The following is a 288,358-nucleotide window of genomic DNA, read 5'->3' as shown; positions in this document are numbered from 1 at the left end:
ATTTGTATGTCTTCTTTGAAGAAACATTTGTTGAAATTCTTTGGCCATTTTTATTGGTTGTCTTTTTGTTGTTGAGTTGTAGTTCTTTATATATTCTGTATAGTAGACCCTTCTCAAATATATGATTTGCAAAGATTTTTGTCCCATTCTGTGTGCTATCTTTTCACATGCTTTATAATGTCATTTAAAGCACAGAACTTTTTAATTTTGATAAAGTTCAATTCATCTATTTTTTCTTTGATTGCTTGTGCTTCAGGGGCTCCCAGACAATGGCCTAGAGGGGCTGGAGTTAGTTCATGGTGCACTTCAGGGTCCAAAGCTGAGACCAAGGACTGTATGGCTATTATCTGACATATGGGTGGGCAATATTCCTCCTGGGCCCTTAGGCACCAGGTGCTGGATCCCACAGCTCCCACAAAGGTACTTTTGTCCATAGATGGATGCCAAATTGCTGTTGCTGAGGGAGATATACAAGTGAAGGACACTTTTTCCTTCCAGTTTTATTGAGATATAATTGACATAAAGCACTGTATAAGGTGTACAGAATAATGATTTGACTTATATATATCATGAAATGATTATCACAATAACTTAGTAAATATCCATCATCTGATATAGATGAAAAGTTAAAGAAATTAAAAATTTTTTCCTTATGATGAGTACTCAGGATTTACTTTCTTAACAACTTTCATATATAACACACAGCAGTGTTAATTGTATTTATCATGTTGTATATCACATCTGTAGTACTTATTTACCTTATAACTGGAAGTTTGTACCTTTTGACTGCCAATTCCCCCTCCCTCCACCCCCCTCCTTTGGTAACCACAAAGTTGATCTCTTTTTCTATGAGTTAGTTTGTTTTTGAAGTACAATTGACCTACAACACTGTGTTAGTTCCTGTTACACAACATAGTGATTTGGCATCTCCATACATTTCAAAATGATCACCACAATAATTCTAGTTATGTCACCATACAAAGATATTACATAGTTTTTGACTATTTTCCCCACACTGTACATTTCATACCAGAGACATTTATTTTGAAACTGAAAGTTTGTACCTCTTAATCCCCTTCATGTATTTCTCTCTTCCTTCACTCTCCTCTCCACAGGCAATCGTCAGTCTATTTTCTGTATCTATAACTCTGTTTCTGTCCTGTTATGTTTGTTCATTTGTTTTGTTTTTTAGATCCACATCTAAGTGAAATCATACAGCATTTCTCCTTCTGTGTCTGACTTATTTCACTTAGCATAATACCCTCTAGGTCCATCCATGTTGTCACAAATGGGAAGATTTCATTCTTTTTTTATGGCTGAATAATATAACATTGTGTGTGTGTGTGTGTGTGTGTGTGTGTGTGTGTGTACATGCATCTTCTTTATCCATTCATCTATTGATGGGCACTTAGGTTACTTCCATATCTTAGCTATTGTAAATAATGCTGCAATAAACATAGGGATACCTATGTATGTTTTACTTAGTGTTTTCATTTTCTTTGGATAAATACCCAGGAGTGGAATTTCTGGGTCATATGACAGTTCTATTTTTAATTTTTTGAGGAATCCCCATAATGTTTTCTTAGCTGGTGCACCAGTTTACCTTCCCACCAATAGTGCACAAGGTTTCCCTTTTTCCATATCCTTGCCAATACCTGTTATTTGTTGCCTTTTTGGTAATAGCAAATTGATAGGTGTGAGGTGATATCTCATTGTGGTTTTGATTTGCATTTCCCTGATGATTAGTGATGTTGAGCATCTTTTATGTGCCTGTTGGTCATCTTTATGCCTTCTTGAGAAAAATGCCTATTCAGGTACTCTGCCCATTTTTTAATCAGGTTATTTGTTGTTTTGATGTTGAGTTGTATGAGTTCTTTGTATGTTTTGGATATGAACCTATTACTGGATATACCATTTGTAAATTCAACAACTATTCTTAGATCCATGAGAGAAGTGAGGTCAGAGGGCATACTACAGCCTCCAAAATTGGAGAGACTAACAGATAAATATAGCAAATCACAACTTACCAGAGCAAAACTGCGTGGGCAGAAATCTCTGTGAGAATCTGTGCCAGAGTAAGGAAAATTGAACTTAACTTGAAGAATTGCTGGAGGAATGGTGTGGCAAGTTTGAGAGATTAAAAACTCCAGGGGGACTCAGTCACTGGGGGCCCTTCACATATCTGTCAGTTTTACTTCCTGGAATTCTATTAGGTTCTCATAGTGAATATAGGAAAAAATCCCTTTTTGCTTCCAGCAGGAGAAGAGGAAAAGGAAACATTTTGAAACACACAAGAGCATCCTGTTCTTCTTAATAAGGTCTGTACTGTTTAACGAGATCCCAACCTGTTGGGATTTATCAGAGCCTAACTGATCTAGAGGAAGGGAAGTAACCCAAATTCTTCCACATGGGGCAAGGGAAATACACAATTCCAGCCCACTGTAGACGTACTGTCCCACCTAAAGGAGGGGTACAATAAGCAAGTGTGAAGTTAACAGTCCAGAGGCACAGGCTCACTAAAAGACTGACACCTAATTATAGGACTATAGAGTGCTCCCCCCACCCTCACATATCACTACCATGTTAGTAAAGGTCTATTTACAGCAGTTCCTTTTATTCAATATGTCATGTCCAGCTATTAAAAAATATTACCAGGCATTCAAAAAGGTAAAAATACAGTTTGAAGAGAAAAACCAAGCATCTGAACCAGATTCAGATATGGCAGGGATGGTGGAATTATCAGACTGGGAACTTAAAACAACTATGATTAATATGTTAAGGGCTCTAATGGACAAAGGAGACAGCATGCAAGAACAGATGGGCAATGTAAACAGAGAGATGGACATTCTAAGAAAGAACTGAAAAGAAATCCTATAGGTCAAAACACCATAACAGGAATGAATGTCTTTAATTGACTCAGTAGTAGACTGGACATGGCTGGGGAAAGAATCTCTAAGGTTGAGGATATCTCAGTATAAACCTCCAAAATTAAAAGGCAAACATAAAAAAAGGCTGAAAAAAAAAAAACCCAGAACAGAATATACAAGAACTGTGGGACAACTACAAAAGATTATACACATGCATAATGGGAATACCAGAATGAGAAGAAAAAGAGAGTAACAGAAGAATATTTCAAACAATAATGAGGGGGATTAACATCAGCAAGATGACAGAGTAAGAGCTACCAGCCTTTGTCCCCCTCCAAAAACAAAGACAGCTATCCATGAACAAAAATAGTCTTGAGAAGGCTCAAGAATCCAATTTAAAAACCTATAGCAAGAATAGTGATGTCACCAAGATGACAGAGTAGGAGACTCCAGCCTCTGTTCCTCCACAAAGATCAATAATTAGACAACATTTGGTAAAGCCACTATGGAAAACAGAATGGAGCTTCCTCCAAAAAATAACAGTACAGCTGCCATATGATCAAGCAATCCTACTTTGGGGTATGTATCTGAAGGAGATGAAATTGATATCTCAGAGAGGTATCTGAACTCCCATATTCATTGTAGCATTATTCACAATAAGCCAAGACATGGAAACAACCTAAGTCTCTGTCAATGGATGAATGGATAAAGAAAATGTGGTATGTATATACTATGGAATATTATTCAGCCTTAAAAAAGAAAAAACCCTGTCATTTGCAACAACATGGATGGACCTTGAGTGCATAATATCAACTTAAATAAGTCAGACAGAGAAAGACAAATACTGTATGATCTCACTTATATGTGGAATCTAAAAACATCAAACTCATGGAAACAGAGAATAGAATGGTGGTTGCCAGGGTCTGAGGGGTGGGAAAAATAGGTAGATATTGGTAAAAGTGTACAAACCTTCAATTATAAGATGAGTCAGTTCCAAGGATCCCGTGTACAACTTGGTGAGTATAGTTAACAATGCTGTATTGTACACTTGTAAGTTGCTATGAGAATAGACCTTTAATGTTCTCACTATAACAACAACAACATGGTAACTATGTGAGGTGAAGGATGCGCTAACTAAACTTATTGTGGTAAATATATCTTTGCACTATATACATGTATCATATCACATTGCACAGCTTAAACTAACACAATGTTACATGTCAATTAATAGCTCAATAAAGCTATGGATAAAAGAGCCTACAACAACACAGAGGAATAATAGAATAACTGCATGGAAAAGATTGTTGGGGAGATCAGCTTAGCTGAAATGTCTGAAGAGGGCTAGGAACACAGAAAAAAGGCTTTGGCTATCAGTATCAGTCATACAGCATGTGCCAATGTGGTCCTCAGTGGCCTGCTCTGCAGAAGACCCTAGCAGCCTTTGCCACTAAGGGGCTCAACAGTCTCATGACAGCCATGGGTAGCCTGTGGCTTTCATAGTAGAGGACCCCATATTGTGTGTCAGTGCAGACCCCAGCAGCTGGCTCCATGGAGGACACCAGCAGCTTTTGCCACTGAGGTAAAAGCTCAACCAGTGATGCCATGGACCCCCTGGAGAGAAAGACACTGCTAAATTCCCCTGAGAAAGAGTTGTCACACTATCCCGGGACCAGGACTGCCAGCCCCACCCAACCCCATGTAAAACCTGGACCCCAGAGCCAAGGATTCTCCATGTGTGACCAGGCACCAGACAGCAGCTTCACTGCTGTTTTGCATGTGTCTGTGTCTCAGGCACCAGAGCCACCCTCTCAGGGGAGACATAGCAACTGTTACTACAGATTACAAAGGATCATAAGAAATCACTATCAACAATTGGACACCAACAAATTGGAAAATCTAGAAGGAATGGATAAATTCCTGTAAACCCACCCTACAAAGACTGAATAATGAAGAAATAGAGAATCTGAACAGAATGGTTACTAGGATGAGATTAAATCAGTAATAGAAAACCTTCTAACAACCAAAAGTCAAGGGCCAGATGGCTCCACTGGTGAATTTTACCAAACATTTAAAGAAGGATCAATGACAATACTTCTCAAACTCTTCCATAAAACTGAACAGGAGGAAATGCTTCCAAACGCATTTTATGAGGCCAACATTACTCTGAAAGCAAAGCCAAAAAAGGACACCATGAGAATAAAATAATTATAGGCCAATATCTCTGATGAACATGGATGCAAAAGACCAACAGTAGCTAAGACACTGTTAAAGAACAAGGTGGAGAGTCTTTCTTTACCAGATATTAAGAATTATAAAGCTATACTAATCCATATGTTGTAGTATTGGCCCAGGATAGGCATAAACTTACCCATGGAACAAAATAGTGGGTCAATAAACAGACCTATACACATATGAAAACTTAATTTATGATAGAACTGCCATTGTAGATCAGTGAAAGATAGACTTTTCAATATATAATTCTGGGAAAACTGGTTATCCAGATGGAATAAAATAAAATTAGACCACCGGTCTCATACCACAAACCAAAACTAAATTTAAATGATTTAGAAATCTACTAGGGAAAGGCAGAATTATAAATGTTTTAAAATATGATATAGGAGAAAATTTTTGTGACCTTGTGGTAGAAAAGGATCCATCAAACAAATATCAAAAGTACAAGACATAATTGAAAAGAATGAAAAATGTGGTAACATTAAAATGAAGATGTGATCTTCATTTAAAAGGGGAAAAAACATAACGAGAAAAAATAAACAGAAGCCATGAACTGTGGAAACATATATGCAACACATATAACTGACAAGGAAGGTGTCCAAAATAAATAAACTTTAAAAACTCAACGAGAGAAATTGGTTTAAAAAATCTGAATAGTGTCTTACAGTAGAGGAAATAAGAATTACTAACAAGCATATGAAAAGATGCTCAACTTCATTAATAATCACATAAGTTCAAGTTAAAATACAATAAGATACCACGTTACAGTTGCTAGATTGGCAAAGATGAGGAAATCTTATACCAAGTGTTGGGAATAAAGATGTATACTAAGAGGAACACTTTTACACTGTTGAAGGGGTTGTAAATTGGCACAGTCATTTCAGAAAACAATTGGGCATTACCCAGTACAGTTGAAAATGTACAAACACTATGACCTAGAAATTTTATCTTTTGGTAAAATTCTACAGGAATGTTTTCAATTCATGGATCACAAACCATTAGTGGCTCACAAAATTAATTTTATGGGTCACAAGCAGCATTTAAAAATGAATGTGGAGAGGAGCTTCAAGATGGCGGAAGAGTAAGACGTGGAGATCATCCTCCTGTCCCCAAATACATCAGAAATACATCTACATGTGGAACAGCACCTACAGAACACCTGAACGCTGGCAGAAGATCTCAGACCTCCCAAAAGGCAAGAAACTCCCCACGTACCTGGGTAGGGCAAAAGAAAAAACAGAGACAAAATAATAGGGATGGAACCTGCACCAATGGGAGGCAGCTGTGAAGGAGGAAAGGTTTCCACACACTAGGAAGCCCCTTCACAGGCGGAGACTGGGGATGGTGGAGGAGGAGAGCTTCGGAGCCATGGAGGAGAGTGCAGCAACAGGGATGCGGAGGACAAAACGAAGAGATTCCCGCACAGAGGATCTGTGCCGACCAGCACTCACCAGCCCAAGAGGCTTGTCTGCTCACCCGCCGGGGCGGGCAGAGGCTGGGAGATGAGGCTCGGGCTTTGGTTGGATCCCAGGGAGAGGACTTGGGTTGGCGGCGTGAACACAGCCTGAAGGGGGCTAGTGTGCTACAGCTAGCCGGGAGGGAGTCTGGGAAAAAGTCTGGAGCTGCCAAAGACGCAAGAGATGTTTTCTTGCCTCTTTGTTTCCTGGTGCACGAGGAGAGGGGATCAAGAGCACTGCTTAAAGGAGCTCCAGAGATGGGCGTGCGCCGCGGCTATCAGCGCAAACCCCACAGATGGGCATGGGATGCTAAGGCTGCTGCTGCAGCCACCAAGAAGCCAGTGTGCAAGCACAGGTCACTATCCACACCTCCCCTTCCTTCCGGGAGCCTGTGCAGTCCACCACTGCCAGGGTCCCGTGATCCAGGGACAACTTCCCGGGGAGAACACACTGCGTGCTTCAGGCTGTTGCAACGTCATGCTGGTTTCTACCACCGCAGGCTTGCCCCGCATCCGTACCCCTCTCTCCCCCCGGCCTGAGTGAGCCAGAGCCGCCGAATCAGCTGCGCCTTTAACCTCGTCCTGTCTGAGTGAAGAACACACGCCCTCAGGCGACCTACACGCAGCTGCGGGTCCAAATCCAAAGGAGAATCCCGGGAGCTGTGTGAACAAAGAAGAGAAAGGGAAATTTCTCCCAGCAGCCTCAGGAGCAGAGGATTAAACCTCCAAAATCAACTTGATGTACCCTGCATCAGTGGAATACCCGAATAGACAATGAATCATCCCAAATTGAGGATGTGGACTTTGGGAGCAAAGATACACATATTTCCCCCCTTTTTCTCTTTCTGTGAGTGTGTATGTGTATGCTTCTGTGTGTGATATGTCTTTAGCATTACTTTTACCATTTGTCCTAGGGTTCTGTCTGTCCGTTTATTTTTGGTTGCTTGTTATTTTTTAAAATGTTTTCTTAACAATTATTTTTTATTTTAATAACGTTATTTCATTTTATTTTACTTTATTCTATTTTATCTTCTTGCTTTCTTTCTTTCTATTTTTTCTCCCTTTTATTCTGAGCTCTGTGGATGAAAGGCTCTTGGTGCTGCAGCCAGGAGTCAGTGCTGTGCCTCTGAGGTGGGACAGCCATGTTCAGAACACTGGTCCACCAGAGACCTCCCAGCTCTACATAATATAAAATGGCGAAAATCTCCCAGAGATCTCCATCTCAATGCCAAGACCCAGCTTCACTCAACGACCAGCAAGCTACAGTGCTGGACATCCTATGCCAAACAACTAGCAGGACAGGAACACAATTCCATCCATTAGCAGAGAGGCTGCCTAAAATCATAATAAGGGCACAGACACCCCAAAACACACGACCAGACGTGGATCTGCCCACCAGAAAGACAAGATCCAGCCTCATCCACCAGAACACAGGCACTAGTCCCCTCCACCAGGAAGCCTACACAACACACTGAACCAACCTTAGCCACTGGAAACAGACACCAAAAACAACAGGAACTACGAACCTGCAGCCTGCAAAAAGGAGACCCCAAACACAGTAAGTTAAGCAAAATGAGAGGACAGAAAAACACATGGCAGATGAAGGAGCAAGGCAAAAACCCACCAAATCTAACAAATGAAGAGGAAATAGGTAGGCTACCTGAAAAAGAATTCATAAGAATGATAGTAAAGATGATCCAAAATCTTGGAAATAGAATAGAGAAGATACAAGAAAGATATAACACAGACCTAGAAGAACTAAAGAGCAAACAAATGGTGATGAACAACACAATAAACGAAATTAAAACTTCTCTAGAAGGGATCAATAGCAGAAAAACTGAGGCAGAAGAATGGATAAGTGACCTAGAAGATAAAATAGTGGAAATAAATACTGCAGAGCAGAATAAAGAAAAAAGAATGAAAAGAATTGAGGACAGTCTCAGAGACCTCTGGGACAACATTAAACACACCAACATTCGAATTACAGGGGTTCCAGAGAAAAAGAAAGGGACTGAGAAAATATTTGAAGAGATTAGAGTTGAAACTTCCCTAATATGGGAAAAGAAATTGTTAATCAAGTCCAGGAAAAACAGAGAGTCCCATACAAGATAAATCCAAGAAGAAACATGCCAAGACACATATTAATCAAACTGTCAAAAATTAAATAAAAAGAAAACATATTAAAAGCAGCAAGGGAAAAACAACAAATAACACACAAGGGAATCCCCATATGGTTAACAGTGGAAAGTTCAGCAGAAACTCTGCAAGCCAGAAGGGAGTGGCAGGACATGTTCAAAGTGATGAAGGAGAAAAACCTACAACCAAGATTACTCTACCCAGCAAAAATTGCATTCAGATTTGATGGAGAAATTAAAACGTTTACAAGCAAGCAAAAGCTAAGAGAATTCAGCACCACCAAACCAGCTTTACAAGAATGCTAAAGGAACTTCTCTAGGCAGGAAACACAAGACAAGGAAAAGACCTATAATAACAAACCCAGAACAATGAAGAAAATGATAATAGAAACATACTTTTCGATAATTACCTTAAATGTAAATGGATTAAGTGCTCCAACCAAAAGACATACACTGGCTGAATGGATACAAAAACAAGTCCCGTGTATATGCTATCTACAAGAGACCCACTTCAGACCTAGTGACACATACAGACTGAAAGGGAGGGGATGGAAAAAGATATTCAATGCAAATGAAAATCAGCAGAAAGCTGGAGTAGCAATTCTCATCTCAGCAAAATATACTTCAAAGTAAAGACTATTACAAGAGACATAGAAGGACACTACATAATGATCAAGGGATCAATACAGGAAGAAGATATAACAATTGTAAATATTCATACACACAACATAGGAGGACCTCAATACATAAGGCAAATACTAAGGGCCATAAAAGGGGAAATAGACAGTAACACAATCATAGTAGGGGCCTTTAACACCTCACTTTCACCAATGAACAGATTATCCAAAATGAAAATACATAAGGAAACATAAGTTTTAAATGATACATTAAACAAGATGCACTTAATTGATATTTATAGGACATTCCATCCAAAAACAACAGAATACACTTTCTTCACAAGTGCTCATGGAACAGTCTCCAGGATAAATCATATCTTGGGTAACAAATCAAGGCTTGGTATATTTAAGAAAATTGAAATTGTACCAATATCTTTTCTGACCACAATGCTATGAGACTAGATATCAATAACAGAAAAAACTTTGTAAAAAATACAAACACATGGAGGTTAAACAATACATTACTTAATATCCAAGAGATCACTGAAGCAATCAAAGATGAAATCAAAAACTACTGAGAAACAAATAACAATGAAAACACTATGACCCATAACCTTTGGGATGCAGCAAGAGCAGTTCTAAGAGGGAAGTTTATAGCAATAAAATCCTACCTTAAGAAACAAGAAAAATCTCAAATAAACAACCTAACTTTACACCTAAAGCAATTAGAGAAAAAAGAACAAAAATACCCCAGAGTTAGCAGAAGGAAAGAAATCATAAAGATCAGATAAGAAATAAATGAAAAAGAAATGAAGAAAACGATAGCAAAGATCAATAAAACTAAAAGCTGGTTCTTAGAGAAGATACACTAAATTGATAGACCATTAGCCAGACACATCAAGAAAAAAGGGAGAAGACTCAAATCAATAGAATTAGAAATGAAAAAGGAGAAGTAACAACTGACACTGCAGAAATACAAAGGATCATGAGAGATTACTACAGGCAACTCTATGCCAATAAAATGGACAACCTGGAAGAAAAGGACAAATTCTTAGAAATGCATAAACTTCTGAGACTGAACCAGGAAGAAATAGAAAATATGAACAGTCCAATCACAAGCACTGAAATTGAAACTGTGATTTAACATCTTCGAACAAACAAAAGCCCAGGACCAGATGGCTTCACAGGCGAATTCTATCACACATTTAGAGAAGAGCTAACACCTATCCTTCTCAAACTCTTCCAAAATATAGCAGAGGGAGGAACACTCCCAAACTCATTCTATGCCGCCACCATCACCCTGATACCAAAACCAGACAAAGATGTCACAAAGAAAGAAAACTACAGGCCAATATCACTAATGAACATAGATGCAAAAAACCTCAACAAAATACTAGCAAGCAGAATCCAACAGCATATTAAAAGGATCATACACCATGATCAAGTGGGGTTTATCCCAGGAATGCAAGGATTCTTCAATATATGTAAATCAATCAGTGTGATACACCATATTAACAAACTGAAGAATAAAAACCAGATGGTCATCTCAGTAGGTGTAGAAAAAGCTTTCAACAAAATTCAACACCCATTTATGATAAAAACCCTCCAGAAAGTAGGCATAGAGGGAACTTTCCTCAACATTATAAAGGCCAGATATGACAAACCCACAGCCAACATTGTCCTCAACGGTGAAAAACGGAAACCATTTCCACTAAGATCAGGAACAAGACAAGGTTGCCCACTCTCACCACTATTGTTCAACATAGTTTTGGAAGTTTTAGCCACAGCAGAGAAGAAAAAAAAATAAAAGGAATTCAAATCGGAAAAGAAGAAGTAAAGCTGTCACTGTTTGCAGATGACATGATACTATACATAGAGAATCCTAAAGATGCTACCAGAAAACCACTAGAGCTAATCAATGAATTTGGTAAAGTAGCAGGATACAAAATTAATGCACAGAAGTCTCTAGCATCCCTATATACTAATGATGAAAAATCTGAAAGTGAAATTAAGGAAACACTCCCATTTACCACTGCAACAAAAAGAATAAAATATCTAGGAATAAACCTACCTACGGAGACAAAAGACCTGTATGCAGAATACTATAAGACACTGATGAAAGAAATTAAAGATGGTACAAATGGAGAGATATACCATGTTCTTGGATTGGAAGAATGAACATTGTGAAAATGTCTCTACTACCCAAAACAATCTACAGATTGAATGCAATCTCTATCAAAGTACCACTGGCATTTTTCACAGAACTAGAACAAAAAATTTCACAATTTGTATGGAAACACAAAAGACCCCGAATAGCCAAAGCAATCTTGAAAAAGAAAAAGGGAGCTGGAGGAATCAGGATTCCTGACTTCAGACTATACTACAAAGCTACAGTAATCAAGACAGTATGGTCCTGGCAAAAAACCATAAATATGGATCAATGGAAAAGGATAGAAAGCCCAGAAATAAACCCACACATATACGTTCACCTTAACATTGATAAAGGAGGCAAGAATATACAGTGGAGAAAAGACAGCCTCTTCAATAATTGGTGCTGGGAAAACTGGACAGGTACATGTAAAAGTATGAGATTTGAACAGTCCCTAGCACCATACACAAAAATAAACTGAAAATTGATTTAAGCCCTAAATGTAAGGCCAGACACTATCAAACTGTTAGAGGAAAACATAAGCAGAACACTCTATGACGTAAATCACAGGAAGGTCCTTTTTGACTCACCTCCTGGAGAAATGGAAATAAAAACAGAAATAAACAAATGGGACCTAATGAAACTTAAAAGCTTTGTCACCGCAAAGGAAACCATAAACAAGATGAAAAGAGAACCCTCAGAATGGGAGAATATATTTGCAAATGAGGCAACTGACAAAGGATTAATCTCCAAAGTTTACAAGCAGTTCATGCAGCTCAATATCAAGAAAACAAACAACCCAATCCAAAAATGGGCAGAAGACCTAAATAGACATTTTTCCAAAGAAGACATAAGATTGCCAACAAACACATGAAAGGATGCTCAACATCATTAATCATTAGAGAAATGCAAATCAAAACTACAATGAGATATCATCTCTCACCGGTCAGAATGCACATCATCAAAAAATCTACAAACAATAAATGCTGGAGAGGGTGTGGAGAAAAGGGAACCCTACTGCACTGTTTGTGGGAATGTATGTTGATACAGCCACTATGGAGAACAGTATGGAGGTTCCTTAAAAAATTAAAAATAGAACTACCCTACAAACCAGCAATCCCAGTACTGAGTATATTCCCTGAGAAAACCATAATTCAAAAAGAGTCATGTACCAAAATGTTCAATGCAGCTCTATTTACAATAGCTAGGACATGGAAGCAACCTAAGTGTCCATCAACAGATAAATGGTAAAGAAGATGTGGCACATATAAACAATGGAATATTCCTCAGCCATAAAAATAAACAAAATTGAGTTATTTGTAGTGAGGTGGATGGACCTAGAACCCGTCATACAGAGCGAAATAAGTCAGAAAGAGAAAAACAAATACCGTATGCTAACACATATTTATGGAATCTAAGAAAAAAAAGAATAAGGTCATGAAGAACCTAGGGGCAAGACAGGAAGAAAGACACAGACCTACTAGAGAATGGACTTGAGGATAATAGGGAGGGGGAATGGTAAGCTGGGACAAAGTGAGAGAGTGGCATAGACATACCTACACTACCACATGTAAAATAGATAGCTAGTAGGAAGCAACCACATAGCGCAGGGAGATCTTGGTGCTTTGAGACCACCTAGAGGGGTGGGATAGGGAGGGTGGGAGGGAGGGAAATGGAAGAGGGAAGAGATATGGGAACATATGTATAACTGATTTACTTTGTTATAAAGCAGAAACTAACACACCATTGGAAAGCAATTTTACTCCAATAAAGATGTTAAGAAAAATGAATGTGAGTAGTGTAGAAAAATGAGTGCATTATAAGTAGAAACTGTTAGTATGGTTTTGTGAAACTTTTGATTCAGTTATGTAATGTGTGTGTGTGTGTGTGTGTGTGTGTTTGTGTGTTTTCATGTTGTTTTCTTTCCTGTTGGATATACCTGGGTGAAACATGAGTAATTCAAAACTGAGAGTTTTGCATGCTGAGTATCAATGTACTGACTCAATAGAGCAGGTCACTTCCTACTGCCTAAGATGGTACCAAGGGGGCCTTCCCACCTTGAGAAAGACAAAGAAATACAGTCGCCATGAAAAGAAGTCAGGGTCTTCTTTTACTTTTTTTTTTTTGCGGTACACGGACCTCTCACTGTTGTGGCCTCTCCCATCGTGGAGCACAGGCTCTGGATGGGCAGACTCAGCGGCCATGGCTCACGGGCCCAGCCGCTCTGTGGCATGTGGGATATTCCCGGCCTGGGGCACCAACCTGTGTCCCCTGCATTGGCAGGCGGACTCTCAACCACTGCGCCACCAGGGAAGCCCCAGGGTCTTCTTTTAAATGGGGACCTATTGACCTGGAAAACCACTACATCAAAACTGAAATAAAAAGTGAACTGGATCTTTATTTGTTTATTTTATAAATTTATTTGTTTTATTTTTTGGCTACATTGTGTCTTCTTTGCTGCGCATGGGCTTTCTCTAACTGTGGCGAGCAGGGGCTACACTTCGTTGCAGTGCATGGGCTTCTCATTGCGGTGGTTTCTCTTGTTGCGGAGCACGGGCTCTATGCACACAGGCTTCAGTAGTTGTGGCATGCGGGCTCAGTACTTGTGGGCTCTAGAGCACAGGCTCATTAGTTGTGGTGCACGGGCTTAGTTGCTCTGTGGCATGTGGGATCTTCCCAGATCAGGGCTCGAACACGTGTCTCCTGCATTGGCAGGCAGATTCTTAACCACTGCGCCACCAAGGCAGCCCCTGCACTGGATCTTTAAAAAATAAGAAAAATCAACTGAAGCAGTTCCTGGAAGGATTAAATCCCCAAATGGCCAGAGAGAATGGATTGACCCCCAAACTCAGGGAGTGAAGAGAATGCAAACTATGATCAAGCAGGACCAAACCTCCAGACACAGATGTATGAGGTTTCCAGATGCACAAGGATGCGTGGGCGACAGGCTCCAACAACTGCCCATCCAGTAGCCAAAGCTCAGCCAATAGGACACAGGGAGGGAGAGGGCCCGTGGTTACTGTCCACGGTGCTGAACCACAAGCCCTCTCCAGGGCCCAGGCATTTGTCTTAACCTGGAGATACAGGACTGGTCTCCCTCCTGACACCGCCAAGAGAGGAAAGAGGTGGTGAAGGGAGATAAGGGAGGAAGAAGAGCTGGGGAGACAAACAGAGACTGCAGGAGGGTTGGTGAGGGAGAAGGGAGGCATGTTTTGACACCATTTACAAAGAATGGATGTATCCAGAGAGACATTAGGGCTTCCCTGGTCGCCCAATGGTTGAGAGTCCGCCTGCCGATGCAGGGGACAGGGGTTCATGCCCCAGTCCGGGCACATGCCGCGGAGTGGCTGGGACCGTGAGCCATGGCCGCTGGGCCTGCGCTTCCAGAACCTGTGCTCCACAACGGGAGAGGCCACAACAGTGAGAGGCCCACGTACTGAAAAAAAAAAAAAAAAGAGAGAGAGACTTTCACCTTTTGGGAAGTCCACTGCTGGGCATAGATCCATTAGGAAACTCAGCCCCAGCACCTCTCAGCAATCACAGGCTGCCTTGTGAAATTCCCAAGCATCTTTCTCACAGATGGGTGTCTCCTGGGCAAGGTTGTCAACCAAGTTTATGGCAACTCCAGACATGGCGGGTGAGCCAGCCATCTCTGGGATGTTTGCTGGAACCCTGGGCTTAAGAGGTGGAGGAGGCTGGTGTAGAGGATTTCCAAAAAACAGACAGACTAGACAATGACTGGAGACCCCAGAGATTTTGGAGATTCCTGGGAATGAGCTTAGAGTTTGCAAGGAGAAAAAGGAGACAAAGCAACCCTATACTTGGTTACTTAGCATCCAGTACGTCTGTCCATAGTCCCTGGATCGGGGGTGGGGGTTGGTGGGGTCTCTTCTCCAGAGAAGGGCTTTCAGCAAGACCCTCCCCTCCTGCATTTGGACCTAGAAAAATCACCTGGTTATTTAGCACTGTGGGGGAGGGTGGGTAGAAAGAGGAGGTGAGAAGAAACTAAAAGGACCCCTCATTCATCATTTGTCCTGAAGCCAATTTGGAATGCTTCTTTCATGCCAGTAGCTCAGGTCGTGTTTAGAAAAGGACTTTGGAGAAAAAGACTCTCAGGGTAGGTCTGAGAGGGAAAGGCACTGCCATTTGGGCTGTAGTTTTTCAAACCCTTGACACCAACGGACAAAGGTCACCCTACAGAAATCAGAGCTCGAATGAAAAGGAACCAGAAAAATGTATACAAGTGTGACAATTAGAATTTTTAAAAAGCTTGGGGTAGGGATAAGATAACCTAAGATGATTGGATACATCGGATACTTGGGCACGTGTATGTGTGTGTGTGTGTGTGTGTTTGTACTTGGTTAAAATGTAAAATGTATTTCCTGTTGTGGGTTGCAGTCTGTATTAGTTTTCTATTGCTATCTAAAAAGTACCACAAACTTAGTGGCTTAAAACAAACACACATTTATTATTTTATAGTATCTGTGGATCGGAAGTCCAGGTATAGCTCAGTTAGGTCCTATTCTTAGGGTCTCAAAAGGCTGCACTCAAAACATTGGCTAGGGCTGCAGTTTCATCTGAGGCTGAACTGGGGTAGTATCCATTCTCAAGTTCACTCACGTTGTTGTCAGAATTACTTTCTTACAGCTGAAGGACTGATGCCTTCTGTTTCTTGTTAACTGTAGTCCAGAGATCACTCTTACCCCATAAAGGCCACCCTCAGTTCCTTGCTGTGTGGGAGTCACCAACATGGCCACTTGCTTCCTCAAAGCAGTAGAGACTCCAGCAAGATAAGTGCTACAATTTTACATAGGTAATGACATTAATCCCATGACCTTTGCTGTACTCTATTGTTTAAAATCACAGATCCCGTCCACACTCAAGTGAAGGGGACTACACAAACGTCTGAAAATCAGCAGGTGGAGACCATGGGTGGGCTATCCTAGAGTTTGTCCACCACATAGTCAGAAAAGTTTGAAACGATTCCCCAGAGAAACTCTTGGACATATGTACTAAGAGAAATGGAACATCACTATTTGTAAAAGCTAAAACTTTTAAAAAACTCAACTGCTCACTGAAGGACTGAATATAAAAATGTATTCATAGATTGGAATATTTTTCAGCAGTGAAAAAGAATGAACTACAGTTACAAGAAACAATATAAATAAATCTTTGGGGCATGATATTGAGCAAGAAAAGCAGCTCTCCCAAAATATCTATACCATGATTCCATTTATATAAAGTTTGTAAACATGCGAAAACAAAAATTGTATGCTTTAAATATACTATAAATGTGGGGGAAAACATAAAGGAAAGCAAGGAAATGATAAGCACAAAATTCAGGCTATTGGTTACCTCTGAGGAGGGAAGAAGGGAATGAAATCTGTCAGAGACTCCTGAGTTTTAAAGTGGGTAGAGAAAATGAGGGTATTTGAGGGGTATGTGATTCTTTCTTTCTTACATATATTTTATTTTAAAACTTATGCAACTATTCAATATTTAATGAAAACAATTTTTAGAACCCAAGTTCCAATTTGTTAACACAGCTGACAATTTTTCTGGTAAAGTTTCTTTTTTGCTTTGAATGTAAGAGGATTAAAATTTTTTACAGAATGTTTTTTATTATTTCTTTTTGTGCATTTTCTACAACTCCATCTAAGAAAGACCAAAGAAACATACCTTTTTGTCACTATCTAAGGTTGACGTTTAAGTATTTCAATCCTAGAATAAAGAGAAATAAAAACTGCATTTCTGGAGTATAAAGAAAATCTCTCCTGTTCTTTTCTTAAATCTCTACATTCTCTGTATTTCCTGAGGTTATCAACAAGGCCCTTATTGAGCTGCTCATGTTTTAGACAGTTTTGCTAACAGTTACATGAAATGGCTTAGCAGCATAAGTAGAATAATCATATATGTAAAAATTCATCAGCTCTGTGCTCATAGGAGATTTGTGCAATGGCAGAGAAGTACTTGAAATATATGTGAATTGAAATCCAGAGACTTACATATAAAATAACAAGATCATGAAAATGCACCAATCTGGAAGGTTAACATTATGCTTTACAATGAAAGCAAAAGTATCACGAATATTATGTGTATTATCAGCTGGGTACTCAAAACTGTGGTCAATCAGAGCATGAAAATGGAGAAAGCATTTTCCTGTTGAGTAGTCTTGAAATTGATTTTTAATCATTTCATTCTATGCTTCAGATAATGAAATAATCCTGTTTATTAGTGTTAGCTATAGTATTGTAATGGTCCTTGGAAAGAGAATTGAATCATGGAATCTTTTATCGAATGAAAAAGCAAACAAATAACTTTGTCCAAAAGCTATTTTTGCGATTCCAGTATACCGTCTGTGGAGGAAAGAGTTGACATAGCAGGCCTGAGACTGCTATCTTTAGAAAAGCCTAGTTGCAAGATTGGAACTTGGCTTGTGTCTGGGAACTTGGATCTGGGACCACTACTCCCTAACTGATAAGGGTGGCTTATTGTGCCTAAACTGTACAATGGGCTGAATCCTGCTTTCCTTCTGGAGGTGGGAAATCTTCGTACATGCTAGACAGTGGGTGACTACATGACCAGCCCCAATAGAAAACTGTGGCACTGAATCTTTAATGAGTTTCCATGGTACCTCACATGTGTTGTCACATTCAATGCTAGGGGAATCAAGCACCTCCTGTGTGACTCCACTTAGAACTCTTGGAATTTTGTGCCTGGTTTCCTCTGGATTTTGCCCCATGCACTTTTCCCCTTTGCTGATTTTGTTTTTTATGATTTTGCTGTGATAAATCTCAGCCATGAATATGATTATATTTTGAGTCTTGAGTCCTTCTAGCTAATAACTTAAACCTGAGGGTGGTTTTCCAGACCCCCTACCCATTATGCTATTTTTATATTCTGAAACCCTGGTGTTTTTGTTAGCATGTTAAAAATATATGAGTTTTGGGGCTTCCCTGGTGGTGCAGTGGTTGGGGGTCCGCCTGTTGATGCAGGGGACACGGGTTCGTGCCCTGGTCCGGGAGGATCCCACATGCCATGGAGCGGCTGGGCCCGTGAGGCATGGCCACTGAGCCTGCGCGTCCGGAGCCTGTGCTCCGCAACAGGAGAGGCCACAGCAGTGAGATGCCCTCATACCACAAGAAAACAACAAAACAACAACAACAAAAATATGAGTTTTGAATCATTTACATATTGAGATGTATCCAGAGAGATAATTATATGCTATATTAATATTTTGAATCAAACAAAAGTGAACTGAATTAGGAAGTGTTCAGCCATATTTCTCCCTTTTTAAAAGCTTTACAAAATGTTTTGTTTTAAATTCCCATTTCCCTGGTTACTAAAGAGGCTGACAATCTTATGTTTATTAGCTATTTATATTTCCCCAGAGCTCAGAAATTGGGGTGGTGGTGGTGAAAAGACTTAGGTACACGAAAACAGGAGGAGGATGTGGTAAAGAGTTTAGGACAAAAAGATAGATCAGAAAAGTTCCCAGGCTCAAACACCAAGACTTATCTTAAAGCCTAATCACTACATTTTTACCCTCAGACCCAGAATCTCTCGGTTTTCTAGCCTCCTTATCTCTGAAGTAGGAATAAGAATGGTACTAATCTTATAAGATTTTTAAGGTGCTTAAATAAATTAACACGTGTAAAGTGCTCAGCATATAAGCACTGGCCTATAAGTTCTTAGTAAATGGTTATTATTATCATTATTACTGTTACTTCTCTCTATTTCTGACGCCTCTAACTAAGGCTAGACCCTCATCATCTTATGTTTGGATTACTGCAACAGCCTCCTTCTGACTTTCACCTCTTTTGTCCATCACTGCCACAATAATCATTCTCACTTCCTTTTTTCAGAACACCCAGTAACTCATTTCCTACTACATCAAGTGAAACAACCATCTGCCTGGCTTTCAAGGCACCTATTCTACCTTACAATCTTATTTCTCTCCATTTTTCAACATCAGTGATTCTGTATTCCTCTACATCAATGGTTCTCAAACTTGAGCATGCGTCAAAATCAATGGGATGGCTTGTTAATATGCAGATTTTGGGGGGCCCCACCCCTAGAGTTTCTGATTAAGTAAGTCTGAGTAGGGCTCAATATATGCATTTCTAACAAGTTCCCAGGCGATGCTGATGCTGCTGGTTTGGGGACCACTGTTTGAGAACCACTGCCTTACATGATCTCTCTACTTAGTTTTCAGTCTTTGCATTTTGTCAGTCCCATTAATTTATTCTTTTCTTCTTATGCCCATCCATTCTATTTTCCTTGCCTGGAATGTTCTCTCCTCCACTCTCATCCTGGTCTTAAGAGCTTATCCAGTCCAGTTCAAGACTCCATTGATCTCTCTGTTCTTTGGACTAGTATTGCTCAGTATAATCCATATTACACAGTTTTAATCCTTTATCTTATGCTAGTTGCTCTTATTTCATTCCTGTGACCATTATGTCCAATAATGTAAATATTTTATGGCAGGAATTATACTGTTTTTCTGCATCTCCCAAAGACAGAGCCTAGCACAAGACTAAACACATATAAGGTGTTTAATAATTACTTAACTGATTGATTTTTGTGGTCAGTTCATAAATTCTGATTGTGAGATCATATGCTTTTCATTATATCCATAACTAGGCACCAATGAAGGTAAATACCTCAGAGGTCCAATTTCTGCTTGCAGCCTTACATGCAGAAACCCACAACAACTCTCACACCTGCAGAGTGAATTTTGGCTGTCACATCTTCCCAACTTTGTGTCTGTCTTAATGCACTCAGAATTACAGGGCAATGATTATTACAGAGACATTATATAGAAAAATGTGCATGATTGCACTCTTATACTTAATGGCAAATGGTAGCTGATTGTTTCATTCTGCCTTAGAGTGAGGAAGCATGCAGTAAAAAACAATTTGATGCTGGTTGCCACTTCTGAAGGCTTCAAATGCTTCCAATGTTTATGACTCTGGCAGACAGTCAAGAGACATACAGCATTTTATTTTTCTCCATATAAGATGGGTTGCAGGGGCTTCCCTGGTGGCGCAGTGGTTGAGAGTCCCCCTGCCGATGCAGGGGACACGGGTTTGTGCCCCGGTCCGGGAAGATCCCACATGCAGCGGAGTGGCTAGGCCCGTGAGCAATGGCCACTGAGCCTGTGCGTCTGGAGCCTATGCTCCGCAACAGGAGAGGCCACAGTGAGAGGCCCGCGTACTGTAAAAAAAAAAAAAAAAAAAAGGATGGGTTGCAAATTTATTTCCTTAGTCTATGTTGCTTTATTGAGCAGAAGATATGGCTACCTTTTCAGGTTCAGACAAAAAAAAAGACCTTGCTGAAGTTTATAGTTGCTTGGGGCTGTGGTTTTTACAAAATGTCATTCAATGTAAAATTAAAAAATATGATGTAAGTCAATCATGAAGCTCAACAATTTGCTTTTATATTTGACTGTCAGAAATGTTATAATACTCAACAGTGACTAAAGAAGGTGTAGCAATACCCCCATTCAATGCGTTCTCAATGGTTTCTGGATTATTTCCATACAATAATGTGGTTCCCCATTATCACAATGAGCCAGTGAAGCAATACCACTTTATCCCTCTGTTTTAGATACTAGAAAATTATGAATTTCAATGGCATTTATTTACTTGTTAAGTTTCAAAACATCGGGTGTAAAAAGTGCCTTGGAGTATATTACATATATAAGTAATTTCAATATCTTTAAAAACAACAGTAGCATGAAAATAGGAACCACTGCTGCTTTGTTTGTTCTTCTTAAAACTTTGGCTTTGTAGTAACTTAAAATAAGGGCTTTCTTCTACACTGTTCCCTAAAAACCTGATTATCAGCTCATGGGTCAAGGGATTGCAAAAGGCAGTGCCACAATATAAATAGTTCGCAACAAATATTTATATTTGTCAATGCAATCGTGCCCAACAGGTCATCTGGAACCCCAGTCCATGAATACAGTACTAAAATGTTCTAGTATTGCTCTGTGGCTGCCTGTCTGGAACTGGAAGAATTGAGGAAGAGGGTTCTCCTCAGTTTGAAGCCACCTTGGAAGATTCAGTCCTGTACCATAGCTCAGAAAATCATATGGATTTATGAGTTATGTGTCCAAGTATACCTAGGTAAACTTAAATGTAGTCTTACAATCTGTCAAATAATATTTATAATATAAATTTGATATCTTATAAGAAGAAAGAGGAGAGATTGGTTCAAGATGGTGGAGTAGGACGTGTGTTCACTCCCTCTTGAGAGAGCATCAGAATCACAGCTAACTGCTGAACAACCATTGACAGGAAAACACTGGAACTCACCAAAGAAAGATATCCCACATCCAAAGACAAACGAGAAACTGCAGTGAGATGGACTTTGACAAGACTGGGGGAAACAGAGACTCCACAGTTGGAGGGCACACACAAAGTAGTGTGCACATCAGGACCCAGGGGAAAGGAGATGTGACCCCATAGGAGACTGAACCAGACTTACCTGCTAGTCTTGGAGGGTCTCCTGCAGCGGCAGGGGGGGCTGTGGCTTGCTGTGGGGACAAGGGCACTGGTGGCAGAAGTTCTGGGAAGTACTCTTTGGCATGAGTCCTCCCAGAGTCCACCATTAGCCCTGCCAAAGAGCCTGTAGCCTCCAGTGCTGGGTCTCATCAGGCAGAACAACCAACAAGGAGGGAACTCAGCCCCACCCATCAGCAGACAAGCAGATTAGAGTTTTACTGAGCTCTGCCCACCAGAGTGACACCCAGCTCTACCCACTACCAGTCCCTCTGATCAGGAAGCTTGCACAAGCCTCTTAGATAACTTCATCCACCAGAGGGCAGACAGCAGAAGCAAGAAGAAGTACAATCCTGCAGCCTGTGGAAAGAAAACCACATTCACAGAAAGACAGACAAAATAAAAAGGCAGAGAACTCTGTCCCAGATAAATGAACAAGATAAAACCCCCAAAAAACAATTAAATGAGGTAGAGATAGGCAACCTTCCAAAAAAAATTGAGAATAATGATAGTGGGATGATCCAGGACCCCAGAAAAAGAATGGAGGAAAGATTGAGAAGATGCAAGAAATGTTTAACAAAGACCTAGAAGAATTAAAGAACAAACACCTAGAAGAATTCAAGAACAAACAAACAGAGGTGAACAATACAATAACTGAAATGAAAAATACACTAGAAGGAATCAATAGCAAAATAACTGAGGCAGAAGAATGGATAAGTGACCTGGAAGACAGAATGGTGGAATTCACTGCTATGGGACAGAGTAAAGAAAAAGAATGAAAATAAATGAAGATAGCCTAAGACACCTCTGGGACAACATTAAATGCACCAACATTCGTATTATAGGGGTCACAGAAGGAGAAGAGAGAGAAAAAGGACCCGAGAAAATATTTGAAGAGATTACAGTTGAAAACTTCCCTAACATGGGAAAGAAAATAGTCACCCAAGTCCAGGAAGTGCAGAGAGTCCCAACAGGATAAACCCAAGGAGAAACATGGTGAGACACATAGTAATCAAACTGACAAAAATTAAAGACAAAGAAAAATTACTAAAAGCAACAAGGGAAAAACGACCAATAAAATACAGGGGAACTCCCATAAGGTAAAGAGCTGATTTCTCAGCAGAAACTCTACAAGCCAGAAGGGAGTGGCACAATATATTTAAAGTGATGAAAAGGAAGAACCTACAACCAAGATTACTCTACCATGCAAGGATCTCATTCAGATTCGATGGAGAAATCAAAAGCTTTACAGACAAGCAAAAGATAACACAATTCAGCACCACCAGACCAGCTTTACAACAAATGCCAAAGGAACGTCTCTAAGTGGGAAACACAAGAGAAGAAAAGGACCTACAAAAACAAACCCATAAAAATTAAGAAAATGGTAATAGGAACATACATATCAATAATTACCTTAAATGTGAATGGATTAAATGCTCCAACCAAAAGACACAGGATTGCTGAATGGACACAGAAACAAGACTCATATACATGCTGTCTACAAGAGACCCACTTCAGACCTAGGGACACATACAGACTGAAAGTGAGGGGACGGAACAAATTATACCATGCAACTGGAAATCAAAAGAAAGCTGGGGTAGCAATACTCCTACCAGATAAAATGGACTTTAAAACAAAGAATGTTACAAGAGACAAGGAGGACACTACATAATGATCACGGGATCAATCCAAGAAGAAGATATAACAATTATAAATATATATGCACCCAACATAGGAGCACATCAATACATAAGGAAAATGCTAACAGCTATAAAAGAGGAAATCGACAGTAACACAAAAATAATGGGTGACATTAACACCAGTGGACAGATCATTCAGACAGAAAATTGATAAAGAAACACAACCTTTAAATGACACAACAGACCAGAGAGATTTCATTGATATTTATAGGACATTCCATCTGAAAACAGCAGGTTACACTTTCTTCTCAAGTGCACATGGAACATTCTCCAGTATAGATCACATCATGGGTCTCAAATCAAGCCTCGGTAAATTTAAGAAAATTGAAATCATACCAAGCATCTTTTCTGATCACAACACTATGAGATTCAAAATAAATTACAGGAAAAAAAAAGTAAAAAACATAAAACACATGGAGGCTAAACAATACATTATGAAATAGCCAAGAGTTCACTGAAGAAATCAAGCAAGAAATCAAAAAAATACCTAGGAAAACATGACAATGAAAACACGATGACCCAAAACCTATGGGATGCAGCAAAAGTAGTTCTAAGAGGAAAGTTTATAGCAACACAATCCTACCTCAAGAGACAAGAAACATCTCAAATAAACAATCTAACCTTACACCTAAAGCAATTAGGGAAAGAAGAATTAAAAGAAACCCAAAGGTAGCAGAATGAAAGAAATCATAAAGGTCATAACAGAAACAAATGAAAAAGAAATGAAGGAAATGACAGCAAAGATCAATAAAACTAAAAGCTGGTTCTTTGAGAAGTTAAACAAAATTGATAGACCATTAGCCAGAATCATCAAGAAAAAAAGGGAGAAGACTCAAATCAAGAGAATTAGACATGAAAAAGGAGAGGCAACAACGGACACTGCAGAAATACAAAGGATAATGAGAGATTACTACAAGCAACTGTATGCAAATAAAATGGACAACCTGGAAGAAATGGAGAAATTCTTAGAAATGCACAACCTTCCGAGACTGAACCAGGAAGAAATAGAAAATATAAACAGACCAATCACAAACACTGATATTGAGACTGTGATTAAAAATCTTCCAACAAACAAAAGCCCAGGACCAGATGGCTTCACAGCAAATTCTATCAAACATTTAGAGAATAGCTAACACCTATCTTTCTCAAACTCTTCCAAAATATGGCAGAGGGAGGAACACTCCCAAACTTATTCTATGAGGCCACCATCACCCTGATACCAAAACCAGACAGAAAGGTCACAAGAAAAGGAAACTACAGGCCAAAATCATGGATGAACATAGATAAAAATCCTCAAATAAATACTAGCAAACAGAATCCAGCAGCACATTAAAAGGATCATACACCATGATCAAGTGGGGTTTATCCCACGAATGCAAGGATTCCTCAATATACAAAAACCAATCAATGTGATACATCATATTAACATACTGAAGGATAAAAACATATGATCATCACAATAGATGTAGAAAATGCTTTCAAAAAATTCAAATCCCATTTATTATAAAAACTCTCCAGAATGTAGACATAGAGGGAACTTAGCTCAACATAATAAAGGCCATATGTGACAAACCGACAGCCAACATCGTTCTCAATGGCGCAAAAGAGAAACCATTTCCACTAAGATCAGGAACAAGACAAGGTTGCCCATGCTCACCACTATAATTCAACATAGTTTTGGAAGTTTTAGCCACAACAATCAGAGATGAAAAAGGAATCCAAATCAGGAAAGAAGTAAAGCTGTCACTGTTTGCAGTTGACATGATACTGTACATAGAGAATCCTAAAGATGGTACCAGAAAACTACTGGAGCTAATCAATGAATTTGGTAAAGTAGCACGACACAAAATTAATGCACAGAAATCTCTTGCATTCCTATACACTAATGATGAAAAATCTGAAAGAGAAATTAAGGAAACACTACCATTTATCACTGCAACAAAAAGAATAAAATACCTAGGAATAAACCTACCTAAGGAGACAAAAGACCTGTATGCAGAAAATATAAGACACTGATGAAAGAAATTAAAATGATACAAACAGATGGACAGCTATACCATGTTCTTGATTGGAAGAATCAACATTGTGAAAATGACTCTACTACCCAAAGCAATCTACAGATTCAATGCAATCCCTATCAAACTACCACTGGCATTTTTCACAGAACTACAACAAAAATTTCACAATTTGTATGGAAACACAAAAGACCCCAAATAGCCAAAGCAATCTTGAGAAAGAAAAACAGAGCTGGAGGAATCAGGCTCCCTGACTTCAGACTATACTACAAAGCTACAGTAATCAAGGCAGTATGGTACTGGCACAAAAACAGAAAGATAGATCAATGGAACAGAATAGAAAGCCCAGAGATAAACCCACGCACATATGGTCCCCTTATTTTTGATAAAGCAAGCAAGAATATACAATGGAGAAAAGTCATCCTCTTCAATAAGTGTTGCTGGGAAAACTGCACAGCTACATGTAAAGGAATGAAATTAGAACACTCCCTAAAACCATACACAAAAATAAACTCAGAATGGATTAACGACCTAACTGTAAGGCCAACAAATCTTAGGAGACAACATAGAGAGAAGACTCTATGACATAAATCACAGCAAGATCCTTTTTGTCCTACCTCCTAGAGAAAAGGAAATAAAAAGAAAAGTAAACAAATAGGACCTAATGAAACTTAAATGCTTTTGCACAGCAAAGAAAACCATAAATAAGATGAAAAGACAACACTCAGAATGGGAGAAAATATTTGCAAATGAAGCAACTGACAAAGGATTAATCTCCAAAACATACAAGCAGCCCATGCAGCTCAATATCAAAAAAACAAACAAACTCAATCCACAAATGGGCAGAAGACCTAAATAGACATTTCACTGATGAAGATATACAGATTGTCAACAAACACATTAAAGAATGCTCAACATCACTAATCATTAGAGAAATGCAAATCAAAACTACAAAGAAGTATCCTCGCACACTGGTCAGAATGGCCATCATCAAAAAATCTACAAACAATAAATGCTGGAGAGGGTGTGGAGAAAAGGGAACACTTTTGCACTGTTGCTGGGAATGTAAATTGATGCAGCCACTATGGAGAACAGTATGGACGTTCCTTAAAACCTAAAAATACAACTACCATATGATCTAGCAATCCCACTACTGGGCATATATCCTGAGAAAAACATAATTCAAAAAGAGTCATGTACCACAATATTCATTGCAGCACTATTTACAATAGCCAGGACATGGAAGCAACTTAAGTGTCCATCAACAGATGAATGGAGAAAGAAGATGTGGCACATATGTACAGTTGAATATTAGTCAGTCATAAAAAGAAACAAAACTGAGTTATTGTAGTGAGGTGGATGGACCTAGAATCTGTCATACAGAGTGAAGTAAGTCAGAAAGAGAAAAACAAATATTGCCTGCTAACACGTATATATGGAATGTAAAAAAAAATGGTCTGAAGAACGTAGGGGCAGGACAGGAATAAAGACGTAGATGTAGAGAATGGACTTGAGGACACGGGGATGGGGTAGGGTAAGCTGAGATGAAGTGAGAGAGTGGCGCTGATATATATACACTACCAAATGTCAAATAGATAGCTAGTGGGAAGCAGCTGCATAGCACAGGGAGATCAGCTTGGTGCTTTGTGACCACCTAGAGGGATGGGATAGTGAGGGTGGGAGGGAGATGCAAGAGGTAGGGGATATGGGGATATATGTATACGTATAGCTGATTCACTTTCTCATACAGCAGCAAATAACACAACAATGTAAAGCAATTATACTCCAATAGAGATGTTAAGAAAATTAAAATATTAAAAAAAAGCAAAACAAACAAACAAAGAATAACAATATTACTTCTTCCAATCCAAAAAAAAAAAAAAGAAATCTTTTTCTGGGGCTTCCCTGGTGGCACAGTGGTTAAGAATCCGCCTGCCAATGCAGGGGACATGGGTTTGAGCCCTGGTCTGGAAAGATCCCACATGCCGCAGAGCAACTAGCCTGTGTGCCACAACTACTGAGACTGTGCTGTAGAGCCCACGAGCCACAACTACTGAGCCCATGTGCCACAACTACTGAAGCCCACATGCCTAGAGCCTGTGCTCTGCAACAAGGAAGCCACCACGATGAGAAGCCTGTGCACCACAACGAAGAGTAGCCCACCCTCGCCACAACTATAGAAAGCCGGTATACAGCAACAAAGAGCCAACGCAGCATAAATAAATAAATTTGTAAAAAAAAACCTTTTGCTTTTTAATCTGTAATCTAATCTGCAATCTTTTTTTCTGTGTTTAAAACAGTTTTAATTAAAGATAGCAATTCCACAAAAGGAGAGGATAAAGAATGGGATGACAAGAAGTATTTGGTCTTAATAAAGCAATGCAAGATAGATCCATTATCAAAGACCATTTAATTTTTAATTGAAATATGGTTGACATACAACATTATATTGGCTTCATATGTACAACATAATGATTTGATATTTGTATGTATTGTGAAATAATCACCCCAGTAAGTCTAGTTAACATCTTTCACCATACATAGTTACAGAATTCTTTGCTTGACATGAGAACTTTTAAGATTTACTCTCTTAGCAACTTTCAAATATGCAACACTATTATTAACCACAGTTACCATGATGTACATTACATCCCATGAGTTATTTATTTTACAACTGGAAGTTTATACCTTTTGACTCCTTTCACCCGTTTTGCCCATCTCCCACCCCCTGCTTCTGGCAACCACAAATGTGTTCTCTGTATCTATGAACTTGTTTGATTTTTTTAAGATTCCACATTTAAGTAAGATCATAATAGTATTTGTCTTTCCCTGTCTGACTTATTACACTTAGCATAATGCTCTCAAGATCCATCCATATTGCCATAAATGGCAAGATTTCATTCTTTTTAAGGCTGAATAACCATTCATTGTACACATGTATTCTTTTAATGGCTGAATAACATTCCATTGTGTGTGTGTGTACATATATATGCATATATATACATATATATCACATTTTCTTTATCTATTCATCTGTTGATGGACACTTAGTTTTTCTTCTACATTTTGGCTGTTATAAATAATGCTGCAGTGAACATAGGGGTGCATATATCTTTTCGAGTTCGTGTTTTCATTTTCTTTGGGTAAATACCCAGAAGTGGAATTGCTGGATCATATGGTAATTCTGTTTTTAATTTTTTGAGGCATCTCCATAGTGTTTTCCATAGTGGCTAAACCAGTTTATATTTCTACCCACAGTGCACAAGTGTTCCCTATTCTCCACATTCTTGCCAACACTTGCCATTTCTCATCTTTTTGATATTAGTCATTCTCAGATGTGTGAGGTGATATCTCATTGTGGTTTTGGTTTGCATTTCCCTGATTATTAGTGATATTGAGCATCTTTTTATGTACCCCTTGGCCATTTGTATGTCTTCTTTAGAAAATATCTATTCAGATCCTCTGTCCATTGTTTAATCGGATTGTTTGTGGGGTTTTGCTATTAAGTTGTATGAGTTCTTTACATATTTTGGATATTAACCCCTTATCAGATATGTGATTTGCAATATTTTCTCCCATTCAGTAAGTTGCCTTTTCATTTTGTTGGTGGTTTCCTTTGCTGTGCAGAAGCTTTTTAGTTTGATGTAGTCCCATTTGTTTATTTTTGTGTTTGTTGCTTTGTCTGAGGACACAGATTCAAAATACTCTTGCTAAGACTGATGCTTTTGGTGTCAAATCCAAAAATTCATCACCAAGACCTATGTTAAGGAGCTTACCACCTATGTTTTCTTCTAGGAGTTTTATGGTTTCAAATCTTACATTCAAGTCTTTAATCTATTTTGAGTTAACTTTTGTGTATGGGTAAAACAATGGTCCAGTTTCATTATTTTGCATGTGGCTGTCCAGTTTTTACAACATCATTTATTTTAGAGACTGTCCTTCCTCCATTGTATATTCTTGGCTCCTGTGCTGTAAATTAATTGACCATGTATGCATGGATTTATTTCTGGGCTATCTATTCTATTCTATTGATCTGTGTGTCTGTTTTCTGTAATATAGCTTGAAATCAGGGAGCATGATGCCTCCAGCCTTGTTCCTTTTTCTCAATATTGTTTTGGCTTTCAGGGAAAGGCCATTTAATTTTTAAAGATTCAAAATACCAAAAGCATAAATTGGAGTGTAAGAAAAAAATCTGTAAGCATGATTTAATTAAATATTTTACATTTATTTTCTCCCACAGTAATTAAGCATGAATTTTAAAAAGCATAAGAGCTGAGAAAAATAAGCACGTGCATCACACAGGGTTAGAGGAGCCAGCATGCAAAGTCTGTAAAAGGATGAAGTTCAACCAGGTCATGTCTAAAGTCCTTTCATGCTTTGACATTGTGTAGGGTGTGACAATGGTAATGAACCCAGCAAAGCAGTAGGTGCTCAACAAACTCTTATTGAACACATTGGGTAAAAATCATTAAGCGCTTGAGTTTGTAGCATAGGTTGTAAGTGCTGAAGAAATTCAGAGAGAAGGTTTGGAGAAGCAGAGAGTAAAGGGTTGGAATACCAAGAATATCACTTCTGTGTTCAACTTTGAGTTTTGGGATAAATTCGTGAGATGGTTTCTAAAGGCCCAAAATATGGGTCATTATTTTATTACTTATTTTTGTGATTTTTATTCTTGGTATCTTTCTCCTCACTTGGTGAGAGGGATAAGGGAAAGGGAATGGAGGAAATATAACTTACATTTATGAAGAGGCTTCCATATGCTAGGCACTATACATATACTATCATATTTAACCTTCACAACAACCACCAGAAGTGGGTATTATTATTTCTGTTTTTACAGATGAAAAAAACCAAGCCACAGAGAGGTCTGGTAAATTCCCCAAGTTCATTTTCCTAGTATGAAAACAGTTCCAGGAATAAAAATCAGATCTTATTAACTCCAAAACCGTTGTTCCTTCCACTACTATACCACTTCCAGTTAGCATGCTTTCTGAAGACATTCTTCTCACTTCATTTCAATGTGAATAACAACAAGGGTCCTCAGATAAAATTTTAGAGTTTAGGAAATAACCAACTCATTCACACGGATCTTTTATTCAATAAGCTTTATTCAAAACCTTTGGTGCCTTGAATATAATTCTTGAACCTCATCTTGAGCTCTGAAGATCCTTACATATAGAATAGGTTCATTATCTGAGTTCCCCCAATACTATTTATCCAACCCCAAAGAAAAAATGGGGAATTCCCTGGCTCTCCAGTGGTTAGGACTCAGTGCTTCCACTGCAGGGGATCCTGGTTCCATCCCTGGTGGGGGAACTAAGATCCCACAAGCCACGCAGTGCAGCCAAAAAAAAAAAATTAAAATGGCTTTCAAACCTAAGGGGAAAATAGAATCACTCATAATTGGATAAAATCAAACTAAAACCACACTGAGATACATTTTTCAACTCTCAGATTGGCAAAAATTAAAAAGTATGACAGGGGCTTCCCTGGTGGTGCAGTGGTTAAGAATCTGCCTGGCAATGCAGGGGACACGGGTTTGAGCCCTGGTCCGGGAAGATCCCACATGCCGCGGAGCAACTAAGCCCTTTCGCGACGACTGCTGAGCCTGCGCTCTAGAGCCCATGAGCCACAACTACTGAAGCCTGTGTGCCTACAGCCCGTGCTCTGCAACAAGAGAAGCCACTGCAGTGAGAAGCCCCCACACCGGAAGGAAGAGCAGCCCCACTCGACGGAACTAGAGAAAGCCCACATGTAGCAACGAAGACCCAAAACAAACAAAAATAAATACATGTATAAAAAATAAAACGTATGACAACACATTCTGTTTGTTAGGTTGTGGGAAAACAGATATTCTGATATATCACTGGCGGGAATTCTAATTGGTACAACTCTTCTGGAATGAAATCTGACACAATATCTAACAAAACCATACATGCACTTTTAGTTTGACTGAGCAACCGTATTTCTAGGAATCTAATCTGAAGATACACCTCCAACAAAATGAAAATACGTATGTGCAAGATTGTTTATTGCAACACTTCTTTTGCAATTGCAAAATACTGGGAAACAACCTAAATGTTCACACATAGGAGAGTGATCAAATAAACTATGGTATATCTAAACAATGAAGAACTGCATTAGTTATATATTTCAGTGAAATAAATTACCAAACTTAGTGGCTTTAAAACCACATGTTTATTATTTCAAAGTTTCTCTGGGTCAGCAATCCTGGCATGTTTTAGCTGGGTCTTCTGCTTCAGAGATTCTTACAGGATGCAATCAAAGTGTTGGCCAGTGCTGGGACTTACCTGAGGCTAAACTGGGGAAAGATTCACTTCCAAGCTTATATGGTTGTCATCAGAATTCAGTTCCTTGTGGATTGTTAGACTGAGAGATTCACCTATTTGCTAGCTGTCAACTGGAAATTGTCCTCAGCAACTAGAGGCTTCCCACAGTTCCTTGCCTTGTGGACCTCTCCATATGGTGGCTTCCCTCATTAAAGCCAACAAGGGAGAGACTCATTACAGTCTTCTAGAAAGACAGATGTTACAATCTTATTCAACATAATCATGGAAGCAACATCCCATCACCTTTGTCATATTCTATTGGTTAGAGGCAAGTCATAAATCATGTCCACATTCAAGAGAAGAGAATTACACAAGGACATGAGCATTAGGAGGCAGAGATCATGGAGTACCTTCAGAGTCTGTCTTGTTACAAATACTATGTAGCTGTAAACAAGTATGAGAAAGCTATGAATTGACTTGGCATGATTTCCAAGACATACTGTTAAGTGAATAAAGAAACGTATAAAAGAGTATCTATAGTATATTACCCTATGTGAAAGGAAATATAAGAAAATCAATGTGCATTTGCTCACCTGTGCAAAAGAAATACAGGAAGAATAAACCAGAAACTAAATGGGGTTACTTACATGGGGTGGTTGTGAAAGGGGGGAACAGAATGGGGAAATGGGAATAAGGTAGTAAGGATGAGGGAGGAGTGACCCTTATCTGAGTATGCCTTTTATATAACTTTGATTCTTGGTACCATAGGAATGTTTCACATATCTCAAAAATAAATAAATAAATATTGAATAAAAACAATAACAAGTGTACATGACTATACTAAAATGCATGATATAATCACAATATAACTGAAGCAGGTGGGGAAGAAAAGAACTAAGTATCATGGATTGAATTGTGTCTCTCTAAAAAGATATGTTGAAGCACTAACACCCAGTATCTTAGAATGCGACTTTATTTGGAAATAGGATCTTTAAACAGATAATCAAATTAAAATGAGGTCATTCTGTTGGGCTCTAATCCAATATGACTGATGTCCTTATAAAAAGGGGCAATTTGGACATAGAGACATATGCACAGAGGAAGACAATATGAAGAGATAAATGCAAAGGAAGAACACCATGTGAAGATAAAGGTAGAGATTGGAGTGATGCATCTAAAAGCCAAAGATTGCTAGCAAACCGTCAGAAGCTAGGAGAAAGCTATGGAACAGATTCTACTTCACACCCCTGAGAAGGAACCAACTCTGATGACACCTTGATTTTGGACTTCTAGCCTCTAGAACTGTGAAACAATAAATTTCTATTTTAAGCCACACAGTTTCTTGTACTTCGTTACAGCAGCCCTAGGAAACTAATACAGCAAGTAACTTTGTAAAACAGCATTTTGACTAGATGCTGTAAGGCTAAAGACAAAAAGAATTATATACAAATATTATAACCTACTTTGTAAATTTGTTTCTCACAGGGGAGAGATAATTATAGTTAGATTTCTTACAGCCAGAAGGAACAGTTAAAAATATAGATAGAGGGGAGGTTAGAATGAACAAAATATGTTGGATTGGAATCAGAGATGTCAGTATGAACTCATGTTTTTAAAGATAATAGATAGATAGCTAAATGTAGAAATAAATATAGATGTGTGTATTAGTATACATACATATATTTCCTATCTCTGTCCACTGAGAGGGCCCAGGAGTAATGAAATTCCATTAGCAGCAAGCACACCTAGAGCCCAAATCTTGCTTTCTAAATAACAGTCTCCCAAAGAAGGAACTGGACTTCTTAAAGAAGTGGTTGATTCCAGGATGGGAGCAGCAGAAGTATGAGATAAGCCTAGCACACTTTGGGTACCAGAAAATAAGGACATATTGAAATATAATGGGGGCCTATTGAAGGGGCAAGAAGCCAACATGAAGGAGTTCTTAAGGCCAAAGGTAGAACCATTTGAGCAACAAAATAAATAACGATAATATTGAATTATCAATCCATAAAATAGATATTAATGTATCCATACTGATATAAATAAACAACTGATTAATCAAATAAATAAATAAATGGGAGATGGGGAGAGCTCCTCCTTAGAGAAGAATTCCAATTAATAAATGTAGAAGAAATAAGAAAAATAGAAAATTACAATTAGACAAACATCACAGTAACAATTGTTGTACACAAGACACGTTGATGCATGCTAAAATTAGCAGGTGAAAGTCTGAAGAAAAATAGGATATTTGTATAGTCTCAAGGTATCTATACAATACACATACCACTTATATTTATTTCTATGGGGAAAATTAGTACATTTTCAGTGGAGAAACCCAGTAGATATCATCCTTACCAAGAGATCAAGGGTAACATCCCCAGCAAATAAAATGTGCCAACTTCATGTGGATATGATGTGATATGATGCATAACATCACTTCTGTGGTATACTTGCCAAAAATCTATAACTTTGATCTAATCAAAAGAAAATATCAGATGTGCTCAAATTGAGAGACATTCTATGAAACAATTGACAAGTACTCATGAAAAGTGTCAAGGTCATGAAAGGAACTGCTGCAGATTGTAGCAGACTAAGGAGTATCAACAATTAAATTCAATGTGGGACCTTGACTTAGATACTAGAAAAGAAAAAGGGCATTCAAAGAAAAAAAATGTTATACCAAAGAAATTGGTATAACATCTGTAATTCAGTTAATAGCATCAAATTAACTATTAATTTCCTGATTTTGATAATTATGATCTGGTTATGTAAATTATTAATGTTGGAGGAACCTGGTGAAGGATATATGTGAATTCCTTGTACTATTCTTGCAATTTTCTAGAAGTATAAAATTATTTTCAAATAAAAAGTTAAAAATTTTTTTTTCAGAAGATTTTCCCATTACTTAGCAGTGATACTGAGTGGGAACCATGTCAGTGGGGAAAAGGTTAATATATAATCATCTCTTCATATACATTAGCTCACCTTACCATTCCAACAGTTGTGAAAATAATAGAACAAGGATTATTATTCACATTCTACAGATAATGAAATGAAGTCTCAGAGAGGTTAAGTGATTTAAAAGGTCATTCAGGAATTCTTCATCTAGCATGGCAGGGTATAATAGGCAGCATAATTCTTTACCTGATTACGACTAAAACTTCAGGATGAATGCATAAATCAGCTATCCAAGAACTCTGAGAAGAAAACAAAAGTAAACCAAAGTCAAAGAGATGCATGACAGAGCAGTGACATGCACAGCTAAAATCTCAACTAAAAACCCATATTTTGGGTCAGAGGAAATTGAAAAAAGGGACCTTGTGGGCCTGGAAGAGTCGAGATTCTGAGAAGGGAAAAACAAAAGATGAGAATCCTTTCATTCTGTACACAAACCTGTATAATCTTAGGCTTACTGTTAAACTGCACATAACTGGGACAGAACCAAAGCAACTTAACAAAAGCCTTGAAAATAGAATAGTTTTAAACCATGGTCCAAGTCTTATCCTAACCCCTGAGTGATACATGCACGAGACAGAACCAAAGTAACATAGGAAAGGCCTTAACAATTGAACTGAGATTAGATCCATGCTCATAGAATGCGAGACAGAACTTGGAGTTTGAACATAACTGGGTTGATTGTCTATAAAAGAACAGCAAGAAAAATAACAATCTCCAGAGGATTAAAACATAATACAGAGTCTATACAACGTAATATTAAAAAGTTCAAGATATAATCCAAAATTATGCAACATAAAAAACCAGGAAAACATAACCAACTTTCAACATAAATTATAATCCAATAATGCCAATCCTGAGATGACCAAAATGCTGGAATAATCAGACAAAGACCTTAAAGCAGATATTTTAACTATACTCTGTGAGATAAAGGTAAATACACATTTTTGGCAGAGAAATGGAAATTATAAAATAATAACCAAATGTAAATTTTAGAACTGAAAAATATAGTATCTGAAAAAAGAACTCACTAGGTGGACTCATTAGCATAATGGAAGTGACAGAGTAGAGAGTCAATGGCCTTGAATTTGTATCAAAAGAAATTAACTAATTTGAAGAAAAGAGGACATTTTGGGGGAAAAATGAAGGCTTAGGGAGCTATAAGACATATAAAAAGTTTAATATTTATGTCTTTGGGTCTCTGAGGTGAGGAGTAAGCAAGCAGAGAAAAAAATGTATGAAGAGATTATGGCTGAAAACTCCCTGAATTTTGTGAGTATATCTGTAGATTCAAGAAGCTCAAAAAACTCTAAACAGGATAAACTCAAAGAAAACCATGTCCACATCATAATCAAACTAGTGAAAACCACATATAAAAAGATATGGAAAGCAGCTAGTTAAAAAGGACACATTAGATGCAGTGGAACCATGATTTGAATAACTGGGCTTTTCATAGGGGCCACAAGAGAGTGGAACAATATTTTTAAAGTGCTGAAAGAAAAGAGCTGTCAATACAGAATTCCATATCCAGGGAAGATACTCAGAAATGAAAGTAAAATAAAGAAATTCTCAGGGGAAGAAAAACTAAGAGAAATCACTGATAACAGACCTGATCCCAAAAATGCTAATGAAGATACTTGGGTTAAAGTGATATAAATGATACCAAAGGGATTTTGTTCTAAGACATCAAGGAAGAGCAAGGTAATAAATACCTAAGTAAATATTAAAACTATCTTTTCCTTTTAAGATTTAAAAAATACACATGATGTTGAAAGCCATACTTATCATTTTATGGGGTTTTCAATGTATAATGATGTCAAACATATGACAACTATATATTTTTTAAAAGGTCAGTAATAGGTGGATGAAGGGACATATGGCTGCAAGTGTTCTACATTTTACTAGAAGTGGTTAAATATTAACTCAATTTGACTATGTAAAGTTAGATATTGTAATCCTTAGGGAAATGATTAAAATACAAAGAGATAGAATTAAAAACACTAGCAATTTCCAGTCCAGCATGTAAGGAACTTGGAAGTAGCCACTCCATCCTAAAAACAAGTAAAATGCTGAATAAACTGAAAATTCAACAAGCCTTCTTAGATACTTTAGAGAAGTGAAGTCACAGGGCAAACCACTGCCCACCAAATTGGAGAGATGGATAGGTAAATCCAAAGAATCACAGCTTAACCAGAGCAGAAACCCATGAGCAGAAAGCTATGCAAGAACCAGTACTGAGGTAGGAAAACCTGAACTATAATTGATGAACTGTTGGAGGCTCAATGTGGTTAAGTCTGATAGTTAAAAACTCCAGGGAGACACAGCCATGGGGTGGGGGGGCATGCTTTTGTGAGTTTTACCTCCAAAGGCCAAACCAAGTCCTCAAAATGAATACTGGAGAAAAATCCCCTCATAATTCCAGCAGGGGAAGGGAAAAGGTAAACATTTAAAAGTATGTCAGAGCATTCTGTTCTTCTTAACAAACTCTGCCCTCAAGAGAAACCTTTTTTTTTTTAACCATATTCTAAACTATTAAGGCTTTTTCAGAGACTAACTGACCTGAGGGAGAGAAAATACCCAACTTTAGCCCTCTCTAGCCTTCCATGTGGGGGAAGGGAAATACACAACTCCAGTCTACTTTAGCTATCCTGTCCCACCTAAGAGGAAGAGGACTGAGAAGCACTTGTGAAGTTAACAGTGCACAGGCACAGGTTCACTAAATGACTGAGACCTAATCATACGACTATAGATGCTTCCTCTCTCCCTACACCTCACAGCACATTACTAACAGCCTATTTATAGCAGTTCCTTTTACCCACCACATCATGTTTGTCTATCAAGAAAAAATTACAAGGCATAATAAAAGTTAAAAACCCCACAGTCTGAAGAGACAGAGCAAGTGTCAGAACCAGACTCAGATATTGCAGGGATGTTGAAATTACCAAACCAGGAATTTAAAACAACTATAAGTATGCTAAGGGCTCTAATGAGTGAAGTCGACAGCATGCAAGAACATGGGTAATGTAAGCAGAGAGATGTAAATTCTAGGAAGGAACAAAAAATGCTAGAAATCAAAAACACTGTAACAGAAATGAAGAGTGCCTTTGATGGGCTCATTAGTAGCCTGAGTATGGCTGAGGAAAGAATCTCTGAGGTTGAGACTATATCAACAGAAACTTCCTAAACTGAAAAGCAAAGAGAAAAAAAAATACCAAAAAAGTAGAACAGAATATCTATGAACCGTGGGACAACTACAAAAGGTGTAACATCCACATAATGGGAATACCAGAAGGAGAATAAAGAGAGAAAGGAATAGAATATTCACAACTATAATGACTGAGAATTTCCCCAAATTAATATCAGACACCAGATCCAGCAAGATCAGAGAATTCCAGGCAGGATAAATGCCAAAAGAATTACTCCTAAACATATCTTATTAAAACTGCAGAAAATCAAAGATAAAGAAAAAATCTTGAAAGATGCCAGAGGAAAACACTTTAATTATAGAGAAGCAAAGATAAGAATTACATTCAGGGCTTCCCTGGTGGTGCAGTGGTTGAGAGTCCGCCTGCCAATGCAGGGGACACAGGTTCGTGCCCCAGTCCAGGAGGATCCCACATGCCGTGGAGCGGCTGGGTCCGTGAGCCATGGCTGCTGAGCCTGCACATCCGGAGCCTCTGCTCCACAGTGGGAGAGGACATAACGGTGAGAGGCCCACGTACCACCAAAAAAAAAAAAAAACAGTATTACATTCAACTTCTCAGAAACCACCAAGCAAGAAGAGAGTGGAGTGAAATAAAGTATTGAGAAAATCCCCCACCACTCTAAAATTCCTCACCCAGTGAAATTATTCTTCAAAAGTGAAGGAGAAATAAAGACATGGAAGCAACCTAAATGTCCATCAACAGATGAATGGATAAAGAAGAGGTGGTATAAATATACAATGGAATATTACTCGGCTGTAAAAAAGAATGAAATTATGCCATTTTCAGTAACATGGATGGACTTAGAGATGATCATACTAAGTGAAGGAAGCCAGGCAGAGAAATACAAATATCATATGATATCACTTATATGTGAAATCTAAAAAAAAGAGACAAATGAACTTATTTACAAAACAGAAATAGACCCACAGACATAGAAAACAAACTTATGGTTACCAAAAGGGAAAGCAGGGATATACATTAGGAGGTTGGGATTAACATATACACACTACTATATATAAAACAGATAACCAGTAAGGACCTACTGTATAGCACAGGGAACTATACTCAATATTTTGTAATAACCTATAAGGGAAAATAATCTGAAAAAGAATATATATACATATATATGTTAATGAGTAACAACACTGTGTTAGTTTCAGGTGTACAACACAGTGATTCAGTTTTATAATCTGTGCTATACACCTGAAACTAACACAACATTGTAAATCAACTATGCTTCAATTAAAAATGGACATATATACACTACCAAACACAAAATAGATAGTGGGAAGCAGCCGCATAGCACAGGGAGATCAGCTCCGTGCTTTGTGACCACCTAGAGGGGTGGGATAGGGAGGGTGGGATGCAAGAGGGAAGAGATATGGGGATATATGTGTATGTATAGCTGATTCACTTTGTTATAAAGCAGAAACTAACACACCATTGTAAAGCAATTATACTCCAATAAAGATGTTAAAATATATATATATATATATATATATATATATATGGACTTCCCTGGTGGTCCAGTGGTTGAGAATCCACCTTCCAATGCAGGGGATGTGGGTTCAATCCCTGGTCGGGGAACTAAGATCCCACATGCCGCGGGGTAACTAAGCCTGTGAGCCTGAGAGCCACTACTAGTGAGCCCGTGGGCCACAACTACAGAGTCCATGTGCTCTGGAGCCTGCACATCACAACTAGAGAGCCCATGCACTGCAACTACTGAGCCTGTGCTGCACCACAACTAGAGAGAAGCCTGTGTGCTGCAACAAAGATCCCACGTGCTGCAATGAAAGATCCTGCATGCCACAACTAAGACCTGACACAGCCAAAAATAAATAAATAAATATTATATATATATATATATATATATATATATATAGGGACTTCCCTGGTGGTCCAGTGGTTAAGACTCCATGCTCCCAATGCAGGGGTTCTGTTCCATCCCTAGTCAGGGAACTAGATCCCACATGCCATAACTAAGAGCCTGCATGCCACAACAAAGATCCTGGGTGGCAACAAAGATCCCATATGCTGCAAGTAAGACCCAGCACAGCCAAAAATTAATTAATTAAAAATATATATGTATATACATACAAAATAATTAAATTTAGATATTTTGTTAAAAAATACTTTCTCAAACAAACAAAATTGAGGGACTTTGTTGCCAGTAGGTCTGCCATGTAAGAAATGTTAAAAGAAGTTCTTCAGAAAGAAGGAAAATAATATAGGTCAGTCAGAAAATCAAATCAACATAAAGAAATGAAGAGCACTGAGAAAGAATAGTGAAAGTAAAATAAAAACTTTATTTTTCTTCATCTTGATTCATTTAACAGACAGCAGTTTGTTCAAAATAATAATAGAAAAAATATTCCATATGTATGATGGAATGTATACCATACATTTTATGTGTGTGTGCATATATATATATATATATATATATATATGAAAGAAATGACAGCAATGATATATGAGATGGGGGTAGTTTGAATTATTTTGTTATTAAGGGACTCACACTACTCATGAAGCACTACAGTGTCATTTGAAATTGACCTTGGATTAGCTGTAAATGTTTTTTGCAATTTGTAGGGCAAGCATTAAAAAAGGTTAAAAATATTTAAAAATTAGTATAACTGGTAGGCTAACAAAGGAGAGAAGTAGATTCATATAAAATGCTCAATTAAAACCAAAAAATTAAGAAAATGATTGAAAGACAAAAATAGGAAAAAAAGAACAAGGGAAATAATAGAAAACAATAACAAATATGGTAAATATTAATCCAACTATATCAATAATCACTTTAAAAATCAGTGGTGTAGGGCTTCCCTGGTGGCGCAGTGGTTGAGAGTCTGCCTGCTGATGCAGGGGACACGGGTTCATGCCCCGGTCCGGGAAGATCCCACATGCCGCGGAGCGGCTGGGCCAGTGACCATGGCCGCTGAGCCTTTGCGTCCGGAGCCTGTGCTCCAAAACGGGAGAGGCCACAACAGTGAGAGGCCCACGTACTGCAAAAGAAAAAAAAAATCAATAGTGTATTTTGTATCCATTCAGCCAATCTGTGTCTTTTGGTGGGAGCATTTAGTCCATTTACATTTAAGGTAATTATCGATATGTATGTTCCTATTCCCATTTTCTTAATTGTTTTGGGTTCGTTGTTGTAGGTCTTTACCTTCTCTTGTGTTTCTTGCCTATAGAAGGTCATTTAGTATTTGTTGTAAAGCTGGTTTGGTGGTGCTGAACCCTCTCAGCTTTTGCTTGTCTGTAAAGGTTTTAATTTCTCCATCAAATCTGAAAGAGATCCTTGTTGGGTAGAGTAATCTTGGTTGTAGGTTTTTCTCCTTCATCACTTTAAATATGTCCTACCAGTCCCTTCTGGCTTGCAGAGTTTCTGCTGAAAGATCAGCTGTTAACCTTATGGAGATTCCCTTGTGTGTTATTTGTTGTTTTTCCCTTGCTGCTTTTAATATGTATTCTTTGTATTTAAATTTTGACAGTTTGATTAATATGTGCCTTGGTGTGTTGCTCCTTGGATTTATCCTGTATGGGACTCTCTGTGCTTCCTGGACTTGATTAACTATTTCCTTTCCCATATTAGGGAAGTTTTCAACTATAATCTCTTCAAATATTTTCTCATTCCCTTTCTATTTCTCCTCTTCTTCTGGAACCCCTATAATTCAAATGTTGGTGCATTTAATGTTGTCCCAGAGGTCTCTGAGACTGTCCTCAGTTCTTTTCATTCTTTATTCTTCTCTGCAGTAGTTATTTCCACTATTTTATCCTCCAGGCCACTTATCCGTTCCTCTGCCTCAGTTATTCTGCTACTGATCCCTTCTAGAGTAGTTTTAATTTCATGTATTGTGTTGTTCATCATTGTTTGTTTCATCTTTAGTTCTTCTAGGTCCTGTTAAATGTTTCTTGCAGTTTGTCCATTCTATTTCCAAGATTTTGGATCTTTAGTATCATTATTCTGAATTCTTTTTCAGGTAGATTGCATATTTCCTCTTCATTTGTTAGGTCTGGTGGTTTTTTACCTTGCTCCTTCATCTGCTGTGTGTTTTTCTGTCTTCTCATTTTGCTTATCTTACTGTGTTTGGGGTCTCCTTTTTGCAGGCTGCAGGTTCATAGTTCCCATTGTTTTTGGTGTCTGTCCCCAGTGGCTAAGGTTGGTTCAGTGGGTTGTGTAGGCTTCCTGATGGAGGGGACTAGTGCCTGTGTTCCGGTGGATGAGTCTGAATCTTGTCTTTCTGGTGGGCAGGTCCACGTCTGGTTGTGTGTTATTATGATTTTAGGCAGCCTCTCTGCTAATGGGTGGGGTTGTGTTACTGTCTTGTTAGTAGTTTGGCATAGAGTGTCCAGCACTGTAGCTTGCTGGCTGTTGAGTGAAGCTGGGTGTTGGTGTTGTGATGGACATCTCTGGGAGATTTTTGCCATTTGATATTACATGGAGCTGGGAGGTCTCTTGTGGACAGGTGTCCTGAAGTTGGCTCTCCCACCTCAGAGGCAAGGCACTGACTCCTGGCTGCAGCACCAAGATACTTTCATCCACATGGCTCAGAATAAAATGGAGAAAATGTAGAAGGAACGACAGAAAGAAAGAGGATAAATGAAAATAAAATAGAGTAAGATAAAATAAAGTTATTAAAAAAATAGCTATTATGAAAAAATTATTTATAAGTAAAAAAAAGAAAAACGGACAGATAGAACCCTAGGACAAATGGAGAAAGCAAAGCTATACAGACAAAATCTCAAATCAATCAATGTGATACACCATATTAACAAATTGAAGGAGAAAAATCATACGGTCATCTGAATAGATGGAGAGAAAGCTTTTGACAAAATTCAACACCCATTTATGATAAAAACCCTCCAGAAAGTAGGCATACAGGGAAATTTCCTCAATATAATAAAGGCCATATATGACAAACACACAGCCAACATCGTCCTCAATGGTGAAAAATTGAAAGCATTTTCACTAAGATCAGGAAAAAGACAAGGTTGCCCACTCTCACCATTCTTATTCAACATAGTTTTGGAAGTTTTAGCCACAGCAATCAGAGAAGAAAAGGAAATAAAAGGAATTCAAATTGGAAAAGAAGAAGTAAAGCTGTCACTGTTTGCAGATGACATGATACTATGCATACAGAATCCTAAAGATGCTACCAGAAAACTACTAGAGCTAATCAATGACTTTGGTAAAGTAGCAGGATAAAAAATTAATGCACAGAAATCTCTGACATTCCTATACACGAATGATGAAAAGTCTGAAAGTAAAATCAAGAAAGCAGTCCCATTCACCATTGCAAAAAAGGAATAAAATACCTAGAAATAAACCTACCTAAGGAGACAAAAGACCCATATGTAGAAAATTATAACACACTGATGTAAGAAATTAAAGATGATACAAATAGATGGAGAGATATACCATGTTCTTGGATTGGAAGAATCAACATTGTGAAAATGACTCTACAACCCAAAGCAATCTATAGATTCAATGAAATCCCTATCAAACTACCACTGGCATTTTTCACAGAACTAGAACAAAAAATTTCACAATTTGTATGGAAACACAAAAGACCCCGAATAGCCAAAGCAATCTTGAGAACGAAAAGCGGAGCTGCAGTAATCAGGCTCTGTGACTTCAGACTATACTACAAAGCTACAGCAATGAAGACTGTATGGTACTGGCACAAAAACAGAAAGATAGATCAATGGAACAGAATAGAAAGCCCAGAGATAAACCCACGCATATATGGTCAACTTATCTTTGATAAAGGAGGCAGGAATGTACAGTGGAGAAAGGACAGCCTCTTCAATATGTGGTTCTGGAAAAACTGGACAGGTACATGTAAAAGTATGAGATTAGATCACTCAGTAACACCGTACATAAAAATAAGCTCAAAATGGATTAAAGGCCTAAATGTAAGGCCAAAAACTCTCAAACTCTTAGAGGAAAACATAGGCGGAACACTCTCTGACATAAACCACAGTAAGATCCTTTTTGACCCACCTCCTAGAGAAATGGAAATAAAAACAAAAATAAACAAATGGGACCTAATGAAACTTCAAAGCTTTTGCACAGCAAAGGAAACCATAAACAAGACCAAAAGACAACCCTCAGAATGGGAGAAAATATTTGCAAATGAAGCAACTGAGAAAGGATTAATCTCCAAAATTTATAAGCAGCTCATGCAGCTCAATAACAAAAAATCAAACAACCCAATCCAAAAATGGGCAGAAGACCTAAATAGACATTTCTCCAAAGAAGATATACAGACTGCCAAGGAACATATGAAAGAAGGCTCAACTTCATTAATCATTAGAGAAATGCAAATCAAAACTACAATGAGATATCATCTCACACCAGTCAGAATGGCCATCATCAAAATATCTAGAAACAATAAATGCTGGAGAGGGTGTGGAGAAAAGGGAGCACTCTTGCACTGCTGGTGGGAATGTGAATTGGTACAGCTATTACGGAGAAGAGTATGGAGTTCCTTAAAAAACTAAAAATAGAACTACCATATGACCCAGCAATCCCACTAGTGGGCATATACCCTGAGAAATCCATAATTCAAAAAGTGTCATGTACCGAAATGTTCATTGCAGCTCTATTTACAATAGCCCGGCGATGGAAACAACCTAAGTGTCCATCATCGGATGAATGGATAAAGAAGATGTGGCACATATATACAATGGAATATTACTCAGCCATAAAAAGAAACGAAATTGAGCTATTTGTAATGAGGTGGATAGACCTAGAGTCTGTCATACAGAGTGAAGTAAGTCAGAAAGAGAAAGACAAATACCATATGCTAACACATATATATGGAATTTAAGAAAAAAATGTCATGAAGAACCTAGGGGTAAGACAGGAATAAAGACACAGATCTACTGGAGAATGGACTTGAGGATATGGGGAGAGGGAAGGGCAAGCTGTGACAAAGCGAGAGAGAGGCATGGACATATATACACTACCAAATGTAAGGTAGATAGCTAGTGGGAAGCAGCCGCATAGCACAGGGATATCAGCTCGGTGCTTTGTGATTGCCTTGAGAGGTGGGATAGGGAGAGTGGTAGGGAGGGAGACGCAAGAGGGAAGAGATATGTGAACATATGTATATGTATAACTGATTCACTTTGTTATAAAGCAGAAACTAACATACCATTGTAAAGCAATTATGCTCCAATAAAGATGTAAGAGAAAAAAAGATAGAAATTGTCAGAGTGGAACAAAAAACAGGACCCAACTATACACTGTTCAGAAGAAACCTAGTTTAAGTATAAAGACACATATAGCTTAAAAGTAAATGGATGGAGAAAAATATACCATGCTAACGCTAATCAAAAGAAAGCAGGAGTAGCTATATTAACTTCAGACAGTGCAGACCTCAGAGCGAGGAAAAGTATCAGGGAAAGGGGGCATACATAATGATAAAAATGTCAATTCTCAGAGAGTGTCCAAGAATGTGGAGTTAGGAAGACCTTGAATTCACCTCCTCCCATGGGCACACCAAAATTACAACTATTTACAGAGCAACTGATTTTTTAAATTTATTTTTTATTGAAGTATAGTTGATTTACAATGTTGTGTTATTTTGTGGTGTATAGCAAAGTGATTCAGTTATACATATATATGTATATTGTTTTCCATATTCTTTTCCATTATGGTTTATGACAGGGTATTGAATATTATTCCCTGTGCTATACAGTAGGACCTTGTTGTTTATCCATACAGAGAAACTACTGATGAGAAAGACCACTAGCAGAAAAGTCCTGCTACAAATAAAGATATAAAGAAGGAACCACAATTAGATGGGTAGGAGGGGTGGTATAGTCATGACCCATACCCCCAGGTGGGTAACCCACAAACAAGAAAATAATTACAATTGCAGAGGTTCTCTCCAAGGAGCAAGTGGCCCCAGACCCACATCGGGCTCCCCAGCCTGGGGGTCCTGCACTGGGAAGATGAGTCCCCAGATGTTTTGCTTTGAAGGCCAGCAGGGCTTATTTTGGGGGAGCCAGAGGGCTGTGGGAACTAGAGATTCCACTCCTAAAGGGTGCACAGAAAATCTCACATGTTCCAGGACCCAGGGTATAAGCAGTAATTTGAAAGGAGCCTGGGTCAGACCCACCTGCTAATCTTGGAGAGCTTCCCAAAGAGGCAAGAAGAAACTGGAGCTCATGCTGAGGACATAGACACTGGAGGCAGCCATTTTGGGGAGCTCATTCCACCAAGAGGGCGCTGGTACTGGCAAATGCCATTTTGGAATCCTCCCTCTAGCTTATTAGCGCTGGGACCTGGCCCCGCCCATCAGAATTTCAGCACCAGTAATGAGATGTATTAAACGAAGCAACTAGCCAGGCAGAGACACAGCCCGACTCACCAGCAGGCCTCTTGCCTTAAGACCCCCTGAGCCCACAGCCCACCCTGAGACTCAGCATCCACCAGAGGGCCCAGGACCCGGCCCTGCACACCAGTGCACCTGCACTCGCCCGAGGACCCCCAGTTAGATCTTTTTCATCTTGTATAACTGTAAATTTATACCTATTGAACAGCTCCCCATTTCCTTCTCCTCTCATCCCCTGGAAATCACCATTCTAATCTCCACTTCTATTAGTTTGACTATTTAAAATACCTCATGTAAGTTGAATCATGCAGTATTTGTGCTTCTGTGAATGACTTATTTCACTTAGCAAAATGTTTTCCTCGCCCATCCATGTTGCAACAAATGGTAGGATTTCCTTCTTTTTAAAGGATGAATAATATTCCATTGTATGTATATATCACATTTTCTTTATCCATTTGTCTGTCAATGGACATTTGGGTTGTTTCCAAATCTTGGTTATTTTGAATAGTGCTGCAATAACTATGGGAGTGCAGATACCTCTTTGAGATCCTGATTTCAATTCTTTTGGATATATACCCAAGAGTGAGATTCCTGGATCCTGTAACTCAATAGCAAAACAAACAAACAAAGCTGATTTAAAAATAGGCAAAGGGGGCTTCCCTGGTGGCGCAGTGGTTGGGAGTCCGCCTGCCAATGCGGGGGGCGCAGGCTCGTGCCCCAGTCCAGGAGGATCCCACGTGCCGCGGAGCGGCTGGGCCCGTGGGCTGTGGCCGCTGGGCCTGTGCATCCGGAGCCTGTGTTCCGTGGCGGGAGAGGCCACAGCGGTGAGAGGCCCGCGTACAGCAAAAAAAAAAAAAAAAAAAAAAAAAAAAGGCAAAGAGTTTGAACAGACATTTCTTCAAAGAAATATACAAATGGCCAACAGGTATATAAAAAGGTGCTCAACATCACTAATCACCAGAGAAATGCAAACCAAAACCACAATGAGATATCACCATATACTAGTTAGGACAGCTATTATCAAAAAGACGAAAGATAGCAAATGTTGGTGAGGATGTGAAGAAATTGGAACCCTTGTGCTCTGTTGGTGGGAATGTGCATATTATTTTATACAATTGCTTATTAAGTTCATTAAGAAAAGAAAGGAGAAAATGCATTAATAATACATGTTATAATTGCATAATTACCTTACTGGTGCTTTTTGTTTGTACTTGTGGATGCGAATTACCATCTGGGGATCGCTTGCTTTCAGCTATAAGAACTTCCTTTAGCATTTCTTGCATGGTGTGTCTTCTAGCAATGAATTCTCTCAACTTTTCTTTTTCTGGGTAAGTCTTTATTTCCTCTTCATTTTTGAACAATAGTCTTGCTGGATATAGGATTATTGTTTAAACAGTTTTATTTCTTTGAGCACTTTGTTTTTAAAGAATCCTCTTTTGTTTATTTTAATTTTTCTTTCAGTTTTATTGAGATATAATTGACCTACAGCACTGTATAAGTTTAAGGTATACAGCAAAATGATTTGACTTACATGCTTCATGAAATTATTATCACAATAAGTTTAGTGAATATCCATCATCTCATGCAGATACAAAATAAGAAAATAGAAAAAAAAATTCCTATTATGAGAACTCTTAGGATCTACTCTCTTAATAACTTTCATATATAAAATAGAGTAGTGTTAATTATATTTATCATGTTGCACATAAAATCCCTAGTACTGGAATCTTATAACTGGAAGTTTGTACCTTTTGACCACCTTTATCCAATTCCCCCTCCCCCCAATCCCCTCTAGTAACCACAAATATGATCACTTTTTCAATGATTTTGGTTTATTTTTGAAGTGTAATTGGCCTACAACACTATGTTAGTTCCTGGTACACAACATAGTGATTCGATATCTCTATACATTTCAAACTGATCACCATGATAAGTCTATTATGCTATGTCACCATTACAAAGATATTACAGTTATTGACTATATTCCCCACACTGTATGTAGCCATATATATATATATATATTATATATATAAAATTATTTTAAGTTGCTGATCTCTTAAGTTCAAACACATTTTAACAACCTTGCATTTTTACTCCTCCCACTGACAATTACTGTTTTTGACATCATATTTTACATCATTTTGTTTTGTGTATCACTTAATTACTCATTGAGGATACAGATGATTTTACTACTGTTGTCTTTTAACCTTTCTACTAGCTTTATACACTGCTGATTTACTACCTTTACTATATATTTGCCTTTACTAGTGAGATTTTTCCTTTCATCATTTTCATGTTTCTAGTTGTGGCCTTTTCTTTTTCGTTTAGAGAAGTCCTGTTGACCTTTGTTGTAAAGCTGGTTTGGTGGTGCTGAACTCTTTTAGCTTTTGCTTGTCTATAAAATTTTGATCTCTCCATCAAATCTGAATGAAAGCCTTGTCAAGCAGAGTATTCTTGGTTGTAGATTTTCCCCTTTCATCCCTTTAAATATATTGTGCCACTTCCTTCTGGCCTGTAGAATTTCTGCTGAAAAGTCCTTTCTGTTGATAGCCTTATGGGAGCTCCCTTGTATGCAACTTGTTGCTTTTTCCCTTGCTGCTTTTAATACTCTCTTTATCTTTAATTTGGGTCATTTTGATTACAATGTGTCTTGGTGTATTCCTCCTTGGGTTCATCCTGCCTGGGACTCTCTGAGCTTCCTGGACTTGGGTGATTGTTTCCTTACCCATGTTAGGGAATTTTTTTAGCTGTTATGTCTTCAAATGTGTTCTCTGCCCCTTTCTATCTGTTTTCTCCTTCTGGGACCTCTGTAATGTGAATGTTAGTATGCTTTGTTGTGCCAGAGGTATCTTAAACTGTCCTCATTCCTTTTTTTATTATTTTCTCTTTTTTCTGTTCAACTTCAGTGATTTCCACTACTCTGTCTTCCAGCTTTCTGATCCCTTCCTCTGTATCACTGACTCTATTGTTGATTCTTTCTAGTATATTTTTCATTTCATTTATTGTATTCTTCATCTGTTTAGTTCTTTATATTTTCTAACTCTTTTTAAAAAACTTCTAACCTCTCACTCCATTAATCCAATCTTCTCCTGAGTTCTTTGAACAACTTTATGATCATTACCTTGAACTCTATTGAGCACGTTGCCTATCTCCACTTCACTTAGTTCTGTTGAGGTTTTATTTTGTTCCTTCATTTTGAACATATTCCTCTGTTGCCTCATTTTGCCTAATTTACTGTTTTTATTTCTATGTATCTGGTAGGTTGGTTATGTTACCCGATCTTGGAGAACTGGCCTTTTGTAGGAGACATCCTATGTGTCCCAGCAGTGCACTCCCTTCTGGTTACCAGAGCTACATGTTCTAGGGGTGCCCCTTATTTGGGCTGCATGAGTCTTTGTGTTGTGGTGGGCTGACTACTGTGGGTGGTCTGGTAGGTGTGGCTGGTAACCACTCAGGTTTGTTGCCAGGCCCTGCCTTGTGTGGAGGCTGCTGGCCCTGGTAGATGGGGCCAGGTCATAAGGGTGCTTGTTGTGGGGCCCTGGGGGGTCCTAGGGCAAGTGCTGGCCCACTGGTGGGCAAAGCTGGGTTCTTAGGTCACTGGTTGCAGGGCCTTGGGGGTTCTGGAGCTGTTGTTGTCCCTCTGGTAGGCAGGGCCATTTCTTGACACATATGGCTGTGGGGTCCAGGGTGCCCTGAAAATGGTGTTGAACAGCTGGTGGGTGGGGCTAGACTCAAGGTTGGCTGGCTGAGGGGCCTAAGGTGTCTCAGAGCTGGTGCCAGCCTGTTGGTGGGTATGCTGGGTCCTGGGGATTGTAGGGCTGGTGCCCACCCCTTGGTGTGTGAGGCCAGATCCTGGGGCTAGTGTTGGCCCATTAATGGGCTGAGCCAGGTCCTGGGGTCTCTTGCTGTAGGGCCCGAGGTTCTTGGAGCTGGTGTTGGCCCACTGGTGGGTGGGGCCAAGGCTCAGGGGTGTCCCAGGGCTAATGCCAGCTCACTGGTGGGTAGAGCTGGCTCCCCAGGGTCTCTGTCTTCAGGGTCCTGTGGGTCCTGGAGTTTGTGTTTCAGCCTGCTGGTGGGCAGGGTCAGAGGTCAGGTGGTCCTAGGGCTGGTGCCTACCCACTGGTGGATGGAGCCAGGTCCCAGTGTCCCTGGCTGCAGGTCCCTAGTAGTCCTGGAGCTAGTGCTGGCACACTGGTGTGTGGCACCAGGTTCCAGATCAACTATGGGTTCAGGGGTTCTTAAGGCAGCAGGCCTTTAGTTGCTTGGTCTGAGGCATCCTAGTACTGGCGATGACAGGCTGGTAGGCAGGGCTGGGTCTTGGTGCTAATAAGCTAGGGGGAGTATTCCAAAATGGCACTTGCCAGCACCAGTGTCCACGTGGCAGAATGAGCTCCCCAAAATGGCTGCCACTGGTGTATATGTCCCCAGGGTGAGCTACAGTTGCTTCCTGCTTCTCCAGGAGGCTTTCCAAGATCAGCAGGTGTTCTGACCCAGGACCCTTTCAAATTACTGCGTCTGCCCTGAGCCCCAGAGTGGGTGAAATTTTGTGTGCCCCCTTTAAGAATATCCCACAGCCATCCGGCTCTCCTGAAAGTAAGCCCCACTCACCTTCAAAACCAAACATTCTGGGGGCTCATCTTCCTGTTACAGGACCCCCAGGCTGGGGAGCCTGATATGGGGCTCAGACCACTTGCTTCTTAGGGAGAACCTCTGCAGTCGTAATTATCCTCCTGTTTATGGGTCACCCACATGGGGGTATGGGTCCTGATTATATCACGTCTCCACCCCTCCTACCTGTCTAGTTGTAGTTTCTTCTTTATATCTTGTAGAAGATATTTTCTTCTAGCCTTCCAGTTTTTCTCATCAATAGTTGTTCTGTAAGTAGTTATAATTTTGCTGTGCCCATGGGAGGAGGTGAGCTAAGTGTCTTCCTACTCTGCCATCTTGGACACTCGCCCCTCTTGGGGAGCACTTTGAATATGTTATCCCACTGCCTTCTGGCCTTCATTGCTTCTACTGCTGTTAATATTACGGGGGTACCCTTCTATGTGACATGTGGTTTTTCTCTTCCTGATTTCAAGATTGCGTCCTTGTCATTGATGTTCAGTATATTTACTATGATATGTCTGTTTGTGGGTCTCTTTGCATTTAACCTTCTTAGAGGTTGCTGAGTTTTCAGGATGTGTAAACAATTCTGGGGCTTTCTTCAGTAAATGTGAATTTCAGTCATTCTATCTTCAATTTTTTCTTCTCCTTTCTCTTCCTCTCCTCTCTTTCTTACATTTCATTTATGAGTATGTTGGTGTACTTAATGGTATCCCACACTTCTCTGAGGCTCTGTTCATGTTTTCTTCAAGTTTTTCCCCCTCTGTTGTTCAGCATGCACAATCTCTATGAATAACTCTTCAAGTTTATTGGTTATTTTTTAGGCCAGTTTGAGTGTACTGTTGAGTCCCCATAAAGATTTTTTAAAATTTTACTTATTGTACTTTTGATTTCAATATTAATCTGGTCACTCTCACAGGTAGTTTTTGTTGCCTGTTTTTTCCCAAGTGTATAGGTCATATTTTCTTGTTTCTTTGCATGCCTTGTAATTTATTGTTGGAAACTGAACATTTTGGATAATATATTATAGCAACTCTAGGTACTGCTATCCCTCCCCAACTTGTTATTTGCTTCTTTATTTGTTTAGAGACTGGTTGAATTTTTTTAGTGAAGTCTGCTTCCTCCTCCATCTTCAACACTGTTAAGTTTCTGGTTTTGCTTCTCAGGGGAGCACAGCTTTGTGTGTGCCACAGTCACCTTGGAATAACAGTAGTAAAGACAGTCCCAGAATTATGATTTTTCCACTTTACAATAGTGTGAAAGTGATACACATTCAATAGGAACTGTACTTCAAATTTTGAATTTTGATATTTTCCTGGGCTTGTGATATTCAGTACAATACTTTCTCATGATGCTGAGAAGCTGCAGCAAGCTGCAGCTCCCAGTCAGCCACATCACATGAGGGTAAACAACCAATGCACTTACAACCATTCTGTACCCACACAACCATTCTGTTTTTCACTTTTATTACAGTATTCAATCAATTACATGAAATATTCAACACTTTATTATAAAATAGACTTTGCGTTACATGATTTTTCCCAACTGTAGGTTAATGTAAGTGTTCTGAGCACATCTAAGATAGGCTAAGCTCATGCCCTTTCAAGCATTAGACATTGACTTCTTTCTTGTGGGGTGCTCTAATTTCAGAGAACCTCTAAAGTCAACAGAAATATTGTAACAGAAGCCAAATGCAATATGAAACAGGGTGCCAGAGTATTTTATCTCAGCAATAACTGAGGATTGTGTCAAGACTTTTGCAAGCAGGTACGTATGAGATCATAGTCTTCTAACTTCCTTTTAACAAATCAAAGCAGAACACATTTAATTAATCTTGTCATTCCAACTCACTGATAACTAGGTTTGATACTGCAATTTGCAAAGTAGGAGTCTAAACAGCTACAACATTGCTTCTTTCCTTTTGATTGTATTGACAGTTTGAAGCATCAGGCTTTCACAGGTAGTATGATAGTGGGATTGTTTGGAATTATATTTCTTTCCATCATAGGTTGTGTGCCTTTGGAAACAGACTCTGAAGTAGAGATCTGTGTGCAAGAAGTTTAATATGGAGTGATTTTGAGAACCACACTTGGGAATAAAGGAAGCAGAATTGTAGAGAACAAAGTTGCAACAGAGGACTCAGACAACTTCATGAGAAGCTCTGAGGTTGGGACGGCCTTTCAGAGATGTTTCAAATTGAAGCAAGGGGTCTGAGTCTTTGTATCCTCACATGGAGTTGTCAGTGGATGCAGGCTTCCCCTGGAGAGGAGAAAGGGGTGTAGCACTGTGTGGAGGCAAATTCCTCAGCATAGGACAGTTCCTGTAGAGGGAACAAGTTGTGAGCTTGGCAGGTAGCTGCAGGGATGAGTGCCTAAGTCCTTCACAAGGGGGTGAGGGTGACACACTACAGTATTCACACTTTCCTTCCTTTATATTGGTCTTCTCCCAATTCCCCACACTGCCACCTCCAACTGGTTTCTTTAACTCAGTCCTTGTCTTACTCTTTGCACTATTAAGCCTGTAGCAGGGTTCAGCAGAATTGCGCTCTCTTTCTTTTTGGTTTTGAAATATGGCTTTTGTTAATTACTTAAAATCTTCAGGCAGGAAGAAGTGAGGGAGACTGACCAGCAGCCAAAAGCCAGGAGCCATAACACCTCAGTTCTTAATAAAAACTTTTATTGTGGTAAGAACACTTAACATGAAATCTATCCTCTAAACAAATTTTAAGTGTACAGTACATTACTGTTGACTATAGGTACAATGTTGTACAGCAGATCTCTAATGCTTATTCATCTTACTTAAATGAAATTTTATGCCTATTGATTAATATCTTTCCATTTCCCCTCCCCCCAGCCCAAAGTAACCAGTCTTTGATTTTATGAATTTGACTATTTAAGATACTTCATACAAGTGGAATCATGTAGTAGTTGTCTTTCTATGTCTGGCTTATTTCACTTAGCATAATATCCTCAAATTGCATCCATATTGTCACATATTACAGATTTTTCTTCTTTTCTAAGGCTAAATAGCATTCCATTGAATGTATATGCCACATTTTCTTTATCCATTCATCCATTGACAGACATTTAGGTTGTTTCCATATCTTGGCTACTGTGAATTATGCTGCAATGAACATGGGAGTGCTAATATCTTTCTGAGATACTGATCTCAATTCTTTTGGATATATACCCAGGAGTGGGATAGCTGGATGATACAGTTCTATTTTGAATTTTTTTGAGAAACATCCATATTTTTTTCCATAGCAGCTACACAATTATTCATTTCTACCAACAGTGTGCAAGGGTTCCAATTTCTCCACATCCTCACCAACATTCGTTGTCTTTTTTTTTTTTTTGCAGTTCACGGGCCTCTCACTGTTGTGGCGTCTCCCATTGCAGAGCACAGGCTCCAGACGCACAGGCTCAGCAGCCATGGCTCACGGGCCTAGCCGCTCTGCGGCACGTGGGATCTTCCCAGACCAGGGCACGAACCCGTGTCCCCTGCATCGGCAGGTGGACTCTCAACCACTGCGCCACCAGGGAAGCCCTCTTAGCCCAGTTTTAAATGGGGTTATTAGCTTATTCAGTTGTATGAATTCCTTATATTTTGGAGATTAACCCTTTATCAGATATATGCTTTACAAATGTTTTCTCCCATTCCACAGATTGCCTTTATTCTGTTGTACAGGAGCTTTTTAATTCAATGTAGTATGACTTGTTTACTTTTGCTTTTCTTGACTGTGCTTTTTGTGTCATATCCATGAAATCATTGCCAAAACCAATGTCATGAAGCTTTTCTCCTATATTTTCTTCCAGGAGTTTTACATTTTCAGGTCTTATATTTAAGGTTTTTTAAATTTTATTTTTTTATTGAAGTGTATAGTTGTTGTACAGTATTATATGTTACAGGTGTGCAACATAGTGATTCACAACTTTTAAAGGTTATACTCCATTTATAGTTATTATATTGGCTATATTCCCCATGTTGTACAATATATCCTTGTAGCTTATTTTATTAAAAATATTTAAGATTTAATCCATTTTGAGTTGGCTTTTGTGTATGGTGTAAGATAAGGATCCAATTTCATTCTGTTACATGTGAATATCTAGTCTTCCCAACACCATTTGTTGAAAAGACAATCCTTTCTCCATTGTGTATTCTTGGCATCTTTCTCAAAGATTTGTTGACCATATAAGCGTGGGTTTATTTCTGCACTCTCTATTCTGTTCCATTGGTCTATATGTCTGTCTTTATGACAGTACCATACTGTTTTTATTACTGTAGCTTCATACTATATTTTGAAGTCAGGAAGTGTGATGCCTCTAGCTTTCTTCTTCTTTCTAGGATAGGCTTGGCTATTCATGGTCTTTTGTGGTTCTATATGAATTATAAAATTGTTTTTTCTATTTCTCTAAAAATGCCTTTGGAATTTTGATAGGGCTTGCATTGAATTCGTAGATTTCTTTGGGGAGTATGGACATTTTAACAATATTAAGTCTTACAATTCATGAACACAAGTTGTCTTTTCATTTGTTTGGGTCTTGTTTAATTTCTTTCATCAATATTTTGTTGTTCTCAGTATATGAATCTTTCACCTCCTTGGTTAAGTTTATTCCTAAGTATTTTATTCTTTTTGGTACTATTATAAAAAATGATTATTTTCATAATTTCCTTTTCAGATAGTTTGTTGCTAATGTATAGAAATGCAAATGATTTTTGTATGTCGATTTTGTATCCTGTAACTTTATTTAATTCATTTGTTACTTTTGTTTTTAAAGGAACCCATGGTCATTTTTTAAAAAATTTATTTATTTTCTTTACTTTTATGGCTGTGTCGCATCTTAGTTGTGGCACGTGGGATCTTTCATTGCAGTGTACAGGCTTCTCTCTAGTTGTGGTATGCAGGTTCTCTAGTTGTTGTGCATGGTCTCCAGGGCACATGGGCTCTGTAGTTGTGGCACGTGGGCTCCAGAGTGTGTGGGCTCTGTAGTTTGCAGCACATGGGCTCTCTTGTCGAGGCACGCAAGCTCAGTAGTTGTGGCGCATGGGTTTAGTTGCTCCATGGCATGTGGGATCCTAGTTCCCCAACCAGGGATCAAACCCATGTCCCCTGCATTGGAAGGTGGGTTCTTTATCACTGAACCACCGGGGAAGTCCCCATTTGTTAGTTCTAATAGTTTTTTAAAAATGGTGTCTTTGGGGTTTTCTATATATAAGATCATACCATCTTGCAAACAGGGATAATTTCACTTCTTCCTTTCCAATTTGGATAGCTTTTATTTCTTTTTTTGCCTAACTGCTCTGGCTAGGACTTCCAATACTATGTTAAATAGAAGTGCTGAGAGGTGGGCATCCTTGTCTTCTTCCTGATTTTAGGGGAAAAGCTTTCAGTTTTTTACCGTTGAGCATGATGTTATCTGTAGGTTTTTCATATATGATCTTTATTATGTTGAACTACTCCTAGTTTGCTGGAAGTTTTTAACAGGAAACTGTTGAATTTTGACCAATACTTTTCCTGCATCTATCGATATGGTCATGTGATTTTATCCCTTATTCTCTAGATGTGATGTATTATTTGATTTTAGCATATTGAACCACCCTCACATTCCAGAGATAAATCCCACTTAGTCATGGTATATGATCCTTGTAGCTTGCAGACACCATAGTTCCCACTCCTGCCCAGTACAAAGCATGTGGACAAAAGGGTTGACCTCTCTGCTTCCCCCTGGGGAGGGAAAGAGTCAAGCTCTGTGTACAATGCCCCAACTTCTCCAAGACCTCATTCCCAGAGTACTGACCTCTGTCCTGCCAGTCTCAGCCAGGTCCACCATAGTCAAGCAGTCTGGGGGGAGAATGGAAATGGCAGCTTGGGCTGGAAGACACCATAGGTCACCCTGCTGGCTCACCACAAAGTGACCTGACAAAAACCACAGCTGCCTCCTTCTCCCTGGGGAGGAAAATGGTTGATAGAGGACCCCAGAATCTTGGGCTGGGCTGATTGGTAGGAGTTGTCTCCTGTACAAGTCAGTGTGAAGACCAGGAGAGGTGCTTACTTTGCATAACACAAAGATATCAATATAGAGAATCAATAAAAATGAAAAATCAATCAAAGATGTTCCAAGCAAAGGAACAAGATCAGTTTACAGAAATCAACCCTAATAAAAGGAAGCTATATGATTTACCTGACAGAGAATTCAAACTAGGTGTCACAAAAATGCTCACTGAGGTCAAGAGAATTGTAAGTGAGAATTGCAACAAAGAAATAGAAAATATTTTTTAAAGCCAAATATAAATTAAGGAGCTAAGGAATGCAATAATTAAGTGAAAAAAATCACTATAGGGATTCAACAGCAAACTAGATCAAACAAAGAAAGGATCAGTAAACTTGAAGACAAGTCATTGGAAATAATCCAGTCAGAGTAACGAGAAGAAAAAAGAATGAAAAAAGTTAAGAAACGTTAAGGGACTTATGGGAGACCATCACAACATCCAATATACACATTAAGGGAGTCCCAAAAGGAGAAGAGAGAGAGAAAGGACCAGAAAGGTTATTCAAAGAAATAGTGACTGAAAACTCCCCATATCTATAGAAGGAAACAGATATCCAGATGCAAAAGTCCCCAAATCATCAAATAAGATGAATCCCCCCCAAATCCACAATGAGACATTTTATAATCAAATTGTCAAAAGTCAAAACAAAGAGAGAAATTCGAAAGCATCAAGAGCAAAGTGACTGGCCACATACAAGGGAATCTCCATAAGACTATCAGTGGATGTTTCAGCAGAAACCATGCAGACCAGAAGCGAGTAGGATGACTTATTCAAAGTGCTGAAAGACAAAAACTGCCAAGAATACTATATGTAGTAAAACTGTCCTTCAAAAATAAAGGAGAGATAAACACTTTCCCAAACAAAAGCTGAGGAAGATCATCCCCACTATACCTGCCTTATAAGAAATGCTATAGCCAAGATATAAAAGCAACCTAAGTGTCCATCAACAGATGAATGTAGCAATATAAAGATGTGGGGTATACACACACACACACACACACACACACACACACTGGAATATTACTCAGCCATAAAAAAGAATGAAATTTTGCCATTTGCAACAACATGGATGGACCTGGAGGCTCTTATGCTTAGTGAAATAAGTCAGGTAGAGAAAAACAAATACTGTATGTTTTCAAATTATATGTGGAAGATAAAAAATAAAACAACTGAACGAATATAACAAAACAGACTCACAGATACAGAGAACAAACTGGTGCTTACCTGTGGGGACAGTAGTGGGGGTGGGGCAAGGTAGGTGAAGGGGATTAAGAGGTACAGACTACTAGTTATGAAATAAATAAGACACAAGGATGTAATGTACAGCACAAGGAAAATAGCCAATATTTTATAGTAACATTATATGGAGTATAACCTATAAAAATATCAAATCACTATACTGTACACCTGAAACTAATATAATATTATAAGTCAACTATACTTCAGGAAAAAAAGTGCTAAAGGATGTCCTTCAAGTTGAAACAAAAGGGTGCTAGATAGTAACATGATAGCATAAGAAAATATTAAACTCATTGGTAAAGGTAAATATTCAGGCAAATAAAGAACACTATTACTGTAATGGTGTAGGTAAATCTATTTTAATTCAAATATAAAAGTTAAAAGAGAAAATTATTTTAAATAGCTATAATTAAAATATGTTTAAAGATACATATTAGGAACGAATGTAAATTGTGACAACAGTAACTTAAAGTGGGAGAGAAGTTAAAATGTAGAGTTTTTGTATGTGATTGAACTTAAGTTGTTAACAACCTAAGTTAGACTCTTATAAGATATCTTATGTAAGTCCCAAGGTAACCAGAAAACAAAAATACCTCTAGAATTTACACAAAAGAATAGAAAGGAATCAAAGCATGTCAATACAAAAAATCAACAAAACACAAAGGGAGACACCTCAGTTCTTAATATATCATTTTTACAGGTTCTCTTTTATACTTTTTATACAAGGTAAACTCTTTTATAGAAGATGGTATAATCTTTTATACAAAATCTGCCTGTCCTGCCCCACATATCTGCCAGGAATTGTTTAAGATCTACAGGGGAGGTTTTGTATTCACGAGTAAACTAACTTCATAAGGCTGTAAATATGTATTTGAAAAGTGATTCAAAAATTTTTGAATCTATGGGGAGTAAATGGTAAAGAAGAAATGATACATATATCTGAAAAGATATCCAAATAGACATTTTGAGGTCATTGGGAACCACAGAACAAAGGTAAGTTATACATCTGAAAGGTGATACAGCTATTCATTTTGAAAGCAAAGTGAATCACACTATTTTCTCAGAACATTGGTTATTCTTTTAATTAATAGATTTTTGTTCACAAGAAATTACAATGCAATGGTGTAAGCATCACCAAGTCAACTTCAGTTAGAGAACTGCTGGAGTTTATGGCACAAAGGGATTGTCAAGGAGTTCATCAGAGTACTAAGCATTAATAGAAAACTATATCGGAATTCCCCAGCTCAGTCATAAAGTACAATTTTGGGTTCATAGGTTAAATCTGGTATTGCAGGTGAGATACTATATAGTACAAGCAAAAAGTATGGTGTACAGTAGAGGAATATAACCTGGGCTACTCTAAGGACCTGGGTTATAGAAACAAATTGACCTGATCACACTTAGGTTCAAATCCCTGCTCCTGCACTTATCACCTGTGTGACATTATCAAGATACTCAATCTCACTACATCTATTTTCCTATCTATAAAATGGGGATAACAAAATAGAGCCTACCTCCTAAGGTTGTTGAAAGGCTTAAATGAGATAACTAAAGCATACTGCATGGAAAATAGAGTTTAGTATTAATAATTTAATAATAAATTAACTCTTCTGCCTTCTCCTAACTCTACTACTTATGATGTGACTATAAATTAGGCTCCTAAGTTTCAATTTTCTCACCTGTAAAACAGGAATTGTAATACTGAGGCCAACTGCTCCACAATGTCGAATGAGATAACCTATATAAAAGTGTTTTGTAAAGGCACTGTGTAGACGCATGTGAAGGATATCTACTGATACATGCAATTGGTTTACTGCTTCCCATAAATTTTAGGGATCATCTCAAATTTATAACTCAAAACCTAAAATGAAGTTTACAGTCATCTCAATTATTGCAGGAGAATTTTCCAGCTTTTTGCTTTATCTGGCTTTGTACCTCCATCAAAAAGTGGGAAGCAAGAGAGCTATATTCACATTTGTCAGTTCTGCTGTTAGTATCTTTAGCGTAGGTTTCCATGCTGCCTAACATTATCCTTTGGTTTTCAAAGATCCATATTATCCATGACCTCCATGCCCTCTACAACCATGGAGAATTCTAAGATCTTCATTCATTTTTCTTTGTATCTGTTCTAGCACCTAGAAACATGATTGGCAAATAGTAAGGACTTAACCAATATTTGTTAACTAAATGATTTCATGAATCTGTAGGTATGTGTAAAAAAGACTGGATTTAAAGTGAAAAGACTGGGGTTTCTGTCTCTGCTTTTCTCCATTTTGGATGTGTGACCTTGGAGAAGTCACTTTAGGAAAAAGAATTACATAGTTATCATCTATAAACGGGGCTTGGTAATCCTCAAACTTTTTTTTGAGAATGTATAGAAGGTCTTTGTAGGTTATAAACCACCAAATTTAAGGTGTTATCATTAATCATCAGTGAATTTTACTTCAATAGCATCTTAAATAATTAAATTGACTAGATAAATAGATTTGCTAATGATTATTGGTTAATATAGGTAAGTATATGCATGGGTGTTTCTTATAAGAATGAAAACACAAGACACACTGGTGGTTGTACTGTTCTAATTCATATTCTGTGGCACTGAGAACAAGGTCATTTGCCTGAAGAAACACTAGACAAAAATGACTTCAGTACAGTTTTGGTCCTGGGATGTCTCACAATACCATTTTAAATTCATTACTGCATTTAAAGTACTGATAATGAAAAATACTGTATTTCATTGTTTTCCTTAGAGTATTCATTGGCAAAGTAGCCATTTAATTGCTCCTGTCCACTTCATGTTATCAGATTCAGCTTTTAAACCCAGAAATCCTTTGAGTCACATTGTGTGCTAGGAGAAAAGATGCACAGGCTTTCAAAAATGAGTGGGATTACAGTTTAAGGCTGCAATTTTTATCATCCAATCAAATTTAAACTCTCTATAATTACAGCTAACAGTGTACTGACCTAGAGGGTAAGACACAAAGCAGAGAATATGGGAGAGAAAAAAGGGAGAAAAATACCATTAATACTGATACCAAAACAAAAACCAAACAAACAAAGAAAAAATGGAAAAGAGAGCCAGATCAAGGCTCAAGTCTCACCAAAGGCCTCAATATTCCTGTTATCCGTTACTCATATTTGTTTGAATCTCTGCATATGCTGATTATGTTCCGGTATGGAACAAGGAATTTTAAGAATTGGCTTTTGGAAGGCAAAATAGAATTACAGAATGTCAAAATTGGAAGAACATTTAGGGGTCAAATAGTTAATGCATCTCATTTATGGATGGACAAAGTCAAGTCCAGAGACGGGAGGGAAATTGTTAAATACTGCTCAATAATTTTTTAGTAGAATTAGCAGGTTTCTGATTTTGTAGCTCTTCAAAAAGGGAGCCTGTAAGCCACTGTTCGCAAAAAGTACCATTTAAAAAAAATCAGAATTGTTGGGTTACGTGTTAAAAATAAAGATTCTTGGGTCCCATCTCAGATCTACTGAATCAGAATCTCAAAGGTAGGCCACGACAACCTGCATTTTAACAAACTTTATAATTGTTCTAACACACAAAGGTGTTGAAAAGCACTGCCCTAGACATTCTTAGCTCAAGCCTTTTATACTATATCCTCACGCTAAAAAAAAAAAAAGTGTCTTTCCAAGTATTTAAAAGAAGCAAAGCGGTAGTGGGTCTGAAATGCTGTCAGAATCCTCATGGTAACTGTACAGTGTAGGGTCCAACCAATAAAGATAAGGAAAGCTCTAGTAGTCAAGCACACTTGGGAAGCTGCAGCTGGTACAACAGTCTAGTAGAGGGCAGGCTCTTCAGCATGCTGCTAGGCATTTTTAAACTTCCTTTTTGGGCTACACAGACAAGCATACAGTAGATGCAGTTACTGAAGTTTAACTTTTCTGCCAGGACACAAAGTCTGAAAACATGGGTCTTTGTGTGTCATCATTTTAGCACTCTCCAACCCTAGTTTTCTCCCGGCTCTATCACTCACTCAAAGTTCTGCAGGCAGAATCCCTAGAGGCTCCCGGGAGACCCGGAAACCAAATATCCCTGGCCTCACCTTGTCTGCCAAGTTCGGTGTGGGACCCCCACGCAGCCGGGGCAACGCAAAGGGTTAACAGGCCGTTCGCTGCAGAGTGGCAGGGAGCGAAGCCAATCGAGTGTCTAGGCGGGCTGTAAGTCTGGTGTGGGCGGGGCCGGGACGTAATGTGCGAAAAGGAAGCGGTGGAGGCCAAAGGGGTGAGAGGGCAGCGGCGGTTAGAGGTTGCGAGGAGGCGGGGCGACCGAGAGAGCATAGGAGCTTTGGTCCGTTCTCCCTGCTCTCCTTTATCCTTAGGGGTCGGGGACGGCCTGGTGCCTGGTGTATGGCCACGGAGTTACGGTGTCTGGACTCCATGCCCTGTCACAACCAGCAAGTAAACTGTGCCTCGACCCAAAACCCCGAGCCGCAGCAAGCTGGCGAACTGATCCCGGACCATGCCGGGGGAAACAGCGACTTCGCGGGCAAGCTGACTCTCCTCAGGGGGAGAGTAAGCTCTTCTAGCGTACCGGCTGAGCGGGACTCTCAGGCCTGCGGCGGCGCCACCCTCAACTCAGAGAGCAACGGTGGCACTGGCAACTCTGACGCGCCAGCCAGCGACTCCCTCCTAGGGGACTGCGAACTCTCCCGACAGATCGGGGCGCAGCTTAAGCTCCTGCCAATGAATGATCAGATCCGGGAGCTGCAGACCATCATCCGGGACAAGTGAGCCAGAGCGGAAGGGGAAGGGGAGGTGGAGGGTCTCTCAGGGGTTGGGCGGGGATTGGAAGTAAAAGGGCGAAGGTTCTTGGCCTAGGGAAGCTGGTCTGGAGACTTCGGCAGGGCATTTTCTTTGCGGGGCGGTGTCACTTGACTCAGGCCTCCTACCCTCTTTCCCAGTACCTGTGTTTAACATCGCTTTGTGTAGTTTGGAAGCATTTTAGGTAACCTCCTGTTTCCTCTTTGTCTCTTATGAGCGGAATACTCAGTCATTCCAGTCAGGTAAACGTGCTGATCTGCCCTGTGCCTGTTCTCGTGGGCAGTAACCATTTCTGGGTTGTAGGTTTACCACGTGAACAGACACAGGGCAGAGAGCATAGCCCTTTCACTTCATACTGTTTAATAGACTCCCAGTTTGTTTCCTTGTCTCCATTTCTCTCTTCTACGTGTACCCACACATTACTGAACAATTAATCTTCTTAATATACTGCTTTGATTCGCTAACTACCGTACTCAGCAGCCTTCTTTGGCTTCTCTGAGCCTACCAAATAAAGTCAGGATCCTTAGCTTGACATTAAGGCCCATCTTCGTGGTCCCTAGGAACTATTCTGAAACATCCCCACTTCTCCTCGCATCTCAAATTCTCTTTACTTCTCTGCATGTTCAAATCCTACCTACTCTTCAACATTTATCATTAAATGTCCACCCCTGCCAAGAAGCTTTCCTTCAATCATTCTTCCTCACTGATCTTCCCTGGCCTTTTTAGTGCAAGATTCACCTTCTGTTTTGTGTATTGTTGTTCGTTTTGCTCTTATCGCACTTGTTAGATTTTAAGCTCCTTGAGGGCAGAAGTTGTATCTTTTACATTTTTGAATTCCAACTATGCCTTGCAAGCAATAGTCATTCAATTACTAAAAGTTCTTTGTAGCTGTTAAAGTTATATTTATGAAAGTATTTAATGGTTTTTAATGAATTAATATTGAAAACTGTGGTCACGTGAACCAATAAATGAAGTAGTGATCTTAAAAAGTAGGAGACATAGGCTTGGTAGTTGTGGTGGGGGGAACTGAAATAAGACTTAATCTGTAAAACAAAGAAAATAGGATGATTCTTGTTTCTATAGAGCAAGAGTTACTGACTTTGTGTCTTGGACCTGTGCTGTCTTGGACCTTGTGCTGTACCTGTAGATGGGCTTCTGGGCTTTAGCAAATCCTCAGAAATTATCTGGGAAATGTTATTTGTATGTGCATTTTTAATGATTTTTTAAATAGCATTTTTATTTTTTAGTATTTTTAAAATAAATTTATTTATTTTTGTAAATAAATACAAAAATATTGCATTGGGTCTTGGTTGCTGCATGCAGGCTTTTTCTAGTTGCAGCGAGTTGAGGCTACTCTTCGTTGTGGTGCACGGGCTTCTCATTGCAGTGGCTTCTTCTGTTGTGGAGCATGGCTCTAGGTGCACGGGCTTCAGTAGTTGTGGCACACGGGCTTAGTTGCTCCATGGGCATGTGGGATCTTCCCAGGCCAGGGCTCGAACCCATGTCCCCTGCATTGGCAGGCAGATTCTTAATCACTGCACCACAAGGGAAGTCCCATAACATCTTTATTGAGCTACAATTTACATACCATACATTACACCTTTTAAAGTGTACAATTCAGTGGTTTTCAAGTATGTTTATTGCTTTGCAGCCACCACCACACAATTTTAGAACATTTTCATCAGCTCAACAAGAAAGCCCACACCCATGAGCAGTCACTCCCCACATCCCTCCAACCCACCAAGAGCCCTAGACAACCACTAATCTACCTTCTGTGTCTATTGATGTGCCTATTCTGGATGTTTCATGTAAATAGAATCATATGACATGTGGTCTTTTGTGGCTAGTTTCTTTTATTTAGCATAATGTTTTCAAGCTTTATCCATCTTGTATCAGCACACCATTTCTTTTTTGGCTGAATGATATTCCTCTGTATGGATATACCACATTTTGTTTATCCATTCATCAGGTGATGGACATTTGGGTGGTTTGGTTTCCATTTTTTGGCTATTATGAATAATGCTACTATGAACATTTGCATATGTGCTTTTTTATGGGGTGGGAATTCCTTCACTTTCATTAGATTTCACAAAGGGGTCTTCCTGACCATGTAAAAGTGAACAGTTGCTATAGAACTTGGAGAGGGCATGACATTCAGCATTCATATATGACAGTATCAATACCTGATTTTACTGCATTACTCAGAAAAGCCTGGGTGGTGTAGTAAACCTGGGTGTAAGCAAAATATTTTTTTTCTTTTTTTTTTCTGAGTTTGGAAGGAGACAGCAGGATCCAGAGTCATCTTAGGCAAGATGTTTAGCATCTCTGTGCTTCAGCTTTATCATTTGTAAAATGAGGATGTTCCTAATATCTCATGAAGCTCCTGGGAGGCTAAAACAAGATACTGTCTATGAACATTTGTTGTAAACTGTGAACAGTATGCATATTTACGGCATTTCAAGCCTTTATGTTTAGATTTGTGCATGGTTCAGATTGTATCCGTAAGTGCTGGTTTCTTCAGCTTTGGGGAGACAGTAAAAGGAATTTAACTACATAGAATGCACATTCTTATTTTAAAAAACAACACTGAGAGATCCTAGATTATTTTTATCCTGCTATGATACAGAATAGAAAAACTCACTACAATTTTTAATAACTAATTGATGCTTATTTAGGGTGGAGACAGAGTTTTAGTTTTGTTTCTGTTAATCAAATCTGTTAATGGAGGCCTCTGTTCCTTTATCTTAAAAAATTGGCATCCCCTCACACAAACAGGACCTGTTTTATCCGGGACTGGTGTGGAGTGCTCGTGGTTAGAGGAGCTATATTTACAGGGGTCTAGTTATGGAAGGTGCCATCAGTTATCAGTCTGTCTTCCTTGTACCCTTATGCTCTTCTCTATTTTGATGTGACATCATATATGTGCACTATGGAACTGTCTGATGATAGAGGCCATTGAAGTACTTGTTATTCCTTTTATTGTTCCTGGTCCTTAGTGTCTATCTAGTGAAGGGATTGCTTTCTGAATTGACTTTGGCATGGGGAAATGGGGTTGAGCCAGAGAACTGCATGTTGTTTTAAATACATAAAGCAGGCAAGATTGAGAACATTGGACTTATTTAAAATATCTTTTTACTTATTTTTTTGAAATGTGCTGTATTTGCAGCATAAAATGTTGGTGGTATTATTGAATTTCAAGGAAATGTTTTTTTCTCTATTTGAGTATGCAGTAGTCTAAACATCAAATGATCAGATAATTTACTCTGTCACACAGGGGTCACTCATGAACTCAGGAAGAAATGACTGCTTCATTTGCAGTTTTTGTTGTTGCAGTGGATTTAAACCACACATCCTTCCCTTTCTGCCTCCTTTATATACTAAACCCAGCAAAATCTGAGTGTAATGCACTGTTCCCTTGAACACAGTTCATGACCTCATATATAAGGCAGTGCAGTGTATCTAAAAGATCATGTCCTGTCCCCAGTTTTTGTTTTCTTTCGTTTTCTGAAACAGTAAAGTAAAGCTGTTTCATGAGCTATTGAATGTTTCCTGTATATTTGCCCTCAAAGGGGTTTCACCATGGCCTCAGCAGGCAGCTTGGATGAAAGTTGAGCCATCTTAGAGTATTTTAGTCCATGAAATAGCGCTAAAGAAAGAACACATTCATTCTTGTGACTTTTTTTTTTTAGTCACCTGGTGGGGAGACAATTAACCTCAGGATGGATGAACATCCTGTGCAGCCCTAATATGAGCGCAGCCTGATGTGATTTGCGTTATTTGGCTAGGTAGTGTTCTTAACCAAAGCTGTACATTTGAATTGCTTGGGGAGTCTTTTTTTTTTTTTTTTTGGAACCCATCCTTAGAGTGGAGTAGTAGAGTAGTCTTGGGTGGAACCTGAGCACTTGTAGCTTTTCAAACACCACAGGTTATTGTGCTGTGCTCAGGCTGGGCCACTGCCCGCGGGAGAATGGCCATTCTCCCTTGCGTGGTGATTTGGCTAGTTTTGGATTTAGGGTATAGGCTGAGCCAAGGATTCTAAACTAAACAGAACCAGCCTAGAGAACCTGGCCTGGTATCACCCTGAGACTGGAGGAATCTCAGAAGTGTTCCCTTCAACTTATACAAAACCAAAATGTCCACCACAGAAAACACTATGACCTACAAGTTATTTATCAATAAATCATGGACATAGTTTTGGTTTTCCATGTGAATTTTCTAACTGGCTTTTAGGCCAGGAGTGAGGAAGTCGACTTTTTATACATACCTCTGTTATAATATTTATTGGGCATATCCTAGTAATCTCTTACCAGCTAGTCTGGACTCTGGGGAGGCAGAAAGAAAGTGTGGCCTGGCACAGTACCTGGCATATAGGGGAATTAATGTTCCAATCATTATAAAAATTAATAAATCAACTTGAATGACTGAGGCCTGGGTTCTAAAGGAAAATGATAGCTTCTCTTCTATTTCTACCTGATCTCGAATGTTTACATTGAACTCTGCTTTGAGGTGCAAATAAATAATTAATGACACTATTTTATGAGATTCTTAAGAAGGTGCCGAAGATCTGTGGCCCTGATGACTTGCATCTGGCAGGTAGTAAAAGCTATTTTCATTTTTGTTTGTTGTTTGTTTTGGTCTTCACATCAGATTAGGTTTGCTGCAAGTACTTCACTGCATTTTGTTTTTTTTTGAGGGGGAAGGAAGGAGGAGGAAAATCATTTATAAATCATCTGCATACAATGACAGACTGAGCTTAGAGCTTCTTTATTTTAATGATCACATAACAAAGTAGCTATGGAAGTAGCGCTTGTGTTTTCAGAGCTTCCACTAAACATTAACTCTAAGTGAAACATTCCTTTGGTTTAAACCTGCCAGAAAAGCTTATATTTTTTACTTCCCTTTAAACTGTTGCTTAAAAAAACAAACAAACAAAAAAAACAAGAACATATTAGGGCTAAAACTGAGTCCATTTAGTTCTTCCTCCTTAGCTTAGGTTGCTAGATAAATACAGGACACCCAGTTAAATTTGAGTTCAGATAAACAATGAATACTTTTCTTAGTATATCCTAAACATTGTATGGGACATACTTCTGAAATACAAATTTAACTGGGTGCCCTGTATTTTTATTTGCTAAATCTGGCAACTTTATGCCCAGACTTAACTTCTCCCACCCCCAATGCTAAAGACAATCTTTGTGTATAATCCTCATTTTCAAAAATGAGACCTAGGACAGCAGAAGCAAGAATAACTACAATCCTGCAGCCTATGGAACAAAAACCACATTCACAGAAAGATAGACAAAATGAAAAGGCAGAGGACTATTTAGGAACAAGGAACGAGATAAAAAGAACAAGATAAAACCCCAGAAAGACAACTAGATGAAGTGGAGATAGGCAACCTTCCAGAAAAAGAATTCAGAATAATGATAGTGAAGGTGATCCAGGACCTTGGAAAAAGAATGGAGGCAAAGATCAAGAAGATGCAAGAAATGTTTAACAAAGACCTAGAAGAATTCAAGAACAAACACCTAGAAGAATTCAAGAACAAACAGATGAACAATACAATAACTGAAATGAAAAATACACTAGAAGGAATCAATAGCAGAATAACTGAGGCAGAAGAATGGATAAGTGACCTGGAAGACAGAATGGTGAAATTCACTGCTATGGAACCAATAAATAAAAAAGAATGAAAAGAAATGAAGACAACCTAAGAGACCTCTGGGACAACATTAAATGCACCAACATTCACATTATTGGGGTCCCAGAAGGAGAAGAGAGAGAGAAAGGACCCGAGAAAATATTTGAAGAGATTATAGTCAAAAACTTTCCTAACATGGGTCAGGAAATAGCCACCCAAGTACAGGAAGCACAGAGAGTCCCAGGCAGGATAAGGAGAAACACGCCAAGACACATAGTAATCAAATTGACAAAAATTAAAGACAAAGAAAAATTATTAAAAGCAACAAGGGAAGAATAACAAATAACACACAAGGGAACGCCCATAAGGTTAACAGCTGATTTCTCAGCAGAAACTCTACAGTCCAGAAGGGAGTGGCATGATATATTTGATGAAAGGGAGGAACCTACAACCAAGATCACTCTAGCTGGCAAGGATCTCGTGAAGATTCAACGGAGAAATCAAAAGCTTTACAGACAAACAAAAGCTAAGAGAATTCAGCACCACCAGATCAGCTCTACAACAAATGCTAAAGGAACATCTCTAAGTGGGAAACACAAGAGAAGAAAAGGACCTACAAAAACAAACCCAAAGCAATTAAGAAAATAGTTATAGGACCATACATAACAATAATTACCTTAAATGTGAATGGCTTAAATGCTCCAACCAAAAGACACAGGCTCACTGAATGGATACAAAAAGACCCATATATATGCTGTCTACAAGAGAATCACTTCAGACCTAGGGACACATACAGACTGAAAGTGAGGGGATGGAAAAAGATATTCCATGCAAATGGAAATCAAAAGAAAGCTGGAGTAGCAATACTTGTATCAGATAAAATAGACTTTAAAATAAAGAATGTTACAAGAGACAAGAAGGGACACTACATAATGATCAATCCAAGAATATATAACAATTATAAATATATATGCACCCAACATAGGAGCACCTCAATACATAAGGCAAATGCTAACAGCTATAAAAGAGGAAATCGACAGTGACACAATAATAGTGGGGGACTTTTAACACTTCACTTACACTAATGGACAGATCATCCAGACAGAAAATTAATAAGGAAACAGAAGCTTTAACTGACACAATAGACCAGATGATTTAACTGATATTTATAGGACATTCCATCCAAAAACAGCAGATTACACTTTCTTCTCAAGTGCACACGGAACATTCTCCAGGATAAGTCACATCTTGTGTCCCAAATCTAGCCTCAGTAAATTTAAGAAAATTAAAATCGTATCAAGCATCTTTTCTGACCACAGCACTATGAGATTAGAAATAAATTACAGGGAAAAAAATGTGAAGAATACAAACACATGGAGGCTAAACAATACGTTACTAAATAACCAAGAGATCACTGAAGAAATCAAAGAGGAAATAAAAAAATATTTAGAGAAAAAAATGACACCCAATTCAGTACTACTTGGATTTAAATTAAATTGTTTTTTAAGTTATGAGTCAGAGGTTTTAATTTAATCATTTGAAAAGGGTGTATTCTTGTTTTAACCTTAATTACATACTCTTTACAAGCCACATTATAATAGCAGCTTCTCCATCTTGAGAAGGAAAATTTTAATGATGTTTTATGTGCCTGCCAGTCTCTTTATTTCATTATTTGCATTGTATGTACATGCCAGTCTGATTGACAGGGAGAGAACTATCATTAAAATACACCTAAAAACTGGTTACCTTTTAGTAAACGTTCCCTTATTAGAGCAAAATATAGATAATGGCTTTACTCAGGGACTTAAGAGAGCTTCAGTCTGGGAAGAACCTTGGAATACTTCACCTCTGTAAGCCTCACTACTTTCTTCACTAAAGAGGTGGTAAGAATAGAATCTACCTTTTAAGGTTATGTGAGGATTAGACCAGGTAATGCATGAAAAGTGCTTAATACTTGGCACCAAAGAAGCTTTTAATAAATGATGACCTGTGGGAACGAAGGGAGTAATATATGTATAATATTACGTACCTGCTGTAACTTTTGGACCTTTTAAGAAAAGCCTTCTAAATAAATCTTGTACACTTGGGTGTGTGTGTGTGTGTACAGTTATTAAATGAATTTTCTTTAAAAAAGAAGAGGAGAGGTTGTCAAGTTTATTCTGAATAGAGAGAAGTAGCAGATAGTGATCAAATGGAAGTTTCTGCTGTAGAAATTGAAGTGTAATTGCCCCAGGAGAGGATGTCTTCCAATACACTAGAGAATCCCTCTAGTGGTGGTGATGATGGTGGTGGTGGTAGTAGTAATAGCAGCAGCAGCAGTAGTAGTAGTGAGGTCTAGTAAGAAGAGGCAAGAGGATCTCTACTTGAAGTCTTAATTTTTTAATATTATAAAGACATTCCTCTCATAGTTCCATATGTTATGGATGATAAGTAAATACCTATTAGCCTTTTGGAAGAAAGGTCAGAGATTTCTCTTGATTTCATCTTCGTTGGGGTTTGCTATGGGATGTATGTGTTTTAAAATGTATAAATATACAATTGCTATAGCCTCTCTGGAAATTTTAAAGTGCTTTATAGATGGTCTTAAGTAGGGAAGAGTCTGGTTTAACAAATCCACATTAAAATGAGGATTTGGCTTCTGGTATGATTCTCATTCTTTTCTTGTTTCTGTGTGAAGATCATTTTTTAAAAAATGGCTACCTTTGGCTTTCATTTTGTTACCATAGATGTGTGACACATTTGTTGGGGGCAGTGTCAAGAAAAGTATATTCTCAGATATGGTTAGGTCTGCATTGTTAATCCTGTATGGGGTTTGCACAATCTAAAAGATACTCTGCTTAACATTAGTTAGATTTCTATGCTCTGAATTATGAGCACCTGGATCTCACTGTTTAAATATTTGAATATATTTTAGAATATTCCAGGTATGTGTGTCAGTGTGTGCGTTGCTTTGCGATAATTTTGCATTAGATATTATTTGGGACAGTTATCAGATACAAGATGATTAAAATCTCTTTCAAAACTTTGTTTCCAGTATGATAGATTTTTTTTAAAGAATGGTTTTGAGACAAAAGTGAATAGAGTTATGATTTGAAACAAAGCATATGGAGTCAATAAGACCTGGGGTCTGGTTTACATTAAAACATATTTATTAACACATACTTTAGTCCAGTGTTGGGCCTAAAGTAGGGGTCCAAAGATTATGTGCAACTCGATTGATCCAACAAGCAAATATCTGTTTTATGAAACTCTAGTGTTAACAGTGTAAGGGATATAGATGTGGATATTGCAGACCACTGTGGGGTTTTTGTTGTTGTTGTTTGTTTGTTTTTTTGTTTTACATCTTTATTGGAGTATAATTGCCTTACAATGGTGTGTTAGTTTCTGCTTTATAACAAAGTGAATCAGTTATACATATACATATGTTCCCATATCTCTTCCCTCTTGTGTCTCCCTCCCTCCCACCCTACCTATCCCACCTCTCTAGGTGGTCACAAAGCACCGAGCTGATCTCCCTGTGCTACGTGGCTGCTTCCCACTAGCTATCTATTTTACGTTTGGTAGTGTATATATGTCCATGCCACTCTCTCACTTTGTCACAGCTTACATTTCCTCCTCCCCATATCCTCAAGTCCATTCTCTAGTACATCTGTGTCTTTATTCCTGTCTTACCCTTAGGTTTTTCATGACATTTTTCCCTTAAATTCCATATATATGTGTTAGCATACGGTATTTGTCTTTCTCTTTCTGACTTACTTCACTCTGTATGACAGACTCTAGGTCCATCCACCTCATTACAAATAGCTCAAATTCGTTTCTTTTTATGGCTGAGTAATATTCCATTGTATATATGTGCCACATCTTCTTTATCCATTCATCAGATGGTGGACACGTAGGTTGTTTCCATCTCCTAGCTATTGTAAATAGAGCTGCAATGAACATTTTGGTACATGACTCTATTAGAATTATGGTTTTCTTAGGGTATATGCCCAGTAGTGGGATTGCTGAGTCATACGGTAGTTCTATTTGTAGTTTTTTAAGGAACCTCCATACTGTTTTCCATAGTGGCTGTACCAATTCACATTCCCACCAGCAGTGCAAGAGTGTTCCCTTTACTCCACACCCTCTCCAGCATTTATTGCTTCTAGATTTTTTGATGATGGCCATTCTAACTGGTGTTAGATGATATCTCATTGTAGTTTTGCTTTGCATTTCTCTAATGATTAATGATGTTGAGCATTCTTTCATGTATTTTTTGGCAATCTGTATATCTTCTTTGGAGAAATGTCTATTTAGGTCTTCTGCCCATTTTTGGAATGGATTGTTTGTTTTTCTGTTATTGAGCTACATGAGCTGTTTGTAAATTTTGGAGATTAATCCTTTGTCAGTTGCGTCATTTGCAAATATTTTCTCCCATTCAGAGGATTGCCTTTTGGTTTTGCTTATGGTTCCCTTTGCTGTGCAAATGCTGTGTAGTTTCATTAGGTCCCGTTTCTTTATTTATGTTTTTATTTCCATTTTCTAGGAGGTGGGTAAAAAAGGATCTTGCTGTGATTTATGTCATAGAGTGTTCTGCCTATGTTTTCCTCTAAGAGTTTGAGAGTTTCTGGCCTTACATTTAGGTCTTTAATCCATTTTGAGCTTATTTTTGTGTATGCTGTTAGGGAGTGATCTAATCTCATACATTTACATGTACCTGTCCAGTTTTCCCAGCACCACTTATTGAAGAGGCTGTCCTTTCTCCATTGTACATTCCTGCCTCCTCTATCAAAGATAAGGTGACCATCTGTTCGAGGGTTTATCTCTGGGCTCTCTATCCTGTTCCATTGATCTATATTTCTGTTTTTGTGCCAGTACCATACTGTCTTGATTACTGTAGCTTTGTAGTATTGTCTGAAGTCAGTGAGCCAGATTCCTCAAGCTCCGCTTATCTTTCTCAAGATTGCTTTGGCTATTCAGGGTCTTTTGTGTTTCCATACAAGTTGTGAAATTTTTTGCTCTAGTTCTGTGAAAAATGCCAGTGGTAGTTTGATAGGGATTGCATTGAATGTATAGATTGCTTTGGGTAGTAGAGTCATTTTCACAATGTTGATTCTTCCAATCCAAGAACATGGTATATCTCTCCATCTATTTGTATCATCTTTAATTTCTTTCATCAGTGTCTTATAATTTTCTGCATACAGGTCTTTTGTCTCCTTAGGTAGGTTTATTCCTAGATATTTTATTCTTTTTGTTGTAATGGTACATGGGAGTGTTTTCTTGATTTCACTTTCAGATTTTTCATCATTAGTGTATAGGAATGCCAGAGATTTCTGTTCACTAATTTTGTATTCTGCTACTTTACCAAAGTCATTGATTAGCTCTAGTAGTTTTGTGGTAGCATCTTTAGGATTCTCTATGCATAGTATCATGTCATCTGCAAACAGTGACAGCTTTACTTCTTCTTTTCCGATTTGGATTCCTTTTATTTCCTTTTCTTCTCAATTGCTGTGGCTGAAACTTCCAAAACTATGTTGAATAAGAGTGGTGAGAGTGGGCAACCTTGTCTTGTTCCTGATCTTAGTGAAAATGCTTTCAGTTTTTCACCATTGAGGACGATGTTGGCTGTGTGTTTGTCATATATGGCCTTTATTATGTTGAGGAAACTTCCCTCTATGCCTACTTTCTGGAGGGTTTTTATCATAAATGTGTGTTGAATTTTGTCAAAAGCTTTTTCTGCATCTCTTGATGTGACCATATGGTTTTTCTTCTTCAGTTTGTTAATATGGTGTATCACATTGATTGATTTGTGTATATTGAAGAAACCTTGCATTCCTGGAAGAAACCCCACTTGATCATGGTGTATGATCCTTTTAATGTGCTGTTGGGTTCTGTTTGCCAGCATTTTGTTGAGGATTTTTGCATCTATTTTCATCAGTGATATTGGCCTGTTGTTTTCCTTCTTTGTGACATCCTTGTCTGGTTTTGGTATCAGGCTATGGTGGCCTCATAGAATGAGTTTGGGAGTGTTCCTCCCTCTGCTATATTTTGGAAGAGTTTGAGAAGGATAGGTGTTTGCTCTTCTCTAAATGTGTGATAGAATTCACCTGTGAAGCCATTTGGTACTGGGCTTTTGTTTGTTGGAAGATTTTAAATCACAGTTTCAATTTCAGTGCTTGTGATGGTCTGTTCATATTTACTATTTCTTCCTGATACAGTTTTGGCAGGTTGTGCATTTCTAAGAATTTGACCATTTCTTCCAGGTTGTCCATTTTATTGCCATAGAGTTGCCTGTAGTAATCTCTCATGATCTTTTGTATTTCTGCAGTGTCAGTTCTTACTTCTCCATTTTCATTTCTAATTCTATGGATTGGAGTCTTCTCCCTTTTTTTCTTGATGAGTCTGGCTAATGGTTTATCAATTTTGTTTATCTTCCCAAAGAACCAGCTTTTAGTTTTATTGACCTTTGCTATCGTTTCCTTCATTTATTTTTCATTTATTTCTGATCTGATCTTTATGATTTCTTTCCTTCTGCTAACTTTGGATTTTTTTTTGTACTTTTTACTCTAATTGCTTTAGTTGCAAGATTAGCTTGTTTATTCGAGATTTTCCCGTTTCTTAAGGTAGGATGGTATTGGTATAAACTTCCCTCTTAGAACTGCTTTTGCTGCATCCCATAGGTTTTGGGTCATCGTGTCTGCATTGTCATTTGTTTCTAGGTATTTTTTGATTTCCTCTTTGATTTCTTCAGTGATAACTTCGTTTTTAAGTAGTGCATTATTTAGCCTCCATATGTTTGTAGTTTTTACAGGTCTTTTTCTGTAATTGATATCTAGTCTCATAGCGTTTTGGTCGGAAAATATACTTGATACGATTTCAATTTTCTTAAATTTACCAAGGCTGGATTTGTGACCCAAGATATGATCTATCCTGGAGAGTGTTCCATGAGCACTTGAGAATAATGTGTATTCTGTTGTTTTTGGATGGAATGTACTATAAATATCAATTAAATCTTTCTTGTTTAGTTTATCATTTAAAGCTTGTGTTTCCTTACTTATTTTCATTTTGGGTGATCTGTCCATTGGTGAAAGTGGGGTGTAAAAATCCCCTACTATGAATGTGTTACGGTCGATATCCTCTTTTTTTTTTACATCTTTATTGGAGTATAATTGCTTTACAATTGTGTGTTAGTTTCTGCTTTATAACAAAATGAATCAGTTGTACATATACATATGTTCCCATATCTCTTCCCTCTTGCGTCTCCCTCCCTTCCACCCTCCCTATAGCACCCATCCAGGCGGTCACAAAGCCTCGAGCTGATATCCCTGTGCTATACGGCTGCTTCCCACTGGCTATCTACCATACGTTTGGCAGTGTATATATATATGCACTATATATATAGTGAGAGAGCCTCTCTCTCGCTTTGTCACAGCTTACCCTTCCCCCTCCCCGTATCCTCAAGTCCATTCTCTAGTAGGTCTGTGTCTTTATTCCTGTCTTACCGCTAGGTTCTTCATGACATCTTTTCCTTAAATTCCATATATATGTGTTAGCATACGGTAGTTGTCTTTCTCTTTCTGACTTACTTCACTCTGTATGACAGACTCTAGCTCTATCCACCTCATTACAAATAGCTCAATTTCGTTTCTTTTTATTGTATATATGTGCCACATCTTCTTTATAAATTCATCCAATGATGGACACTTAGGTTGTTTCCATCTCCGGGCTATTGTAAATAGAGCTGCAATGAACATTTTGGTACATGACTCTTTTTGAATTATGGTTCTCTCAGGGTGTATGCCCTGTAGTGGGATTGCTGGGTTATATCGTAGTTCTATTTGTAGTTTTTTAAGGAACCTCCATACTGTTCTCCATAGTGGCTGTACCAATTCACATTCCCACCAGCAGTGCAAGAGTGTTCCCTTTACTCCACACCCTCTCCAGCATTTATTGTTTCTAGATTTTTTGATGATGGCCATTCTGACTGGTGTGAGATGATATCTCCTTGTAGTTTTGATTTGCATTTCTCTAATGAATAATGATGTTGAACATTCTTTCATGTGTTTGTTGGCAGTCTGTATATCTTCTTTGGAGAAATGTCTATTTAGGTCTTCTGCCCATGTTTGGATTGAGTTTTTTGATTTTATGTTATTGAGCTGCATGTGATGCTTATAAATTTTGGAGATTAATCCTTTGTCAGTTGCTTCCTTTGCACATATTTTCTCCCATTCTCAGGGTTGTCTTTTGGTCGTGTTTATGGTTTCCTTTGCTCTGCAAAAGCTTTGAAGTTTCATTAGGTCCCATTTGTTTATTTTTGTTTTTACTTCCGTTTCTCTAGGAGGAGGGTCAAAAAGGATCTTGCTGCAATTTATGTCACAGAGTGTTCTGCCTATGTTTTCCTCTAAGAGTTTGAAAGTTTCTGGTGCTACATTTAGGTCTTTAATCCACTTTGAGCTTATTTTTGTGTATGGTGTTAGGGAGAGATCTAATCTCATACTTTCACATGTACTTGTCCACTTTTCCCAGCACCACTTATTGAAGAGGCTGTCCTTTCTCCACTGTACATTCTTGCCTCCTTTATCAAAGATAAGGTGACCATATGTGTGTGAGTTTATCTCTGGGCTTTCTATCCTGTTCCTTTGATCTATGTTTCTGTTTTTGTGCCAGTACCATACTGTCTTGATTACTGTAGCTTTGTACTGTAGTCTGAAGTCAGGCAGCCTGATTCCTCCAGCTCCGTGTTTCATTTTCAAGATTGCTCTGGCTATTCGGGGTCTTTTTTGTTTCCATACAAATTGTGAAATTTTTTCTTCTAGTTCTGTGAAAAATACCAGTGGTAGTTTGATAGGGATTGCATTGAATATATAGATTGCTTTGGGTAGTAGAGTCATTTTCACAATGTTGATTCTCACAATCCAAGAACATGGTATATCTCTCCATCTATTTGTATCATCTTTAATTTCTTTCTTCAGTATCTTATAATTTTTTGCATACAGGTCTTTTGTCTCCGTAGGTAGGTTTATTCCTACATATTTTATTCTTTTTGTTGCAATGGTACATGGGAGGGTTTTCTTGATTTCACTTTCAGAGTTTTCATCATTAGTGTATAGGAATGCCAGAGATTTCTGTGCATTAATTTTGTATCCTGCTACTTTACCAAATTCATTGATTAGCTCTAGTAGTTTTGTGGTAGCATCTTTAGGATTCTCTATGTATAGTAACATGTCATCTGCAAATAGTGACAGCTTTACTTCTTCTTTTCCAATTTGGATTCCTTTTATTTCCTTTTCTTCTCTGATTGCTGTGGCTGAAACTTCCAAAACTATGTTGAATAAGAGTGGTGAGAGTGGGCAACCTTGTCTTGTTCCTGATCTTACTGGAAATGTTTTCAGTTTTTCACCATTGAGGACTGTCGGTTTGTCATAGATGGCCTTTATTATGTTGAGGAAAGTTCCCTCTATGCCTACTTTCTCCAGGATTTTTTATCATAAATTGTTGTTCAATTTTGTCGAAAGCTTTCTCTGTATCTATTGAGATGATCGTATGGTTTTTCTCCTTCAATTTGTTAATATGGTGTATCACATTGATTGGTTTGTGTATATTGAACAATCCTTGCATTCCTGGAATAAACCCCACTTGATCATGGTGTATGATTCTTTTAATGTGCTGTTGCATTCTGTTTGCTAGTATTTTGTTGAGGATTTTTGCATCTATGTTCATCAGTGATATTGGCCTGTAGTTTTCTTTCTTTGTGACATCCTTGTCTGGTTTTCGTATCAAGGTGATGGTGGCCTCGTAGAATGAGTTTGGGAGTGTTCCTCCCTCTGCTATATTTTGGAAGAGTTTGAGAAGGATAGGTGTTATCTCTTCTCTAAATGTTTGATAGAATTCACCTGTGAAGCCATCTGGTCCTGGGCTTTCGTTTGTTGGAAGATTTTTAATCACAGTTTCAATTTCAGTGCTTGTGATTTTTCTGTTCATATATTCTATTTTTTCCTGATTCAGTCTTGGCACCTTGTGCATTTCTAAGAATTTGTCCATTTCTTCCAGGTTGTCCATTTTATTGCCATAGAGTTGCCTGCAGTAATCTCTCATGATCTTTTGTATTTGTGCAGTGTCAGTTGTTACTTCTCCTTTTTCATTTCTACTTCTATTGATTTGAGTCTTCTCCCTTTTTTTCTTGATGAGTCTGGCTAATGATTTATCAATTTTGTTTACCTTCTCAAAGAACCAGCTTTTAGTTTTATTGATCTTTGCTATCGTTTCCTTCATTTATTTTTCATTTATTTCTGATCTGATTTTTATAATTTCATACCTTCTGCTAACTTTGGGGTTTTTTTGTTCTTCTTTGTCTTATTGCTATAGGTGCAAGGTTACATTGTTTATTTGAGATGTTTCCTGTATCTTAAGGTAGGATTGTATTGCTATAAACTTTCCTCTTAGAACTCCTTTTGCTGCATCCCACAGATTTTTGTTCGTTGTGTCTTCATTGTCATTTGTTTCAAGGTATTTTTTGATTTCCTCTTTTATTTTTTCAGTGATCACTGCGTTATTAAGTACTGTATTGTTTACCCTCCATGTGTTTGTATTTTTTACAGGTCTTTTTCTGTAATTGATATCTAGTCTCCTAGCCTTGTGGTTGGAAAAGATACTTGATACAATTTTAATTTTCTTAAATTTACCAGGCTTGATTTGTGACCCAAGATATGATCTATCCTGCAGAATGTTCCATGAGCACTTGAGAAAAATGTGTATTCTGTTGTTTTTGGACGGAATGTCCTATAAATCTCAATTAAGTCCATCTTTTTTAGTGTATCATTTATAGCTTCTGTTTCCTTATTTATTTTCATTTTGGATGATCTGTCCTTTGGTGAAAGTGAGGTTTTAAAGTCCCCTACTATGATTGTGTTACTCGATTTCCCCTTTTATGGCTGTTAGTATTTGCCTTATGTATTGAGGTGCTCCTATGTTGGGTGCATAAATATTTACAATTGTTATATCTTCTTCTTGGATCAATACCTTGATCATTATGTAGTGTCTTTTTTTGTCTCTTCTAATAGTCTTTATTTTAAAGTCTATTTTTCCTGATATGAGAATTGGTACTACAGCTTTCTTTTGTTTTCCATTTGCATGGAATATATTTTTCCATCCCCTCACTTTCAGTCTGTATGTGTCTCTAGGTCTGAAGTGGGTCTCTTGTAGACAGCATATATATGGGTCTTGTTTTTGTATCCATTCAGCCAGTCTGTGTCTTTTGGTGGGATCATTTAGTCCATTTACATTTAAGGTAATTATCGATATGTATGTTCCTATTCCCATTTTCTTAAGTGTTTTGGTTTGTTATTGTAAGTCTTTTCCTTCTCTTGTGTTTCTTGCCTAGAGAAGGTCCTTTAGCCTTTGCTATAAAGCTGGTTTGGTGGTGCTGAACTCTCTCAGGTTTTGCTTGTCTGTAAAGGTTTTAATTTCTCCATCAAATCTGAATGAGATCCTTGCTGGGTAGAGTAATCTTGGTTGCAGGTTTTTCTCCTTCATCACTTTAAATATGTCCTGCCAGTCCCTTCTGACTTGCAGAGTTTCTGGTGAAAGATCAGCTGTTAACCTTATGGAGATTCCCTTGTGTGTTATTTGTTGTTTTTCCCTTGCTGCTTTTAATTTGTTTTCTTTTTATTTATTTTTTGACAGTTTGATTAATGTGTGTCTTGGCGTGTTTCTTGTATTTATCCTGTATGGGACTCTTTGTGCTTCCTGGACTTGATTAACTATTTCCTTTCCCATATTAGGGAAGTTTTCAACTATAATCTCTTCAAATATTTTCTCAGTCCCTTTCTTTTTCTCTTCTTCTTCTGGAACCCCTATAATTCGAATGTTGGTGCGTTTGATGTTGTCCCAGAAGTCTCTGAGACTGTCCTCAGTTCTTTTCATTCTTTTTTCTTTATTCTGCTCTGCAGTAGTTACTTCCACTATTTTATCTTCCAGGTCACTTGTCCGTTCTTCTGCCTCAGTTATTCTGCTATTGATCCCTTCTAGAGTATTTTTAATTTCATTTATTGTGTTGTTCTGTGTTGCTTGTTTCATCTTTAATTCTTCTAGGTCCTTGTTAAATGGTTCTTGTATTTTCTGTATTCTATTTCTAAGATTTTGGACATCTTTACTATCATTATTCTGAATTCTTTTTCAGGTAGCTTGCTCATTTCCTCTTCATTTGTTAGGTCTGGTGGGTTTTTATCTTGCTCCTTCATCTGCTGTGTGTTTTTCTGCCTTTTCATTTTGCTTATCTTACTGTTTTTGGGGTCTCCTTTTTGCAGGCTGCAGGTTCGTAGTTCCCGTTGTTTTTGGTATCTGTCCTCAGTGGGTAAGGTTGGTTCAGTGGGTTGTGTAGGCTTCCTGGTAGAGGGGAGTAGTGCCTGTGTTCTGGTGGATAAGCCTGGATCTTGTCCTTCTGTTGGGCAGGTCCACGCCTGGTGGTGTGTTTTCAGGTGTCTGTGGACTTATTATGATTTTAGGCAGCCTCTCTGCTAACGGGTGGGGTTGTGTTCCTCTCTTGCTAGTTGTTTGGCATAGGGTGTCCAGCACTGTAGCTTGCTGGTCGTTGAGTGAAGCTGGGTGTTGGTGTTGAGATGGACATCTCTGGGAGATTTTCACCATTTGATATTATGTGGAGCTGGGAGGTCTCTTGTGGACCAGTGTCCTGAATTTGGCTCTCCCACCTCAGAGGCACAGCACTGACTCCTGGCTGCAGCACCAAGAGCCTTTCATCCACACGGCTGGTTGCAGGTATTGATGTATATGCCCACCTTGAGATATTCCACTACTTTGTCTAAGTTGCCTGCTCTGGCAGCACGGAGGAAGCTTGCATTGCTGTCAGACATTTTTCGCCCCTTCAGTCCAGAAATTGTGCTTGAAGTGTCTGCTCAGAAATCCCAAATGATGCTGCTGGTTGATGTGGATAATTTAAACATAAAACCATAACCCAGAATGAGAACTGTGACAGCCCCTGGTCACAAACCCGTGTGGTGTGACTGTGGATTTTTAAGAAATGCAACCAACTTACTGTATTCTAACTGTACTTTAGTTTCTAAATTGATTTAACTAAACAGTGTCCATCTGAAGCCTGTCAAAAACATCAGGGGATAAGTTAGTAATTACTGTTTGTAGTGGAATGACCTGGAGCAGTGACTGCTTTAACTGGAAGTCAAATAGCTATGAAGGGATAACAGTTCACATTAGGTTCTCATAGTGTGTACCTTTTTTGGAATGTAGAGAAGTGCTTATCATCCAGAAGTTATCAGATGAGGCTGATATTTTTGAGGAGAGTGTGAAGATGTTACAATGTCTGTTTCTAAAGTAAAATAATGAATTTGGGCAACTCTGGTCAATTAACCTAACTTTTCTATGTAATATATTTGTGTAACTGTTTAAAAATTAAAGACAAACATTTCAGATGTGTTTTCAAGATATACTATTGGATATTTCTTTAAGACAAATCCAGACTTATCTTCTCTATTGAAAAACTGTGTTCTGGCTACTTAGACAAGTTTATGTAGGTCTAGCAAATGGGGAAGTAGGCGTCAGTCTTTTTTTTTTTTTTTTTGGTAGTTCGCTGACTTTTACTTCTTTGACAAGCATGTTGTGAAGGTTAATTATAGAAATGAAAGGTGAAAGTGTAATATTATTAGTATAGTTTCATTTGAAAACCACAGTACATAAAGCCTGTTTTAAATGGGCTGTCTATGTGTAGGTGTGTGGATAGAGTTTTCTGAGTTTAGGGAGTATTTATATATAAAGAATACAGACTTAGGGATTTTGGAAGATGGCAGAAGAGTAAGATGCGAGATCACCTTCCTCCCCACAGATACACCAGAAATACATCTACACATGGAACAACTCATATAGAACACCTCCTGAACACTGGCAGAAGATCTCAGACCTCCCAAAAGGCAAGAAACTCCCCACGTACCTGGGTAGGGAAAAATAAAAAAGAATAAACAGAGACAAAAGGATAGGGACAGGACCTGCACCATTGGGAGGGAGATGTGAAGGAGGACAGGTTTCCACACACTAGGAAGCCCCTTCGTGGGCAGAGACTGCGGGTGGCGGACGGGGAAAAGCTTCGGAGCCATGGAGGACAGAACAGCAACAGGGGTGCAGAGGGCAAAGTGGAGAGATTCCCGCACAGAGGATCAGTGCCAGCCGGCACACACCAGCTCAAGAGGCTTGTCTGCTCACCCGCCGGGGTGGGCAGGGCTGGGAGCTGAGGCTCGGGCTTTGGTCAGAGTGCAGGGAGAGGACTGGGGTTGGCGGCATGAACACAGCCTGCAGGGCGTTAGTGCACCACGGCTAGGCGGGAGGGAGTCCGGGGAAAAGTCTGGACCTGCCGAAGAGGCAAGAGACTTTTTCTTCCCTCTTTGTTTCCTGGTGTGGGAGGAGAGGGGATTAAGAGCGCTGCTTAAAGGAGCTCCCGAGATGGGCGTGAGCTGCGGCTAAAAGCACGGACCACAGAGACGGGCATAAGATGCTAAGGCTGTTGCTGCTGCCACTAAGAAGCCTATGTGTGAACACAGGTCACTATCCACACGCCCCTTCCAGGGAGCCTGTGCAGCCCGCCACTGCCAGGGTCCTGGGATCCAGGTACAACTTCCCCGGGAGAACGCATGGTGTGCCTCAGGCTGGTGCAACATCACGCCGGCCTCTGCCGCCGCACGTTCACCCCGCACTCCGTACCCCTCTCCCGCGGCCTGAGTGAGCCAGAGTCCCCGAAGCAGCTGCTCCTTTAACCCCGTCCTGTCTGAGCGAAGAACAGACGCCCTCCGGCGACCTACACTCAGAGGCAGAGCCAAATCCAAAGCTGAGCCCCGGGAGCTGAGAAAACAAAGAAGAGAAAGGGAAATGTCTCCCAGCATCCTCAGAAGCAGCGGATTAAAGCTCCACAGTCAACTTGATGTACCGTGCATCTGTGGAATACCTGAATAGACAACGAATCATCCAAAATTGAGGAGGTGGACTTTGAGAGCAAGATTAACGACTTTTTCCCCTTTTCCTCTTTTTGTGAGTGTGTATGTGTATTCTTCTGTGTGAGATTTTGTCTGTATAGCTTTGCTTCCACCATTTGTCGTAGGGTTCTATCCATCCTTTTGTAAAATTTTTTTCTTAATAATTATGTTTTATTTTAGTAACTTTATTTTATTTTTATTTTATTTTACTTTATCTTCTTTCTTTCTTTCCTTCCTTCCCTCCTTTAGACAACAAATCATCCCAAATTGAGTAGATGGACTTTGAGAGCAAAATTTATGATTTTTTCCCCTTTTCCTCTTTTTGTGAGTGTGTATGTGTATGCTTCTGTGTGAGATTTTGTCTGTATAGCTTTGCTTCCACCATTTGTTGCAGGGTACTATCCGTCCATTTTTTAAAATGTTTTCTTCTTAATAGTTATTTTTTACTTTAATAACTTTCTTTTATTTTACCTTACTTTATTTTATTTTACTTTATCTTCCTTCTTTCTTTTTTCCTTCCTTCCCTCCTTCCTTCTTCCCTCTCTCCCTCCTTCCCTCCCTCCCTCCTTTCTTCCTTTCTTTCTTTCTTTCTACTTCTACTAATTCTTTCTTTCTACTTTTTCTCTCTTTTATTCTGAGCCGTGTGGAAGAAAGGCTCTTGGTTCTGCAGCCAGTAGTCAGTGCTGTGCCTGTGAGGTGGGAGAGCCAACTTCAGGACACTGGTCCACAAGAGACCTCCCAGCTCCACATAATATCAAATGGCGAAAATGTCCCAGAAATCTCCATCTCAACACTAGCAGCCAGCTTCACCCAACGACCAACAAGCTACAGTGCTGCACACCCTATACCAAACAACTAGCAAGACAGGAACACAACCCCACCCATTAGCAGAGAGGCTGCCTAAAATCATAATAAGTCGACAGACACCCAGAAACACACCAACAGACGTGGACTTGCCCACCAGAAAGACAAGATCCAGCCTCATCCACCAGAACACAGGCACTAGTCCGCTCTACCAGGAAGCCTACACAGCCCACTGAACGAACCTAAGCCACTGGGGACAGACACCAAAAACAATGGGAACTACGAACCCGCAGCCTGCAAAAAGGAGACCCCAAACAGAGTCAGATAAGCAAAATGAGAGGACAGAAAAACACACATCAGTTGAAGGAGCGAGATAAAAATGCACCAGACCTAACAAATGAACAGGAAATATGGTCTACCTGAAAAACAATTCCGAATAATGATAGTAAACATGATCCAAAATCTTAGAAATAGAATACAGAAAATACAAGAAACATTTAACAAGGACCTAGAAGAACTAAAGATGAAACAAGGAGTGATGAACAACACAATAAATGAAATTAAAAATACTCTAGATGGGATCAATAGCAGAATAACTGAGGCAGAAGATGGGTAAGTGGCCTGGAAGATAAAATAGTGGAAATAACTACTGTAGAGCAGAATATAGAGAAAAGAATGAAAAGAACTGAGGACAGTCTCAGCGATCTCTGGGATGACATTAAACGCACCAACATTCGAATTATAGGGGCTCCAGAAGAAGAAGAGAAAAAGAGACGGACTGAGAAAATATTTGAAGAGATTATAGTTGAAAGCTTCCCTAATATGGGAAAGGAAATAGTTAATCAAGTCCAGGAAGCACAGAGAGTCCCATACAGGATAAATACAAGGAAAAACACGCCAAGACACATATTAATCAAACTGTCAAAAATTAAATACAAAGAAAACATATTAATAGCAGAAAGGGAAAAACAACAAATAACACACAAGGGAATCCCCATAAGGGTAACAGCTGATCTCTCAGCAGAAACCCTACAAGCCAGAAGGGAGTGGCAGGACATACTGAAAGTGATGAAGGAGAAAAACCTGCAACCAAGACTACTCTACCCAGCAAGGATCTCATTCAGATTTGATGGAGAAATTAAAACCTTTACAGACAAGCAAAAGCTGAGAGAGTTCAGCATCACCAAACCAGCTTTTCAACAAATGCTAAAGGAACTTCTCTAGACAAGAAACACAAGAGAAGGAAAAGACCTATAATAACGAACCCAAAACAATTTAGAAAATGGGAATAGGAACATACATATCGATAATTACCTTAAATGTAAATGGATTAAATGCTCCCACCAGAAGACACAGATTAGCTGAATGTTTACAAAAACAAGACCCTTATATATGCTGTCTACAAGAGACCCACTTCAGACCTAGAGACACATACAGACTGAAAGTAAGGGGATGGAAAAAGATATTCCATGCAAATGGAAACCAAAAGAAAGCTGGAGTAGCAATTCTCATATCAGAGAAAATAGACTTTAAAATAAAGACTATTAGAAGAGACAAAGAAGGACACTACATAATGATCAAGGGATCGATCCAAGAAGAAGATATAACAACTGTAAATATTTATGCACCCAACATAGGAGCACCTCAGTACATAAGGCAAATACTAACAGCCATAAAAGGGGAAATAGACAGTAACACATTCATAGTAGGGGACTTTAACACCCCACTTTCACTAATGGACAGATCATCCAAAATGAAAATAAATAAGGAAACACAAGCTTTAAATGATACATTAAACAAGATGGACTTAATTGATATTTATAGGACACTCCATCCAAAAACAACAGAATACACATTTTTCTCAAGTGCTCATGAAACATTCTCCAGGATAGATCATATCTTGTGTCACAAATCAAGCCTTGGTAAATTTAAGAAAATTGGAATTGTATCAAGCATCTTTTCTGAACACAGCGCTATGAGACTAGATATCAATTACAGGAAAATATCTGTAAAAATACAAACACACGGAGGCTAAACAATACACGACTTACTAATGAAGTGATCACTGAAGAAATCAAACAGGAAATCAGAAAATACATACAAACAAATGACGGAGACACGTTGACCCAAAACCTATGTGATGCAGCAAAAGCAGTTCTAGGAGGGAAGTTTATAGCAATACAGTCCTACCTTAAGAAACAGGAAACATCTCAAATAAACAACCTAACCTTGCACCTAAAGCAATTAGAGAAAGAAAAACAAAAAACCCCAAAGTTAGCAGTAGGAAAGTAATCATAAAGATCAGATCAGAAATAAATGAAAAATAAATGAAGGAAACGATAGCAAAGATCAATAAACCTAAAAGCTGGTTCTTTGAGAAGATAAACAAAATTGATAAACCATTAGCCAGACTCATCAAGAAAAAAAGGGAGAAGACTCAAATCAATAGAATTAGAAATGAAAAAGGAGAAGTAACAACTGACACTGCAGAATTACAAAAGATCAGGAGAGATTACTACAAGCAACCCTCTGCCAATAAAATGGACAAACTGGAAGAAATGGTCAAATTCTTAGAAATGCACAAGGTGCCAAGACTGAATCAGGAAGAAATAGAAAATATGAACAGACAAATTACAAGCACTGAAATTGAAACTGTGATTAAAAATCTTCCAATAAACAAAAGCCCAGGGCCAGTTGGCTTCACAGGCGAATTCTATTAAACATTTAGAGAAGAGCTAACACCTATCCTTCTCAAACTATTCCAAAATATAGCAGAGGGAAGAGCACTCCCAAACTCATTCTACAAGGCCACCATCAGCCTGATACCAAAACCAGACAAGGATGACACAAAGAAAGAAAACTACAGGTCAATGTCACTGATGAACATAGATGCAAAAATCCTCAACAAAATACTAGCAAACAGAATCCAACAGCACATTAAACGGATCATACACCATGATCAAGTGGGGTTTATTCCAGGAATGCAAGGATTGTTCATTATATGCAAATCAATCAACGTGATATACCATATTAACATATAGAAGGAGAAACACCATATGATCATCTCAATAGATGCAGAGAAAGCTTTTGACAAAATTCAACACCCATTTATGATAAAAACCCTGCAGGAAGTAGACATAGAGTGAACTTTCCTCAACATAATAAAGGCCATATATGACAAACCCACATCCAACATCATCCTCAATGGTGAAAAACTGAAAGCATTTCCACTAAGATCAGGAACAAGACAAGGTTGCCCACTCTCACCACTCTTATTCAACATAGTTTTGGAAATTTTAGCCACAGCAATCAGAGAAGAAAAGGAAATAAAGGAATCCAAATCAGAAAAGAAGAAGTAAAGCTGTCACTGTTTGCAGATGACATGATACTATATATAGAGGATCCTAAAGATGCTACCAGAAAACTACTAGAGCTAATCAATTAATTTGGTAAAGTATCAGGATACAAAATTAATGCACAGAAATCTCTGGCATTCCTATACACTAATGATGAAAAATCTGAAAGTGAAATCAAGAAAACACTCCCATTTACCATTGCAACAAAAAGAATAAAATATCTAGGAATAAGCCTACCTAAGGAGACAAAAGACCTGTATGCAGAAAATTATAAGACACTGATGAAAGAATTTAAAAATGATACAAATAGATGGAGAGGTATACCATGTTCTTGGATTGGAAGAATCAACATTGTGAAAATGACTCTACTACCCAAAGCAATCTACAGATTCAGTGCAATCCCTATCAAACTACCAGTGGCATTTTTCACAGAACTAGAACAAAAAAATTCACAATTTGTATGGAGACAGAAAAGATCCTGAAGAGCCAAAGCAATCTTGAGAACAAAAAACGGAGCTGGAGTAATCAGGCTCCGTGATTTCAGACTGTGGTACAAAGCTACAGTAATCAAGACAGTATGGTACTGGCACAAAATGAAAAGGATAGATCAATGGAACGGGATAGAAAGCCCAGAGATAAACCCAGGCACATATGGTCACCTTATCTTTGATAAAGGAGGCAGGAATATACAGTGGAGAAAGGACAGCCTCTTCAATAAGTGGTGCTGGGAAAACTTGACAGGTACTTGTAAAAGTATGAGATTAGATCACTCCCTGACACCATACACAAAAATAAGCTCAAAATGGATTAAAGACCTAAATATAAGGCCAGACACTATCAAACTCTTAGAGGAAAGCATAGACAGAACACTCTATGACATAAATCACAGCAAGATCCTTTTTGACTCACTTCCTAGAGAAACAGAAATAAAAACAAAAATAAACAAATGGAACCTAATGAAACTACACAGCATTTGCACAGCAAAGGAAACCATAAACAAGACCAAAAGACAAGCCTCAGAATGGGAGAAAATATTTGCAAATGAAGCAACTGACAAAGGATTAATCTCCAAAGTTTATAAGCAGCTCATGCAGCTCAATAACAAAAAAAACAAACAACCCAATCCAAAAATGGGCAGAAGATCTAAATAGACATTTCTCCAAAGAAGATATACAGACTGCCAGCAAACACATGAAAGAATGCTCAACCTCATTAATCATTAAAGAAATGCAAATCAAAACTTCAATGAAATATCATCTCACACCAGTCAGAATGGCCATCATCAAAAAATCTAGAAACAATAAATGCTGGAGAGGGTGTGGACACGCTTGCGCTGCTGGTGCGGATGTGAATTGGTACAGCCACTATGAAGAACAGTATGGAGGTTCCTTGAAAAACTACAAACAGAACTACCATATGACCCAGCAATCCCACTACTGGGCATATACCCTGAGAAAACCATAATTCAAAAAGAATCATGTACCAAAATGTTCATTGCAGCTCTATTTACAGTAGCCCGGAGATGGAAACAACCTAAGTGTCCATCATCGGATGAATGGATAAAGAAGATGTGGCACATATATGCAATGGAATATTACTCAGCCATAAAAAGAAACGAAATTGAGCTATTTGTAATGAGGTGGATAGAGCTAGAGTCTGTCATACAGAGTGAAGTAAGTCAGAAAGAGAAAGACAAATACCATATGCTAACACATATATATGGAATTTAAGAAAAAAAATGTCATGAAAAACCTAGGGGTAAGACAGGAATAAAGACACAGACCTACTAGAGAATGGACTTGAGGATATGGGGAGGGGGAAGGGTAAGCTTTGACTAACGAGGGAGAGGCATGGGCATATATACAGTACCCAACGTAAGGTAGATAGCTAGTGGGAAGCAGCCGCATAGCTCAGGGAGATCATCTCGGTGCTTTGTGACCACCTGGAGGGGTGGGATAGGGAGGGTGGGAGGGAGGGAGACGCAAGAGGGAAGAGATATGGGAACATATGTATATGCATAACTGATTCACTTTTTTATAAAGCAGAAACTAACACACCATTGTAAAGCAATTATACTCCAATAAAGATGTAAAAAATTAAAATTAAAAAAAAGAATACAAGCCTATATTCTTCCTATTGCTCAATTATGGTCCATATTTTAGAGAATTAGTATCTGTAATAATGATAGAACTGTGGTTACTCTAAGAAACCTAATGCCATTTGTGTCAGGGGTATTTCATTGCTTTTCCCTGTCAGAGAAAGTAAATGAAGCCTGAAAAAGAGTCATGATTAATTGTATAGTGAGATAATATATGCTTTCATATGCCATTTCGATGCTGTGTTGGGGAATATTTTAGGTATGCTATGGATAGGCTGATGGGTATTTTTAAGTACATAAACTGTAAATCTGTCAGATCATTTAACTTACATGAGAGAAAGAGGAGGAACAATGCTAGGTTTTTACATACAGAAAAAATGTCAGCCTTATAAACTTTCTTCTTTTGGCTGGTTAACAGTTTGTGGGTAGGCGCAACCCTCGATTATTATTACTTGGGTACCTCAGGATCTGAAAGTACTGGCCAGAAGGAAGTGTACAGGAAGTAGGTAGAAAGATGTATGGAATAAACTATTTGATTGAAAAACAGGCAAAGGGAAAAAGTTATCAATAGTTTGAGAAAGAGGTCTTGGAAATTAGGTTATGTCTTCTTGAAAGCAATGGCAGAAACAGAGGATTTACTTGTTTGTGCCATTCTCATTCCAAAAAGGATTAGAGACAAAGTATCAATAGATAGGTTACTTATGTTGGTAATAGGGTTTTAGATCAAGGTGAATGGTGCGTGAGAATGGGGAGAACCTGGTTTTCTAACTGCAAAGTTTTTTTCTTAACTTGAGCTCTGGACTTGCTGCCATCTTCCAGGGGGAACTTGTTCATCTCCTGATTGAAGAGTATATACTTGGGCAGTTCCGTGGGAGACTACATGATCTTTTCAATTCCTCTCTCTAGTGTTAATATCAAATGAGCATTTTCAATAATATTTACCAAGTCATTCCATTTAGGTTCCTGTATCCTAGTGAAAAATGTCATGTCTCAATAATAGTCTGTTACAGGTAAGCCTTTAAGCTTTTAGCATGTAATATGTTTTAATATCAGAGTTACTATATATATTAAGTAATATTTCACTTTAAAGCTCTAATCTAGACTAAAACTTGTACTTTTTTTTTAGGACAGCCAGTAGAGGGGACTTCATGTTTTCTGCGGATCGTTTGGTAGGTGGATGGAGGCTTTCCATTTTCATTTCACTGTTGTTCCTAGTGATACAATCGTAGTAGGCCAAGGGGCTGTTTTGTTCTAGAGCATTCTGGGGTCAAAAGAGATTGTACCAAGTAACCCACATCTTGCTAGACTTTGCAAGTGTTGTTTCTACTGTTGCATTAAAGCTCTGCCTCAGTCCCATTCACCTCAAAGCATTGTCCATGAACTAATTCTCTGTAGTTCTGAGGTACCACTTACTACCTTTCAAGTGGATCTTGGTAACCTGATCCTGAGGCTTAAATGCCCCCTCTTAGGGCAGTGAAGTGAAGTAAATTAAAAGGAAATCAAAGATGTAAAAGACCTAGTAGTTACCCTTGTGGGATCCATCGAATGCACAAAAACTAATACCTAGCTTGTAGTTTACATGGGGTTGGATATCTATTTTGCCTCTTCTTTTCTGTAGTATCCTCACACGTGAAATACTAAGTTGTACTGTCTATGCTCAGGGACTTGCTGTTAAGAATTGACCAAGCCCAATTCTGTTTAGCTAGTGTCATCTGAGAGGATCTCAGGCCAAATTGGGCTGTCTTGGGTAAGCCCTGTTTACTTCTTGTGTTTATATCTAAATTTGTTCAGTGCTTAGAATGAGGTTGACACATATTCTGCTGTGGTTATTAGTATTCATCTGTTCATGAAATATACATTGAACTCATGTGAGTCAGACACTGTGCTAGACTGTGTTGTGGGGGGAGGAGATACAGTGGTAAAGCATATAGCATGGTCCCTGATATTGTGGGGTTTACAATCTAAATACTGTTCTCAGTATTTAGTTTGGGAAAGAAAGAAAAGTGACTTATTAAGCTTATAGTTATAATCAGATAGTAGAAGATATATTATTAAAGGGAATGTGATGGTGTTGGTGGGGGGAGGCATGAAACTCTTTATTTACATTTTCCCTAGGGAAATCTTTATTCCAAAAGAGTGTAGACAACTCCTGTTCCATTTTTGACTTTAAGTATTCTTGGTTCAAAGGCCACTTCTATTTGAGCTTCCAGGGCCAGTAATAATCCTTGGACTGCATCAAGATAAATGTAGTTGACATTCTTGGAGTGATAGGTTATTCTGTCTTTATGCTTTCATCAAACCAAAGGGACAGGTTCAAGGCAATTGTGTCAGTGGCTGCTGTGGGGAAAACAGAGGTCTTGGTGTTCACTGGTAGAAAATGATTGCTCTTTCTTTTGCTCTCCTTGTTCCATTTTTCTGGAGAACATAGGAAGTAAGTTCATGGTTATTGTAAAATGCTTGCCTGGAAGGGCAAGTATTATATCTTAGTCAAATGAGATAATAAGGACCCAGGGCATAATTCACCTCAGGGGATGGTAATTAGGACCTGTCTGTTCTCTGCAGTTGGATTTGAAGGTCCTGATATTGGGGGTGGGGGGTGTGGAGGGTCAGTTGTGATTGTGGTAGGGACAGGAGCTGTTGAGGTTTCTAGTGTTGAGGATTTCTAGTACACTGTCTCTTCTAGCACAAGGGTCCTGTTATAGTGGACATTAATTCTATCCTGAATTTGTCAGGATTGGCTCTCCTGGCTCTCAGATCTTGAGTGCTTTATATTTTAGTCATCCTTCTTCTGGTTTTATATCCTCCTGTAAGGCTAGGACACATTAATTTCTGTCCCAGAGTTGCAGGAGATGGGCAGGAGGTAAGACTCTTTAGAGGAGTGTTACTAGGAGAACTAGGCTCTTCAAAGAAAATGATCCTCTTCTTCCCGTGTACTTTTTGCTCATAAGAAACATTAACCTCCACAGAAGGTGGTGGCTAGAGGTGAGTATGCACACACACACAGTATTCATGAGCTTCCTTGACCCTCTGGTGCTGCAGGTTGACAAAGTGCTGGCCCATTTAGCATTGATCATTTTAATGGCAGCAGGATGTTTTGTTGTGATAACAGAGCATGGGGCCTGACATTTCTCCCTGATGTTCCTGATTCTCAATCAGTAATGTAATATTGATTGGAGAAAATGTGCTTTGCAGACTCAGCACTGCCTTTTTGTAATGGGCTCTGGGTAGTCATAGAAATACCATAACCGGTGGGTTTTGGAGGCTATTCCTAGTAGTTCTGATGGATTCTTTCCTCTGTACCACATATTAAGATCATTAGGAGCCTTTTTTTTTTTTTAAGCTGGGAAGTCCCAATGCATTCGACTGGATCCTTCTTCAAGTTCAGTAAATTGGTTCAGCCCCATCCACTCATTTATTTCCTCCTAAGAAATTCAGGCTTTATTTTGCATTATGGTGGGCCTTTGTTAAAAAGTGTCTGACTTGACAATTTCAGAGTACTAAACAAGGCAAAGAAGTTTCCAGTGAGCACTATTTCTAGAGTAGCCAGAAGTATATTACTTCCAAGTGTTCCTGCCATGACTCTTGACACTTGCTGTAGTTTTGCATTTCTCATAATATAGCCTGGACTGACTGAATGAGAATCAGAAAGCATACTTGAGCCTTTTAGTGGCAATCATTGCCTAACCGAGGTTGGATACCTAGCAGCAAGCAGCCTGGCATTTGTTTCTATCTCTGTATCTAACACATGATAGGGGCCCCCTTCCTACTTCCATAAGCTAAATCCTTGCCTCGTATGTTACTGACTTTTTGCCTAGTTTTCAGCTCCTGAGGCTTACAGCTAACAGGAGATTCTTAGCAAGTTCTCAACTTATTCTTCCTTTGACTCTCTAGATCAGACTTGTTGTGGAAGAGGGATTGAATCAGCTACCATATAAAGAATGCATGGTGACCACTCCAACAGGTAACCAGGGCTGTTACTCTCATATTCGCCTCATAAAAATTCTGAGATAGAATTGGGGGAAAATGGAAAAAAAGCAGTCTGAGTAAATCAGTATGCAAAATGAGGAGTCTATGTGGAGCTGTTCTTTTAAACAACTTAATAAACTTGGAGACATTTAGCAAAGAAATTTATGTGGATGACCTTTTGTTAATGGCTTGCTGGTCAGTTCAAGTTAAAGGTTAATAAATATTCTTCAGCATGCAGGTGTTGCCTTTGATGATGGCACATTGGGACCAGAGCTAAGAATTGCTGGCAGCTTATCTTCACCTCTGTAGGGAAGCTTCTGGTGTTAACAAATGGGTGGGCTGGTTTGGCATTGAAACTCCAGGTAAAAGGATGAAAAGTAAAAAAAAAAAAGGAAAACTAAAAATGATGAGGATTAGAGAAGGGGCTTTGTTCTGCTCTAATAGAAAGAAACCAAGGATCCCTATTTTAGGGATTTGAAATTCTGATTTGGTTCTTTAGTAAATAATGGAAGCTGTTATATCCAAAGGTTGATTTTATGAAAATTGGGGGCTGAATTTGCTGCATCATAATTGATACAAATTCAGGATGAGACCAAGGCATGAACATGTCTTGATAATTACTTCAACCTTTCTCTTCTGCTTTTTAATGCAGAATGGAGGCTCATAAAAAGGGACCGGAATGAGGAGGCTCTCTGCTGTGGCTCACAGTGGGGTCCCAGTTTGAATTGATGGGCTTTCTAGCATTCTTGGAGTACAATTCTTGTCTGAATTCAGTTTGAGGAACATGTATGTGAATATCATTCTATCATAAGGCCTGTTCCCAGTCGATGAAGTCTACCTCTCCCAATTATTCCCACAGGTTTTTTATGAAGAATTAAAAAGTAAATATGAAAAATCATGGCTCTTCTTATTACTTTCACAGGGAACCTAAGATGTTATACAGTATGTCTGGACAAGAGTTGCTCTGTACCCATCTGCTTTAAAGCTTAGTTACTTTATTAAATAAGTAGGTCTCTCCAATGATGAAAGATAAATTCTTCGGTTTTATTCCCCAACAGGGTACAAGTATGAAGGAGTGAAATTTGAGAAGGGAAACTGTGGGGTCAGCATAATGAGAAGCGGTAGGTTTGCATATGTGTGACTTTGTCTCTTTGCGTGCATAGATGCAGTTGGTATTTTCCAGGAGAGAGGCGGTCTTGTCTGTCACAATTGCAGCCTTCCTTAGCTTAAATCTCACCACCTGTGTTGTCTATCCTCATGGTGCCTTGGAATCATAGCCTATGTGTCGCCGAGTTTGGCTAATTTTAACTGCAGAGCATCTTCCCTAGTGGCCTATACCCATGGGCAAGCCAGCTTTGAAAGATTCAGAGGAGGGTGGGAGAACAAGAGGATGCAATGATGCTATTTATCTTGGAGAGAACAGGGCAGCTTGAATTTTGAGGGAATACAGCACAAATTCAGGCCTGCAGAACAACTAGAGAAAATCTTTGTTCTGTTTTTTTAAATTTCTTTTGTGAGGAACAGCCCTACCCTGTCAGGAACTGGACTGAATGGCTTGTTTAATATTTTTAGTTTTATATTTGATGAGTATATGACTATGTAGGCAAAAGAACTTAACTGTGATTAACTCTAGGTATTTCCAATTGCTAGTCTTATAAATATTTGTGTTTGAGTCCAACCGATTATCCTTCTAAACCAACCTTTGTGCAGCAAAATCACATGCCTGTAATTAGGACCTATACCTGTTACATGGGGATGATTATTTCCATTCGGCAACTTAATTCCTTAATTATTCTTTGTACAGGATCCAAGGTATGGTAGAAGCCCCACTTGCTTGCATTGGAAACAGATTTTTTTTTTTTTGCCATACCATGCAGCATGTGGGATCTTAGTTCCCCCACCACGGATCCAACCTGTGGTCCCCTGCAGTGGCAGCATGGAGTCTTAACCACTGGACCACCAGGGAAGTCCCCGGATTTTTATTTCACATATAAACATTCCCTTTTCTTCTCTGGCTATGAAGTTCTGTTTGTGAACAATTGAATATCTCCAATAAAATAGGAGCTTTAAGCTCCCTTTTTTATAGAAGGTAGCTCTTAAGCAACGATAGGATTTTCAGGACAATGGTGTTCAACCTTTTAAAACTGGTGAAGACAATGGAGATGGGCTTTTAAGGCACAATTTCTTCTGTTTTAATCCAGCTTCTGCCCTAAAGGCAGCAGCATGGTCCTCGCACCCCTAGTGTATACAGGATGACCTTGGGGGTGATGCATAGACAGGGTGTTTTTAACCTTAATAGCTATTGGTTGATTTTCATACCTAATAGAAAGAAACTGTTTTTATATTTTCACTAGTGATATAAAGTTTCCTTTTAAAATAAATGTAAAAAAACCAGTTAATTTAAAGAAAAATATTAAGTAAATAACCATACAAGTAGAATTTTGATGTGGCCTAAAATCTTGACGATGGTATGAAAATGGTTGACTTTTGGCAAACACTTCCTTAAAGGAATTCAGACTCAAAAATAGCTCTGTGTTCAGAAACCAAGGGTGTGGTGGTGGTGTTGGTTGTGGTTCTCTAGGGGGGAGAGGGAACATATATTACTTTTTCACTGTTTGCCAATGAAGCCTCTGCCATTGAAGTCATTGCTGGGTCTAAGTGATATCTCTTGACGCCAGCTTAATCTAAATGGAGAGCCTTTGTTCTGTAGCCCCCATTCTTCCATAAATATTTATATTTTTGCCAGATGAAAGTAACACAGTTTCTTTAAAATAATAGGAGTAAAATGTTCCTGATATTAGAAAAGTTCAAGGAGCAGCTTAATAAAACACTTTATTTACTGTAATCATGGAAGCACGACAGCTCTAAAACTTGCAAGCCAGCAATAAAACTAGCATATCCTAGTTTCATTGACCTGAATTAAGTATAAAATATGAGCATATCCGAAGTAAAAGCTGTTAGCTTAAGAAGAATTGCTTCCATTTTGACAATGTCTTTATTTATTGTATTAATAACAGTCAAAAACTCTGCTTTGGCCTATTCTTGGACTTTCACTGTATCTCCTCCTAATCCCTCTTTCCTTCTTTTTTATTTCCTTCTTCAAGGTGAGGCAATGGAACAAGGTTTACGAGACTGCTGTCGATCCATACGAATTGGAAAGATCCTGATTCAGAGTGATGAGGAGACACAAAGAGCCAAAGTATATTATGCCAAGTTCCCCCCAGACATTTACAGGAGAAAAGTCCTTCTGATGTATCCGATTCTCAGTGAGTGGCTTGTGTTTAGTTTGTAACCTTTGGTTAGGGTTTAAATTCAACTTAGTGCCTGCCTTCTAGGTACCCTTATATAAAGGCGAAAACCGTTTCTAAATGTGTTTTTTGTTTTTCTCAAAAACCATTCTTTAGAAAACCATTTCTAAATGTGTTTTTTGTTTTGATTTGGAGTTGCCCTGGGAAGTTCTCTGGGGAATTCTTATTTTGTAATAAGAGAATACACATTAGTCAAACTTTATTAGCTCCAAAAACTTCTATCTTAAAATTAACACATTGAAGCAAAGGATTTAATGAGGCAAAATATATAGAACACAGAAAATACATTGAAATATGTCCCTTCTCTAGCCCAATGAGTATAGCAATGATTTTCTCAAGGATTTATCCTCTTTGGAGGTAATTTTTTTTTTCCTATTCTAGTCTGTTTCCTAAGCTTACTCATATCCTGGGGTTAGGGGTGGTGGGTGGGTGTTATATTTGATATCTCAAATACTGAACGAATTTAGGGCTTGTTGTGCATTTGAAAACTGAAAAGTATATGGGTTATGTCTGTTATTGAAAATAACATCATTGATAAAAAACAGGCACCTTCAAATGAAGCTTTGTCTTGTAGTATCTTTTTTTTTTAACAGCTTTATTGGAGTGTAATTCCTTTACAATGGTGTGTTAGTTTCTGCTTTATAACAGAGTGAATCAGCTATACATATACATATATCCCCATATCTCCTTCCTCTTGCATCTCCCTCCCACCCTCCCTATCCCACCCGTCTAGGTGGTCACAAAGCACCGAGCTGATCTCTCTGTGCTATGCGGCTGCTTCTCACTGGCTATCTGTTTTACAATTGCTAGTGTATATATGTCCATGCCACTCTCTCACTTCGTCCCAGCTTACCCTTCCCCCTCCCTGTGTCCTTAAGTCCATTCCCTACATCTGCGTCTTAATTCCTGTCCTGCCCCTAGGTTCTTAAGAACCCTTTTTTTTTTTTAGATTCCATATATATGTGTTATTAGCATATGGTATTTGTTTTTCTCTTTCTGACTTACTTCATTGTATGACAGACTCTAGGTCCATCCACCTCACTACGTATAACTCAATTTTGCTTCTTTTTATGGCTGAGTAACATTCCATTGTATATATGTGCCACATCTTTTTATTTTATTTTTTATTTATTTATCTATTTTTTACATCTTTATTGGAGTATAATTGCTTTACAATGGTGTGTTAGTTTCTGCTTTATAACAAAGTGAATCAGTTATACATATACATATGTTCCCATATCTCTTCCCTCTTGCATCTCCCTCCCTCCCACCCTCCCTATCCCACCCCTCTAGGTTGTGCCACATCTTCTTTATCCATTCATCTGTTGATGGACACTTAGGTTGCTTCCATAGAAGCTGCAATGAACATTGTGGTACATGACTCTTTTTGAACTATGGTTTTCTCAAGGTGTCTAGTAGTATCTTTTTTTTTTAATTAATTAATTTATTTATGGCTGTGTTGGGTCTTCATTTTTGTGCGAGGGCTTTCTCTAGTTGTGGCAAGCGGGGGCCACTCTTCATTGCGGTGCGCGGGCCTCTCACTATCGCTGCCTCTCTTGTTCTCAGCGGAGCACAGGCTCCAGACGCGCAGGCTCAGTAATTGTGGCTCATGGGCCCAGTTGCTCCGCGGCATGTGGGATCTTCCCAGACCAGGGCTCGAATGTCCCCTGCATTGGCAGGCAGATTCTCAACCACTGTGCCACCAGGGAAGCCCTCTAGTAGTATCTTGTATTACATTACTAAACTGCCTTTACTTCAAAGAAGCTCAAAGACATTTTGAGATGAATGTTAAAGTTGCCAATGCATTTGGTTGTCATTTTATTTCAGGCACTGGAAACACTGTAATTGAAGCTGTAAAGGTTCTCATAGAACATGGAGTTCAACCTAGTGTTATTATCCTACTCAGTCTGTTCTCCACTCCTCATGGTGAGTTCATGCTCTTGATGGTCATGGGGTGGTTAAGTGTACATCTGCCCAGCCTCTTATCCTGAGGAAAAGTTCATTTGCTTCCACATTAAATTCAAATTGAATTTTGGTAGTTATAACTTGTGTTTGTCATCTCTAAGCTTAGTGGTAATACTTTATACCATTCTACTGTTGTTCAAATTCAAATGGAGAAGTATGAACTAATTCCATTGAAGGGGATTGCAGTTGTTTTCATGGTGGCCCTGTTTGAGTAGAGCTTGCAAATGGCTGAAAGGTCACTATTTCTCCTGCCTCCCCACCTGAGCCTGAAAACTGCTCTCAAACAGCAAGAAACTCAAGGTTCTAGCTAGCCCTGTGGTCTTACTGAAGTAAGCTTTGCAGTGTGAAGCAAAGATCAAAAGTTTGTAAAGTTAGACTTCTGCTCAAAGGGCACAGTGAAAGAACTTGTGTCCTCCATTTCCTGAGAGAGGTAAGCCTAATTTACGACCCTAGTTTTTTTTGCCATGTAATCTAAGACGATTGTGAAAGTATCCTAAGAAAATAATCATAAAGGCATGTAGAAATTCAGCATTTAGGATAGTCACTGTAAAGCTGTATTTCATGTAAGAGAAAATTTGAAAGTATATAAATGACTTACTTGGAAATGGTTAAATAAATATACAGTTGACCCTTGAACAACGTGGGTTTGAACTGCGTTGGTCCACTTATACGTGGATATTTTTCAATACTGAAAACTACAGTACTACACAGTCCATGGTTGGTTGAATTCATGTATGCAGAGGAACTGCAGATACAGAGGGTCAACTATAAGTTATATATGTGGATTAACCCCCATGTTGTTCAAGGGTCAACTGTATATTCAAAGAGTATAATATTATATAACTGTTAGATCATGTTTTTGAAAAAATATTTAATGACATCAAAGAATCTGGTAAATGTAAGAGCAGAATAAACAACAGCATTAGAATAGTATAAAATGTCATCGCCAAGTTTAGAGATGACTAATACAAATTATGACTATTATGACTACCAAAATCAGGCTTGGATTAAGATGGGACCTAATAAATCTTTCCTCAGCATGAAAGGCTAGACAGATGCACAATACTATTTCAATTTTCATTTTAAATCACATAATATTAATAGTGGTTGTCTTAGGATGGTGGGATTCTAAGTGATTCATTTTCTTTTTTAAGCTTTTTTTTTTGTATTTTCCAAATGTTCTACAATGAATTTGTATTTGTTTCATAATCGAGAAGAAAGAGAAATATGTGGCTTCTAGTTAGGGCGTTTCCTCATTTCCAAAGGTTCCAAGTCTCAGCCAACCCTGAAGAGGCTACAGAGAAACCAGTTGGGATGGCTGCATTTAGTATGCCATTGATTATCTTGCTGTTTCATAATAAAAAATTACCTGTAGTTCAAATGTTGATGGTGACAAAGGGTAATTTGCTTGGTTATCCATCCATATAACAGAGGTGGCATTGTAAACACTGAGATAACCAAATAATTATTGGGTTTTCTGTCTTTGGGAGTAGAAAAGTAACCGTGTTAGTTGTAATAGTATACATTAGAATAGTATACTAATTCTTTGACATTATAGATGAAAAAATCTTATTCCGTGGCAGCCTTGCTATGGCTTTTTAGTTTGACTGGCATCCTAGCTAGTCCCTTTCCTTTCTTCCTCCATCTCCTCCCCACCCAAGCTAGAGTCATAACTTCTCAAAAGCTAGCTTTCTCTAACATAACAAAGAAGTCTTTGCACTTGTTTCAACAGTGTTCCAGTTGAGAAACCAGCATCTTATGTATGATCCTGTTTCCAGAAAGGACTGTATTCTCTGTATTCCAGCTGCCTTTAAAATAAAACAAAAAAAGACTCTTCAGGGGAAAAGTTGCTATAACTGAATATATTTTTCAAATCTTGGATAGAAAACAATTTGATTCTAAGAATTTATTAGTGAGTGGGTGGAAACATAGTCTGACTACTATCAAAACTTTTCAGATACAGACATTATATAAACTAAGAGATTAACCAAGTCTGACTATGTGTCCAAAGGTCATTGCTCTTGGTCTGTCAATATTAGATCTAGTGACTGATTATAAAATTACTGAATTCCAAGTAATGTTATCAAAAAATTCCGCCATAATGACAATTCTCTTTTATTTTTTGAAGGTGCCAAATCAATCATTCAGGAGTTTCCAGAGATCACAATTTTAACTACTGAAGTTCATCCTGTTGCACCTACACATTTTGGACAGAAATACTTTGGAACAGACTAAGTTATTGAAGGAAAATTATTCTATTGTGTAATATTACAGTTATGAGTTTCTACCTGTTTGACTAATTCACTTGAGGAATGACATAGAAAATCATTTTAAAGATACTTTGTAATTTTTGGAAGTAGATATATTAAAAGGAAATACTTGAGGTTTGTTTTTTTATTTAGCTATTTCTTGACCGTTGGCACCAAATTCAGCAATGAAGCACACGCAACTCTTCAAAAATATTTTAATAATGTTCTTATGCAAATTGCTGATCCATCAGTGCATTAAACTGTTCCCTAATTTATGAACCTCAGTTTAGAGGTTGCTTGCAGCCACAAATAAAACCCAAATGGGAGTCAGTTCATTGGCCTACTCTAGTTTGCATTTTGTTTAGTTTGCTTTTAGTTCTAGGGAGATTTCATATATGTGGCTGTTGTCACCTTCCTCTACGCTTTACTTCCTAGTACAATACACACTGGTAACTTGGAGAGGATGAATAAAGAATGCCTCATATAATTTTACGTTTCCATTAGTGTCCTTACTCAGTTGGCAGATCCAGGGTATACAGTTAGCTCTTCGTTCAAGCCATTATGTTCTTCATGGCTCACTTCCTACCATGTGCATTGTTGGTAGGTGCCTTGTCAAGTGTAATGCAGTGAAGACGATGGTGGGGCATTCCAGCAACTGGAAATGTAACACTAATTGCTCAGATTGAACCAGGGATGTCTGGATGTTGACAAGGGAGGGCTAAATACTGTTAATGCCATCAATGACCTAGAAATGAATTGGTGGTGATTTTTCTGAGGTGTGGGGGAATGGATGGTTTTTTGCTGGGCGTATGGCCAATAAGTAAATTAAAATGCTTCATTTTTGTGTTTTCATACAAATTGTGAAATTTTTTGTTCTAGTTCTGTGAAAAATGCCACTGGTAGTTTGACAGGGATTGCATTGAATCTGTAGATTGCTTTGGGCAGTAGAGTTATTTTCACAATGTTGATTCGTCCAATCCAAGAACATGGTATATCTCTCCATCTATTTGTATCATCTTTAATTTCTTTTATCAGTGTCTTATAATTTTCTGCAAACAGGTCTTTTGTCTCCTTAGGTAGGTTTATTCCTAGATATTTTAATCTTTTTATTGCAATGGTCAATGGGAGTGTTTTCTTGATTTCACTTTCAGATTTTTCATCATTAGTGTATAGGAATGCCAGAGATTTCTGTGCATTAATTTTGTATCCTGATACTTTACCAGATTCATTGATTAGCTCTAGTAGTTTTCTGGTAGCATCTTTAGGATCCTCTATGTATAGTATCATGTCATCTGCAAACAGTGACAGCTTTACTTCTTCTTTTCCAATTTGGATTCCTTTTATTTCCTTTTCTTCTCTGATTGCTGTGGTTAAAACTTCCAAAACTATGTTGAATAAGAGTGGTGAGAGTGGGCAACCTTGTCTTGTTCCTGATCTTACTGGAAATGCTTTCAGTTTTTCACCATTGAGGACGATGTTGACTGTGGGTTTGTCATTTATGGCCTTTATTATGTTGAGGAAAGTTCCCTCTATGCCTACTTTCTGCAGGGTTTTTATCATAAATGGGTGTTTAATTTTGTCAAAAGCTTTCTCTGCATCTATTGAGATGATCATATGGTTTTTCTCCTTCAGTTTGTTAATATGGTTTATCACATTGATTGATTTGTGTATATTGAAGAATCCTTGCATTCCTGGAATAAACCCCACTTGATCATGGTATATGATCCTTTTAATGTGCTGATGGATTCTATTTGCTAGTATTTTGTTGAGGATTTTTGCATCTATGTTCATCAGTGATATTGGCCTGTAGTTTTCTTTCTTTGTGACATCCTTGTCTGGTTTTCGTATCAAGGTGATGGTGGCCTCGTAGAATGAGTTTGGGAGTGTTCCTCCCTGTGCTATATTTTGGAAGACTTTGAGAAGGATAGGTGTTATCTCTTCTCTAAATGTTTGATAGAATTCGCCTGTGAAGCCATCTGGTCCTGGGCTTTTGTTTGTTGGAAGATTTTTAATCACAGTTTCAATTTCAGTGCTTGTGATTGGTCTGTTCATATTTTCTATTTCTTCCTGATTCAGTCTTGGCAGGTTGTGAATTTCTAAGAATTTATCCATTTCTTCCAGATTGTACATTTTATTGGCAGAACTATCAAACTCTTAGAGGAAAACATAGGCAGAACACTCTATGACATAAATCACAGCAAGATCCTTTTTGACCCACCTCCTAGAGAAATGGAAATAAAACCAAAAATATACACATGGGACCTAATGAAACTTCAGAGCTTTTGCACAGCAAAGGAAACTAAACAAGACCAAAAGACAACCCTCAGAATGGGAGAAAATATTTGCAAATGAAGCAACTGACAAAGGATTAATCTTCAAAATTTATAAGCATCACATGCAGCTCAATAACAAAAAAACAAACAACCCAATCCAAAAATGGGCAGAAGAACGAAATAGACATTTCTCCAAAGAAGATATACAGACTGCCAACAAACACATGAAAGAATGCTCAACATCATTAATCATTAGAGAAATGCAAATCAAAACTACAATGAAATATCATCTCACACCAGTCAAAATGGCCATCATCAAAAAATCTAGAAACAATAAATGCTGGAGAGGGTGTGGAGAAAAGGGAACACTCTTGCACTGCTCGTGGGAATGTGAATTGGTACAGCCACTATGGAGAACAGTATGGAGGTTCCTTAAAAAACTACAAATAGAACTACCATATGACCCAGCAATCCCATTACTGGGCATATACCCTGAGAAAACCATAATTCAGAAAGAGTCATGTACCAAAATGTTCACTGCAGCTCTATTTACAGTAGCCCGGAGATGGAAACAACCTACGTGTCCATCATTGGATGAATGGATAAAGAAGATGTGGCACATATATACAATGGAATATTACTCAGCCATAAAAAGAAACGAAATTGAGCTATTTGTAATGAGGTGGATGGACCTAGCGTCTGTCATACAGAGTGAAGTAAGTCAGAAAGCGAAAGACAAATACCGTATGCTAACACATATATATGGAATTCAAGAAAAAATATATCATGAAGAGCCTAGGGGTAAGACAGGAATAAAGACACAGACCTACTAGAGAATGGACTTGAGGATATGGGGAGGGGGAAGGGTAAGCTGTGACAAAGCGAGAGAGAGGCATGGACATATATATACACTACCAAATGTAAGGTAGATAGCTAGTGGGAAGCAGCCGCATAGCACAGGGAGATCAGCTTGGTGCTTTGTGGCCGCCTGGAGGGGTGGGATAGGGAGGGTGGGAGGGAGGGAGACGCAAGAGGGAAGAGATATGGGAACATATGTGTATGTATAACTGATTCACTTTGTTATCAAGCAGAAACTAACACACCATTGTAAAGCAATTATACTCTAATAAAGATGTAAAAAAAATCTCCCACGTGAAAAAAATAAAAAAATAAAATGCTTCATTTTTAATTTGGATGTTTCTACTAGAGGCTTTTAATTTGGAACTTAGTTCTTTTGCATGTTTGTCAATTGTAGATGTATTAAAATGGGAAAAAATACCATGATATTAAAAAAATCCCTAAGATTTATATGTGTTCATATTTAGGCTTCTGAAAGGAAGATAAATCATTTTAGGAAAGGATGTTCATGTTCTGAAACTTGCTTGTAAAACCCTGATCTCATTTTACATTGATATTAAAACATTTTAACAATGGTGGCTGGCTGTTTACTTGATTAATTATACTCCTATAGCCCCATAGGCAGCTCTTGTGGCCTTCTGATTTTTTTAAAAAAAAAAAAAAGCAGAAAAGAACAGAAGCCCGTTTCTTAGAATCAAAGCTGACAGAAGTCAGCAAAAATTCCAGGAAAGGAAGGAAAGCTGGTGTAGAATGGACTGCATTTTCCCTTTGGAGCCTAGAAGGACTTCACTATATTTTTCCCTTTATTTTTGAAGACTGTCATAATAAACTGAGATTAATTGATAGATAACCCATATTACAATTCTTCCAAGGCAAATGTTGCTCTCATGTTCTTGTTGAAATTATCATCTGTATTTGTCAGTTAAGTATGTTGATACAATGTATATTTTGTTTATTACTGATTAGCAGAAGCTCTAACTGAAGCCCATTAAAACCAAGATCTTTATCTCCTTGTCCCAGGAAAGATGTGAGCCAGAAAATTTAGATAGAGACCAGATCTGCTTCAGGTTGATGCACTGAATTAGTTTGGAAAGGTGATGTCTACCACTGTAGGAATCAGTGCTTCTGAGTTAGTGCTTATATTAGGGTTTCAGTATTTTGTTTGAAGTGACTTTCCAGAACATTAGACAAATTCATATTCGAGTATAGGTATAAAATATTTCAAGCAAATTAATTTTATATTATCAGCCATTTAAATTTAATGTGTCTCTGTTCCTTTTCATCACTGAACATGATTGGGAATTGACTACATTTGGTTCCCACATAAACGGAATTCCTACTATAAGCAGTAGGAATTATTCAGTGGGGTCACATTTCCCACTGGTGATTGTCCTCTACCCCTCTGCAGATTTCAAGAGCAGTTGTAACTATGTCTTTTGAAGTTTGAATCTTTTTAGCAAATGAGGCATTATTTGTAGGGTTAACCAATTGCAGGACTCTTTTGAACCCATGAAATTTTCTAAATGACACAAAATTAGCAGTCTATTCAAAACTAGTTGTTTTTAATGACGTGAACTTCACAACAGTATAAACTGTGTAGATTCCTTATTGAAGAAAGAAACCCTAACACAATAAAAACAAGAAGCAGTATACATGAGTGTTTATCAAAAGTTGAATGTGCATCAGAATCACCTGGAGGGCCACAGATGGCTGGGCCTCACACCTAGAGTTTCTGACTCAGTAGGTCTGGAGGAGGTCCCAAGGACTTGCATATCTAAGTTCCTAGGTGATACTGATGTTGCTGGTTGGGTGGCCACAACTTGATTTCAGACATTTCTTCTTATATAAGCATTTAATTATACAAATTTCCCTATAAATACTGGTTTGGTTATACCCAAAAAATTTTGATATGTTGTGTTTTCATTTTTATTTGGGTCAAAATACTTTTTTCATTTCCCTTTTGATTCCTTCTTTGATCTAGGGCTATTTAGAAGTGTGCTATTTAATCTTCAAATATTTATTGGATTTTCTAGATTTCTTTTTGGTATTGATTCCTAATTTAATTCAGAGAATATACATCATATAATTTGAATCCTTTTCAATTTTAAATTTATTTGTCTTATGGCCCATAATATAGTCTCTCTTGGTAAATCTTCCCTGTGTGCTTTAAAAGTATGTGTATACTACTGTTGTTGGGTGGAGTGTTCTATAAATGTCAGTTAGCTCATGTTGATCGATGGTGTTGTTCAGGTCTTTGATTTATTTACAAATTTTCTGTTTATTCTATCAATTATTGAGAGGGGTGTTGAAATCGCTGACTTAAATTCTGGATTTGTCTGTTTCTCCTTTCAGTTCTATCAGTTTTTCCTTCATGTATTTTGAAGCTCTGTTGTTAGGTGCATAAACTTTTAGGATTGCTATGTCCTCTTGATGGATTGATACTTTGTCATTATGAAATGTCTCCTTTTATCCCTAATAATATTCTTTGTTCTGAAATCTACTTTGGCTGCTGTAAATATAAACATTCCAGCTTTCTTTCGATAGTGTTAGTATGGTATTTGTTTTTTTCATCCTTTTACTTTTAACCTATTGTGTTTTATGTTTATTCTGGATTTCCTGCAGGCAGCCTAGAGTTGGATCTTGCTTTTTCATCCAAGTCTCTTTTTTAATTGGGATGTTTAGATCATTTTAATTTAATGTGATTATTGATATGCTTGGTTTTTAAATCTACCATTTTGCTATTTGTCTTCTATTAGTTCCATTTGCTTTTTCCTCTTTTTCGACCTTCTTTGGATTAATTGAGTATTTATGATTCCATTTTGTCTCTTTTAATGGCTTATTAGATATAATGCTTTGTTTTTTAGTGGTTCCTTTAGGGCTTATAGTATACATCTTTAACTTATCACAATCTATTTCACATTTCAGAACTTAAACAATATATTGTACTTCCATTCCCCCCTCCCCAGCCTTTGTGCTATTATTGTCATACACTTTACTTCTACATGTGTTACACTCCACAATTCATTGCTATTATATTTTGCTTTCAACAGTTATCTTTTAAAGAGATGTAAAAAGAAATAAGAAAAAAAAGAAGTCATTTTAATTTATCTATTTTGGGTGCTTTCTATTTCTTTGTGTAGATCCAGGTTTCCATCACATATTATTTTCCTTCTACCCAAAGGACTTCCTTTAACATTTCTTATAGTGCAGGTCTCCTAGTAAGAGATTCTTTCAGCTTTTGTGTGTATGAAAAAGTTTATTTCACCTCTGCTTTTGAAAGATATTTCTCCAGTGTGGAATTTTAGCTTGGCAGTTTTTTCTCTTTCAGTACCATAAAGATGTTGCTTCACTCTCTTTCTTGTCATGTTATTGATAGGTCTGCTGTTATTCTTCCATTTATGTTTAATGCAATTACTGATAAAGTAGGATTTACATCTGCCATTTTGCTATTTGTTTTCTGTATGTCTTATATATCTATTTTGTCCCTCTGTTCCTCCGTTACTGCTTTCTTTTATGTTAATTGGATATTTTCTAGTGTGCCTGTGTCAGATATCTTCAAGACCACTCTCAGGGCTCATTAGGACTCAGAATTCATTATAATTATGGTTATGATTTATTACAGCAAAAGAATATGAAGCACAGTCAGCAAAGGGAAAGGCACATGGGGCAAAGTCTGGAGGAAATCAGGTACAAGCTTCCAAGAGTCCTCTTCCAGTAGAACTGCACAGGATGCACTTAATTCCTCTATCTATAGATTGTAACATGTGTGAAGTGTAGTCTACCAGAGAAGTTCACTTGCTTAAGATTCCAGAGTTTTTACTGAGGTTTGGTCACATAGGTACCCAATGCCTGCATGATTGATCACAGTTATCAAAACAGACCACCTTAAGGAAAGCAAGTGTTCACCATAAATTACATTATTTACAGACTATCTAAACATATTGATAGACTGTGTTTCAAACCTCCAAGTGTGCAAAAACACTTTTATGAGTTAAAATATTCTAAGAGCTCAATTCCTGGTAGTTGGACAAGGGCCATTTATGAAAACAGACTCTTAATGGGAATGTGCAGATTTTGAGCAACTTAGACCTGCTAAGTCAACTCTTTCTGCAAAATTCACCCTCTTGGCCTTTTGCTCTCTTACAGGAAAATGATTGTATTTTTCTGAGTACCTACATTTAGTTTAGCATTTATATTGATATAAAAGATGTAGTAATATATTAACATGAGTATGCCCAGCATGGAGGAGCCAGTGCAGGATAGGGATAGACATGAAGAAGCAACTAGTTCATCCTATAAAGCCATTATATAAATCTCCATATTTTTGTATTAATTTGTCTTTGGCTTATAGTTATTTGTACCTTATGATAAACTTGTGTAGAACTATTTAGCACATTAATTAACTGATGTTAACTACATCAGATTCCTCTTAACATCAACCATTTCCCATTGATTTCACATCCTGGCGAGGCTTTAATTCAGTTTCCCAATACATATACTTATCAATATATATATGAGATAATTGAATCTTAGGAGCAATGCCAATATTAAACTGTATCACACTATGGTTATAGTCCAGTTTTGTTTCATTCCACAGGCCAGTAAGAATCAAGAGAGGTACTTATTATACCTTCCCAGCATAACTGACCTTTGCTCGTTTACAAGGTGTTATTATGGATGGGTATTGTCGCAACTGGCCAGGATTGGGTTATTTCCAGGTTCTAAGTCACGTGTATTAATTTGCTAGTGTTGTTATAACAAAATATCATAGACTGAGTAGCTTAAACAACAGAATTTTATTTTCTCCGTTTTGGAGTGTAGAAGTCTAAGATGAAGGTGTTGGCAGGTTTAGTTTCTTCTGAGGACTCTCTTCTTAGCTTGCAGATGGCTGTCTTCTCTGTCCTCACATGGTCTTTCCTCTGTGTGTACATATCCCTGGTCTCCCCTTGTGTGTCCTAATTTCCTCTTATAAGGATACCAGTCATATTAGATAAGGGCCCACCCTAATGGCCCCACTTTAACTTAATCACCCCCTTAAAGGCCTTGTCTCCTGTACAGTCACACTCAGAGTTACTGGGGGTTAAGGCTTCAACATATGATTTTGTCCCTAATAGGGAGACAAAGCTAGTCATCTTTTTGGCGTTTACATGATTTTACTGAGACTGTTTCCATTATGTGCTGTTGTGTAGCAGGGCCCATCTCTTTCCTATGGCAAGGACAAGAGTGTAATTCAGTATGGTTCTTACTCTTGCTGACTGCATTACAGGGTATATCTGATTTTGATCCATTCTTGGGATGAGGGCTAGCAGAGTTGCATCAATGCAAATTACTCTTTGCCCCTAGAAAACTTCCATACGTCTGAAGGTCCAAAAGTTTTCATAAGTGTGTCCTAGGTGAAGAGTCATTGCTCCATTGCTACTTAAGGCTGAATCTGTTTTAAAATAGTCAAGAGACCCTGTTGGGGATTAGGGTACAAGCCCTTTCCCAACATCAAGGCCTAGCATTGTCCAGCATTATTCATTGAATCTGCCTGATTTAGTTCACTAAAGCCTCATCATCTTCCCAGGCTGATTCCCATTCTTTTCCTTTCTTCTGAAAGAGAATCCCTTCTAATTGGTCTGTCCTCACTAACACAACTTTTTCTTCTGATTGCCACTCATTAAAAGTGAATTGAGTTTGCCCTTTGATGCTTAAACTGGCACCTATCTCTCCTACAGCTCTCTTCTATATCATGACCAATGTCTTCTATCTCATGGACCAATCTACCAGGCATGTTGTTGCCGTTGCACACTAATTGCCTGATTTTGATTAGGATACATGTTTTGTACCCAAAAATGTTGGCTCCCCCATACTAAGGTTATATGTGTAGTAGTCACACCTAGATGCAATTTACTCTATGCCACAAAGGCCTCCCCGGGCCCTCCTTGTCTCAAGGTAGGGTCATTTCCTGTGGGGATACAAGCCTACCAGAACATTTTCATCAACTCAGTAAGAAACCCTGTATTCATTACAGAAAGTCCCCTACATACGAACAATTTCCGTTCCAAGAGCATTGTTCATAAGTCCAATTTGTTTGTAAGTCCAACAAAGTTAGCTTAGGTACCCAACTAACACAATAGGCTGTATAGTACTGTACTGTAATAGGTTTATAATACTTTTTACACAAATAATACATAAACACAAAAAATAAAACCTTTTTAATCTTACAGTACAGTACCTTGAAAAGTACAGTAGTCCAGTACAACAGCTGGCATACAGGGGCAGGCATCGAGTGAACAGGCAAGAAGAGTTACTGACTGGAGGAGGGAGAGGAGGTGGGAGATGGTAGAGCTGAAGGATCCTCAGCAATAGGAGACGGAGGGCAAGCTGCAGTTTCACTCACACATGATGTTGATGGCACAGGTTCTGGTTCCTTGCTGGATTCAATTCTATCTACCCTCTTGAAAAAACGATCCAGTGATGTCTGGGTAGTAGCTCTTTTTTTCTCGTCATCCTGGGCTTGAAATAAAGACACTGTACTACTGTCCTCTATACAGTACTGTACAATAAAGTACACAAAAGCACAACCACTTGTAGAAGATGCACACATGTGACAACGTATGCCAGACATGTGAATTACGTGATTCGACATGCAAACATACGTTCACATCTTTGAAAGTTCGCAACTTGAAGGTTCGTATGTAGGGGACTTACTGTAGTAGTCACTCTCCATTTTCCCTCCATCAGTCCCTGGAAACCACTAATCTACTTCCTGTCTTTTTGGATTTGCCTATTCTAAACTTTGATATAAATGTAATCGTATAATACGTGATCCGTTTTCAGTTGATTTTCATGTATATTGTAAGGAAAGAGTTCGACTTTATTCTTTTTTTTCTTTTTGGCTGAGCTGTGTGTGGCATGCAGGATCTTAGTTCCCCAACCAGGGATCAAACCTGCAGCCCCTGCAGTGGAAGCATGGAGTCTTAACCACTGGACTGCCAGGGAAGTTCCTGACTTCATTCTTTTGCATTTTGTAGTTATCCAGTTATCTCAGCACCATTTGTTAAAAAGTATTTATTCCCCACTGAATTGTCTTGGTACCCTGTCAAAAATTAATTGACCATAAATGTAAGAGTATACTTTTGGACTCTCAATTCTGTTTCATTGTTGTATATGTCTATCCTTATGTCAGTTTTGATTACTGTAGTTTTTTAGTAAGTTTTGATATCAGGAAGTTTGAGTTCTTCTACTTTTTTCTTCTTTAGGATTATTTTGGCAACTTGGAATCCCTTGCAATTCCTTATGAATTTTAAGATAAGCTTTTCCATTTCTGCAAAATGGGCCACTGGGATTTTGATATGGATTACATTGAATCTGCAGGTCACTTTGAGTAATGTTGACATCTTAACAATATTGTTTTCCAATTCATGAACATGAGATCTTTCCGTTTATTTGTGTCTTTAATTTCTTTCAACAGTGTTTTGTAGTTTTCATTGTACAAGTCTTGTACCTCCTTGGTTAAATTTATCCCTAAGTATTTTATTCATTTTGATGCCATTGTAAATGGAATTGTTTTCTTAATTTCCTTTCAGAATGTTCATTGCTACTGTATAGGTATAGTAGTGATTTTCTGTGTTGATCTTTATTTTTTTCTTTAAAGTTTTTTGATGTGGACCATTTTTAAAGTCTTTATTGAATTTGTTACAATATTGCTTCTGTTTTTATGTCTTGGTGTTTTGGCCATGAGGCATGTGGGATCTTAGCTCCCTGACCAGAGATTAAACCCGCACCCCCTGCATTGGAAGGTGAAGTCTTAACCACTGGACCACCGGGGAAGTCCCTGAGTTGATCTTATATCCTGCAACTTTGCTGAATTTGTTTATTAGCACTAAAAGGGTTTTTTTTGTGTGTAATCTTTAGGATTTTCTATATATAAGATTATGTTATATGCATATAGAAATAATTTTACTTCTTCCTTTTCAATTTGAATGCCTTTTATTTCTTTTTTGCCAAATTCTTGTGGCTAGAATTTCCATTATAATGTTGAATAAAAGTGGTGAAAGCAGACATCTTTGTCCTGTTCCTGATCTTAGGGGGGGATAATTTCAGAATTTCATCATTGAGTATCATTATAAAATGTATACCTCTTCATCTCTCTTAACATGTTTTGTTTGAAGTCTATTTTGGCTGATAATAGTATACTCACTTCAGTTTTCTTAAGGTTGCTCTTTGCATTATATGTCTTTACTTTCAGCCTATTTTTATTTTTGAATCTAAACTGTCTCTCCTGTTTACAGCATGTAGTTGGATATTATTTTATCCATTCTGACAATCTCTGCCTTTTGATTGTATTGATTAATTCATTCACATTTACTATTATTATCGATGTATCAATACTTGGGTTTATGTCTGCCATTTTACTTTTTCTTTTCTGTATGTCTTATATCTTTCTTGTTCCTCCATTCTCCCTTCCCTACTTTCTTTTGCATTAAGTTTTATAATATTATACTTTAATTATTGTTCACTATATTTTTGTGTTATTTTCTTATTGGTTACTTTAGACTCCAGGGCTTACCATATACATCTCAACTTACCAGAATCTACTTTAGATTCACACTGAATTCCAATGACATATAGAAATGTTACTCCTGTATAGCTCTATTCCCTCTTCCCCCTCTTTGTGCTATTATTGTTATATATATTACATCTAAATGTTACAAACCCAACAGTTCATTGTTACAATTGTTACTTTGTATAATTTTATGTCTTTTAAAGAACCTAAGAAAGAATAAATATATAGTCACAGAGTTTGTTATATTAACCTTCCTATTTATCATTTCTTCTTTTCTCATTGTTTTGTATAGATTCAACTTACTATCTTGTATCATCTCCTTACTCTGATATGGCTTTGCTCCCCCCTACCTCCCTTGTGCTTCAATTGCCAAATATATAATATTATTATATGTTATAGGTCCAACAGTACATTGTATACAAATTGTTTTGTACAATTGCTTTTATCAGTTAAGAAAGGAAAAAATATGCATTTATACATTTATAATTATATTATGAATTTTAATTGTGTATATTTATATTACATATAATTATAATTACCTTTACTGGTACTCTGTGTGTGTGGGGATTTGAATTACTGTCTGAGGTCACTTGTTTTCATACCAAAGAACTTTCTTTCACATTTCTTACTAAGCAGGGCTGCTAGCAACATATTCTCTCTTTCTTGTTTGTCTAGGAATGTATTTATTTCTCTGTTTTTTATCATGGTAAAATATATATAACATAAAACTTGCCATTTTAATCATTTTAAGTGCACTGGCATTAATTATATTTACAGTGTTGTACAACCAAGCCACTATTTCATTTTTTGTTATCCAAACAGAAACTCTAACCATTAAGCAATAATTCCCCATTCTCTCCCTCCAGACCCTGGTAACCTTATATCTTCTTTTTCTCTCTATGAATTTGCCTAATCTAGATATTTCATGTAAGTGAAATCATACAATATGTATCCTTTTGTGTCTGGCATAATTTTTCAAAGTTCATCCACATTTTAGCATGTGTCAGAACTTCATTCCTCTAAGGCTGAATGATATTCCACTGTATGTAAATAACAGTATCTGTTTATTCATTTATCTGATGATGGACACTTGGCTTGCTTCTACCTTTTGGCTATTGTGATATGGCTGCAGTGGGCATTAACATACAAGTATCTGTTTGAGTCCCTGTTTTCAATTTTTTGGACATACATGTAGGAGTGGAATTGCTGGATCATATGGTAATTCTATGTTTAGCTTTTTGTGGAGTTGGTAAACTTTTCACAGCAGCTGTACTATTTTACATTTTCAACAGCAATGTACAAGGGTTCCAATTTATCTACATCCTCGCTAACACTTGTAATTATATATATAATAGCCATCCTAATGGGTGTGAAGTGATATCTCATTGTAGTTTTGATTTGAATTTTCCTGATGACTGGATTTTGATCATCTTCTCTTGTGCTTATTGCCCATTTGTATATCTTCTTTTCAGAAATGTCTATTCTAGTTCTTTGCCCATTTTTAAATTGGGTTGTTTGTTTGCTATTCAGTTGTGGGAGTACTTATATAAACAATATTAAGCCCTTACCACTTATATGATTTGCGAATATTTTCTCCTATTCTGTAGATAATATTTTTGCTTTTATTGTTAATATCTGTTGATGCACAAAAGCTTTTCAATTTGATGACATGCAACTTATGTAGTTTTGGTTATTGTTGCTTGTACTTTGGGTGTCATATCTAAGAATCCATTGCCAAATCCAAGGTCATGAATATTTCCCTCTATGTTTTCTTTTAAGAATTTTGTGGTTGTAGCTTTATGTTTGGGTCTTTGATCCATTTTGAGTTAACTTTTTTATATGGTTTGAGGTAAGTGTCCAACTTCATTCTTTTGCATGTGGATATCCAGTCATCCCAGTACCATCTGTTGAGAGGCTATTCTTTCCTCACTGAATGGACTTAGCACACTTATGAAAAATCAACCAGCCATAGACATATGAGCTTATTTCTGGCCTGTCATTTCTATTGCGCTGTCTATACGTCAGTCCTTATCCTAGCAGCACACTGTCACTGTTTTCATTACTATAACTTAGTAGTAAGGTTTGATATCAAGAAGTGTGAGTCTTTTTAATTTGTTCTTCTTTTTCAAGATTGGTTGTTTGGAGCCCTTTGCAATTCCATATGAATTTAAGGATCAACTTTTCCATATCTGCTAAATAGGCTGTTGGAATATTGATAGAAATTATATTAAATCTGTAGATTATTTTGAGTAGTATGAAGGTCTTGACAATGTTAAGTATTTCTGTCAATAAACGCTTGATGTCTCTTCATTTATTTAGGTTTTCTTTAATTTCTATCAGCACTGTTTTGTAGTTTTTCAGTGTACAGGACTTTCATCTCCTTGGTTAAATTTAGTCCTAGTTATTTTATTCTTTCAGATGTTATTATAAATGGAATTGCCTTATTTCTTTTCTCAGATTGTTAATTGCTGATTTATAGAAACAAAACTGATTTGTGTGTATTGTTCTTGTACCCTACAACTTTGTTAAAATCATTTATTAGCTCTAGTAGCTTTCTTGCGGATTCCTTGTTGTTTCCCCTATATAGGATCATATCATCTGTAAATAGGGTAGTTTTACTTTTTACTTTCCAATTTGGGTGCCTCTTATTTCTTTCTCTTGTCTAATTGCTCTGGCTAGAATTTACAATACAATGTTGAATAATGGTGGCAAAAGTGGGAATACTTATCCCTGATCTTAGGGAGAAGGCTTTCAGTCTTTTTCCATTGAATATGCGGTTACTTTTGGGGTTTTCATTAGTGTCCTTTATAATATTGAGGAATTTCCTTTCTATTCTAATGTTCTGAGTGTTCTTTCATGAAAGTGTTAGATTTTGTCAAATGCCTTTCTGCATTAATTGAGATAATCATGTGTTTTTTTTCTTCGTTCTATCAATATAAGGTATTGATTGATTTTCTCATGTTAAACCACCCTTGCATTTCTGGAATAAATCCCACTTGGTCAGAGTGTATAATCCTTTTAATATGCTATTTGATTCAGTTTACCAGTATTTTGTCAAGGCTGTTTCCATCTATAACCATAATGGATAATGGTATGTAATTTTCTTTCCTTATGATATTTTTATTTGGCTTTGGTATCAGAATAATACTGGCCTCATAGAATGAGATAGGAATTGTCCCTTCCTTTTCAATTATTGGGAAGGGTTTGAGAAGGATTGGTGTTAATTCTTCTTTCAATGCTTGGTAGAATTCACCACTGAAACCACCTGTTCTAGGGCTTTCCTTTGTTAGAAGGTTTTGATTCAGTCTCCTTACTTGTCATAGGTGCTCAGGTTTTCTGTTTCTTTCTGAGTCAGTGTAAATAATTTGTGTGTTTCTAGGAATATGTCCATTTCATCTAGGTTATCTAATTAGTCGGTGTACAGTTCTTCATAGTAGTCTCTTATAATCCTTTTAATTTCTGTAAGGTTGATGGTAATGGCTCCCTTTCATTTCTTATTTTATTCCAATTCTATTGATAAATAATTGACATGCATCACTCTATAAGTTTAAGGTGTACAGCATGATGGTTTAATTTACATATATTGTGAAATGATTATCACAATTGGTTTAGTGAACATATGTCATCTCATACAGATACAACAAAAGAAAAAAATTCTCCTTGTGATGAAACTCTTAGAATCTATTCTCTTAACTTTCCTATATATCATACAGCAGTGTTAACTAGAGTCATCATGCTGTACATTACATCTCTAGTACTTATTTGTCTTAAACAGGAAGTTTGTACATTTTGACCGTTTTCCTCCAGTTCCCTATCCCTCACCCCAACCCCGCCTCTGGTGACTACAAATCTGATCTCATTTTCTATGAGTTGGGTGGGGTTTTGGGGAGTTTTGTTTTTGTTTTTTTAGATTCCACCTATAAGTGAAATCATACAGTATTTGTCTTTCTTGGCCTGACTTATTTCACACAGCATAATGTGTTCAAGGTCCATTCATGTTGTTGCAAATGGTAGGATTTCCTCATTTTTATGGCTGAATAATATAAATATAAACATATACATATGTATATATATATATATATATATATCACAACATTTTTATGCATTCATCCCTCGATGGACACTTAGGTTGTTTCCATATATTGACTACTGTAAATAATGCTGTAATGAACATCTGTGCATATATCTTTTCAAGGTAATGTTTTCGTTTTCTTTGCATATGAAACAAAATGAAATCGCTAGATCATATGGTAGTTCTATTTTTAATTTTTCGAGGAAAATCCATACAGTTTTCCATAGTAACTGCACAAATTTACATTCCCATCAATGAGCAGAATTCCCTTTTCTCCACATCATCTTCAACACTTGTTATTTTTAGTTAATATTTTTGATATAGCCATTCTAATAGAATGAGGTGATATTGCATTGTGGTTTTGATTTGCGTTTCAGTGATGAATAATAATGTAGAGCATATTTTCCTGTACCTGTTGCCAATTTGCATGTCTTCTTGGGAAAAATGCCTATGCAGACCTTCTGCCCATTTTTTTTTAAACTTCAAAACTCTCTTATAACCAAACTCATGCAGGGTTAGCCCTTTAACCCAGCTGACAGCAAAACAATGTCTCTAACAGGATCTAGGATGGAGGTGCACACCTAATGAAGAGAGTCTCTTATAAAAAGGATTAAAAAAATATATATACATATCTCCATAAGTGTTTTTTTGGGTTTTTTGGGGGGGTATTTTGCGGTATGCGGGCCTCTCACTGTTGTGGCCTCACCCGTTGCAGAACACAGGCTCTGGACGCGCAGGCTCAGTGGCCATGGCTCACGGGCCTAGCTGCTCCATGGCATGTGGGATCTTCCCGTACTAGGGCACTAACCCATGTCCCCTGCATTGGCAGGCAGACTCTCAACCACTGCGCCACCAGGGAAGCCCCCATAAGTGTTTTTTGTAAAAGGCAAAATTCACCAGTGTTGCAGAAAAAAAAATCCCAAAGTGATTTCAGTCCAACCCCTGCTCCCCAAATGAAAAAACAGCATTGGCAGTCTGTGTTGGCTCAAAAACCCCAACTCAAGATGCATCTAAGAGAAAATCATTTCTTTTCTCTTAAAAAACCTCTCTCCTCCTTCCTTTTCAACCTCCACAGCTTATTCCTACAAACACCCAAAGAATAACAGTATACATAAGCCCCAGCTCATTTTCCCCAGTCTCTGCCTATTGGTGAAGGTTCACACCAAGGATGGTTCCTTAGCAATTTTTGCCTCTACTACAGTCAGGAAATCAATCCCTAAATTCTGGGAACTTGCAAAATATCCTCGGGCTTCCTGAGGGCACCGTGAAAGATCACGGGGACAGTGTACCTGACCAAGACTAGAATGCCAGGCTGCGCAAAGGGGGCCTTTCCAAATAAAAACACCCAACACTGTAAAACCTAAAGTCTAACCTACCATGTAAAAACAAATAGCAGCTGGCTGTACCAAAAAGGTGCTTATCTCCCCACTTTGACCATAAAAGTAATAACAAAGGGAAGGAAAGTGCAGAGTATTTGACCTCATTTCCTTTCCAAGAACCTTGACTCATGGACATGCATATTCCAGGCCAGAGGTTCCAGGGCGATCTTTCTGTTTCTGGCTGGATAAAGCAAATCAAAAAGACAACCTACTAAATGGGAGAAAATATTTGCAAGTGATATGTCAGATAAGAGGTTAATATCCAAAATAAATAAACAGCTCATACAACTCAATATCAAAAAAACAAATAACCCTAGCAAAAATGGACAGAAGACCCGAATAGACATTTTTCCAAAGAAGACATACAGATGTTCAACAGGCACATGAAAAGATGTTCAACATGGCAAATCATCAGGGAAATACTAATCAAAACTACAATGAGGGCTTCCCTGGTGGCGCAGTGGTTGAGAGTCCGCCTGCCTATGCAGGGGACATGGGTTCGTGCCCCGGTCCAGGAAGATCCCACATGCCGTGGAGCGGCTGGGCCCGTGAGCCATGGCCACTGAGCCTGCGCATCCAGAGCCTGTGCTCCGCGACGGGAGAGGCCACAACAGTGAGAGGCCCGCATACCGCAAAAAAAAAAAAAATACAATGAGATATCACTTCACACCTGTCAGAATGGCTATCATCAAAAACAACACAAATAAGAAATGTTGGCAAGGGTGTGGAGAAAAGGGAACCCTTGTACATTGTTGGTGGGAATGTAAATTGGTGCATCTACTGTGGAAAAGAGTATGGAGGTTTCTCATAAATCTAAAAATAGAACTACCCTATATCTTTCAAATGGAGAATTACTCCATTGACATTCAAATTGATTGTTGATAGGTATGTACTTACTGCCATTTTGTTACCTGTGTTCTGTTTTTGTGTGTGTACTTTGTTCTTTTCTTTTTTTTTAAGTTTCTTCCCTTGTGTTTTTTTTTTAATTTAACTTTTATTTTATATTGGAGTATAGTTGATTTACAATATTGTGTTAGTTTCAGGTGTACAGCAAAGTAAATCAGTTATAAATATACATATATCCATTATTTTTCAGGTTCTTTTCCCATATAGGTTATTATAGAATATTGAGTAGAGTTCCCTGTGCTATACAGTAGGTCCTTGTTGAGTATTTTATGGAGAGTAGTGTGTATATGTTAATCCCAAACTCCTAATTTACATTCACCCCCCACCTTTCCCCTTTGGTAACCATAAATTTGTTTTCAAAGTCTGTGAGTCTGTTTCTGTTTTGTAAATAAGTTAATTTGTATAATTTTTTAAGATTCCACATATAAGTGATATCATATGACATTTGTCTTTCTATATCTGACTTACTTCACTGAGTACAATTGTCTCTAGGTCCATTCATGTTGCTGCAAATGGCATTATTTCATTCTTTTTTATGGCTGAGTAATATTCCATTGTATATATGTGCCACATCTTCTTTATCCATTCATCTGTCGATGGACATTTAGGTTGCTTCCATGTCTTGGCTATTGTAAATAGTGCTGCAATGAACATTGGGGTGCATGTATCCTTTCTAATTATGATTTTCTCCAGATACGTGCCCAGAAGTAGGCTTGCTGAATCATATGGTAGTTCTATTTTAGTTTTTTAAGGAACCTCCATACTGTTCTTCATAGTGGTTGTACCAATTTACATTCCCAACAACAGTGTAGGAGGGTTCCCTCTCCAGCATTCATTGTTTGTAGACATTTTTTTTTTTGGGCCAAGTGGCACAGCTTGTGGAATCTTAGTTCCTTCACCAGGGATTGAACCCCTGCCCCATGCAGTGGAAGTGCAGCATCCTAACCACTGGACCACCAGGGAATTCCCTGCTTGTAGACTTTTTGATGATGTCCATTCTGACCAGTGTGAGGTGATACCTCATTGTAGTTTTGATTAGCATTTCTTTAATAATTTGTGATGTTGAGCATCCTTTCCTGTGCTTTTTGGCCATCTGTATGTCTTCTTTGGAGAAATGTCTATTTAGATCTTCTGCCCATTTTATGATTTGGTTGTTTTCTTGACCATAAAAGTAATATGGTTGTTTGGGTTTTTTTTGATATTGAGCTCCATGAGCTGTTTTTATATTTTGTAGATTAATCCCTTGTCAGTCACTGCATTCACAAATAATTTCTCCCATTCTTTGGGTTGTCTTTTCATTTTGTTTATGATTTCTTTTGCTGTACAAAAGCTTTTAAGTTTAATTAGTTCCCATTTGTTTATTTTTTTTAATTTTAATACTCTAGGAGATGGATCCAAAAAATTATTGCTGTAATTTTATGTCAAAAGAGTATTTTGCTTTTGTTTTCCTCTAGGAGTTTTATAGTATCTGATCTTACATTTAGGTCTTTAATCCATTTTGAGTTTATTTTTGTGTATGGTATTAGAGAATGTTCTAACTTCATTCTTTTACATGTAATTGTCCAGTTTTCTTAGCACCACATATTGAAGAGAATGTCTTTTCTCCATTGTATATTCTTGCCCCCTTTGTTATAGATTAATTGTTCATAAGTGCATGGGTTTATTTCTGGGCCTTCTATCCTATTCCATTGATCAATGTGTCTGTTTTTGTGCCAGTACCATACTGTTTTGATTACTGTAGCTTTGTAGTATAGTCTGAGGTCAGACAGCATGATTCCTCCAGCTCTGTTTTTCTTTCTCAAGATTCGTTCTGCTATTCAGGGTCTTTTGTGTTTCCATACAAATTTTAAAATTATTTGTTTTAGTTCTGTGAAAAATGCCATTGGTAATTTGATAGGGATTGCACTGGATCTGTAGACTGCCTTAGGTATTATGGTCATTTTAACAACATTGATTCTACCAATCCAAGAACATGGTAGATCTTTTCATCTGTTTGTGCCATGTTCAGTTTCTTTCATCAGCATCTTATAGTTTTTGGAGTACAGGTCTTTTGTTTCCTTAGGTAGGTTTATTCCTAGGTGTTTTATTCTTTTTGATGCAACAGTAAATGGGATTTTTCCCCTTAATTTCTCTTACATTGCATTGCTAGTGTGTAGAAATGAGGCAGATTTATTTATATTAATTTTGTATCCTGCAACATTACCAAATTCATTGATGAGCTCTAGTTTTCTTGTGGAATCTTTAGGATTTTCTATGTATGGTAGTATCGTGTTATCATTACTTCTTCTTTTCCATTTTGGATTCCTTTTATTTCTTTCTCTTCTCTGATTGCTGTCACTAGGACTTCCAAAAGTATGTTGAATAAAAGTGGTGAGAGTGTGCATCCTTGTCTTGTTCCTGATCTTAGAGGAAATGTTTTCAGCTTTTTAGTGTTGATGACGTTAGCTGTGGGTTTGTAATAGATGTTGATAACCTGCAACAAAATACTAGCAAACCAAATCCAATAATACATTAAAAGAATCATGCACCATGATCAAGTGCGATTTATGCCAGCAATGCAAGTATTTTTCAATATATGTCAATCAATCAAAGTGATATACTACATTAACAAATTGAAGAATAAAAACCAGATGATCCTCTCAATAGATGCAGAAAAAGATGTTGGTAAAATTCAAAATCCACTTATGATGAAAACTCTCCAGAAAGTGGGTGTAGAGGGAACATACCTCAACATATTGCCATTTTATTATTTTTTTCCAGTTGTTTTTGTAGTTCTCTGTTCATTTCTTCTTCTTTTTGTTTCTCCTATTGTAGTTTGATGACTTTTTTAATAGTGTGTGTGCATTCATTTCTTTTTGATTTCTGTGTCTCTGTTGTAGGTTTTTGACTTGTGGTTACCATGGGGTTCATCTATGTTGACCCATAATTATATCTAATTAGCTTAAACTGATAGTCATTTAAGTTCAAACACATACTAAAATATCTACATTTTTTACTCTCCTCCCCCACTTTTTGTATTTTTGGTATCATATTTTATATCTTCATGCTTATCCCTTTATATTTTATTGTAGTTATAGTTGCTTTTACAATTTTTTTGTCTTTTAGTCTATGTGCTGGCTTATTTAAGTCATCTTTAATCTTTAATATACATTTGCCTTTCCTATTGGGATTTTCCATTTTCTATAGATTCTTCTTTTCCATTTGGAGAAGACCCTTACACATTTATTTTAGGGTAGGTTTATTATTGATGAATTCTTTTAGTTTTTGCTTCTCTGAGAAGTTCTTTATCTCTCCTTCTATTCTAAATGGTAATCTTGTTAGCTAGTATCCTAGGTTGCAAGTTTTTGCTTTCAGCACTTTGAATATATCATGCCACTCCCTTTTGGTCTGCAAAGTTTTTGCAGAAAAATCAGCAGATAGCCTTAAGAGGATTCCCTTGTATATGTTTTTTACTAGGAGTTTTATGGTTTCCAGCCTTACATTTAGGTCTTTATCCCATTTTGAGTTTATTTTTGTATATGTTGTGATGGAGTATTCTAATTCATTTTTTTTTACATGTAAGGTTTCCAGTTTTTCTAGCACCACTTATTGAAGAGACTATCTTTTCTCTGTTACATATTCTTGCCTCTTTTGTTAGATTAATTGACCATAAAAGTTTGCATTTATTTTTGGTCTGTCTATTGTGTTTCATTGACATATATGTCTCTTTTCATGTAGGTACCATATGGTTATGATTACTGTAGCTTTGTAGTATAGTCTCAAGTCTGAGAGGGTTATATCTCCAGCAATGTTATTCCTTCTCAAGATTGTTTTGACTATTCAGGGTCTTTTGTGTTTCTATACAAATTTTAAAACTATTTGTTCTAGTTCTGGGGAAAATGCCATTTGTGTTTTGATAGGGATTACATTGAATCTGTAGGTTGCCTTGGGTATTATGGTCATTTTAACAATATTAATACTTCCAATCCATGAACACAGTATACCTTTCCATCTGTTCAGTTCATCTTCAGTTACTATCATCTGTGTCTTATAGCTTTCTGAGTACAGCCCTTTTACTTCCTTAGTTAGATTTATTCCTAGGTGTTTTATTCTTTTTGATGCAATGGTAAATGGGATTGTTTCTTTAATTTCTTTTTCTGATAGTTTGTTGTTAATTTATAGAAATTCAACAGATTTCTATATACTAAGTATCTTGAAACTGTACCAAATTCATTGATGAGTTCTAGTAGTTTTTGGTGGTTTCTTTAAGATTTTCTATGTATAGTATCATGTCATCTGCAAACAGTGACAGTTTTACTTCTTTCTTTACGATTTGGATTCATTTTATTTCTTTTTCTTGTCTGATTGCTGTGGCTAGGACTTCCAATACTGTATTGAATAAAAATGGTGAGAGTGGGCATCATTGTCTTGTTCCTCATCTTCGAGGAAATGCTATCACCTATTCATCATTGAGTATGATTTTAGCTGTGGGTTTATCATATATGACGTGTATTAATTTGAGATATGTTCCCTCTATACCTACTTTGTGGAGAGCTTTTTTTTATCATAAATGGAATTTGAAAATTGTCAAAAGCTTTTTCTGCATCTATTGAGATGATCACGTGATTTTTTTTTTTTCGGTACGTGGGCCTCTCACTGTTGTGGCCTCTCCCATTGCGGAGCACAGGCTCCAGACGCACAGGCTCAGCAGCCATGGTTCACAGGCCTAGCTGCTCTGCGGCATGTGGGATCTTCCTGGACAGGAGCACGAACCCATGTCCCCTGCATCGGCAGGTGGACTCTCAACCACTGCACCACCAGGGAAGCCCGATCACATGATTTTTATTCTTCAAGTTTTTAATGCATTGTATAACATTGATTGATTTGTGGATATTGATCCATCCTTGCATCTGTGCAATAAATCGCACTTGATCATAGTATATGATCCTTTTGTTTTATTTTTGGGTTCAGTTTCCTAATATTTTGTTGAGGATTTTTGCATGTATGTTCATCAATGATATTGGCCTGTACTTTTCTTTTTTTGTGATATCTTTGTCTGGTTTTGGTATAAGAGTGATGCTAGCCTCACACAATGAGTTCAGAATGGTTAATTCCTCTGAAATTTTTTGGAATAGTTTGAAAAAGATAAGTGTTAAGTCTTCTCTAAATGTTCAGTAGAATTCACCTGTTAACCCATTAAGTCCTGGACATTTGTTTGTTGGGAGATTTTTAAAATTATTATTATTGATTCTATTTTATTTCTGGTGATCAATCTTATCATATTTTCAATTTCTTCCTGGTTCAGTCTTGGGAGATTGTATATTTCTAGTAATTTGTCCATTTCTTCTAGGTTGTCCATTTTAGTTGTGTGATTTACTGCCTTATTACATATGTGCCTTTACTAATATGCTTTTTCTCTTGTAATCTTCATGTTTGTTGTTGTGGCCTTTTCTTTTTCACTTAGAGAAGTCCCATTAACATTTTTTGTAAAGCTGGTTTTGTGGTGCTAAACTCTTTTAGCTTTTGCTTGTCTGTAAAACTTTTGATCTCTTTATTAAATCTGAATGGAAGCCTTGCCAGGTAGAGTATTCTTGGTTGTAGGTTTTCCTCTTTCATCACTTTAAATATATCATGCCATTCCTTTCCGGCCTGCAGAGTTTCTGCTGAAAAGTCAACTGATAGCTTTATGGGAATTCCCTTGTATGCAGCTTGTTGCTTTTGCCTTGCTGCTTTTAATATTTTCTCTTTATTTTTAATTTTTGCCATTTTAATTACAGTGGGTCTTGGTGTGGTCGTCATTGGATTGATCCTATTTGGAACTTTCTGTGTTTTTTGGGCCTTGATAACTGTTTCCATTTTCAGCCTAGGGAAATTTTCACTATTATGTTTTAAATTATGTTCTCTGCCTCTTCCTCTCTGTCTTCTTCTGGGACACCAGAATGCTAAAATTAGTAGGTTTGATGTTGTGTCTGAGGTCTCAAACTCTCCTAATTTCCTTTTACTCTTTTGTCTTTTTTTGTTCAGCTTCAGTGATTTCCACTACTCTGTCTTCTGGCTTGCTGATCTGTTCTTCTGTATCACTGAATCTACTGTTCATTCCTTCTATTGTATTTTTCATTTCAGTTATTGTGTTCTTCACATCTTTTTGGATCTTCTTTATATTTTCTAGCTCTTTGTTATACTTCTCCTCTGTTCTCCACATTTCTTTGATCATCTTTACAGTTATTACCTTGAATTCTTTATCTTGTTGATTGCCTAGCTCCATTTCACTTAGTTCTTCTAGAGTTTTATTTTGTTTCTTCAATTGGAACATGTTTCTCTGTCATCTCCTTTTTCTTAACTTGCTGTTTTTAGTTCTATGTATATGATAGGTTGGTTACATTTCTTGACCTTGAGAAGTTGCCTTTTGTAGGAGACATTCTATGTGTTCCAATAGTTCATTCCCCTCTTGTCATGAAAGCTATAAGCTCTAGTGTACCCCCTCATTGGGCTGTGTGGGTCTTTCTGTTGTGGCTGGCTGACTACTGTGCATGGTCTGGTAGCGTGGTTGGCCCCTAGTCTGGTTGTTTGCCAGACCCTGATCTGTGCAGAGGCTGTTGGTTGCTGGTTGGTGAGGCTGAGTCACAAGGCAGCTGACTGCAGAATCCCAGTGAGTCCTGGGTCTAGTGCTGGCTCACTGGTGGGCAGAGCTGGGTTCTAGGATGTGTGGTTATGGGGCCAGTGTTCCTGGACCTATTGTTGGCCCACTGGTGTATGGAACTATTTCTTGATATGGCTGGCTGCATGTTCTTTGATGTCCCATAGGTGGTGCTGGCCTGCTGCTGAGTGGGGCCAGGGTCTGGAGGTTCCCAGGGCTGGTTCCAGCCTGGTTATGTACTAGTTGTGTTCTGACAAGGCAGGCTGCAGAGCTGCAGTTGTCCTGGGACCTATGTCCAGGCTGGTGTGCATGGCCAGTGTCTAAGAGATCATTGTGGGTGAAGCTGGTTTTTAGGTTGGTAGGATCTGGTAGTTGGGCTGGGTCCTGCCATGGCAGGCTGTGGTGCTGCAGTTGTCATGGGGCTTTTGTCCACCTGCTGCTGGGCTGGTGCCTGCCCACTGGTGGGTGAGGCTGGTCCTGAGGTTACAGCTGGCTCACCAGTGGGTGGGGTCAAGTTCTAGGAGATCCTGTGGCTGGTGTCTGCTCACTGGTCAGTAGAGCTTGTCCTGTGGTCTCTGGCTGCTGGTCTCTAGGGGTCCTGGTTCTAGTATCTGTGCACTGGTGTATGGTGCTATGTCCTGGGTCCTCTGGTAGATAGGACTGTATCCAGGGCGTCTGTATCCTCAGGGGTTATTAAGGCACCCTGCTTGCTGGTAGGTGGAGCTGTGTCCCTGCACAGCTATTTGCTTGACCTGAGGCATCCCAGTACTGGTGCCAACAAGCTGGAGGGTGGGGTTGGGTCCCTGTACACATAACTGGAGGGAGGTTTTCAAAATGGCACTTGCCAGCACCTGTGTCCATGTGGTAGGATGAGCTCTGCAAAATGGCTGCCACCAGTGTCTGTGTCCCCAGGGTGAGCTGCAGTTGCTTCTTGCCTCTCTGGGAGTCTCTCCAAGATAAGCAGGTGGGTCTGATATAGATTACTTTCAAGTTACTGCTTCTGCCCTGGGTCCAAGTGTGTGAGATTTTTGTGTGCCCTTTAAGAGTGGAGTCTATTTCCCACAGCCCTCTCAGTCTCCCAGAAGAAAGCTGTACTGGCCTTCAAATCCAAATGTTCTGGGGGCTCATCTTCCCAGCACAGGACCCCTGAGCTGGGAAGCCTAATGTGGAGCTTTTTTCCCCTCACTTAGTGGGGAGAACCTCTGCAATTATAATTATCCTCCCGTTTGTGGTTTGCCCACCCAGAGGTGTGGGTCTTGACTATACTGCATCTTTGTCCCTCCTACCTGTCTTGTGGTTCTTTTTTATATCTTTAATTGTAGAAGATCTTTTCTGGTAGATTCTTATTTTTCTGTTCAATAGTTGCTCTATAAGCAGTTGTAATTTTGGTGTGCCCATGAGAGGAGGTGAGCTCAGAGTCTTCCTACTCTGACATCTTTCAACAATCTTGATGATCATATGATTTTATCCTTGATTTTGTTAATGTAGTGTATCACATTGACTGATTTGTGAATGCTGAACCATTCTTGCATCCTTGGAATAAATCCCACTTCATCATGGTGTATGATCCTTTTAATGTATTGTTGGATTCAATTTGCTACTATTTTATTGAGGATTTTTGCATCTAAGTTCATCAGGGATATTGGCTTGTAATTTTCTTTTCTTGTGGTATCTTTGTCACTTGGTTTTATTATGGTAGTCCTGGACTTATAAAATGAATTTGGAAGAGGTCCCTTGTCTTCAGTTTTTCCAAGTATTTGAGAAGGATTGGTAGTAATTCTACTCTTAATGTTTGGTAGAATTTAGCAGTGAAGCTGTCTGGTCCTGGACTTTTGTTTCTTGCATTTTAAAAAAATTTATTTGCTTTATTTATTTATTTTTGGCTGCATTGGATCTTCTTTTCAGTGCACAGGCTTCTCACTGCAGTGGCTTCTATTGTTGCAGAGCACAGGCTATAGGCACGCGGACTTCAGTAGTTGTGGCTCACAGGCTCTGGAGTGCAGGCTCGGTAGTTGTGGTGTGTGGGCTTTGTTGCTCCACGGCATGTAGGATCTTCCCAGAGCAAGGATCAAACCTGTGTCCCCTGCATTGGCAGGTGGATTCTCAACAACTGTGCCACCAGGGAAGCCCCTCTTGGAATGTTTTAGATTACTGATTCAATCTCCTTAGTAGTAATCAATCTGTTCAAATTTTCTGCTTCTTTTTTTAAAAAATAAATTTATTTATTTATTTATGGCTGCATTGGGTCTTTGTTGCTGCACATGGGCTTTCTCTAGCTGTGGAGAGCAGGGGCTACTCTTTGTTGTGGTTCACAGGCTTCTCATTGTGGTGGCTTCTCTTGTTGTGGAGCATGGGCTCTAGGCACGTGGGCTTTAGTAGTTGTGGCACGCGGGCTCAGTAGTTGTGGCTTGCAGGCTCTAGAGCACAGGCTCAGTAGTTGTGGTGCATGGGCTTAGTTGCTCCATGGCATGTGGGATCGTCCCAGACCAGGGATTTAACCCATGTCCCCTGCATTGGCAGATGGATTCTTAACCACTGCGCCACCAGGGAAGTCCAGATTTTCTGTTTCTTTATGATTCAGTCTTGGTAGGTTGTATGTTTCTAGGAATCTATTCATTTCCTCTGCATTGTCTAATTTGTTGACATATAATTGTTCATAGTAATGATTCTTTGATTTCTCTGATATCAGTTGTAACATTCTTTCATTTTTTATTTTATTTATTTGAGTCCTCTGATTTTTTTCTTGGTGAGCCTCACTAAAGTTTTGCCAATTTTATCTTTTCAAATAATGAACTCTTAGTTTTACTGATATTTTCTATTGTCTTTTTAGTCTCTATTTTATTATTTATGCTCTAATCTTTGTTATTTCCTTCCTTCTGCTAACTTTGAGCTCAGTTTGTTCTTTTTCTAGGGGTAGGGTCCTAGGTTGTTTATTTGAGATTTTTCTTACTTCTTAATTTAGTTGATAATCGGTATAAACTTACCTCTTAGAACTGTTTTTCCTGCATTCAATATGTTCTGCTATGTTGTGTTTCCATTTTCCTTTTTCCCAAAAAACTTTTAAATTTCCCCTTTAATGTTTTCTTTAATTCATTGGTTGTTAAGGAGAGTTTGCTTAAATTCTAGGTGTTTATGAATTTTCCAGTTTTCCTCTTGTTATTAGTTTCATGCCATTGTGGTCAGAGAAGGTATTTAGTATGATTTCAAACTTCTTGAATTTGCTAAGATTTATTTTGTGGCCTAACGTGTGGTCTATCCTAGAAAATGTTCCATGTGTGCTTGAGAACAACATGTATTCTGCTGTTGTTGGATAGAATGTATATATATATATATATATATATATATATATATATATATATGTATATCTGTTAGGTTCATTTGATCTACAGTGTCATTCAGATCTACTGTTTCTTTATTAATTCTCTTTCTGGATGATCTACACATTGTTGAGAGTGGGATATCAAAGTCCTCAACTCCTCATATTGCTGTTTATTTCTCATTTTACCTCTGTTAGTTTTTACTTAATATGTTTAGGTGCTCTGATGCTGGGCACATAGATATTACACTTGTTATATCGTCTTAATGGATTGACCCTTTTATGTTTATATAATGACTTTCTTTGTTTTTTTTAATTACTAGTTTTAATTTAAAGTATTTTGTCTGATGTATTATAGCTACCCCAAGTTTTTCTTGTTGTTGTTACTATTTGCTTGAACATATCTTTCTCCATTCCCCTACTCTCAATCTATTTGTGTTTTTAAGGCCAAAATGAGTCTCTTGTAGGTAGCCTGTTGTTAGATCTTATATTTTATCCATTCATCCATTCTGTGTCATTTGATTGGAGAATTTAATTCATTTACATTTAAAGTAATTATTCATAAGGACTTAGTACTGTCATTTTGTTAATTGTTTTCTGGCTCTTTTGTAGATCCATTGTCCCTTGTTTCTTATCCTGCTGTCTTTGTTTCGTTTTTATGTCTTTTGGTATCAGTGTGCTTTGACATCTTTATTATATTTTTTTGTGCAATTGCTTCAGGTTTTTCCCTTGTGGTTACCATAAGGCTTATGAAAAATATCTTAAAATTATAACATCTTATTTTAAGCTGATAACAACTTTACTGCAATAGAATTCCCAAACTTTGCATTTCTACTTCTCCTCCCATTCACATTTTAGTTTATTACTGTTACAATTTCCATATTTCTATATTGTGTAACTAATAACAGGTTATTGTAGTTAAGCTTATTTTTCCTTATTTTCCTGTCAGGGAGGGGGAGGATGTGTGCTACTGGCTGAGAACAGCTGGATAGGACTTCTGGCTTGTTTCCCTACCCCAGTGAGGATGAGCTCCTCAGTTACCTAGATTCTCTGATCAGGCTTACTAGGTGGTCAGGACTGGGTACTATATTCAGTAGTAGATGGGGCTATGAATTACGTTCTCTCCCCTAGCAGGGCATTATGGGATCCAGGGCCTGTATGGCTCACTAGGAACCCAAATCAGACAATAGTGTACACTGAATTCCCTGGTTAGGTACGGCTACCAGTTTTGCTCTGCATACAGGGAAAACCAGGGATGTGCTCTCTGTTCAAGTGCCACTGTAAGCAGGGCTATTGGTTGGGTTATGCAGCCTTGCATGCACTCTGGCTAGGTTCCCTGTTCAGGCAGACTGAAAGCTGTATTCAGTACTGATTAGGGCTATGAATTAGTTTCCCTGTCCAGGTGCAATGGAAGAAGCAGCTCTAAATCTGGTAAAATTCTTTTTTTGCCTTAAGCTAACCCATGACCCAAGTTCACTGGCTGAACAAGTCCACTGGCTTTTCCCTGGAGATTATTGGCTGTGCCTGCCCATATCCTGGCTTGAGTGTTGCTGGCTTAAACAGATTCTAGGTATTCTCACCATTCCTTCTCATAAGATGGAGCTAGGAGACACTCTCTAGAGTGGGTGGGACCATGTCTCAGTTCTCCTGCCTGGGCAGGATGGGGAGGAGCTACTCTAGACCTCTCCCAATTTTTCCCAAACAGGTTTTCTTGTCAGGAGGGTCTGAGAGCTACCTTCAACCTTGGCTAATTAATCCCCTTGCCTGGGCATAGCAGGGGAACCCACCACACCCAGTACTGGCTTTCTTCTGAGGACAATCAGTTCTGCCTACCCACCTCTCAGTACCCAGCTTCCAGGTACTCTCACCAGCCCCTCTGGCCAGAAGGGGCTGGAAGACACAGTCCCCAGTGGGTGGGGCTGACTCAGCTCCTGGTATGGGTGTGGGAAAACCAGCCTCTAGTGCTGGCAAAATTCCTCATTTGAAAAACTGAGTCAGACAGATCTGCACCACAATGAGTTCCTTGAGTGCACCATCTTGGTTCTGCAGATAAGCAAAGCCACTGGTTGAGATTACCACTCGAGCACTGCTGGTATGAACTCGGTTTGCCAATGCCTGTGTGCTGGTTGTTGTAAACCCCTCCCCCTTCTTTGTAACAGTCAGATTCCCAGTGGTTGAGCCCTGCAGGCTCCCCTGCAGTCCCCATGAGGCAAGACTAGAATAGGGGCCACAATGCTGGGGGTGTTTGTTGTCCTCCCTGGGCTCTTTTCCCACTGGAAGAACTGGAGGCTCAGCAGAGACCCCTCCGTGTGGTGCTGCACTGGCTTGGGGTATGGGCAATGTGGTTTTGTGTATAGCTGCTTCCCTTACCCTTCTAATGCAGTCTGTCTTGGTCTCTGTAGTGCAGGTAGCTGTTTTGGCCTCACCCGTGTGTTCTAGGATTATTTCAGTGGTGTCTTATTCATGAATAGTTCGTAGTTGTTCTTCTTGTGAGAGAGAGTAAAGTGACAAATAATCTATGTCACCATCTTGGTGACATCACTCCTCATTTTTTATTTTAGTTGTTGGTGTATTCTCTTTTTTTCTCCCTCATTCTAGCTAGTTTTATCAATATTGTTGTCTTCAAAGTCTCAATTTTAGATATCTGTGATTCTATTGTCTTTCTCTTCTCCAGTCTTTATGATTTTCTTCTGTTCTGTGTTGAGTTTGCTCTATTTTTTTTAGTTCCTCCAGGTATAAAATTAGGTTATTGCTTCAAGATCTTTCTTAATGTAAGCATGTATAGCTATAACTTTCCCTCTAACCACTGCCTTTGCTGCATCCTGTAACTTTTGGTCTGTGTTTTATTTTTCTTTTATCTCTAAGTATTATCTAATTTCTCTCATTATTTCTTCTTTGAGTATGCTGTTTAATTTTTACATATTTGTGAAATTTCCATTTTCCTCCTGTTTTAGATTTCTAGCTTCATTCCCTTATGGTCTATATTAGTCTGCTTGGGCCACCATAACAGAATACCACAGACTGGGTAGCTTAAACAATGGATATTTATTTTCTCATATTTCTGGAGGCTGGATGTCCAAGATCAAGGGGACAACAGTGTCAGTTTATGTGAGTCCTCATTTTCTGGCTTGCAGATAGCTGCTTTTTTGCTGTGCCCTCACATGGCCTTTCCTCTGTTTGCATATGAAGAAATAGATCTCTGGTGTCACTCACTATTCTAACAAGGACACCAGTCCTATTAGATTAAGGCCTCACCCTTATGACCTAATTTAATTTTAATTACCTCCTCAAAGGCCCAATCTCCAAACATCATTACATTGGGGATTGTGGTTTCAACATATGAATTTCAGGGGAGACAAAATTCAATCCATATCATGGTCTGAGAAGACGTTTTGTTGATTTCAATCTTTTAAATTACTGAGACTTTTTTGTGGCCTAATATATGGTTCATCCTGGAGAATGTTCCATGTGTTCTCAAGAAGAATGCAGATTCTTCTGTTGTTGGATGAAGTGCTTCTCTCTCTCTCTCTCTCTCTCTATATATATATATATATACTACTGAATATATATATATATACTACTGAATATATATATATACTACTGAATATACATATATATATATAATATATGCTTTATGTATTTGGTGCTTCTGTTGTTTGGGTCACATATGTTTATAATTGCTAAATATATATTTGATGAATAGACACTTATCAATATATAATGGCCTTCTCTCTTGTAATAATTTTTGACTTAAAATTTATTTTGTCTAATATTAGTATAGTGATATTAACTCTCTTTTGGTTACTATTTGAATGGAATGTATTTTTCCATTCATTCACTTTGAACCTATTTGTATCTTTGGTTCTAAAATGAGTCTCTTGTAGAAAGCATATTCTTGGATTATGCTTTTTTTATCATTCTGCAAATCCCTGATATTGACTGGAGTGTTTAATCTATTTACATTCATGATAAGGATGGAATTTCTTCTGCCATTTGTTTTCTATCTTATAGCATTTTTAATCCCTCATTTCCTCCATTTCTGCCCTCTTGTAGTTAGATGATTTTTTGTAGTGAACCGTTTTGATTCCCTTCTCATTTCTTTCTGTGTATATGCTTTAGTTATTTTTATTGTGCTTAAAATGGGGCTATTATTTCGTGTTTGATGTTTATAACCATCTAGTTTGTATTGATACCAACCTAACTTCAATAGCATACAAAAACTATGCTCCTATATAGCTCCATAGCTCCATTCCCTCTCTACATCACTGTTGTCACAAATTACATCTTTATACACTGTGTTCCCAATAACATAGATTTATAATTATTTTTATGCACTTATCTATTAAATCATGTAGGAAATTAAAATTATATACATACATAAAAATACAATAGTACTGCCTTTTATGTTTTCCCGTGTATTTACCTTTACCACAGATTTTTATTTCTTCAAATAGCTTTTTTTTTTTTGCGGTACGCGGGCCTCTCACTGTTGTGGCCTCTCCCATTGCAGAGCACAGGTTATGGACGCGCAGGCTCAACGGCCATGGATCATGGGCCCAGCTGCTCCACGGCACTTGGGATCCTCCCGGACCGGGGCACAAACCCACGTCCCCTGCATCGGCAGGCCGACTCCCAACCACTGCACCACCAGGGAAGACCCTCTCCCTCATTTTTGTATGACTGTTTTGCTGGATATAAAATTCTTGGTTGACAGTTTTTTCTTTCTGCACTTTAAATATGTCATCCAACTGCCTTCTTGTCTCCATTGCTTTTGATGAGAATAGTTGTTAATCTTATCAAGGATCACATGTATGTGACAAATTACTTCTCTGTTGCTGATTTCAAGATTCTTTCATTTTCTTTGGCTTTTGACAGTTTGTTTATACTGTGTCTCAGCACGTGTCTCTTTGAGTTTATCCTGCTTGGAGTTGATTGACCTTTTGTCAATCATTTGTAAGTTCATGTCTTTCATCAAATTTGGTTATTTTTCAGACATTATTTCTTCAAATATTTTTGTGTCCCTTTCTCTCTTCTCTCTCCTCCTCCTTCTTTTCCCCCTCCTCTTCCTCCTACCCTACTCCTCCTTCCCTTCTTCTTCTCCTTCTCCTCCCCCTCCCTCCTTCTCCTCCTTCCCCTTCCTCTTCTCCTCTTCCTCCTCCTTCTTCTTCTCCTTCCCCTCCTCCTCCCCCCTTCTCCTCCCCCTCCTCCTCTGCCTTCTTCTTCTTCTCCTTCTCCTCCTCCTCCTCCTCCTTCTTCTTCTCCTTCTTCTTCTACTTCTTCTTCTTCTTCTCCTTCCCCTCCTCCTCCCTCCCCTCCTCCTCCTCCTTCTTTTTCTTCCTCTTCTTCTTCTTCTCCTCTTCCTCCTCGCCCTTCTTCTTCTCCTTCTTCTTCTTTCTTCTTCTCCTTCTTCTCCTTCTCTTCCCCCTCCTTCTTCTTCTTCTCTCCCATAATACATTAAGCTATGTTCACTTTCCTTCATTCTTTTCTGCTCTTCAGACTTAATTTAAATGGTTCTGTCTTCAAGTTCACTGATTTCTTTCTTCTGCCTGCTAAATTGCCTGTTAAATCCCTCTATCGAATTTTAATTTCAGTTATTTTAATTTTCAGGTTCAGAATTTCTGGTTTTTTAAATAATTTCTATATTTTTATTGATATTCTCATTTTTTATACCTAATTTTTTGGTTTCCTTTTCTTATCTGTCTATGGTTTCCTTAACTCTTTTGTCATATTTATGACAGTTGATTTAAAGTCTTTACCTAGTAAGTTCAATGTCTGGGCTTCTTCAGGGTCCGTTCCTATCAATATATGTCTTCCTTTGTGCCATAATTTCCTGTTTTTTAAAAAAAGACCCTTTTAAAACAGTTGGGTGTTTGAATATTATCATGTGGCAAGTCTGAAAATAAGATTTTTCCCTTTCTCATGTATATTAATCTGCTTAGGATACCATAATAAAATACCAAAGACTGAGTGGTTTAAACAACAAATTTGGGTCTTCCCTGGTGGTGCAGTGATTAAGAATCTGCCTGCCAATGCAGGGGACACGGATTCGAGCCCTGGTCTGGGAAGATCCCACATGCCGTGGAGCAACTAAACCTGTGTGCCATAACTACTGAGCCTGCTTTCTAGAGCCCATGAGCCACAACTACTGAACCCGTGTGCCACAACTACTGAAGCCTGCGCACCTAGAGCCTGTGCTCCACAAGAGAAGCCACCGCAATGAGAAGCCTGTGCACTGCAATGAAGAGCAGACCCTGCTTGCCGCAACTAGAGAAAGACCGCATGCAGCAACGAAGTCCCAACACAGCCAAAAATAAATAAAATAAATTAATTAACAAAACAAAACAAAATCAAATTTGTTTTCTCATATTTCTGGAAGCCGGAAGTCCAAGATGAGGGTGCTGGCAGGGTTGGTTTCTGATGAGACTTCTCTTCCTGGCTTTCAAACTCCTTACTGTGATCTCACATGACATTTCTTCTATGTACATGCATGCCTAGTGTCTTTTCCTCTCAATAAGGACAGCAGTCCTAATACATTAGGACCCCACTATTATGCCCTCATTTAATGTTAATTACCTCATTAAAGGCCATATCACCAAATACCATTACAATGGGATTTAGGGGTTGAACTTATGGATTTTGAGGGGACATAATTCAATCCATAACACCAGGGTTTGCTGGTTTTATTTTTTGTTTTGAAAGACTGTTGTAGTCTGTTGAGTGACTTTTTAAAAATATTGATATAGTTGCATTTTTTAAAATTTTTCTTTTTTTCATGTAAACCCTTTTTAAAGTCTTTACTGAATTTCTTACAATATTGTTTTTGTTTTATGTTTTGGTGTTTTGACCACAAGGCATGTGGGATCTCAGCTCCCTGACAAGGGACTGAACCTGCACCCCTGCATTGGAAGGTGAAGACTCAACCACTGAACCACCAAGGAAGTCCCGAAATAGTGGCATTTATGATGCCATTTTACTTTTTATTTTCTATGTTTCTCATTCTTTCTCCTTCCTTTATTCCTCCTTTGCTGATTTTTTTTTTTTTAGCCATGCAACGTGGCTTGCAGGATCTTAGTTCAAGGAACAGAAATCAAAAACATGCCCCCTGCAGAGGAAGTGTGGAGTTCTAAGCACTGGACTACCAGGGAATTCCCTGATTTTTTTTTAAAGTAAGGAAAATATTTATTTTAGTTAAATTGTAAATTAGGCAAAAGGCAATTTTATGAATATTCAGGGCACACGTGCTACTTTTTGTTTTTTTACATCTTTATTGGAGTATAATTGCTTTACAATGGTGTGTTAGTTTCTGCTTTATAACAAAGTGAATCAGTTATACATATACATATGTTCCCATATCTCTTCCCTCTTGCGTCTCCCTCCCTCTCACCCTCCCTATCCCACCCCTCCAGGTGGTCACAAAGCAGCGAGCTGATCTCCCTGTGCTATGCAGCTTCTTCCCACTAGCTATCTATTTTACGTTTGGTAGTGTATATATGTCCACGCCACCCTCTCGCTTTATCACAGCTTACACTTCCCCCTCCCCATATCCTCAAGTCCATTCTCTAGTAGGTCTGTGTCTTTATTCCTGTCTTACCACTAGGTTCTTCATGATATTTTTTCCCTTAAATTCCATGTATATGTGTTAGCATATGGTATTTGTCTTTCTCTTTCTGACTTACTTCACTCTGTATGACAGACGCTAGGTCCATCCACCTCATTACAAATAGCTCAATTTCGTTTCTTTTTAGGGCTGAGTAGTATTCCATTGTATATATGTGCTATATCTTCTTTATTCATTCATCCGATGATGGACACATAGGTTGTTTCCATCTCCAGGCTATTGTAAATAGAGCTGTAACGAACATTTTGGTACAGGACTATTTTTGAATTATGGTGTTCTCAGGGTATATGCCCAGTAGTGGGATTGCTGAGTCATATGGTAGTTCTATTTGTAGTTTTTTAAGGAAACTCCATACTGTTCTCCATAGTGGCTGTACCAATTCACATTCCCACGAGCAGTGCAAGAGTGTTCCCTTTTCTCCACACCCTCTCCAGCATTTATTGTTTCTAGATATTTTGATGATGGCCATTCTGACTGGTGTGAGATGATATCTCATTGTAGTTTTGATTTGCATTTGTCTAATGATTAATGATGTTGAGCATTCTTTCATGTGTTTGTTGGCAGTCTGTGTATCTTCTTTGGAGAAATGTCTATTTAGGTCTTCTGCCCATTTTTAGATTGGGTTGTTTGGTTTTTTGTTATTGAGCTGCATGTGCTGCTTATAAATTTTGGAGATTAATCCTTTGTCAGTTGCTTCATTTGAAAATATTTTCTCCCATTCTAAGGGTTGTCTTTTGGTCTTGTTTATGGTTTCCTTTGCTGTGCAAAAGCTTTGAAGTTTCATTAGGTCCCATTTGTTTATTTTTATTTTATTTCCATTTCTCTAGGAGGTGGGTCAAAAAGGATCTTGCTGTGATTTATGACATAGAGTGTTCTGCATATGTTTTCCTCTAAGAGTTTGATAGTTTCTGGCATTACATTTACGTCCTTAATCCATTTTGAGCTTATTATTGTGTGTAGTGTTAGGGAGTGATCGAATCTCATACTTTTACATGTACCTGTCCAGTTTTCCCAGCACCACTTATTGAAGAGGCTGTCCTTTCTCCACTGTACATTCCTGTCTCCTTTAACAAAGATAAGGTGACCATATATGCATGGGTTTATATCTGGACTTTCTATCCTGTTCCATTGATCTATCTTTCTGTTTTTGTGCCAGTACCATACAGTCTTGATTGCTGTAGCTTTGTAGTATAGTCTGAAGACAGGGAGCCTGATTACTGCAGCTCCGCTTTTCATTCTCATGATTGCTTTGGCTATTCAGGGTCTTTTGTGTTTCCATATAAATTTTGAAATATTTTGTTCTAGTTCTGTGAAAAATGCCAGTGGTAGTTTGATAGGGATTGCATTGAATCTCTAGATTGCATTGGGTAGTACAGTCATTTTCATAATGTTGATTCTTCCAATCCAAGAACATGGTATATCTCTCCATCTATTTGTATCATCTTTATTTACTTTCATCAGTGTCTTATAATTTTCTGCATACATGTTTTTTGTCTCCTTAGGTAGGTTTATTCGTAGATATTTTATTCTTTTTGTTGCAATGGTAAATGGGAGTGTTTTCTTGATTTCAATTTCAGATTTTTCATTATTAGTGTATAGGAATTCCCGACATGTCTGTGCATTAATTTTGTATCCTGCTACTTAACCAAATTCATTGATTAGCTCTTAGTAGTTTTCTGGTAGCATCTTTCGGATTCTCTATGTATAGTATCATGTCATCTGCAAACAGTGACAGATTTACTTCGTCTTTTCCAATTTGGATTCCTTTTATTTCCTTTTCTTCTCTGATTGCTGTGGCTAAAACTTCCAAAACTATGTTGAATAAGAGTGGTGAGAATGGGCAACCTTGTCTTGTTCCTGATCTGAGTGGAAATGCTTTCAGTTTTTCACCATTGAGGATGATGTTGGATGTGGGTTTGTCATATCTGGCGTTTATTATGTTGAGGGAAGTTCCCTCTATGCCTACTTTCTGCAGGGTTTTTATCATAAATGGGTGTTGAATTTTGTCGAAAGCTTTGTCTGCATCTATTGAGATGATCATATGGTTTTTCTCCTTCAATTTTTTTTTTTTTTTTTGGCTGTACGCGGGCCTCTCACTGTTGTGGCCTCTCCCATTGCGGAGCGCAGGCTCCGGATGCGCAGGCTCAGCGGCCATGGCTCACGGGCCCAGCTGCTCCGCGGCATGTGGGATCTTCCCGGACCAGGGCACGAACCTGTGTCCCCTTCAATTTTTTAATATGGTGTAACACGTTGATTGATTTGCATATACTTAAGGATCCTTGCCTTCCTGGAATAAATCCCACTTGATCATGGTGTCTGATTCTTTTAATGTGCTGTTGGATTCTGTTTGCTAGTATATTGTTGAGGATTTTTGCATCTGTGTTCATCAGTGATATTGGCCTGTAGTTTTCTTTCTTTGTGACATCCTTGCCTGGTTTTGGTATCAGGGTGATGGTGGCCTCGTAGAATGAGTTTGGGAGTGTTCCACTCTCTGCTATATTTTGGAAGAGTTTGCAAAGGATAGGTGTTAGCTCTTCTCTAAATGTTTGATAGAATTCGCCTGTGAAGCCATCTGGTCCTCGGCTTTTGTTTGTTGGAAGATTTTAATCAAAGTTTCAATTTCAGTGCTTGTGATTCGTCTGATCATATTTTCTATTCTTCCTGATTCAGTCTTGGCATGTTGTGCATTTCTAAGAACTTTTCCATTTCTTCCAGGTTGTCCATTTTACTGGCATAGAGTTGCTTGTTGTAATCTCTCATGATCTTTTGTATTTCTACAGTGTCAGCTGTTACTTCTCCTTTTTCATTTCTAATTCTATTGACTTGAGTCTTCTCCCTTTTTTTCCTGATGAGTCTGGCTAATGGTTTATCAATTTTGTTTATCTTCTCAAAGAACCAGCTTTTAGTTTTATTGATCTTTGCTATCATTTCCTTCATTTCTTTCTTATTTATATCTGATCTGATTTTTATGATTTCTTTCCTTCTGCTAACTTTGGGGTTTTTTTGTTCTTCTTTCTCTAATTGCTTTAGGTGCAAAGTTAGGTTGTTTATTTGAGATGTTTCCTGTTTCTTAAGGTAGGATTGTATTGCTATAAACTTCCCTATTAGAATTGCTTTCGCTGCATCCCATAGGTTTTGGGTCGTTGAGTCTCCATTGTCATTTGTTTCTAGGTATTTTTTTATTTTCTCTTTGATTTCTTCAGTGATCTGTTATTAAGTAGTGAATTGTTTAGCCTCCATGTGTTTGTATTTTTTACAGATCTTCTCCTGTAATTGATATCTAGTCTCATAGCGTTGTGGTCAGAAAAGATACTTGATACAATTTGAATTTTCTTAAATTTACCAAGGCTAGATTTGTGACCCAGGATATGATCTATGCTGGAGAATGTTCCGTGAGCACTTGAGAAAAATGTGTATTCTATTGTTTTTGGGTGGAATGTCCTATAATTATCAATTAAGTCCATCTTGTTTGGTTTATCATTTAAAGCTTGTGTTTCCTTATTTATTTTCATTTTGTATGATCTGTCCATTGGTGAAAGTGGGGTGTTAAAGTCCTCTACTATGAATGTGTTACTGTCGATTTCCCCTTTTATGGCTGTTAGTATTTGCCTTATGTATTGAGGTGCTCCTATGATGGGTGCATAAATATTTACAATTGTTATATCTTCTTCTTGGATCGATCCCTTGATCATTATGTAGTGTCCTTCTTTGTCTCTTCTAATAGTCTTTATTTTAAAGTCTATTTTCTCTGATATGAGAATTGCTACTCCAGCTTTCTTTCGGTTTCCATTTGTATGGAATATCTTTTTCCATCCCCTTACTTTCAGTCTGTATGTGTCTCTAGGTCTGAAGTGGGTCTCTTGTAGACAGCATATATATGGGTCTCGTTTTCGTATCCATTCAGCCAACCTGTGTCTTTTGGTGGGAGCATTTATTCCATTTACATTTAAGGTAGTTATCAATATGTATGTTCCTATTCCCATTTTCTTGATTATTTTGAGTTCGTTATTGTAGGTCTGTTCCCTCTTTTGTGTTTCTTGTCTTGAGAATTTCCTTTAGCATTTGTTGTAAAGCTGGTTTGGTGGTGCTGAACTCTCTCAGCCTTTGCTTGTCTGTAAAGGTTTTAATTTCTCCATCAAATCTGAATGAGATCCTTGCTGGGTATAGTAATCTTGGTTGTAGGTTTTTCTCCTTCATCACTTTCAACATGTCCTGTCATTCCCTTCTGTCTTGCAGAGTTTCTGCTGAAAGAGCAGCTGTTTACCTTATGGGGATTCCCTTTTGTGTTATTTGTTGTTTTTCCTTGTTGCTTTTAATATGTTTTCTTTGTGTTTAATTAATATGTATCTTGGCGTATTTCTCCTTGTATTTATCCTGTATGGGACTCTCTGTGCTTCCTGGACTTGATTAACTATTTCCTTTCCCATATTAGGGAAGTTTTCAACTATAATTTTTTCAAATATTTTCTCAGTCCCTTTCTTTTTCTCTTCTTCTTCTGGAACCACTATAATTCGAATGTTGGTGTGTGTAATGTCCCAGAGGTCTATGAGATTGCCCTCAATTCTTTTCATTCTTTTTTGTTTCTTCTGCTCTGCAGTAGTTATTTCCAATATTTTCTCTTCCAGATCACTTATCCATTCTTCTGCCTCAGTTATTCTGCTATTGATCCCATCTAGAATATTTTTAATTTCATTTATTGTGTTGTTCATCATTGTTTGTTTCATCTTCATTTCTTCTAGGTCCTTGTTAAATGTTTCTTGCATTATGTCTATTCTATTTCCAAGGCTTTGGATCATCTTTACTATCATTATTCTGAATTATTTTTCAGGTAGACTGCCTATTTCCTCTTCATTTGTTAGGTCTCGTGTGTTTTTATCTTGCTCCTTAATCTGCTGTTTGTTTTTCTGTCTTCTCATTTTGCTTATCTTACTGTGTTTGGGGTCTCCTTTTTGCAGGCTGCAGGTTTGTAGTTCCTGTTATTTTTGGTGTGTGTCCCCAGTGGCTAAAGCTGTTTCAGTGTGTTGTGTGGGCTTCCTGGTGGAGGGGAGTAGTGCCTGTGTTCTGGTGGATGAGGCTGGATCTTGTGTATTTTTTTTTGTGTGTGTGGTACACGGGCCTCTCACTGTTGTGGCCTCTCCGTTTGCAGAGCACAGGCTCCGGATGTGCAGGCTCAGCGGCCATGGCTCACGGGCCCAGCCGCTCCGCTGCATGTGGTATCTTCCTGGACCGGGGCACGAACTCGTGTCCCCTGCATTGGCTGGTGGACTCTCAACCTCTGCGCCATCAGGGAAGCCCTGGATCTTGTCTTTCTGTTGGGCAGGTCCACGTCTGGTTGTATGTTTTGGTGTGTCTGTGGACTTATTATGATTTTAGGTAGCCTCTCTGCTAATGGTTGGGGTTTTGTTCCTCTCTTGCTAGTTGTTTGGCATAGGGTTTCCAGCACTGTAGGTGCTGGTCGTTGAGTGAAGCTGGGTGCTGGTGTTGCGATGGAGATCTCTGGCAGATTTTCGCCATTTGATATTATGTTGACCTGAGAGGTCTCTTGTGGACCAGTGTCCTCAAGTTGGCTCTCCCACCTCAGAGGCACAGCACTGACTCCTGGCTGCAGCACCAAGAGCCTTTAATCCACATGGCTCAGAATACAAGGGAGAAAACGTAGAAAGAAAGAATGAAAGAAAGAAAGAAGTAAAGAAAGAAAGAAGGGAAGGAAGGAAGGAGGGAAGTAAGGAAGGAAGATGAAAGAAAGAAAGAAAGAAAGAAAGGAGGGAGGGTGGAGTGAGGGAAGAAGGAAGAAAGGAAGGAACGAGGGCAGGAAGGAAAGAAAGAATGAAAGAAAGAAGATAAAATAAAATAAAGGTAAAATAAAATAATTAAAATGAAAAATAATTATTAAGAAAAAAATGTTTTTTCAAGAAGAAAAAAAAACCCCCAAAACAAAAACAACAACAACAACAAAAAAACGGATGGATAGTATCCTAGGACAAATCGTGGAAGCAAAGCTATACAGACAAAATCTCGCACAAAAGCATACACATACACACAAAAAGAGGAAAAGGGGAATAACTAGTAAAGCTTGCTCTCAAAGTCCACCTCCTCAATTTGGGATGATTCGTTGTCTATTCATGTATTCCGCAGATGCAGGGTACCTCAAGTTGATTGTGGAGCTTTAATCTGCTGCTTCTGAGGCTGCTGGGATATATTTCCCTTTCTCTTCTTTGTTCTCACAGCTTCCGGGGCTCAGGTTTGGATTTGGCCCTGCCTCTGCTTGTAGGTAGCCGGAGGGTGTCTGTTCTTCACTCAGACAGGACGGGGTTAAAGGAGCAGCTGCTTCGGGGACTCTGGCTCACTCAGGCCGAGGGGAGGGAGGGGTACGGAGTGCGGGGTGAGCCTGTGGCGGCAGAGGCCAATGTGATGTTGTACCAGCCTGAGGTGCGCAGTGCGTTCTCCCAGGTAAGTTGTCCCTGGCCCCTGAGACCCTGGCAGTGGTGGGCTGCACAGGCTCCCCGGAAGCGGGGTGTGGATAGTGACCTGTGCTAGCACACAGACTTCTTGGTGGCGGCAGCAGCAAACTTAGTGTCTCATGCCCGTCTGTGGGGTCCACGCTTTTAGCCGTGGCTCATAGCCGTTTCTGGAGCTCCTTTAAGCAGCGCTCTTAACCCCCTCTCCTCGCGCACCAGGAAACAAAGAGGGAAGAAAAAGTCTCTTGCCTCTTCGGCAGGTCCAGACTTTTCTCCAGACTCCCTCCCGGCTAGCCCTGGTGCACTAACCCCCTGCAGGCTGTGTTCACGCTGCCAACCCCAGTCCTCTCCCTGCGCTCTGACCAAAGCCCAACCCTCAGCTCCCAGCCACCCACCCCACCCTGGCGTGTGAGCACACAAGCATCTCGGGCTGGTGAGTGCCAGTCAGCACTGATCCTCTGTGCGGGAATCTCTCTGCTTTGCCCTCTGCACCCCTGTTGCTGTGCTCTCCTCCGCAGCCCCGAAGCTTTCCCCCTCCGCCACCTGCAGTCTCTGCCCGCGAAGGGGCTTCCTAGTGTGGAAACCTTTCCTCCTTCACAGCTCCCTCCCACTGGTGCAGGTCCCGTCCCTATCCTTTTGTCTCTGTTTATTCTTTTTTCTTTTGCCCTACCCAGGTACGTGAGGAATTTCTTGCCTTTTGGGAGATCTGAGGTCTTCTGCCAGCATTCAGTAGGTGTTCTGTATGAGTTGTTCCACGTGTAGATGTATTTCTGATGTATCTGTGGGGAGGAAGGTGATCTCTGCGTCTTACTCTTCTGCCATCTTCCCCTCGTCCCCCCTGATTATTTTTAAGTGGATATTTTGCACTGTAATATTTTAATTTTAAATTACTTTAACTATATGTTTAGTGACTTTTACAAACTATTTTGTGTACACCATGTTCCTTTTGGTTGTAGTCACTGAAGTCTCTGTTCCTTTTGCTCATGTTCAGCTTATGTTTTGACAGAGATTTTCTTGAATGCCAGGAGATAAAGACAAAACAAGGGATAACAAAAGAAACATAAAAGAGAAATAAAATCAACCTCTCCAACCAAACACCTTTTCCAGTTTTTGCAGATTGGCTCTGTGCTGGGGCACTCTTTTAACAGGCTTGCACTGAACCTAAGGATAAGCCCACGGTGAAAGCTGAGAACTTCTCTCTTGCCCTGGACATGAACATGGGTATCTAAATTCACCTGCATCCATGGGTGCTTTAGGGTGCTACCTAATTTTCCAAACAATCCCCCTCACCTTTTCCTCTCAAACTTTAAGTAGTGTATTGTCTTAGCCATATCTTTTGCCCCAGGCATCTGTAGGGTTTTACTGCTCCTTGCAGTATTTTCCAGCAATGCCCACAACTATTCCATCCTGAGTTCCAAGTTTGGAAACTAAAGATTGGTGTCTTGCATCAGTCCTTCAAGTTGCTCCCAGACAGGTTAGAACAGACATACACAGGCCCCATCAGAGTAAGTTCTGCTCTGCTCCAACTGGAACTAGAGAGCAAAGTCTCACCGGGGGAACATGGTCTGCCACCACTTCAAGACTGCCACTGCATCAAGGAGTGGGTATGGCAAGGGCAGGTAAAAATGCCAGAAAGTTTTCCTATCATTTTCAAATTTTCTTTTTCCTGATTCAGTGTTCACTTGGTTGCTGTAAATAGTTGACTGTTTTCCAGATTTCTGACTAAGTTGGTTGTTTATGCTATTTTTTATTTTTTAACATTTCTGTGAGGGACTTCCCGGAGGTCCAGTGGTTAAGACTCCATGCTTCCACTGCAGGGGGTGCAGGTTCAATCCCTGGTCGGGGAACTAGGATTCCACATGCCATGCAGTGTGGCCAAGAAAAGAAAATATTTCTGTGAGAGGACAGGAGCTTAGAGTTGCCTGGTCAGCCATTTTGTTGATGCAACTCTTTTAATTGTGAAAGATAGTTTTGCTGGTTGTAAAATTCTTCATTGATAGTTTTCTTTTCTTTCAGCCTTTTGCATATATCACTTTTTTTTTTTTGGTGGTACATGGGCCTCTCACCATTGCGGCCTCTCCCGTTGTGGAGCACAGGCTCCAGACGCACAGGCTCAGCAGCCATGGCTCACGGGCCCAGCCACTCTGCGGCATGTGGGATCCTCCCAGACCGGGACACGAACCCGTGTCCCCTGCATCGGCAGGTGGACTCCCAACCACTGCACCACCAGGGAAGTCCCATATATCACTTTTATATCTTCTGGCCTACATGGTTTCTAGTGAGAAATAAACTGTTACTCTTATTGAGATTGTCTTGTACATGATGAGTCATTTTTCTCTTGCTGTTTTCTAGATTTTCTATTTGTCATTGGGTTTCAACATTTTTTTACTTTAAACTGTCTGGGTGTGGCTCTCTTTAAATTGATCCTATTTGAGTTCGTTGAGCTCTTGGATATATAGCTAAATGTTTGGCATTAAATTTGGGAAATTTTCAGCCATTATTTCTTTGGATACTTTTTGTGCTCCTTTCCCTCTCTTTTCTCCTTGTGGTACTTCCATTACATATATGTTGGTTTATTAAATGATGCCCTACATTTATTTGACTCTACTAACTTTTCTTCATCCTTTTCCCTCTCTATTCTTTGGATTACATAATTTCCATCATGTGTCTTTAAGTTTGCTGATTCTTTCATCTTCCAGCTTAAATCTACCGTTGAGCACCTCAGTAAATTTTTCATTTAAATTATTTTAGTTTTGAACTCCAGAATTTCCTATTGTTGGGTTTTTTTTTTTTTTGGTAAATTTTTGTCTATTGATTCTATTTGAAAAAAAAGTACCATTGTACTTTTATTGCTTTGATCATGGTTTCCTTTAGTTCTTTGAGCATATTTATTATAGCTGCTTTGAAGTCTTTGCCTGCTAAGTCCAACATGTGGTCTCTCTCAAAGGCAGTTTGTGTTACCTGATTTTTTCCCCATGTATTGATCATACTTTCATTTTTCTATGCATGTTCCATAATTTGTTATTGGAAATTGGACATTTCTGATAACACATTGTAGTAACTCAGGGGTACTGATCACTCTGCCTTTGGGGCTTTTTTTGGCTTGTTTTTTGGTTTAGAGACTTAGCTGTACTATTTAAATGAAGTCTATCTCTGTTGCAATGCGAAGTATTTGATGTCACTCTTCAGAGCATGCAGCCTTGGACATGCATACAGTCCCCATGGGATGACATAATTTTAGCAGGCCTCTTTATTACTGTGTCTTTCCCTTATATATGTTAAGCTGTCTGCCTCTGGTAGTATAATATCCAGCCATTTGCATCTACTAATTGCTGGGTGATTGCTCTATTTATTAAAACAGTGACCTGGGTCATAAATTGCTGTACAGTCTGATCCAATTGACTTTGGGCATTTTTGCAGCAGTAGTCTTTGAAACCAGTTTTTGAAGTTTGTTCCTACTACAGGAGGGCTCTTGTTTGCTGTGTAGGGGTGGAAAATTTTTCCTTTCCCCCTTCTAGGTTATTTGGCTGGTCTAATAATTAAATTGATATAACAGGTTAACGAGAAAAACAACAAAAGTTTAATAACATGTATACTTCCTGCATAAATGGGAGATACCCAGGAAAACTGAGTAACTCTCTGAAATGGGTTAAGTTGTCACCTTAAGTACTATCTTCAGCTAAAGACAAAAGATGTTGGGGGTGGGGAATCACTTATGGGAAGTTAACAGGAAATGCATAGTAGTTATACAGATTGAAGTCATTGCCTCTCCACTGATAAGAGTTTTTAGAGATTTAGAGTCCTCTTTCTCTTCCTGGTACAGAAAGGGAGACATGCTTACAAATAGAGATTTCCCTTGTAAATGTTTCTTACAAAAGGATACATTCTACTCAGTTTTCAGAGCTTCTCTTATGTCTGTTGTTTTTCTTTAATAACCAGCTTAAGATAGTCAATATGCCAAAGAGTCATATTTTGGAGTGGCAAAATCTGCTCCCCTTCAGTTGTCTCTTTCCATGATTCTCCCTGTTAAACATCTAGCTGGTCTATGGCTTATCTTGTTTCTCTAATGGAGCTGTTGCATCCTCTTCATTGCTTACTACTAAAATCTCCATTGCTTTTAAGAGCACCATTAAGCTTGAATTACCCTACATTGTATTCCAAATAAATTCTATTCTCTTGGGGAGAGCATTGAGCTATCTGTTCTTATTTCCTGCCTCTCATCCTTGGGCAAAATCTCTACACCACTGCCCCAGAACAGCTGGCAGGAAAAGTGGCCCACTTCTCTCAGAGTGAAACTTCTGATTTATGAGCAGGACACTGGTTGGGGGTAGTAACCTCTGGCCTTCTTGGCTTACCTTTCCTGGAGCTCTCTCCTTGGCTGCCTCTCCTTGCTGCATGAGCAAGCTTGTGTGAGGATGATCAGACACTGGTATTCTCAGTCTGCCTTGCCTGGGGTGGAACTTCTGTCCCACATTTGTGGGCTGGTGGATGAAGAGTCCCAAAGTTATCAACCACTCTTGCCTAGGATAGAGCTTCTGCCACATGGAACTGGAGGGTGGGATGAGGGTGGTCTGTCACTCCAGGGCAAATTCCGTAGCCTTCACTGGTAACTTGCAGGGAGAGGTCGGCTGCACCTTCTTGGGGTAGAGCTTGCAACATGCTGAGCCAGTGAGGGGGGCAAATGCAGGGAGCAGGTTGTATTTCAAATGCCATAAAGTTGCTGTTAGTAGTGAAATGTAGTAGATTTTCTTACATCACCGTTTCTTCATTTGCTATATGCTCTTAGGAGAATTCCCAGACTTAAAATGCCTGTTTCTTTTTTTTTGTTTTTGTGGTTCGCAGGCCTCTCACCGTTGCGGAGCACAGGCTCTGGACGTGCAGGCCCAGTGGCCATGGCTCACGGGCCCAGCTGCTCCGCAGCATGTGGGATCTTCCCGGACCGAGGCACGAACCTGTGTCCCCTGCATCGGCAGGCGGACTCTCAACCACTGCGCCACCAGGGAAGCCCTTAAAATGCCTGTTTTAAAAGTAATTTTTGATGGGGAAAGTGTCTGTGGAGGTTTTCACACCACTATTCTGGAATTTATCTCCTTTGGCCATTATTTCTTCAAAGTGTTTCTCTGCATCCTCCCCTTAGAACAAACAATTACTTTTATATTAAGCAGCTTGGAGTTGTCCCACAGCTCAACGATTGTATGTTCTTTTTATTTCAGTCTTTTTTCTTCTGTTTAATTTTAGATAATTTCTAAACAACTTGCTATGCAATCAAGTTCATGAATCATTTTTCTTCTCTTTCTAATGATCTGTTAATAGCATACAGCACATTTTTCATCTTTGTCATTTTTTTTAAATATAGAAGTTCAATTTTTATATTTTTCATGTTTCTTCTTAACATGCTTATGTTTTCTTCTACCCTTTTGAACATATGGAATATAATTATAATAACTGTTTTAACATTTGTTTTTTACAATTTCTATTATCTCACTTCTGGGTCTATTTTTACCGTTAATTTTTCTTTCCTTTATTGGTTTTATTTTACTGCTCATTTGAATGGCTGGTAATTATGTATTGAGTGCCAGATACTGTGAATTTTTTCATGTTGGGTGCTAGATATGTTCTTTTCTGTTTCTTTTTCTAATCTTTTGGCCATGCAGCATGTGGGATCTTAGTTTCCTGACCAGGGACCGAACCTGCGCCCCCTGCATTGGAAGTGTGGAGTCTTAACCACTGGACTGCCAGGGAAGTTCATTAGATATTTTCATTACTGTTAATTCTCTTTTTAAAATTTATTAATTAATTTATTTGGTTGCATCAGGTCTTAGTTGTGGCAGGCAGGCTTCTTAGTTGCGGCTCATGGGCTCCTTAGTTGTAGCTAGCCAGCTTCTTAGTTACGGCAGGCAGGCTCCTTAGTTGCAGCTCAAGGTCTCCCTAGTTGTGGCTCACCAGCTCCTTAGCAGCACGTGGGCTCCTTAGTTACAGCAGGCGGGCTCCTTAGTTGCTGCTCACGGGCTCCTTAGTTTTGGCTCGCCATCTCCTTAGTTGTGACATGCATGTGGAATCTAGTTCCCAGACCAGTGATTGAACCTGGGCCCAGAATCTTAACCACTGCACCACTAGGGAAGTCCTGTAATTCTTGAGTTTTGTTCTGAGACACAGTGAAGTTACTTATGAACAATTTGATCTTCATAAGGCTTGTTCTTAAGCTTTGCTCAGTAGGTCCAGAGCACCCTTTAGTCAAGGCAAAATTTTCCCCATTACTCACTACATAATACCCTTGTGAACACTTATAGCTCTTGGTCCATGAGTTACCAGTTTTTTCCACTCTGGCTGGAGGCAAAATGAACTGTTTCTGGCCCAGAGATTCAGAGATTGTTTCCTGTGTTCCTTTTGGATAGTTCTTGAGGGTCTCCACTTTGAGAACCACTGCTATGTAGCATAAATTCACACAACATTAAAAGAGATATTTAAACTTTAGGCATGCAATTTGCAAGATCTAATAAATGACAGGGGGGTTGAGAGTAAAAAAAAAAGGCATAATGCTTATAATAGAAAATTCTCCTTAAAAGCCCATTTCTGACATTTAAAAACCAGTGTCAGTGTCACTAAAAATAACACTGACATGAACTAAATATTCCAACAGCTGTCATCTTAAAACTCCTTGAATTTGATGAGAAACATTTGGTCCCCTGTTGTCTGAAGAGAAGACTTTATATAGTACCTGCTGTGTACATAGCCGATCTCTCTGATATCCTTAGCAACAGCCATTCTGCTGCTCATCCAACTGCTCCAAAGCCTTGGGTAATAGGGAGGATTATGGAAATCGCAAATTCTGAAAATATAATAAACTCAGCCATAGACTTTGCATTAATTGGTAACCTGTAGCCCAGTTTGATAATGCAACACAGTATCACATACAGGTTCACTTATTTGATTTGATGATTCTATAAAGATGGGACACAATTTAAAGTAGGAATTCTTAACTAGGATATATGAACATATTTCAGAGTATCTGGAAACCCTCTGAAATTATAAAATTCTCTGTGTGTTCGTGTGTGCGTGTACTTTTCTATGGAGAGTGTCCATGGCTTTCTTTAGATTCTCAAAGGAGTGCATGACCAAAATAAGATTTAGGGTCCCTAGTTTAAGGCAACCTCAAATGAATTCAATTTCCCTCTCTCCCTACTATCCTTCTTTTCTTTCTTGACAATAGTATTCACAAAGGTAATAGCTCATAGCAGTGAGAATTATTATAAAGAAGTAGATTTAAAGCTGGATTGGGTAGCACTAGAAAAACTCCATAAAAATGCATTGTTTTATTTATCAACTAGGATTGTAGTGTCTACACCCTATGAAAACAGTCATATAAGGGCAAAGTTGTTTCTGATGACTTTGGTTGAACTGAACTTGTCTAAAACTACCGGTGAGTAAAAAGTAGAAAACTTCCCAAGTTCATGATAAGTGAAAGTATTTAAAAGTAATGTTTATATATAGAGCTCCAGGTGGTTTTGTTACAATAATCAGACAGAGGCAGTGATGGAAATGCAAATCTGAAGTTCTCTGGATCAGTATAGGCATAGAAGAGGTAAGTTAATTTTACCCACAACAAAATTACAGTTTTAATAGATTGATAATATGTAGGTAGAAAATAGAAGGCTTCAAAGTTTAGGGGAAATCATAATCAAGTGGAAAATAGGTTAAAATGTTAATGTTTCCCATCTTGGCTTGTTTCCCCCAGTATTCCCCCTTAATTTTTTACAACTCACAGAACCCTCAACCCTCAGTACCCAGTAGCCCTGCCACACACACACTTATGATTCAGAAGCCACTTCAGATTTGCATCTGTACTCGTTCCCTCTGAACTACATTACTCTAATAAGTGCCTTCTAATTGTCCAGGGTAATTTATGTATGGTATGACAGTGGATTGGTAAATATAACTTAATAACAATTTCTGACTAATTGATATCCTACATTCTTTAATGTTCCAATAGCAAAACTTTTGCTTTCCTTGTACAATGAATTGCATTTTATTTTTCTTGAAATTCTTATATACTACAGCCATATTTATTTTAGAGTTTGCCAATGCCAACTAAAGAATGTTGCTTGCCATCTGGCTCTACAAGGCTTAAGTCACTGGACACTGTAGTCACTGACCTTTAACACACCCTGAAATGAGTTCAGGGTAGAGATCAGGAATGAGGCACTCTGGGAAAAGCTGGCAGAACAGGCCTTCAGATAGATATTTTCAGTAGGAAGTTTTATAAACCCAAATTCTTGCATCTTCTCATACCTAGAAAAGCACTAAAATCATTAATGGAGACAACTGCTCCCTGTAACTAGCAGCAACCTTCTACTGAGATGTGTGCTTAATTGCATATACCCCTTTCACCAAAATCACACATATACTGACTTCCCCCAAACCCCAACCTCTTCAGAGTAGTTCCTCAGAGCTATCTGAGAGGCTGTCTCATGGGCTATAGTCCTTAGCCCCAAATAAAACTGAGCTCACAGCTCTCACATTGTGGGTTTTTTTTTTTTTTTTGTCAACACCAACATTGTCAGGATCTGGGTCTAATATTGTGCTAATTTGCAAAGTTGATATAAATACTTCAGTTAAGGTTTATGAGGAAAATTTCTTTTAAAACCATAAACATATTCAAATACTTTTAATAAAAGTTTGCTTAAAATGTACTTTTTACTATCATAAATTTTCCACCCCGTGAAAGTCTAAACAATGAAACATGCTACTGTGTGAGAATGAGTATTTTAACATTCAAAAATAAACTAATTTTTCAATGTCCCTACATTTGGTGAGAAAATTAATTTGTAAATTTTGTTGTTTATAACATCAAGAAAATACATGTCTATATCTTTACACATTCCTGTATGAACCATTTTACGTATATCTATAAATTAAAGCTTCCTTTTAAACATCTATGTCTTGAATTTCCTTAGTAACCTCTACTCAAATAAGATTCCTGTATAAAGGTCTCCTCTTTTATGCATTTTTAAAATCTAGAATCATCAGCTACATTTGTTTCTGGTATTTGAATTTTTTACATTGTGTTTGTTATGCAAATTAAAGCTGTTTGTAGCTGATGCACTGGAATAAATGAAATGGGATTTTTCAACTGAGATGTTCTGAGGTCTACCTAGTCTAAGTAAGTACTTTTAAAATAAGCTTAACTGGAATAAAAGACTTCTTTCTGGTTTGTGTTAAGTCTGACCTCTACAGGTTGGGCCTTTCCAAAGTGATTCTCCATTATTATTTAGTCATGGTCAGCAATTTTGTTTCAAACTTCAGCTTTCAGTGCTCTGCATTTTCAATGACTTCTGCCTTCTTGTTGGCTAATTCTGTCTTAAAATGATTTTTTTTGTGCAAATGAAGCATCTATTGAGGGGAAGCTTATCTGAGGCTTACTGAATAAGGGTCTCTCCAAATGTTTCCCTGAGGGTAAGATATAACTTAGGAGCAAGTGGACCACTGTAATCTTTTCTCAGCATCATTGTATTTTTTTTCATTTTTTTCATCATTGTATTTTTTCTCAGCATCATTGTATTTTTTTAAGGTAACATGCATCTGGAGAATAATAAACATAGTCTTCACTGTAAGAAAAAGGAAACCAGAGTTCATATCACCCTTAGACATATAAGTTTTCTCTTTCTTTTTACTTATCACAATAACAGAGGGAAAGGCAAAAGATGTGTGAGGCTGAGCAGACTGAACTTAAGTGACATTAGACTAGTCAGCATTCTACCAGAAAGCCATTGCTGCTAATTTCCCAACTAATATCCATGTAGGAACATAAGAAACACTGAGCACAGGAATAGGGGGTGTTTGGAAGATGAGATGTTACAGAAGAGTCTACATACCACATACAAATCAACCTGGGAGTGAATAAACTCCACTATTATACCCATGAAATGAGAAGTATAGAAACTTCCATCAAGGTGGTCTGAAATTTTAGCCTTTGCCAACATTGTTTAACAACTCCATAATATAGAAAAGAAATGACAATTTTATGCATATGCTTTTAATAAAGAACTTAGGAAGATAAAGCTGGTCAGTATTTGTGGGTATTTTTGTAGCAAGACACATGGTTTTAAGAATATTATATACAATTACTTTGAGCAGATTGGTGGAAAAAAGGATTTGTAGCAAATTGGCAACTTGAGCTTAACTGCTGAGGTCTCCAGTGCTTTTCTTTTTCTGGCTCTCCAATGCATTTCATATATTACCACGACCCAGTACAGGCTTTCCTGCTGCATCCCTTTGCTGATTTAGCCAGCAGGATGACAGCCATTATTCCTTAAATGCATCTTATCTTACTGTTTTTTTTCCCCTTTAACACCATTCCCTACTAAGAATCTATTTCCTGATATATTGCATTCATGTCTAACTCAATCTGCTGATGGCCATATACGAGGCTGCTACAAAGAATACATTTAATAGTTTTGAACACTGTGGGACACAGCCCTAGCCCTTTTGGGGAAGTAAACGGTCATGGGTTGCATGCTATTAGGTGCCATCCGTTCATTATTATATTACATAATACCTGCATGCAAAAGACTACAATTTAATATGGTACATTATAGCTCTGGTTAAAGAAATGCAGATGTACCATACCTCATAAACTATTTACTACTGATTGGATGGAACTCATGAATTTTCAAAGAACATGAGACTTGTGGAAAGGTCTAACAATCTTGTCACATGCCTTCTGTGACTCTGATAGAGGCACAGAACATGTCTTTGGCACCAACTGAGTACCTTAGCTACTCTAGGAGCAGAAGTTTTAGAATGTATGAATGGAATATTCACTTGCAGTGACTGTTGGACTTTTTTCTAAGAGGACAGAGACTCATTCCTTTAAAGTATTTGCTCCTGATGACCAGGCAGCCTGCTTTGGGGGCACTGTGTGTGTGCACACATGTATAGATATATATGTGTGATGATAGGTGAAAGGGATAGGCTTTGCATGACTGTTACATTCCTATGAATTTGGGCCATATTAAATTTCAGATGCACATTACAATAATGTATATTCAATATTCTTATACTGCTAGGATTGTGCTTAAATATTCATTAATCTCAATGTCTACACTTTGTGCAACTTGGCATAAACATGAGGAAGCACATTCTTTTCTCTGGCAAAGACAATCCTGAGAGTGGGCTCTATGGGTGCCAGAGGACATAATGGCACTGGCTGATGCCACACAGTGTGAAATATATGTGTCACATGGGGCCAGAAGGGGAAAGAGGCACATATTACATTTCTATCACATAGAAAATAAGAATTGTATAAATTGCATACTTTCAGCTTTTGGACAAAGTGAGACTCTTCTGAAATGTGGTCCTGCCCCAATTGCTCTCAGTGTTCTAAGCTGCTCCATGGTTATCCCAGTACTGGGAAGCCAAGTCACTCTAACGGTGCACTGGACATGGCAACTGTGAGTTCTGTCCCAGAGAGCTATGTGCTTTTGGAGGGTGCTTCATTTCTTTTGTCCTTAATTTTTAAGGTTGTACCATGGGGAAAATCACTTCTATTCCGCCTCTTTCCAAGGACATTGTTGGAATGAATGGAATATCATTAATAAGGTACTCTAAGTTCTGCAAGAACAAATCATCAATGAGAGCGTGGAAGAAAGAATGGAGCACACTGATTTGCTTAGAAATACTGTTCTGGTTAAACTTTGCATTCCATTCCTGCAATGAAGGATATATAAGAGCACTGGGGAGTTATATAGCACCTTTCACCTGTATGATCCTAACAATGAGTGTCTTTGTTTTGCAGATGGGGAAGATGGGTACCAAAGATTGGGGAATGAGATCCCACGGAGGTTAATGGACATGGCCCCAAGGAAAAGCAAGCAAAGGAGCCAGATCAGGGTATGCTAATTATCAAACAAACCTGTCTGTCTTCCTTATAAATAGTCAACCAATTGGGGGTGGTGGTGGTGTCTAGGTACAGAAGTCAATACTCAATGACCTATAACGGGGATAATATCAGAATCTATAAGCTATCAGAATAAAGGTTCAGAGATAGGAATAGGGTTTCTTTATTCCCCTAAGCCCCCAGGTAAAACCCTGATTTATTTGGCCTTTTGAAAACAGTGTAAGTCTGTAAGACATTAAACAATCAACTTTGCATTATAGCTTTCCTGAGCTTTACCCTTCCAGTGCTTTTTTGTAGTTCCCTGACACTGTCTTTTATGACCTGATTTCTATGAGTGCTGAGTGCTGATACACTCTATTAATTAAATAAGTTCTTGATTCCTTCATGACTTTGAATCATAGTTAGCGGCTATTCTGCCTAAACTCTTGGCAGAAGATGATGGATGGGAAAGATTGCTTTGAGGCCTACTGGCCGTGGAGTAAGCAACAGCCCTACCTTTAGGAAAGGTGCATTTCTATATGAATATAAGGCAAGGCTTGTCAAACATAAGACCATGTGGATGATCAAATAAGCTTTCAAGATAAACCCAAACAAGAGAGTGTTTTAAAGGGAAAGAGGAAGGGGAAAAAAAATCTTCCCATCTGAACATACACGATTTCTTCATGAAACCCAGTGTGCATAATCCTCTAGGCTGGTTCTTGGCATCTGAGTTTGAGAAACAGTCCCTGGCCCTAATAGATTTAGTCGTGTCTAGTATCCTCTCAAATGAAATGCTGGCCACAATCACAATCCATTTAATTTATGCTGAAAGTCTTACCGTGACCAAAATTACCTAGAGGATTCAAATGAACATGTCTTTTGTTGCTTTAAGTAGCTGAATTGCTCACATTCACAGCTCTACTGGAATCTGAACACTGAACTGTTTGTGACAGGCAATTCTTTTTTACTCAAAAAGGTTTTAGGGGGAATAATTTAGCAAAACTAACATCCCTCTAGGAGCTCAATAACTTGATATCAGTACGATGCCTCTAACTCACTGATCTCTGTAAGAGTTGGGACTTCTATTGTTAGCAGCTGGGCACTATGACACTGACTGAGAAATGAAAACCATCAATACTCTTAGGTATTATTATTATAGAGAAGCAGCATTAATGTCCATACTCATTGATTCAGGCACTAGGACTAAAATAAAGGCTTATTATAAATAAATTGGGAAATGGATGTAAACTATCTTAATGGCTGCACTACTACTGGAACTAAAAAAAAAGAAAAGAAAAGAAAAAAGAGAAAGAGTTGGCATATTACTGTTAGGTTTTTCACTATCTGTACACTAATCCCTGTTGTGAAAAAAAATATCTTTAGTGCTAATCCTTAGGCTAATTTCAACTGTGAAACTTCACCCTTATTAACAGTATTGTAATTAAACCTGAACATCATCCTTAAACCCCTTAACAAAGCCAATGGTCAATAACTTAGGCTTATAGTTTTTCTTTCATCATAAGAGTAATTCATAAAGGCTAAAATAAAGCTAGGTAGCAGAGAAAAGAATAAACGTTATTGGAGAATTTTACCACAGTGTGGCATTAAAAGTCTTTAAAACACTGATCATTATGTTAAATAAAATGGAAATCTGATCTGATCTTCTCTCTTAGCTGTGGTGTTTTCAGGAATATCACACATCTATGACAGAGAACAGGTTTTACATAGTTGTTCAATTCCCAATTTGAGGACCTTGATCACAGTGTTGAATCTCCCTCTTGAATTTTAGGTACCTGATATAGGGAAGGTGTTCACAGCTCAGCAAATATTTAAATTGCTATTTAAAAAAATATGATTGAATAAAAACTTCAGATTTTTTTAAGCCTAAATTTTCACAACACCACAGAAGAATTTTGTGTAAATATGCTGCACATATGCATGCTTATAAATGCACATGTGTACAAGCAGCAAGCTAGTCTGATTCCCCTCAATAAAACAAAGACTCTATAGATATGATTAACAGCCTTTCTAGGGAAGTTAAAGACTCCAAGGAAGTCTTTTGAGTTCCCCTTTACCTGACAAGAGTAATGAAAAGAGCCTCTGGAAAGATAAATATGTTACATTTAGGCTTTCACAGATGGGGAGAGGGGAAATGAAGAAAGAAGCAGAGGAAGACTGGCTTGAATTAATTGCTACCAGATTGATGAGTTCAGCTAGTAAATTAAATAACCTGTAAAGTCCTGAAACATCTATCTGCACAGCAAGAATTTGATGGGATGCTTTCAAATTGTGAAGCTTCCAATCTGCCATGGTGACTTATTTTGAAGATTAGAATGGTTCCCAACACTGAACTCTGTGAGCTTCATTGGAGATAGAGGGTCCTGGGAATGAAAAAAAGAAATTCACAAGTGAGCTAAACTACTGTAAATATCCACATGGTAACATCCATTGACAATAATATGCAACTGTTATATATTTTTGAAGAGTATGCATCAGCATTGAAAAATATTAAGTGAAAAAAGCAGGATGCAAAATTATATATACAATGTTATACTTATTTTTAACCCAGAATCATTATCTGGAACAAAGACCAATGAAATACACTAAGTTGTTGAAAGTGGTGGATTCATGGGTAATTTATTTTCATTTTCTCTACTTTCTATTTGTATTTTCCACATTTCCTCTAGTACATATACATAATAATTTGATAATGCAAAAATATTTATTTCTGAAATTCACAAGAAATAACATAAGCTTTGAAATTGGGCAATTCTGAATTTGAATTCTAACTTTGCTATTTGCTATCTCTGTGATTCTGGACAAATTAGTTTCTTCATCTGTAAAACAGGCATAACAAAATCTAACTAAAACGATATCTGGCATATAGTAGGTACTCAAGCAGCTATTATTAGTATAAGCTTTCTGGAAAACAATTTGGCCATATATATTAATGGTCTTTTAAAAAGTTCATACCAGTAGTTTTGCTTCTAGGAGCCTATCATAGGAAAATGATTATAAATGAGGAAAAATGTTTAAGTTCAATGATATTATTGGCAGCCTTACTCATAATAGTGAAAAACTGAATAAAATCTTAATGTTGGACAGCAGAGAATTGGTTAAATAAACAATAGCACTTTGATGTAATGGGAAATTACTTTCAGCATTAGTGAAAAAAGCAGAATTCGAAACTGAACACAATATGGTCTCAATGTTTAACAAATATATTCATATAAAATATCGATGGAATATAACAAAATGTTAACATGAGTTATCTTCAGGTGGTGGGATTCTAGGTGATTTAAATTTTCTTCATAGTTTTTCTCTTTTCTTTTATGTTTAATATACTTTTTAAATTATTTCTAACTTTTCCTTTTGGCCATGCCGTGTGGCTTGTGGGATCTTAGTTCCCTGACCAGGGATTGAAAATGGGCTCACGGCAGTGAAAGTGTTGACTCCTAACCACTGGACCTCCAGGGAATTTCTTAAAGTATTTTTTTATTATAAAAGCAATTCATGTTCATCATAGAATAATTGGAAACTATAGAAAGGGATAAAGAAAAAAATGACCTATCATCTCAGAGACTGTTTTCCATGCCCCCTTCTTCTCATTCATTCATTTGACAAATATTTATTGAATACTTACCATGTGCCAGGCATTGTGCTAGAAGCTGGCACTTAAATGTGAACAAGACATAGTGACTGCTCTCAAGGAGCTTACAATCTAGTTTGGGCAACAGAAAAGTAAGTAGGCTATTACAACACAGAATAAAAGGGCTCTCATAATGTTATGGTGGCACCCAAAAGACATCAGTCAGTGATACACCCGAGTAAATGATGTGGAGGCTGAAACCTAGAGAATAAATACTATATAGCCAGCTGAAGGAGACTGGAATGGAGGAGGTGGGAGGTTGCTGAGGAAGCATCCCAATCATGGGAAGCATCAGTGGCATGGTTGAGGGGCTGAAAGAAGTTGAGGTGTGGCTCAAGTATAGAATGTGGGGATAGAACTGGTGGAGAAGAAGCTTCAGAGTTAAGAATCTGGAGAGATGAGCAGGGGCTGGATCATAAAAGGTCTTGTAAGCCATGTTAAGGAGTTCAGACTATGCTGAAGCCAACAAAAGAGCCATTACACAGATTTAAGTTTTTCATCATTCTAGCTGCAATATGGAGAATGGACTGGAAGAGGGGCAAGACGGGAATCAGGAAAATCAGTTAAAAAGCTATTGCAGTAACACAGATGACAGACACATGGTTTGGGGTCATGGTAATCAGGCTAGAAAAAGTACACAGCTTCCAGAGATATTTAGGAAGTACAATCAACACACCTCAGTGAATAATTAGATGTGAGTGGGAGATGAAGGAGAAGGAACAAAACAGGAAATGGATTTTGGGGTGGGTGAAATTGAAAGGCACTTGGTTATTCAGGTCTGGAACTCAGTAAAGAGTTCTGGGCTGGAGATACATATCCAATAGTTATCAGCATACATATGTCCTTTAGCCAAGAAATGGGTAGATTCCCTAAGGAATGAGTAGATTTATGTGATGGTCAGGAGAAAACCTAGCAAAGTTTGGGAAGACACTGTCTTAAGAAGGAGATGTCTGATGGTAGGGGTGGGGGGAAAAAGGGTGTAGGAAGTTCCAGAGAAGCATGAGAGAAGGATTTTTTTAATTTTTAAATTTAAATGTATTAAAATTAACTTCTGTTTGGTTTACAGTTCTGCGAGCTTTTACACATGGGTGGAATCTTGTAACCACCATCTCAGATACAATGTAGAACTTCCTCAGCCCCCTAAGCCAGGCAACCACCAATCTGTTTTCTCTCTATGTATTTTTGCCTTTTCCAAAATTTCATACAAATGGAATCATATAGCACATAGCCTTTAAAAAAATATTTTTGTTTTTTTAAATTGAAGTATAGTTGACTTACAATATTATATTAGTTTCAGGTATACAACATAGTGATTTGATATTTTTATAGATTATGCACCATACAAAGGTTATTACAATATTATTGATGACATTCCCTGTGCTATGAACTGGGATTTTTTCACTTACAATAATGCATTTTAGGTTCGTCTATGTTGCTATAAGTATCAATTGTTCATCAAATCAAAAGATTGCTGCGTAGTATACTTTGTTTACTCTTTTTTTTTACATCTTTATTGGAGTATAATTGCTTTACAATGGTGTGTTAGTTTCTGCTTTATAACAAAGTGAATCAGCTATACATATACATATGTTCCCATATCTCTTCCCTCTTGCGTCTCCCTCCTCCCACCCTCCCTATGCCACCCCTCTAGGTGGTCACAAAGCACGGAGTTGATCTCCCTGTGCTATGTGGCTGCTTCCCACTAGCTATCTATTTTACGTTTGGTAGTTTACTCTTTACCCATTGAAGGACATTTCTTTTGTTTTCCAGGTTTGGGCTAGTATAAATAAAGCTGGTATAACCATTCATATACAGATTTTTGTGTGAACACAGGTTTTCATTTTCTAGGGGAAATATGCAGGAGTAGGATTACTGGGTCATATGGTAAGTGTATATTTAACGTTGTAAGAAACTTTATAAGGAACTGTCAAACTGTTTTTCAGAGTACCTGAGCTATTTTGCAACCCCACAAGAAATGTATGAGAGTTCCAATTGTTCTGCATCCTTATCAGCACTTGGAATTATCCCTATGTAAAAACAAAATTACCCATTCCAGTATGGGTATAAAGGAATCTCCTTGTGTTTTAATTTGCATTTTCTTAATGGCTAGTGATATTGAGCAGCTTTCCTTCCCCCCCGCCTCCTCAATGGATATCTATATTTTATTTATTTATTAAAAAAGTTTTTTTTGTTTTAAAAAAATTTATTTTTTGGCTGAGTTGGGTGTTCGTTGCTGTGTGTGGGCTTTCTCTAGTTGCGGCGAGCAGGAGCTACTCTTCGTTGCGGTGCATGGCCTTCTCATTGCGGTGGCTTCTCGTTGTGGAGCACGGGCTCTAGGCACGTGGGCTTCAGTAGTTATGATGTACGAACTTCAGTGGTTGTGGCGCGCAGGTGTGCGGGCTTTCAGAGTTGTGGCTCGCAGGCTCTAGAGCACAGGCTCAGTAGTTGTGGTGCAAGGGCTTTGTTGCTCCACGGCATGTGGGATCTTCCTGGACCAGGGCTCGAACCTATGTCCCTGCATTGACAGTCAGATTCTTAACCATTGCACCACCAGGGAAGTCCCACGGATATCTGTTTTTTAAAAGTAACTCCACTTCCATACTACCAATTTTCAAATGTGAATGACTATATTTTAACAAAGACTTTTGGCACTAATTTCATAGACTATTCACAATCAATTTTAATTTATTTTAATTGAAATATAGTTGATGTACAACATTATGTTAGCTTCAAGTGTACTACATGGTGATCTGACATTTGTATACATTATGAAATTATCACCCTGATAAGTCTAGTAACCATCTGTCTCCATAGAAAGTTATTACAATATTATTGAACATATTCGTATTTAAGGCCAGCGTTTATTGATTTTGTGTGGATGATCTGTCTATTGATGTAAGTGGGGTGGTAAATTTCCCTACAATTATTGCATTACTGTCAAGTTCTCCTTTATGTTTGTTAATATTTGCTTTATGTATTTAGGTGCTACTATGTTGAGGTCCTTTTTTGTCTCTTGTAACACTCTTACACTTTGTTTTAAAATCTATTTTGTCTGATGCAAGTACTGCTACCCCAGCTTTCTTTTAGCTTCCATTTGCATGGAATACATTTTTCCATCTCCTTACTTTCAGTTTGTGTGTGGCTTTAGATATGAAGTTGAGTCTCTTGTAGGGAGCATGTGTATGGGTCTTGTTTTTTTTTCTTTTTCTTTTTGCGGTATGCAGGCCTCTCACTGTTGTGGCCTCTCCCGTTGCGGAGCACAGGCTCCAGACATGCAGGCTCAGCGGCCATGGCTCACGGGCCCAGCTTCTCCGCGGCATGTGGGATCCTCCCAGACCGGGGCACAAACCCGTGTCCCCTGCATCGGCAGGCGGACTCTCAACCACTGTGCCACCAGGGAAGCCCATGGGTCTTGCTTTTTAATCCATTCAGCCACTCTATGTCTTTAGATTGGAGCATTTACTCTATCTACATTTAAAGTAATTATTGATAGGTATTACTTATTGCCATTTTGTGAACTGTTTTGGGGTTGGTTTTGTAGCTCTTTTTGTTGTTGTTCCCTTCTTCATTTGCTGTCTTCCCTGATAATTTAATGACTACCTTTAGTGTTTCTCTTTTTTGTGTATGTATCTATTATATGGTTTTGGTTTGTAGTTGTCATGAGGTACATATATAACAACCTCTCTCTATATATGTGATTATTTTAAGTTGATGATCTCTTAAGTTCAAGTGCATTCTAACCATCTTACATTTCTACTCCTCCCCACCCCCAGTGTTTGTTTTTGGCATCATATTTTACATCTTTTTGTTCTGTGTGTCCCATAACTACTTATTGTGGATATAGATGATTTTACTGCTTTTGTCTTTTAACCTTCCTACTAGATTTATAAGTGGTTATTCTACTACCTTTACTGCATGTTTGCCTTTACCAGTGAGATTTTTCTTTTCATAATTTTCATATTTCTAGTTGTGGCCTTTTTTGCTTAGAGAAGTGCCTTTAACATTTCTTGTTAAGCTGGTTTAGTGGTGCTGAACTCTTTTTGCTTTTGCTTTGTAAAACTCTTTATCACTTCTTCAAATCTGAATGAGAACTTTGCAGGGTGGAGTAGTCTTGGTTGTAACTTTTTTCCTTTCATCACTTCCAGTATATTGTGCCAATCCCTTTTGGCCTGCAGAGTTTCTGCTGAAAAGTCAGATGATAGCTTTATGGGAGTGCCCTTATACATAACATGTTGCTTTTCTGTTGCTGCTTTTAAGATTCTCATTTTAATTTTGCCATTTAGATATAATGTGTCTTGGTGTGCACCTCTTTGTGTTCATCTTGTTTGGGACCCTCTGTGCTTCCTGAATCTGGATGTCTTTTCCTTTCCCAGGTTAGGGAAGTTTTCAGCTATTATTTCTTCAAATAAGTTCTCTAACCCTTTATCTATATCTCTTCTCTTTCTGTGATCCCTATAATGAGAATGTAGTATGCTGATGTTGTCTCAGAGGTCTCTTATACGATCCTCATTTTTTTAAAAGCCCTTTTTTTCTTTTTCTTGTTCAGCTTGGGTGACTTCCACTATGCTGTTTCATCTAGATCTCTGATCCATTCCTCTGTGTCATCTAATCCATTGTTGACTCCTTCTAGTGTTTTTTAATTTCTGTTATTGTATTCTTCTACTGTATTTGACTCTTCTTTACATTTTCTAACCCTTTGTTGAAATTTTCACTGTGTTCATCCATTCTTCTCTTGAGTTTGTTAAACATCTTTATTATGATTACCTTGAACTCTTTATCATGTAGATTGCCTATCTCCATTTCATTTCATTTAGTTCTTCTTCTGGGGTTTTATCTTGTTCCTTTGTTTGGAATATATTCCTCTGTCACTTCATTTTGCCTAATTTGCTGTTTTTATTTCTATGTTTCCCGATCTTGGAGAAGTGACCTTATGTAGGAGACGTCCTATGGGGCCCAGCAGCATGCTCCCCTCAGGACACCAGTGCTATATGCTCTAGGGGTGCCCCCATGTGGGCTGCATGTGCCATTCTGTTGTGTCAGGGCTAACTACTGGGGTTGTGTTGGTGGGTAGGTCTTGATCCCAGTCTGGTTGGCTGTGAGGCCATGCCTTGTGCAGTAGCTGTGGGCCTACTGAAGTGTGGGCTAGGCTTCCTACATGGCTGGCTGTGTGGCCCTGAGGGGTTTGGAGCTGCTGCCAGCCTGCTGGTAGATGGGGCTGAGTCCCCAGTGCTAACAGGCTGGTAGGAGGATTCCAAAATGGTGCTTGCCAGTGCTGGTATTATCATAATAGAATGAGGTCCCTAATGGCTGCTGCCACTGTCTCCATTCCCCAGGTGAGTAGCAGTTGCCCCCCTGCCTCTCCAGGAGTCTCTCCAAGATCAACAAGTGGGTCTGACCCAGGCTCCTTTCAAACTACTGCCTCTGCCCTGGGACTTGGAACATGTGGGATTTTGCATGTGCCCTTTAAGAGCAGAGTCTGTTTCTTACAGCCTTCCAGCTCTCTCAACCTAAGCCCTGATAGTTTTCAATGTCAGATGTTCTGGGAGCCTGTTTTCCCAGTGCAGGATGCCCAGGCTGGGGAGCCTGACATGGCAGTCAGACCCCTTGCTCCTTGGGGACAATCTCTAGGACTGTGATATTCCTCCCATTTGTGGTCGCTGACCTGGGGGTGTGGATTCTGACTATACTGCATCTCTGCCCCTCCTACCCATCTCATTGTGGTTCCTTCTTTATGTCTTTAGTTGTAGGAAATCTTTTCTGCTAGGTTTCAGGTCTTTCTCATAGATAGCTACTCTGTAAGTAGTTGTAATTCTGGTGTGTCTATCGGAGTAGATAAGTTCAGGGTCTTCTTACTCTGCTATCTTGGCAACCCCATCAAGCATGTTTTCTTATGTTTATTTCCACTTCTTTGGTGAAGTGTCCATTGAAAACTTTTGCCCATTACTTTATTGTGTTGGTTTCCTTACTTTTGACATTTTAGAGCACTTTACATTTTCTGGATACAAGTCCTTTATCAGATATGTGTTTTGCAAATATTTTCTCCCAGTCAGTGGCTTGTCTTTTTATTCTCTTAACAATGTTCTTCTCAGAGAATACATTTTTAATTTTGTTGAAGTCCAATTTGTAAATTTTTTCTTTTATGTATATTACTTTTGATGTCATATCTAAGAACTATTTGCCTAACTCAAAGTGATAAAGATTTTCTCCTACATTTTCTTCTAAGATTTTTATAGTTTTACATTTTACATTTAGGTCTATGATCCATTTTGAGTTAAGTTTTGCATATGTTGTGAGGTGTAATAGTATAGGTATGTCCAATTATTCTATCACTATTTGTTGAAGACTATTTTCTCCATTGAATTACCATTGTATCTTTGTGTAAAAATCAGTTGAGAATCTTTATATGGGTCTATTTCTGTATTTTATTTTTTATTCTGTTCCACTGGCTTATGGGTCTGTCCTTTGGCTAATACCACACTGTCTTGACTACTGTAGCATTATAGTATGTCTTAAAATTGGACAGTTTGAGTCCTTCAGTTATGTATTTTTTTCAGAATTGTTTTGGCTATTCTAGTTCCCTTACTTTTCCATTTAAATTTTAGTGTAAGCTTGTCTATCTCTACAAAATATTTGATTAAAATAAAAAATTTTAATTAGGATTGTATTAAAGTTGTCTATCAATTTAGGAAGTATTGACATCTTACTTATACTGAGTCTTCTGACCCATAAGCATAGTATGTATCTCGTTTATTTAGGTCTTCCATGGTTTTTTTCATCAGTGTTTTACAAGTTTCAGCATACAGATATTGTGTATGATTTGTTACATTTATATCTAGTTATTTAATTTTTTGAAGTTACTGTAAATTGTATTGTGTTTTTGATTTTGGTTTCCCAGTTGTGCATTGCTAGTGTACAGAAACATAATAGATGTTTGTGCATTGATCTTGTATGCTGTGAACTTGATAAACTCACTCATTAGTTCTAGGAGTTTTTGTAGATTCTTTGGATGATATGTGGACAATCATGACATCTGCAAATAGAGATAATTTTACTTCTTCTTTTACAATTAGAGTTACTTTAATCTCCTTTTTTAGCCCTATTTCATGTGTTCGGACTTTCATTATGATATGGGATAGGAGTGATATGAGCGACTATATGAAGTTGTGGTTAATAAAGGAAAAAACTACTGGTAAATAGTGAAGACTTAACAGGCTAGTTAAGGTTGGAGGCCACAAATGTGTAGTCTCAGTTGTGTTATTTCTAATCGCTGCAAACAGTATTTATAATCAGTTGTGTTATTTTTGTAGTGGTTCTCAGCAGGCTGAGTACAGAAATGGAGAAGGCAGACATCTGGATTGAATCTGGAATTTGGATTTTTGCTGGCTAAAGCAATGGAGTTAGGGAGAAAAAATATTGGCAAGAGAGAGGTTGAAGTATTAAGGCTTGATAGTGAAGGAAGTAACCCATGTAAAAAATTTGTTTTTACTTATATTTTTGGTATAATTCCTTTCAGTGTTTTTCTACACATGTAGATACATTTTAATACTTAAAAGTTTTTAATTAAATTAAAAATGTAATTTTATAATGTTTTCAAGGTCCATCCCATGTTGTAGCATGTATTCTTTTGGTTGCCAAATGACATTCCATTGTATGGATATGCCACATTTTATTTATCTACTCATCAGTAGATGGATATTAGTGATGTTTCCACTTTTTGGCTATTATGAATAATGCTTCTGTGAACATTTATGCAGTAGTTTTTGTTTGGACATATGTTTTCATTTCTCTTGGTTATATACCAAGGAGTGGAATTGCTGGGGCATATGGTAATTTTATGTTTAACATATTGAAGGACTTCCAAACTGTTTCCAAAGTGATTGCACCATTCTACACTGCCACCAGAAATGTATGAGGATTCCGATTTCTTTACATCCTCACTAACACTTGTTATCTGTCTTCTGGATTATAGCCATCCTAGTGGAAATTAAATGGTATCTCATGGTTTTGATTTGTATTCCCTAATAGCTAATGATGTTAAGCATTTTTCATGTGCTTATTATTTTTTTTTTTGCAGTACGCGGGCCTCTCACTTTTGTGGCCTCTCCCGTTGCGGAGCACAGGCTCCGGACACGCAGGCTCAGCGGCCATGGCTCATGGGCCCAGCCACTCCGCAGCATGTGGGATCTTCCCGGACCGGGACACGAACCCATGTCCCCTGCATTGGCAGGTGGACTCTCAACCACTGCGCCACCAGGGAAGCCCCTTCATGTGCTTACTGATCATTTGTATATGGAGAAATGTCTATTCAAATCCTTTGCTCATTAAAAAAGTTGTATTATCTTTTCATTTATAGAATTGTAAGAGTTCTTTATATATTCTGCATACAAGCCTCCTAACAAATATTTGATTTACAAATGTTTTCTCTCAAAAGATCACATATCGTATGCTTCAATGGAATCATGGATTATATTCAATGTCCAGAATAGGCAAATCTATAGAGACAGAAAGTAGATTAGTAGTTTCCTAGGGGTGGGAGTGGACGAATGGGGAATGACTGTTAATGAGTATGGGGATTCTTTTGGGGGCAATAAAAATGTTCTAAAATTGATTGTGGTGATGGTTGTATGACTCTGTGAATATCCTAAAAACAACTGAATTGTATACTGTAAGTGATCAAATTACATGGTATGTGAATTATATCTTAATAAAATTTTAGAATTAAATGCAATCATACAGCTTTTCCACATAATCTTATCAATTATTCTTCAAAATAATTACTTTTAACAGTACATAATAGTTCATCATAATGATTTAATAATTTATTTCACTATTCCTCTATTGTTATTTAGTTTTATTTCCAATTTTCTGATATTATAATAAATTAATGATGAATAGTCATACAGTTCTCTGATTATTTCATTAAAATACATTCCTAAAATGGAGTTATCAGATAAAATTGCATGGGCCATTTAAGGTTTTGATATATGTTATATATTTTGCCTGCAAAAAATTATCTAAGATTTTAACCTTATATCAGCAGCATATAAAAGCATGTGTTTCAACGTGTTCTTGCCAACATTGTAAAAACTGGCTGCTTTAGTGGACAAAAATTGATATTTAGCATTATTTTAATTTGCATTTCTTTCTAGTGAAGTTGAATAAGTTTAAAAACATTTCAGAAGAGAACAAAAACGTAAAAAATATCTAATAATTTAGACATACTTCTTTTTTTCTTTTTATCTTTTTTAAACATCTTTACTGGAATATAATTGCTTTACACTGTTGTGTTAGTTTTTGCTGTATAAAAAAGTGAATCAGCTATACGTATACTTATATCCCCATATCCCCTCCATTTTGTGTCTCCCGCCCATCCTCCCTATCCCACCTCTCTAGGTGGTCACAACACTGAGCTGATCTCCCCGCATGATGCAGCTGCTTCCCACTAGCTATCTATTTTACATTTGGTAGTGTATATATGTCCAGGCCACTCTCTCACTTCATCCCAGCTTAACCTTCCCCCTCCCCATGCCCTTAAGTCCATTCTCTACATCTGCACCTTTATTCCTGTCCTGCTGCTAGGTTCTTCAGAACCATTTTTTTTTAAGATTCCATATATATGTGTTAGCATATGGTATTTGTTTTTCTCCTTCTGACTTACTTCACTCTGCATGACAGATTCTAGGTCCATCCACCTCAGTACAAATAACTCAATTTCGTTTCTTTCTATGGCTGAGTAATATTCCGTTGTATATATGTACCACATCTTCTTTATCCATTCATCTGTTGATGGACACTTAGGTTGCTTCCATGTCCTGGCTATGGTAAATAGTGTTGCAATGAACATTGTGGTACATGACTCTTTTTGAATTATGGTTTTCTCAGGGTATATGCCCAGTAGTGGGATTGCTAGGTCATATGGTAGTTGTATTTTTAGTTTTTCAAGGAACCTCCATACTGTTCTCCATAGTGGCTGTATCAACTTACATTCCCACCAACAGTATAGGAGAGTTTCCTTTTCCCCACACCCTCTCTAGCATTTATTGTTTGTAGATTTTTTGATGATGGCCATTCTTACTGGTGTGAGGTAATGCCTCATTGTAGTTTTGATTTGCATTTCTCTAATGATTAATGATGTTGAGCATTCTTTCATGTGTTTGTTGGCAGTCTGTATATCTTCTTTGGAGAAATGTCTATTTAGTTCTTCTGCCCATTTTTGGATTGGGTTGTTTGTTTTTTTGTTATTGAGCTGCATGAGCTGCTTATAAATTTTGAAGATTAATCCTTTGTCAGTTGCTTCATTTGCAAATATTTTCTCCCATTCTGAGGGTTGTCTTTTGGTCTTGTTTAGTTTCCTTTGCTATGCAAAAGCTTTTAAGTTTCATTAGGTCCCATTTGTTTATTTTTGTTTTTATTTCCATTTCTCTAGGAGGTGGGTCAAAAAGGATCTTGTTGTGATGTATGTCATAGAGTGTTCTGCCTATGTTTTCCTCTAAGAGTTTTATAGTGTCTGGCCTTACATTTAGGTCTTTAATCCATTTTGAGTTTATTTTTGTGTATGGTGTTAGGGAGATTTCTAATTTCATTCTTTTACATGTAGATTTCCAGTTTTCCCAGCACCACTTATTGAAGAGGCTGTCTTTTCTACCTTGTATATTCTTGCCTCCTTTATCAAAAATAAGGTGACCATACGTGCGTGGGTTTATCTCTTGGCTTTCTATCCTGTTCCATGGATGTATATTTCTGTTTTTGTGCCAGTAGCATACTGTCTTGATTATTGTAGTTTTGTAGTATAGTCTGAAGTCAGGGAGCCTGATTCCTCCAGCTCTGTTTTTCTTCCTCAAGATTGCTTTGGCTATTTGGGGTCTTTTGTGTTTCCATACAAATTGTGAAATTGTTTGTTCTAGTTCTGTGAAAAATGCCATTGGTAGTTTGATAGGGATTGCACGGAATCTGTATATTGCTTTGGGTAGTAGAGTCATTTTCACAATGTTGATTCTGCCAATCCAAGAACATGGTATAAATCTCCATCTGTTTGTATCACCTTTAATTTCTTTCATCAGTGTCTTATAGTTTTCTGCATGCAGGTCTTCTGTCTCCTTAGGTAGGTTTATTCCTAGGTATTTTATTCTTTTTGTTGCAATGATCCCCTTTTATGGTTGTTAGCATTTGCCTTATGTGTTGAGGTGCTCCTATGCTGGGTGCATAAATATTTATAATTGTTATATCTTCTTCTTGGACAGATCCCTTTTTCATTATGTAGTGTCCTTCTTTGTCTCTTGTAATAGTCTTTATTTTAAAGTCTATTTTGTCTGATGTGAGAATTGCTACCCCAGCTTTTTTTTTTTTGCGGTACGCGGGCCTCTCACTCTTGTGGCCTCTGCCATTTCAGAGCACAGGCTCCGGATGCGCAGGCTCAGTGGCCATGGTTCACGGTCCTAGCCGCTCTGCGGCATGTGGGATCTTCCTGGACCGGGGCATGAACCCGTGTCCCCTTGCATCGGCAGGCGGACTCTCAACCACTGCGCCACCATGGAAGCTCTACCCCAGCTTTCTTTTGATTTTCAGTTGCATGGAATATCTGTTTCCAGCCCCTCACTTTCAGTCTGTACGTGTCCCTAGGTCTGAAGTGGGTCTCTTCAGACCTAGAGACACATACAGCATATATATGGGTCTTGTTTTTGTATCCAGTTAGCCAGGCTATAGACATACATAACTTATTCAACCATTCTCATGTTGATAGACATTCAAGTTGTTTTCTGTTTGGGGCTTTTACAAACATTACTGTAGTAATTATGTACATTAAAAAATTATTCATATTGTTAAACATTGAAATGATTGCCCCATTCTTCCCTCCTGTGTTCCCAAATACTTTTCTATTATTATTAGAACATGACCCTGTTATTCCCACAAAATTAATCGGTTAATTTATTTGAACAGAGTGCCCTGGGAAAAGCACTGCTTAAAGGCAATTTTGCTTACCTAGGAAATCATATCAAAAATATATTTTATGCTGGGTCACATGATAGTTCTATTTTTAGTTTTTTAAGGAACCTCGATACTGGTCTCCATAGGAGTTGTATCAATTTTCATTCCCACCAACAGTGCAAGAGGGTTCCCTTTTCTCCACACCCTCTGAAGCATTTGTTGTTTGTAGATTTTCTGATGATGCCCATTCTAACTGGTGGGAGGTGATACCTCATTGTAGTTCTGATTTGCATTTCTCTAATGATTAGTGATGTTGAGCATCCTTTCATGTGTTTGTTGGCAATCTGTGTATCTTCTTTGGAGAAATGTCTATTTAGGTCTTCTGCCCATTTTTGGATTGGGCATATACCCTGAGAAAACCATAATTCAAAAAGAGTCATGTACCACAATGTTCATTGCAGCTTTATTTACAATAGCCAGGACATGGAAGCAACCTAAGTGTCCATCAACAGGTGAATGGATGAAGTAGATGTGGCACATATATACAATGGAGTATTACTCAGCCATTAAAAGAAACGAAATTGAGTTATTTGTAGTGAGGTGGATGGACCTAGAGTCTGTCATACAGAGTGAAGTAAGTCAGAAAGAGAAAAACAAATACCAGATGCTAACACATATATATGGAGTCTAAAAAAAAAAAAGGTTCTGAAGAACCTAGCAGCAGGACAGGAATAAAGACACAGACGTAGAGAATGGACTTGAGGACACGGGGTGGGGGAAGGGTAAGCTGGGACAAAGTGAGAGAGTGGCATGGACATATATACACTACCAAATGTAAAACAGATAGGTAGTGGGAAGCAGCCCCATAACAGAGGGAGATCAGCTCGGTGCTTTGTAACCACCTAGATGGGTGGGAGGGAGATGCCAGAGGGAGGGGATATGGGGATATATGTATACATATAGCTGATTCACTTTGTTATACAGCAGGAACTAACACAACAATGTAAAGCAATTATCCTCCAATAAAGATGTTAAATAAAATGAAATCTAAAATATATATATATATGTATATATTTTATGGCTTAATATTTACCCAAGATATTCTGAAAAAAAAGGGTTACATGGTCATATAAGTTTCGAAAAAACTTATTCCACTTTAGGGGATTCACAAAATTCCTTAGCATATTTTAAGTGTTGAGAAGTACTGCACTAAAGACAAAGTTCCATGATCTGCACATAAGAAAATAAGTTCAGCCAAATAAGTTCAGAGGGCTACTATACCCCCCACTTGGAGAGTCACAAAACTTATTTGCATAATTCCTATGCTAAAGGTAACTCTCTAATTTTGATACAGGGTTTCCTAAATTTATTTCACCAGGTAACTTTTTCCCCTTTAACTTCTGTTGGCATGTCAAAGAATACCCATAGTAAAATGCTAAAATAAGAAAATGAGAGAGATAAGCACCATGGATATCTGAAATCTAGGTTCTAGTACCATACAAGTGTCACACATTTCATCAGGGCTTTGGATAAGAAGACAGATTTAATTCTTCCCTCTTTTTTTTTTTGCGGTACACGGGCCTCTCACTGTTGTGGCCTCTCCCGTTGCGGAGCACAGGCTCTGGACGTGCTGGCTCAGTGGCCATGGCTCACGGGCCCAGCCGCTCCATGCATGTGGGATCTTCCCAGACTGGGGCACGAACCCGTGTCCCCTGCATCGGTAGGCGGACTCTCAACCACTGCACTACCAGGGAAGCCCAATTCTTCCCTGTTTTAAACCTTTGATTATAAGTGAAGGTGTAGTAAATATCCCAAGTCAGGTTTTTAAATGTAGTGCCATATTGGAAAGGGCATGATCTGAGGTCAGACAGACCTGTGTTGCAATCTTAGGTTATCCACTTACTAGCTAGATAGGTGGTTTAACTTCTCTGGACTTCAGTTTTCTCATAAGTAAAATGGGAATAGTAACATTCACCTGACAGAGTTGATGTGAGGATTAAATGAGATAACATACGTAAAGTACATAGCAAAGTGACTGTCATATAGAAGGTTTTACATAGTACCTATACTGGTGCACAGCAGGGTTCTGTAAGGTAAAGAAGTGAAGACCTGAGAGCCCATAGATTGATAGGCTTCTGAATAATTGCCAGCTTTTTCATGGGAATAGAATTGGAAGGCTTATCAGATCAGAGCTTCAAGCTCCATGGTATTTTTATTACTAAAATTTTCCTTTTAATACTGAATTACATTGGGTTTATTTACCTGTCAATGTTTCAAAGAGAAGGCTTTTTAGCTTTTCACCAGGCCAAAGAGAATCCCATGTGTAAGGCTGCCTGCCACTGATGGACAAATAAGTAGCATTTCGGGAGAGTTGGAGTGTAGGGATGGTGCTTTTTGCCTGTTAATGGGTAAGAGTAGGTTATTAACTGACATAATGGAGTCAGGCAAAAAGAACCTATTTGTAATCTTTTTCATTTCAGAGACCTGAAATTCACTAGGACAAGGTTTATAATTCATAGTATGAAAGTAAATAACCGAAATGAGATGTATGGCTGTTCCTGGATACCCTGGGGTCTTTTAGCCAAAGTGAATAGTGTGAGTTTACAGGGAGTAAGGGAGTCTTTTTCAGTACAATACGCAGGGAAATTATGTATAGAACTTCTGCTTACGTGAATAATACAAGAGGGAAGAATTCAACATCTTGTTTGCCAGGGTGATAACTTACTCCTTTTCCAGTTCTGCTCCCCAAGACTGCCTCTTAGCAGTCCAGATGGTACTCTATGTGTCTCCCTCAGAATACTGACCTGTTTGAGAGATGCAGGAAATGTGAAAACTGCTACGTTTCCGTTTCCACAGCAAGAGATGATGATCCTTCTGGATAATCTGTAAGGTTGAAAAGTGAAATAAACAAATGTCCCTTTCTCTTGTATGGGTGGGTATCCATTTATTGGCATGTTTGCTTCTCGGTCAATTCCTGGAGGCAGCGGACATCCACAAATATCTAAAGACTGATGTGCTATATACTGAAGCATTTGTAACCAGTCCAAGCATTCACATTTCAAGAGCTGTCAGCCTGCTGTACTATGAATTAAGGTTATTTTATTTGTCAGCATTATCTGATCTGTAATAGTGGCTGGTATTTGACTTAAATAGCTGTGATGACAGCTCAACTTCATTTGTTTTTAACAGAATGTTTTGGGTCTTGCTACTCACAAAATTACCCTGTCTTGTTATTCCACTGGACATAATTGAGATAGCTGTTATAGTACTTTAGGTGTTGGTGTGTTTCTAAAAAGGAATGAAGTATCCAGAAAATAAGAGGCTTTGGAATCAACAAGCAACATCATTTACGGTACAAATGTTCTTGTTTTCAACACCCAGCCTTTTGAGGAGCAAAGTACACTCTGAATCAGCTTTCTTAATGTACAGATAATCACTTTCTTTATATTCCTTGCATAATAATATACTTGGCACTTTGAGATAAAAAAAAGTTGACAGTGGTTGTCCCTTATAGTTTCTGCTTAGTACATTCTCCTTTATGAAATTGATGTGCTGTTCGGAGTGCTCCCATAAGTGTGAGGTCTGGATCCCAGAAGATAGAGGCCAGCCAGAGTGGGTTACCCTTGCCACAGCAGGCTGGCAACTTCTCATGCCACTGAGTTAACCAGGCACACTCCAGAGACAAGTTTGCTTTCTCCCAGGAAGAGTGGAAAAGTAAAAAGTGGCTCTTAGAATGTCTGTCTTTGGAATCATAGTGGGCACAACATTCTGTCTTCTTTGGAATCCTGGGCCCAGGGTATTCTTGCCCTTAAGTCTGAACAAAAAGCAGTTGTATTGGCCCAGCTCTTCAGTGAAGGATATACAGAGAATTACTTATGTTTGTCAAACACCTCAAAAGAGAAAAAGAGGGAGCAAGTGCTTGAGCATACATCTCATCTTACCTATATATTTCTATCAAGAAAGCAATTGACAAGTGTAAAAGACAATTCTGGAACTTCAATGCACTATTTGCCTTGTTGTTTCCTCCTGACGGTTGGCTGTTTCAGAACTTTGTAGGTATGGTTTGGTAGTGCACCTTTTCAGAAATTGGCTTTTAGTATTCTGCTGAATGGGTTTCTTTTACTCTTTACCATTGCAATCCACACTTCTATTTGGCACAGAACAATTCCCCCTAGCAATTATTTAAATTAAAATCAGTCTTGCAGACATTGAAACTTGAGCTGAAAAACTCGATTATCAACTTCCTTCATAGTTTCACTCCCAGAGGAGATTAAGCTGAGATGGCAAAGGTAGAGTCATCGCCAGGTGAGGACTAAATTGAAAGAATGCAGATACTTCAAAAAAATCAGGCTCTGCATAACAGAAGACAAATGCAGAACTTAGGAAAACAATTTACTTTCTCCTTCTACCATCTGCACCTACACTGCTTTCACTACCCCCACCTGCTCTTATTGCCTATGCTGTAGTGATTTTTACCATTATTCAATAAATGTTTACTTGAACCAAGAATGATGTCATTTTAGTCTTAGTGTATGCTGGCTCAGCTCTGTTTCTCTTCCTGTCACATCCTCCTAGCTCTCCTCCCTTCCTTTAAAATCCTATATACCTACATAAACCTTTGATACTATGGGAAGTGACCATAACAGTATATGTACACTTCTTTGTAGCCATTGGTTCTCAGAGATTGGAAAGAATAGGGAAATGGACATAATGTGGAATCTTGAAGAACTTAGGTTGAGTTATGACTGCTTTATTGCCTTACATAAGTGACTTTACCTCCCCAGTTTCAACTTTTTCATCTGTAAAATAGGGCAATACTCTCTCATTCACAGTATTTTTGTAATGCTCTTTCCTGAATTATGAGTGTCTTTAGGTTTTATCTTTTACCCTCTGACTTTCTCTTTTCCATTCATTTCCTTGTCCACATGAATGCATGTCAACATTGCTTAGGTGATGCCAAATTTTATACTTTATCTCCTTTTCCTAGCTTTATTCTCTCTCTTGATTATCTCCTACACTATTCATGGGTTTAAACACCATCTCTATATGAATGACTCCCAGATCTCTCTAGTCACTGGGACTGTTTCCAGTTATTTAAAATGTCTCCTGGCTTTAATCCTTCTCCATTTCTAGTGTCACACCCCTCTGGAAGCCACTGTGACACATGCTCAACTACTTATTGCTTTTTCTGGTTCCTGTCTCTGCACATTTCAATATATCCTGCATGCTACTACCTGAGTAACTTTTCTAAAATTTATCTTTCATTATATTAATATCCCTCAAGATCATAAAATTAATATCTATTCCCTCCTGTAGCAAAACTACAAAACCCTCTACCATGTGGCCATCTTACTTCTCTAATATTACTGCTCACAGCCCACAATGCCCACCCAGTACATAGGAATGGATGGCCTTCTTAGTGTTCTTACCACATTCAAGTCACACTTCTTACATAGAATGCCATTTCTTTCTTCCTAGCATCTACCCAGATGTTACCCATCCTAATAACATCTAGCTGAAGTCCTATTTCTTCCACAAAACTTTCACCACTATAGCCCATACACTTATCTCCTTTATTGATATACTGATATTGATATCGATATTGTTTAAGCATCACTGACAATCACACACTTACCATGTGTACCACACAGTACTTAGCATAGGGCTAAGCTTACCTAGGTATGTAATTGCTAACATCACTTTTATAGCAATGAGCACATTAAATCTTGTGTTAGACTTGTGTGCTTTTCCTATCCTTCCGTACAACTGCAAATTCCTTGAGGGCAGAGGCCATGTTTTATTTATCTTTATATCCCTCCACAATGCCTTGTCTGAGGCATACCTTCAGGAAATACTTTCTGAATTGAACTGATTGATTGGAGACCTGGAATATTTCAGGGACATGAACCAATTTAGGGCTCAGGGTTGGACAATGCAGGTAAAGCAGTAAAATGAATATCCATGATATTACTGCATAAGTTAAGTTTTCCAGGAGCTGAGGGCATGGCCATTCCCTTCTTATCTATAAACAGGAGGAATAAGTCTCTTGAAAAATGCCTAGGTGCTCAAAAGAGTAGCCCCTCCCTAACTCAGTATATTATGTTTTATGCTTTCAGTGTTGAGACCTAGGATTCTTATTCTTGAGTAAAGGCAAATGACAAGTGTGAGAATAGGTTGTTTATAGCTTGGTGGTCAAAATGCTAGGTGGAGGTTATAAGAGGGAGCAACTGGTGTACCTAGAGAGGATAGTTGAAGAAAGAAATTTGGTTCCAGGATACGGAGAGTATATTAATAAATATAAGCTTACAGTGGATGCTAAAATATATCAATATCTTCCAAAAAAGGAAAAGAGCCATTTGGTGAAAGATATAAAGTTGTGATTATTCAGCTTGATTCCTGACTCCTCATTATCAAATGTGATCACAGAACATCACACCTTAAAGCTGAAGATAGCTTAAAGATCATGGAATTGAAACTGAGCTCCAGAGAAGAGAAGGGACTTTCCAAAAGTCATACATTGAGCCCAGTGGCAGAGCTGGGAAATGATCCCCATGCCAGAGTATTATCCATGTTTTTCCATCATTCTATTACCGATGAAAGAGGCACAGGAACTGAGAAGTTTTCTTTTAAATGGACCTTAAAAAAGTCTACAAATTGAAAAGTAAGTAGGATCAAAGGAGAGAAACTGGGTGGTACAGTGGTTAAGGGTTTGGATTTTGGAGCCAGATTCTGTCACTGACTGGCTGTGTAACTTTGGGATTCTCTGTGCTTCAGTTTACTCATCTGTAAAATGGGGGTAATTTAATATTTACAACTTACAAAGTGATTATGACTCTTAAATGTGACAGTGCCTGTAAATCACCTGGCATATAATAGTCATTCAACAAATGTTAGTTGTACCCTTGGATTCAAACAATCATCTATATGTAACTTTACTTTGCTAGGGATGCAGAAAACATGAAATGAAGGTTATGAAGTCTTTAACTTCAAGGAGTTCCTATCCAGTCCCTTACCATTCAAACTCTTTTATGGAGCCAGGTTACTTTCTTCATCACTTAGCTTGAGGTCTCCTGATTATTTTTGACTTTCCTTGTACCTTCTGCCTCTTCATTCCTTGCCACCAATCCAAATGCTATCTAATCTTTAACATTCAAATTCTACCCTCTCTGTAAAGCCTTTCCTGATGAGCCCAGCCTACAGAAATCACTTTCCTTTAAGTTCCTATAGCACAAACTTTATAGTTCTACTCATTTGGTCAACATCATATCCTGTATTGTGTTTTGTCAATCAACTTTTCATACATGTGTCTTATCTCCCCAAATAAACTTAATAAATGTTAGTTTCTCCCTTTCCCTTCTCTTTTTCCTATATGTTCTTGGTCAACCAGCCAGACATCCTCCCCCAGAGTAGTACTGTCTTCTATATGTAGGAATGAGAGAAAACAGCCTTTTGGAAAAGAGCCACACAATTAATCATCCCAAATGTGTAATCATAAGTATATGACTCATAGGAATATCAGGTTGGTAAGATGTTAGTATAGGCCAATGTATCTTGAATTCCTATATAGAACACTGATAAAGAATTGACTGAGACTGCCTCTCGCCTTCTGAGATGGCCCACACTCTGTCTATGGAGTGTGTATCTCTCTTAATAAATCTACTTCTTTCCTATCACTTTGCCTCTTGCTGAATTCCTTCTGTGCTGAGACATAAAGAACCTGAATTACAGCAAGTCCTGAGGCCAGGTGTGCGATCTCAAAAGACAGTGGGTTCAAGTCCCAATCTGGGTTTTGGCTGGGTTTGAGTCCCAGTCAGTGGGTTCAAATCCCAATCTGAAGTGTGCGGTTTCAGCTGGCAAGCCACGAAGGGACAGTGATAAGGTAGGAAAATGTTGAGAGTCAGGTCTTGGTCCTAAATGGGCCTGTGGGACGCCAGGAGCCAGGTGTACTGGGGAGGGTGCTCCACCAACGTCTACTCATTTCTGATGGGCCGGTCAACCCCATATGCCTAATGCAGGTCCAGGACAAAATTGTTGCTGCAGGATTCGATAATCTGTACTCTTCTCCTTGACTCTGAGGTTTTTCTCCTACATTCTATGTTTATTCCTGTTCCCTTTATTTCCCTTTCTCCCTTCTTTCTTCTTTCCTTCCTTCCTTCCTCTCTCTCTCTCTCTCTCTCCCTCTCTCTTTTTATTTCTTTCTCTCCCCTCCCTCCAACCCTTACAAGTGCTGATCCTTTATTCCCGACGTACAGCTAGGCCAACTCCTGCTCATCATCGACACTATGGGGGACACCTTCTGTACCATTCGTTTGTGGCAAATTTTCAGGCATTAACACCTGGTTGGGAGACTACCTTGGAAGGGGTAGCATCTAAAATCATAAGTGCCAATCTTGACCAAATTGCGTGGTGGATTTTGACATGAGAGCAGAACTTTTGGATACCACAAGAGTTAAAGACATTACCTTAGGCTTGGGTCTGAAATGGGTCAGGCTGCATCAATCCTGACTGATACCCCTCTGGACCATATACTCCGGGATTGGGAAAGATTCAGACAACAGGAATTAAAAGAGAAAAAACTTATTAGGCTATGTAATCAGGTTTGGCCACAATATGAGTTAGGAAATTTAAAATGGGGTGAGGTACCATATGTCCAAATTTTCATGGCCTTGTATTTAGGCAATAAAACACAAAAGGAGTTTAAGGCATGCATAGCTTGGAGGGATAACTCTAGGAAGGACACAGAGGACATTTTAACTGACCTACCCTACAGGGCTATGCAGTACACTGGGTGGGGAATGATGCTGTCCCTGAGGTAGACCCACAGTGGAATTCTATTGATGGGGATAGATGGAGTCTGTTTGATAGATGGTATGAAGAAATTTACAGTAAAACCTGTTAATTATGAAAAGGTGAAAGAGGTCCAATAGGGACAGGATGAAAATCCTGCCATCTTCCAAGGGAGACTAGTGGAAGTTTTTAGGAAATATATGAACATGGGTCCCTCCTCCTCTAAGGAACAGGACCTTTCGGCTATGAATTTCATAGCCCAGTCTGCCCCAGATGTCAGGTGGAAAATTCAGAAAGCAACTGCTGGTCCTCAGACTCCAATGAATGATTTGCTCCTATTGGCTTATTCGGTTTTCAATAATAGGGATATGGCTGAAAAGGTTAAATGCACCCAGATAAATATGCAAAAGGCTCAAAAGATGGCAGTGGCTTTGTCCCCTCAGAGACCACCAAAGGGGAAGCCAACTTTCCTGGGCCAATCTGGCCCTGGTGGATCATTAGTCCCACGGGTACCCAGACAGGACCAGTGTACCCTGTGTAGACAAAAGGGGTACTGGAAGGAGGATCAAAATCAATGTGCCCTTTGCAAACAGCCAGGATATTGGAGGAGGGAATGCCCCAGATGCCAGACAACAATGGGGACCCCTTGGCCATTGATGGTTTTGCAATCAGAAGACTGAAGGGGCCAAAGGCCAAAAGCTGCTCTGCCTGAAACCGAGCAGGACCCTGTAGGGGCTCCTGGGCACAGAGAGTCTTTCTGTTCAGCCTCCATGACCTTCCCTAAGATTCATGAACAGCTGCTAATCTGGGAAGGGAAGGGATGCAGAGTCAAGGGAGGAACAGCCAAGAAACAATAGTGCAGCCTTGGGTCAGGGTCCTGGTTCCACCTCAAGGGATACACATAACAATATCTTTAAGCCCTTTTATAGAATTAAAAACCAATAAATGGAAGATGTCAGCATTCTCCATACCAGAGAAGACCAATTAAGGCCAGACTAAAGGAACCAGAGAAGCCCATCAAGATTACCTGAGATGAGATTAAAGGATAGGCTCTGTACACACCCTAATCTTGTCAGCAACCTCACCCTTAACTATTGCTATAAAACTCTTCATCAAGTCCTCCCAGGTTGGGACACATAATTTTCAAGGGCAGGAGTCTACTGTGTTCCCCTTTGCCTGGCAAAGCAATAAAGCTATTCTCCTTCTTCACCCAAAACTCTGTTTCTGAGATTCCATTTGGCACCAGTGTATAGAGGCTGAGATTTCGGCATCACGCCTAGAGATAACATCTCATAACTAGTGTTGAGCCTCAGGGGGTCATTGATGTGGCAGGCCACTCGACAGAATTTCTTATAGATACTGGTGCAACCTTTTCAATCTTAACCCAAAGAGTTGGAAGCCTTAGCAATCATAAGGAATATGCAGTGAGGTGTCAGGGAAGTGGAAGGGGCACACTTTCCAGGAACCCCTTTTGTGCAACATCAATGCCAGCTGTTTCTACATTCCTTTGTTTGTGCCTGATTGTCCCATCCCCTTAATGGGAAGAGACTTATAAACTAAGTTAGGGGCCACTCTGTTTCTTGAGGGGCAAGGGAACCACTCTCATCACCAAATGATTCTAACAGAAAGTGGAAAGGAATAGAAGCCTTAGTAGACCCTGGAGTGTGAAATATCAGGGTCCCAGACTTGGTCAAAGATATCCAGCTGGTGATTAATACCTGAACCAAAATGGGAGACCACCAGTCAGACTAAACTGACCATAGCTGATAGGATTTTGGGGAGAACCCTTCTCCCCTAAGGCAAATGGGGGAAAATAAAACATTCCAACATAGGTGAATGGGTGTGCCAGTTCTTTGATAACATTGAGGTAGCTACCCAATTCTTTGAGGGAAAGAAAAAGAAATTGTCTGGACTTAAGGGAACAAAATCATCCTAGAAGGAATTTGCCTGCCTTTTTCATGCCTTTGAGATGCAAATGTTCTATCTGGTCTTCTCAGGGAAACCCTTATCTCTGCCATTTTTTAAAATGCAAATTTTGGGAAAAGGGCTAGAGAATTTGGAACTTGACTTATCAAGGACAAATAAAAATCTTAAGTGTCTTCTCCATAAACATTACTAAAAAGGATTTAGCCATCTAGACAGGTGACCTTGATTTGTTCCATCTGCCTTTTCCATCTGCCAGAAGCCCAATTTGAATCCAACCTCTTGTAACTGATGGGTTTTACATTGTTTTACCTGATTCAGGGCTGAAATTCTGGAACGAGAACTATGAGATCTCTGTGTTTGTTTGTGTGTTCATATGTATCTATGCGTATGTTGTAGATGTATGGTATTGCCAAAATTAATTTGTAAAAGAGCTCTATTTAATTGACTTAAAGGAAATTAAGCACTTATATAAATACTCAGAAATGTAAAAGAATCTGGCTAGAATGAATTTCTGTTTCAAGTCATCTGAGAAATATTCAGTACTAATCAGATAGCTGGTATTAAAGGTGGCTTAAGCTTGTTGGTTTGATGTCTTTAGAGTCATCAATGTTAAGTATAGTACTTCTGTTGTACCTAGGTTTACTAGAGGTCAAATAAGACCTTATATCTGTTGCAAATTTGTCAGCAAGGAAAGTAAGTGACTCAATGTGAAAAAAAACTTTTAAGGAAAGTAAGATGTGTGTTTTCAGTAAAAGATGTGTGAGGAATGGGAAAGGAACACTGAGAAAAGAGTTGTACATGATCAGGATTTTCTAAGATTGGATTGAATTTAGTTGGGTAAATGGATTTTGTTGGGAGTAAGCTGAGGCAAGACTTGGAATTGGTTTCTCTCTCTGTTAATACTTTGTTCTAAGTATTCTTGGAATGCTACTTTTGATAACAGATTGTGTGAGTTTCTTTGCCTTTAAGTGATCTGTATTTGCTTTTGAGATCTCTTGTAACTTTTGTAAAAGAATAAGTATTATCTCACAGTGACCTATGATCTTATTTGACCAAGTGTTTTGAAACATTTTGGCAAACTTCCCAAACATCGAATTTTAATTAAAGTTCTTTTGACTTCCAGCTAACTTTGGGATGCTTTAGCAGGCCCCTGAGGCATCTCAGAGAGAAATATTTAACTAGGATTATTTGGTATGTTAAATTAAATGTAATCAGTCATAATTCTGGTTATTGTAACCAAGCTTCTTTATCAATTACACTGCAATCAGATGTTTAACCATGCCTTTTAAGTCTTTTGTCATTTATAGATAGTTATTTTTGTACTTTGATGCTGTTGCAAAAGTGCTTCATCTTCAAGAAGATTCATAGGAAGGCTATGGAAACAGTTACAATAGTTCCACAACAAGATGATGGCTATGAGAGGATTCCAGCCCATATCGACTTAAAACAAGGAGGCATCTGGCCCCTGGGGTCCCTATATCAGGCATCCAGAGACTTTTACTCCCTGACAGGCAGGGTCGACGCATCTGCTCAGCCTTGAAGCAGTTACAGAAGACAGACCATTGCCCCTAAGCTTCCCATAAGAATATGGGAGTAAAATCTCTGAAGGGGGAATGAAACAGGAGGGAAGGGGGCAGGGCACAACCTTTAAAAGAATGACATAGCTGTTGAGGACACAACAAAAACTAGTTAGAAACAACTAGGTCCAAGATTGTAGAAGGTTCAACTTCCAGTAGACCTTGAGCCTTATTATATGCTCACTGTAATACATTAGCATATTAAATGACACACTCACAGGTGCCATGACAGTTCCAAGGCTGACCTGAAAAGGCCAAAAAGTGGGCGGTGGCCCAATTCCTGGAAATCCCTGCCCCCTCCCTGAAATAGTTGGAATAATCCTCCCACTTATTAGCCTATGAAATTACCCAGCCCATAAAAACTAACCACCCCATATTTCGGTGCCTCTTGCCTTCCCCACACTCTGTCTATTGAGTGTGTATCTCTCTAATCTAAATCTAATTCTTACCTAAAAAAAAAAAAGAATTGACTGAGACTAAGGACTCTTCCAATTTAGCCCTACCTATTGCCACTATGCATGGCAATAAGTAAGGGCACTTTGGTGCCTTTGAAGGGGTATATTCTTTAAGGTAGGAAGCATGAATTTAACTTATGACCTTGCCTAAGTCCTGTGGTAGTATCTTAAAGTTCCTCAGGCATAATCACAGATGCCTGGTTAGGCCCAAAGAATTAAGTGATAAGGTAACTTTCTCTTCAAGCAAGATTCAGTGGCTGTCTCTGATTGGGAGGTGATTGCACAGAATATCACCCAGAGATGATTCTAAACAATAAAGCTCTTGATGTGTAAGGTCTCATCTTAGAACCAGAGTTCTTATATATAGGATATCCTTAGAGAGTCTGAGTTCTGATGAAGAGAAGGTCTCTTACCAATGCTTTCAGAAGGTACAGCATTTAGAGCAATCTCTGGCATAGAATGGAAGTGTGCTTTAGTAGAGTATCACCTCACCATCTTCCTAAACCAACATTATCCTCATAACAAGCCCCTGCTTAAAAACCATCAGTAGTTCCCCATTATCCACAGAAGAGTCCTTAGTCTTGTACCTAAGGTCCTAGTCAATCTAACACTAATTCACCTGTGGCATTAAGCTAACAATCATCATCTATATGCAACCCTATTTTGCAAGGGTTGAAGATAGTACTGAAATGAAGGTGATGAGGTCTATGACTTCAAGTAGTTCCCGTCCAATCCACTACCATTCAAACTCTTTGTTGGAGTTAGGCTACTTTCTTCTTCATATCCTCCTCACTTAGCTTGGGGTCTCATGCATTATAACCTGTGGTTTTCCTTTTAACTTTTGCTGTTTCATTCCTTGCCACAAATCCAAATCCCATGTCATCTTTAAGGCCCAAATTCTCTCTCCTCTATAAAGCCTTTCCTGACTAGCCCAGCCTAAAAGAACCACTTTCTCCTTTGAATTCCTATAGGACAAATTTTATGGTTCTACTTATTTGGTCAATAACATACCCTGTATTGTGTTTTGTAAGACAACTTTTCATGTATGTGTCTTATCTTCCCAAATAAATGCAAGACGCTTGAGTTCAGACACAAAAATGCATAATGTCCCTTCCATAAGGGACATTTAAGTGTATGACATTCAATGTCATACACTTAATATGCTCTCAAATTATACTAGCTTATTTCTTCTGTTCTTTTTCGTAATGGGTTATTTATCACAGCAGAAGAAACTACCAGACTGAAAATAAATAAATCAGAAATCTTCTACCTTGAGCAGTTACTAATTATCTCATCCACAAAAGTTTTGCCCAAAGGAGTAGGAAATTATGCTATATATAAAGCATATAATATGCTAGAGTCTGAGGTCAATATTTTCCTGGATAAGTGTCCAGCATTTGACAAGTTTAATTCTTCCAAGCCCTGGTTATCATTAACACTGGAAAGTTGTATTAGCAAATTCAAGCAAATTTTGTTTCTCATATGAAGATTTTTTAACTTGAAAAAAATATCTCACCTGGAATATTAAAATTATCAAATTTAAAGAGTTGATTTTCAGTCTCATTAGCTACAGCTAGAAAGAAATTTTGGTGAGTTAAGGAAAGCTTGGTTCTTTTCTCCTGGATGCTTTTAAAATATCATTCTTGTCATAGTTAATACATTGGTATAGAGTAACTGGAATAGGCTGTGCATAATTATTGTGTACCCTAGGACTTGATCCTGACCTGGAACTCCCTACTGGATTCTCAAACCAGGCTGATGGAATACTCATGGATAGTTGATGGAATAGTTAATGGATAGTCATCAAATCACAAGAGAACAAAAGATGAAGGGAATAAAAAGACCTACAAAAACAAATCCAAAACAATTAACAAAATGGCAATAAGAATATACATATCGATAATTACCTTAAGTATAAATGGATTAAATGCTTCAACCAAAAGACAGAGACTGGCTGAAAGGACATAAAAGCAAGACCTGTATATAGGCTGTCTACAAGAGATCCATTTCAGGTCCAGGGAAACATACAGACTGAAAGAGAGGGGATGGAAAAAGGTATTCCATGCAAATGGAAATCAAAAGAAAGCTGGAGTAGCAATACTCATATCAGACAAAATAGACTTTAAAATAAGGACTGTTACAAGAGACAAAAAAGGACACTACATAATGGTCAAGTGATCAATCCAAGAAGAAGATGCAGCAATTGTAAATATATATTCACCCAACATAGGAGTACCTCAATATATAAGGCAAATTCTAGCAGCCATAAAAGGAGAAACCAACAGTAACACAATAATAGTGAGGGACTTTAACACCCCACTTAGATCAATGAACAGATCACCCAGACAGGAAATCAATAAGGAAACACAGCCATTAAATGACACATTAGACCACATGGACCTAATGGATATTTAAAGAGCATTCCATCCAAAAGCAGCAGAATACACATTCTTAAGTGCACATAGAACATTCTCCAGGATAGATCACATGCTGGGCCACAAAGCAAGCATCAATAAATTTAAGACAATTGAAATCATACCAGGCATCTTTCCTGACCACAACTTTATGAGAATAGAAATCAACTACAAGGAAAAAACTGTAAAAAACACAAACACGTGGAGACTAAACAACCAATGGATCACTGAAGAAAGCAAAGAGGAAATCAAAAAATATCTAGAGACAAATGAAAATGAAAACATGATGATCCAAAACCTATGGGACACAGGGATTTCCCTGGTGATCAAGTGGTTAAAACTCTGTGCTTCCACTGCAGGGGGCATGGGTTTGATCCCCGGTCATGGAATTAAGATCCTGCATGCCGTATGGTGCAGCCAACAAACAAACAAACGAAAACCACAAAACAAGCAAAAACCCCACAAAACCTATGGGATGCAGCAAAAGCAGTTCTAAGAGGGAAGTTTATAGCAATACAATCTTACCTCAGGAGACAAGACAAATCTCAAATAAACAACCTAATGCTACACCTAAAGTAACTAGAGAAGGAAGAACAAAGAAAACCCAAAGTGAGTAGACGGAAAGAAATCATAAAGATCAGAGCAGAAATAAATGAAATAGAGATGAAGAAAACAATAGAAAAGATTGCTGAAACTAAAGCTGGTTCTTTGAAAAGATAAACAAAATTGATAAACCTTTAGCCAGACTCATCAAGAAAAAAAGGAAGAGGGCTCAAATCGATAAAATTAGAAATGAAAAAGGAGAAGTTACTCACTGACACTGCAGAAATACAAAGGATCACAGGAGACTATTAGAAGCAACTCTATGCCAATAGAATGGAAAACCTAGAAGAAATGGACAAATTCTTAGAAAGGAACAACCCTCCAAGACTGAACCAAGAAAAAATAGAAAATATGAACAAACCAATCACAAGTACTGAAATGGGAACTATGATTTTAAAAATTCCACAAAACAAAAGTCCAGGACCAGATGGCTACACAGGCAAATTCTATCAAACATTTAGAGAAGAGTTAACACCTATCCTTCTCAAACTATTCCCAAAATACTGCAGATGAAGGAACACTCCAAAATGCATTCTATGAGGTCACCATCACTCTGATACCGAAACCAGACAAAGAAACCACAAAAAAGAAAATTACAGGCCAATATCACTGATGAACATAGATGCAAAAATCCTCAACAAAATACTAGCAAACCAAATCCAACAACACATTAAAAGGATCGTACACCATGATCAAGTGGGATTTATTGCAGGGATGCAAGGATTTTTCAATATCCACAAATCAATCAGTGTGATGCACCACACCAACAAGTTGAAAACTAAAAACCACATGATCATCTCAGTAGATGCAGAAAAAGCTTTTGACAAAATGTAACACCAATTTATGATAAAAAGTCTCAAGAAAGTGGGCATAGAGGGAACATACTTCAACATACTAAAGACCATACATGACAAAGCCACAGCTAACATCATACTCAATGGTGAAAAGCTGAAAGCATTTCCTCTAAAATCAGAAACAAGATAAGGATATCCACCCTTGCCACTTTTATTCAACATAGTATTGGAAGTCCTAGCCATGGCAATCAGAGAAGAAAAAGAAATAAAAGGAATCCAAACTGGAAATGAAGAAGTAAAACTGTCACTCTTTGTAGATGACATGATACTGTAAATAGAAAATCCTAAATGCACTACCAGAAAACTACTAGAGCTAATCAATAAAGTTGGTAAAGTTGCAGGATCCAAAATTAATACACAGAAATCTGTTGCATGTCTATACACTGACATTGAAAGATCAGAAAGAGAAATTAAGGAAACAATCCCATTTACCAACACATCAAAAAGAATAAAATACCTAGGAATAAACCTACCTAAGGAGGCAAAAGACCTGTACTCTGAAAACTGTAAGATGCTGATGAAAGAAATCGAAGAAGACACAAACAGATGGAAAGATATTTCATGTTCTTGGGTTGGAAGAATCAATATTGTCAAAATGACTATACTACCCAAGGCAATCTACAGATTCAATGCAATCTCTGTCAAATTACCAACCGTGTTTTTCACATAAGTAGCACAAGTAATTTTAAAATTTGTACAGAGACACAAAAGACCCCGAATAGCCAAATAATCTTGAGAAAGAAAAACAGACCTGGAGGAATCAGGCTCCTTGACTTCAGACTATACTACAAAGCTACACTCATCAAAAGAGTGTGGTACTGGCAGTAAATAGAAATATAGATCAATGAAACAGGATAGAAAGCCCAGAAATAAACCCAAGCACCTATGGTCAATTAATCCATGACAAAGGAGGCAAGAATATACAATGGAGAAAAAGTCTCTTCAATAAGTGGTGCTGGGAAAACTGGACAGCTACATGTAAAAGAATGAAGTTAGAACATTCTCTAACACCATACACAAAAATAAACTCAAAATGGATTAAAGACCTAAATGTAAGTCTGGATATTATTAAACTCTTAGAGGAAAACATAGGCAGAACACTCTTTGACATAAATCTCAGTAATATCTTTTTGTATCCACCTCCTAGATTACTAAAATAAAAACAAACATAAACAAATGGAAGTAATTAAACTTAAAAGCTTTTGCAAAGCAAAGGAAACCATAAACAAAATGAACAGAGAACCCACAGAATGGGAGAAAATATTTGCAAATAAAGTGACTGACAATGGGTTAATCTCCAAAATATACAAACAGCACATGCAGCTCAATATCGAAAAAACAAACAACCCAATTAAAAACTGGGCAGAAGATCTAAATAGACATTTCTCCAACGAAGACATACAGGTGGCCAAAAAGCACATGAAAAAATGCTCAACATTGGTAAGTACTAGAGAAATGCAAATCAAAACTACTTTGAGGTCTCACTTCACACTGGTCAGACTGGCCATCCTCAAGTCTATAAATAAGTGCTGGAGAGGGTGTGGAGAAAAGGGAACTCTCCTACACTGTTGGTGGGAATATAAATTGGTGCAACCACTATAAAGAACAGTATGGAGGTTCCTTAGAAAACTAAAAATAGAAATACCCTATGATCCAGCAATCCCACTCCAGGGCATATATCCAGAGAGAGGCATACTTTGAAAAGATATATGTACCCCAATGTTCATAGCAACACTATTTACAATAGCCAAGACATGGAAGCAACCTAAATGTCCATCGACAGATGAACGGATAAAGAAGTACATATATACAGTGGAATATTATTCAGCCATAAAAAAGAATGAAATAATGCTGTTTACAGCAACATTGATGGACCTAGAGATGCTTATACTCAGTGAAGTAAGTCAGACAGAAAGACAAATATCATATGATATCATTTATTTTGGGAAACTAAAAAAAGGATACAAATGAACTTATTTACAAAATGGAAATGGACTCACAGACTTCGAAAACAAACTTTTGGTTACCAAAGGGGAAAGGTTGGGGTAGGGGGAGGGATAAATTAGGAGTCTGGGATTAAAATATACCCACTACAATACATAAAATAAGTAATCAGTGAGGACCTACTATACAGCACAGGGAACTCTACTCACTATTCTGTAATAACCTATACAGGAAAAGAATCTGAAAAAGAATGGATATATATATGTATAAATGAATCATTTTACTGTATACCTGAAACTAACATAACACTGTAAATCAACTATACTCCAACATAAAATAAAAATTAAATTAAAAAAAGAAGAACATACCAAAAATAATGAAGAAAAATTATGGTAATAAGTGATGAAAGGGTCAGAATTGCCAGCAGTAGTCAAAAGGGATTTTATTCTATATATGTTTTACAACTTTTAATGATTTGTATATTCATGAATTCTTCCTATTGTTAAAGTTAATAAAAAGTCATAAAAGCCAAAGAAAATCTCCTCAGAATTATACATCGATCTGTCACTTTTGATTTGCACATTTTTTCTATGCATGTGTACATTAATCTCATCAGAGAAGCCTCTTTAAATCTCTTGACTTCATAAAGGTGTTCCTTTACCTCATATGTTGCTGTACTAAAACAAGGCAGGGACCTACCTACTGTATAGAACAGGGAGCTATACTCAATATTTTGTAATAACCTATAAGGGAAAAGAATGAAAAAAATAGATTTATATGTATGCATACCTAAATCACTTTGTTGTACACTGGAAAATAACACAACATTATAAATCAACTATACTACTATTAAAATAAATTAAAATAGATAAATAAATAAATAAAATGCAAAGTAATAAAAAATAAATTAAGGCAGGGATTTTAAAGAAGATAAAGACTGTATAAAGTTCCTGATTATGATATTACATATTTTTGAAACAGGTTATACTTTTTCCCTATTTTACCAATTTATATACATTTTAGAATGCTTTGCATTATATAATGTACAAGTACATAATTTATAGTAAACTAAATATTATATTTGGGGCTAGGACTGAAACCCTAATATTATTCCTTAAACAAATTAAGTTCAATACACGAAATTTTAACTTATAGTAACTTTCCCAGGAATCTAAGTTGTCAAAAGTGCAAGGACTACTTGTATATAACCAGTTTTGCACAGAAATTTTGGGTAAGTGAGGATAACACAGAATCAGACAAATAGTACAGCATGAGAACGTGTGTTAGAGAAAAAGAGAGTTTTCCAATATTTAAATTTGTTAGATACTGTAATGGGTGATAAAGGAGGGTTGTGAATCTCTTTCAATGGACTTTTAAAACACCTCACTTATTTGGGATGGTACAGTGTTCTTGCTAAAGCTATAGGTGGCTTATACTCTGTGACTTACAATTTATGTAAGAAGCAGTTGAATGAATTATATAGTAAGATGGCATGAAGTCACAGCACTGTGTCTCATGTGTATTTGTCCAAAGGACAGATACAACATTATACTGGAAAGAATCCAGTATTTGGAATCAGGATGCCTTACTTTAAGTCCAAGTTCTGCCTCTTTCTTGCTATGTGATCTTGCAAAAGTTATCTCACATCTCCAAATCTTAGTCTCCTCAGTTATAAAATGGGAATGGTATTAATAATAATGCCTACTTAACCTGACAGTTGTGAGACAAAGGATATGAAAAACAGTATATGAAAGTCCTTTGTAAACTATAAAATGGTGTACCTATTTTTTATGATTGACTAATTTTTAAAAAGTCTAGCACTGAAAACTACTTCAAGAAAATAACCTCTTTATAATGCGGTACTGCATCTATAATTAAAGTTTTCCACTTGCCAAAACAAGGCTCAGATATGAATAGTTTTTTCCATTGGGGAGATATTTCAAACCATGTTAAGACCCTAGAAGTCTATGATTTCTATTAGAGTTTGGATTTCTTAACACCAAAATAAAAGTTCTTATCACTTGTAACCACGGTAAGTCAGTCTGATAGCTGAAGGATGGTAGGTCAAAATGCCATCAGTTTTTCAATAAAGAGTCAGAAGGGTGAGGTAAAGGAGCTGCTTGTGTTATAAGTTCTTTGGGCTGGGTAAGAACTCCTTCCTTTTCTAACTATAGATTTTGGACTGTTTTGTCTTCCTTAGTCATAGTAACAATGCCTTACTCTAAAACCGGACTTCCAGGTAGAGAAGCTGGGACTAGATCACCTAACTGGGGAAACATTTAGAAAGGCTTGTTTCCCACCTCTGCTCCCCACCTCAATGCCTTTCCATGTCCTTATTCAGCTGCGTTCATCCCAGGTACAGTCTGTAATAACTACTACAAGTTCTCACTCAAAATTTCTGTCAGCTACTGTATTATTGGGACCAGTCTGCTATTAACAACATAAACAAATGTTAGAGGCACAGAAGTAAGCATGGAGACAAAGAATAGGCGGCAATGGGGTTACAGGACATGAGAACTTAACTTTTAGCTCTTCATAAAAATCTCAAGATGACTCAATAATCTGGTGGGAGAAAGGTGGAGGGCAAAGTTCTAATTCCTTATTTTTCCTTTGAGGGCTGCCTTTTAGAAAAGTATACTACGTGGATGTGTAGCCTTGCCCCTATATACTATCATTTACTTTTTCATGTACTAGACCATTCTAAAGCAGAATGGGAATGAGATTTTAAAGAAAATTTAGCCAATGTGCATGAACCAGGGCAGAGAAAGGTGAGCTGTTACCCACTGATTGAATCAATTCAAACAAAGCACTCCAAGTGACAACTGGTAGGATTGTTTACAAACATGCACAACACTGTTTATTATGTTTCCTGATTTATCTGACTGGTTATAAATTATAGTATCACAAAGCTGGTAAGGAGCCTTCCAAGCTGTCATCTAATCCTACCTAAGCCACCTACATTTGCTAAACAAATCTGGCCATACTTGCCCTTCTCCATCCAAAGGGCACTTATGAGGTTGACATGCTTATATAATCTTTCTGTACACTATTTTCTCATTACACTACATTCGTTGTGTTAACACAGTCTTTATTAGCCTGCTGAGTGGAGAAAAGACTTCCTTCTCACCCTACTTACCTCGGTTGTCATCCTCATTTTCTTCCCAGGGCTCTTCATTTGCTAGCAATGGGTTCTGCGACTCATTCATACACCTCATAGGGAAAGAGTGTCCATCACCAGGGCTGGTGGGGAAATGAAGGCAGTGAGATCCTGCAGCTGACATAGACATTTTATGAAGGTAATAACCCTATGAGAAATAGGAGTGGGGTTCTTAGAAAGACTTAAACCATTTAGCTTATTGACTAAAGCCATTCTGGAATAGGCTCTTACAATAGCATCATTTAGTTGCCCTATTGCTCTCAATTTCTATATCTGTTTGTTTGTCTGCATCAGTCTTGACTCTTTTAGTTTTTAAGCAACTCTTTAATTGCTTCCCACAATGGCCAGTATGGCAAAGTGCACATAAAGCAAACTTCATAAATATAACTTAATGATGAGGATTCCAATTTATATCCCATTATACTATTGATTTGGCTCTAAATTTTCAAGAAAAATTAGCAGATTCAGAATCACTGAGAGAAGAAGAAGAACTACAATCCTGCAGCCTGTAGAACAAAAACCACATTCACAGAAAGATAGACAAGATGAAAAGACAGAGGGCTATGTACCAGATAAAGGAAAAAGAAAAAAACCCAGAAAAACAACTAAATGAAGTGGAGATAGGCAACCTTCCAGAAAAATGATTCAGAATAATGATAGTGAAGATGATCCAGGACCTCGGAAAAAGAATGGAGGCAAAGATCAAGAAGATGCAAGAAATGTTTAACAAAGACCTAGAAGAGTTAAAGAATAAACAAACAGAGATGAACTATACAATAACTGAAATGAAAACTACACTGGAAGGAATCAATAGCAGAATAACTGAGGCAGAAGAACGGATAAAGGACCTGGAAGACAGAATGGTGGAATTCACTGCTGAGGAAGAGAATAAAGAAAAAAGAATGAAAAGAAATGAAGACAGCCTAAGAAACCTCTGGGACAACACCAAACACAACAACATTTGCATTATAGGGGCCCCAGAAGGAGAAGAGAGAGTGAAAGGAACAGAGAAAATATTTGAAGAGATTATACTCGAAAACATCCCTAACTTGGGAAAGGAAATAGCCACCCAAGTCCAGGAAGTCCAGAGTCCCATATAGGATAAACCCAAGGAGAAACATGCCAAGACACATAGTAATCAAATTGGCAAAAATTAAAGACAAAGAAAAATTATGGAAAGTAGCAAGGGAAAAACGACAAATAACATACAAGGGAACTCTCATAAGGTTAACAGCTGATTTCTCAGCAGAAATTCTACAAGTCAGAAGGGAGTGGCATGATATAATTAAAGTGATGAATGGGAAGAACCTACAACTAAGATTACTCTACCCAGCAAGGATCTCATTCACATTCGATGGAGAAATCAAAAGCTTTACAGACAAGCATAAGCTGAGAGAATTCAGCACCACCAAACCAGCTCTACAACAAATGCTAAAGGAACTTCTCTAAGTGGGAAACACAAGAGAAGAAAAGGACTTACAAAAACAAACCCAAAACAATTAAGAAAATGGGCACAGGAACATACATATCGATAATTACCCTAAACGTGAATTGATTAAATGCTCCAACCAAAAGACACAGGCTTGATGAATGGATACAAAAACAAGAACCATATATATGCTGTCTACAAGAGACCCACTTCAGACCTAGGGTCACATACAGATTGAAAGTGAGGAGATGGAAAAAGATATTCCATGAAAATGGAAATCAAAAGAAAGCTGGAGTAGCTATACTCATATCAGATAAAACAGACTTTAAAATAAAAAATGTTACAAGAGACAAGGAAGGACACTACATAATGATCAAGGGATCAATCCAAGAAGAAGATATAACAATTATAAATATACATGCACCCAACATAGAAGCACCTCAATACATAAGGCAACTGCTAACAGCTATAAAAGAGGAAATCAACAGTAACACAATAATAGTCGGGGACTTTAACACCTCACTTACACCAATGGAAAGATCATCCAAAATGAAAATAAATAAGGAAACAGAAGCTTTAAATGGCACAATAGATCAGATAGATTTATTTGATATTTATAGGACATTCCATCCAAAAACAGCAGATTACACTTTCTTCTCAAGTGTGCATGGAACATTCTCCAGATAGATCACATCTTGGGCCACAAATCAAGCCTCAGTAAATTTAAGAAAATTGAAATCATATCAAGCATCTTTTCTCACCACAACGCTATGAGATTAGAAATGAATTACAGGGGAAAAAACCGTAAAAAACACAAACACATGGATGCTAAACAATATGTTACTAAATAACCGAGAGATCACTGAAAAAATCAAAGAGGAAATCAAAAAATACCTACGGATACAGATACACCAGAAATATATCTACACGTGGAACAAATCCTACAGAACACCTACTGAACGCTGGCAGAAGGCCTCAGACCTCCCAAAAGGCAAGAAACCCCCCACGTATCTGGGTAGGGCAAAAGAAAAAAGAATAAACAGAGACAAAAGGATAGGGACGGGACCTGCACCAGTGGGAGGGAGCTGTGAAGGAGGAGAGTTTTCCACACACTAGGAAGCCCCTTCACCGGCAGAGACTGCAGGTGGCGGAGGGGGAAAGCTTCGGAGCCGTGGAGGAGAGCACAGCAACAGGGTTGTGGGGGGCAAAGTGGAGAGATTCCCGCACAGAGGATCGGTGCAGACAGGCACTCACTAGCCCGAGAGGCTTGTCTGCTCCCCCGCCGGAGTGGGCGGGGCTGAGAGCTGAGGCTCAGGCTTCGGTCGGAGTGCAGGGAGAGGACTGGGGTTGGCGGCATGAACACAGCCGGAAGAGGGCTAGTGCACCATGGCTAGACGGGAGGGAGTCCGGAGAAAAGTCTGGACCTGCTGAAGAGGCAAGAGACTTTTTCTTCCCAATTTGTTTTCTGGTGCACGAGGAGAGGGGATTAAGAACGCTGCTTTAAGGAGCTCCAGAGACGGGCGTGAGCCGCGGCTAAAAGCGCAGACCCCAGAGACAAACATGAGACGCTAAGGCTGCTGCTGCCACCACAAGGAAGCCTGTGTGCGAGCACAGGTCACTATCCACAGCCCCCTTCCGGGGAGCCTGTGCAGCCCGCCACTGCCAGGGTCCCAGGATCCAGGAACAACTTCCCCGGGAGAACGCACGGTGCCCCTCAGGCTGGTGCAACGTCATGTTGGCCTCTGCCGCCGCAGGCCTGCCCCGCATCTTTACCCCTCCCTTCCCCCGGCCTGAGTGAGTCAGAGCCCCCAGTCAGCGGCTCCTTTAACCCCGTCCTGTCTGAGTGAAGAAGAGATGCCCTCCGGTGACCTACATGCAGAGGCGGGGCCAAATCCAAAGCTGAGCCCCTGGGAGCTGTGAGAACAAAGAAAAGAAAGGGAAGTCTCTCCCAGCAGCCTCAGAAGCAGCGGAGTAAAGCTCCACAATCAACTTGATGTACCCTGCATCTGTGGAATACATGAATAGACAACAAATCATCCCAAACTGAGGAGGTGGACTTTGAGAGCAAGATTTATAATTTTTCCCCTTTTCCTCTTTTTGTGTGTATGTGTATGCTTCTGTGTGAGATTTTGTCTGTATAGCTTTGCTTCCACCATTTCTCCGAGGGTTCTATCCATCCGTTTTATTTTTCTCTTAATAATTATTTTTTATTTTAATAACTTTATTATATTTTATCTTACTTTATTTTACTTTATCTTCTTTATTTCTTTTTTCCTTCCTTCCCTCCTTACTTCCTTCCTCCCTCCCTCCCTCCCTGCCTCTTTTCTTTCTTTCTTTCTTTCTTTCTTTCTACTTCTACTAATTCTTTCTTTCTACTTTTTCTCCCTTTTATTCTGAGCCATGTGGATGAAAGGATCTTGGTGCTGCAGCCAGGAGTCAGTGCTGTGCCTCTGAGGTGGGAGAGCCAACTTCAGGACACTGGTCCACAAGAGACCTCCCAGCTCCACGTAATATCAAATGGCAAAAATCTCCCAGAGATCTTCATCTCAACACCAGTACCCAGCTTCACTCAACGACCAGCAAGCTACAGTGCTGGACACCCTATGCCAAGCAACTAGCAAGAGAGGAACAAAACCCCACCCATTAGCAGAGAGTCTGCCGAAAATCATAATAAGTCCACAGACACCCCAAGCACACTGCCAGATGTGGACCTGCCGACCAGAAAGACAAGATCCAGCCTCATCCACCAGAACACAGGCACTAGTCCCCTCCACCAGGAAGCCTACACAACCCACTGAACCAACATTAGCCACTGGGGACAGACATCAAAAACAACGGGAACTACGAACTCACAGTCTGCAAAAAGGAGACCCCAAACACAGTAAGATAATCAAAATGAGAAGAGAGAGAAACACACAGCAGATGAAGGAGCAAGATAAAAACCCACCAGACCTAACAAATGAAGAGGAAATAGGCAGTCTACCTGAAAAAGAATTCAGAATAATGATAGTAAAGATGATCCAAAATCTTGGAAATAGAATAGACACAATGCAAGAAACATTTAACAAGTACCTAGAAGAATTAAAGATGAAAGAAACAACGATGAACAACACAATAAATGAAATTAAAAATACTCTAGAAAGGATTAATAGCAGAATAACTGAGGCAGAAGAACGGATAATTGACCTGGAAGATAAACTAGTGGAAATAACTACTGCAGAGCGAATAAAGAAAAAAGAATGAAAAGAACTGAGGACAGTCTCAGAGACCTCTGGGACAACATTAAACACAACAACATTCGAATTATAGGGGTTCCAGAAGAAGAAGAGATAAAGAAAGGGACTGAGAAAATATTTGGAGAGATTATAGTTGAAAACTTCCCTAATATGGGAAAGGAAATAGTTAATCAAATCCAGGAAGCACAGAGAGTCCCATACAGGATAAATCCAAGGAGAAATACGCCAAGACACGTATTAATCAAACTGTAAAAAATTAAATAAAAAGAAAATATATTAAAAGCAGCAAGGGAAAAACAACAAATAACACACGAGGGAATTCCCAGAAGGTTAACAGCTGATCTTTCAGCAGAAACTCTGCAAGCCAGAAGGGACTGGCAGGACATATTTAAAGTGATGAAGGAGAAAAACCTGCAACCAAGATTACTCCACCCAGAAAGTATCTCATTCAGATTTAATGGAGAAATTTAAACCTTTACAGACAAGCAAAAGCTGAGAGAGTTCAGCACCACCAAACCAGCTCTACAACAACTGCTAAAGGAACTGCTCTAGGCAAGAAACACAAGAGAAGGTAAAGACCTACAATAACGAACCCAAAACAATTAAGAAAGTGGGAATAGGAACATACATATCGATAATTACCTTAAATGTAAATGGATTAAATGCTCCCACCAAAAGACACAGATTGGCTGAATGGATACAAAAACAAGACCCATAAATTTGCTGTCTACAAGAGACCCACTTCAGACCTAGAGACACATACAGACTGAAAGTAAGGGGATAGAAAAAGATATTTCATTCAAATGGAAACCAAAAGAAAGCTGGAGTAGCAATTCCCATATCAGAGAAAATAGACTTTAAAATAAAGACTATTAGAAGAGACAAAGAAGGACACTACATAATGATCAAGGGATCGATCCAGGAAGAAGATACAACAATTGTAAATATTTAGGCACCCAACATAGGAGCACCTCAATACATAAGGCAAATACTAACAGCCACAAAAGGGGAAATCGACTGTAACACATTTATAGTAGGGGACTTTAACACCCCACTTTCACCAATGGACAGATCATCCAAAATGAAAATCAATAAGGAAACTCAAGCTTTAAATGATACATTAAACAAGATGGACCTAATTGATATCTATAGGACATTCCATCCAAAAAACAACAGAATACACATTTTCAAGTGCTCATGGAACATTCTCCAGGATAGATCATATCTTGGGTCACAAATCAAGCCTAGGTAAATTTAAGAAAATTGAAATTGTATCAAGTATCTTTTCCGACCACAACGCTATGAGACTAGATATCAATTACAGGAAAAGATCTGTAAAAAATACAAACACATGGAGGCTAAACAATACACTACTTAATAACGAAGTGATCACTGAAGAAATCAAAGAGGAAATAAAAAAAATACCTAGAAACAAATGACAATGGAGACACAATGACCCAAAACCTATGGGATGCAGCAAAAGCAGTTCTAAGAGGGAAGTTTATAGCAATACAAGCCCACCTTAAGAAACAGGAAACAACTCGAATAAACAACCTAACCTTGCACCTAAAGCTATTAGAGAAAGAAGAACAAAAAAACCCCAAAGTTAGCAGAAGGAAAGAAATCATAAAAATCAGATCAGAAATAAATGAAAAGGAAATGAAAGAAATGATAGCAAAGATCAATAAAAGTAAAAGCTGGTTCTTTGAGAAGATAAACAAAATTGATCAACCATTAGCCAGACTCATCAAGAAAAAGAGGGAGAGGACTCAAATCAATAAAATTAGAAATGAAAAAGGAGAAGTTAAAACAGACACCACAGAAATACAAAGCATCCTACGAGAGTACTACAAGCAACTTTATGCCAATAAGATGCACAACCTGGAAGAAATGGACAAATTATTTGAAAGGTATAACCTTCCAAGACTGAACCAGGAAGAAACAGAAAATATGAACAGACAAATCACAAGTAATGAAATTGAAACTGTGATTAAAAATTTTCCAACAAACAAAAGTCCAGGACCAGATGGCTTCAGAGGAGAACTCTATCAAACATTGCAAGAAGAGCTAACACCCATCCTTCTCAAACTCTTCCAAAATACTGCAGAGGAAGGAACACTCCCAAACTCATTTTATGAGGCCAGCATCACCCTGATACCAAAACCAGACAAAGATACTACAAAAAATAGAGAAAATTACAGACCAATATCACTGACGAATATAGATGCAAAAATCCTCAACAAAATACTAGCAAACAGAATCCAACAACACATTAAAAGGATCATACACCATGATCAAGTGGGATTTATTCCAGGGTTGCAAGGATTCTTCAATATACGCAAATCAATCACCGTGATACACCATATTAACAAACTGAAGAATAAAAACAAATGATCATCTCAATAGTTGCAGAAAAAGCTTTTTACAAAATTCAACACCAATTTATGATAAAAACTCTCCAGAAAGTGGGCATAGAAGGAACCTACCTCAACATAATACAGGCCATATATGACAAACCCACAGAAACATCATTCTCAGTGGTGAAAAACTGACAGCATTTCCTCTAAGATCAGGAACAAGACAAGGATGCCCACTCTCACCACTATTATTCAACATAGCTTTGGAAGTCCTAGCCATGGCAATTAGAGAAGAAAAAGAAATAAAAGGAATACAAATTGGAAAAGAAGATGTAAAACTGTCACTGTTTGCTGATGACATGATGCTTTACATAGAGAATCCTAAAAATGCCACCAGAAAACTACTAGAGTTAATCAATGAATTTGGTAAAGTTGCAAGAAACAAAATTAATGCACAGAGATCTCGTGCATTCCTATACACTAATGATGAAAAATCTGAAAGAGAAATTATGGAAACACTACCATTTACCATTGCAACATAAAGAATAAAATACCTAGGAATAAACCTACCTAGGGAGACAAAAGACGTGTATGCAGAAAGCTATGACACTGATGAAAGAAATTAAAGATGATACCAACAGATGGAGAGATATACCATGTTCTTGGATTGGAAGAATCTATACTGTGAAAATGACTCTACTACCCAAAGCAACCTACAGATTCAATGCAATCACTATCAAATTACCAATGGCATTTTTTACAGAACTAGAACAAATCATCTTAAAATTTGTATGGAGACACAAAAGACCCCAAATAGCCAAAGCAGTCTTGAGGGAAAAAAATGGAGCTGGAGGAATCAGACTCCCTCCCTGCAGACTATACTACAAAGCTACAGTAATCAAGGCAATATGGTACTGGCATGAAAACAGAAACATAGATCAATGGAATAAGATAGAAAGCCCAGAGATAAACCCACGCACCTATGGTCAACTCATCTATGACAAAGGAGGCAAAGGTAAAGATGGACAAAGACGGTCTCTTCAATAAGTGGTGCTGGGAAAACTGGACAGCTCCATGTAAAAGAAAGAAATTAGAACACTCCCTAACACCATACACAAAAATAAACTCAAAATGGATTCGAGACCTAAATGTAAGACAGGACACTATAAAACTCTTAGAGGAAAACATAGGAAGAACACTCTAAGACATAAATCACAGCAAGATCTTTTTTGACCCACCTCCTAGAGTAAAGGAAATCAAAACAAAAATAAACAAATGGGACCTAATGAAACTTCAAAGCTTTTGCACAGCAAGGGAAACCATAAACAAGACGAAAAGACAACCCTCAGAATGGGAGAAAATATTTGCAAACGAATCAATGGACAAAGGATTAATCTCCAAAATATATAAACAGCTCATGCAGCTCAATATTAAAGAAACAAGCAACCCAATCAAAAAAAGGGCAGAAGACCTAAATAGACATTTCTCCAAAGAAGACATACAGATGAACAAGAAGCACATGAAAAGCTGCTCAACATCACTAATTATTAGAGAAATGCAAATCAAAAGTACAATGAGGTATCACCTCACACCATTTAGAATGGGCATCATCAGAAAATCTACAAACAACAAATGCTGGAGAGGGTGTGGCTAATAGGGGACCCTCTTGCACTGTTGGTGGAAATGTAAATTGATACAGCCACGATGGAGAACAGTATGGAGGTTCCTTAAAAAACTAAAAATAGAATTACCATGTGATCCAGCAATCCCACTACTGGGCATATACCCAGAGAAAACCATAATTCAAAAAGACACATGCACCCCAGTGTTCATTGCAGCACTATTTACAATAGCCAGGTCATGGAAGCAAGCTAAATGCCTATCGACAGGTGAATGGATAAAGAAGATGTGGTACATATATACAATGGAATATTAATCAGCCATAAAAAGGAACGAATTGAGTCATTTGTTGAGACGTGGATGGATCTATAGACTGTCATACAGAGTGAAGTAAGTCAGAAAGAGAAAAACAAATGTCGCATATTAACGCATGTATGTGGAACCTAGAACAATGGTACAGATGAACTGGTTTTCAGGGCAGAACTTGAGACACAGATGTAGAGAACAAATGTATGGACACCAAGGGGGGAAATCTGCGGTGGGGTGGGGATGATGGTGTGCTGGCGATTGGGATTGACATGTATACACTGATGTGTATAAAATTGATGACTAGGGCTTCCCTGGTGGCGCAGTGGTTGAGAGTCCACCTGCTGATGCAGGGGACACGGGTTCATGCCCTGGTCTGGCAAGATCCCACATGCCGCGGAGCAGGTGGGCCTGTGAGCCATGGCCACTGAGCCTGCACGTCCGGAGCCTGTGTTCCGCAACGGGAGAGGCAACAACAGTGAGAGGCCCGCGTCCCAGAAAAAAAAAAAAATTGATGGCTAATAAGAACGTGCAGTATAAAAAAACAAACAAAAAACAACTAATACTAAATTTTCTTTGGGTTATTTGTATGGAAATATGTTAATATAGATGTTTCAGACATTACATGAAATTTCTAAAAATCTTATATGTTCTGGTATAATAAGTCATAATTCTAGTTATTACTTTAAAATGTATATCTCAGAAATAACTAAATTTCCTTGTCAATTGCATTATTATGAACTTTCATCAAATCTTTAACCATGGTCATTTTTAAGTCTTTTGTCATTTACAGACAGTTCTGGGTGTACTCTGATGCTTTTGCAAAAATGTTCCTATAAAAGGGTTTCATCTTCAAGGAATTCATGGGAAACACTCTGACAAGTACAGGTTTCTGGTAACTGACTATACTGCTGAACTGAATGAATAAGCATTTTGAGAACTCCAGTGGAAAACTGATGAATTCATAAAAGTGCTAATGAAAGATCAAGATGAAAAAAAAATTAATTACATCGGACTGAGTGTACTGATGAGGATGATTATAATTTTTGTGACTTTCTGTTTGAATAAAAAAGAATCATTGAATTCACTGGAGATAAGGTGCTGTGAATTGGTGATAGATAATAATAATGGCTGAATGCCCTGTTATTTGGCTTGTATGGCAGAAACGTTATTAAAAGCTGGGAGAAAGAGCCAAAGTGAGGCATTTCTAAGAGTGCAGATCCTTGGGGCAATTATCCTACCCCAGAACTGACAGTTCTCTACAGAGGATGTAACTATATTGATTATAAGTGAGTGGGCTTTGATTTTTGCTCTTGTTCTTTATTCCAAAGAAGACTCATTTTAGACCTCCCTTTGGTGTAGTGATATTGTGTGTTTGTGTATGTATGTGTGTGAGTGGGGTGCAAATAATTGCTGGTATTAGTTATTAATCAACATTACCCACTGACACAGTTTTGTCTTGTGATTTATAGCCAGGGCATAGGATATACCACAGCTTTTAAATAAATGAGCCTGTAAACACTAACTGGTACAGAGGCACTACTAGGGCAATTAATGAAGAGGAGAAAATCTTTCTTAATTACCACCTTACTCCAGCAAAGTTTCCTCAAATAAGTGAACAAATGGCTGTATCCCTGTCTGAAGAATGGATCTAAAGGGGATTGCAAGAAGCCTATAAATAAGCTTTGCTCTAGAGCTAGTTTAGTTGATAGTAGTTTTAATCTGGTTCATGAAGTCACTCAGAGGACACAAGCTCATCTCTCCTTCATTGCTTTCTCTTCATTCCTGTGGCAATTATAAGAATTACCTAGAATCTCTAAATCAATCTTTGTTTGTTCTTGCTTTTTGTTCTTGTTTAAATTTAAAACTTTAACTTTTCCCTCCATGAAAGTAATATAAACATTTAATCCCAAAATATGAAAAGTGGAGACAAAAAAAATAATTTCTAAGACTGTTGCCCATACCACTTAGAGCATTTTGGGGGTATATTTCCCCTCTGTTGTTTTTCTTCTCCATATATTTGTTTTTTTCATTTATAAATTATTTTAATTGTTGTATAGTTGATGTACAATATTATATAAGTTACAGATGTACAATATAGTGATATACAATTTTTTTTGTCAATCCCAAACTCCCTATCTCCCCCCCCCTTTGCTCCTGGTAACCATAAGTTTGTTCTCTGAGTCTGTGAGTCTGTTTCTGTTTTGTAAATAAGTTCATCTGTATCATTATTTTTAGATTCCACATAATTGATATCATACGATATTTCTCTTTCTCTGTCTGACTTACTTTACCTAGTATGACAATCTCTAAGTCCATCTATGTGGCCGCAAATGGCATTATTTCATTCTTTTTAATGGCTGAGTAATATTCCATTGTGTATATGTATCACAACTTCTTTATCCATTCATCTGTCTATAGACATTTAGGTTGCTTCCATGTCTTGGTTATTGTAAACAGTGCTGCAGTGAATATTGGGGTGCATGTATCCTTTCAGACTATGTTTTTCTCTGGATATATGCCCAGGAGTGGGATTGCAGGATCATATGGCAGCTCTATTCTTAGTTTCTTAAGGAAACTCCATTACCCTGATACTAAAACCAGATAAAGATACCACAAAAAAGAAAATTACAGGCCAATATCACTGATGAACATAGATGCAAAAATCCTCAACAAAACACTTACAGTCTGAATCCAACAATACATTAAAAGGATCATACAGCATAATCAAGTGGGATTTATCTCAGGGATGTAAGGATTCTTCAATATCCACAAATCAATCAGTGTGATACACCACATCAACAAATTGAAGACTAAAAACCATATGATCATCTCAATAGGTGCAGAAAAAGCTTTTGACAAAATTCAACACCCTATTTATGATAAAATCTCTCCAGAAAGTGGGCATAGAGGGAAGATACGTCAACATAGTAAAGCCTATATATGACAAACCTACAGCTAACATCCTACTCAATGGTGAAAAGCTGAAAGCATTTCCTCCAAAATCAGGAACAAGACAAGGATGTCCACTCTCACCACTTTTATTCAACATACTTTTGGAAGTCCTAGCTACAGTAATAAGAGAAGGAAAATAAATAAAAGGAATCCAAATTGGAAAAGAAGAAGTTAAACTATCACTGTTTGCAGATGACATGATACTATACATAAAAAATACTAAAGATAGCACCAGGAAACTACTAGAACTAACCAATGAATTTGGTAAAGTTGCAGGATACAAAATTAATACACAGAAATCTGTTGCTTTTCTATACACTAACAATGAAAGATCATAAAGAGAAATTCAAGAAACAATCCCATTTACTATCACACCAAAAAGGATAAAATACCTAGGAATAAACCTAAGGAGGCAAAACACCTGTACTCCGAAAACTATAAGATGCTGCTGAACGAAATCGAAGAATGACACAAACAGATGGAAAGATATACTATATTCTTGGATTGGAAGAATCAATATTGTCAAAATGACTATACTACCCAAGGCAATCTACAGATTCAACGTAATCCCCATAAAATTACCAATGGCATTTTTCACAGAACTAGAACAAAAAATCTTAAAATTTGTATGGAGACACAAAAGACCCCGAATAGCCAAAGCAATCTTGAGAAAGAAAAACAGAGCTGGAGGAATCAGGCTCCTGGGCTTCAGACTATACTACAAAGCTATAGCCATCAAACAGTATGGTATCAGCACAGAAATAGAAATATAGATAAATGGAACAGAATAGAAGGTCCATATATTTGTATATATCAAAAAACATAAGCATCTCCATGTGCAGTGTTCCAGTAATTCCATTTCTGGGAGTTATTCTAAAGCTAGAGATAAACTAGGCACAAAAATGTTCATTGTGGCATTATTTCCAGGCAGTAATTCGGAAACAAACTAAACAAACTAAACTATGGGAATATATATTTCCCCACTGGCTGGAATACGATATAGTTAAAAGTAATGGTTATAAAGACTATGTCACAGGCTTCCCTGGTAGTGCAGTGGTTGGGAATTTGCCTGCCAATGCAGGGGACACGGGCTCAATCCCTGGTCTGGGAGTATCCCACATGCCACAGAGCAGCTAGGCCTGTGTGCCACAGCTACTGAGCCTGACCTCTAGAACCCGCGAGCCACAACTACTGAGCCCACATGCACAACTACTGAAGCCCATGTGCCTGGAGCTCATGCTCCGCAACAAGAGAAGCCACCACAATGAAGAGTAGCCCCTGCTTGCCGCAACTAGAGAAAGCCTGTGCACAGCAATGAAGACCCAATGCAGCCAAAAATAAATAAATTTAAAAAGTAAAGACTATGTCACAATAAGGGGAAATGATTACTATATTTTAAGTGAAAAATGTAAAGTTCAACGTGGTATGTATACTGTGATTAAAAATATGTACAAATACATACAGAAGAAAAACAACAGAGTTGTTTACAATCCAAATTCATTTACAAATGACTGGTACCAGTTTACACTGCTACACACAAAGCATGAGAATGCTTATTGTATCATGCCCTCACCACCTGATTTATCTTTACTAACCTAGTAATGAAAAACTCGGGAAATACAGTTTTACATTGGACTGATATCTAGTGCATAATACAGTCAAAATTGAATTTGCTACTTCAAGGCATGGTCCAGCATCAACTTCTTTCAGTGGTAATAGTTACCTACCTGGACCCAATAGGTATTAACCAGAACTTCTTGTTATCTCCAAACACCTGCTGGATATTTTTGATGAAGCCAAGGTTGAACCCATTTTTCTCTGGGCCACTTGTAAACACTGGAGTACAGAAGGCCTCTATGGTGGGGTAGGGAAGTTGAAGAAAAGAAGAAGAGAGCAATAATCAGGACCATTACAATTTTACAGTTCTCCATGAATGTGACTTGCTTCTACAATATTTTTTGCTGTGGTAGCACAGGCCCCTCATTCTTAGTTATTGCTAAATTACTTGGTAAAAACCAGCTGAATCACTTTAATACAAAGTAAGTTTGTTATTAAACATAAAGAATTGGTACACTCTTTTTAAAAAAAATGCAGAAGAAACACATGATGGTAGAAATAATTGAACAGTCATAGGGGTAGTATGTAGTTTGTACTGCATGTAAGGAGTGAAAGAACAAATCTAACAGCACTTTATTTGAATCTAAATGGCAGTAACAGCCAAATGGTCTCTATATTTAGAGCTGGGATGAAAGTAATGACGCATAAAGAGATGGTAATGACATTGATTTGGGTTTTGAAACATTTCAGAAATGAACATGTTCACACTGAAGCCTGCAATGTAAGAAATTGAGTTTTACTCCAGAAAAAATGTCAATGGGTGAACTATAATCACCTCAATGACTATGAGAAATTGGACCATGTTAGTGCACATTATTTTTAGATACACATTTATCCCATTAAGCAAACACTTTCACTGTTGGACTCTGGCTGCATCTGACCATTTCCCTTTTGTTCTTTGTTTTCAGATTGTGTTATCATGAAGCTTTTAGTACTCTTCTACGTTGTAGCTGATCTCTAAGCCAAATATGCTAATCTACTACCCTAGCAACTAAGTGCTACATATATATTTGGTTTAGAAAATAAGTGCAAATACTTTCTTAGCTGTTATCATTATTAGCAAATGAATTCCAAAAGTATAGTGGCTTTTGCACTATACTTTCCTCAAATTTATCTTAGCTAAACATTCAGTATTTGGACACTTTCTCCTTAACCCTCATGCATTGATCTGTGTACAGTATAAATATTTGTTTCACCATGAAAACGATTATTGCACTGGATCCATCAGAAATGCAATTCTCCAAATAAAAGCCCAGAATATAGAGTAGTGGAAAAATTTTCAGAGAAAAATTTTCATTTCTTGTGCTCATTTTCTAGAGACTCACTTGTTCAATGTGTTTATCTCATTCCCACAGTCCCTACACAGCTCCTTGATAACTGTAGATATTCAATGATTTGTTGGTTTGGATCTTTTCTCAGGACTCTGTTTTTAGAAGTGTTCAATAAATTAGATTTTTCTATCTTTATTGACCTTGACTTCCTCCTTCTGATGCTCCCTTCTGTACTGATTCTTTCCTTCACTTCCTTATGTGAACACCCTTTCAAAATTTTCAAGCTGTAAATCTGGGGAACTATTACCCAGAATGAACTATAAAAAGCAATGGTTATTTTTGGTTTTGTGTGAGGTTTTATTCACTAATGTTCTCTTTAGTCTGTAAGCTTCATTCACTATGGCTCTCCAGTTTGGTAAAACATGTTTACATCTGTTTCCGTTTGGAGGCAAAGAGATGTCACTGCAGGTGAAATGTTTCATTGGAAGTTTCTCTCTTCCTTGGGAACAATCCATAGGTCACAGGGATATACATTCACATGTTTTTTTCCTAGTCTTAATATCCAGTCTTACCTAAGGTGGTTTTGTTTCTGCTGACAAGCCAACAATGGTAACCAAAGAGAATCACAAGGCTGACAAAAAACATGCAGGCCACAAAGAGGAGGAAAAGGACATGGAACTTAGAGCGAACACTGGGCAATTCCCCCTAGAAAAGAAATAATAAACAAACAGAAAGAAAGGATTAAAGTCATAAGGTTTGGCTAGTTTTTCTGTATAGGTTAGTACTTTCTTCCATATGTATAAAATGTCTAGCTGTAATTAAAAAAGTAGATTTTGTAAAATTTTTACAAAACAGTTCTTTCTGTGGATGACCATACCTTATTATGGATATGCTATCAGCCTACACAGCCTAAAATGGATCTTTGCTTAAGTGCAGTTCAGTGTAAAATAGAGTATATAATGTACCAATTAGAAAAGGGTAAGGTTAAAAGAGTATACTGAAGCCATAACTGGTATGCAACCTCTTAAGCTTGTATTCCATTTAGTTTGTAAATTTTGAGTCATTGGCTAGAGGTGATCTTGAGGTCATATGGTTCACCCTCTTGTTTCAAGGTGGGTTATTCTGGAATACTTTATATGTCATGTTTCTTTGGATATATGTGTGCTAAAAATGTCACAGTGATATATGTAGGAAGTTAAAACACATAGGTAGAATTTTAAAATGTTCTACCTCTAAGTCGACTTGATTTTAAAGCTACTGAAAATTTTGTGTGGTTGTTTTTTATAGTTGAAGTAGAATGTGCTGGTATATTACATCCTGTGAAACAGCTGTTTAGACAGTAAAATCATGCAAGATTTGACAGGTAATTGTAAAATAGGTAGCTAAAGATTTTTATAGTTAGCTGGGACATCTCATTTTCCATATGGCAACAGTTTTGGTTTTTTAAAGCAGCCCCAGACTAGAATGAATTTTCTAAAGTTTTATAGCATGCACAGCATGTAACATTTTGTCTTCTGAAGAGAACATTAGAAAACATTTTCAATTTTGGAGTAAGCATTTGGGAGAAAGACTTTTCTTTATTTCCCCCTTTCCTGTGTTGATCATTGTTTTGGTGTGATGAATTGCTTTGAAATATTTCCAAATGCTCTTGAGTAGTAAAGGTGATTCTTGGTTGAAGTGGACCTTGACATTAGGATCTAGTTCTACTACAGTTTGGAAGGAGAACGTTAAGGCTTGGAAACACTTGGCAAATTCAGATGGTACAGATTTTTTTCGTCTCTTAGAGGAGATTTATATTTATTTTGATGTAAGGAAATATTGGGAATCTTCCAGACAGTATGTGTTTGAAGGATGAAGATAAAGTGAAGTAAACCAGTCAGATGCTTTCAGCTGAGGGGTGGTCTGGGTGAAATTTGCCTGGGGGCAGAGCACCCCAGGAAATAGCTATACCAAGGACTTTGACCTTCATGAACTTTTACGTGAAGCTCCTTTTTGAAATGATTCCTCTACAAAATCTTGGCCTAAGCACCCAAATTGAATTTGATTGGTTTTTTTTGTTTTGTTTTGAATTTATAGGAAAGATTTTGTAGTGGTTTTTGCCTAGCTGTGTTTTTGTTTTCATAATCTCTACTTTTTTAATAAGTTTTTAAAAGCTTTTAAAGCTCACATTTATTTTACTTCTTATCTTTCATGTTTAAATGGACAATAGGAAATGGCTGGGCAGTAGGGACTGATATAAAGTCAGTTCACACTCTGAGGGGCTGAGCTGCAAGTCTTTCCCTTCCCTAATTGCTCTTATAGAACTCTCTTCTGTCTGTCAAAGCATATCTACTGTGTTGTCCCTTGATAAAATCCTTAATATTTAACTTTCTTTTTTGTTAGAAGAGGGTGATGGCCCTATGTTCAAAATTACCTACTCAGGAGATAACCAAGCTAAATTACTCAAAGCAATAACCACCAGAAACAGTGGTTATTGGTAGATTAATCCTATTATCTCAGTTCTAAAAGAATTCATAGCCTCTATGAGGAGATTCATGGCCCAGTGTGGGAGGTGTATATTACTACTTTTTTCATAAGTCAAATATCAATTTCCTATCAAAGTGCTACTCTTTAAGTTAATATTGAGAGGAGAACCACAATCTGATGGTCTTCTGAATTCTTTATTTCAAAGGAGCTAGAGCTTCTCTATAGTAGGACCATAATGGGCAGTAGGACATGGTACAGTGTTTAAGATTACTGGGCTTAAGAGTCAGACAAGTTCAAGTTCTCACTTTGCAACTTAGAAGCTGGGTGATCCTGAGCAAGTCACTTAACTACTATGACCCTCAGTTTTATCATCTTTAAATTAGTCTAATAATTCCTGCTTTACCTAGTTCACAAGGTTGTGGTGAGGATAAGATGATATAATAGATATGAAAGTGCTTTGAAAATGGTAAAGTACCATACAAATGGAGGTTGCTATTCTTAGGAGCACAGCTAGTCTCCTTGATACATGGCTTTTAAAATACATGGCAGTGTTTACTTTTCATTTTAGGGGAGACTCAATTTGAACTGAGAAAGCCATCTTTAAACCACACTAAAGTGCTCTCTGGCTGGAGAGACTGCAAAGAAGCATTTCTCTGAACTGTCAATGCCCTTTTCATTATGAGGGCAAGCCAGGGCAGGTTTCCTCGCCTGGCATCTGTCAGCATGAGCTAGTTTATTGTGGAGAAAAAAATGAAGGAATAGGAAAAGGGCAAGGCTATTTTCACCCCTTGCTTGTGAATACTGGCACATTTCTGGAGATTAATTCATATCTAGATATTAACTTTCGAGGGTAAAAGAAGCATACAGCACCTGGCTGGCATTGTGGTATTTGATTATTGGCTGACTAGGAGGGCCAAAGGCAAAATGTTTGAAATACAACATTGTTTACTCTGTTATCAAAGGGTAGTTTTTAAACAGTAGCCTACTCTGTTAAGGACCAAGTAAAGTCTGTAGTGAAGACCAAGGCTGACACTTTCCCTGCTGAATTGGTTGCAGGAGATTTTTTTTATGGTAGTGGCTTAGTGTGTGAATAGAATGCCAAAAAGGTCATGGAAACCTGGGCAATAGATAAGAGATCCTGTGATGTGGAAAGGGGCCAAAGAAGAGACACCAGGATGATGAAGCATTTTGTATTTGGGGACAATTTATGATAAAACTTCATTTCTGCTTATACTTTTATATCCCTGGGTTGAAGATTTTGATATGCATTATATAATTCTTGATTCTTAAAGTTATTAAATATTGGAATTGATTAAGCAAGTCGAAGAGAGAATGCAAAGCCCATACCTCTATAATATTCTACACTATATTTTCTACACTACTAGGGATCAAAACACTAATTAATAATTTAAATATTCTCAGCTATTTATGTTCTCACTGCCTTGCCTTTCTCCTTTTTTTCTCCAGTTTATTATAATCTATATTCTACTCACAGGATTTATGTGCTTCACCTCTCCCCCTGAGGTGAGATATTCCAGTTATACAGGCTCTTGTGCAATTCCTAAAGTAATAACCAGTAGCTCTGCCCACATCTGCTTTTTGCTATTCAGGTTCAGTTTGGAAAGCCCTCATCATGTAAGGTTATAATGTCTTAGTAACTGTATTGTAGTTGTATGTGGGGAAGACATATCTTCTGGAGTCCATTGGCATGAAATTAAAAAAAAATCACTATACTGCTGCAGACCCCATATACATATGTAAACTGAAAATCTGCCTTCAATTTTTTGGAAATAGATGGGATATAACTGTTATCTTCAAGTAGAAGAAAGGTGAAAGTAGGATTTTAAAAAAGATTTCATTATAATGATTGAAATCATGTTTTGAAAAGTAAAATATTTTCAACATCTGTTTCATTGTTTTAAAGGTATTATCCAGTGTAAGGTTAATCTTTTTCTTTTAACCTTGCACTGGATAATATCTTATGATTTCCTCATTTCTTTCTTTCTTTTTTTTTTTGATGTGGACCATTTTTAAAGTCTTTATTGAATTTGTTAGAATATTACTTCTGTTTTATGCTTTGGATTTTTGGCCGTGAGGCATGTGGGATCTTAGCTCCCTGACCAGGGATCGAACCCACACCCCCTGCATTGGAAGGTGAAGTCTTAACCACCGGACTGCCAGGGAAGTCCCTCAACATGTTTCATTTGATCTTGGCAATGAGCCAGTGAAGCAGGTAGCAGAGCCAGTATTAGAACTCAATTCTCCTTATACTCTACCCAGAGTTTGTCATACAAAGTTCAAATAAGACTCTCCCTTTTCATTTTGGTCTTTTGTGAAGATGAGTTAATGAATCTTTCTGTCCAGTAGGAATTTTGCAACTTCCTTTGAACAGGGATTTAGAAAGTATTTTCTGACAACGAGGGAGTGCTTTGTCAGCCTTTTTCTTAGGAAACTAGGGATTTAGAATTAGTTTCAACATTTTTCAAACCTAAAATTGGTAAGAAGTCGATTTTTAAACTTGATTAGATAAATACATTGTAAAAAATCAGTAAGTCTCAAGAGATTAGGTTCCTGGAGGCCCAACAAGATTCTCATGTATGATAGAAACTTTAACTGACATCTAAATAACAGCCTCTTAAATCTCAGAATATTTAATGTGGGAAACTTGTTTTCTGTGCTTTCCCTTCTGATCACTTCAGTATTAGCTACTTAAAAATGTAAAAAAGAAAAAGATAATGTGAACAATGTCACAGATTGGAATAGGTGTGTATTTATTCTTGGTGGGGGGACCCTTCTGGATTTTTTAACTTACTCTCCAGTATTTGATGAAATAGCTGAAGACCGTTGTAGCAATGTACAGGCAATAGAGAACAGAATAAGCTAAGAACTGAAGGAAGAATTTATAGTTGGAAAATCCAATGCAGTTATTAACCCTAAAAAAGGAAAAAAAGAAAAACTAATTTGAAATCAGGATCCATTGATTTAGAACACACTGATACAGAGTGAACTGTGTTACCCCTGCTGCTTCATTATCTGTTGTGTAGAAACTCAACAGAAATTTAAGTCCCTTAATAGGAACAGACTGGAAACACAAGTTCATGTCTCACTTGTTTTTCCTTTTATTTACAGACACAGAGACAGCTGGCCTACCTAACAGTTCTGGACTGGTTCCTGACACACCCAAGCAAACCTGGATCTTGGATGCTGAAAACCTACTACAATCTCCGCAGCTATACTTAGTATATTATGGCATGTTCTCTTTATAGTTAGATGATTTCATACTGGTTCTCTAGGTCAGACATACAAAATTTGGAGAATTGCTTAAATTAACAATCTAGAGTTTTTCAAACATCAAGACAGCTAAAAAAAGAACTGAATTATGTAATGTCAAAGGGGACAACTATCTGTACTCTCTTTCGTTATTATAGCTAATGGACAAGAGACCATTAGCTCTGTGACACCAGGAATTCACTATCACACCTTTGATGGTATATTTATTCTTGCTTTAAAATGTTACGCCTTCCCTGTTCCACACACAAATACAAAGCCCAATGAATTATGGTAGGGGAAACAGGCATTTTACAACTATGCTTAGGAAAGTAGGCATTGAACAACTTTGACCCTATTAGAGGGGAGAAATTAATCAAAAGGACATACCAAGGGCAATGATGATCCATTTTTAATACACACCTACAAAAGGAAGAAAATACAGTGTGATAAACTTCAGAATTGAACTCAGGGTATCACCAGTATTTTTACATGGTCCCAGTACACTCATTCTTAGATTTCCACTATAGCTTCTCCAAAACTATTCTGTCCTCAGTTGTTCCTAGGATGAGCCAATCACAAAACTTTAGGATCATGCTGGCAGCAAGTTACATGCCTAAAATTCCAACCTTTAAAAGGCATTTTTAAAAGGGAACTCTAGGATACTGACACAGAGAATAGGTCCAAGATACCTCTCCTCATTTTATTTACTTAGTTTAATAAAAGTAAAGAAGAAAACATGACTGCAGCCTGTGCTTGAATCAAGGGTAAGAGAAACATGGATGGAACAAGCACTCAAGAAGGCCATGAAGCTTATATTTATTAGCATGAAAATGGGATTTTACAAAGCTGGAGCAATTTGAGTAACAAAATAAAGTAGTATTGATTTATAACCCCAAATGTAAAATGATTGTCCATGCCCACATATTGATATAAGTAAATGATTTAATAAATAAATGAGGGAGAAGAGACAAATCTCCCATGTAGAGGAATTCCAAATAATTTATGTAGATACTCTGCCTGCAAGGCAGGGTGGGGGAAGCATAACTTCTCATTCCTTTAGTGTTGGCTGTACACAGAGATTTCCTTCTAAAGAGTACAGTATGGAGTGGGGGTGGAAGAAGAGTAACTTTACAGTGGAGAAATCTGGCAAACACTGCCTCAGTCAGATGATTAAGATTAACATTGCAGTGATAAGTCATGTCTATAGTACGTACCCTTGATATGATATAATGAGAATGGCACTTAATCTCTCTGGTCTTCCTCCCCCAAAAGACATTATCTAAATCTAATTATGAGAAAAATATCAGACAAATCCCACCTGAGGGATATTCTGCAAAATACCCGACAATTCTAAAAACCGTCAAGGTTATCAAAAACAAGTAAAGTCTGAGAAACTATCACAGCTAAGAGGAGCCTAGAAGACATGACAACTAAATGTAATATGGTATCCTGGATAGGATCCTGTAACAGAACAAGGACTTCAGGGAAAAACTGAGAAAATCTAAATAGAGTATGGATTTTGGCTAAAAATAAAAAATCAATGCTGGTTCATTAATTGTAAGAAGTGTACCATATTAATGTAAGATATTACATGGAAAATGGTGTGGGGCATATAAGAACTATCTTTACAATGATTCTATAAATCTAAAACTGTTCTAAAATAAAATGTTTATTTTTTTAAATGCAGTTTTATTTCTCTTTCCTATCTTTATAATAGTTTGAATCATCATCATCCCTGTGAGGGTATTTGGCATGTGCTCATTATGATTGAAAGGAAATGCTCTTTAGGATCAACATGTTAGGATCAGTCACTTGGTTTTTAAGGCAACCATCAGTGGCCAAGCTCAGCCCAGGGGAATTATGGCTGTCACTTACATGGCACAGACAGAGCAGTGGTGGCAGCGATCTGGCTTGATCAAATGGCACCGGTCACAGAACCTTACGTCTATAGGAAAAATAAGGTGGTTAGCACTGGTTAGGGATCAATATGACACCATATATCTTACTAGCAAATCTGGGTGACTTGTTATACACTGATTACAGGCACTCAAACTCATCTCATTTCAAGTTACCAAGCAAAAGACAGATCACATAAGAGAATTGTGGTATGTATTTTTTTCCCTGTTGGATCAATCTTAAAAGCACCTTTTGGGGGATGAGTGTAAGGGGAAAAGTTTTCATATCTGGATATCTGATCATAAAATTCTGTATTATGAAACAAACTATACCGTCAATTGCTTGAGTTATCTTGGGAAAATCATTTAGCCTCTGTTTATTCCAACTTTCCTATCTGAAAACAGGATTCATAATTTATCTCCTGTCTCCAGAGGTTGGATTGTATGAGGTGGATAAAACTCCTAAAGCATGGTAAAGAAGGTGGTTCTTAGAATAAGAATTTGAAGAATAGAAGAGACATTCTAGAACAAATTAGTTCAATTGACCATTCCACAGATATAGAAAATAAAGACCTGAGCCATGTCAAGTACCTTATACAAAATCACACAGTAAGCAAGTGGCAAGGCTGTGACTAGTACAGTTTTTCTGACCCTTTAGTTCAGGATTCTTTTCACTTTGTAAGTATGATATAAAAAATCAGTTCTCCTTCCCTCTCTACCTCCTTCCTTCTTTTCTTTATTTCCTTGCATGAAAGACATTTTCCTTTCCTTCTAATTTTCTCTGTGTTCATTCATAGAGTATGACTGTTTATGTGATTATTAAGTGTAGCAACTAAAATTATGAAAATTTGAGCTAATATAATAATTAAACCTAAAGTGTACCTTAAGCACACATAACTGATTCAACATAATGAACTATTAATTCAGCAGAGTTTCTGTGTTCATTCTAGCAATGTGGTGGTGGTGGTGACCAAAGTATGTGTATAACTGAGGTAACAAGGAGGGGAGAGGGACATGCATGTTTAGTTCCTTCAACATGTTTTTAAAGATACGGTCAAACACCACTGTCCAGTTTAAGCCACCATCACCTCTAACTTAGATGACTGCAATAGCTGCCTAATTATTTGCTTTCACTCTTGCCCCCTCACAATACATTCTCTACAGAATAGCCAGGTGATTTGTTAAAATCTAAATCAGATCATATCACTCTCCACTAAAAATCTTCAATGGAGTTCCAAACCCTTAGCATGGCAAGTTACTTTTTTTTTTTTTTTTGGTGGCTCTGCATGGATTGTGGGATCTTGGTTCTCTGACCAGTGATTGAACCTGGCCCCGGTAGTGAAAGCACTGAGTCCTAACCACTGGACCACCAGGGAATTCCTGCAAGCTACTTTTTCTTATTAAGGTCTCAGATCAAATGACATTGCCTCAGAGAAGCCTTCTCTATTACTCTATATCATGAGCACTGCAAACAAATGCTTCAAGGGTCCAGGGAACAGTGAGTAGTGAGTGAAGAACCTGAGAATTCGTGCTGTGTTTAAAAAGAGCAGCTACTACTCAGCTCTAGCTAATTTTTGCCATGGGGAAATGCAGATCGAATGTTACCAGTGTCTGAGTTTTCAAGAGTAGCCAAAAATTGTGGATTTTCATGCAGAAGTATTCTAATTGTTAAAAATTAGTAAAAATGCAAAGTTTTAAAAGACACATTAGAGGTCAAACAGAATATATCTCTGGGTCCAATTCCTCCCATATACTTCTAGTTTGTAATCTCTGCTCTATCGCACCATTCTGTTTACTACTGTTTGAAATTATATAGAAAATTTCCTGTCTGTCTCCTTTTCAATATACTTCAGTATGCATGAAGACTTTTAAATAAACCATAACCACCATGACATTAATGCTCTAACAAAGTAAACAATAAATTTTTAATATCATCTAATACCCAGACTATATTAAGACATCCCCAATTGTCATATGGGATCTTAATAAATATTGGTTGAATAAATAAATGATAAATAGATGAACATAAGTGTCCAACAGTATACTTCCCAAAGCCTTGAAACACGAACTTCCTTATTAGAAACATTAGAATTATTTGTCAAAAAAGCATTCGTTTTCAAATTTTAAAAGGTGGAGAGGGCTTCGCTGGTGGCACAGTGGTTAAGAATCTGCTTGCCAGTGCAGGGGACACGGGTTTGAGCCCTGGTCTGGGAAGCTGCCACATGCTGAGGGGCAACTAAGCCCATGCATGAAAACTACTGAGCCTGTGCTCTAGAGCCTGCGAGCCACATCTACTGAGCCTGTGCTCTAGAGCCTGCGAGCCACAACTACTGAGCCTGTGCTCTAGAGCCCACGAGCCACAACTACTGAAGACTGCACACCTAGAGCCTGAGCTCCGCAACAAGAGAAGCCACTGCAATGAGAAGCCCGCGCATTGCAATGAAGAGTAGCCCCCACTCGCTGCAACTAGAGAAAGGCCACGTGCAGCAACAAAGACCCAACTAAGCCAAAAATAAATAAATAAATGTATAAAAAAAATAAATAAAAGGAGGAGAATTGCTCAGCCAGTACTGTTCTACTCATGCATATGAAAACTAACAATAAAACTCCATAGTGAGTATTACTGAAGAAAAATGAAGACATATCTGCACAATCACTTGTACAAGAATTTCATAGCAGATTTACTCATAATAGTTGAGCACTGGAAACAACCCACTTGAGCATCAACTGGTGAACTGATAAAGAAAATATGATATTCATACAGTGAAATACTACTCAGAAATGACAATGAAAATACTAGGAACCAAAACCTATGGGGTGCAGCAAAAGCAGTTCTAAGATGGAAGTTTATAGAAATACAATGCTACCTCAAGAAACTAGAAAAATCTCAAATAAACAACCTAACCTTACACCTAAAGCAATTAGAGAAAGAAGAACAATAAAAACCTAAACTTAGCAGAAGGAAAGAAATCAAAGATCAGATCAGAAATAAATGAAAAAGAAATGAAGGAAACAATAGCAAAGACCAATCAAACTAAAAGATGGTTCTTTGTAAAGATAAACAAAATTGATAAACCTTTAGTGAGACTCAAAGAAAAAAAAGGAAGAGGGCTCAAATCAATAAAATTAGAAATGAAAAAGAAGTTACTCACTGACACTGGAGAAATACAAAGGTTCATGAGAGACTACCACAAGCAAATATATGCCAATAAAATGGACAACCTAGAAGAAATGGACAAATTCTTAGAAAAGTACAACTTTCCAAGACTGAAACAGGAATAAATAGAAAATATAAACAGACTAATCACAAGCACTGAAATTGAAACTGTGATTAAAAATCTTCCAAAAAACAAGAGCCCAGGGCCAGTTGGCTTCACAGGAGAATTCTATCAAACATTTAGAGAAGAGCTAACATCTATCCTTCTCAAACTCTTCCAAAATATATCAGAGGGAGGAACACTCCCAAACTCATTTTATGAGGCCCCCATCACTCACCCTGATAGCAAAACCAGACAAAGATGTGACAAAAAAAGAAAAATACAGGCCAATATCATTGATGAACATAGATGTAAAAATCCTCAACAAAATACTAGCAAACAGAATCCAACAGCACATTAAAAGGATCACACACCATGATCAAGCGGGGTTTATCCCATGAATGCAAGGATTCTTCAATATACACAAATCAATCAATGTGATACACCATATTAAAAAACTGCAGGATAAAAACCATATGATCATCTCAATAGATGCAGAAAAACTTTTGACAAAACTCAACACACATTTATGATAAAAACTCTCCAGAAAGTGGGCAGAGAGAGAGCCTACCTCAACATAATAAAAGCCATATATGACAAACCCACAGCCAACATCATTCTCAATGGTGAAAAACTGAAAGTATTTCCTCTAAGATCAGGAACAAGACAAGGGTGCCCACTCTCACCACTATTATTCAACATAGTTTTGGAAGTTTTGGCTATGGCAATCAGAGAAGAAAAAGAAATAAAATGAATACAAATTGGAAAAGAAGTAAAACTGTCACTGTCTATGGATGACATGATACTATACATAGAGAATCCTAAAGATGCCACCAGAAAACTACTAGAGTAAATCAAATTTGGTAAAGCTGCAGGATACAAAATTAATGCACAGAAATTTCTTGCATTCCTACACAATAACAATGAGAAATAAGAAAGAGAAATTATAGAATTACCATATGACCCAGCAATCCCACTACTGGGCATATACCCTGAGAAACCAAAATTCAAAAAGAGTCATGTACCAAAATGTTCATTGCAGCTCTATTTATGATAGCCCGGAGATGGAAACAACCTAAGTGCCCATCATCGGATGAATGGGTAAAGAAGATGTGGCACATATATACAATGGAATATTACTCAGCCTTAAAAAGAAACGAAATTGAGCTATTTGTAATGAGATGGATAGACCTAGAGTCTGTATACAGAGTGAAGTAAGTCAGAAAGAAAAAGACAAATACCGTATGCTAACACATATATATGGAATTTAAGAAAAAAAAATGTCCTGAAGAACCTAGGGGTAAGACAGGAATAAAGACGCAGACCTACTAGAGAATGGACTTGAGGATATGGGGAGGGGGAAGGGTGAGCTTTGACAGGGTGAGAGAGAGTCATGGACATATACATACTAACAAACGTAGTAAGGTAGATAGCTAGTGGGAAGCAGCCGCATGGCACAGGGATATTAGCTCGGTGCTTTGTGACAGCCTGGAGGGGTGGGATAGGGAGAGTGGGAGGGAGGGAGACACAAGAGGGAAGACATATGGGAACATATGTATATGTATAACTGATTCACTTTGTTATAAAGCAGAAACTAACACACCATTGTAAAGCAATTATACCCCAATAAAGATGTTAAAAAAATAAAAAAATAAAAAAATAAATTAAGGAAACACTCCCATTTACCACTGCAAAAAAAAGAACAAAATATCTAGGAACAAACCTACCTAAGGAGGCAAAAGACCAGCATGCAGAAAACTATAAGACACTGATGAAAGAAATCAAAGATGATACAGACAGATGGAGAGATACACCATGCTCTTGGATTGGAAGAATCAGTATTGTGAAAATGACTATACTACCCAAAGCAACCTACAGATTCAATGCCATCCCTACAAATTACCAATGGCATTTTTCACAGAGCTAGAACAAAAAATTTTACAATTTGTATGGAAACACAAAAGACTCCAAACAGACAAAGCAATCTTCAGAAAGAAAAATGAAGGTGGAGGAGTCAGGCTCCCTGACTTCAGACAATACTACAAAGCTACAGTAATCAAGACAGAATGGTACTGGCAAACAAACAGAAATATAGATCAATGGAACAGGATAGAAATTCCAGAGATATACCCACACACATATGGTCACATTATCTTTTTTTTTTTTTGCAGTAAGTGAGCCTCTCACTGTTGTGGCCTCTCCTGTTGCGGAGCACAGGCTCCGGATGCACAGGCTCAGCGGCCATTGCTCATGGGCCTAGCCGCTCTGCGGCATGTGGGATCTTCCCGAACCAGGGCATGAACCTGTGTCCCCTGCATCGGCAGGTGGACTCTCAACCACTGCGCCACCAGGGAAGCCCTGGTCACCTTATCTTTGATAAAGGAGGCAAGAATATACAATGTAGAAAAGACAGCCTCTTCAATAAGTGGTGCTGGGAAAACTGGACAGCTACATGTAAAAGAATGAAATTAGAACACTCCCTAACACCATACACAAAAATAAACTCAAAATGGATTAAAGACCTAAATGTAAGGCCAGACACTATAAAACTATTAGAGGAAAACATAGGAAGAACACTCTAAGACATAAATCATAGCAAGATCCTTTTTGACCCACCTCCTAGAGTAATGGAAATAAAAACAAAAATAAACAAATGGGACCTAATGAAACTTCAAAGCTTTTGCACAGCAAAGGAAACCATAAACAAGATGAAAAGACAACCCTCAGAATGGGAGAAAATATCTACAAACAAAGAAACTGACAAAGGATTAATCTCCAAAATATACAAGCAGCTCATGCAGCTCAATATCAAAAAAACAAACAACCCAATCCAAAAAAGGGCAGAAGACCTAAATAGACATTTCTCCAAAGAAGACATACAGATTGCCAATAAGCACATAAAAAGATGCTCAGCATCACTAATCATTAGAGAAATGCAAATCAAAACTGTAATGAGGTATCACCTCACACCGGTCAGAATGGCTATCATCAAAAAATCTATAAACAATAAATTCTGGAGAGGGTGTAGAGAAAAGGGAACCCTCCTGCACTGTTGGTGGGAATGTAAATTGATACAGCCACTATGGAGAACAGTATGGAGGTTTCTTAGAAAACTAAAAGTAGAACTACCATATGACCCAGTTATCCCACTACTGGGCATATACCCTGTGAAAACCATAATTCAAAAAGATACATGTACCACAATGTTCATTGCAGCACTATTTACAATAGCCAGGAAATGGAAGCAACCTAAATGTCCATTGACAGATGAATGGATAAAGAAGTTGTGGCACATATATTCAATGGAATATTACTCAGCCATAGAAACTAATGAAATTGAGTTTTTGTAATGAGGTGGATGGACCTAGAGTCCGTCATACAGAGTGAAATAAGTCAGAAAGAGAAAAACAAATACCGTATGCTAACGCATATATATGGAGTCTAAAAAAAAAAAAAGTCCTCAAATACCTAGGGGCAGGACAGGAATAAAGACGCAGACGTAGAGCATGGACTTGACACAGTGGGGGAAGGGGAAGCTGGGACGAAGTGAGGTAGTAGCATTGACATATATACACTACCAAATGTAAAATGGATGGCTAGTGGGAAGCTGCTGCATAGCACAGGGAGATCAGCTCAATGCCCTGTGATGACCTAGAGGGGTAGGATAGGGAGGGTGGGAGGGAGGCTCAAGAGGGAGGGGATATGGGGATATATGTATACATATAGCTGATTCACCTTTTTGTACAGCAGAAACTAACACAACATTGTAAAGCAATTATATTCCAATAAAGATGAAAAAAATGATGTAAAAAAAAAGAAATACTACTCAGCAGTAAAAGGAATGAAATACACAAGAGTGTGAATGAGTCTCAAGAACATTATGCTGAATAAAAGAAGCCAGATACAACAGTACATACTGTATGATTCCATTTATACGAAATTCTAGAGCAGGTAGAAGTAATCTATGGTGGAAAACTATCAGAATAATGCTTGTCTTTGGTTGTGGTGGTGGGCTTGACTGGGAAGGAGCATGAGAGAACTTTCTGGGGTGTGGTAATGTTTTCAGAGGTTTTAGTTACACAGGTGTGTACATTTGTCAAAATACTGAATGGTACACTTAAGATTTGTGCATGTTTTGTATGTAAATTTCACCCAAAAAAGAATAATAAAATATTTAGGTGGATGTGTATTGATATCAGCTACTTACTTTGAAATGCATCAAAAAATAAAATGGCTTGCCATCATTAAAAATCTACAAATAACAAATGCTGGAGAGGGTGTGGAGAAAAGGGAACCCTCCTACACTGTTGGTGGGAATATAAATTGGTACAATCACTATAATGAACAGTATGGAGGTTCCTTAAAAAACTAAAAATAGAACTACCATATGATACAGCAATCCCATTCCTGGGCGTATATCCAGAGAAAAGCATACTTCGAAAAGATACATGCACCCTACATGTTAATTACAGCACTATTTACAATAGCCAGGACATGGAAGCAACCTAAATGTCGATCAACAGATGAATAGATAAAGAAGATGTGGTATATATATACGATGGAGTACTACTCAGCAATAAAAAAGAATGAAATAATGCCGTTTGCAGCAACATGGATGGACCTAGAGATGATCATACTAAATGAAATAAGAGAGAAAGACAAGTACCATATGATATCACTTGTATGTGGAATCTAAAAAAATGTTAGAATTTAACTTATTTACAAAACAGAAACAGACTCACAGTCATAGAAAACAAATTTATCATTACCGAAGTGGAAAGGAGGTGGGGAGGGATAAATTAGGAGTTTGGTATTAGCAGATACAAACTAGTATATATGAAATAAACAGCAAGGACCTACTGCATACCACAGAGAACTATATTCAATATCCTGTAATAAACCATAATGGAAAAGAATATGAAAAAGTATATATATACATATATATATATATATACACACACACACATTTATGTATGTTTAATTGAATCACTTTATTGTATACCAGAAACTAACACTACATTGTACATCAACTATACTTCAGTAAAAAAAATTTTTTTAAATAAGATATCTTGATGGATGATGGATAGAGGGATGGATTTGTGGACAGATATGTGATAAAGAGATATAGTAAAATGTTAGTGGTGACTCCAGTGGTGGGTATACAGATGTTTATAATTATTCCATCTTGGGTAAATGTTTGACCTTTTTTATAATAAAATGTTGAGAAAAAAATCCACAGTGTTCTTCAGAAGAAAGGAGGAAAAAGGGCTAGATTGAGGATATTTATGACTCAGTCTTTCTGAGATCCTTGTTGATCTGCCTCTCTAAGAGACTTTGGATGAACTGACCTCCACTCCCAGTTCTTGTGTAAACTGGTAGCTTCTTGGCCATATCAGAAAGCATCTGCTTCTGGACCTCAGGTCTTTCTTCATTTTCATAGCGCTCCTTGTCGGTATAGGACAGGTGGAACTGGAAGGAGAAGTGAGAGGCAAGACTTTACTTTCCAAAATTCACAGAAAAGATTAAAAACAACAATAACTATTTGGATGAAAATATTTGTTACCTATCCTTGAAGCTCAGGTACCAATTTGGTTTATAACTTTCTCTGGATAATTATCTCATTTATCTTATTTGGCTTTTATCTAAATATTCATAACTCTGTGTGATAGGTAATATTGTTTTATAACTAAAGAAAATAAAACTTAGATTAAGTACCTTGTCTATGGTTACACTCACTCAACTAATAAAAGCAGCAAAACTAAGCCCCAAACCCAGTTCACTTGACCCCAAGACTTATGCCATTTCCACTCCATTATACCATAATACGATATTGCATGTTGATATGTGATACCTTGCTGCCAGGACCCTGTTGATGATAAACTATGCTTCTTATTAAGTTGTGAGTATTTTTCATAGGTGACACTCTTGGAGAAGCTGGATGAGACTACTTGCAACATTGTCTTCACATTCTATAATAATTTTTCAAATGAATAGAAATTTGGATATTCTCACTATTTCAGAAATTTTTAGTCTGGTATGGAGCTTGTTGCCATGTTTGTGCTACACTTTGCTAATCTGGCAAAAAAAATGCCAACGATTTTCCAAAGTAATACAAACCTGTAAGTTTTCTTCTGTTTGGGCCAAAGGGTAGGCAGAGGTGAAAAAGAGAAAGATCTGTGATCACATTCTCTGGATTTAAACTTAATCTCTGCCATTTAATAGTTCAAAAATCACTTTGGAAAATCAGATACTCTCAACCTAAGTTTCTTTGTCTGTAAAACAGAGGAAATAATACTTACTTCACAAGACTGGTGTAACAGTGCTGGATAATAACAAGTAATTAAAGTCTCTTTTACAAGTCCAATTTCTTAAATCATTCAGAAATATTTGATATAGCCAATCTTTAAATTTTTAACTATTCTAGATAGTGTGTAGCAGTATGTTATTGTGATTTTAATTTGCACTCCTTTGATTACTAATGACATTCAGCACCTTTTTATGAGTTTATTGGCCATTTGGGTATCTTCCTGTGAAATGCCTATTCAAGTTTTTGTCCATTAAAAAATAATTGGGTTATGTGTCTTTTTTATTATTGATTTTGTAATTATTTGAATAGTAATTTATGTATTTTGTATACTAGTCCTTTGTTGAATATTTTCTACCAGTCTGTGGCTTTCCTCTTTACTTCCTTTATGGTGCATTTTGAGGATCTGAAGATCTTGGTGGGAGTGTATATTTATGCAACCACTTTGGAAAACTGTTTGGCATTATCTACGTAAGCTAAATATGTGCCGCCCTATGACTCAGCAATTCCATTCCCAGTTATATACCGAAGAGAACAATGAGTGTGTGTGTGTGTATATGTATGTGTGTTTGTGTGTATGCCAAAAGACAGGTACAAGATTGTTCATAGCAGCTTTATTCATAATAGAAATAAATGGTAACAACACAAGTGTCCTTTAATTGGTGAATGGATAAATCAACTGTGATAAAAGAGAATAACTAACAGCAGTAAAAGGGAATGAATAACTGAAACATACATCAACATGAATGAATCTGGAAAACACTGCACTGAGTGAAAGGCTTACACAAAACAGTGCATACTATGATTCCTTTTTTGTGTGAGGCTCAAAAATAGGCAAAATTAATCTATGGTGATAGAAAGACTAGTGGTTATGTCTGATAGGAAGCTGATTGGGAAAGGGTGTGAAAGAGATTCCTGAGGTGTTGGAAATGTTCAAAATCTTAACCTGGATGGTGATTATATAGGTGTAAATATAGGTAAAAAATCATGAAATCATACTCTTTACAGCTTAGTTCTTGGAATAGAGTATGTATTTGTACATCAGTAAAATAGTAAAACAAATAAATTAATAAAATATTTAAGATAATTTAAATGTATCTGACTTTTAAAATTGGAAATGTATAAAATCAAACACTCTATTTTAAGAACCATACCTGTGGTGGTGCATTTTTATGGTATCATGTCATTCTAAAGTAGAGTGACTTCCTGTGGGTATGTGGAAATGTATAGGGGAATTTTTGGCTATTACATTAAATATGGTGCACTCTAGGCATTTAATGGGTGGAGGCCCAGGAAGCCAAGGATTCTGTGATGAACTGTATAGGCACACACAACTAAGAATTTTCAGAACCAAAAGTCTATAGGTCAATATTATAAAATGGTAACTAAATAATATAAACTTAATATAAAAACAACTGGGTTTTTTTTTGTTTTCTTAGAAGAACAATTATGCTAACTGGAAAGTATAAAGTTTTATTTTTTAACTTATTATTAACCTTCTTATTGAAGTATAGTTGATTTAAAAGTATAAAGTTTTAAACAATTCTTTTTTAATGTTGATAATTAAAAGTAGCACCTTGGGGCAGCGCTTTAAGTTCGGGGATGGTCTTGGGAATATAACTTTCTTGTGGTATACTGCCCCAGCTTGAAAGGCACAGGCAGTGTTGTTACTGCTTGTATGTGATGAAACCTTGTGGTTATATAGCCAGTAGGCTTTGGTTTGGAATAGGATGTCATGCCTGGATACCCTATTTCTGGCACTAACCAAGCATTTTTGAGGGTTAGAATGCAATGAGCCAGTAAATGCACTTTGGGTGGGACAACTGGTGATAGACTGGGATGTATTTGGTATTAGATAAATTAATATCATGGCTATCAAATAGGTCCAAAAGATTCACCTTTTCTTTTTACCCATTAAAAATGATTAACATGTGGTCTTAAATGTTAGACATTTGCAGTGATTATCTAAATCCTGTCATCATGTCACCCAGTTTAGGCCAACAAAATTCCTAATCACTCAGCCTTTTTACTGGTCTACAAGCTTTATAAATAGTGTGACAAGGACAATTATTTTATTGAGCTAAAATTCACATAACATAAAATTTCATTTTAAAATGTACATTTTATAGTGTACGAGTCAGTGGCATTTAGTACATTCACAGTGTTTTGCAACCATCACCACTATCTAGTTCCAGAATATTTTTATCACTCCAAAAGGAAACCCTCTATACATTAAGTGGTGATTCCCTATTTCCTCCATTCCCATTCCCTGGCAACCACTAATCTACCTTCTGCCTCACTGGATTTTTCTTTCTGGATATTTCATATGAATGGAATCAAACAATATGTGGCCTTTGGTGTCTGCTGTATTTCAATTAGCATAATGTTTTCAAGGTTCATCCATGTTGTATCATGTATCAGTAATGTATTCCTTTTTAATGGCTGAATAATATTCCATTGTATGGACATACCACACTTGGTTTATGCATTCCCCTGTTAATGGACATTTGGCTCCTTCCCATCTTTTGGTTACAGTGAATAGTGATCTGTGAACAACTGTGTATAACTATTTGTTTGAACAACTGTTTTCAATTCTCCTGAGTATATACTTAGGAGTAGAACTGCTGGGTCACATGGTAATTCTATGTTTAACCTTATGAGGAAATGAAAAACTGTTTTCCACACTAGCCACGCCATTAAAATTCCCAGTAGCAATGTATGAGGATTCAGAATTCTCCATATTTACACTAACACTTGTTATTTTACATTTTTCTTTCTTTCTTTTTCTTTCTTTCTTTCTTTCTTTCTTTCTTTCTTTCTTTCTTCCTTCCTTCCTTCCTTCTTTCTTTCTTTCTTTTTGTCTTTGTTTTGTTTTTATTACAATTATTTTATTACATTCATCTGAGGTTGTACATATTTGATTTCATGGAATAAAATTCAAAGATGTGAAGAGACCTTCATTATTAGGGAAAGTCATGAACTGATCACAAGATGATATACCTCTAGATTGGTTCTACTCCAGTCTTGTTTTCATATTCCTGCATAGCATTATTCAGATAGCCTTCCTTATTTAAAAAAATAAATTAAGACACTAGCACTTCAAGAAAGTGTGCCCAACTCCCACAGTTTCCCACCTCCCCAAAGTTAACATTTTCCTTGGTTTTTGCCTTTTTCTTATGGTTCATAATTCCTTACTTTTTGTATCAGTTATCTATGGTCACAATAATGTTTCATAACATACAACTTTGAAATCTAGAATAATAAGCATCAAGGTTCAAGGGTCTGTGTGCTGGCAATTTTGGCTGAATTGACTAAGCAGTTCTGGTCCCCAAACTCACTCACGTATCTGGTAATTGTCTGACTATTGATCCATCTTGGTTGGGATGACCCTGATGACTCAATTCTGCTCCCATGTTTGTGTCCCATCAGGCTAGACTGGCATGTTGTCAAGGTGGTGATAGAAGGCAAGAGGAGAAATCCAAATGGAAACATGTAAGTGCTCTTTCAAGCATCTACTTATCTCACATCTACTAACATCCCATTGGATAAAGCAAGTTACATGGCTAGATGCAGGGAGAGTGGGAGGACATAAGAGGTTATGGCAAAGTTCATGACTACCAGAAGCATGAGAAATTGGAACAATTGATGTGATCACTCTACCACACCTACAATCTTTTTCTGCTTCCTGGGCAAAGGAAGACAGCTCATCTGAATAGGAATTTGGATTCAATATTGGAGGATCACTGACAATTTTTTCCTTTATGTTAAAAAAATTTCCATTCAGTAAAATTTACCTTTATATGATATATGATTCCATGATTTCTTTTATTGAAATGTATCTGGCATACAATATTATATTAGTTTCATGTGTACAACATAATGATTTGACATCTCTATGCATTTCAAAATGATCACTACAATGTCCAGTTACCATCTGTCACCATACAAAGTTAACACAATATTGACTGTATTCCGTATACTATACATTACATCCCCATGACTTATTCATTTTATAACTGGAAGTTGATGCCTCTTGATCCCCGTCACCCATTTACCCCCCCCAACTCCTACCCCTTTTCCTCTGGCAACCTCCACTGGGAATCTGTTCTCTGTATCTATGAGTCTGAGTTCAGTTTTGTTTTGTTTGTTTTGTATTTTAAATTTCACATATAAGTGAAATCATGTGGTATTTGTCTTTCTCTGACTTATTTCACTTAGCATAATACCCTCAAGGTCCAACCATGTTGTTGCAAATGACAATATTTCTTTCTTTTTAACAACTGAGTAGTATTCCATTGTATATATACCATATCTTCTTTATCCATTCATCCACTGATGGACACTTAAGTTGCTTCCATATCTTGGCTATTGTAAATAATGCTGCAGTGAACATAGGGGTGCATATATCTTTTCTAATTCATGTTTTTGTTTCCTTTGGATAGATACCCAAAAATGGAATTCCTGGATCATATGGTAGTTCTATTTTTAACTTTTTGAGGAACCTCTATACTGTTTTCCATACTGGTTGCACCAATTTACATTCCCACCAACAGTGAATAAGGGTACCCCTTCCTCCACATCCTTATCAACTCTTGTTATTTCTTGTCTTTTTTATAACAGTCATTCTAACTGGCATGAGGTGATATCTCACTGTGGTTTTGATTTTCATTTCCCTGATGATTAGTGATGCTGAGCATCTTTTCAAGTGCCTGTTGGCCATCTGTACATCTTTGGGAAAATGTCTATTCAGATACTCTGCCCATTTTTAATCAGATTTTTTTTTGTAATTGAATTGTATGAGTTCTTTATATATTTTGGATATCAACCCCTTATTGGGTATATGACTTGAACATACCTTCTTCCATTCAATAGGTTGGCTTTTCGTTTTGTTGATAATTTCCTTTGCCGTGCAGAAGCTTTTTAGTTTGATATAGTCCCATTTGTTTATTTTTCCTCTTGTTGCTCTTGCCTTTGGAGTCAGATCCCTAAAAGCATTGCTAAGACCAATAACAAGGAGCTTACCAGCTATGTTTTCATCTCAGAGTTTCATGGTTTTAGGTCTAACATTCAAGTCTTTAATACATTTTGAGTTAGTTTTAGTATTTAGTGTACGATGTGGTTCAATTTCATTCTTTTGCATGTATCTGTTCAGTTAGTTATATTTTAGCCATCCGGTGTGAAATATTATCTCATTGTGGTCTTAATTTGCATTTCTCTACTATATATACATATACATACATACATATATGTATATATATATATATATATATATATACACACACACGTATTGTTTAGTGAACTATCTATTCAAGTCATTTGCCCATTTTTTAAAGGATAGTCCGTATTGAAAACATTAAGGATCATCTTTTCAGCAAACTGTACTATAACAATTGGACATAATATTAAAAAAACAAACCCTCAATATTACCTCACATCTTACACAAATTACCTCAAAATGAGGATCTTCAAGATGGAGGAGTAAGACATGGAGACCACCTTCGTCCCCACAAATTCATCAAAAATACATCTATATGTGGAACAACTCCTACAGAACACCTACTGAACACTGGTAGAAGACCTCAGACTTCCCAAAAGGCAAGAAAATCCCCATGTACCTGAGTAGGGCAAAAGGAAAAAGAAAAAACAGAGACAAAAGAATAGGGATGGGACCTGCACCTCTGGGAGGGAGCTGTGAAGGTGGAAAAGTTTCCACATACTAGGAAGCCCCCTCACTGGCGGGAATTGGGGGAACTTCAGAGCCTCAGAGGAGAGGGGAGCAACAGGGGTGCTGAGGGAAAGCAGAGAGAATCCTGCACAGAGGATCAGTGCCAACCAGCAGTCACCAGCCTGAGACACTTATCTGATCACCTGCTGGGTCAGGTGGGGACTGGGTGCTGAGGCACAGGCTTTGGAGGTCAGAAACCAGGGAGAGGACTGGGGCAGGCTGTGCAAAGACAGCCTGAGGGGGCTAGTATACCACAGCTAGCTGGGAGGGAGTCCAGAAAAAAGTCTGGACCTGCCAGAGAGGCAAGAGGCCATTGTCATGGGGTCCACAAGGAGAGGGGCAGGCCCACCATATGAGCTTCTTGTTCCGTGTGCTCACAGATGGCAGGGCACCACCTATGTGAGCTCCAGAGGTGGGCGTGAGCCTGAGAGGCGGGTGCAATGGCTGCTGCCACTGCCACCAAGGGTCCTGTGAGCAAACCCAGGTCAATGTCCACACCTTCCTGGGAGCCTGTGCAGCCTGCCACTGCTGAGGGTCCTGTGATCCAGGGCCAACATCCCCAGGAGAACGCATGGTGCACCTAGGCTGTTGCAGCTTCATGCCTGCCTCTGCCACTGCAAGCAGTCCCAGCACATCCCAATTGTGACTGCTGTATCCGTCCCTCTCGCTGAACTGAGAGAACAAGTGAGCCCTAATTAGTCATTGCTTTTGCCCCCTCTTGCCTGGGCAGGGAACAGACGCCTGAGGGTGGCCCACACGCAGAGGCGGGGCCAAAGCCAAAGCTGAACCCCAGGTGCCATGCGACCAAAGAAGAGAAAGGGAAATCTCTCCAAGCACCCAGAGGAGTAGCGGATTAAACATCCACAATCAGCTTGGTAAACACTGCACCTGGGAATATCTGAATAGACGAGTGTTCCCACAATTGAGCATGTGGACTTTGGGGGCAACTGTGGACTTTGGAGGCAAGTACACACAGGGGTAAGGCCAGATAAGAGTCTGAGCTGGTGCCACAGTGCCCACAGCAGGTCCAGAGACCTACCTAGAAGTATTGGAGGACTTCCTGGGTAGGCAGGGACTGGCTATGGTTCACTGTGGGGGCAAGGACACAGAAAGCTGAAGCCACAGAAAAATATTATTATTATTGCTACTTTTAAAAATTTTGTTGATTTTTTATTATTCTTTTAATTTTTATTTACTTTATATATTCTCTTTTATGCTTTTATTTTTAATATATTTTTAATTTTATTTTTTCCTATTTCTACTATATTTTTTGTTATATTGTAGTTTTTACTTGTTTTGGTTTTTCTTTGTTTTGCATTGTTTTTCTCTTATTTTAAACTATAATTTATATTTTTCTATGTTTACTTCTTTGTTGTTTCATACATTTTTCCTTTTGTTTTCATCTTTCTCTTGTTTTTAGTTTTCTTTTGATCATTTTTGTGTGTTTTATGCTTTCTTTGCCTTTTTTTTAGTTTGCTTTCTGTGTTTGATTTGATTTTGTTTTTTTGTTTTTGTTAGTTTAATTCTTAGTGTTTGTTTTCATTATGAGGTTTGTTTATTGGTTTGGTTGCTCTCTCCCTTTTTGTTTTCTCTTTTTTATTTTTCTTTTTGTGAGTGTATGTGTGTGTGTGTTTCTTCATGTGATTTTATCTGTTTAGTTTTGCTTTTACCATTTGTCTTGGGGTTTTGTCTGTTCGTTTTCTTTTTTTCCATGCTATGTGGCTTGCAGGGTCTTAGTGCTCTGGCCAGGGGTTGGGCCTGAGCCTCTGAGGTGGGAGAGCTGAGTCCAGGATGTTGGACCACCAAAGAACTCCCAGCCCTATGGAATATTAATTGGTGAGGGCTCTCCCAGAGGTCTCCATCTCAACACTAAGATCTGGCTCCATACAACGGCCAGCAAGCTCCAATGCTGGACGCCTCATGCCAAACAACTAGCTAGACAGGAAAACAAGCCCACCCATTAGCAGACAGGATGCCTAAAGTGATATGAAGCTCACAGACACCCCAAACACACCAACGGACATGGTTCGGCCCACCAGAGGGACAAGATCCAGCCACACCCACCAGAACACAGGCACCAGTCCCCCCCACCAGGAAGCCTACACAAGCCACTGGACCAACCTCACCCACTGGGGACAGACACCAGAAGTAAGAGGAAGTATGACCCTGCAGCCTGCAGCAAGGAGACCCCAAACACACTAATTTAAACAAAACGAGAAGACAGAGAAATATGCAGCAGATGAAGGAGCAAGGTAAAACCCCACAAGACCAAACAAATGAAGAGGAAATAGGCAGTCTACTTGAAAAGGAATTCAGAGTAATCACAGTAAAGATGATCCAAATCTTGGAAATAGAATACAGAAAATACAAGAAACATTTAATGGGGCTTCCCTGGTGGCGCAGTGGTTGAGAGTCCGCCTGCCGATGCAGGGGACAAGGGTTCGTGCCCCGGTCCAGGAGGATCCCACATGCTGCGGAGCGGCTGGGCCCGTGAGCCATGGCTGCTGAGCCTGCATGTCCGGAGCCTGTGCTCCGCAACGGGAGAGGCCACAACAGTGAGAGGCCCGCGTACCGCAAAAAAAAAAGAAAAGAAACGTTTAACAAGGACCTAGAAGAACTGAAGAGCAAACAAACAGTAATAAACAACAAAATAACTGAAATTTAAAATACTCTATAAGGAATCAATAGCAGAATAACTGAGGTAGAAGAATGGATAAGTGAGCTGGAACATAGAATGGTGGAAATAACTGCCATGGAGCAGAATAAAGAAAAAAGAAGGAAGAGAATTGAGGACAGTCTCAGAGACCTCTGGGACAACATTAAACACACCAACATTCGAATTATAGAGGTCCAAGAAGAAGAAGAGAAAGAGAAAGGGTCTGAGAAAATATTTGAAGAGATTATAGTCGAAAACTTCCCCAACATAGGAAAGGAAATAGCCACCCAAGTCCAGGAAGTGCAGAGAGTCCCAAACAGGATAAACCCTAAGAGAAACAAACCAAGACACATATTAATCAAAATAACAAAAATTAAATTCAAAGAAAAAATATTAAAAGCACTAAGGGAAAAGCAACAAATAACATACAACGGAATCCCCATAAGGTTCTCAGTTGAGTTCTCAGCAGAAACTCTGCAGGCCAGAAGGGAGTGGCATGATATATTTAAAGTGATGAAAGGGAAAAATCTACAACCAAGATTAGCCTACCTAGGAAGATCTCATTCAGATTGAAAGAGAAATCAAAGGCTTTGCAGACAAGCAAAAGCTAAGAGAATTCAGCACCACCAAACCAGCTTTAAAACAAATGCTAAACGAACTTATCTAAGCTGGAAACACAAGAGAAGAAAAGGACATACAAAAACAAACACGAAACTATTAAGAAAATAGTAATAGGAACACACATATGTGAATGGAGTAATGCTCCAACCAAAAGACACGGACTGGCTGAATGGATACAAAAACAAGACCCATATTTATGCTGTCTACAAGAGACCCACTTCAGACCTAGGGACACATACAGACTGAAAGTGAGGGGATGGAAAAAGATATTCCATGCAAATGGGAATCAAATGAAAGCTGGAGTAGCAATTCTCATATCAGGCAAAATAGACTTTAAAATAAAGACTATTACAAGAGACAAAGAAGGACACTACATAATGATCAAGGGATCAACCCAAGAAGAAGATATAACAATTGTAAATATTTATGCACCTACATAGGAGCACCTCAATACATAAGGCAAATACTAACAGCCATAAAAGGGGAAATCAACAGTAACACAATAATAGTAGAGGAATTTTACACCCCACTTTCACCAATGGACAGATCATCCAAAATGAAAAAAAATAAGGAAACACAAGCTTTAAATGACACAATAGACCGGATATATTTAATTGATATTAAGAGGACATGCCATCTGAAAACAGCAGATTACACTTTCTTCTCAAGTGCACATTGAACATTCTGCAGGATAGATCATATCTTCGGTCACAAATCAAGCCTTGGTAAAGTTAAGAATATTGAAATTGTACCAAGTATCTTCTGCGACCACAACGCTTTGAAATTAGAAATCAATTACAGGAAAGAAACTGTAAAAAACACAAACACATGGAGGCTCAACAATACGCTACTAAATAAACAAGAGATCACTGAAGAAAGCAGAGAGGAAATCAAAAAATACCTAGAGACAAATGACAATGAAAACACAATGACCCTAAACCTATGGGATGCAGCAAAAGCAGTTCTCAGAGGAAAGTTTATTGGAAGACAATCTTACCTCAAGAAACAAGAAAAATCTCAAATAAAGAATCTAACCTTACACCTAAAGGAGCTAGAGTAAGAAGAGCAAAAAAAAAAAAACCCAATGTTAGTAGAAGGAAAGAAATCATAAAGATTAGAGCAGAAATAAATGAAATAGAAACAAAACAATAGCAAAGATTAATAAAAACTAAAAGCTGGTTGTTTGAGAAGATAAACAAAATTGATAAACCTTTAACCAGATGCATCAAGAAAAAGAGGGAGAGGACTCAAATCAAAAAAATTAGAAATGAAAAAGGAGAAGTTACAACGGACACCACAGAAATGCAATACGTCATAAGAGACTACTACAAGCAACTCTATGCCAATGAAATGGACAACCTGGAAGAAATGGACAAATTATTAGAAAGGTATTACCTTCCAAGACTGAACCAAGAAGAAATAGAAAATATGAACAGACCAATCACAAGTAATGAAATTGAAACTGTGATTAAAGGTCTTCCAACAAACAGAAGTCCAGACCAGACAGCTTCCCAGGTAAATACGGTCAAAGATTTAGAGAAGAGCTAACACCCATCCTCTGAAACTCTTCCAAAAAATTTCAGAGGATGGAAAACTCCCAAACTCATTCTACGAGTCCACCATCACCTTTATTCCAAAACCAGACAAAGATATTACAAAAAAGAGAAAATTACAGACTAATATCCCTGATGAATACAGATGCAAAAATCCTCAACAAAATACTAGCAAACAGAACCCAATAACACATCAAAAGGATCACACACCATGATCAAGTGGGATTTATCCCAGGGATGCAAGGATATATGAATTCTTTAATATATGCAAATCAGTCAATGTGGTACACCATATTAACAAATTGAAGAACAAAAACCATATGATCATCTCAGTAGATGCAGAAAAAGCTTTTGACAAAATTCAACACCCATTTATGATAAAAACTCTCCAGAAAGTTGGCATAGAGGGAAACTACCTCAACATAATAAAAGCCGTAACAACAGACCAGAGCAAACACCATTCTCAATGGTGAAAAACTGAAAGCATTTCCTCTAAAATCAGGAACAAGACAAGGATGTCCACTCTCACCAATATTATTTAACATAGGTTTGGAAGTCCTAGCCATGGAAATCAGAGACGAAAAAGAAATAAAAAGAATACAATTTGGAAAAGAAGAAGTAAAACTATCACTGTTTGCAGATGATATGATACTATACATAGAAAATCCTTAAGATGCCACCAGAAAACTACTAGAGCTAATCAATGAATTTGGTAAAGTTGCAGGATATAAAGTTAATGCACAGAAATCTCCTGCATTCCTATACACTAACAACAAAAGATAAGAAAGAGAAATTTAGGAAACAATCTCATTCACCACTGCAACAAAAAAAATAAAATACCTCAGAATAAACCTGCCTAAGGAGGTAAAAGACCTGTATGCAGAAAACTATAAGACACTGATGAAAGAAATCAAAGATGATACCAACAGTTGGAGAGACATACCATGTTCTTGAATTGGAAGAATCTATATTGCAAAAATAGCTAAACTACCCAAAGCAATCTACAGATTCAATGCAATCCCTATCAAATTACCAATGTCATTTTCCACAGAAGTAGAACAAAAAATCTGAAAATTTGCATGGAGATACAAAAGACCCCAAATAACCAAAGCAATCTTGAGACAAAAAAATGGAGCTGGAGGAATCAGGCTCCCTGACTTCAGACTATACTACAAAGCTACAGTAATGAAGACAGAATGGCACTGGCAAAAAAACAGAAATATAGATCAATGGAACAGGATAGAAAGCCCAGAGATAAACTCACGCACCTATGGTCACCTTATCTTTGATAAAGAAAGTAAGAATATACAATGTAGAAAAGACAGCCTCTTCAATAAGTGGTGCTGGGAAAACTGGACAGCTACATGTAAAGGAATGAAATTAGAACACACCCTAACACCATACACAAAAATAAACTCAAAATGGATGAAAGACCTAAATGTATGACTGGACACTATAAAACTCTTAGGGGAAAACAAAGGCAGAAGACTCTTTAACATAAATCACAGCAAGATCTTTTTTGACCCACCTCCTAGAGTAATGCAAATAAAAACAAAAATTAAAAAATGGGACCTAATGAGACTTAAAAGCTTTTGCACAGCAAAGGAAACCACAAGGAAGATGAAAAGACAACCCTCAGAATGATAGAAAATATTTCAAATGAATCAATGGACAAAGGATTAGTCTCCAAAATATGTAAACAGCTCATGCAGCTGAATAGCAAAAAAACAAACAACCCAATCCAAAAATGGGCAGAAGACCTAAACAGACATTTATCCAAAGAAGACATACAGATGGCCAAGAGGCACATGAAAAGCTTCTCAACATCACTAATTATTAGAGAAATGCAAATCAAAACTACAATGAGGCATCACCTCACACCATTTAGAATGGGCATCATCAGAAAATTTATAAACACTGAATGCTGGAGAGAGTGTGGAGAAAAGGGAACCCTCTTACACTGTTGGTGGGAATGTAAATTGATACAGCCACTATGGGAACAGTATGGAGGTTCCTTCAAAAACTAAAAATAGAGCTACCATATGACCCAGCAATCCCACTCCTGGGCTTAAACCCAGATAAAACCATAATTCAAAAAGACACATGCACCCCAGTGTTCATTGCAGCACTATTGACAATAGCCAGTCATGGAAGCAACCTAAATGCCCATCAACAGAGAAATGGGTAAAGAAGAAGTGGTACATATATTCAATGGAATATTACTCAGCCATAAAGAGGAACAAAATTGGGTCATTTGTAGAGATGTGGATGGATCTAGAGACTGTCATACAGAGTGAAGTAAATCAGAAAGAGAAAAACAAATATCGTATACTAACGTATACCTGTGGAATCTAGAAACATAGTACAGATGAACTGGTTTGCAAGGCAGAAATAGAGACACAGATGTAGAGAACAAATGTATGGACACCAAGCGGGGAAAGGGTGGGTGGGATGACTTGGGAGATTGGGATTGACATATATACACTAATGTGTGTAAAATAGATAACTAATGAGAACCTGCTGTATAGCACAGGGAACTGCACTTTTCTGTACAGTAGAAACTAACACAACATTGTAAAACAGCTATACCCCAATTTAGAAAAATTACCTCAAAATGGATCACATGGCTAAATGTAAATTTTAATTTTATTTTTCATTGTATCAGTATACAAGAGTTATTGTTTTATTTTTATAAAAGTAATGCAAGCTCATTGTAGAATATATAGACATTACAGAAAAACATTAAGAAAAAAATCTTTCTAATCTTATTCATAAAGAGCCAGTACTATTTTGGTGTAGTCTTTCCTTTCATTTGTATATACAATCATTCCTTTAATTTTCCATACTACTTTTTCACCTAATATTTTTTTCTTCCAGTTTTATTGAAGTATAATTGACATACAGCACAGTATAATTTTAAGGTGTACAGCATAATGATTTGAATTCTATACATAAGGAAATGATTACCACAATAAGTTTAGTGAACATCCATTATCTCATATAGATACAAAATAAAATTATTTGCCCATTTTAAATTTGGTTGTTTGTCTTTTTGTTGTTGAATTGCAAGAATCTTTTATGTATTCTGGATACTTGACACTTATCAGATACATAATTTGCAAATATTTTCCCCCTTCTTTGAGTGGTCTTCTCAATTTTTTGATAGTGTTGTTTGATGCACAAAAGTTTTAAATTTTGATAAAGTCTAATTTATATGTTTTTCTTTTGTTTCTTGTTTTTAATGTCTTATCTAATAATCCATTACCAAATCCAGGCTCATTAAGATTTACCCCTAGGTTTTCTTTTAAGAGTTTAAGAGGTTTAAGTTTTACATTTTGGTGTTTGATCCATTTTTTTATTGTGATAAAATATACACAACATATAGTTCAGCCATTTAAACTATTTTTAAGTGTATAGCTCAGTGGCATTAAGTACATTCACATTGTTGTGCAACCATCACCACCATCCATCCTAAACCCTTTTTTCATCTTTCCAAACTGAAATTCTATACTCATTAAACAACTCCCTATACCTCTTCCCTCCAGCTCCAGGCAGACACCATTTTACTTTCTGTCTCTGTTAATTTGACTACTCTAAGTACCTTATGTAAGTGGAATCATACAGTATTTGCCTTTTTGTGACTGGCTTGTTTCACTTATCATAAAGTCCTCAAAGTTCATCCACATGGTGGCATGTGTCAGTATCCTTCCTTTTGAAGGCTGAATAATATTCCATTGTTTGTATATATTACATTTTGTTTATCCATTCATCTTTCAGTGGACATTTGGCTTGCATCCACCTTTTGGCTATTGTGAATAATGCTGCTGTGAACAAATACTGCCTTGAGACCATGCTTTCAATTCTTTTGGGTACATAACAAGAAGTGGAATTACTGGATCATATGGTAGCTCTATTTTTATTTATTTATTTATATTATTATTATTATTTTTTGCGGTACGTGGGCCTCTCACTGTTGTGGCCTCTCCCGTTGCAGAGCACAGGCTCTGGCTGCACAGGCTCAGCGGCCATGGCTCACGGGCCTAGCCACTCCGCGGCATGTGGGATCTTCCTGGACCGGGGCATGAATCCGTGTCCCCTGCATCAGCAGGCGGACTCTCAACCACTGTGCCACCAGGGAAGCCCTGGTAGCTCTATTTTTAATTATTTGAGGAGATACCATACTATTTTCCATAGTGGCTGCACCATTTTATGCTCCCATCAACATCTCACGAGTGTTCCAGTTTCTCCACATTCTCGCCAACACTTGCCATTTTCTGCTTTTTTAAAAAAAATAGTATCCCTCCTTATGGATGTGAAGTGGTATTTCATTGTGGTTTTGATATGCATTTCCCCAATGATTAATGATGTTGAGCATCTTCTCATGTGTTTGTTGGTCATTTGGAAAAATGTCTACTTAAGTCCTTTGCCCATTTAGAAATCAGATTGGTTTGTTTTCTGTTGTTGTATAGTTGTAAGAGTTCTTTTATATTCTGGATATTAACCCCTTATCAGATATATGATTTGTAAAAATTTTCTCCCATTCCATAGGTTGCCTTTTCAGTCAGTCTGTTGTGTTTTGATGCCTAGAACTTTAAATGTATTAATGTCATCCAATTTATTTTTACTTTAGTTTACTCTGTTTTTGGTGTCATATCCAAGAAATTATTGCCAAACCAATGTCATGAAATTTATTCCTAGTTTTTCTTCTAAGTGTTTTCTAGTTTTAAAAACTATAGGTTTAGGTTTAGGTCTTTAATCCATTTGAGTTGATTTTTGTACATGGTATAATGTAAGGGTCCAACTTCATTATTTTGCATGTGTGTATCTAGTTTTCCCAACACCATTCGTTGAAAAGATCCTCCTTTCCCTTTGAATGGTCTTGGTACACTTTTCAAAAATCATCTGACCATATATGTGAGGGTTTATTTTGGCCTCTTTATTCTATTCAATTAGTTTCTATGTCTGTACCACACTGTTTTGATTACTGTAGCTTTGTAGTAAGTTTAGAAATGAGGAACTGTGAGACCTCCAACTTTGTTCTTTTTCAAGATTGTTTTGGCTATTTGGAGTCTCTTGAGATTCCATATGAATTTTAGGATGGAATTTTCTATTTATGAAAAAAGTGTCATTGGGATTTTGATAGAGATTGCACTAAATCTGTAGACTAATTTGGGTAGTAATGATATCCCTAACAATATTAACTGTTCCAATTAATGAACATGGGATGTCTTTCCATTTATTTGTATCTAACTTCATTCAGCAACTTTTTTTTAGTTTTCAGTACACAAGATTTTCACCTCCTTGGTTAAGTTTATTCCTAAGTATTTCATTCTTTTTCATGCTTTGTAAAGGTAGCTGTTTAATTTTTCTGATTGCTCATTGCTAGTGTATAGAGATGCAACTGATTACTGTCTGTTGATGTGTTAATTTTGCATCCTGCAATTTTGCTGAAATCATTTATTAGTTCTAACAGGATTTTTGGTGGAACCTTTAGGGTGGGATACAAGTAAGATCATGTTATCTGTGAACAGAGATAACTTTATGTCTTCCTGTCCAATTTTTATTTTTCTTGCCTACATGCACTGAGTAGAAAAGTGTTTCTCCATCTTCTCTTTTTTTTTGGAATAATTTGAGAAAGATTGGTGCTAATTCTTCTTTAAATGTTTGATAGAATTTACTTGTGAAACTTTCTGGTCCTGGGCTTTTATTTCTTGATAGGTTTTTGATTAATACAATCTTTTTACTTACTATAGGTATATTCCATTTTTAAAATTTCTTCTTGATTCAGTTTTACTAGTTAGTGTGTTTCTAGGAATTTGCCCATTTCATCTTGGTTATCTAATTTGTTGGCACACAATTATTCATGGTATTTTCTTGTAATCCTTTCTGTTTCTGTAAGGTCTATAGTAATGTCCTACTTTCATTTCTGATATTAGTAATTTGTGTCCTCTCTGTCTCCCTCTCTCTCTCTGTTGGTCAGTGTAGTTATAGGTTTGTCAATTTTGTAGATCTTTTCAAAGCCCCACTTTTGTTTTCTTAATCATCCCTATTGTCTTCTATTCCCTATTTAGTTTACCTCTGCTCTAATCCTTATTATTTACCTCTGCTATCTTTGGGGTCAGATTGCTCTTGATTTTCTGTTTCTTTAAGGTGTAAAGAATACTGAATTAATATATTACTCCTTTTTATACTGTAGGTGTTTATAGCTATAAATTTCCCCCGAGCACTGTTTTCTTGCATCCCATAATATTTGGAATGCTATTTTTCAATTTCATTCATTCACAGTATTTTCTAATTTCCTTTGTGGATTCTTATTTAATTCACTGATTGTTTAAGAGTGTGTTGTTCAATTCCACACATTCGTGAATTTATAATTTCCCTTTGGTTATTGATTTCTAGTTTCATTCCATTGAAATCAGAGAAGATTCTTTGTGTGGTTTCAATCTTTTAAATTTATTAAGACTTCTTTTGTTACCAACCATATGATCTATACTGGAGAATGTTCCATGTGCGTATGAGAAGAATGTGTATTCTTCTATTTTGAGGTGGAGCGTTCCATACATGTGTGTTACATCTAATTGGTTTTTTGTGCTGTTAAATCCTGACTTTCCTTATTGATATTCTGTCTAGGTGTTCTATCCATTACTGAAAATAGGGTATTGAAATCTCCAATTATTATTGTAGAGCTGTATATTTTTTCCTTCAGTTCTGTCAATTTTTCACCCTATATTTTGGAGCTCTCTTGTTAGGTACATATATATTTATAACTGTTACACAATTCTGCTCTGTTACTATGAGTCTGACTTTTTTTAAACATTCCATATATAAGTGAGATCATGCAGTATTTGTCTTTCTGTGTCTGGTTTATTTCACTTAGCATAATGTCCTCCAGGTACGTCATGGTGTTACAAATGGCAGGATTTCTTTATTTTTAAAAGCTGAATAATATTCTATTATATGTATATACCGTATTTCTTTATCCATCTGTTTGTGAACAAATAGGTTATCTCCATGTATTTATGACTGAATGCTGCAATGACTATAGGAATGCAGGTATCTCTTTGAGATACAGATTTTGTTTCCTTTGGATATATACCCAGAAGTGGGATTGCTGGATGATACAGTAGTTCTATTACTAATTTTTGAGGAACCACTGTACTGTTTTCCATAATGGCTATACCAATTTACATTCCCACAAACAGTGTACGAAGGTTCACTTTCTCCACATCCTCACCAACACTTGTTATGTTTTGACTTTTTCATGATAGCCATCTGACAGCTGTGAGGTGACACCTCATGTAGATTTGGTTTGCACTTCCCTGATGATTAGTCAGGTTGAGCACTTTTTAATATACTTGCTGGCCATGTGTATGTCTTCTTTTGAAAAATATCTATTCAGGTCCTTTGCCCATTTTTAAATGGGTATATTTGGCTTTTTGCTATTGAGTTGTAAGAGTTCCATATATATTTGAGATAATAACCCGTTTTCAGATATATGGTAATCAAATATTTTCTCCTATTCCATAGGTTGCCTTATTATTGTGCTGATTGTTTCCTCATGTGCAGAAACATTTTAGCTTGATATAATCCCACTTGTTTGTTTTTGCTTTTGTTTGTATGTGCTTTGGTCTCAAATCCAAAAAATCATGCCAAGACCACTGTAAAGGAGTTTTTCCCTTTTCCCTTCTAGGATTTGTATGTTTTCAAGTCTTATATTTAAATCATTAATCCATTTTAAATTAATTTTTTGAATGGTCTGAGATAAAGGTCCAATTTTATTCTTTTGCATGTGGATATGCAGTTTTTCCAGCAACGTTTATTGAAAGATATTATCATTTTCTCATTGTGTATTCATGGCAACTTTGTTGACAGTTAGTTGACTCCATATACATGAGTTTATTTCTGGGCTCTTAATTCTGTTCCATTGGTCTATGTGTCTGTTTTTATGCCAGTATCGTACAGTTTAGATTACTATAGCTTTATAGTATAATTTGAAGTCAGGGAGTGTGATGCTTCCAGCTTTCTTTTTCTTGCTGAAGATTGCCTTAACTATTTGGGATCTTCTGTGGTTACAAATGAACATTAGGATTATTTTTTCTATTTCAGTAAAAAATGCCATTGGAATCTTGATGGGGGTTGCATTGAATCTATAGATGGCTTTGGATAGTATGGACATTTTAACAATATTAATTCTTCCAATCCATAAGAATGATATGGATTTATTTGTTTTTTCAATTTCTTTCATCATTGTTTTATAGCTTTACTTGTACAGATCTTTCACCTCTTTGGTTAAATTTATTCTTAAGTATTTTATTCTTTGTTTATGCTATTGTAAATGGGGTTGCTTTCTTAATTTCTTTATTGGATAGCTTGTTTTTAGGGTATAAAAACACAACTGCTTTTTTTAAATCCTGCAACTTTACAGAATTCATTTATTCTAAATTGGTTTTGGTGGAGTCTTTAGGATTTTCTATATATAACATTATGTCATCTGTGAATAGAAAAGTTAACTTCTTCCTTTCTGATTTTTATGCCTTTTATTTCCTTTTCTTGCCTAATTGCTCTAGCTAGGACTTCCAGTACTATGTTGAATGGAAGTTGTGAGAGTGGGCATCCTTGTCTTGTTCCTGATATTGGAGGAAAATCTTTCAAATTTTCACCATTGAGTATGATATTTGCTACAGGCTTGTCATATATGGTCTTTATTATGTTGAGGTACATTTGTTCTATACTTAATTTGTTGAGAATTTTTATCATGAAAGAATGTTGGAATTTGTCATGTTTTTTTCTGTATCTCTTGAGATAATTATATGATTTTTTAAATCTTTAATTTAAAAAATATGGTGTATCACATTTATTGATTTACATATGTCAAACCATCCTTTTATCCCAGGTATAAATCCCACTTGGCTGTGGCGAATGATCCTTTTATTATGCTGTTGAATTTGGTTTGATAGTATTTTGTTAAGGATTTTATATCTATGTTGTTTGGGGATACTGGCCTAATTTCTTTCCTTGTAAGTGTCCTTCTCTGACGTTGGTATCATGGTAATGCTGTCTTTGTAAATGTTTTGAAGCATACTAAATATTTTTGGAAGAATGTGAGAAGGTTTGCTATAAATCTTTCTTTAAATGTTTGACAGAATTCACAAGTGAATCCATCTGGCCCTGGACTTTTATTTGTTTGCAGATTTTTTTTATTACTGATTCAAACGCCTTGTTATCGATTTGTTCAGATTTTTTATTTCTTCATGCTTCAGTCTTGGAAGGTTGTATATTTCTAGGAATATCCACTTCTTCTAGGTTATCTGATTTATTAATTGTTCATATTAATTGTTTATTAATTGTTCATTTAATTGTTCTTATGATCCTTTGTATTTCTGTGGCATCACTCATAACATCTCTTTTTAAAGTTTATTTATTTGAGTCTTCTCTGTTTTCTGCTTCTAGTAAGTGTAGCTAAAGGTCTGTCAATTTTTTATCTTTGCAGAAAACCAGATTTTTGTTTCTCTGATCTTTTCTATTGTTTTTCTAGTTTTTATTTCATTTCTTTCTGCTCTGATATTTGTGATTTCCTTCCTTCTATCAATTTAGGGCTTAGTTTCTTCTTTTTCTAGTTCTCTGAGATGAAAACTTAGGTTGTTTATTTGAGATATTTCTTTTTTCTCAATGTAGGCATTAATTGTTATAAACTTCCCTCTTAGAACTGCTTTTGCTGCATCACATAAGTTTCGGTATATTGTAACGCCATTTTCATTTTTGTCAACATATTTTTTGATTTCTCTCTTGATTTTGATTTCTCTCTTGATTTCTTCTTGACCCATAGGTTGTCCAGGAGGGTGTTGTTTAATTTCCACATATGTGTAAGTCTTCCAGTTTCCCTGTGTTATTGATTTCTACTTTCACACAATTATATTAGAAAATATCATCGATATAATTCAACTTTCTTAAATTTTAAGACTTGTCTTTTGGCCTAACATACGCTCTATCCCAGAAAAAGTTCCGTATGTGCTTGAAAAGAATATGTATTCTACTGCTGTTGTGTAGAATGTTCTGGGTATATCTGTTGGGTACATTTAGTCTACTGAATTATTCATATTTGCTTTTTCATTAGTACTTTTCAGTCTAGATGATCTATCCATTCATAAAATTGGGATATTGAAGTTCTCTATTATTATTTAATTTAATTAATTTTTTATAACATCTTTATTGGAGTTTTTTTTAAACATCTTTATTGGGGTATAATTGCTTTACAATGGTGTGTTAGTTTCTGCTTTATAACAAAGTGAATCAGTTATACATATACGTATGTTCCCATATCTCTTCCCTCTTGCGTCTCCCTCCCTCCCACCCTCCCTATCCCACCCCTCCAGGCGGTCACAAAGCACCAAGCCGATATCCCTGTGCCATGCGGCTGCTTCCCACTAGCTATCTACCTTATGTTTGTTAGTGTGTATATGTCCATGACTCTCTCTCACCCTGTCATTTATTGGAGTTTAATTGCTTTAGAATGGTGTATTAGTTTCTGCTTTATAACAAAGTGAATCAGCTATACATATACATATATACCCACACCTCTTCCCTCTTGCGTCTCCCTCCCTCCCACCCTCCCTATCCCACCCCTCTAGGTGGTCACAAAGCACCGAGCTGATCTCCCTGTGCTATGCGGCTGCTTCCCACCAGCTATCTATTTTACATTTGGTAGTGTACATATGTCCATGCCACTCTCTCACTTTGTCCCAGCTTACCCTTCCCCCTCCACGTGTCCTCAAGTCCATTCTCTAGTAGCTCTGCGTCTTTATTCCCGTCTTGCCCCTAGGTTCTTCACGACCATTTTTTTTTTTTAGATTCTATATATATGTGTTAGCATATGGTATTTGTTTTTCTCATTCTGACTTACTTCACTCTGTATAACACACTCTAGGTCAGTCCATCTCACTACAAATAACTCAATTTCGTTTCTCTTTATGGCTGGGTAATATTCCATTGTATATATGTGCTACATCTTCTTTATCCATTCATCTGTCAATGGACACTTAGGTTGCTTCCATGTCCTGGCTATTGTAAAGAGAGCTGCAATGAATATTGTGTTCCATGACTCTTTTTGAATTATGGTTTTCTCAGGGTATATGTCCAGTAGTGGGATTGCTGGGTGGGATGGTAGTTCTATTTTTAGTTTTTTAAGGAAACTCCATATGTTTCTCCTTAGTGGCTGTATCAATTTACATTCCCACCAACAGTGCAAGAGGGTTCCCGTTTCTCCACACCCTCTCCAGCATTTACTGCCTGTAGATTTTTTGATGATGGCCATTCTGACCAGTGTGAGATGATATCTCATTGTAGTTTTGATTTGCATTTCTCTAATGATTAATGACGTTGAGAATACCTTCATGTGTTTGCTGGCAATTGGCATATCTTCTTTGGAGAAATGTCTATTTAGGTCTTCTGCCCATTTTTGGATTAGATTGTTTGTTTTTTTGATATTGAGCTGCATGAGGTGCTTGTAAATTTTGGAGATTAATCCTCTGTCAGTTGCTTCATTTGCAAATATTTTCTCTCATTCTGAGGGTTGTCTTTTCATCTAGTTCATGGTTTCCTTTGCTGTGCAAAAGTTTTTAAGTTTCCTTATGTCCCACTTGTTTATTTTTGTTTTTATTTCCATTTCTCTAAGAAGTGGGTCAAAAAGGATCTTGCTGTGATTTATGTCATAGTGTTCTGCCTATGCTTTCCTCTAAGAGTTGGATAGTTTCTGGCCTTACATTTAGGTCTTTAATACATTTTGAGTTTATTATTGTGTATGATGTTAGGGAGTGTTCTGATTTCATTCTTTTACATGTAGATTTCCAGTTTTCCCAGCACCATTTATTGAAGAGGCTGCCTTTTCTCCACTGTATATTCTTGCCTCCTTTATCAAAGATAAGGTGACCATATGTGCATGGGTTTATCTCTGAGCATGCTATCCTGTTCCGTTGATCTGTATTTCTGTTTTTGTGCCAGTACCATACTTTCTTGATTACTATAGCTTTGGAGTATACTCTGAAGACATGGAGTCTGATTCCTCCAGCTCCATTTTTCTTTCTCAACATTGTTTTGGCTATTCGGGGTCTTTTGTGTTTCCATACAAATTGTGAAATTGTTTGTTCTAGTTCTGTGAAAAATGCCAGTCGTAGTTTGATAGGGATTGCATTGAATCTGTAGATTGCTTTGGGCAGTATAGTCATTTTCACAATGTTGATTCTTCCAATGAAAGAACATGGTATATCTCTCCATCTATTTGTATCATCTTTAATTTTTTCATCAGTGTCTTATAGTTTTCTGCATATGGTCTTTTGTCTGCTTAGGTAGGTTTATTCCTAGATATTTTATTTTTCTAGTTGCAATGGTAAATGGGAGTGTTTTCTTAATTTCACTTTCAGATTTTTCATCATTAATGTATATGAATGCCAGAGATTTCTGTGCATTAATTTTGTATCCTGCTACTTTACCAAATTCATTGATTAGCTCTGGTAGCTTTCTGGTAGCATCTTTAGGATTCTGTATGTATCGTATCATGGCATCTGCAAACAGTGACAGCTTTACTTCTTCTTTTCCAATTTGGATTCATTTTATTTCTTTTTCCTCTCTTTTTGCTGTGGCTAAACCTTCCAATACTATGTTCAATAATATTGGTGAGAGTGGGCAACCTTGTCTTGTTCCTGATCTTAGTGGAAATGCTTTTCAGTTTTTCACCATTGAGGACTATGTTGGCTGTGGGTTTGTCATATCTGGACTTTATTATGCTGAGGTAAGTTCCCTGTATGCCTACTTTCTGGAGGGTTTTTATCATAAATGGGTGTTGAATTTTGTTGAAAGCTTTCTCTGCATCTACTGAGAGGATCATATGGTTTTTCTCCTCCAGTTTGTTAATATGGTGTATCACATTGATTTGTGTATATTGAAGAATCCTTGCATTCCTGGGATAAATCCCACTTGATCATGGTGTATGATCCTTTTAATGTGTTGTTGGATTCTGTTTGCTAGTATTTTGTGGAGGATTTTTGCATCTAGGTTCATCAGTGATATTGGCCTGCAGTTTTCCTTCTTTGTGACATCTTTGTCTGGTTTTGGTATCTGGGTGATGGTGGCTTCGTAGAATGAGTTTGGGAGTGTTCCTCCCTTTGCTGTATTTTGGAAGAGTTTGAGAAGGAGAGGTGTTAGCTCTTCCCTAAATATTTGATAGAATTCGCCTGTGAAGCTATCTGGTCCTGGGCTTTTGTTTGCTGGAAATTTTTCATCACAGCTTCAATTTCAGTGCTTGTGATTGGTCTGTTCATATTTTCTATTTCTTCCTGGTTCAGTCTCAGAGGCTTGTGCATTTTTAAGAATTTGTCCATTTCTTCCAGGTTGTCCAATTTATTGGCATAGAGTTGCTTGTAGTGATCTCTCATGATCCTTTGTATTTCTGCAGTGTCAGTTGTTACTTCTCCTTTTTCATTTCTAATTTAAGTGATTTGAGTCTTCTCCCTTTTTTTCTTTATGAGTCTCATTAATGGTTTAAAATTTTTGTTTATATTCTCAAAGAAACAGCTTTTAGTTTTATTGACTTTTGCTATCGTTTCCTTCTTATCTTTTTCATTTATTTCTCATCTGACCTTTATGATTTCTTTTCTTCTGCTAACTTTCGGGTTTTTTTGTTCTTCTTTCTCTAATTGCTTTAGGTGTAAGGTTAGGTTGTTTATTTGAGATGTTTCTTGTTTCTTAAGGTAGGATTGTATTGCTATAAACTTCCTTCTTAGAACAGATTTTGCTGCATCCCATAGATTTTAGGTTGTCGTGTTTCCATTGTCATTTGTTTTTAGGTGTTTTTTGATTTCCTGTTTGATTTCTTCAGTGATCTCTTGGTTATTAAGTAGTGTATTGTTTAGCCTCCATGTGTTTGTATTTTTTACAGACTTTTTCCTGTAATTGATATCTAGTCTCAAAATGTTGTGGTCAGAAAACATACTTGATAAGGTTTCAATTTTCTTAAATATACCAAGGCTTGATGTGTGAACCAAGATATGATCTATCCTGGAGAATGTTGCATGAGCACTTGAGAAGAAAGTGTATTGTGTTGTTTTTGGATGGAATGTCCTATATATATATAAATTATGTCCATCTTGTTTAATGTATCATTTAAAGCTTGTGTTTCCTTATTTATTTTCCTTTTGGATGATCTGTCCATTGGTGACAGTGGGGTGTTAAAGTCCCCTACTATGACTGTGTTACTGTCAATTTCCCCTTTTATGGCTGTTAGTATTCTTATTATGTATGAGGTGCTCCTATGTTGGGTGCATAAATATTTACAATTTTTATATCTGCTTCTTGGATCGATCCCTTGATCATTATGTAGTATCCTTCTTTGTCTCCTGTAATAGTCTGTTTTAAAGTCTATTTTGTCTGATATGAGAAACGCCACTGCAGCTTTCTTTTGATTTCCATTTGCATGGAATATCTTTTTCCATCCCCTCACTTTCAGTCCATATGTGTCCCTAGGTCTGAAGTGGGTCTCTTGTAGACAGCATATATACGGGTCTTGTTTTTGTATCCATTCAGCCAGTTTGTCTTTTGGTGGGAGCATTTAATCCATTTACATTTAAGGTAATTATCGATATGTATGTTCCTATTATCATTTTCTTAATTGTCCTGGGTTTGTTATTGTAGGTATTTTTATTCTCTTATGTTTCCCGCCTAGAGAAATTGCTTTAGCATTTGTTGTAAAGCTGGTTTGGTGGTGCTGAATTCTCCTAGCTTTTGCTTGTCTGTAAAGGTTTTAATTTCTCCATCAAATCTGAATGAGATCCTTGCTGGGTAGAATCATCTTGGTTGTAGGTTTTTCCCTTTCAACACTTTAAATATGTCCTGTCACTCCCTTCTGGCTTGCAGAGTTTCTGCTGAAGGGTCAGCTGTTAACCTTATGGGGATTCCCTTGTGCGTTATTTTTCCCTTGCTGCTTTTAAGAAATATTTTTGTATTTAATTTTTGATAGCTTGATTAATAGTGCCTTGGCGTGTTGCTCCTTGGATTTATCCAGTATGGGACTCTCTGTGCTTCCTGGACTTGATTAACTATTTTCTTTCCCATGTTAGGGGAGTTTTCAACTATAATTTCTTCAAATATTTTCTCAGGCCCTTTCTTTTTCTCTTCTTCTTCTGCAACCCCTATAATTCGAATGTGGGTGTGGTTAATGTTGTCCCAGAGGTCTCTGAGACCGTCCTCAATTCTTTTCATTCTTTTTTCTTTATTTTGCTCTGCAGTAGTTATTTCCACTATTTTATCTTCCAGATCACTTATCCCATCTTCTGCCTCAGTTATTCTGCTATTGATTCCTTCTAGAGAATTTTTTATTTCTTTTATTGTGTTGTTCATCATTGTTGTTTGCTCTTTAGTTCTTCTATGTCCTTGTTGAACGTTTCTTGTATTTTCTCCATTCTATTACCAAGATTTTGGATCATCTTTACTATCTTTGTTCTGAATTTTCAGGTAGATTGCCTATTTCCTCTTCATTTGGAAGGTTTGGTGGGATTTTACCTTGCTCCTTCATCTACTGTGTGTTTCTCTGTCTTATCATTTTGCTTAACTTACTGTGTTTGGGGTCTCCTTTTTGCAGGTTGCTGGTTCATAGTTCCCATTGTTTTTGGTGTCTGCCCCCAGTGGCTACAGTTTGTTCGGTGGGTTGTGTAGGCTTCCTGGTGGAGGGGAGTAGTGCCTGTCTTCTGGTGGATGAGGCTGGATTTTGTCTTTCCTGTGAGCAGGTCCACATCTGGTGGTGTGTTTTGTGGTGTCTGTGACCTTATTATGATTTTAGGTAGCCTCTCAGCTGATGGGTGGCGTTGTGTTCATGTCTTTCTAGTTGTTCAGCATAGGGTGTCCAGAACTGTAGCTTGCTGGTCATTGAGTGCAGCTGGGTCTTGGCATTGATATGGAGATCTGTGGGAGATTTTCACCGTTTGATATTACATGGAGCTGGGAGGTCTCTGCTGGACCAATGTCCTGAACTTGGCACTCCCACCTCAGAGGCACAGTCCTGACTCCTGGCCAGAGCCCCAAGAACCTGTCATCCACACGGCTTAGAATAAAAGGGAGAAAAAAAGAAAGAAATAGAGAAAAAGATAAAATGAAATGAAGTTATTAAAATAAAAAATAATTATTAAAAATTTTTTAAAGTAATAAAAAAAAGAAAGAGAGCAATCAAACCAAAAAACAAATCCACCAATGATAACAAGAGCTAAAATGTATACTAAAAATAAACGAAAAGAAAACAGATGGACAGAGCCCTAGGACAAATGGTAAAAGCAAAGCTATACAGAGAAAATCACACATAGAAGCATACACATACACACTCACAAAAAGAGAGAAAGGGGAAAATATATATATATTGTTGCTCCCAAAGTCCACCTCCTCAATTTGGGATGATTCGTTGTGTATTCAGGTATTCCACAGATGCAGGGTACATCAAGTTGATTGTGGAGATTTAATTCACTGCTCCTGAGGCTGCTTGGAGAAATTTCCCCTTCTCTTCTTTGTTCACACAGCTCCCGGGGTTCAGCTTTGGGTTTGGCCCCGCCTCTGCATGTAGGTTGCCTGAGGTCGTCTGTTCTTCGCTCAGACAGGATGGCGTTAAAGTAGCAGCTGATTCAGGGGCTCTGGCTCACTCTGGCCAGGGGGAGGGAGAGGTATGGTATGCGGGGCAAGCCTGTGGCAGCAGAGGCCAGCGTGACGTTCCATCAGCCTGAGGCATGCCCTGTTTTCTCCCTGGGAAGTTGTCCCTGGATCCCGGGACCCTGGCAGTGGCGGGCTGTACAGGCTCCCAGGAGGGGAGGTGTGGATAGTGACCCGTGCTTGCACACAGGCTTCTTGGTGGCTACAGCAGTAGCCTTAGCGTCTCATGCCCATCTCTGGGGTCTGCACTGATAGCCGTGGCTCGCGCCCATCTCTGGAGCTCCTTTAAGCGGTGTTCTTAATCCCCTCTCCTCATGCACCACAAAACAAAGAGGGAAGAAAAAGTCTGTTGCCTCTTAGGCAGGTCCAGACTTTTTCCCAGACTCCCTCCCGGCTAGCTGTGGCACAGTAGCCCCCTTCAGGCTGTGTTCACGCAGTCAACCCCAGTCCTCTTCCTGCGATCCGAGTGATGCCCGAGCCTCAGCTCCCAGCCCCCACTTGCCCTGGTGGGTGAGCAGACAAGCCTCTCGGGTTGGTGAGTGCTGGTCATCACCAATCCTCTGTGCGGGAATCTCTCCGCTTTGCCCTCTGCACCCCTGTTGCTGCTCTCTCCTCCGCGGCTCCGAAGCTTCCCCCATCCGCCACCCGCAGTCTCCGCCTGTGAAGCGGTTTCCTAGTGTTTCGAAACCTTTCCTCCTTCACAGCTCCCTCCTACTGGTTCAGGTCCCGTCCCTATTCCTTTTTCCTTTTTTTCTTTTTTCTTTTGCTCTACCCAAGTACATGGGGAGTTTCTTGCCTTTTGGGAGGTCTGAGGTCTTCTGCCAGCGTTCAGTAGGTGTTCTGTAGGAGTTGTTCCACATGTAGATATATTTTTGATGTATTTGTGAGGAGGAAGGTGATCTCCACATCTTACTCTTCCGCCATCTTGAAGCTCCTCTCCTCTATTATTTTATTCTCTCTGTTCCTCCCTTCAGTGTTGTTAATATGTGCTTGATATATTTAGATGCTTTAATGTTAGGTGCACATATATTTACAACTGTCATATCCTCTTGATGAATTTACCTGTTTTAGTATTATATAATGATCTACTTTGTCTCCACTTATGGTTGTTGACTTAAAGTCTATTTGCCTGATATATTGTAGATATCCTTGATCTCTTTTAGCTTCCATTTGCATGGAATATCTTTTTCCATCCCTTCACTTTAAGCTCATATGTATCCTTAAATCTTAAATGAGTCTCTTATAGGCATGTAACTGTGTCTTGCTTTTTTTTTTATCCATTCAGCTACTCTGTGTCTTTTGATTGGAGAATTTAACCAATTAACATTAGAAGTAATAATTGATAGGTAAGGATGCACTATACCAGTTTGTTAATTGTTTTCTGGCTGTTTTGTAGTTCCTTTATTCATCCTAAGTGTTTTCCTTTGTGGTTTGATTTTCTGTAGTAGTGTACTTTTATTTCCTTTTCTTTATCTTTTGTGTATCTGCTAGAGTTTTTTGGGGGGTTACCATGGAGCTTACATAAAACATCTTATATTTATAACATTCTATTTGAAGCTGTTAAGAAGTTAACTTCCACTGCATACATAAACACTATCGTATTACTTCCTCCCCAACATTTTATGCGTTTGATTTCTCAATTTACATCACTTTATAGTGTATCCATTAAAAATATTTTACTCATAGTTATTTTTAATACTTTGTTTTTTAATCTTTATACCAGAGTTAAAAGTGATTTACACACCACCATTACAGTATTACAGTATTTTGAATTGTTCTATATATTAACCATTACCAGTGCATTTTTGTTTTACTTTCATAGGTTTTCACATTACTAATTGTCATCTTTTCATTTCATCTTCAACATTTCTTGTAAGGCACTTCTCCTAGGGATGAACTCCTTCAGGTTTTGTTTGGTGGAAAATAACTCTCCTTCATTTCTGAAGGATGGCTTTGCTGGGTATGACAACCTTTGTAAAAATGCTTGTAGTTTTTTCTACAAGCATTTTTAATATATCATTCCACTCTGTCCTGGCCTGCAAGGTTTCTTCTCAGAAATCCACTGATGGCCCTATGCAGTTTCCCTTGTGATTGACCACTCTTTCTCTTTTTCTGCTTTCAAAACTCCTTGTCTTTGACTTTTGAAAGTTTGACTATAGTATGTCCTGGTAAAGTCCTCTTTTGGTTGAAACTGGGGACTTTTGAGCTTCATGTACCTGGATATCCATATCTCTCCCCAAATTTGGGAAATTTTCAGCCATTATTTATTTAAATAAGCTTTCTGCCCCTTTCTCTCTTCTCCTTTTATCCCCATAATGCATATATTCTTATGCTTGATGGTGTCTCATAAGTCCCATGAACTGTCTTCACCCTTTCATTCTTTTTTCTTTTTGTTCCTCTAACTGGATAATTTCATATTACCTATGCTTGAGTTTTCAGGCTCTTTCTTCTGCTTCATCAAATCTGTTGCTGATACTCTCTATATTATTTTTCCTTTCATTCATTGTATTTTTCAGCTCCAGAATTGTTTTTGTTCTTTTTTTAATGGTTTATCTCTATTTGTTTAACTTCTTGTTTTGTTCCTGATTTCGTTGAGTTGTCTATCTGTGTTCTCTTGTAAATTGCCAAGTTCCTTAAAATAATTATTTTGATTTTTTTTTATAGATCTCTTTGCAGTTGCTTACCAGAATATTGTGTTCCTTTGGTGGTGTTATTTTTCCTTGAGTGTTTGCATTTCTTGTATCATTGCATGGATGTGTTCACATTTGATGTAGCAACCACTTCTTCCAGAATTTATGGACTGGTTTCAGTGGGGAAAGCCCTTCATCTATTGGTGGGTACAAGTCTTACAGTTGGGTGGGATGAAGCAGTTCTGACTCCAGGGAAGGTGCAGTCTCTGTGCAGCTCTGTCAGCTGTCATCAGCATCAGCAAAGATTGAAGGAGACGTTGGTGGCCAAGGCTGTGGGTGTCTGCAGAAGAAGTGTGGGCTGTTGAGGTCTTCAGTGGTAACGGCTTCTGGGGTCCTCCTGATACCTTTTTCTAGCATGGTTGAAGTCATGGCTGAGGGGATCCTTCGAGGCCCTGGGTCCAGTTTGTGGACACACTTACTGTGGTTGTGTCTATGATGTTTGATGCATGGGTGCCTATGGAGAAGCAATGGAGACAGAGTCTGGAATGGAGGCATGTGTGAAGCCACTGGAGTGGCTCAGGGGTCTAGGGAGGTGGTGGTGTTAGTGCCTGGGGCACAGGCAACCTCACTGCAGTGGTGATAATGGTGTGCAAGGTGCATGCACTTGCAGAGTAGATATGGAGCTATGGTCTGGATAGCAGGCATGCGTGGTGCATGGATGAGCCTGCTACAGTAGTGGCTTGGGTGTTCCATGTTTGAGCACTTGTGAAGCAGCTAATGGACCTGGGTTCTAGAGGGCAGGTACACCCACTGCAGCAGTGCTCTCGTTTCTGTGGTGCAGGCACTTGCAGATTGGCTGTGGATACAGGGTCCAGAGCATGTGCTCATGGAGTGATAGTGTCTCTAGTGTCTGGGCCATGGGATACCCTGCAGTGTCAGTGGCTCTGGTGTCTGAGTTATTGGTGTATGTGGAGTGGCCATGGAGCCAGTTTCTGGAGCATGGGCATGCATGGAGTCTGGTGGCAGGTGCTGGGGTCAGGTGGTAGGTACACATGGAGTGGCCATAGGTCTAGTGTCTAGGGCAAGCACAGTGTTGGGGGGGGCGGTGGCAGCCCTGGTACTGAGGCAGCACAACAGCAGCTTCTTCTTGTAGAGAAGTCTCAGCAGTGTCTCCCTCCCTGGGGAGTCTGTGGCAATGTTGGCTGTTGGTTACTTCAGTGGCAAAAGCTGACAGTATCCTCTACAGAGCAGGCTGCTGGGGTCCACACCAACAAACACTATGGAGTCCTCTGCTGTTAAAGCTACAGAAATTCATGTCTGTCATGGGAGCTGTTGAGATCCTCAGAAGCAAAAGTTGCGAGGATCCTCCACAGAGGAGACCAGTGGGGACTACATGGGCATCTGCCGCAGGGCTGATACTGATAGCCTTTGCCCTGTTTCTTTGTTCTTAGCCTCTTCAGATGTCTCTGCCATGCTGATTTCCCCAGCAATCCTTTCTGTGTGGTTATTCTCCATTTTTTTCCCCACTGTGTTGCTGCAGGCTCTTAATTACTTGAGCCCCCCCAGGGATATTTTCATTTCTGTATAGCTGTCTGTTGTTTTTTGTGGGGGGGGGCGGGGATAGAGGCTGGTATCTCCTACTCTGCCATCTTTCTGACATCATTCAGTAGGTCTTTTACTTCTTTGTGTCTTGTAACTGTGTGTGGCTTAAAACCTCTTCGTGTGATATTAGTATATCTACCCTTGCTCTCTTTTGATTACTATTTGCTTGGAATAACTTTTTCCATCCTTTCACTTTCAACCTATTTATGTCTTTGGCTCTAAAGTGAGTCATTTGTAGACAGCATAAAGATAGATGATAATGTTTATCCATTATGCCAACGTCTGCCTTTTAATTGGATAGTTTAATCCATTTATATTTCAAATAATTACTCATAAGGAAGAACTTCTGCCATTTTCTATGTAACCTATATCTCATGTTCCTCGATTCTTGCATTACTACCTTCCTTTGTGTTTTTTAAACATTTTATTTGAGTATAATTGATTTACAATGTTGTGTTAGTTTCAGGTGTACAGCAAAGTGATTCAGTTATACATATACATACATTCATTCTTTCTTTTCTCATATAGGTTATCACAGAATATTGAGTAGAGTTCCCTGTGCTATACAGTAGGTCCTTGTTGGTTATCTTATATGTAGTAGTGTATGTTCATCCCAAGCTCCTGATTTATCCCTCTCCACCATGTCTTCCCTTCAGTAACCATAAGTTTGTTTCCAATATCTGTGAGTCTGTCTCTGTTTTGTAAATAAGTTCATTTGCATCTTTTTTAAAATTAGAATCCACATATGAGAGATATCACATGATATTTGTCTTTCTCTGTGTTTAATTTTATTTTGTATGTGTACAATTTTGATCCCATAAATGGGAAAATTAAAACCAGTACTTTCCCTAATGTTTGGAGGCTGTTGAAACTTCTTCCATTGTTTTTTTTCCTACTTTGGAAACTAATCTGTTTCACAGTAGTCACATATTATAAATGCCTGATATGATTAGAATTTTTTATGCACCCTCCCAAACATTGCATGAAACACTTTCATTCAAGGGAACACAATTTGAAAATGATCAATTTAACTATTGTAATTTTTTCTAGTTGTCTCCTAGATTCTCACTGAGTCCTAAATTATTATAGTTTCATAGAATTGAAATAGATGAGTCCTCAGAATCCAAGTGTTTTCTTGTTTCTCTCAATCTATCACCAATACAGATAGTGGTTTCCTAGTCTTAAAGATATCCATGGCTGGTGATTTCACAAACTCCTTCAATAGACTATCTTATTCTTAATTTACATTTATCACTACAAGTCCTTTTTAAAGATCACCCTGAATCTCTCTTTTGTAATGGAAGGTTATTTGCTCCTCTTTTTGCCCTCTTCTTGCCTTATTGGCATTTCTACTTTCCTCTGTTTTTAGCCTTTGTGAATTAACCAGTATTCTTACCTTCTGGTTTGGCTGTTGTGGGAGTGTAAAAATAGACTTCCAGTAGGTCCAGGTAAAGAACACAAAGATGGCATGGTAGAATATGAGGTAGATAACTGAAATTTAAGAAAAAAATCAGTGTTTATATTTTCATCCATTTCTAAGAGTTCAATAAGATGTAAATCTCAACAAATCTCTATTTTGTTTTCCTATTACCAAGTATTTTCTAGTATTATTATGAAAGGTTAATTCTTACCTTTTTCCCATGCAGTGACAGAAACAATTTATAATGCCAAATTTGGAACCAGAGACTTTCTGGAAGTCGCGTATTTTAAAAGTTGCCATGTGATTCTGGGAGTAAAGGGGAAATGTCCTTTATGATAATGTGGGGGAAGCTACTGTTGCCAATTGTCATTCTCTCTGCCACTATGGGTACTGAAAGATAATAATGATAGTATTTGCACAGTGCTATAGAGTTTACAATGTGATTTCATAATATTATCCAATTTTATTTTTTCAACAAGTTTGTGAGATAGGTAACAGGATAAGGACAGTTTATTAACTATCAGGGGTAGTTGATTATCCGAAGTCACACAGCTACTATATAACATAGCCAGGTCTTAAACACAGGACTTCTGACTCTAAATCACAAGTTTTTGTTTCAGTAGCCCCAAAGACTACACACTTTTTTTTTTAATATTTTTTTTATGTGGACCATTTTTAAAGTCTTTATTGAATTTGTTACAATATTACTTCTGTTTTTATATTATGGTTTTTTGGCTCCAAGGCATGTGGGATCTTAGCTCCCTGCCCAGGGACCAAACTCACACCGCCTGCATTGGAAAGCAAAGTCTTAACCACTGGACCGTCAGGGAAGTCCCCAAGACTACACACTTTTGAAATGTGAGTTGTACCTTTGAGACATTTGTGGCTCCCCACCACTTTTGTTTTTATATTCTTTGCCTCCTAGATCGCTCTTCTGATATGGGAAATTTCAGTATTCTTCAAAGAGGTCATTGTAAGACTGAAGGTCATTTTACTGTTTCATTGTGAGTCCTTGCATAGTAAGGTGTGATTACTTCAATCCATCAGGAAGACTCAAGGGAACGATGAGACTCAAGACCAAGTTAATAAGGCTGAGTCTCTCACATATTTATGACGGAATCGAAAAAAGCTGGCCCAGTGCTCCCAGCCCTGTGGTATGAGACCTTTTTAATGTGCTTGTTTTGAGTAATTATGAAATCTCATTTTGAAATTCAAGCAATAGAAAGTAAAAGTAAATGTTGACCACACACATATATCTAACCTCCCCCTCTTCCTCCTAAGGCATAATATCTATTTTGTGTTTGATGTGTATCATTCCAGATCCTCTATTTGTATATGTTTATATAAGTATATAAATACAGTACACATATGGAATTTTTGTTATATTAAATTTTTTTCACTGTATTTTTGAAAGGTAATACACTCACAAGGTTCAAAATAGTACACAGTTAAAAGTCTCCCTTCTATCACTGTCCCTCAGCCACCCAGTTCCCCTCCCTGGAAGCCACAATTGTCACAGCGTCATGAGTTTATTCTGTATCCTATCAGATTTTATACATATAAAAGCACCAAAACAGTGTGCTTTTTCACACAAATAGCAGTATTCTGTACACACTGTTCTGCAACCCATTTCTTTTACACCTGCTATAAGTTGGAGATCATTCCACGTAATATAACTTGGAGAGGGGGAGCTTCCTCATTCTCCTTTTAAAAAGTGGCATGGGATTCCATTGCATGAAAGTACCATAATTTATTTAACCAAATTGTCTCTGATGGAAACTTAGTTTTTCCCCTTCTCTTGCTAATACAAATAATGTTGTAATGAAAAGCTTTGTATACATGTCACTGGCACATGTACTAAAAATATGTATAGGATCAATTCCCTGAAGTGGGACTGCTAGATACAAACACAGGCCTTTTGATAGATACTGCCAAATTGCCATTTTAAAAGTTTTATTTACTTTACATTCTCCTCACCAATAAATGAGAGTAACTCTTCTTCCACAGCATAGTCCTTGTGAAATGTTATTAGAATTTTTTATCTTTGGCAAGACTTTTAAACTTTTTCTTTCTGTGTTATCCTTTGCTATGTTTTTGTTTCTTTGATTTTATGAGGTTTATACAGGGAAGATTCCATGACTATCTAAGTTACATGGGACATATAGTAACCTCTGTTCCTTCAGTATGGAATGGGAGTATGGAACTTTTGGCTGCAAAGAAATTAGGAGAAAATAATTTTATGTTTACGTTCTCACTGTGCACTTCAAAGACAATAAAGTTCAGCAATTTGGATCACTTGAATGATGAGAACTGAACTCTTACACTTGGTAGTATTTTAAGCATTATTTACTTTGCTTTAGTTCCAGTGATTGAGATGGGAAGTGTAGGATTTTAACTTGTTCTAGGTCATAGTACAAATCTATACCTGGCTTAATCATAGAACTAGAAACAGCTGGCTCCCATTTCTGCATTCCATGGTTTCATAGAAGTTATGAATACTTTATAGATGGATGGAAAATGAGGACTCATGAGGTCAAATGATTAAGTCAAAGTCATTCAGTAGATTGGCAGAATAGGGACTATACTATAGATTTCATAAAAATCTAGAGTTGGATGAGAACATAGAGATCATCTAGTTCAACATCCTCATTTTATAGACAGGTAACTGAGGCCTAGAGAGGGTAAGTGACTTGATCAGGGTTACCCAGCAAAGTTACGGAAACACTGGGACCAGAATCCAGGTTTCCTCACCCCCAGTCCAGAGCTCTTTTCCCTAGAGGAGTGGTTCTCAAATTTTAGTGTGCATCAAAATCACTTTGGGAGATTATTAGAATGCAGATTCCCAAATTCTACACCAAAATATTCTGAATCAGTAGTCTGTGATGGAGTCCAAGAACCTACCAACTTCCCCAGGTAATTCTGAGGCAGAAGAACCATGAGAAATAGGGCCTTAGAGGTTATTGGGTTGTTCAGCTTACCATCCCAAGGAGGAAGCTCCTCTCCAAAATCCTTGACAGGCAATTACCATATCTCTGTCACATTTCATCCTGCAGTGAGTATTATGGCTAGGCTTTGTGAGTCTCAATTTTATGTTTCTCCATATATATATAGTCTTCCTAAGCTATGGTCCCAAATGTATAGAAGTCCATTCTTTTTCTGTCTTAAAAATGAGCAACATATTTCTCTATAATTACTAATTTTGTACCTAGAATAATCATCCCTATAAACTGCAAGGACACCGAGTCTTTCTTTTTAAGTGTGATGCTCTATTGAGATTTCAGATAACTAGAGAAATCAAACAGCTTATGAACTGTATCCCTGAACTGCCACTATTCATTGACATTGGAATGAAATTGGAAAACATCTTTTTTAAGCAAACAGGCAAAGTAGAGCCCTTTGCTTATTTGGTAGTGATCACAGTCATGGGGCATCTGAAGCCGCTGAAGCTGTTTACCACATGAAAGCCAAAAGCCTTTCAAGTGTTCTTTTTTTCCTTCCATAATGTACAAAGGTTTTCAGGAGAAGGAGAAATCAGCCATAAGGAAATTACCAACTGTCAGGGAAAAATCCACCTCAGCATGCAGTTGTTCTGAATTTTGTCACTGTGTTGCAATGTCAATATCCCATTGTGGGAATAGCTTCTGAAATGAGAATGACTACTTGAGCTTTTTCCCTGAAATAATGACTCATAAACTTCTTGATAAAAATTATGGAATCGAAACCACATGGTGGAAGCAGCATAAAGTTGTTATTAGCAACATCTTTGGTCAGCAGGATGCCTTTCTAGGTATTGCTCCCAGGGACTAATGAGAAGTGAATGATTTTGTGTGTATGTGTGTGCATGTGTATACATGCGTATACATTCTTGTGTAAATAAAAATGAATGCAGCAGATAGACTGCTTTGAATGCAGCAAGATCAGCACCAAAATGGGGAAAATAGGAAAATAATAATGCTTTACTATATATACTCAGACACATAAATGCTAAGGCTGTTGCTGTGGCAATTATCTAGCATACCTTTTTTCTTTAAAAAGCTATTGTTGGAAACTATGTTTAGTTTAAAAAGACACTATTTTCTGTAGTATCTTTTATATCAATTGAAAAGCATTTTAGTTGGTAGAAGGGGGTTATGGGGAGATGGGTGCACCTTTCAATTACATACTATAATTCAAATAGGAATATCAGCTGTAGCTTTAGCAATTGAAAGAGTCCTCACTAAAATTCCCATTTTGGCTCAATATAGAAAACCCCAGATTATGATCAGGGGAAAATTGTCAACTAGATAGTCACTTCTCCCTTTGAATGGGATACCTAGTAAAGAGGTCTTGACTCTAATATTTGACTTCACTGCTTTACTTTACTTTCACTGCCTTAAAAGCTCTAACAAAGAGCTGAACCTTGTCTCTCAGCTATTTGAAAGAATGTTTGGAGAGAATGGGGTTAGAGGCCCATAGGTTGTAATCAAGGAGCTAGGGACAATTCACAAGAATATAAGATTGGCTCAAGAGTTGTTTCTATGATTTAGCCACCCCTAGGAGAATACAAGATTTTCTAAATAGTTGTTTCTAAGGTTTAGCCAGCTACCCCCAGGAGTCTCTCTGATGGTGAGATCAAATTCTAGAGCCAAAACATGGCATCATGTTTTGAAAGAGCATGGTTTTCCTTATTGATACCAACTTCAAAAGTTAGGGTTGTCTCCAAGTATACTGATTTCCCCTAGTTACCCATCAGATATCTACCACTCATCAATTTATATAAACTTTTATGAAGCTGATTATGTCTTCAGTCTACACCAATTCTGGGGGGTGGTAAGTCTCATAAGTTTGTCAGCCACTGTGCAAAAGCAGGGCTTCATTTTAGTTGCCTTAAACTATTTTTCACTTTCAAAGAGTTTTCTAGTCCTGTGTATTGGAGTTTGGTAAACAACACAAAGCTAACAAGATATATAGCCTTCGTATGTTTACAATCTTGGATTATAGCCCCTTTCAGTTTTTGTTTTTCCATGCTGAAGAGGCCTCTCTTTTTGGTCCGCTTTGGAGATATATATATATATATATATATATATATATATATACATACACACACACACACACACATAAACGACAACCACCTTGTCAGGTTGTGAGAACTAATTGACTTAAATACGGAAGTATCTCACATACTCCAAGGACTTAATTAACATCAGCTTTCTTCCTCTCCCATCCTTCCTCTTAAATCTTAGTGATCTGTTTTCTGACATATGGTGGTAAAAATTACACAGACTTCAGGGACAGACACACCATGGTTTTGTTCAAAAAGAGGAAAATGGTTTGTTTCCAGTCCTCTTCTTGATAATATCTACTTAACATTTCATTGATTCATTCATCTTGGGGATAAAGAAGTACACAGAGCAACATTCATTGGGGAATTATCTTTGTCTGCTTTCCTGGTTTAAAATGGATAGTTGAGATGTCATCATTCTGTATGTATCATATGGATTAAGTATAGCCCAATGCCCCCATGTTGTCAGGGATATTCACAGAGGACACTGAAGCAGAACAGAGACACTTTACTGTCTTTATGGTGGCTAGGGATTTGTGAGCCAATTTTTCACTGGCTGGGGAAGTGGTAGGGTTTGTCAAAATCCCAGCTTGGTTCCCTCAGAATCTATTTCCTTTTGTTTATACAACCAATAAGAGCTCTACCTCATTAATATGATGTTGACTTGATTTATCTTAGTATTATAAAATTTTAGATTAGAAAGAGCCCTTGGATGTCATTTGGCCCAGCAGTCTCCATGATGAATAAATCTGCTGTGCATTATCCCTAACAATTGGTCACCCAACTTTCATCTGAACACCTGAAGTCACGGGAAACTTATCAACTCTCGGGCAGTCCATTCTATCGCTGGATAACTCTGATTGTTAGACATATCTTTGTCATATTAAACAGAAATATGCTTCCTGGTAATGCCCTCCTGTTGATCCTAATTTTTTTCCCATGGAGAGGAATCATATTTTCTTAAAAACATAGAGACTTGTATCTAGACATTTAAAGATCTCTTACAACTCAATAATAAGACAATTCAAAAAAATTTGGCAGAAGACTTGGACACTTCATAAAAGAAGATATACAGATGGCAAACGAGCACATGAAAAGATGGTTATCATTAGTCATTACAGAGGGTAAATTAAAACCATAGGAGATACCACTTCACACACAAAAAACCTGACAACACTAAGTGACAGTGAAGATACAGAGCCACTGGACTTCTCATATCACTGATGGAGATATAAAATGGTAGGACTGCTTTGGAAAACAGTTTGGCAGTTTCTTATAAAGATAAACATAAAATTACCACAGAACCCAGCAATCCTACTTCTAGGTATTTACCCAAAAGAAATAAAAACACACATTTCCACAAAGGCCTGTACATGTATATTCTTATCAATTTTATTTATAATAGCCAAAAACTGAAAACAACCCAAATGCTCATCAGCTGATGAATGAATAAGCAAACTGTAGTACATTTATTATATAGAACACTACTCAGCAATAAAAAGGAACAAACTACTCATACATGCACTGACAAGGATGAATCTTAAATGCATACTGCTAAATAAAGAAGCCAGATACAAAAAGCTATGCATTGTAATATTCAATTTATATGACATTCTGAAAAAGGTAAAACTATAGGGACAGAAAACTGATTATTGGTTGCCAGGGTGGAAAGTCAGAGAACTCTGGGGAAAGGCGATATTTTGAGGGTAATGTAAATATTCTATATCTTGATGGTAGTGGTGTTTACATCATTGTATACATTTGTCAAAACTCAACAACCTGTACACTAATAAGGTGTGATTCTTATTGTATGTAAATCATATCTCAATAAACCTGACAAAAACAAAAAACAAAGAGATTTTAAAATGGGCCTTTTCCAAGGTAAAGTGATGCAGCCACAAGTCAAGGAACAAAGGCAGTCACTGGAAGCTGGAAAAGATAAGATTTGGAATCTCCTCTTGAGCCTCTGGAGGGAGCATGGCCTGCCGATGCCTTGATTTCAGACTTTTGCCCTCCAGGTCCATGAAAGTATAAATTTCTGTTGGTTTATGTCACTATGCTTATGGTAATTAGTAATGGCAGCCCTAGCAAACTAATATACTCGCTATACTCAGTTTTCTCATCTGTAAATGGGCATATGATAATACTTACTTTATAGGGCTATAAATGAGAATTAAATGAATCAATATACCTAAGGCACATTAGAGCAGTAGCTGGCACACATTAAGTGCACTTGAAGTAGTATTTATTATGACTCTTTAATAGTTAAGTGACCTTAGTTATCTTTAGCCTCCAGTCCCTTCACCTGTTAACTGATAATAATCAAAATATTTAGTTTAACACCCAAAGAAAATAAATAAGTAAATAAGAAAATAAATAAATAAGAGATTACATGGGCCTTTTCCTTTGATGTCTTTTCATCACAGATTTTCTAAAAGTTAGCTATTTATTCTTACTTCCAGTGTAATATTCTTATTTTCCTCATAGCCACATTTAAATGTGTTAGAAGTTATAGGCTGTATGACTGAAAACAGTGTTGACAGGTACACAGCTAGGGTAGGAAGCAAAATCATGTCTCTGAAACCTAGCATTGGCTGAACTCTGGATGATCTTTCCTCACACACACAGACCTCACCATTTTGGCTCCATACATGCCTGCACCAAATGGTAGCCAGGTACAAGTGGGGGCTGCAGGAGACATATTGGGAAGGGCACAGGAGCATGGAAGTTCCAGCCCAGCCAACTGGGGAGGAGCAAATTGAAGCTTGGGAGAGTCATATCTTTGAAATGGTACGTCTAGATGTAGCTATAGCAAAAGAGACTTGTCAAAATGTAAGGGAGGAAAATCACTTTTTAAAACATTTATCAAGCGGTGTGTACTATACACACCACTGAATCTTGCTTCATCCTTAACCTCTGCAGTGACTACAAAGGACTTACACTTTCTATTTTATCCACTTCTATACTGTTTGCATTTTATGAGGTTCTATTACCTTTATCATCAAGAAAAACAATAAAGTTTTGTTTTCTAAGTTCATCATGGAGGAATGGTTAAATAAATCATAGTATCAATATATCCATACCATGGAATAATTTGAGGTCATTAAAAAAATGAAATATGTTTGTATATACTAATATGGAAAGACATCTATGATATATTATTAAGTGAAAAAAGTAAATCATAGGAAAATATGCCCAGTGTCATCCAGATTAAAAAACAACCAATCCTAAACAAATTATACAAATCCATAATCATATGTTTATATGTAAATACAGAGAGAAAGATCTAGAAGGATACAAATCAAACCAAATATACTAGTTATCTGTGAATAGACATTGACAGGGGAGGGAGGAGTGTAAGGAGGACTTTTTTTTTTATCTTACATATTTTTGTTTAGTTTGAATTTTCAATAAGCATTATTTTTGTAACAAAATTATATTGATATAAATCAGCAAATTGATACTAATTATTATAATTATATATAATTATTATAATTACACTAATATTAACATCAACATAATATTCTTTTAGAAGTGGGTTAGCCCATAAAGAGAGCTTTTGTCTGGTTCCCAAATCCTCATTACAAAGTAATTTTACAATAATAAATATAAAATAGTGTATTATACTCATGCACTTATGGTCAATTAATCTACAACAAAGGAGGCCAGAATATGTAAAAGAATGAAATTAGAACATTCTCTAACAGCATACACAAAAATAAACTCAAAATGGATTAAAGACCTAAATGTAAAACTGGATACCATAAAACTCCTAGAGCAAAAAAAAAAGGCAAAGCACTCTCTGACATAAATCGCAGCAATATCTTTTTGGATCCATCTCCTAGAGTAATGGAAATAAAATCAAAAATAAACGGACCTAATTAAACTTAAAAGCTTTTGCACAGCAAAGGAAACCATAAACAAAACAAGAAGTTAACTTACAGAATGGAGAAGGTGCAAACAATGCGACCAACAAGAGATTAATCTCCAAAGCACAGACACAGCTCATAAAGCTCAATATAAAAAGAAAAAACCAATCAAAAGACGGGCAGAAGATCTAAAGAGATATTTCTCCAAAGAAGTCATATAGATGGCCAAAAGGCACATGAAAAGATGCTCAACGTCACTAATTAGAGAAATGCAAATCAAAACTACAATGAGGTATCACACACCAGTCAGAATGGCCATCATCGAAAAGTTTACAAAAATAAATGTTAGAGAGGGTGTGGAGAAAAAGGAACCCTCCTACATTGTTGGTGGGAATGTAAATTGGTACAGCCACTATGGAGAACAGTATGGAGGTTCCTTAAAAAACTAAAATTAGAGATACCATATGATCCTGCAATCCCACTCCTGGGCATATATCCAGAGAAAACTCTAATTTGAAAAGATACATGCACCCCAATATTCATAGCAGCACTATTTACAATAGCCAAGACATGGAAGCAACCTAAGTGTCCATTGACAGATGAATGGATAAAGAAGATGTGGTATATATACACAATGGAATACTCAGCCATAAAAAAGAATGAAATAATGCCATTTGCAGCAAGATGAATGGACCTAGAGATTATCATACTAAGTGAAGTAAGCCAGACAAATATCATATGATATTGCTTATATGTGGAATCTAAAAAAATTGATACACTTGAACTTATTTACAAAACAGAAATAGACTCACAGACATAGAAAACAAACTTATGGTTACCAAAGGGGAAAGGGTGGAAGGGATAAATTAGGAGTTTGGGATTCAAATATACACACTACTATATATAAAATAGGTAACCAACAAGGACCTACTGTATAGCACAGGGAACTATACTAAATATCTTGTAATAACTTATAATGGAAGAGAATGTAAAAAAAAGTATATATATATGTGTGTGTGTATAACTGAATCTCTTTGCTGTACACTTGAAACTAACACAACATTGTAAACCAACTATATTTCAATAAAAAAAAGAATATAAAATGGAGAAAAGACAGTCTCTTCAATAAGTGGGCCTAGGACAGCTGGACGGCTACATGCGAAAGAATGAAATTAGAACATTTTCTCACACCATATACAAAAATAAACTCAAAATGAATTAGGTGAATAAACTCACCTAAATGTGACTGGCAACCATAAAACTCCTAGAAGAGAATGTAGGCAGAACACTCTGACATAAATCATAGTAATATTTTTTTGGATCTGTCTCCTAAGGCAAAGGAAACAAAAGCAAAAATAAACAAATGGGACCTAATTTAAATTATAAGCTTTGCACAGCAAATGAAACCATCAACAAAATGAAAAGACAGCCTACTGAATGGGAGAAAATATTTGCAAATGATAAGGGGTTAATATCCAAAATACATAAACAGCTCATACAACTCAATATCAAAAAAACAAACAAAAAATAGGCAGAAGACCTGAATATTCATTTTCCTAAAGAAGACATACAGATGGCCAACAGGCACATGAAAAGATGTTCAACATTGTTACTCATCAGAGAAATTCAAATCAAAAACATAATGTCACCTCACAACTGTCAGAATAGCTATCATCAAAACGAACACAAATAACAAATGTTGGTGAAGATGTGGAGAAAAGGGAACCCTCATACACTGTTGGTGGGAATGTAAATTGGTGCATCCACTGTGGAAAACAGTATGGAGGTTTCTCAGAAAACTAAAAATAGAACTACCATATGATTCGGCAATTCCACTCCTGGGTATATATCCAAAGAAAACAGAAACACTAATTCAAAAAGATACAGGCACCCCAATATTCATAGCAGCATTATTTACAATAGTCAAGATATGGAAGCAACCTAAGTATCCATCAACAGACGAACAGATATAGATGTGGTATATATATATACACACACACACACACACACACACACAATGGACTACTACTCAGCCATAAAAAAGAATGAAATTTTGCCATTTGCAACAACATGGATGGACCTGGAGGGTATTATGCTTAGTGAAATAAGTCAGACAGAGAAAAACAGATACTCTATGTTATCACTTATATGTGGAATCTAAAAAATAAAACAAACTAGTGAATATAGCAAAAAAGAAACAGACTCACAGGTATAGAGAACAATCTAGTGGTTACCAGTGGGGAGAGGGAAGGGGGAAGGGGCAAGATAGGGGTAGAGGATAAAGCGGCACAAACTACTATGTATAAAATAAATAAGCAACAAGGATATATTGTATAGCTAGCACAGAGAATAACTGAACTATAAACTGAGCATAATCTATAAAAATTTTGAATCACTCTGTTGTACACCTGGCACTAATATAATATTGTAAATCAACTATACTGTAATTTAAAAAAAAGGAAAATAAGAACAACAACAACAAAATAAATTGAAGATTCCCTATACAGTATGGAGGTGAATATAAAAGATCATATTGTGGCCCAAACTTTTTCCTCCCAATGCCCTCTCACCCTGATGGTGTCTAATATACCACCAATAAATTAAGGTTAGTATAATAAAAAAACTGACACAAAGCTGAGTTTTCAAGTGGAAACCTGAATAAGTTCTTTTATTAGTTTGCTAGGGCTGCCATGAAAAGTACTACAGACTAAGTGGCTTAAACAACAGAAATTTTCTTTCTCACAATTTTGGAGGTTGGAAGTCCAAGATCAAGGTGTCGACAAGGTTGTTTCTTCTGAGGCCTCTCCTCTTGGCTTGTAGATGGTGATCTTCTCCCTGTCTCTTCACATGGTCTTCTCTCTTTGTGTGTCTTTTTCCTAATCTCCTCTTCTTATAAGGACACCAGTCATATCGATTAGGGTCCACCCTAGTGACCTCATTTTCATTTAATTACCTCTTTAAAGACCCTACCTCCAAATATGGTCACATCCTAAGTCACTGGAGGTTAGGATTTCAACATATGAATTTTGAGGGGACACAATTCAGCCCATAACAGTTCTATTATTTAGGAATTGCACCTATTTCTAAAATGGTAAATAATTACAATCATTTTTAACTTTAAATGGGAAACTAGAGAATTTAGTATGCAAACCATTCAAAATACAAATGAATTCTCAGATAATGAGTTAAATGTTTGCTTAAAATGATTGATGGCCCTTTTTGAAGACGAACAACTGTGGTCAATACATTACTCTTGATTATATGTGGATTGCCTGACAGATTGTGCCTAATCTCATTTCTAAATTCATCCCTTAGCCTTACCAATCCTTGGACTCTACCAAATTCTTAACCTCTAGTTTATCCCATAGCCTCACTTTAGGAGTAGAGGAGGGAAGACCTTCTACTCAAGATCTTCAAAATACAGACAGTAAGATGCTGAACGAGATCATCCATGCAAAACACTCTTATGAAAGCAAATATTGTGTTTTCTTGTACGGTCTATGGAAGAACAGATGGACTCATGTCTTAAAGAATTTCTGAGTCCTGTATAATCAAGGATGACATAATATATAATATTCTGGACTGTGGTTCAGATGATCTGAGCTTTAGTCCTTTCTGTGCACTAGAATCAGCATGACTAGGTCAAAATATTTTACTTCTTTGGGTCTCAGTTGTTCTACTTACAAAATATGAGTGCAAGGATTTTGACAATATATTTACAAGGGTAGTAGTCGGAATTATAGTCCTGAAATATGTTATCCTTCTTAGAAGAAAGATATTTTAGGTCCTTTCCAATGTTAATAACAATAGTATCTATTACTACTTATTTTTTACTTATCATATGCCATGCACTATGCCAAGAGACTTACATACATCATTTCATTTAGTGCTTTGAACCATGAAAGGTAGGTATTGTTATTCCAATTTTACAGAGGAAGAAAGTGAAACTTAGCTTAAGTTCCCCAAGGTCATATATATAGTAAGTGGCAAAGTCAATATTTGATCCCTGGTACATCTAACACCAAAGTCTGCTAATTTGCTACTTAACAGTGCATTAGAGATTGAAATCTCTTATCAGGAACTGTATTAGTTTCCTAGGGCTGTCATAAAAAATTATCACAAACTGGGTGGCTTAAAACAACATAAATTTATTCTCTTACAGTTTTGGAGGCAAGAAGTCTGAAATTAAAGTATAGGCAAGGCCATGTTCTCTCTGAAGGCTCCAGGGGAGGATGCTTCCTTGTCTCTTCCTAGCTTCTGGCCATTTCTGGCAATCCTTGGTGTTCCTTTGTGGCAACAAAACTCTTATCTCTGCTTCTGTCTTCACATGGCTGTCTTCTCTCTGTGTGTATCTGTGTATCCAAATTTCCCTCTTCTTATAAGGACACCAGCCATAAGGCCCACCCTAATCCAATGTGACCTCATCTTAACTTGATTGCATCTGCAAAGATCCTATTTTTAAATAAATTCACATTCACAGGTTTTGGGTGGACATGAATTTTGGAGGGACACTCTTCAACCCAGTAGAGGAACCATTAAGCAGACAAGAAATGGAAAAACTTTTGCAGTATGTCTGACTATGGTTTTCCTAAGCTGTGAATAATGAATAAAAGGTTACGTGAATTGAGGCTTTCATTTCTTTGTCCCTTATATTTTCTTTGCTATGCCAAATGATGTTCCTACTGGCAGTCATGTTGTACTGTATTCTAAGTTAGTAGTGTAGTATAATTTGAAAGAAGTCACAGATTCACATGGTTAGAACTGTGGTTATTCACATGGTTAGATACTCATTAGGCCTGTTGGTCTGCTTCTAGGCAAGGCTCACTGATTCATGCCAGATAGTTGGGTGCCTGATACTTTCTGAATAGTTTTCATGGCATCTCCTAGTAACCTGCCCTAGTGTTCAGAAGCTCTTTTCAAGTCTAACTTTCAAACTTCTGGCTACAATTGAATCTAATTTTAGTTTATGGATTCTACTGTCTTGAGAATCCTGACATAAAATGTTACAATGAGATTGTTAATACTTAACATTTACAAAGCAATTTAATGCTGCATATTTTACTCCTATATACTTTTACTCCTGCTAGCTTACAGTAAATCTCTAAGATGTTATTAAACTAGCCTTATTTTACAGAAATTGAAGTTCAGAGAAGTTGAGTTACTTACCAAAGGTCATAGAGCTAGTAAATGATAGAGCTGGAACTCCAACCCACATCTTCTGTCCCTAAATCCTGTGCTTTGTCCTATTATACCCCACTTCAGAATAAAGAAGCAAAGTCTAATCTTATTTTTTTAGTGTTATGATAAATTTAAGAGCTATCAGGAGAGAAGTGCTTTGGAATTACAGAATTCTAGAGTCAGAGGGACCTTAAAATTGTACATTGTGGTAACAGTTTCCTAAAGAGATCAAATTCTGGTAACTGGATTGATGCTATTAGAAAGGCTTTGAACTGAGTTTGGCTTACAAATGACACTCTACACTGGTGTGGTTGAGTTCATTGACAACACACAAGAAATGAAAATATACTACTTTGGACACTAGAAAAATGATCATTTGAGCATCAATTTTCTGAGTAAGGAGGTCAACTAAGCAAATGAAATGAGGGAGTTGTAGACTAAAAAGTAAAAAGAACAAGTATAGGTTTGCTTAACAGCATGGACTTTGAAGTCAGGTAGTTCTGGGTTTGCATCCTACCATTTACTAGCTAGATGACCTGGGATTAAGTTACTTAACCTCTCTAAACTTCAGTTTCCTGCAAAATAAAATGGATATAAGAATGTCTACATCATTGTGTTGACGTAAATATTGAAAGATTATACACACACACACACACACACACACAATACTTAGCAGGGTACTCTGCACAATAAGTTGTAGTTTCCAATAATAATAACAATATTATTGTCATTATTTCTATTATGGTGGAGCATCATCTAAGCCCCCACCCAACTTATCTTGAAAGGTTATTGTGGAAAATGACATTTATTTGTAAATATTTATATATGTATACAGAAAATGATCTCTGACTTTAAGAACCATCCATAACAATAAGAGGCAACTCAAGACTTGCTCTAAGGCTGTAACAAAAGTAGCAAACATTTATTAAGTCATCAGTATGTGCTTTATTCACCACTGTTCTAAGGGCTTTACATGCATACCTCATTAAATTTTCATAATAACTCTATGAAATAGGTATTATTATTATTTCTATTCTACATATGAATAAAGTGAGCACAAGGAGGTCAAATAATTTACTATGAGGTAGTGGAGCCAGGATTTGAATTTAGACAGTTCTCATACTTTTAACTACAGTGCTCTACTATCTTCCCACCACTCTGCTCTATTGCCTCTACAGCCAACACCTCTGTTAAATGAGTAATAGCAAACTTCAGCTTTAAAACAGCATAATATGAAAGTTATGTAGTTAATGAATTACAACAATTCCCATGAAGTGAGAATTAAAAGTGGCTATATGAATACTTATGGTTATACCTGATAAAATAATGTGAAACTAAAGGTTTGTTAAGACACATGTTTAGCTTACACATTTTTTAATGAAGAATGCCTCAGTCTGTTTAGAATGGTAGTATAAATTGCAGATCAAGCCAAGATGGGGGTGAGAAGTGAAGAGTAGTATAGTAAATATAATGGAACTGTGATGGTGAAGGACTTAGCCTTTAAAAGCCCCACTGTGGGACCCTTACTCCATGCCTTGAAGAGGGAATGAACTGGGCAGAAAGGCAAGGTACCTAGGACAATAGTGATGAACCAAGAGAAAGCCTAGGGTTAGTATGGCAAACAAACAGAGTGGCTACCTGTGCCCTTTTCTATCATAAATCCTGGTAACTTCAAATTCCTGTCCTACAGCCAGAGGAGCTACTTAAAATATGTTCTGCTCTATCTCTGGGTAAGCTTCCTAAAAACCATTATCCTAAACTTTCCACTAACCTCAGTGTATTCCTGGGAAAGTTGCTCAATTTATAGGCTTTAATGTAATTCACTTTTAGACAGAAAGAGGGATACAGTCCTGACCAAAACAATTTATAATACCTGCTTACCTTTTTCTGCTGGGCTCAAAACAGTCACTGTGAAAAGAGAAAGAAAGGTCAAGATTAGTGATACTTAGAAACATTATTTTTCTAATGCATTTTTCCATAGCATCATTTTTAGTAATTTATTCAATGATACTTTAGGAAACCACCAGCCTGCTAACATAACAGAAGGCAAGGATGATTAAATTCTATCTTTTGCTACCTTCCTTCATTTTAAACCTTGAGTAAGAATTTCTACTCATTCAACAAATACAAGGATAATCTGACTTTTAAAAAGCCAACAAATGGGAAACACTCAAGCTATATAACATGGCAATAAGAACTTAAAAGATGATAAATTAGGAGATGACTATTCATTTTCCCAAAGTATTCACTGTAGAACATCTTTAAAAACCAAGTTTCTCTTGTATATTTAGAGGCAATATAGTGTAGAGGTTGCATGCCAGCTCTGATGTCAGATTTTCTGGGTTAGAAGCCCAGTTGCACTATTTTGTGACCCTGGGTAAGTTCCTTAACTTCCATAACATTGCCTACCTCACAAGGTTACTTGAGAATTAGATGAGTTAATGTATGTAAATGCTGTCTAGCATAGTATCTAGCACAAGGCAAGTACTTAATGAATATTAATTATTATATTTGAATGAAGATTTCATAAAATATTAGAACTGGAAGGGACTTTAGCGATTATCTGGTTTATCTGTCTCATTTACAGATGGGAAAAATGGACTAGAGTAGGATCATATGATTTGCCCAAGGTCACAGAACAAGTTAGTGGTGGAGTTGGGACTATATTCCAGTCTCCAGGACTTCTTCCATGTATTATGTCTACCTTCTCCAATCATTCCTTGTTGGCTTACTGTGATATATATGTAACTTCTGTTCAGAACGTCATTTGTACAAAATGGGGCCTACCTGTCTTTACTCACCACCAACATCTGTGTGCATCTGTACTAGGTGCTAAGGTAAAGTTAAATTATAAGGCATAGATCTCAATCTTGAGAAGCTATTAAATTAAAGTGGTTTTCATACACATTGTTAAGCTTTTAAGGATCAGAAAAGGGGAAAAATCCAAACAGAGAATGAGACTATACTCTAGGGGTTATTTCCTCAGGTTCTTCATTAGTCATAACTTCTCCTCTTTATTTGCAGGTCTATTTTTGTTGAGTCTTTAAAAAATGCTCCTTGTAAGGATCTTTTGAATGGACTTTGTTAAAACTGTTCCATTTTGTCTGTGCTAAAAATCCTACCAGATGATGTCCTCTTTTTCTAATACACTGGCCTGGAGATTGATACCAATTTCTTTGTTTTTTCTTTTCAGTTAGAGAATCCTGGTTAAGAATGATTGACAGAAGTACATCCTCTACTTTGACAAATGGAAGGGGAAACAAGAAGTCTTGATGGGTCAACCTGGGACTTCATGATTTTGCACATACATGTTGTGTGACTACATCAGTCCCACTAGGCCCTGAATTGGGTTAATAACATCTCTTTAAAATGGGACTAGAGAGAGCACAGTTGCTTGGAGAACAATATTAATAAAGAGTAGCTGACAAATTGCTGTTTGGTATATCTCCTTCTACCTCTATCAATGAACAATTACTGCGAAACAAAAAGTGGAGATCCTAACTCTCATTTGATTGGCTACTTGCTACAGCATTTGTGGGTGAGGGAAGGAGAACATCCGGTGCTTTGCAGATATTGGAATGAGACAATGTATATACAGAAAAATAAGTGGGGACCTGTGAAGTCTCTAGGTGGGGGATAGCTGTTTTTAAGTAATTTTAGGACCATCATGTGCAAGTGGGATTGGTTTATATGATCCAAGAACAGAAGGCAGAAATAGAATCAATGAGTAAAAGCTGCAGGTCAACACATTTCAGTTCAATAAAAGAGAAGAAGATGATGATGATAACGATGAGCAGCCAGACTGGCAGCATTGGGAAGGAGTAAGTTTCCCATTATAAACACTTGGGAATGTCCTGTAGGACATTTAGACATTAGTTAGGTATTGGACTTGACTTTTAAAGTCTTTTCACTCCTAAAATCTGTACGGAGTCAATAAGTCTAAGGGAAAAATATTTTCTTGTAAAATTCCCTGTTAGAAGTTACATACTTCTGAGAAAAAAAAAAAGGTGGTCTTTATTCTAAAACATTGTGGCACTTATCTTGGTAGTTCTGCCTTTCCTTTATTTTTCTAATATTGCCTTTTGCGTTATTAAAGGAAAAGACTAAGATACTTCAGTCATATTTAAAATGAAAATGACTAAACTTTTCCAAAATGAATCCTTTATCATGAATCTCTTGGGGAAATGTACACTTAGTCATACTATGGGTAATTTGTCATGCATGATTATAGAGTGATGTGGTGATATGTGTAATTACACACCTGCTCTGTTCCTTCAAATTTTAGCTCACTACCCGGCAAGTTAAGTGACTGGGGTTATCATCAAATAGCTTTTTTTACTCTCTCCTCTTTTCTTTTACCTGTTTACTGATTATTTGCAACCAAGTATGGAGAAAAGGTATGGAAGGGTAGAAAATATGCAAGGGCTTTTCATAAAAGACAACTAGTTTCAAACAAAAGCATATATCATGACTTCCTTTAAATAGACACATTTTAGAATTCACAGAAAGGTATTGGTAGAATAAACCTAATTTGGGACTATATGCGGATGGTCAACAATGTTAGTCCAAGGACATGGAAGAAATTCTACAACGGTGCTGTCCAAGAGAAATATAATACAAACCATGTAATTTAAATGTTCTAGTAGGAACATTTTTTAAAATTAAAAATAATAATAAAAAAGTGGAGTTAACTTTAATAATATATTTTATTTAATCCAATATATCAAAAATATCATTTCAACATGTTATCTACACAGATTATTAACTATATATTTTGCATACTTCTTTTTGCATTAAATTTTTGAAATCTGGTGCATATTTTAAGTTTTCCAGCGTGTCTCAATTCAGGTGCCATATTTCACGTGTTTAATAGCCACATATGGCTAATGGCTACCAAATTAGTGAAGCTCAAAAGGACTTGTGGAAGGAGAGTGGGAAGGCTGAAAATATGAATCTAGTGAGATGAGTGCTTAGTTACAGCATGAAGTTCTCTTTTAATTGATGACTCATTTGGGAAGGGAGTTTATTGCAGTGATGTTTAGCAATCATCACTGATGAATATGGTATGTATTCATATTCTGGCTCTGTCACTTACTTGTTCTGTAATTAATTATTTAATCTCTTTGTGCCTCAGTTTTTTTAATCTGTAAACTGAGGATAAATTAATTTATGTTATAAGGTTGTTATAGGAACTAAATTATAAAATACATGTAAAGTACTTGGGTGCCTGATACATAATAGGTAGTTCATTATTATTAGCTATTTATTATTTTTCTGAAAAAGGTAAACTGTTCAGTGAGGTTAGGTTTTACAATAGTTTGGGACAAAACAAGTCTTATTTTTAAAATTATTTATGATATTGATCCCAAAGTTAAATAGGATGGTTTTAAAATAATGTATTCAATGTCAAAATGAATATATTTGATACTCACTTTTTCCAATAGATGTTTCTTGTACTTTAGGTTAGGAGAGAGAATAGAATTTGAAATGCAGAACCTAGATACATTTCTCATTATGTTCTGCTTGTTGAAAGCAAACTAATCATGCCAGTCTTCATTTACTCCTCTGAAAAAGTTACTCATACTAGCCATTCATTTACTTTTTCAGCATCCATTCCCAAATCTAGATGATTTTAATACCCACCTAGGGAACTGATAAAAATATAGATTCTAGGGCCCCCTTCATATAACACATCTCTGGGTGGAGGTGTAGGAATGTGTATTACAAAAAACTCAGCAGGTGATTATGATTATCAGCCAGGTTTAAGAATCATTGGAATTATTTTAGATGTTTCATATGATACTTAACTACTCAGGTGTGATGCTTTTGACTGTTTCATATATGGATGAGTTATAAAACTATTTTAGATATAAGAATACCATGATTCATATAGGCTTAAATGGATAGCTTTTACTTATATAGAAATTTGGTTTCTAGAAACTGTTCCTTCTGGTTTTTTGCCTTATCAGTTTTCATTTCTTCTGACTCTCTTTGAAGAAATTCTAGCTTCTCAGTAGAATTATTTCCTGGACCTTTTAATTTTAATCTCAAAATGGATACTGTTAATCACCAAAAATGGCAGAGTAGGAAATTCCAGGCTTTTGTCCTTCCCTAAAAGCCATGCATGAAGTGGCAGAAACTGTCAGAATCAACTTTTGCAGAACTCTGGAAACTGAAAGTTGGGATCTTGAAAAGAAAACAAAATTTACAAATCTTTAACTAGACTGGACAAGAAAAAAGAAGGGAAGACTCAAATTACTAATATCATAAATGAAAGTGGAGATATTAATAGAGAACATTCATAAATGGAAAGGATTATAATAGAATAGTAGGAACAATTTTATGCTAACAAACTGGATAACCTAGATGAAATGGATAAATTCCTAGAAACACAGAAACTACCAAAACTGACAAAAGAAGAAAGAAAATTTGAGCATATTTTTAACAAGTAAAAGATTGAATCAGTAATCAAAACCTCCCAACAAAGAAAAAAGCCAAGACCAGATGGCTTCACTGGCAAACTGTACCAAATATTTAAAGAATTAACACCAATCCTTTTCAAACTCTTACAAAAAATTGAAGAGAATTCATAAACTTTGTCCATCCACATTTATATGTTTTCATGCAGTTCTTTGGATAAGTGGGGTTAATGTGATTTACTGGTGATAATAATCAAGACTAATACATGAATCTTAAAAATGATTAAAAACCAATAGCAGAACATTTGTGTAGGCTTAAGGAAAAGCTTCATTATTATTTAGAAAAACTAATATGATCAAATTTGATTTCATTCTAAATCCATTCACATTATCATAAGATATTATATTTGTCAATGAAAGAAAAAGAAAAGCTACTGGATTTAAGTAAAGAATCATCTTACCCTTAAATAACAACTTAAATAGATCAAATTACATAAATTCTGGCTAGTGGTGAGGGGGAAGTTTCTGCCAGCTGAGGAATAAAAGACATTATTCTGCTATTTGCTACAACATATGTGTTCCAATGCTAACTATTAAAATCTTGATTACGATTTATGTACAGCCATTTCAAATATAAAACCCGATATTAAAAAGTAAGTTTGTGAAAGCAAGCTCAAGTTTCTCATTAAAGATTATTTTCAAAAAGTTAAAAAAAATATTGAACTCATTCTATGAGGCCAGCATTGTCCTGACACCCATGCCAGATAAAGACATCACAAGGAAAGAAAACTACATACATATTTTATGAATATAGATGCAAAACTACTCAAGTAATTACTAGCAAACCAAATTCAACAGCATATTAGAGGATTACACATCATGATCAAGTGACATGCACCCCAGAAATGTAAGGGGTGATTCAACACATGAAAATCAATAATGTAATACAGTACATTAACAGAATGAAGGAAAAAAATCCACACATTCATCTCAATTGATGCTAGAAAAGCATTTGACAATATTCCACACACTTTCATGAAAAAAAATGCTCAAGAAACTAGAAATAGAAGAAAAGTTCCTCAACTTGATAAGGGGCATTTACAGAAAACCCACACCTAACAGTATACTCAATGGTGAAAGGTTGAAATCTTCTCCCTCAGCTAAGAAATAAGGTCACGATGTTGATTTTCATCAATTCTATTCAACATTGTACTGACAGTTCTAGCCAGTGCAACTAGGCAAGAAAAAGAAAAAAGCATCCAAATTGGAAAAAGGAAATTAAATTATTTTTATTTGCGTATGATATGATTCTATGTATAAATAATTCTAAAGAATCCACCAAAAAAACCCTCTTAGAACCAGTGAACAAATTCAAGCAAAGTTGCAGAACACAAGATCAACACTCCATATCAGTTTTATTTCTAAATACACTAGCAGTGAACAATCAGAAAAGGAAATTAAGAAATCTATTCCATTTATAATAGCATCAAAAAAGAAATACTCGGGAATAAATTTAATCAAGGAGGCTCAGGACTTATACACTTAAAATTCCAAAACAGTGCTGAAAGTGACTGAAGACCTAAATAAATGAAGAGACATCCCATGTGCATGGATTGGAAAACTTGATTTTAAGATGGCATTCTCTTCAAAACAATACATAATTCAGTACAACCCTTATCAAAATTCCAATGAACATTTTGCAGAAGTGGAAAAGCTGATCCTAAAACTCATATGGAATTGCAAGAGACCCTAGCCAAAACAGTCTTATAAAAGAAAAAGTTGGAGGACTCACACATCTTGACTTCAAAATTTAAAACAAAGGTATGGTAATCAAAACAAGTGTGGTACTGGCAGAAGAACAGACAAACGAATCAATGGTACAGAATTAAGAGTACAGAAATAAATCCAGAGCTCTACGGTCAATTGGTTTTTGACAATCATGTCAAGGCTATTCAATGGGGTAAGAATAGTCTCTTCTATAAATGATGCTAGCACAACTGCATAGCCATATGCAAAGAATGAACCTGCACTCCTCCCTCACACCATATACAAAAATGAACTCAAAATGGATCAAAGACTTAAATGTAAGAGATAAAACTATAAAACTCTTAGAAGAAAACACAGGGGTAAATCTTTATGACCTTGCATTTGGCAATGGGTTCTTAGATATGATACCAAAAGCATAGGCCACAAGTAAAAAATATAGATAACTTGAACTTTATCAAAATTAAAAACTTTGTGTATCAAATGATGCTATCAAGGAAGTGAAAAGACAATTCACGGAATGGGAGAAAGTATCCGTGAATTATTTATCTGATAAGGGTTGAGTATCCAAAATACATAAGGAAATCTTATAATTCAACAACAAAAAGATAAATAACCCAATTAAAAACGTGCAAAGGACTTGAATAGACATTTCTTTAAAGAAGATATACAAATGGCCAACAAACACATGAAAAGATGCTCAGTATCACTAGTCAACAGGGCAATGCAAATCAAAATCACAGTGAGATACCACATCATATCCACTATGATGGCTATAATTAAAAAAAGGAAAATAACAAGTTTCGGTGAGAATGTGGAGAAATTGGAACCCTCCAACATTACTGATAGAAATGTAGATTGTGCAGCCATTGTAGAAAATAGTTTGGAGGTTCCTCAAAAAGTTAAACATAGAATTAACATACAGCCCAGCTTTACCACCCCTCTCCCTGGTATTTACACAAAAGAGTTGAAAACAAGTATTTAAACAAATACTTGTACATCAATGTTTATAGCAGCACTATTCAGAATAGACAAAAAGTGGAAACAACCCAAATGTCCATCAACCATCAAGGGATGAATGGATAAGGTGGATAAAGTGTGGTATACAATGGGATATTATTCAGCCATAAAAAGAAATGAAGTACTGTTACATACTACAATGTGAATAAACCTCAAAAACAGTACACCAATTGAAAGAAGCCAGGCACAAAAGGAGATATACTGTATGACACCACTTATGTGAAACATCCAGAATCCATAGAGACAGAACACAGATTAGTGGTTGGTAGAGACTAGGGGAAGGAGCGAATGGGGAGTGACTGTCTAATGCCTATGAGGTTTTCTTCTGGGGTGATGAAAGTGTTTTGGAACTAGATATTAGTGATGACTGTATAACATTGTGAATGTACTGTCACTAAATTGAATGCTTTAAAATGGTTAATTTTATGTTATGTGAATTGTACCTTAAAAAATGGATCCTGTTACTTTTCTCCCTGTTTAAAGTCTAAGCTTATTTTCTTGAGTCAAGCAGAATCTTATATCCTCATTAATAATAGTAATAACAAGTTATTATTTAATGAGCTCTTACAATGTGCTGTCAACTGTGATGCATGCTTTTCATGCACCATATTATTTAAATCTCATAACAATGCTATAATGGCATATAGTAGGTGATAAGGAAGTATTTGTGGTATGAATGAACAACCATATAAGCAAAGTGCATGTGAGGCAACTGAAGTTGAGAGAGATTAGGTAAGTTGCATCAGGTATCCTAATTAGTAAGTGGCAGAATCCAAACTCTAAGATTTATAAGACAAAAATACCATTTTTGACTTCAGCTCTAACCTGATATTAGGGAGAAAGACATCAGGTTCTGTTTTTAGAAAGAAGTGAGGTCCTTAATATTACTTTTTGAGTCATACTGAAACTCAAATCTGTTGTTTTGGTTGTGTTGCTTTGGTTATCAGGTAGCTTTGATATCCGATTCTATATTATTTACTAAATATGTGAGTTTAGGAAAATTTGATCTAACCTTTCTGAAACCAAGGCCACTCATTTGTTAAAGATTGTCAAGTGAAGATGACAGGATGGACTGGTGGAACCAGAATTGGAAATCAAGGCTACCTTACCCTCCTGGTTTTTAAATAATGGAATCTGATGTAAAATGTTAAGAAAACACTGCAGGCCAGTGTCCTGTGAGGGGATGTCCAACAGGACAAATAGGAGTCTTAATGTGAGGGGATTGGAAATATACTGGGACCTCACACTGAATGAATAGGGAACATTGTAGAACACAGTTTTAAGGGTATTAGAAGTGGGATTCTAGCACTGAAGTCACAATAACTATTAGTGGAATCTCCTTTGAGAAGAGACAGGGATTCTTCAATGTGAGAGGCAAGGGGAGATCTCACTATGAGAAAAGCAGAGGCTCTTGAGGAGACAGGATATACCATGAAGACTACACTGTGAATTGATGTATAGTGATTGGAACACTATAAAGCCATTAGTGATAAAGATAGGGGGCTGGGGGTAATCCAAGTGGGATAGGGTCTTGAGATTTGTGTCCGGAAATACTGTGGAATTCTGAGTTTGAAAGCAGAAGATACACTGTGGGAACCATTTTATAGATATGGAGGGGATGAAATGCTCCCTGGTGTTACAGGACAGGATACAAAGAGGAGACCCTGGATTTATAAAAGGGTGGTCTAGGAGAGGGAACAAGAAGTGAGGCTCCCATTGGAAGGGGCAGGAAATACCAGAAACCCCTGTAGGAAAGGATGGTGTTTCCCTAGTTCGAGAAGACAAGGGACAAGTGCAATCCTAGAGGAAAATAAGTGAAGATAATAATAAGAACCCAGAGGAAGAGGATGGCAAAATGTGTGGCTAACAGTGGAAGCGTATTGCAGGAGGTAGAGAGTGGTTTCAAAAAAGATAGCAAGGGGAGATCATCATTAGAAAAGTAATGGCCCTTGGAAGGGGTGTGGGGGATACTGTGGGAACTCTTGTGGGAGGGTAATGAGGATACTCTAGTGTGGACAAAGCAGGACCACAGTGTGATAAAAGCAGGGTGACTAGTATGAGGTTCACAAAATAATGTGGGGCCCCAAATGGGAAGGAGTGAAAACACCTCAAAGCAGCCAGGCAGGAGACTACAGGGAGCTCCAGTGTGACAAAATCAGGGCCTCTTGCATGAGGAGACAGGACAGGATGTATTGTAGGACTCGTATTCTGCTGGAGAAGATGAGAAAATGTTGAAGCCACAGGGAAAGAGGAATGGAGGGCTTATTACTTTGTGAAAAGGGGAGACCACAGTGGGGTAGAACAAGGTGTACTGTGGGGTCCCAAGTGGCAGAAAAATGTGAATCACTTCAGCTGGCTTGAGAGGATCACGGGAAAAGGAGGAATCCTAGTGTTAGATAAAGGCGAGCCATTAAGAGTACAGGAAATATTTGGGGATTCCTAGTAGGAAGGAATGGGAAAATGTGGGGCTTCTAGTTGGGTGAATTGGTGGGATTCATAGCGTAAGTGGACCGTTTAAGTATACAGGGTATGTTGTTTCCTCAACTCTGTAGGATGGGAGCCCCCAGAACCAGAGCACAAGGCACAAGTGGTTGTCCTGTATGACAAAAGGGGGCCCCAGTGGAAAAAGCCAGTAAATTCTTGTGGGTAGGGCCAGGAAATAATGTAAGAAATCTTGGGTCGGAAGCGATGGTGACATGGCGGGACCCTCGTGGCAGGCCGCAAGAAATACTGTGGGAAGCCAGAGGCTGGAGACCAGGAGCTCTCCAGGGAGCTAAAGGAAAACCGCAGTGTGAGGGCTAAGAACATAGGGGGAGCATATTTTCCCCATCTTAGGTGCTAGCTCCACTTACCCAAGCAGAGTTCAAAGACGTAGGCATAGTAGGACCAGAGCACGACGAGGACGATAACAAGCACAGGCACCCAGGAAAGTACACGGCGGCAGCACCGTAGCCCCCCGGACAGAGCCATCTTCCAGCCCCGCCGCATCTTCGGCTCGAAGATCGACCGAGCAGGCCTGCTGGCGCTGGGTCGGAACTGCTGGGGCAGCAGTTGAGAGGCGGGAAGGCGCGCTGTGCGGCGCTCCACTGCCTAGCCTGGCGGGAACAGTCTCCCCTAGTCGATACCACCTGTGGGGCTGCAGGGCAGAGTGCGCCCTGCCTGGCACAATAGGCATGAGTCACGGCGAGGAGGAACTGGCGGTGTTGGTGCGGAAAGTGATCCGTCAGGCAGTCGAGGCTGGACACGCTCAGAGGGAGTGCAGTCCCTCCTCTTTCCTCCTCTCCCACGCCCTTGCCACAGCACTGGATGCAGGGCTAGACCTCTGCAAAACTGTAAAGCAGAAGAAATTTGGGTCCGCCCATCTGTTCTTAACCGCACTGCGTCCAGCCTCATCGCGTCTCTGATCTCTGTCTCTGTTTCTCTCTTTGTCCCCTCCCTCCCAACTCCACACACACACACACACACACACACACACACACACACACAGGAGCACACAGACACGCAATGTGAAAGATGCGAACCGTAGCATCTAATGACTTAAAGGTCATCCAACCCCATCCTCTGACGCCTGCTTGAACAATATGCTTAACATGTAGTGCCGCAGTCGCTGGTTGGTTAAGTCCATTGGCAGGGCGCTCCCTCCTTCCTTCTCTTCTTCCCTTTCCCCTGAGTCAGCTTAGTTCATTTTAAGAATAAATAAACATATTGGTACAAAAAAAGCAAATGGGGGAGATACTAATTCTGTGAGGGGGTCAGGGAAAGCTACAAGGTAGTGATATTTAAGCTGAGCTTTAATAATAAATGAGTTTGCTGGGCAGATGGAGGTGGAAGGAACTTTCAGACAGAGGAAACAGCATTTGCAAAGGCATAGAGTAATGAAAATCTAAAAGTGTTCAAGGAACAGTTGGCATGGCTTGAGGAGAGGGTCGGTATATGAAGAGGAGAGGCTGGGAATGAGACTGGGAATACAGGCTGTGGGCACAGAATGCCCTGCCAGGGTATGTGGACATAATCTTGTAAAGCAGATTAGGAACAGCCAATAAAGATTTGGGGACAATAAAAGTGACATTATCAGAATTGTATTTTTGTAAAAGAACTGGCAGGATTTTGTAGAGGAGGATGGCCTGGAAACACAGACACAAATTAGGAGGCAATTTAATTCAGCAAATGTTCTTGGAGTGGTTGCATTGTGTTATGTCAACTTTGGTATATAAAAAGAATGAAAAGACAGGGCCTGTCTCCAGGAAGTTCATGTTCTCATCAGAGCAATAGGTGTTCAATGACATAAGTACAATGATAGAAGTATAGTAAACTTTTGACATGGATTTGATACCTACTGTTCAAAGATTTACAAAGGTCTATGACACGAAGAAATTTGTGATTTTGCTGAGACCCATGTTGCTCTCTATTCTTTTTCATGGTTATGTATGGAGTAAATTTCTGAACTGATATAAGAACTTTGTTGTTTCTTTCAGATTAAGTTACGTTCATGGTTGATATTACTAAATTAATGTTGTAGTGAAATGCAGACTCATTTCAGTTACAATATTTATTTTAATAGCCTTATTAATGATTTGTACCCTAAGGTTCTGGCATGGATACTTAGATCTTTTTCCACCTTTCTGAGATATAGTTGACAAATAAAAGTATATATATTTGATGATTTGATATACATATACATTGTGAAATGATTACCACAATCAAGCTAATTAACACATCCATCACCTCACATAGGTACCATTTTTCGACAATTTTTTTTTTTTGGCTGTGTTGGGTCTTCGTTTCTGTGCATGGGCTTTCTCTAGTTGTGGTGAGTGGGGGCCACTCTTCATCGCGGTGCGCGGGCCTCTCACTGTCGCGGCCTCTCTTGTTGCGGAGCACAAGCTCCAGACGCGCAGGCTCAATAGTTGTGGCTCACGGGCCTAGTTGCTCCGTGGCATGTGGGATCCTCCCAGACCAGGGCTCAAACCCGTGTCCCCTGCATTGGCAGGCAGATTCTCAACCACTGCGCCACCAGGGAATCCCTCGACAATTGTTTTTTGTTGAGGTATATTTGACATACAACATTGTGTAAATTTAATGTGTACAACATATTGCTTGGCAGTATGATTGCCATTGTGGCAGTATGATTGCCACTGTAGCCTTAGCTAACACCTCCATCGCATCACATAATGCAAATATGTGCACTTAAATAACTTCCCTCTTATTCCGCCCCCCCACCCACCGCAGCTCCTGGTAACAATATCTGGTTTTTTTTCTTTTTAGATTCCACATGTAAGAGATATCATACAGTATTTGTCTTTCTCTGTCTGACTTATCTCACTTAACATAATGTCCTCAAGATCCATCCATGTTGTTGCAAATGGCAGAATTTCCTTTTTTCTCACAGCTGAATAGCATTTTATATGTACATTAGCTATTGTGAATAATGCTGCAATAAACATGGGAGAATATGTTTCCTCAGTAACCTTTTTTATTTCCTTTGGATATATACCCAGAAGTGGGATTACCGAAACATATGGCTGTTCTATGTTTAATTTTTTGAGGAACCTCCATACTGTTCTCCATAGTGGATGAACAAGTTTACATTTCCACCAACAATGCACAAGGGCTCCTTTTCTCTCCACACTCTCACCAACATGTGTTATCTCATCTTTTTGATGATAACCATTTAACAGGTGTGAGGTGATATATCATTGTGGTTTTGATTTTCATTTCCCTGATAATTAGTGATGTTGAGCACCTTTTCACATACCTGTTGGCAATCTGTATGTCTTCCTTGGAAAAATGACTATTCAGGTTCTCTGTCCATTTTAAATCAGGGTTTGTCTTGCTATTTAATTAATTATATAAGTTCCTTATATATTCTGGAGATTAACCCCTTACCAGAAATATGGTTTGCAAATATTTTTTCCCATTCTATGGGTTGCTGTTTCATTTTGTTGATTTGTGCTGTGCAAAAGCTTTTTAGTTTGATGTAATTCCACATGTTTATTTTTGCTTTTGTTGCATTTGCTTTTGGTGTCATATCCTGAAAATCATTGCCAAGACTAATGTCAAAGAGTGTTTTCCCCATGTTTTCTTCTAGGAGTTTTACAGTTTCACGTTATACATTTAAGTCTTTAATCCATTTTGAGTTGATTTTTGTGTATGATGTAAGATAAGTGTCCAATTTCATTCTTTTGCATGTGGATATCCATATTTCCCAGAACCATTTATTAAAGAGACTATCATTTTCCCATTGTGTATTCATTGTGTATCCACTCTTGTCAAAAATTAGTAGACTGCCTATGTGTGGGTTTATTTCTAGATTCTACTCTGTTCCACTGGACTATGCCAGTACCATACTGTTTTGATGACAATAGTTTTGTAATAGAATTTAAAATCAGGAAGTGTGATGCCTCCAGTTTTGTTCTTGCTCAAGATTGCTTTGGCTATTCAGTCTTTTGTGATTCCATATATATTTTGCAATAGTTTTTTCTATTTTTATGAAAAATACCACTCAAATTTTGACAGAGATTGCATTGAATCTGTAGATCACTTTGCATAGTATGGACATTTTAACAATATTAATTTTTCCAGTCCATGACCATAGGATATCTTTCTATTTATTTGTATCTTCTTCAATTTCTTTTACCAATGTCCTAAAGTTTTCAGTGTACAGATTTTTTCATCTCCTCAGTTAAATTTATTTCTAAGTAGTTTTTATTTTTCATGCTATTGTAATAGGGATTGTTTTCTTAATTTCCCTTTCAGATAGTTTGCTATAACCATATAAAGATGTAACTGATTTTTGTTGAGTTTGTATCCTGCAGTTTCACTAAATTCATTTATTAGATCTGGCAGGCTTTTGGTGGAGTCTTTAGGGTTTTCTACATATAAGATCATGTCATCTGCTAACAAAGATAATTTTACTTCTTCCCTTCTGGTTTGGATGCCTTTTATTTCTTTTTCTTGCCTACTCTGTCTAGCTAGGACTTCAGTCTATGTTGAGAAGAAGTGGTGAGAGTGGGCGTCCTTGTCTTGTTTCTTATCTTAAAGGAAAAGCTTTCAGATTTTCACCACTGAGTATGATGTTAGGTGTGGGCTTGTCATATATTACCTTTATTAAGTTGAGGGACATTTTTTCTGTACTTAAGTTGTTGAGAGTTTTTAATCATGAAAGGATGTTGAATTTTGTCAAATGCTTTTCCTATTTTTATTGAGATGGTCTTATGATTTTTATTCTTCATTCTGTTAATATGATGTGTCACATTTATTAATTGCATATGTTGAGCCATTCTTGCATCCCAGGGATAAATCTGATTTGATCATGGTATATGATCCTTTTCATGTGCTACTGAATTTGGTTTGCTGGTATATTGTTGAAGACTTTTGTTCATCAGGGACATGGTCCTGTGGTTTTCCTTATTTTAGCGTCCTTGTTTGGCTTTGGTTTCAGAGTAATGCTGGCTTCGTAAAATGAGTTGGAAG

General features: G+C 37.7%; 2 protein-coding genes across 6 annotated transcripts; one reads left to right on the top strand and one right to left on the bottom strand.

Annotated features, from left to right (window-relative positions):
• The first annotated feature begins 62,616 nt into the window (after window positions 1–62,616).
• UPRT (uracil phosphoribosyltransferase homolog) lies at window positions 62,617–117,299 on the top strand. Of its 2 annotated transcripts, XM_022580872.2 has the most exons (7): window positions 62,618–63,121; window positions 91,150–91,192; window positions 93,915–93,984; window positions 95,048–95,110; window positions 97,094–97,255; window positions 99,125–99,223; window positions 101,391–117,299. In XM_022580872.2, the coding sequence occupies exons 1-7, from the start codon at window positions 62,742–62,744 to the stop codon at window positions 101,495–101,497; spliced, it is 924 nt and encodes a 307-aa protein (XP_022436580.1). In that variant the 5' UTR covers window positions 62,618–62,741; the 3' UTR covers window positions 101,498–117,299. The 2 variants fall into 2 exon arrangements, with proteins under 2 accessions (XP_089760474.1, XP_022436580.1); XM_089904348.1 differs by lacking the exon at window positions 95,048–95,110 and having other exon boundaries at window positions 62,617–63,121.
• Window positions 117,300–134,926: 17,627 nt separating this feature from the next.
• ZDHHC15 (zDHHC palmitoyltransferase 15) lies at window positions 134,927–284,355 on the bottom strand. 4 transcript variants are annotated; one of them, XM_022580871.3, is made up of 12 exons: window positions 283,738–284,343; window positions 273,564–273,590; window positions 257,571–257,665; window positions 223,752–223,872; window positions 215,127–215,196; window positions 213,639–213,671; window positions 212,794–212,914; window positions 208,088–208,220; window positions 206,355–206,481; window positions 192,704–192,807; window positions 173,812–173,890; window positions 134,928–157,814 (listed from the first exon to the last, which is right to left on the bottom strand). In XM_022580871.3, the coding sequence occupies exons 1-11, from the start codon at window positions 283,871–283,873 to the stop codon at window positions 173,844–173,846; spliced, it is 1,014 nt and encodes a 337-aa protein (XP_022436579.1). In that variant the 5' UTR covers window positions 283,874–284,343; the 3' UTR covers window positions 134,928–157,814; window positions 173,812–173,843. The 4 variants fall into 4 exon arrangements, 3 of the variants coding, with proteins under 3 accessions (XP_089760472.1, XP_022436579.1, XP_089760473.1); XM_089904346.1 differs by lacking the exon at window positions 273,564–273,590 and having other exon boundaries at window positions 134,927–157,814; window positions 283,738–284,355; XR_016391325.1 differs by lacking the exon at window positions 134,928–157,814 and having other exon boundaries at window positions 192,704–192,872; window positions 283,738–284,350.
• Between the last annotated feature and the right edge of the window lie 4,003 nt (window positions 284,356–288,358).

Source organism: Delphinapterus leucas, chromosome X (genome assembly GCF_059928025.1).
Source record: "Delphinapterus leucas isolate spDelLeu-1000000601 "Yukka" chromosome X, BTC_Dleu_Yukka2, whole genome shotgun sequence".
In the NCBI taxonomy this organism is placed as follows: Eukaryota; Metazoa; Chordata; class Mammalia; order Artiodactyla; family Monodontidae; genus Delphinapterus; species Delphinapterus leucas.
The sequence above is the reverse complement of the archived record's forward strand: the minus strand, read 5'-3'. Positions and strand labels throughout refer to the sequence as shown.

Excerpts from the sequence above, each read along its gene's own strand:
- ZDHHC15 (XM_022580871.3), bottom strand. The coding sequence starts at position 283,873 with ATGCGGCGGGGCTGGAAGATGGCTCTGTCCGGGGGGCTACGGTGCTGC. Across the intron at positions 257,666-273,563 it reads TTTGAGCCCAGCAGAAAAAG|TTATCTACCTCATATTCTAC; the intron begins GTAAGCAGGTAT and ends CTTAAATTTCAG. Across the intron at positions 206,482-208,087 it reads CAGAAACAAAACCACCTTAG|AGGCCTTCTGTACTCCAGTG; the intron begins GTAAGACTGGAT and ends ACCCCACCATAG.
- UPRT (XM_022580872.2), top strand. The coding sequence starts at position 62,742 with ATGGCCACGGAGTTACGGTGTCTGGACTCCATGCCCTGTCACAACCAG. Across the intron at positions 93,985-95,047 it reads CATGGTGACCACTCCAACAG|GGTACAAGTATGAAGGAGTG; the intron begins GTAACCAGGGCT and ends ATTCCCCAACAG. Across the intron at positions 99,224-101,390 it reads TCTGTTCTCCACTCCTCATG|GTGCCAAATCAATCATTCAG; the intron begins GTGAGTTCATGC and ends TATTTTTTGAAG.